Source organism: Mauremys reevesii, linkage group 21 (genome assembly GCF_016161935.1).
Source record: "Mauremys reevesii isolate NIE-2019 linkage group 21, ASM1616193v1, whole genome shotgun sequence".
NCBI classification, from domain to species: domain Eukaryota; kingdom Metazoa; phylum Chordata; order Testudines; family Geoemydidae; genus Mauremys; species Mauremys reevesii.
This window is the reverse complement of record NC_052643.1, coordinates 18,387,213-18,669,500: the sequence shown is the minus strand read 5'-3', so window position 1 is coordinate 18,669,500 and position 282,288 is coordinate 18,387,213. Positions and strand designations below refer to the sequence as shown.

General features: G+C 48.9%; 7 protein-coding genes and 1 long non-coding RNA gene across 38 annotated transcripts in view; 6 read left to right on the top strand and 2 right to left on the bottom strand.

The window, feature by feature from the left end:
* The window catches only part of ACOT7 (acyl-CoA thioesterase 7), a 90,323-nt gene extending 47,883 nt beyond the window's left edge, over window positions 1–42,440 (top strand). For 4 of the 7 annotated variants that reach the window (XM_039509001.1, XM_039509000.1, XM_039509002.1 and 1 more), the window contains 3 exons: window positions 13,035–13,151; window positions 26,248–26,432; window positions 41,479–42,440. In XM_039509001.1, the coding sequence (XP_039364935.1) occupies window positions 13,035–13,151; window positions 26,248–26,432; window positions 41,479–41,583 (407 nt within the window). In that variant the 3' untranslated portion in view covers window positions 41,584–42,440. Of the gene's footprint in view, window positions 1–13,034; window positions 13,152–13,226; window positions 13,403–26,247; window positions 26,433–41,478 lie in introns of those variants that run through there. The other 3 variants (XM_039509004.1, XM_039509006.1, XM_039509005.1) reach the window with 3 other exon arrangements.
* Window positions 42,441–56,225: 13,785 nt separating this feature from the next.
* Window positions 56,226–106,320, top strand: GPR153 (G protein-coupled receptor 153). 7 transcript variants are annotated; one of them, XM_039509498.1, is made up of 9 exons: window positions 56,226–56,280; window positions 75,264–75,782; window positions 78,753–79,182; window positions 94,946–95,135; window positions 95,788–95,972; window positions 98,281–98,950; window positions 99,490–99,568; window positions 100,788–101,231; window positions 104,305–106,320. In XM_039509498.1, the coding sequence occupies exons 2-7, from the start codon at window positions 75,427–75,429 to the stop codon at window positions 99,537–99,539; spliced, it is 1,881 nt and encodes a 626-aa protein (XP_039365432.1). In that variant the 5' UTR covers window positions 56,226–56,280; window positions 75,264–75,426; the 3' UTR covers window positions 99,540–99,568; window positions 100,788–101,231; window positions 104,305–106,320. The 7 variants fall into 7 exon arrangements, with proteins under 7 accessions (XP_039365432.1, XP_039365431.1, XP_039365427.1 ...); XM_039509497.1 differs by lacking the exons at window positions 100,788–101,231; window positions 104,305–106,320 and having other exon boundaries at window positions 98,281–99,054; window positions 99,490–99,550; XM_039509493.1 differs by lacking the exons at window positions 99,490–99,568; window positions 100,788–101,231; window positions 104,305–106,320 and having other exon boundaries at window positions 98,281–99,471.
* Window positions 106,321–118,418: 12,098 nt separating this feature from the next.
* HES3 (hes family bHLH transcription factor 3) lies at window positions 118,419–119,946 on the bottom strand. The gene is made up of 3 exons (XM_039509572.1): window positions 119,866–119,946; window positions 119,641–119,722; window positions 118,419–118,801 (listed from the first exon to the last, which is right to left on the bottom strand). Exons 1-3 carry the CDS (start codon window positions 119,944–119,946, stop codon window positions 118,419–118,421), a joined length of 546 nt encoding a protein of 181 aa, XP_039365506.1.
* A 9,696-nt stretch (window positions 119,947–129,642) lies between these two features.
* On the top strand, window positions 129,643–134,533 carry ICMT (isoprenylcysteine carboxyl methyltransferase). The gene is made up of 5 exons (XM_039508758.1): window positions 129,643–129,948; window positions 130,125–130,218; window positions 130,969–131,138; window positions 132,387–132,604; window positions 133,592–134,533. The coding sequence occupies exons 1-5, from the start codon at window positions 129,741–129,743 to the stop codon at window positions 133,772–133,774; spliced, it is 873 nt and encodes a 290-aa protein (XP_039364692.1). The 5' UTR covers window positions 129,643–129,740; the 3' UTR covers window positions 133,775–134,533.
* A 4,662-nt stretch (window positions 134,534–139,195) lies between these two features.
* Window positions 139,196–172,537, bottom strand: RNF207 (ring finger protein 207). Of its 5 annotated transcripts, none has more exons than XM_039508753.1 (18): window positions 172,435–172,537; window positions 169,909–170,099; window positions 161,779–161,911; window positions 157,454–157,598; window positions 156,578–156,659; window positions 155,565–155,640; window positions 155,188–155,313; window positions 154,681–154,727; window positions 152,934–153,006; window positions 151,961–152,029; window positions 151,504–151,572; window positions 150,848–150,969; window positions 145,145–145,337; window positions 143,602–143,787; window positions 142,437–142,488; window positions 141,347–141,464; window positions 140,946–141,038; window positions 139,223–140,292 (listed from the first exon to the last, which is right to left on the bottom strand). In XM_039508753.1, the coding sequence occupies exons 2-18, from the start codon at window positions 170,097–170,099 to the stop codon at window positions 140,136–140,138; spliced, it is 1,932 nt and encodes a 643-aa protein (XP_039364687.1). In that variant the 5' UTR covers window positions 172,435–172,537; the 3' UTR covers window positions 139,223–140,135. The 5 variants fall into 5 exon arrangements, with proteins under 5 accessions (XP_039364689.1, XP_039364691.1, XP_039364687.1 ...); XM_039508756.1 differs by having other exon boundaries at window positions 139,225–140,292; window positions 170,031–170,099; window positions 172,435–172,536; XM_039508754.1 differs by having other exon boundaries at window positions 140,201–140,315; window positions 172,435–172,536.
* On the top strand, window positions 139,713–175,385 carry LOC120387723. 2 transcript variants are annotated; one of them, XR_005590312.1, is made up of 4 exons: window positions 139,713–139,779; window positions 173,648–173,769; window positions 174,408–174,472; window positions 175,169–175,385. It is a non-coding gene; the product is annotated as an uncharacterized LOC120387723 (long non-coding RNA). The 2 variants fall into 2 exon arrangements; XR_005590311.1 differs by lacking the exon at window positions 139,713–139,779 and having other exon boundaries at window positions 173,282–173,769.
* A 657-nt stretch (window positions 175,386–176,042) lies between these two features.
* On the top strand, window positions 176,043–188,202 carry RPL22 (ribosomal protein L22). The gene is made up of 4 exons (XM_039508920.1): window positions 176,043–176,199; window positions 176,942–177,046; window positions 181,967–182,091; window positions 187,990–188,202. Exons 1-4 carry the CDS (start codon window positions 176,140–176,142, stop codon window positions 188,132–188,134), a joined length of 435 nt encoding a protein of 144 aa, XP_039364854.1. The 5' UTR covers window positions 176,043–176,139; the 3' UTR covers window positions 188,135–188,202.
* A 6,678-nt stretch (window positions 188,203–194,880) lies between these two features.
* On the top strand, window positions 194,881–280,749 carry CHD5 (chromodomain helicase DNA binding protein 5). Of its 14 annotated transcripts, XR_005590333.1 has the most exons (44): window positions 195,424–195,588; window positions 206,705–206,835; window positions 227,630–227,809; window positions 229,109–229,227; window positions 230,067–230,305; window positions 232,039–232,163; window positions 235,020–235,143; window positions 237,077–237,243; window positions 237,817–238,035; window positions 239,911–240,117; window positions 240,265–240,476; window positions 243,471–243,602; window positions 244,223–244,331; window positions 244,911–245,102; window positions 245,197–245,397; window positions 246,433–246,570; window positions 247,829–247,950; window positions 248,413–248,586; window positions 249,598–249,739; window positions 250,240–250,371; window positions 251,252–251,369; window positions 252,614–252,738; window positions 253,573–253,804; window positions 253,937–254,062; window positions 254,382–254,554; window positions 255,833–256,007; window positions 256,867–256,959; window positions 258,693–258,781; window positions 258,975–259,108; window positions 259,877–260,021; window positions 261,478–261,637; window positions 262,539–262,618; window positions 264,149–264,281; window positions 265,217–265,306; window positions 266,337–266,474; window positions 268,207–268,315; window positions 268,669–268,801; window positions 269,684–269,879; window positions 272,516–272,679; window positions 273,115–273,229; window positions 273,353–273,403; window positions 274,687–275,223; window positions 275,766–275,911; window positions 277,098–277,193. XR_005590333.1 is itself a non-coding variant. In XM_039508908.1 (42 exons), the coding sequence occupies exons 2-42, from the start codon at window positions 195,522–195,524 to the stop codon at window positions 277,214–277,216; spliced, it is 5,979 nt and encodes a 1,992-aa protein (XP_039364842.1). In that variant the 5' UTR covers window positions 194,881–194,895; window positions 195,450–195,521; the 3' UTR covers window positions 277,217–278,914. The 14 variants fall into 14 exon arrangements, 11 of the variants coding, with proteins under 11 accessions (XP_039364842.1, XP_039364849.1, XP_039364848.1 ...); XR_005590332.1 differs by lacking the exon at window positions 274,687–275,223; XM_039508908.1 differs by lacking the exons at window positions 273,353–273,403; window positions 274,687–275,223; window positions 275,766–275,911 and adding an exon at window positions 194,881–194,895 and having other exon boundaries at window positions 195,450–195,588; window positions 277,098–278,914.
* The last annotated feature ends 1,539 nt before the right edge of the window (window positions 280,750–282,288 follow it).

Sequence of the window (282,288 nt, the reverse complement as noted above, 5' to 3'; positions counted from 1 at the left end):
ACGAAGGGAGACATCATGCAAATTTCCAGCCTTGTTCTACTCAGCCAACATAGATACTCATCTGCAGCAGGCCTTGCTATTCGGGTCCTGTACCCCTGCCCCCCCACGCTGCCGAAGCCTCAGTCCTCCCCTGCAGTTTCATTTGCTGATTGAAGTATGCAAACAAACATGAGGGAATGAGTGGTGACTGCCCGTATTCTTTTCTCCAGTGCTCCCATGACCAAATGGGAATGATGAAACTCTGTCAGCAAACTCAACAGGCACCTTCCCATTGATGCCTAGAATGTTCCCTGGGACTCAGGAGTTGATCACGTGCTGGATTCAGAATTGATCGCATTACAGATAGGCAGGCAGACAGCCAGACATGCCATTGAGTTTTGGATCTCACTTCACTTGGTCAACAAGAATTTGGGTCCCACGTAATATTAATAGGGTACTTCCATACAAGGTTGAATTTCTGCTCCTGTCTCTGCCTTGGTGAGCATGGAGGTTTTGAAATCAAGGGTTTGCTCTGCGCTGTCTGACCAGTCGTGGTGTCTTCGTCCATTTTCTGAAATACTGAGCTATGCTGCCCAGCTGCTGGTGGGCTTTGAGGGCTCAAAGGACTAAACTAAATTCAGAAGAAAGGGAGTAACGTAAAGCAGGCAGCGTTCTTTCCCGCCTCTCAGGCTGGCTTCAGTAGAAGGGTTCCTTCGTATGCCTGCTTCTGCAGGGAGGAGTGGGGGCCCTTTATTGCGCTGTTGGGCTGTGAACGCATATAAAGTGTTCAGTGAGCAGCTGGGAGCTTGTAACGGGACATTAACGTAATCACTCCTAAAGGAGTAACCCTTCGCTGCATGATTAGTTGTAGCTAGTGGAGAAATGAGCTGTTGCTCTGGAGCTGTGTGCAGGAACGCTGATTTTACTGGGTGCCTGACCTGGTGGTGCCAACTCTCTCAAGGTGTGTTTTTTTTCCTGAAGTCGAGAGAGAGCAATCAGAGAATGGAAGTGTTACAGGAGTAAATAACCATTCCATGCAGAACGATGTTGCTGGTGGAGCTCAGCTTTCCTTTTCAAATGTCCATTTCTAGCACTCATGGTTATAGAAAGAAGCTTCAAAATGTGATCTGAGTGACGCTGAAAGGTGTAAAAAAGAATGCAAATGAAAACTTAAAATTTACTTTGAAATTCTTTTTAAGCTACTATCGATTTGGGGGAGCCTGTGTCATGAGTTCTTTGAAATCTTGGGGATGGCAATATTGCTGGACTGTGGATGACAGAGTTAGTTAGCCACTGTAAGGTCTGCAGTTGGTCAAGTTCATGCTGTGTTACTCACAGTGGCTAATGCCTGTAATTATGGGGCTCTCATGGAGTCACTAACATCAAACCGTGATTTCTTCAGCGCAACTGCAGTCGTGTATGTAAACGTTGAAACAGAGCAGTGATAGTGATTCCATTATTGAGAGATTTCCTTAATCAAAAAGGAAGAAATATTGTATCTTCCAGCAGGTGAGTTGGTATCATTTGTGGTGATAATCAAATGAGTGATTACTATAGTAACTCGTCATTGCCAAGCATTCCTCTGCCACCGGGGATTGTGTAATTAAAACAGCCTGGGGAACACGAGCACTTCCTATAAAGTGAATATGCTGGTGTTTAAGGGAAGGCAGGTCAAGGTCCCCCTTTAAAAGCCCCGTTTATCATGTGGCTCCTTGCTTCAGGATCCAGCCTAGCTTGGCAACATCCTCCCTCTGTCCACCCGCCAAAACATTCTATGCCCACTATCTCAGCTCTGGTTGGAGGAATGGTTTGGGGATAGTCTCATGGTTGTGCAGCACAGGGTCTCCAGTTCTTCTTCAGCCAGTGGTGACTGAGAACTCAGTGCCAGCAGCTTGTGCTGTACGGAGGTTGGAAGAGAAGAATGCATACTGGTTAAGTGACCCTACCTCCCTGGCAGACATGCTGCGCACAGTGGAATGGCTTCATCCACAGGGCGCTTCCTGCACGCTGAGCCCTTTGAGGGTGCGGAGGAAGTGGGGAAAGCAAAGGGGATGCTCCCAGAGGGACAACTTTTTATCACATTACTTCTAATAGGGTAGGCATAGCTCGAAGGCTGCCAGGCTTCTTTGAATTGATAGTCCTGCACCGTGGCTTTGCTGTCGAGTTAAACTAGGGCAGAGTTAGTCTAGTTGCTTTTGGTATTTGTCTCCCAGACTTATTACACATGTTGATTTCCCGTTCAGGCCTCACATGATCCGTTGCCTATGGATAACTTTAATATTAATGGGTTGGGTGTATCCAGCAAGGGGGAAAGGGAGCCCTGTAAAGATCCAAACTTAGGGTCTAATTCTGCCGTCCTTCTAGTGAATAATACTCGGCTGTGCATTTCCCACGTGCCTAGAGTGGGGTTATTCATGGAGGGTGGGGCCAAATCAGTCCTGCAGACTGGTAGCCCCGAGGAACATTCCAATCAGTAACATTGATGGCAAATTGCACCTTGCTTTGCAAATGCTTTCTCAGCAAACAAGGCTTCTAGCCTGCTGCTCAGGCAGTCCGGATCGCTTGGAAGTCTAGTGGAAGGTTTACATCGTTACCAGGAATCAGGGCCACTTTGCCTTTTTAGCTGCTTTGCTGGTCTAACTAGAGCCAACCCGCTGTAGGAAATCGCTTTCCTTCTGCCAAAGGGGAGGCCTTGCAGACAGACTAGTTGGGTTAAGACTCTCATTGCTAGTCCCTTGGACTGTGAGAGAAGAGGCGGATTCCTGCCTGTTAATGGTGTTTGGCGCCTGCTCACGAGGAGAAACTGTTGCATAAAGCCCATCTGGCTCCCTTCAGACGACACGACTCCTTTGTACGCCACCGGCACCTGGAAGAAGCTGGCTGTGAATTCAGAGTGCGAAGGAAATTCCATGTTATCTAGGAAGCGGCTGAGACTCTGGCCAGACCACAGCAGAGTCCACTTTCTGTTAGAAATCAAAGGGAGGAAAGGCTGGCTCCAGCAGGTGAAGCTTCCTTACCAGTGTCATCAGCCTGCTTTCTTTTGGCGATCAGGGAAAGAGCAAGGCCTGTCGGGTACGACAAAGCGGGGTCTGCTGACCCTTTCCTTGTTACTCAGTGTGATGGGTGCTGTGCACTACACAGAGGAAGACAGTCAACGTAGACATCTGTGGAATAAGGGTCAAGACTTATAACACTGAAGAGGCTGGACAGTAAGGGTTGGGTGTCAGTGACTTCCCATGAAGTGTGTAAATGCTTTAAGTCACAACGCTTGGCTCTGGAACAGAGCTCTGGAGCACATGTGTCTGTGCCCTGCAAGTGCAGTGTCTCCGTTTTACCCAGAGCTGCTTGCACACAGGCACTGGCTGAGATTTCTGTGTGTAGCTGGTTCCTAGTAAGTAGCTGTTGTGATTTGAACAAGGGACTTGATGGGCCCTTTGGGGGTGTGATTAATTGGCTTTAGCTGAAGAGTAATGGGATGCTGCATTTCAAGCCCTCTTCTAAATCAGGGTTAATGTGATTTCATTTGTCTCTGACAGACTAGCAATAATAGCGAACATAGAAAAGCAGAGAGACATGCACATATGTCTCTTTCAGAGCTAGTCTGTACTAAACTGTTATCTCCCTCTCCAGAGCAATCCTTGTGCTGTGGAAATGAACCCTGTTCTGGCTGATCAAGGAGATTAGCTAGATGAGAACCAGAATGTGGAATGGGGGATCTGCTTCTCCCACAACTAGGGCATGTGCGTTGTTGCTGCTATCGGTAACTGTACACATAACACTGGTGTTTCTGTGGGAGAGAACTTAAATCACTTGGCATGAGAAGTGGAGCAAATTCATAACTGGAACTCCAGTATACAGGATGGGATGCAAGCAAACAGCTGTAGCGCTAAGCCATACATCATTATGACACCTCTCTTCATCCTTGCAAGCTACACTGGGAGAGCCTGAATATAAAAGCCACCTCTGGTGACAGTTGTTGGTGGCTTTTGTTGCACATGGACACCTGTCCAGCGCAATAGACAGACAGCCATTACATTCTTGCCATGGGCCACTGGTGTGGTGGCAGTGAATCTCAGCCATACGGCCAATTGCTTATTTCAACCATATTTCCTTAATAGTCCTCTTCAGTGGCTGCATATGCTGAGTTTGGCATTTCTGTCTCATCTGGTGCAGGAGACTCGTCTTGAATAGTGTGGTCAGTTCTTGAGACACAATATCCTCTGTTTAACCAACTAACACTTCATGCATATATATGGTCTCTCAGCCACCTGTTTCCCCGGAAGCTGTATAAGTACTTGTTGGGCTTTGACTCCTTGTTAGCCATTTTAACTAAACTCAGGTAGTGAAAGTCTTTGCAGCTTGAATGAGGCCTTAGTGTCCCTGGCTTGATATTTAATTCCAGAGGTGCTGAGTTCTAGTGGGTATTCTAGATGAGTGGGAAGCACTCCTGAAGACAAGACTTCCGTATCTCCTGGAAGTAAAAACTACATAATTGTTTTTCTATTCTCCCCAACAGAAAGCTTTCTTGCCCAAAGCTTTGTCAGCACTTGGCAGCTCTTTGGTTCCTAAATCAATATATGTTTTACTCCTGATTATTTTGGGTTTAAGGAAAGTTCAGCACAGTTCCCCCTCCCCTTTTATAGAGAAGTGCAGCGAGGCTCCTATTGAAACAAATATGTTGCAATATTTCCCACTAGATGCAAGCAATGAGAATATGCTAAAAAAGACTTCTTGTGAATTAGATATAAACAATTAAAATATCTATATATAAAAATAGATAATTACATTTTATAAACTTTTAGCCCCACTTCAGAGGGGCTTATTTAAATTGCCCATTAAAAACCTAGAAGGCACTTTGGGTGCCTTATATTAATCTGAAATCATTTTGGTGCATGTAGTGTTGGAATCAGGGGCAGGTATTCTGGTTTTTAGTGTGCTGTTCCCTACTCTGTGGCCTGATCCAAACCCCTTTGACGTGAACAGGAGTGTTCCTCTTGACTTCAGTGGGCTTTGGATCAGGCTATTACGTTAAAAAACTAAACCCTTGGAATAAAATAAATGAAATACTCTCCTCTACCCAGTCCTACTCTTCAGTTTTATAACACTTACTGTTAGTTCTCTCTCTCCTTGAAACCTACCCCTGGCATAATGCCTCCAAATCATTCCCATCTGGCATTTGTTTTGGCAAGTGCTGGGCTGAAACTCCTCCCTCCTCCTCCTCACTAAGCTCTGTTCACTGTTACCTCATTCCCCCCCACTCCATTTGTCTGTGGTGTCTTCCTCTCCGACACCAAGACTGTAAGCTGTCTGTATGGCACCTGGCAGTGTGGAATGTAGGGCCAGGACTGGAATTACCAGGCACTGCTGTAACACAAATAATAGTGTCACGCTTCCCAATTCATCCATTACCCAATTTTGGATTGGTAAAAGGGGACGATTTTCTTTGCTGTGTTGTCAAATTAAGGTTAGGCATTCTTCATGAATTCAATCCAGTAGCTCCTGTTTGAAGAAAAACATGACCTAGTCATACATCAGATGCCTTTTGAAAAGTTTTTTTTTTAAGGATCTATTTTTAACAATGTTTTCAAAGATAGTCAACATGCTGTCAAAATTTAAGATCCACAGACAGTTAAATGTTGCATTCAAAAATATCTGCAGTACCAGATGTTTGGATTCACGTTTAGGCCAAGTACGGCTGCTTTTTTTAATGCGGGAAAGAAAAAAGTGACACATTTGAGAAATGTAAATTCTACAATTGTTATCTTTTAAATTGCAAATCTCAGATTATAAATACGGAACATGAAATTACTGTAATTTGCTGTAATTCCCCTGGTTGGCAGCATCCATTGTCTGAGCAATAAGAAAACGGCAAGGATTTACAGTCTGAACCTGGAAAGAGGTGTGTACAGAAAGGGAAAGTAGATAAGAGAGTTCCCAAATACAATGTAAAAAGGTCATATCAATACTGACTGCAGTGGACAAAAGCGTAGGTAACATCCAGCCTACACCCCTCAACCTACCGTTACTCTGGCACTGATAGAGGGTGCAGCAAAAGCCAAAGATCCAGAATGAAGATGTGACAAATAGTGCAGGATTGTTTATTTTATAAGAATAAATATTTTCTTTAAGTCTTGGTTACTTGATATGGCATTTTCTGCTCTAACTAGGTTTGACAGTTGTAATGAGAGCAGCGGCCTGGAGAATGTACTTGAATTTGGATGTAGAAGGAGAGCTCCCCCACTTTGGGTGAATTCAGAGAACTTTGAGATGCAAGTAGTTTAGTACCTTTTTGGATTTTGCTTGTATAAAAGGGGGTGGGGGGCAGAATATAATGTTGGGTTTCTGGTTCCATAATCCAAAGTGCAGAGAGATTTTGAGGCAGAAGAATATTGGCCTTGGGACGAAATCTTTGATCTATGAGCAGTCCCAGGATAATGTGTGGAATTCATGTGCGGCTCTGTTTAGCCGTACACGTCCCCTTCCATCCTTCAGAATCCCAAAGCATTCTACAAATGTGCGTAACAAAATAGGAAACCGATGAAAACATCTACAGCTATATGCACACATACAGTTCACGTAGCAGTGTGTGCAGTAAATTCTGTGCTTCTCTCAGAATCTTGGTCTAATGCTTAATCAGAGATACTGAGGGTTAAAGCCGTGCACAGGTTCTCCTATGAATTTCTCATTGACTAGAACAGGAAGGGCATGAATACTTCTGCTCCCCCCTTTGTCAAAGGTCTCCACAATGCTGTCAGGAACATGGATTAATATTGTTTGTTCTGAGAAGCACAGATGCTGGAACTAGGGTGCTGGGGGAGCTGCTGCATCCCTTGGCTTGAAGTGGTTTCTGTTATATACAGGATTTACTGGTTCAATGGCTTTCAGCCCCCCCAGTCTACAAATTGTTCCAGCGGCCCTGCTGAGAAGCTTGCAGAGACTGAGGTGGGAAAATAAAGGTGTTAAACCTCCATGTTACTCCCTGATCTGTCCATAGTTGGTTGAAAAACTATTGTTTGAAGGAAAATGCAATTTTATTACTTTATAGCTCACATCCTGTTCTTTGAAGCAGCAAAGGAGCTGGAAAGCATGTCACCATTTTCACATGCTTGCACTGCTCTGCTATTTTTAGTAACAGCCTGTCAGTGGAATCTTAGTGTGCTCTGCTTTGGGCCAAGCAGGGCTAAATCCCAGTGGCATAAAATGATATCTTTAATAAACTGTACTTGGCAGACTTTCCTTGTGTTAGTGAATCTTTAGGCTATTTATAACATCGTACATACAGTAGGATATGATAAATGCTGCCGGTATAAAACCGGTTGCTGAGTTCCCTTCACCAGACATCCAGACAGCTATGTAGAATGAATGGTCTGATGTCAATATTTAGCACTAGCTTCTCAAAAGAAGGGGAACATGCTTTAAATGCCTTCATCTGTGGCAAGTGGGTTGTAGGAAATGTCGTAACTGCTGCATTGTTAGTACCATTAGGGTGGCAACAGCTTTTCCATTAGCAGGTTTCTACTTTAGAAGGGACTGGTACCACTGCCTATCAACGTTGCCTGACACCTTCCGTTAGAAGACCCTGTTTTCAGGTGGTTGTAACAGCTGAAATTTGGCATGCCCTGTGTGTGCCCCCGGCTGAATGTCCCCCCGTGAGTTGGGAGAGAACTGGGACTGGCTGGGCAAAGAGACTGAGGCAAGGAGCCAGGGATGTGGTTAGCAGATACTGAGTGAATGAGGAGCCTGGGAGGAAGTGTTAGATTAGAGGGGAGGGGAAAAGAGACAGATTGGACCAGGAGCTGGCAGTGGAGGACTCGGACGGAGCTGGCAAGGGGAATGGGACTGGCGCAAGGAGCTGGGGGTGGGGAAAAGGTGCAGAAGGGATCAAGCTTGGCAGGAAAGGGCAGAAGTCTGTGTCCTAGAGCACATTCCCCACTAGAGCCTGGCATGGAACCCAAAATTCCTGAGTGTCTCATCTCCCAGTAGTGCTGGTACACAAAGAGGGCGACAGCCTACTACTGCTATCAGTTACTCAGTTCAGGTAGCAGAGGTCTGTGCAGTGGATCTAAAGGTTCCAACCCTGCTGATGAACCATCTGGGTGTCAGCATAGGTGCCAACTCTGGGTGCTCTGGGGCTCAAACACCCATGGAAAAAAAAATAGTGGGCACCCAGGAGTCAGAGCTTGAGTGTGGAATGTGGGAGTTCTGTGCTGCTAACAACTTCTGCCTTGGGGCAGGGACTTTGTTTATAAACAGAGGCAGGGTGATTAAGATAACAAAGGGATTATTAAATTAAGGATTGTTAGATGATCCTGAAAGCGTTCCCAGGCACTCCAGTTAATTAGTAATAAATGGTCCATTTTCAGAATGGAGAGAAGTAAATAGTGGTGTCCCCTGAGGCGGTTGTACTGGTTTTGGACCAGTGCAGTTCAACATATTAATAAATGATCTGCAAAAGGAGTAAACAGTGAGGTGGCAAAGTTTGCAGATGATACAAAATTGCTTACAATAGTCCAAAACAGATGGCAAAGAATTACAAAGGGGTCTCACAAAACTGGGTGACTTGGCAACAAAATGGCAGATGAAATTCAGTATTAAATGCAAAGTGATGCATATGGCAAAATGTGATCCCAACTATATACACAAAATGATGGTGCCTAAATTAGCTGTTACCCATCACGAAAGAGATCCCGGAGTAATTTGCAGTACTTTGGAAGCATTCTGTTTCCGGAATACTGCAAATTTATAAGAATCCTTCTCCCTCTGCTTGTATCATCCTGGACTCATTCTCCAGCTTCAGAAGACTTAAAAATTATCTCCAGTTATCAGTGGGGCAGATGCAACTGAATAATGTAGCTGTCCTTCACGTGCATCAAAACAATACCAGGGAAATAAGATTGCTGACAGTTTCATCCAGAAAGCTACAGTGAGGCATAATGTCTTTAAACGGAGATGTTAGTGAGGACAGCTTTTAGGTGATTGCAATGATTTTAATGTACTGTAATTCAGGAGAATGTAGTTCATAACAATTGAATCATTATTAAAATAAAGATGCCAATGATAAACATATATTCAATAACTAGAATATGAAAGTATATAAATATGCTGAAAATAGCTTCCCCCCCAAAGCTGGCAGAGAGCTCCACCCCAACCCCCACCTCTTCAAAAGCACCCACTGGCAAAAACAAAAGTCAGTGCCTATGAAGGAATTTGTTTTTTCAGTTTGCTTTTTTTAAAATCCTAAATCAGATGCAAAAACTGTTAAAATAACAGTATTAAGCTTGCACAATCAAGCCTGTGCAACCTCAATTTAGTGCCCTTGTGCATATTCATTATGTTACTCCTAAATTACGTTGTCACATATTATTTCCACAGGCCCCTGCCTCACTAAGTGCACAGGGTGGATGGTGCTTACTCAGTGAGCAACTATTTAGTATCTTGTTTTATCCTCATGATTCCGTGTGTGCACCTTATTTATTGCATAATATTCAAGCCCTGCTCTGAAGTCAGAATTATCAGTTTCATCAAGGGTTTTGGTATGGCACTCAGCGCTATAGTGTCTGAGTTCCTGGCAAACACTTACTTTCATAACCACCATGAGGTGAGGGGGTGGGATTAGCCTCATGTGACAGATGGGGAATTGAGGCTCAGGGGAATGAAGTTAGAAGAGAGACCGGGGGGGACCTGAGCGTGGTGCCCCAGAACTTGGTTCTGTAACTCCTTCAATGTGCAGGAGTCTCAGTCACCAGTGGCAACCCTCTTTTAGTGGAAACGCTGTTAGGCCTATCCTGGGCGCGATGTGTCTGAAAAGCTTTCTAGTGGAAGGGATGTACTGGAATTAAACGAGCAGGAATGGAATTTTGGTAGAAACCCATTGGGAACAATTTATTTTAAGCACCAGCATCTAGAAAGACTGTAAGTGGTTGCAGAGCAAAAAGCGTCTGCAGGAAGGAAGAAATGTCCTGGAGCTGAGCACTGGGGTTGGGGGTGGGGTGATGCCTGAAAAGCTACAGTTAATTTTACTTTATTTCCCTCCTTGTTAGTATACGCTGAACAGCACAAAATGGAGGAGTTCAGCTGAATTCCATATAAGGTTAGGGGAATTTGCACTTCAGACAGTTGTGCATTGCGAGCTGTTGTTCTGTTCTATCATCACAAACCGTTCAGTTGTAATATAGCAAGCTTTTCCAGTCAGGAGATCTCTGTAGGTGTTTCTACAGGGCCTAGCACAATGGGATCAGGGGTCCCACTGTAATACAAATAATTCCTTCTCCTCTGTCCCCAGAGTCAGAGGATACAAGTGTGTCAGTGTCCAAAGCAGAGCGCAGCTGCTGTACGTCACCATGTAATTGGGTGGCAAAAGGGTCACCCCCGTAAGCTTCCAGTTCTTTTGTAGTTTTATCCCCAAATGAGCATGCAGCGCCGTGCTGGTTCTCGCAAAATACCTTCAACAAAGATCCTCCGTGATTACTAGTCCATCTTTGTCTGTCATTTGCTTTACATGGTTATTCTGCCTGCAGCGACTTGAAGGTTCAGCTTGGATTACCTGAAAAAATTTCTCTGCCTGTTCTTTATAGTACTGTACAACTGGGTCATGAATCTGTCATCTGATTGTGTGAAAACACGAAGGAAAAAGCATAAATTACCCAACTTGCAGATAAACAGCAGGTTGATAGTTTCATTTTTCGCATCCACTGGGTATAGTGGGAATAAGAGCTTTTGAGGTGAAGTGCAGGTTACCTTTGATTGAAGACTGTGCTAAATACATTTCAGGGCGCTTTGCCTCAGTGCTTCTTTTAACAAAACCGCTATAGTAGCTTTAGCAATTGATGGGTATGAAACCTGCAATTTACGATTTAAAGACGATATGTCCTTGTAGCATATTCCAGCACAGACCATTTGCTTCTGAATATCCTTGGTGTGTGCATACATATGAGCAGTGCTTAGAGAAGCTGAGGGGGTGGTGTGCCTTGATCACCACAGAATGGAGCCATTCAGGTCACATTTGATACAAGTTGAATTAATAACATAAACTGTAATCCATTAGCAAGGTGAGGTCTCCTTTGCATCTCTGTTCTTTTCAATCACATACTGTGTTGCTGTGATAAGCCTTGTTGTCAGGCCAAAAGGCTACATAATAAGGTGCCTGTAATGGCTAAACACTGAGCAGACAAGCAAACGATCAGGGGTTCCTTCACTTGTGTGTCGCTAGTGTAATGAACAATCCTTCAGCCCATGAGAGGCAGTAGAGAATGTGTTCTTTACATGGTATTAGATTTCTCATAGCTGGGGAGCAGTATACAACGATGCCGCGTGAGACCTTAAAGCTTGAACTGCTTAGTAATGCAGACCAAGCCTTAGGGTATGTCCAGACTACCCGCCAGTAGCGATCGATCTATTGGGGATCCCCGAACACGCTGCCGTCGACTCCAGAACTCCACCAGGGTGAGTGGCGGAAGCGGAGTTGATGGGGGAGCTGCGGCCATCGATCCCGTGCCGTGAGGACGGGAGGTAAGTCAGTCTAAGTTACGTCGACTTCAGCTATGCTATTCCCGTAGCTGAAGTTGCGTATCTTACACTGACTCTCTCTCTCTCTCACTCTCACTCACTCACACACTCTTAGACTTCATTACAGAGTTAGGTCGACATAAGGCAACCTAATTATGTCAGTGTCCACACTGCAGCCTTGCTCCCTCCGATGTAAGTGCCCTACTACACCGACATACTAACTCCACCTCCATGAGAGGCGTAGGGTTTATGTCGATGTAGTAGGGCAATGCAGTGTCCAGGTAGACACTGCGGGATACTTACCTTGACCGTTGGCTGTCATTCTTAGCTGTGAAATTGACAAGAAAGCCTGGGGGAGCAGGGGCTCCAGCGAGAGCCAGTCTCCCTCAGGCTCTTCCCTCCTAGCTGGGCTGCCTTCCAGGGACCTAGTTCCCCCTCTCAGCCGGGCTCCCAGCTCCCCGTTCCCTTCTGGGAACCCGGCTGCACCAAGGCTCCTGGCCGAGAGCCCAGGGGCTGTCGTTCCTCTCCCCCCCCACTCCCCCGCCCCCAGGTTCCTAGCTCCTTGCCGGGAGCACTGCAGCCGCCAGGATTCTCAGCTCCATGGCGGGGGCAGGGAGCCCGGGCAACAGCCTGGCAGGAAGCCAGGAGCCTCAGGGCAGCCCCCACGTCAATGGAAGTGCACCACCGACACCAGGGCAGTGTGGACATGAACCACGCAGTCATTACTGTGGTGGCTGTAAGTCGACCTAACATAGGTCGACTTAAATTTTTAGTGCAGACGTGCCCTGCATGCAGAGTCTAACCAGCTATGGAATGCCCTTGCTGACCTGCTCCACAAACTCATTACCTTCCTTCCATTTGAATCCCTCTTGGACAGTCATGCCTTGTGGGATGCCTGCAATAAAGGGGTCAGTGATTCAGTTTATAGATGTTTATTATAATGTACCTGTGCCTTCAGGCTGGTTGGCTGTGGGGAGTATGTCTGTTATCCTGATTCCTTGTCAATCCATCCTTTCTCGGGTTTGTCAACCATACACATTGCATCGTGGCTACACTTAAATTGTAAGTGCCTGTGGGCAGGGGCCATGCCGGTCGGTTACTGCTGTGAAGTGTCTAGTTGGTACAGTCGTCTCTTCATAAACTACGCAGAAATGCTCGTGGGTATATTCCCAAAGCCAAATGTATGTTGGTCTCTTTGGAGGACACACTGTAAAAGTTCAGTTAGTGAAATTTCTGTTGCTCACATCTTCCTCATTTCAAACCAGACCAAACCCTGGTCAGCTGTTTCCAGCATCTCAATGGAGAGAGCCGTTTGCTGCCCTTCGTGTTCCCGGAGAGACTCCCTCTACTCGAATAGGTTTAGCTTCCTGCAGAATGGGGGTCGAGTGAATGCCCGTTCGGCGGGCAGGAAACATGGCAGTAGCCAATTCTTCATTTACAGTTTGTCCTCTTTGAAGTGTATCTTGCTGTTGTTTTTCAGAAGAACCTTCAGTCTAGGGAAGTCACCCTGTATTCAGTTTGCTCGCTAATCTGTAATTTTCCCCTTGCAGGTGTTACTATGAAGTTAATGGACGAGGTAGCTGGAATTGTAGCTGCTCGCCATTGTAAGACCAACATTGTCACAGCTTCTGTGGATGCCATTAACTTCCATGAGAAGATCAAAAAAGGTAAAGGAGAACCCTAAGCGTAAGGAGATAAGCCACTTATTAGATGATTCTGACTTTATTGGTGTTTCATTGAAGCCCCGTCATGAGACCCGTGTCTGGTCGCTGGGGAGCCAGTGAAGGGGAAGCCCAGTCTGTGGCCAGAGAAACGAAACGGAGACAGACCGACCGGGGTGGAGAAATCAGCCTGGTGCTGAGCCCTAGCTGCTAGACGTCCCAGTGGATTTGATTTGGTAAAGCTGAGCCAAAATCTTCATCTTGAAATATTATTCCACTCCAATGGCTTCCAAGGCCATATTAGGTAATATACGCATGCATGCATAGGGATGGTCTTCCTGTCACAAGGAGTGGTAAAGGTCATTTAGACTACTTGTTGTCAGATAAAAGCAGTTCATAGACATGCTTTCAGGCAGACAATATATGTTTTATCTCCTTGAGAAAAGAGAACTTCATTAACCATCATTACCAAATTAGCTCGCATCTCTTGTTCCTGTGGAAACCCAATCTCCCAACCACCTCAGAATACTCCTGAGAGCGAGTTCCGGTACTAGGGATATGGATGCTGGAGGCAGAGCTCTGGGGGCGTGCTGTTTAGGCAGCCCTCGCACCTTTGGGCACTTGTTTACATACGTATTTATGAAGTTGTTTCCATCTTGCTGTGTGCAGAGTCATGCTTTTGTAGCATTTTGTGCTCTGAGGTGAAAGTATACCCCAGAAAAAGACTAAATGGGCCAGTTTCCCTCTCATTTCCATTCATGCAACCCAATCCGCTTGAACGGAGCAGCACACTCGGGTATAGAAGCAAGCAGAATGTCTGAGGCTGGTTGTGAGCACTGAGCTTGGTATTGGCTCCCTAGATGACTTAACATTTAGTTCATACAGTTCAGTTCCCATATTGCACACAGCAGGTACTCACTGCCAGTGCTAAATTAAAGGAAACGAAAGCCTGACATTGTGCAGCTTTGTTACAAATTACCTAAATAAATTACACTGCTAAATGCACCATGAAGTACGTATTCAGTCAGGATCAGTGAAATTCTGTGTCTGCCTAACACTCACCTTTGCTGTCTAAAATTGACAACCTTGGATATTATAAATTGCTGCACAGGCTGTCAAGGCCTCAGTGTGACCAGCCCCTCCCCTCTCCCCAGCTGCAGACTTCATTGTTTGGAATAGCAGAGATTTTGAGTTGTCACTTTAGGACACACATTTTTACCAAAATTTGATTTGCTGACATAAAACTGTTTAAGCTCACCGACTGTCTAGCATGAAAAAATTAAAACCTGGTGTGGTGGTGAAGGCAGTAGGTGAAATTCTGCCTTCTGTTACGTTGTAAATAAGTGTAGGGGCTAGCAGGTTACAGATTGTTGTAATATGCAATAAATCCAGTGTCTTTTTATTAAGATTTTTAGTGTCTAGCAAAGTTATGAGTTTAAGCTTCCCAAGCTTATTGTTAGCTCATTTGTAAAAGTAGTTGGCCTGTGGTGGTGTTGGTCTGTAAGTGAAATGGAATCCCAAAGTTGGAGAGATCCAGTTTCTTTACCATATGTACAAGTATTGGTCATGAGTCCTTCATGTCTCTCTCTGAGCTGGTAGAGACAAGGTGTGGGAGGTATATCTTTTACTGGACCAACTCCTGTTGGTGAGAGGGACAAGCTTTCGAGCCACACAGAGCTCTTCTTCAGGTCTGAGCTTGTAGGGCATGTCAGAAAATTGCATAACCTCTGAAATACCAGCTTCTCAAATTCCAGCTCAGAGGGGCATGATTAATGTCAGCATTAATCTATAATTATGCAGTTCCCTCAGTGAGCAGAGAAACTGCACATTCCCAAACAAGTAATGAAATCAAAATCTTTTTTCTAATAGCCTTGATTTTTACAACCATTTTAGAAAGTATAGAGTGCAGATGGTAAATGTAATCTGATTGTTCTTGTTGGAAAATATTCCATCCATTGCAAATTTTATCCAGCTGCTCAGGAGAGACTGGATGTTTCTAGGGTTCTAGCCAAAATGAGTTTAAAATATCCTGCAATAAAAACAATGCAGATAAACCCAATGTTGTGTTTTAAAAATGAGTGGAAAGGAACATGCAATAGACAGTAAACTCCTGTCATTAGAGTATGATTTGGCTAGTTACATCTCAGGGAAAGTTTGCAGATGCCTTCAGACTGAACTTACACAGTGCAACATGCTGGGGTTTTGAGAGGAAATCTTTATGAATACAAACTTCAATAGAGTAAGGAACTTTCTCCAGCAATGAATTTAAAAATCAGGATTGTAATAGGATTATTCCTCCAACAGGACCTGCTTTGGACACAGACTCTTTTCAGTGCAGAAAAGTAATTTTGGAGACAGAAACTCAAGCAAATCTTAGTTTTAAAAACTAATAAAATTAAAGTCCTAATTACCACTGGTAGAGTCTAAATTATGAAGTCCTTACTCATTTCTGAAATCAAAACTCCATCACCTGAGTAAAGACTTGGGGATTTGGGCTAACGAATGAGCGTGTCCATCAGAGTCTGCCCAGAGTTTGTTATGCGACCCTAATTTAGATAGGGCCTTTCTGGTCACAAAGAAAATGCTGTTACCAATGAGTGGCTCACCTACAAGTTCTCCCCTACCAAATGGAGAATCAGCTTGCTTGGAATAAAGCTGTTTTATAGAACCTGTTCTATAGTGTCTCTGTGGACGAAAGCAGTAATTCAAATGGAAAGGTGAGGTTGCTGTCACAAGCCAGTGCAACATCTTCCATCAGTCTTCATTGCAGACGACGTGAGGGAGAGTCACACACCTGAGCAATTTTTTAGATGACAAATCTGAGCAACCGTCCCAAATTGAAGTGTCAGTAGAGGAAGTTTTGGGGGAAAATGATAAATTAAGCAGTAATAAGTGACCAGGACAAGATGATATTCACCCAAGAGTTCTGAAGACTCTCTGCTGGGGGTCTTGTTGATTGCAGAGAAGTGTTTTTTCTGTTTTGTTTTGTTTTTTGTTGTTTTTTCTTTTCACAAATGACCAAAAAAATGAAGGGACCTGGCCTAGCTTTTAGTCCATTTGGCAAAGGTCATAATACAAAGTAGTTTGTGGTCTTGGTTTTCTCCTCTGAGCTATTACTGTGCCTAAGTGGCTGCAGGAAGCCAGCTCCCTTGAATGTGTTGGAATGAGATCATCTGACCGTTGAGGTTAGTGCTTAGATTGCATGGGCCACTTCAGTGTGGGGAATTAATGTGACCCAGTATCCTCTTGAAGTACATCAGATCAGTGCAGCAACAGCATCCTACAGTGCTGTCATAGTAAATATACCAAATATCAGCTTATGACATGGACTGTGCTGGTCTACAGAGAAATAGCAGTAACTGCAGCCTGTTATGCTCTTGCCAGATGTGCATGGATCCCAACTGGTATTTATAATGTGTGCAGCTATAGGCTCTGCAGCCTCTCCATACCTGGGATCTAAGTATGCCGTGTGCCAGTTTCTGACTGCTAATTCTGAGAGTGTACTTCTAAGTGTTCATTTAATGGTGCTAAACAAACTTTGTTCATAGCCCAGTTAGTCTACTAGCTCTGTGTATGTTAATTCTGTACATCATGATCAGTTATGGCTTATATAAAAATAAATATTAACTTTAACTTTACTGAAAATGAACAAAACTTTTTTTAACCCCTAATGCTCCATAGAACTTTTGTACAAAGTGCTGTCTTAAAAGTTCTGCTATTAAATTACTCAGCTTTCATATGAGGAGAGATGAAAAAGACTGGGACTGTTCAGTTTAGAAAAGAGATTATACAGGGGGATATAGTGGAGGTCTATAAAGCCATGACTGGTGTGGAGAAAGCTGATAGGGAACTGTTATTTATCCCTTCACATAACACAAGAACCAGGGGTCATCCGGTGAAATTAATAGGCAGCAGATTTAAAACGGACATAAGGAAGTATTTCACATAATGCACAGTCAACATGTGGAACTTGTTGCTAGTGAACATTGTGAAGGCCAAAAATGTATGTGGGTTCAAAAAAGAATTAAATAAGTTCCTGGAGGATAGGTCCATCAAAGGCTATAGGCCAAGATGGTCAGGGATGCAGCCCTATGCTCTGGGTGTCCCTAAACCTCTGACTGCCGGAAGCTGGGACTGAACGATGGGATGGATCACTCGATAATTGCCCTCTGAAGCATCTGGCACCATCCACTGTCGGGAGACAGGATACTGAGCTAGATGGACCATTGGGCTAACCGAGGATGGCCCTTTTTATGTTCTTACGTTAATGTACACTTCTACATCTGAATGGAAGTAGCCGAATATTCTGCCTCTCTCCCCAAAATGTGGGCAAATTAACCTTTTTAGGTTGGTGCATTGTGATTTGTTGGTGCCAACTGAACATGCAGTTTCTTGGATTTTAGTAAATTGATGTGTCAAATCAGAATGGAAATGAGGACTTCTACTGTAGCTTCCTTCATTGAGTGATGTCCTTAAATAACACAGTTGCCAACTGGCTGTCTTTCCCCCTCCCTAACTCAGGGGTTTCATATGGAGGGCAAGACCCATCCAGTCAGCAGCACCCTCAGGATTCTAATGAAAATGAGAAGAAGCTCTTATTTAACCTTCCACAAAACCCAGGCCTAAGCTTACAGGACTGAGAGGGCTTCTGTTTAAGTTGAGGGGAGTTTTGCTTCCAGAGTTAGGCCAAGTGCTTGTGGACACACTCTTACGATTAAAGAAAAATGCCCCTTTTTAGAAAATGTTACCTTTAATCTCAACCCCATCTTGGGCATTTCCTTTGTTTTACCTACTACTGTATCGTGGCTCTTTCAGAGATCACTTTTACTCCACACTCTGTTTTTATAATGTGTTTCCTTAAGGGAAATGCATGAAGCTACAAACCGTAAACTTGGTCTACAAATCACTTGCTCTGCTTCTGGCTTCAGTTGGTTTAAAATCTGAAATGTAAAGAAAAACACTTCCTTTCCCTAAGGTGCTGAAATTGCATAGGAATGTTTAAAAAATCAAAGGTTAAATTTCATTAAATAGCTTTTAAGCCATTTACAGGAGAAAATGTGGGTCAGATCTCCTCATCCCTGAGTGGAGAGAAGCTGTCTCCCGAAACCCAGGCTGTTCCAGCTCAATTAACAGTTTGGACGTAGTGGAAAATTTCTGTAAATTCAGATGGAAAGAGTGCCCGCATGAACACAGAATGGTCTTGTTTCCTTTGTTCTGTTTTGTAGCCAACTCCTGGGACAGAATTCCTTGAAGCATATCTAGTCTAAATAGTGAGCTGTTAGAGGTCTGTAATGTACAACATCAGGCCAGGGTCAGGGCAAGGGGACATCCCCATCTGGTTAGAGAGACCTTCAGAACTATAGCAATTGCCTTCTCTTCATGTTGCTGCCCAGTGCTTAAAATGGAGAACATCAGTGGCCGTGCAATGGCGCCAGGTCAATAAAAGCAGTTGGCTGAATTCAAACCTGCTGTAGGAGGCACTGCAGTACCATTCATGTTAATAGATTTGCTCCCACTTACACCGGGATTGAATTTGTCTTAGTATATCTTTGTTGGGCACTGTGGAAGTCTCCAAGAGCTACAGAGAACCTGGAAAACCTGTCTTCTGACCTTCTGTATCATAGACGTGATGTTGGTATTTAGGGAAACAGTCTAGAGGATTTGATAGGAACAGTACATCTCTTGAAACCCTGGTTTCATATGGTATGGCAGGTAGTGGCAGTGGCCTGAACTGCTTCTTTATAGTTTCTCCATGCCTGGAAGTTGGGTCACTTCTCTGAGATGAGGACTTTGCCACCACAGTCCAGCTCTTTCTGACGTACAGTCTGGATTTCTGCAATATGCTGTACGTGGGGCTACCTGTCAGGACCACTTTGCGAACTTTGGCTACTACAGAACATATCCACTTGCTCGCTCAGTGCTGAGCTGTATGGAACACTTCATGTAGACAGCGCTGGCTTCCAGGAAATGAGTCTGACATTTAACTTTTTTTCATGAAACTAACATGGCATGTGCCTGTCCCTGTACTGATTGCTCTGTTGGAATGATCCATCCCTTTCCCTTACCTTCTGTCTGAGTTTTGGTTTTTGAGATAAGCTCTTTGGAGAGCTGTCTCTCTCCTCTCTCTAAGCAGCACCTATCGAGTGTGGGCACTACTGTAATAACAGTAATTAATCACTCACAGCGTTGACTTTGGTCTATAAAGCATACAGGGTTTGGGCTCTGTTGTTGAAGAGCTCAGCTTTCTCTTTGTGCTGTTCTGACTAGAGGCTCATGGCATTCTCATTGGAAGGACCCTGACTGTTGTTCCCTGTTGGTCGGAGAGGGCTTGGCCTTGACCTGCAGGTCATGATGTGTGGCCCATCTCTTTATCCAGACTTTGCCTGTGCAGGAGTGGCTGGTGAGAGGAGCCAGGGTTGAGTTTTTGACATTGGGAGTTTGTTGATCTAACACTCAAGGGAAGAGTCTTGACACCCCTAACTGCAGGCAGTTGTGGGCTCCTTAGCTCCAAGAGGTCATCTCTGTCACTGCACCATGCAATGTCTAAGTACCAGGTTCCATCTACTAGCAAATTATGGCAGCTCGGAGCACAGAGTTTGTGGAACTGAAGCAGCTAAAATCTATGGCTAGAATGTGCACCCAGTCCCCTGGCTCCCAGGGTGTGACAAGTATAACCACCTATGCTTACTAACTCTAAGGTTAGGGCTGGATAATAGGTCATAGCTCAGTTCTCTGTTGGGTCTACTGGAGCTATGCTGATTGATGCCAGCTGAGTTTTTGACCCTATGTGAAAATCTCTTAGAGATTCCTCTAACATGTCTGATCCTCTGATTGGGTGGACTGAGTGAACCCAACCCAGTTTTGAAATAAATGTGCCCAATCAGTGCAGTGTTTTTGGGGGTGCAGTAGGAGACACAAGGCAGCAACAACTATTGACATTTCAGAAGCACATTGGATCAGATTTAAATGATTTCCCCATGCTGACAGTGAGCATCCTTCCCTTCAAGAAACCTGTGCCTTGTCTAGTCTGTATCATGTGTGCCAGCAAGTATCTGTTTCAGTCCAGGAGCAAGAGAGGTTTGCAGTGAGAACGTTACAAGAGATTCCAGCTATTGTCATATATAACAGGGACAGCCCCAAAGGAAATCACACCTCTTTCTGCAAATTATTTACCTACTATTGTTACACTTAACAGCTAGGATTCCTATAGATGGGATTAAAGAAAAAAAAATTCTCTTCAGTTTACTCTGCATTTGGCAGCACTTTGAGGAGCCAGTTTCACTGTCTCCCCTGGGTAGCTGGTCAGTAGTTTCCCTTTACCTGTATGAGTCTCATCGTCCATCAATAGAGGAGAGAGAAACATCTCTTAAAAACTAGGAAATCTATTGTAAAAGCACAGGCTAGGCAGGCGGATTCAGGTTGGTGAGGTACCAGAAACTGCTTAGTATTGGGGGTAGCTGGGTTTGTCTGTATCCACAAAAACAGCAAGGAGTCCGGTGGCACCTTAAAAACTAACAGATTTATTTGGGCATAAATTTTCGTGGGTAAAAAGCTCACTTCTTCAGATGCATGGAGTGAAAGTGCTTGTAACTTATTTAAATATAAATCCTACATTTCACACTGATGCTCCTTCAACCTGGCTGCAGGTGACAAATGCCAAGAGCCACTGGAGTTTGCTCTGGAGACTTGAGGAAGGAAGTCGTGAAGTGCTGGCTGATATTGTGAGCCTGGGCTTGATTTTTAACTGTAAATAAACTATTTTAATATTTTAGTCTTGTATTGTCCGGCGGAGCATTCCCCTTCTGTTACCCATAGCCACCTCCAATGGTGTGCTCCCTCTCCTGTCCTCCATAGCAGACCCCACTTTTCCAGATACCTGGATTCGTGCAGGATCCAGGCAGTTCTGGCTGGGCCTTATCTGGAATGCCCATTAGTCTGGGCGCTCAGGGAGAGACAGCTTTATTTATTATCTTATATTCTTCACAAGTTGAAAAGCTTTGGTCAAACGGCTCGCACATCTGAGTCACTCACTCATGCAATATTTAGGGCAGCCTGGCACAGGCAGGGGATTTGCTGAAGGAGGAGCAAAGTGTGAAGAGTAATAAAAAATAATGAAATAAATAAAATGAAGACAGAGAAGCTTTCCAGTAAGAGCAATAAAATCCCAGATTATTAACATCACAGAGGAGTCTTAAAAAATCCTGTTCAGAAGGGGTCTCTACCTCCTACAGTGCCTGCTTTGATTCTTCCCTGTTTTTTTCCTTAGTAGGCCCATTTGCAGGAGCATATGATTTTTCAGTGCTTTGAGAGGTTCAGCTCCTGCTTATTCCCCACCTGAGGTCACAGTCCTGTGTTTGACTTGTCAGCTGTGAAAATGATTCCAGTGTCACAAATGGAGAATGTTGGCTAACGGTTCACAACGGAGCATTTGGGAGAGGCTGGGTTCCCAAGAAGGCTTGTCTGCATTCGGTGGGACTGTGAATTATCCATTGTTTGGACTCCTTGTTCCAGTGTCAGTAGTAATGCTGCTTGCAGTGCTGCAAAGGAATCCTAAAGCAGTGAAAAAACCAGATGGGTGGGAAGGTTAAAGCAGGACACACAGGTTAGATTTAGCTGGAGAACCAAAAATGAAGGGTTTGTTTGCACAGCTACCTTTTGGAGACTGTCTTGTGGAGAGACCTTAGAACTGGATACTACTGAGCCTAGAGTCCTGGTGGCTATTGGTGTGTAAAGAGATCGAATTCCAGCAAACCAAAAGGGGGAGAGATGCTGCCGGGTTCATACTCTCCATTCTTCACCTCTTTATCCAACTGTCTGTCTGTCTAGGATGGAGCTTGCATTGCTTAGTTGATTAACGGTGCTGCTGTTCTGTATGTGTGAGCATGAGAGAGACTGTCTTCCTGAGTGAGAGTAAGGAAAAAGAGATGGCTAGTTTCTGCCCCTTCTTCCTGAGACCTGTTTGTGCTAGAATGACACTTAACCGGCGGGGATTCACTAGAGGTGACAGCTTTCACAGCTGAGTTTAAAATTACATTAACATCGAGAGGCAGCTCTGCCACTGACAGAGTTTACACTGTAATGATTTTTCAAGTAATGACTACATTGACAAGCTTCACATGAGACCAACTTGGGTCCAGTTCTTTCAGTGCAAGATTCAACATGTTTTTCCACTGTAGTCTGCTTTTAATTAGGACTTCATTGAAAATTATGAAGTTTTTTCATTTGAAGTATAAAAGATCCCCTCATGCACATAATATGCATGTTGCACAAAGATTGACTGTACCAGCTAGAGAGACAAGCTACACTCTTTTCTTTGCACTTATACCTGGTGATATGCCATCAATATTTTTCCAATTGTCATTTGGAAGAGAAGCAGCCTTCACAGTTTCAGCTGCTGCTCCTTTTCCAGGTGTGACTTGGTGCAGCTGCTACTGCTGACAGCATAATTCTGTTCCATTTGGGGTCTATAGCCACCTCATCAATGAGCCTCCAGGAGCTCATCAAGCAACATGATTGCCTCTGTTACGGGGGGTTTGCTTTCTCTTACAATTCTCCCCCTGGGGAAGCTATGTGTGGTGGAGTGTTTTGTACTGGTAGGGCTCTGACCTGGTAAATACGTCGTGCACATGCTGAAGGACAGTTGAAGAAGTGTGCCTTGCACTTGGAGTGGAAGATGGTGAGGTCTGTGATATGTTTCCTTCAGGAAGTAAGGACTTAATTCCATGGCTTTGTAGGTTTCCTTTGTTCAAATCCGAAGTGAGATCATATTCATTCTTGAATGCCTTTGAAATAGTTTACTATCTTTTATAGTAACTATTTTGGAGGAGTTCCAGATTTCCATCAAAATAACATACTTATGGTGCTTTATTGTGTAGTCTGGTGAGTGGTTTCAAGGTGTTAACATGCATGATCTCCTACAACTATTTGCAGTCTTGGTTAAGGAATACAGGCAGTCTTGAAATGTTTGGCAGTTGATTATTTGTATTAAATGTTGATGTTAATCCAGCAGCTCCAGACACATGTAACTTTACCATATCCCTTATTCACAGAGAAAAATCTTTCCTATAGGCCCAAGGTCATTTAAGCAGCAAATATTACAAGAAATCTACTCATGGGATTGTATCTCCCCATGAAGGTTTGGTTAGCCGTCGTCAGGACTTGTTTGGTGTCAAACATTTTGGTGTGATTGGCCCTTTGAAAAAGCAAAGTCGTCCCCCCCCCCCCCATATCTGTGATTTGTCTGTTGGGGGATTTCTGTAACATCCTACCAAGAATGCAGTGAGTATACATCCCTAAATGAGACCATTGTTAGTGACATGTATTGAAAGCGAAATATCCTTTCGGCATGTCAGTGTGTATGATTCTTCATGCTGGTGGTGAATTAACTCAGTGACAGCAGTGGAGAGTTCACCGTTCTAGGCTCAATAAGCACTTCATGGACACCTAAATGAGTCGGCAATCCCCAAAGCACCTTAGCAGGGTAGAAATGAGGTGGCAATTTGTGCCTCCCCTTTCATGGCACAACGCACAGGGAACGGGCCATACGTGCCCAAAACATTGTCCCTGTTCCCTGGTGTTACTGTGGTGCTGTAAGCTCTGCAGGGCGGTTCCATTGGGCTTTATACCTGGCAATCGTTTGATTTAGGCAAGATGACGTCTCTCCCTTTAGGTAAGGGGCACGTGGCTGAAGACTGTGGGGTCCATCCTTGTGGTGTTTCCCCTTTCTGATTAGGTTTACCCTGAAGGCACTCTGTCCTTCTCCAAACCTCAGAACCCAAGGAAGAGGGAGCAGTGCAAAGTACCATAGTGCCGCCATTCTTTCCCCATGGGATGTGTCAGAGTTGTCTTGATCCCCCATGTGAAGCACAACGCATGTTCAGTTTGGACTTTGGCTTCCTCTGAGGCATCAGCTACTGGCTGTGGCCGGTGGTGGGATCCTGGATATTATGGACCATGGCCTGCTCTAATATGGCAGGTCCTACCTTCATTTGGTCTCAAGATGTGCACAGAAATGTTCTAGTAACAGAATGTAATGGAGTCCAGGAAAACAAAGAAGCTAAGACAGGAGCCCCATAGTCCAGAAAGAGATTCTAATACAACTGACCTGCAGTATGTTTATCATGCAGCCAAATTAGCACCGAGAGCTATTTCAGTTGTATTACTGCAGTCTGGTATGTATTAGGCTGCTCTGGAACAGTTCTGAGAAAATGTGATTATCTCCATTGTGGAGTTTGACCGTATTTGCTTTCCATTATAAGTGAAATATATTAGAATCCATTTCTACTTATAAAGTAGGTTTCAAATGATAGATAATGGCAAAGATTAGCATGGGGAGCCTGCTGTTTTTTCTTTTAAATATCAAAACTCATTAGGTGAATTTATCTGTAGATGATTTTCTACACATCTCCTATCTTAACTATTTGTCTCCTAAATTCCTAGTCATGCTCCGCATTGGTTCTTCTACTTAAGGTGGGTGCAGAGAAGGTATTTTTGTACTGAAATAGAAGTGGAATCACACTTCACATTTTTAATAATTCAACTTTTTTTTTTTGAAGTGCATTTGCATTTGGCCAAGCCAACACGAATGAGTAGTAGGCTCAGTGGGAGACTGAACAGAGGGACTCACTGCAGCACTCCATGTTCAGATTCTGTGGTGAACTGGAACTTTTCCGAAAGACCCGTCAGTTGCGACCCTTGAGTACTGACTCGTGTTAGTAGATCTATCTCTTGAGTCTGCCACAGACTCTGCCTGTTCCGTTTTGCTCTACATTAAAGTGTATCTTCAGGAACTTCCCTAATGTGGGAAGTGTGTTCTGAACAGAACACTTTCTTGGGGCGATGGGGTAGAAGGACTTTAGGCCTCTCCATGGGGCTGTGCCCCCGAAAGCTGCCATATTGTGCATGCTCATTGCTTGAGAAAGTCAGTCATGGCCTAAAGTGTGTAGGGGAGTCCATCCATAGTCCTGGTATACAAACCCTGTAGCTCCTCTTTGAGCGCTGTATTCAGCGCAGTGTGGGTGGTCTAATGGATTGAGCTCAGGACTGGGAACCAGGAACACCTGAGTTCTAGGCCTGAACTCTGGGGAGCTGGACTTCACCTCGTGTCTCTGTGCCTAGCGTTAATAGTTACATTTCAGGTCAGCACGTTAGGAGCAGATTTAAACAAATGTCATTATGTAGCTAATGTTTGTTCTGCTCTGGTGTCCGTGTGGGGACACCTCCAGCCATACTCCATACCTCCTGTGCCGTGATCCAGTCTGATCTCACAGGCTTCGTGGGGTCTGTTCCGAGCAGTGCGCTGCCTGGCTGGGTGCTCCAGGAAGGTGTGTTGGGGATTCGGTTGGTGCTACTCTTCCCCCAAGCCGTCGCCCCAGCATGGTGATGGGAAGCAATGCTGTATTACAGAGAAGATACAAAACCAAGTCCTGATCCCTTGTGGTCCTTTGTGGCTCTTATGGCACTTCTAGTAAGAATAGTGGAGTTGCCCTGATATGACCAAATTCCAAATATCTTGCTTCCCTAAATCCCCCCTGAGCTTCCCATTGTAAATTGTATTCCTCATTTCCTGTCCTAAACTGGTATTGCGTTGCTCTTGTGTGAGCAGCAGCCATGTTCTGCCTGAGAGATGGATGCATTTCAGTGGTGGGAGAAATCTCCATCTCTTAGCTCACATGGGTGCTCGGTGTGCAGTGAGAGCCTGTTGTGAAAGGTGTTTGTACTGCTGACTCCTTATAAAGGATATGGTACTCTAGATTGACTGGCATTTGTTTGCAGGCATTCCAGATAGAGACTGGGTTTGCCTGGCTAGATGAGCATCAGTTACTCCTCTCAGCTGGCTAGTGCCGTCATGGAGTGTGGAAATTCCCACAACGAGAGAGAGGGAAACAAAAATAACATCCACGGTTGGAAAGAAACGTTCCAAGACTTGTCATTCCTTTTTTGTTAGGTAACAAAAAATCAATCTAGCCTTTCAGTTGTGCCTAACCCAGCCTGTTAGCCCATTTAGCAGTGTAGTGCTTTAACAGTCTCAGTAATGGATGGCTATTGTTTCCTGCTGCCACTGTAGGAGCCACTGATTAACCAAGCCATCTGTGTTTTGCAGGTTGTGTCATTACTATTTCTGGACGCATGACCTTCACGAGCAATAAATCCATGGAGATCGAGGTCTTTGTTGATGCTGATCCTTTTGTTGATGAGCCTAAAGAAAGATATCGAGCTGTCAGTGCATTCTTTACCTATGTATCCCTGAGCAAGGAGGGGAAGCCCGTACCTGTTCCACAGCTGGTGGTAAGAATTCCTCATTTAAAAGCTCAACCTTTGTGCTGTGTAATGTGAAGCTCTGGGTTGTGGAGCAGCACAGGAATAATTACTCATTGTAAGGTCTCGCTCCCTTCAACAGAATGAACTACCAAGTGCTTTCTGGTCACCCCCATTGCCCTGAAAAGGGTGATTTGGGCTCTTCCTGTGCTGAAGCTAGAATCCCTGGAATGAGCCAATTTTCAAGGGAGTCATGGTGCTAGAGAGGATGGGGCCTGCCTGGCCATTAGGCTTCATGTTGCCTGTCTATTTCTTGTTCTTAGCTATTCTGGTCAGACTTGTAATTGTGCTGGACTGAGCAGGTCTGGTCAAAAGCCCACAGGCCCTTTCTGGCATCTCGTCTTAAGCCTGTAATTTTACCGCAGAATAACACAGGAGATCAGCGATAGAATCTGACCACATTTGGAGCCATTTACTCAGCTTTGGCTGACTGGCCTGCGTAGCCGCAGTGATTGCTAGGAAACCAAGGAGCACACTAGAAAAATGTCCCAGCAGGCTGTCTCACTATCACAGTTTGGATGCCTGGGGAGGCAAAAGGCAACTGTCCGGCCTTGAGACCTATGCCAAGAGGAGCCACGCCAAGGTTGTGCAGTTCTCCAACGCTGAGTCTGCAGTGTGTTTTGATCCACCTTTAAGGGGATCTCTCACTCACAACCAACTCGAGGTAGTCACCCACTCCCACCCCGCACAGATGGGCAGCTTCTGGAGCCCCCAGGCAGCAAGGTAAGAAAGGGGCTATTCGCAGACTCCTCTCCCAACACCAGGGGTGGGCAAACTACAGCCCGCTGGTCTCATCCAGCCCATCAGACATTTTAATCCTGCCCTCGAGCTCCCACTGGTGAGCGGGCTCTGGGGCTTGCCCCACTCCATGCATGCTGTGGCTCCGCAGGGCTCACAGTAGCAGCGGCACATCCTTCTCCGGCTCCTATGCGTAGGGGCAGCCAGGGGGCTCCACATGCTGCCGCTGCCCCACGCACCGCCCCTGCAGCTTCCATTGGCCAGGAACCGCAGCCAATGGGAGCTGCAGGGGTGGGCACCCGCCAACGGGGCAGCACACAGCTGCCTGGCTGTGCCTCGGCATAGGAGCCAGAGGGGAAACATGCTGCTGCTTCCAGGAGCTGCTTGAGGTAAGCGCCACCCGGAGCCTGCACCCCATACCTCCTCCTGCACTCCGAAACCCTCGGTCCCAGCTTGGAGCACCCTCCTGCACCCCCGAGTCCACACCCCCAGCCAGAGCCCTCGCCCCTTCCCACACCCCAACCCCAATTCCGGGAGCATTCATGGCCTGCCATACAATTTCCAGACCCAGATGTGGCCCGAGGGCCAAACAGTTTGCCCACCCCAGTCCTACGCCCTAAATGTTACCACTGCCTTAGGTATGCGAATGCGAGTTACTTGCTGGCATGTGAACTTGCCGAACTCTGGCTGCTGTCGTCTGCTCGCTGTCCCGTGTTGCATTTCTGCCCTGCTGTGACAGTTTCATTTAGCCTGGATCACTGTCCACGTCTGTCCGATCTGTTAATGCAGTTACACCATTGTATTCTACTGTTATTTAAAACAGCCATAGCTACCCAGGCAGAGAGTGCTGCCCTTACAGGGCAAGTGAGCAATTGTCCGCAGTGCTCTGGGTGATTCAGCTGGTGCGGAGAGGGAGTGAGCCAGTAGCGTCACTGCTGCTTTTCTTTGGGGAGCAGTAACTGAGTGAGTTCAGGACATCACTGGCCATATCACTTCCACATGTTGCACTTCTTGTCCTGCATTCTTCCATTCCCACGTTCTCTCCTGGTTGTCACTGACTGCTTTATAAATACTAGAGTGGGCAAATCCCCCCTCGGAGTCATGGGACAGCAAAGGCAGTTTGGGGAAACCTCACCTGTACCTTAATTCCTGCATCTGTGCTCCTGCATCTCATTGATAGATACCAGATCATCTCTGGTACAAACACACAGGTACAATGATGATATGGCTCCTAACCCTAATTCTGGGGAGCGAGGCCAAAAATACCTTTGCAACATGTTTGATTTTTCCTGTTGTGATCTGGATGACTCCAGAGGTGCGAGAGCCGATGGCTGCCGCAGCACAAAGGGATTTAAAGTGTCTATAGCTGTTCCTTTCACTTGAAATGCTGTGGGGAGGTTTGTCTTTAGTAAACACTTAACTAATACAAAGCCTTTAAACAGCACTACCATACATGTCTCTTCTAAAAACAAATGTTCGGCTCGTTGCTTCAAGGTTACAAGCTTCTCTTTTCTTGTTCATTAAATACCAAATATCTTAGACTTCAGCTTTCTATGTGCCGTCTTTAGGGTTTTGTTGTCCAACAAGACCTCTTTCCTTCAATTATTCAGCAGAAAAATATAAGCATAAATAAGAGTTTCCTAAGCAAGCATCTGTCTTGCCAACCTTCAAAATTAATAGATTTAAATATACATTTGTTTCACATTTTGCGAATCTGAATTCGGCTTCATTCACTTTCTTTCCTTGTTCATTGTAAAAACTTATGTAGGGATTTGAATGTCTGAATGAAGCGAGGAATCTGTCCCCCTGGAACCTCCTGAGCTGTAGCTCATCCATGTCTGTATGTTGATGCTGATGCACCCCCTTCCCCTATTCGCTACTGTCAATTCTGCTTCAGCCTTCCTGTCTATTTTTAGCTCTCCTGATCCACGGTTCTTTGCTGACACATAATGCAGCACTGCTGACTTGGAGTTATTTCTTGATTTAATATTTTATTCCGTGTAGATCTCCTCCTGTACTCCAGCATTTTGTTGGCTAATTATAACTTAGCTGGCAGAGTAGTGTTTATATATTTTACACACCTGTATTGCCTGTTGTGCACATTAAAAATGTATACTGCTTGGAAGAAGCTTTACTTCCTGATAGCTACTGCTCTCTAATGCTTTCTTTGAGTGGAAGCTGTATATTGGCAGGTATGAGGGTCTCTGTTTTTCACTGTTATCACATACATTTGTAAGGGGCCCTGTATGGTATTTCTGGGCTGGTTTCTGTAGGGTCCGTATAGTCTTTGTTTATCTGAAAGACAAAAAAACGGAAGCAGTGAAACGCATGTCTCACCTGGTAACATACTATACAGCAGCTTGTAGCAGGGGACCTACTGTGGGGTGGTTGGACATTGAATGAAACTCGCCTGGTGTCCTGGGACACACAACATCACTTTCACCTTGCCTGGATTCATTCAGAGCCAGCCTCGCTCATTGAGGTTCGGGCCTCGGGCAGGCACCACAAAACGAGCCATGTGCAGAGTCTGCATTTGCTGAAAAGGACCCGGCGCACTGGCTGTCAGCCGCAGCTGGGTTTGTGACACTGCACCCCATAATACGCAATACGCTGCCAGATCTGGCCTCCTGCGCGTTCCCTGCCATGAGGGTTCTGTCAGACCGCATGGAGCTGGTTTTGGCACCGCAACCCCTAGTCCCAATCCAGGGGGGATTTTGGAGGTGGGGGTGTGTGACTGGAGTATGCTGTAATCTTGGGCTGGTTTCGATCAGCCCTGCTCCCGCTGGAACTGGGTACAGCAAGGAATCTTGTAGGAGTTGGGCCCAGGTTTACTAGAACCAGTATGAATCATATAGTGCTTGTATACTTTTGGACAGAGTGTCTGGTGCCTGCAGGGATTTCAGTTCCCACAAGGTGTGTCTCTGTAGTGCGTCAGTTACCTCACTGCATGTACTTACCGATAAACTTTATTGGGCTTGAAGGGAAAGCCTCCAGCAGCAAATGAAAGGAGGTTCCCAAGTGAGGACGTGCTGTAGTTCTGCACTAGCAATCCTCGGAGGTCAGCGGAGCTCTCAGCATCTCATCCATCCTAATTTCTTGCAGGTGTCAGAATATCATGATGGAAATATAAATGCTGTAATAAACGTTTGAAAAGCTGCAGGCTAGTGATGGCAAATGAACTTTATTATAAAATTAAGTGAAATGATCTGAGGGGCTGATCATATCTTACCCTTAAATCTAGAGCGAATCTCTTTTTTCTAAATGGAATTTCACCAGCATGTGATCGGCCAGGCATTTCCTTGTCTGTGCCTTGCAGAGCGCCCTCTAGGGGAAAAAGAACAGGAGTACTTGTGGCACCTTAAAGACTAACAAATTTATTTTAGCACGAGCGTTCGTGAGCTACAGCTCTCTTCGGATGCATAGAATGGAAAGACAGAGTCACTGCTATTACAGGGGAGCCACCTGTGCCAATTCCTGGGTGCTATGGCTTTTCTAAAGTCAGAGCTAGAAAGTCTGAACAACAAAAGCTAATAGACACGCTCCCTTTCTGCACAAAAAGAGCACGGAGCTCAGTGGCACCTTAACGACTAAGAGATTTATTTGGGCATAAGCTTTCGTGGGTAAAAAAGTCACTTCTTCAGTTGCATCTGAAGAAGTGAGGGTTTTTTACCCACGAAAGCTTATGCCCAAATAAATCTTAGCCTTTAAGGTGCCACTGGGCTCCGTGTTCTTTTTGTGGATACAGACTAACACGGCTACCCCCCGATACTTGACTCCATTTCTGTGGGGCATGAAGTGTTTGTAGTCTGGCCAGCTGTACAGCGTTCAGTTCAGTGATCCTCTCCATCAGAAAGAAAAGGCAATTCGTGAAGAATTTATTTCCCAGTCCCTAAACCTAGAGGCTTTATATAATTCCAGACACTCACATTCAAGTATCTGGTAGCGAGACATCCTGCAGTCATGCATTTGCCTCTTGAAGATGCAATACTGCAGATTTAACTTGCCCAGGTTTAGAGAGGGTAGAGGACTGTATGGCTTAAAGAATGAACTGTAAGATTTTCAGCACTGACTGCAGTGGTGTTACACTGGTGAAAAGTAATGTATGAGAGGGGAGAATTGGGTAAATTTTATCTTAACGGGCTGCAAAAATCCTATCTGGTTTGCTTGCAGAGAGTTGCGCTCATGCTTTTGCTTCAGACCTTTGCATTATTCTGGTTACCGTCTTTAGCTGAAATTAAACTCCATGAGATCTTCTTCAAATTGCTGAATAATTGAAGGAATGCAAATGTTACTAGAATGAAATGTGCTACTTTTTGTGAACTTGTTCCTTTGAATATTAGAGGAACTTAGTAGAATTTTGACATCACAAAGCTCATGATTTGCTCTGTGCTACCTTGAGCATTATCCTAATGCCTGGATCAACACCCACAGAAAATGATTCCCATGCTGTTTTTGATGTTGTCTAACTGATCTCCTACTTCAAGTTCTTTTTGCATATTTAATACTTTTAAAAGAAGTGCTGTTTTACAAAATGTGTGAACTTCCTGGTCCTGTTGAGATCTTATTTTCCATCTCTAACCTCAGATTTAACTACTCTTAATGGCCAATTAATTAGATTTCAGAGTTCTGATAGTCTGCCCTTCCCCCACCCAGCAGGAAAAGCATAGCTGGCTGTCGTGGTAGATATTGGGGGAGACAGCACCGTACTCATCCTGCCTGCCTGAGCTCTGGATTGCAGAATGTTGAGTAGACAGGGGCATGTGAAGCAGGATCACCCCTCAAAACCATCAACTTGTACAGATAGTCGTTACCTCTTTACATAGCAAAGCCTTTAATGCGCAATCATATGCAATGGTGACCTTCATCTATATTGAATTGTCAGCCACAATGGGTCTCCTAAAATTATGCTGATTAGCAGTTGCACAAAGGTGGCGTTCCTGCTGGACATGAAAGGATGCGGTTCTGTGAGGTACTGTATCGGCCAGTTCTTTCTAGGCAGAACTGAGAGGGGGTTTCTCCAATTGAGATGTAAAAATAAAAGATTTCTGTCACTGTGCTTGTATATTAAAATCCTGTTCAGGGGCTGTGTGAAACTGTCCAAATCCAGCATTACGGTGAGCTGTAAGCGGCTTGATTAGAACATGCCCATAGTGGTGTACGTCAGGAGTGAAGTATCAGAGGGGTAACCGTGTTAGTCTGGATCTGTAAAAAGCGACAGAGTCCTGTGGCACCTTACAGACTAACAGACGTTCTGGAGCATGAGCTTTCGTGGGTGAATACCCACTTCGTCAGACGCATGTCAGGAGTGAGTAACTCCAGTGAAGTCAGGGAGTTGCCCCAAGATGAGAGGAGAATCCGGGAATGATCTCATGGTGCCCTGTGATACAGACGCACACCAGAGCTGAGTGAAAGGGGGTTTCTGCCCTGAGCTGGAGTTTTGGCTGCTTGTTCTTCCAGGCAGCTAGTACCTTTGTAGAATCATTGGCTGTAGCCCTTTTCTGCCAATGACGTGAACAGACGTTGTTCACAACACATCAAGAATGTGACTTGTGTAGGAATTGCATCCATATAAAATCCACCAACTAGGGCGCATAAAGCTTCTGTTAGATTGTCGAGGCACAGCCAGCTCTAAAGAGCCTGTCCTGTTACGTTGTAAAGGGATCATTTCAAGTTGTTTGTGTTTTCACGTGTCCATCACCGTGGTGTCGGATGTGGCTGTCCTTCTCACACAGACATTTTCAGTGTTTTCCCACAGGGAAAATACTTTTATACCAACTGGGGAGATTTTAGACACCAACTATCTTCATTTGGATGAATTTGTCTGTCAAGTTAGTTTCTTTGCATCCTGTTCACCTGTGCCATGATACAGCAGAGGGCTTCCCTCAAACTGCTGAAACAGGCTTTTTAAAATGTAGCTGATTTAGGAACATTGAGCTTTCTAAAAGAGCATTTTAGGAAATATATCCTCCTCCCTTCCCCATTGCGCTCCCCCCAGTCATCTCAGGTGTATAGCAAACGGTCATTATCAAGCTGATAGTTGGCATTTATATAGCACTTTACAACCATTATCTGATTTGATCAGAAGACCAACACTGTGCAGCCGGTCTGTATTACTAGCCCCACTCCCTGGATGGCAGAGTGCCTCAGTGTCTGTCACAGAGAGCCAGGATTAGAACTTTGGGGATCCCTGACTCCCCATCCTGGCACAGACCCCTAAGCAGACATTCCCTATCCTTGGTGAGGAGCTGGAATTACCCCCTCTGCAGAGGGCCTGCACATGACCCATGCTCTCCTTAAACCCTGTTTCAAGGGCTCATGTGGGATTTAAGCGATGCTTTGGGGGGGGAGTGGGGGGAGGGTTCACTCTGTGCCCATATTTGGTCTCTTTCTACCCATGGAAAGAAATATGAACCACACAGACTCAAGACTAACCACCTGGGATTGTTTGGGTTGTTCAATGTGCAGCATATCCCTCCTCCAAATCCCAAGAGGAGATGTTTAGCTGGACTGTGCTTAGCCACTGGGATTGTTGATAGCAGGACCACCTTGGAGCAAAAAGACCTTTTAAGGAAACATGCAAAGCATGTTACTTGAAAAATAAGTCTTCTGGAGAAGATTTACGCTCTTCCTGCAGGCTCTTTGGGTGTGATTAAGAGCAGTGAGTGCTGTAAATGAGCATTGCATAGAACTACCAGCATATTCATCCAGCAGTAGCAGAGCTCAGAGCAGGGCTCATTTAGCAAAACCCCGGAAGAGGAGCAGAAGGTCTGTTGGGTTTTAATGTTCAGATTAGGAGCCTGTTTTGTGAAATATAAATAGCAACTTCATTATTGTGGGAGTTTATATTTCAGCCGCGTATTCTCTCCATTGGCTGCTCACATGGGTCTGCTTTTCTTAAAAAGAGTTGCTGAGAAGGCATGAGATTAGTTACCACTCATAGGAGCATCTTTATTTTAAGAATTGGGTTGATGGTGAGATCAACCTCTTTCTCTGCTTTGGAAGTCCCCAATACGAACAATTTAATTCAGCCTTTAGAAAGTGATGGGAATGGGATGGGGATGATGCACACTGGGATATTTGTGCAGTAATGTCGTTAGCAGTGAGTTCCAGCATCTTCCATGAGATGTTGCCTCATTAGGCGGTGAGCCATGTTAGCTGGTGCAAAGCCATGTCAATTCTGGTGCCTTAACAGGCAGCGATGTGACATCTACTGTCCAGTGCTGCTCTGCTGTACCTCAGAGGTGCATGAGTGGGCATTTTACCGCATGCTAAACAAAAGCTTTTGGGCAGTTTCTGCCCAGAGTTTTTCACATAGATCCTGGCTGGGAACGGTGGCTTCCACCAGCTAATCATCACTAACATGCTTATGTCCCCCGAACACTAATATCACGATGCATCTCACATGCCTCGTGATAATACATATTTGCAGCCATAGGGCTAAATTCTGCCCTGCCTCTTGCCTGGCATAGCGGGTTTGCACAGGGTGCAAGTCATTGCAGAGCTCGGCCAGTACCTCGCGTGCCCTGCTCAATTAAATATCTAAAATAATCTGGACACAAGTTTTAATTGCACTCATTATCATCCAGAAACGCCTTATGTTTCCCATTATAAACTCAAATGAGGTTTCTCTGCATGACTTCACTAATTAAAGAGGTCTGTAACTGTCAGGCTTACAGGAAATTGTTCTGCCCACCCCTGGAAGCCCAGACAGCCATTAATTCTAAAACAGACAGGCTATTGACTCTAATTGTGATCTTCATTACTGATTTCATATGCCAAGTGATCAGAGTGTGTTCTCAGATCGCGCGCAGGAAAGGCAACTGCCAAAGCGCTTTGTTTGCGAGTTTCCTATTGGAAAATGAGAACAATATTTTCCACTGTAGATTAGTCCTACACCCACACGCAGTGGGACCAGGCTGGACACCATCCGGGAGATGAGAATTCTGGACCAAACTTAGCTGCTTACACTAAGCAGGCTGCCTTCCAGCCTGGGGCAGAGCTGGGAGCATTTAACGGTGCATTCAAGGGACCTTTGTAGGAGGCAGCACCAACCAACGCTAGAACCTCCAGCCCTGCTTGTCTGGAAGTCTGGGCTGGCAGCGTAGTTAAGTGGCTAGGTCAGGGTCCAGGCCTGGAGCCTGGTTCTGATCCCATTCCTGGCACTAGGTCCTGTGACTGGGGGCAGTTCTGGGCAGCTCTGTTCTTTACCCATCCCTCACTTTGACAAACTGGAAATTAGAGACAGATTTTTAAGTGAGGGTAAATCCGCCATTGGAACAGATGTAATTACCTAGGGAGGTAGTAAATTCAGCCATCTGGAGTCTAAGTCAAGATGGTCTGCTCTTTAAAGGATGCTGTGACTTGTCCATCAATAGTTGGGCTTGATACAGCAATCACTGGGTGAAACTCTGGCCTGTGTTATGCAGGAGGTCAGACTAGCTTGTCGTAATGGTCCCTTCTGGCCTTAAAGTCTGTGAAATTGTAGATTTCCATGTATTGCTTTGAGATCCACCTCGCTCCCATCCTTTTCCCTGGTATATTTCCTGGTAGCCAGCTCAGATGGTCTGTGATGAAGAGCCCTGGGGATGAGCTGTGCTCTCTGCGGCATGGGACGGTTAGCCAGACACACTCAGACTTGTCCAGAGACTCCTTCGCTTGCTTTCTCTGCAGCTGTACTTGGCATTCTACAAATGCATGTCTCTTCTAAAAAGAAAGTGTTTTATAGAGAGGAGGGGAGTGGCCTCCCGGAGCCAGCTGGAGCGTGGGTGGCTGCGAGGTGGCACTTCATCTCCCATTATTTTGTCAGTGCAGCAAGAGAAAAGCAGCAAAGTGGTGGCTTCTGAGTGTCACTTGAATAACGTAAAATATCCCCAGGTGCTAATAGGATGTAGTCCGTGCTGCAGGCCAGATTCTGGCCCCCATCTCGCTGGAGGGCAACAAGGTGAAACATGCGGCTCTGGCCAGGGCAGGGCCGCTGTTTTTCCTCTATTGGGTCCAAGGTAACGAATCGGCCTGCTGCCTTTGAAGACCTTGGTCTAGCCTGCACTAGGAATTTTCAGGCCCTTAGCTCCCACTGGATATAGCTGTAGGCCAAGCTACCACCACGTCAGGCCTTTTCCTCCTCAAGTTGGAGGAGTGTGGACTCAGCCTCACTCTGGCTGCGTGTCCTTCTGCCCCCCTCAATACCACTGGGGCATCAGGGACACTCTAGCCAGAGCACGTTACTAATTGAGAGCCAGCCCAGACTTGGCTTTCCATGATGCCTGTCGAGGTGCGTACGCCAGCTCTGGAACAGCAGCCTGCTGGAGTGCAGATGCTTCAGAAGTGCTGCGGAAACTCCTGTCACGGGAGGATGCTGAATCCGGAGGGGAGCCAGGTTTTTTGGCTCCCCGGTAATGAGCATCTGCTCTGGAAAGGAATGTTCTCACTTACTTTGTAATTGCTTGTATAAAACAGCTGGCTTTTACATCCGTATTATTCTGTCCAGTGGAAAGAGACCTCAAAAACCTTGTGTACTGCAGAGAATGTGATCCATCTAGTGCTGGAGTGGACAGGGCTGACTCTGTGGCATAGTGGTAGCATGGCATGTTACCGGGCAAGGGAATCAGAGTTTCACTCCAGGTCAGATGTTTGCTGCTAGCCAGCAGTCAGTGTAGGAAGCATGTCTCTTGCTCTGTGGAAATCCTCCTATCCTTGCCCTGAAGTGCTTACAGTTTAACTAGAGCTACTGGCAACCTAAGGCCAGAATTTCCATTTTAGCTGATGAGGTGATTCTGGTGCTTGCACCAAATCTCCACTGAGTCTCTCTTAAAACCTCTACAGTTCACCTTAGATCTGATATGGGACTTGCCCTGCTATGCAAGATGAAACGTGACCAAAGAGAGAGAAACAAAACGGTGGTTGGAGTTGGTGTTAACTTTTGAATGAAATGAGACACAAAGTTAGCACCTCCAGGTGTTCCATCAAGCATGATTTAGTTTCCATACTAGGTCATTAGAGGCTGTGTGGGCAGATGATACAGCAGTAAAATATGTGGGTGAAGATACTTTTAACAGCAAAAGAATGACACGTCCCCTTGTGCTGTAGCAGATAGCAGTGTTCTGAGTCACTCTAGGGTCATTGGTTGGGGACTCTGACATTCCACATTGATCGCAGCCCCATATGTTTCAGCTGCAGAGTAGCCATGTCAGATGCAGCTCCTGGACCTAACTGGCAGATACACAGATGTATCTCTTCCGGGCAGTAATTTAATAATTAATCTGTATTGTTCCCATGTAGTTCAGGATTATACATTTTTAATTGATTCTCCCAGGCAATTGCACCATGTGCTGCATTGCCTTTAATTTTTGCCATGTGCTAGTTGAGGGAATTTGGGGGTTGGCAACAGATGCCCACCATTGCTATTACTAGTTAGAACTTTAATTTGTAAGCCTTCAAGGTCCTGTGATTCTCAATCGCCTATGAGAACTAACAGTGTCTTTGATGTTAAAATCCCAGTGTCACACAGGTACATCAGTTGCTAGATGGATGAGGTTGGTGGCAAAGGACTGAAATCAGGACTTAATTTGGATCCCACTGGGGGAGAGGTGGAGCTGCTGTGTAATGAGCTAAAAAATACTGTTTCTTGACCTGTTCAATGGGATATTTACCGTATGATTGTCCTGGACTAAACCCCTGGGGGGTTGGGAACCAAACAGGAAGGAAAGACAATGACTCGAGATAAGACCTCTCTCTCAGGAGATACTAGGGGGTAGTTTGAGTCAAGGCAGGAGCCTTCTGCTTTGACTCTGCCCCTTGTGAGCAAAAGGTCCCACCCTGGGAAACTAAGGGCTAGTCTGCACTAGAAGTGCCTGTCGTGCGGAGAACAGAATGATGCTGTCAGCAGCATAACAAAACCACCTCCCCAAGCGAGGCGTATTCACACCCCAAGCGACGTAAGTTAGACTGACATAACTGTTGTGTAGACACGCCCTGAGACAGAGGAGAGCCAAGGTGAACCCAGATTGCAGAGTTTGGGGTGTCTGGAAAGTTAGACCTGCCTAGAGTTTCCACTAAGGAATGGCAAGGCCCTGCACTTCCTGCTGGTCACAAGCTCCAGGCGGGAAGAACTGCAGGTACGGAGTCCGGTTGGATCTGATGGATATCCATGGTGTACCCCAGGCGCGTGCAGCCTGCGGCCTGGTCTGAAAGTGGGAGAATCACGTCATTCCACCCCAGGAGAGGTGAAGGCACAAGGCCGGAGCTCTGAGTGGACAGAGCTCCAGCTAGCCCTGTAATGGCGACCCCCATGTTTGGCTGCCCTGCAGCCTTTCCCACACTGCCAGCCCGAGTGCTCAGGGATCAGGGATGTATCCGGTTTCCTTCTCTGAATAGACGTGGGTGACTCTAATTGTTCTCAAGCCGCTGTAGGAGTGGTTCTCGCTGCAAGTGCAGCAGTGTTCACTTCCCAGAGCACTTCAGCCAAATTAGTCATGTTTGTTTACTTGTTTGTCATTTACAGCCAGGAAAGCCAATAATGGAGAGCAGAGCCCATGCAGAAAATAAGCTTCTCTCTCCTCTTTCCCAGGGCCGCTGTCCTGTCAATTCGTGCGCTGTTACTACCTGGATGGTTAGGAAAAGCTTCCCATTGTTTACAATGAATGTAGGCTAATGATTCAGCAAGGCGCATCCTCGAAAGCAACAGTCCATCCACGCTGCTGCTCTTGTGGCTGAAAAACGGGGCCAAGATGATGCATAATAAATATGTGATCCATGAGCATCCCCTTTCATGGTTGCAATAAGCCATGAAGGGTTGGCCTGCATGTCTCTGGCACTGACAAATTTTTCAGCCATGGCGCACTTGGCATGTGAGATTTCTCTCTGCACTTGGTGGTTGGATAAGCTTGGCGTGGAGTACGTTGCTTGGGAAAGCCGGGTGAGACTCCGGGCTGAGATTTCGCTGGTTGCTGGGCGACACCCGCACTGCACACTTTTTTGACGGCATGGAGAGTGTGTACTGGGAAGCCCCGAGCCCCGGGTTAAGTAGCCGTGTAGACGGTGAGGCACAACTTAGGCAAGTAGAGTACAGACACACCGGAAGGGTTTGTTCCTACGTGGTTCCCCAGTTGCCCAAGCCGTGCATCCCATCCACATGGCTGTTTTCACCTGGGTAGTGTCCTGCTGTCTCCCCGCTGCTGCAGCCTTTGTCCTCCCCAGGAAAAGCACATGGCATCGGGAACTGCCCTGGCAGGGGGGGGAAGACTCCCACAGTGGGGAAAGGCTCAGCCTTCCCCCTGCCAGAGCCTTTCCCTGACACGTGTAGCTACCCCGCTGAAAGCGGCGTGCGGTGCAGATGTAGCCTTGAGGTGAAGCTTATGAGTTTACCCAAGTGACAAGGAATTGCAGAGACACAGTCTAGACCAGCCTTCGGCTGAAAACTTAAGCCAAAGGTTTTAGGAGGTTTTACTTAGCTTACAGGTGACCTGCTTCTGCCCTGTTCTCAACTCCCATTTACTGGGCCAGGCCAGACATAGCAGCCTGAAGAAAATGCCCATCCCATAGACAACACTGAAGTGGGGGGAATCTTAATAAAGTGACTTGGAAAAACCAACTCCAGATGTGTGGTTCTAGCATGCGTTTCCAAAGAGAACTCACCCCAATGTCTGAAATGCACCGGAGCTGCTGTTACACTGGCAGGCTTGGACAGCTTGGGGGGTGTGTAGAGAACAGTTTGAGAGGTCTATGGAAGGAAGGGTTCGCTATAACCGTACATTCAAAAGCTGTCTAGTCATTTTTACCAATAGCTTCTTACTCTGAAACATCTGGGAGTAAAGACTCCCTGCTCTGATTTGGTCTCCTAGGTCCTGCAGGATATTTTCACTATACACAAACCTGTGTGTTTGGGCTCCAAGAGGTTTGACTTGTTTCTGGTAGAGCCAATAGCAGAAACATCAATGTGTTGGACCTCGCCGTTAGGCCCTAAAGGACTTGATGGAGCCTGAGGTGGATGCTCTGGGGAGGCATTATGGGTTGATGATGCTCCTAAGTTACACATGTGCATAAGAGTTTGCAGGCTTGAGTCCTTGGACTGCAAGTTCCTAAAGTCTGGGGTTGTGCCTGGCTCTGTCTGGAAAGTGCAACATTCACCCTGGTGCTATATAAATGAGAGAGAATATGATATTAATAGTCTCTTGCTGCCAGCCTCTGATTGTAACCCAAAATCATTTAGAACTTTGCTGATGCATTTCTTCATTAGGAAATGAATTTGTTCATCCAAATCATATTAGCAGGGTTACCTACAGCCAAGCGTTCTGCAGAGTGGTTATAAAACCATGTAAAATTGTACCTAAAGTGTAACACATTCAGTAATTTATAAAATGAATGGCCATGAAGATGTTATCCCATCAGGGACTTGGCAGTATGTGCTTGGCTAAGAAATTAAAAGCTGCCATACGTGTCTGAGAAATTGATTTACCTTCCTGGCTAACCCACTTAACAAACACTTCTGTACATAAATAAGTGAATTTCTTGTAACATTTGACAAACCTGCACTCTCGCTGCCTTTTAACTTAAGGAATCACAGGCTGCTGGCCTCCTCACAGCTGCAGGGCTTTTATTTGGTGATCTACTTTTAAAAAACAATGAAGGAGCACAGATCTTAGTTCAAAACAGAACATTCCCCTCCTACGAAAGTGTCTTTGCTGCCTGCATGGGAGGCTGAGGGCTGTACTTAATGAAACTCTGGCACCTTCCATTGCTCCTGCGGCTTTTGTGCGATTCAGTTGGAAGCGTCTCTTTAAGAAAGCGCTCTCCTTTTAGCACTTGTTGGCTGTGGATCAGTTTGCTGAATAGCCTCTACCTCTGAACTGTAGAGAAATAAGCATGTCTGCCAGGCAGAGACTGTCTGTTGCTAGCTGTGGCTTGCAGTGCACTCATTTCTCACCCCCAAGGTTCATGGAAGAGCTTTTTTGTATTGAATTCCTGCATAAATTCTCCAAGCCATTTCCTGTGCTTGTTCTACCTGGGGTGGATGATCGGATTCCTGTTTTTACTCAGTTATGCTGGAGTAAATGGGAGTAACTCCATTTGATTTCAGTGGAGTTACCCTAGATTTGCCCTGGTGCTGCTGAGATCAGAATCTGTCCCATAGTTTGCAAAGTCCTTGGGATCTTCCAGGCTGGAAGGGGGACTAGAATGTTGATTGAATTGTTATGAAGTTAGCTAAGAGCTCACTGTCAGACTAGCCAGCATCCAAAATAGAACAGAAATAATACTCAAGTCTCTGATTTTCTATCAACAGGTAGAAACTGAAGATGAGAAGAGGCGTTTTGAAGACGGAAAAGGGAGATATCTTCAAACGAAAGCCAAAAGGCAGGTGCAGATGCAACCGCTGACTCAACAATGACCCTTCATCTTGGACCTAAATATTTACGGCAGAGCCGCCTAGAAATAAACATATCCACTTTAGAAATATTTCCTTGGGCAAATAAAACAAACCTGTCACTAGTGTTGTGTGAAGTGTTCCCAGAGCCCTGTGTATTCATTGATCCTGTAGCTGTGCAAATGGATGCAGAATTCACTCTGTGCTGCAGAATTGTACTCCAGAAGATGAGCTTTCTTTTTTTTAAGGAAGTGAGCCTTTCAGCTGTGACTTGTGTTGAGATAGAGTGTTTGTCTTTTTGCGTTCACACGTAAACTGAAACAATCATTCTGAAGTCTGAGCTGTGCCACCATTTGTCACAATTGAATGTTAAATCTGAACTGTAATGATGCCAATTTAAATCAGTTTTTGAATTGTTACACTATTGATCAGTTTAGCAGAAACATCCAGTCTAATATGTTTGTTCCATAATTTCAGGCAAACTGCTGTGCCTTTCTGGATGCCAAAGGCCCATGCTAGCTTCCCAAAGGCCAATTTCTGCAGTACAGCTGTTATCAGTTTTTAAAAGGCACATTGAATATGTAGGAGCAGCATAAAATTGGATTTAATGTCCAAGTAAATACTACCAGGTTACTGTACACAGTGTATTATTCATTCTGACACAATTCAGTAAGTAACTCCAGTCTGCCGTAGGGAGAGTGGCACAGAAAGCAACGGACATGGCAAAGAATACACAGGGCTTTGACTCTTTGTAATGCAGTGTTGATCTACAGTATGTCCTAAAATATGTACACCAAAGCTTATTTATAATCCTCAGTATCAATGCTACTCAGTATTGTATGGGACTCTCGAGTCATTCCATTCAAATCTATGTAATATTTATGTGCACACCTAAGTTATTTAAGGTGCACTGGGACATCAATAAAGTTGGTCAGTCTTCAGCTGAAGAAAAGAATAGGGTGTTATTTTTCTTTTCAGAAATTGTGTGTGGTCTAAATAACCATTCCAAGAAGGTTTCCCAGGAGTTTCGTTGGGTTAATGTGTCCATTGGATTGAATGGGACATGCCCCTTGAATAGAAGCTACTGGACTAAAATGTGCAGTGCTCTTCATGCTGAGTGTCTTGGGATAATCCCCATGGAATTCATTAGCGTCATTACATGTTGTGGTCACTCACCCCCAAGGGTTAAGAAGCTCCCATTAGAAGCTGCATCGAAATTACAACTCTAATCTCCTCAATAAACCAGGTAAAAGAAGCAAAAACATACAGTCTTGGCAGGTGTGTGTGCCAGTCAGAGTGTCCTGGAGATGCACGGCTGGAAGGGCCCTTGAGAGCTCATCTAGTCCTGCCCCTGCGCTGAGGCAGGACCCTGTTCCAGAGCTGAAGGGCGGCCAGCACATTCCTCGGCCCAAGCCACTTCCCACGGCCCCCATTGGCCTGGAGCGGCGAACTGCGGCCAGTGGGAGCCGTGATCGGCCGAACCTGTGGACGCGGCAGGTAAACAAACCGGCCAGGGGCTTTCCCTGCGCAAGCGCGGCCCGCCTTTGAGAAGCACTGCACTAGGCCAGTAAGCCTGTCAAAGAAGGAAATTAGGTTGGTTTGGCATTTGTTCTTGACAAAAATCCATGTTGGCAATTACTTATAATCCTGTTATCCACTAGGTGCATCCAAAATGATTGTTCAGTAATTTGTCGCAGTATCTTTCCAGGTATTGAAGTTAGGCTGGCTGGCCTATCATTTCCTGGGTCCTCTTTGTTCCCCTTTTTAAAGATAGGTGCTATGTTTGCTCTTCTCCAGTCCTCTGAGACCTCAGCTGTCCCCCAGGAGTGCTCAAAGACGATCACTAGCGGTTCCAAGATTGCTTGAGCCAGTTCCTTAAGTACCCTAGGATGAATTTCATCAGGGCCTGCTGACTTGAACACAGCTCACTTATCAACATGCCCTTTAACCTCCTCTTTCCCTAGTTTGGCTGTGCCCCTTCTTCCTTGTTTATATTTATTTTGTTAAGTACCTGGTCACAATTTATCTTTTTAGTGAAGACTGAAGCAAAATACACATTAAACACCTCAGCCTTCTTGATGTTGTCCATTATCAGCTCTCCTTCCCCAAGAAGTAGAGAACCTACACTTCCCTTTCTTTCTCTTGTGCCTAATGTATTTATAGAACCTCTTCTTATTGCCTTTTATGTCCCTTGCTAGGTGTTCTGCTTTTCGTGCCTTAGCCTTTCCGATTTTGTCCCTACATGCTGCTGCTCTTCTTCTGTACTTCTCAGCAATTTGTCCATGTTTCCACTTTTTATAGGATTCCTGTTTGATTTTCAGGTTATTAAAGAGCTCCTGGTGAAGCTATAGTGGCCTATTACTACTCTTTCTATCTGTCCTTCATATTGGGGTAGTTTGCTGTTGCACCTTTAATATTGTCTCTTTGAGAAACTGCCACCTCTTCTGAACTCCTTTCTCCCTTTGATTTTCTTCCCCTGGGACCTGACCTACCAGTTCTGAGTCTGTCTGCTTTTTTATTAAGTGGTGGTGTGGCCATGTTAGTCCTAGGATATGAGAGACACAAGGCAGGTGAGGTGATGTCTTTTACTGGACCCACTTTAGAAGTTGGAGTAATAAAAGATATTACCTCACTGACCTGGTGGCGTTTCTTGGGTTTTTTTTTAAATCCTTATGCTACTCACTCCTTCCTTTCCTTGAAATCCTCATCTTGTGATCACTTTCGCCCAAATTGTCTTCCAACTTCAGAGTCTCAAGCAGTTTCTCCCTGATAGTCAGAATTGCGTCTAAAATGACTGTCCCCCTCATTACTTCCTCCACCTTCTGAAACCAAAAGTTGTCTGCAATACATTCCTAGAAATTACTGGATATTTTGTCCTGTTGCTCAAGGATATGAACCATCCTCATGTTAATATAGAGAGGTAATAACAGAATTATGAACAGAGGTAATGACTAGTACATCAATTGCATAGGGAGTCACAGGTCAGAGCAAATTTTTATGGCCCATATAAATACTTAGTAGGGGTTACACAGGAAAGCCTGGCGCATCCTTAAAGTCTATAGCACACTAAATCTCACTGCTCTATGGAAGTCCCGAGGTACTGCTATACAGAAGTTATATTCCAATTAAAGTGAATGTCAGAAGTTAAATTATGACCTAAGCCAATTGAAAAACAGGAGCATTACTTTGTGTTGTATTGAGCATGTACCAATATCACTTTGGTATTTTCATGTTGCCGTACATGCATCTCAAATGGACCAGCTCTCATGTTGCATAGACTCTTCCATCAAACTTTTTGGCTTCCTGGGCAATGAATGTTACCCTAGATTTTCTGTTGTCCTAGACTAATGCATTTTTCCTTAGCAATGTGAGATGGGCACTCCAGCGCTCTTGTTAAAAGTGGGTTTATCAATTCTATAGCCATTAGAATGCCATTCAAATTCAACGTGAGCAAAGAGTCAACGTCATGAGAGATCTTCAGACCTGTTGGAACGGGGGCTGTTTATGCCCGTTGGCGTTCAGCCAGAGCCGGGGAGTGAAGAGAACCAGGTAAATTACGAACGAGGGTCCGGGGATGAAGAGAAATTTCACTTGATTTTTCTTTAACATCAAAAATAGTTTAGCTGAGGCAGGTGGGTTTCAGGTCTGTTTAATGTTTCACTCAATACGTTTGGCCCTTATCTATATCTCTGGCTGGAGAAGAGGGTTTTCTCATTCTCTGGTGATCACTGAACAGTTTACCAAAATCTTTACTAGCTGTCCCAGATGCACCTGTTAGCTTTCTACAAGGTGACTGGGATCATGTGTTTTCCTCAGAATGAATTGTCGGTATAAAAACTGGGTAGGTTCCACATTGATCGCTTTGCCATTAGGGACAATCATTCCACATTGCACAAAGCATGACCCGGAGTGGAGAGCAGGGACCTAAGGGGGTTGGCCAAATAAAGGAGTGGATGCTTTAACTCAGTTGGGGTAAGGTACAGAGATCCTTCCAGATAAATACAGCAGTGTCTCTTTGTTGAGCCAGGATTTATTCAGAAGCATCATACGAAACAAATCTAGACAACATGCTGAGCTACTGTGTAAACAGTGATTGTCCCCTTTATCCGAGGATTAGTAAAATCAACGCCCAAATAGCAAGGCTTGGCGAGCCCTCCAGGATGTTAACACATTACAGGTTAAGCAATGGGATCGACTCCGCTAACTGAACTAGTTTGAGTGCTGTGAATGGCGCATATTTACATGGTGTTCTGTTGAATGACAGCCAATATCTGGTGCATTAGTAGCTACTGCAAGCAAGTGAGGAAGTATTTAGTTACCTTACTGTAATTTCAGTATTAATGCTGTTTTCTGGGCCTGGATGGCACTCTTGTAATGCAATAGCACCTGGTGGTTGTTTGCAGATGGAGCTGCTACCATGCATGTTTTCAATGCCCAGTTAACTCTGCAGTTAAAACACACCTGTCTTGTTTGAATTGTATTTGTTCCTATGGTTTCCTTTTTCTTAAAACCCCAGGAATGTCCCAGGGACGGCCACGGCCACCCTGGACAGGCCAAGCAGGACCTGACAGGTTCATTTGGGCTCATTTAATCGCTTGGCTGTAGAGTCCTATACCTGGGCGGGAGCTCTGTGGTCCTGGGCTTGGAAAAGCCTTTGAATGAGTCCAGCTCCATGAGATTTGGGACAAACAACCGAGGGGAGTAGACTGAAGGATGCAGACATGAAGAAGCTCCATAAATGCAGTGGAATAGGGCTGTCTTGAGGCACTGGAATAAGGCCGTGAGGTTTTAACTGGGGTGAATCCCCCGGATAGATAAGGATTTGTTGAGGCCAGTGCGGTACCTGGCCTGGGAGTGCAAGAGGATATGGAGAGGTTGGCGCGGATGCCTTTGATGCAGGAAGGAGCAGAACAGAGAACTTGGCTACGCTCACCGCTGCTCTCACCACCTTCATTTAGGATCAGCCAGAGTGGCAGACCTGAAATGTTGGGTTCCCCTTGTGCTCGTGTGTATCGACTGGGAAGTGGCTCAGGTCTAGTGCACACTAACTAGGCTGGGGCAAGTTGAGCCTTTGGAGGAAGGACCCCATTGAATAGCTATAGTAGGTTCTGGAAAACATTAGGTCTAAAAGGCGGCATCTCGGTGCTGGTTACTAAACAAACTAGAAGCCAGGGCATTTCCTGAACTAAGGCAGGGAGCTGCACAAGCCTCAGAGAGAGTGCTGGGGAAAGCAGCACCGGGCTCTGCGGAACTGAATAGAACAGAACGAGCAGTCTAAGAATAGGTCAGTATTTTCCTGCAGATGCATCAGGATAAAATTGCCAGTTGATACATGTCAGGAGCCTACACAGCCCTCTCCAGAGGGCGTGGCAATATTAAATTAAAGGTGGTTCTCTCAAGGGCGGATTACCAGTCAATGCAGGACTTGCGCAATTCAGCACGTCTCGCTGTTGCAGAGAAGGGTGATTGTGTAGTAGACACTGTAAATATCTGTGTCTGTGCTGCAGAACAGGTGTTAATCACTATACGTATTGAGCGGGTTTATTGACACGTAACAGTTCTTGCATTTGGGAAAAGTGTCATCCAAATAGATTTGTTAATTTTCTAGGCAGGCTGCAAAGCTCACCTTTTCTTTCTGGGATTTGGGGAGTGGGCCGTCCGGAGAGCTTGGTTTCGTGTGGGGATTCCTGGGATGGGCTGCATGGTATGGACAATTCAAGATGCTGTAGATTTAATAAAGCCTAATTCTGGGATAGACCCTGAAAAAAATCTAAATCAGCAAATAATGGTGACAATGCAAAAGCAGGAAAGCACTTTGCAGAAGCCAATCCATTGCCAGTACACAATATACACAAAGCTTTGTGCTGCAAAATACGTTCCTGAGGATAAAGAAGAGCCAGCCTGTTGGTAACAATAAATCTAAACCTGGAGACAAAATCATCTCTGGCCTGTATCTCCAGTGAATGAATGAAATTACACCAAGGATAAATTTGGCTCATTGCACATATTACATAGCCTGGTTCCTTTGCTTTAAACTACAAAAGTAAGTGGCAGGCCCTGGAAAAATACAGGCTGCAGCCTTCAAACTAAAAATCAAAAGGACAAGAAGTCCAAGTGCTGGCATTTTATAAATCCAGTGCAGTGCCAGGTGCTGGAGCAGCACAGAGCAAGCTGAAACGGAAATCCAATGGCCCGGCAGGGAGCACGTCTCTCTTCTATTTGCGTTTAACCTGCTCCCATAAATGCAGACTGAGGAAAGAGTAACCTGAGAACAGCAGTGATGGCACTGCCAGAGGCAAACCGCACCCAGCCTGGGACAGCTAGCGTGAGTCAAGGGGAACGAAATCCACTCATCTTCTGAAAGCTTCCGCGCATGAGGCGGCTGGGCTGACACAAGACACCCTCAAAGCAGACTGCATTCCCAAAGGTTGGACCCATCTGCTTTAAAAATGCTGCCAGCTTCATGGCGACACAGGATTTCACTCAAGGGATTTTCTATGGGTCTGGAAGAGCTGATGTACCCAATGCCCGACAGGATTCAGGAGGATGCGAGTGGATTTTTTTGCAGGGGGAGGCTGGTTAGAGGCAGAGCTCTGGGGCATGCGGCACAGAACCCCTCGTAATTCCATGCAGAATCACAGAGAGCGGGATTTGCTTCTAATAGCAGCTGCTGCTCTAGCATCACCTAATGCGACGTGTCCCCAAATCGGACCAGATCTCCTGTGACTCACCAGGGGGGAGAGCTGTGTGACTGGTAAATGTCAGTCTGTTACGTGAATAACGCTCCGTGGCTGCCCACTGCTAGTTATGCTATTTATACCAAGCCCAACTTAAAGGTCTCCAATAAAATTAAGGTCCCTGTGCTAGGGGTGTATGGGTGACCTGAGCTGCTAAGCGAAGTCTCCTTTTTAGGTAGGGTTTAACCCTCTCTGAAATCAGTAACCCCCTTTATCTCAGCAGGTACTGCAAGCTAGTAGGGCTGCTTACTCGGGGCCACCAGCAGTATCTTCTTCGGCTTGTGCTGAAGCACAAACTAAGCACCAAATACATGTTCTGTCTCATATCAAACCTCTAAAAGGTCAGCTCTGCCTTCAAGTGCATCACAAAAATAAAGGACAGAAAAAGGGGACACTGGATCAGACCAATGGTCCATCTAGCCCAGTATCCTGTCTTCCAACCTAGCTGGTGCCAGGTGCTTCAGAGGGAATGAACAACAGGGCAATTATCAGGTGATCCAGCCCCTGTTGTCCAGTCCCAGCTCCTGGCTGTTGGAGGTTTAGGGACACCCAGAGCATGGGGCTCCATCCCTGACCATCTTGCCTAATAGCCATTAATGGACCTGTCCTCCATGAACTTATCTCATTCTTTTTTGAATCCAGTTATACTTTTGGCCTTCACAGCATCCCCTGGCAATGCGTTCCATGGGTTGACTGTGCGCTGTGGGAAGAAATACTTCTTTACATTTGTTTGAAATCTGCTGCCTGTTCATTTCATCAGGTAACCTCTGATTTTGTTACTTGAAGGGGTAAATAACACTTTCTCCACACCAGTCATGATTTTATAGACCTTGATCATATCTGCCCTTATTTGTCCCAAGCCTCCTCTACTGACACCTCAGTCTTCTGCAATTCCTCAATTTGTCCCCTAAGAAGAATGCTCAGTTGTGGGAATCTCCTTTCCATCCCCTGCTGCGAAGACTGATGCAAAGAATTCATTTAGCATCTCTGCAATGGCCTTGTCTTCCTTGAGTGCTCCTCTAGCACCTCTGCTGTCCAGTGGCCCCACTGATTGGTTGGCAGCTTCCTGCTTCTGATGCACTTACCAAAATTTGTTTGCTTTCAGTTATTGTCTTTTGCTATTTGTTCTGCAAATTCTTTTTTGGCCTCCCTAATTAAACGTTTACATTTGACTTGCTACCATTTCTGCTCCTTTCTATTTTCCTCACTAGGATTTGACTCCCAGTTTTTCAAAGGATGTATTTTTGCCTCTGATCACCTCTTTCACTCTGTTGGTTAGGCATGGGGGCATTTTTTTTGGTCCTCTTACTGTTTTTTTTATTCCAAGTTGGCGGTGGAGCCTCTATTATGGTGTGCTAGTAAATAATTTCCATCCACCGTGCAGACTTGTGATTGTTTTTAACTAGCTTCCTCATTGTTGTGTGGTTCTCCTTTTTGACGTTAAATGTTACTGTGGGGGGTTTCTTTGGTATTTCCCCCCTACAAGGATGTTAAAGTACATTATTTTATGGGTGCTATTACCGAGGGGGTAAGCTGTAGTCACTCTTGGACCACACTCTGTGCTTCACTTAAGACTAAATCATTACTTGTCTCTCCCCTTCTTAGTTCCAGGACTAACTGCTCCAAATAGGGTGACCAGATCGTAAAAGTAAAATATCGGGACACGGACTGGGGGGGGCGGGGCAGGCTCAGGTGACATAATAATGTGGCGTAGCCTCCCTCTAACACAGACGGGGAGGAACCCCTCCAAGCTACTACACGGAGTTACATGTTCAATTCTGGGTCTGGGTCCTGACTGCACAGTAATTTGTCTGATTACAATAGGGTTTGTCAGTATATGGTGTCTGTGAGTCACTTCCAGTTCCATCCTGCACCCATTGCGCTGCTCCAGCTGCCTTTAACAGTTAGCCCCAAATCACTGCTGCACCGTTCTCACTGGAACCAAGTCTGTAAATATTGCTAGTAACCTGCAACTTCACTTTGTCTCTGGTCAGCAAGACGTCCCTCTACCCACTGCACATTTGGCTGCTGTAGGCATTCAGCTGCCCGGGAAGGAGGGGCTTAGTTTTCACAAACTGAAGTATTCTAGGTTTCCACAAAGTCCAGCAGGGACTGGCTCCGTCTCCAGCAGGGTAACTGCTCTACCTTGTTCAATAAAATGACAGAATTAGGGCCTGCCTGCTCCAGCCGTGGCGCAGAGGGTTGAGCCGATGCACACAGACTGCTGTCAGCTTTTCAGTTTGGATTAAATGTTTAGCAGTATTTGGATTATTGTTCACTTGGAATCCCTCACCGCAGACTGACACAGCTTCTGGAGCCCAAAGTGCATTGATTGCCACGCGACGATACCTTGACAACCAGATAAAGGAAAGGTCACAGCATTATTAAAGGATGAGAGTCGCAATGTGAGGGTGCACGAGGAAGGAGCCAGGGAGGAGAGCAATAGTCCTGCTCAGCAGGCAGAAGCTGTGCACAGAATCAGAGCAGTCCTGGCCCCGTCAGCTAGCAATAATGCCACCTGCTTGCAATAGAAATTCAGAGTGCAGAGACCAAGCTGTGTCCGACCCACCCACCGTCTGCCTGAGGCAGCAGGGGTCTGAGCACGTTGTGACGGGTTTGACCTTGATTGGGTGGGTGGCAGCAATCCAGCTTGCTCTAAAAGCTACCTCCTCTGAGCAGAGGCCTCCTGCAGCCAAGTTCAGCAGGAATGTCATTGCAGGGTGGGGCTTTTGAAGAAGGAAAGTAAAAAATAGAAATAAACCAGGGAGGGATCTTGGTGGATGTGGAGAGAAAACCATCACCAGCCATGTGCCTTCTACCAAAATGTGTCTGTGCTCAGTAGACCAGCATCACTCACTCCTGCGCCGGCACTAGTGTCTACCAGCTCCCTGCAACTGCACCTTCTGCAAGGGTGCCGCGATGACAGCAGCCGAAGAAAAGTAAAGAGCATTTATTCCGTGACAAAGTGGCTCTCTACCTTCTGACCTATACTTGTGCAAAAAGTTTTCACCACTGGCAACACCAGTGCAAAACAGCAAACAAGAGTGAAAGCTGCACAAGTGTAGGTTTGCACCAGTTTAGGATAAAGTGATCACATTGCGGACTTCTACTAGTGCCCAAGGTCTTTTTCACGGGCAGAATAAAATAACATAACTACACATTGGCAAAGTAAAAGTGCTGCAGCCTGGAGAGGCTTAGCAGGGGGTCTGTCACAGGGCTGGTTGGGCACAACGTAAAAAGGCAGAACCATGTGTTCTGTGCCTGGCTGAAGCAAGGAGAGTCTTGAGGGATTGTTGCTCTATTTCTCGGTTGGTTTGCTTTGTTTAGGGATAGTTGTGTGGACAGTAAAACAAGCCCAACAGAAAGAGCCTTAAAAGGCCTGAGGGCTGGAGCCTGCTCTCCCTTCCCCCGCTGGTGCCCCTGCCCCCAGCTCACAGGAGCAATGCCCTGATCCTGAGCAGCAAAGCAGTGAAGCCTTTTACCAGTGCAAGCTGCACCGAGTGGCGCACACATCGTGGGACATCGATATACCAAGTCTCCTGTGTCTCAGCAGGGAGAGGTAACTCCTGCTCCTCAGCAACTCACCCAGAAATAGAAATCAATGTCAGTGTTACAATGGGCACATTTCCTGAAGCCAGGGAGCTTCCTCTCTCCCCAGCCCCCATCGTCAGCGCAAAGCCCAGACCAGTCAGTGAGCTCACCTGTGCCAAGAGGAATACAAATACTTGGGTCCATATTCTTCTCTTCTGACCAGTTCCAGAAATAGACTCTTCCAGCCACCTGCGTGGTATTGTGAGCTAATAATTGACTAGTCCTTCCAGGATCTAAACCAGAGGTGGGCAAACTACGGCCCGCGGGCCCCTCCGGCCCCTCCCCCGCAGCCTCAACTCGCTGTGCTGCTGGCGCAATGCTCTGGACGGTGGGGCTCTTGCAGAGCCTGGCCTGACCTGGTCTCTGTGCTGCGCGGTGGCGAGGGCGTGTCTGGCTCCAGCTGGGCAGCGCGGCTGCCTGTCCTGGTGCTCTGGGCGGTGTGGCTGTAGCACCACCAGCCACTGGGGTAAGGGGAAAGCGGGGGTTTGGATAGAGGGCAGGGGAGTTTGGGGTGGTGGTCAGGGGTGGGGGTGTGGATAGGGGTCAGAGCAGTCAGAGGGCAGGGAATAGGGGGGTTGAATGGGGGCAGGGGTCCCTGGGAGTCAGTCAGGAAGGACAGGGGGCGGTGAGGGAGAAGGGGTGGTTGGATGGGGCAGTCAGGATGGAGAGGAGGGGTTGGATGGGATGGCGGGGGGCAGTCACGATGGAGAGGAGGGGTTGGATGGGATGGCAGGGGGCAGTCAGGGGCGGGAGGTCTGGGGGCGGTCAGGGAACAGGGAGGGGTGGATGAGGCAGGAGTCCTGGGGGGGCATCAGGGGGTGAGAAGCAGGGGGGGGTCAGATGGGGGCAGGGGCTAGGCTACACCAGGCTGTTTGGGGAGGCACAGCCCTCCCTAACCAGCTCTCCATACAATTTCGGAAACCTGATGTGGCCCTCAGGCCAAAAAGTTTGCCCACCCATGATCTAAACAGGCAGGTACTAAACTCACCCTCTAAGTTTCTCTCTGTTCATCTCAATACATTTTGCTACTGCCTTAGCTGGAGCAGGTATGAGCTGAAATAACAATCCACACTGCTTTTCCCTGTTCACAGAACACACACTCCTGCTATACGCGTGTGTCAGAAAGTTACCTTGAACAAAGGCTCCCAACTTCCCTCCAGTCCATTATAAACAGCCTTTAATAGCAAACCCGCTGTAAGCGCAATGTCTTTGCTCCTTTTCTCTATTTAAATGACATATTGCTTCATTAAATCACCAACCAGCAGCCAGTTTAAGCTTCTGAGCATCCAGGTAATCAGGCTCCGTGATGCTGCTCCAGAGCAGGCAGGAAGTGAAGTGAATTAGTTATGCTGTGGGCAGGAAAAGGAGAAACACCCTAGGGGCACTAGCTGTCTGTGAGAGAGAAACAAAATAAATTAAAGCCTGGTCCTGCCTGGGCTCGGTGTGAGGGTTTCTGTCCAGGCCAGATGAAGAGTCCTGACCAGCTCAGCTAGGGATCACCATCCTCTTCTCTCGACTCACTCCCCTTTGTGATGAGCTCCAGGGGGCTGCCCTGGTCACCCCTAGGGGCTCTCTCATTGGAGCTTTAGCCAAGCTCTCGCTTTCCAGTCTTAGCTGGCGCTGGCCTTTTGAATTGCAACAGGAAAACAGCAGAGGCGAGGAGGTGAAATCGGGTCCAAACACCCTTGCCCCCTAAGCAGTTCTGCCTAGAGGGGTGGACTAGGGCTGATCACAGTGACAGATACAATAGAAACCCCAGCGTTGATAGGCTGGAAGCATCTGGCCTCCAATGCAGAACTCTCTCTCTTGTGAAGCCCCTGCCCTCCCCAGCATCTAAAGCAGCAGGGCTGCAGCACACAATGCAGGTTTTCAGGGTGCTCTCAGCTGAGTGGAGAAATGTGGCAGGCTGGGCTTGGCAGGTAGGCGATGGGGGAATGAGATTCAAATCGGCTTGTGATGTATAATCCACACACTGACTCATGATTCAGCACCTCACACCACCATCCTCCTCCGAGCTGGTTCCCCTCCATGCTTCCGTCCTGGCATTAAAAGTAGTCAAATCCTGCTCACCTGACCCACTCAACTAGTCCCCCTGATTCCTGGCCAGACTCCAACCCCTTGACTCTGGCTGGGGCTCAAATCACAGTTCCAGCAGCTCCTGCATGGAGCCCTCCAGCCTCTACAGAACTGGAGACACAAGCTGCTGGAGTGTGGTCAGTCTGCCTGGGGGTTTAGACAAGATGGCCAGAGACGGATGGCTAGCACCTTTTGTGTCTGGCTGAAGGGTCAGAGCCAGGCACGTGTGGTTTACAAAGCTGCGTACTGTGTGCAGGTTTATCCAGCTTCCTGTCACCTTGCCTTGCACTTGCCAGTTTTACCTGCCTTTCCCTGTCCTCACGAGTCGCTGTGGGAGAGCCACCCAGCTGGAAAAACTCGGTCAGCTCATCCAGTCTGTCCCCCCATGCGGGGACAGTGCAGAATGGCTCCCTGCAGGACACTGCCTCTGTTGGCTGTCCCAGGCTCCCTGGTTGATTTTTCTGCTCCAGAGAGGCTGATGGCCCAGGCTTAGTTCCATTGTCTTGGCACCTGGGCGACCCCTGTTCAAGTCCCTGCACTACTGACTTCCTGTGTGCCCTTAGGCAAGTCATTTAATCTCCCTGTGCCTCCCTCCCCCTGGATAACAAGGCCAAGGGCCTGGCCACCCCTGGATGCTCTGAGGACACAGTGAAGTCGGAGAGGCTCTGCTGTGATTTACATTTGACACCTCAGGAAATCTGATCATTTGAGCCAGCACGGTCAGTTGTGGTTGGATGTATCCCGGGAGGTGCCATCACCGGACACAATCTTTAATTCCTAGAGACTCCAGGGCACCCTCCACTGCCACATGCAGCTGGGCCCTACCACCAGCCAAGTCAGGTCACTGCCGGCCGCCCCTGGCCACCCCCTGCCAGACACCCACAGGGGATGGGATGGGGGGGGTGGGAACTAGGGGGCACTGCCCCTCCGGCCATCGCCCGCTGGAGACACACAGGGGCTGGGACTGGGGGCGTGCCCCCCTGGCCACCCCCCAGCGGCCACCCACAGAGGCTGGGATGGAGCACTGCCCCCCCCCCCAGCTACCTCCCGCTGGACATACAGGGGCTGGAACGAGGGGGGCTTGGACTAGAGGCGCTGCCCCCCACCCCTGCCACGGACATACAGGGGTTGGGGGTGCTGCCCCCTCCTGCCGCACACCCACAGGGGCTGGGATGGGGGCGCTGGGGGGCTGCCCCCCCGGCGGACACACACGGGCTGGGATGGGAGTGCTGGGGTGCTGCCCCCCCGCTGGACATACAGGGGTTGGGGGTGCTGCCCCCCCGCCGCACACCCACAGGGGCTGGGATGGGGGCGCTGGGGTGCTCCCCCACGGCGGACACACACAGGGGCTGAAACTGGGGGCGCTGCCCCCCCCGCTGGACACAGAGGGGCTGGAACTGGGGGCGCTGCCCCCCCCGGAGGACACACAGAGGGGCTGGGATGGGGTGCTGGGACACACACAGGGGCTGGAACTGGGACAGGAGCTGGGATGGGACACAGGGGCTGGGATGGGGGGGCTGGGGGGCTGCCCCCCCCGGCAGACACACACAGGGGCTGGAACTGGGGGCGCTGCCCCCCCCGGCGGACACACACAGGGGCTGGAACTGGGGGCGCTGCCCCCCCCGGCGGACACACACAGGGGCTGGGATGGGGGCGCTGGGGGGCTGCCCCCCCTGCTGGACACAGAGGGGCTGGATGGGGGGGCGCTGCCCCCCCGGCGGACACACACAGGAGCTGGGATGGGGGTGCTGGGGGGCTGCCCCCCCGCTGGACACACACAGGGGCTGGGATGGGACACACAGGGGCTGGGATGGGGGGCTGCCCCCCCGCTGGACACACACAGGGGCTGGGATGGGGGTGCTGCCCCCCCCGGCGGACACACACAGGGGCTGGGATGGGGGCTGGGGCACACAGGGGCTGGGATGGGGGTGCTGGGGGCGCTGCCCCCCCGGCGGACACACACAGGGGTTGGGGTGGGGGCGCTGGGGGGCTGCGCACCCCCTGGCTGTGTGGGGGGGTCCCTCACCCCGGGGTCACAGCCTGGCGCCTCCGGCAGCTCCGGGGTCCCCTGGCCGCGCTCCCCGGGCCGGGCCGGGTCGTGTCGCGGCGCGTGGGCAGCAGCCCGCGGGGGACACGCTCCGCCCGCGGGCCCCAGCCAGGCGGGGGCGGCCGGGGAATCCCGCCCCGCCCCGGCGCGGGAGGGGGCGCGGAGCCGGGGAGCGCGGCTAGGCATGCGCTGCCCTGCCCGCCCCGCCCCGCCCCGAGCCGGGAGCCCGGCCGCCGGGACAGCGGGCTGCGGCTGCTCCAGCCCCGCCAGGTAAGAGCCGGCGCGGTGGGGAGCCCGCGGGGCGCGGGCGCGGGGGGCCGCCCCTGGCGCTGGGCTGGGGGTGTGCGCCGAGCCCTGCCCCCCCTCCCCCGGGCTGCACGTGCACCTGGATACCTGCCCGGGGCTCCGCCTGCACCTGGGCACCCCGGGGACTTCGCCTCGCCCGGACCCTCGGCCCTGGGGCTGGCCGCCTGGGAACCCCCCCAGCCTGGGAACCGAGCCCGCCCCCGGCCGGCCTGCCTGCCTCCCTCGTCCAGAGCCCCGGAGGTTTGTCTGGGCTTTGCCCGATTGTTTCCCTTCCCTTCCCGCTGGCCTCCCAGCTGTAGCTGCAGTGATGTAAATCAGGGGCTGTCAGGGCTCGCTGGATTCATGCTTGCAGGTACTCAGCCACCGGGCTGTAGGAAATCCCTCTGGTCAGTAGCTGCTGGAGTTCGCTTCCTAGACTGGGTTTTAGCCACTTTTGAGAGAGAGTTTTTTTTTTAAATGTTTAGAAATGGTTTGTACTTCTCTGTCCCTGCTGCGGATGGGCAGGTGAGGGGCCCTGGCTTTCTCCCCTGCGGCAGGGACCATGTCTGCCTCAGAGAGGAGATTAGGATTCTTGTGTGTTCCCATCCTTTGTTTGCTGGCAGGAGCAAAGTGACCAAGTGGGAGGAGGTTCTGCATGCACAGGCAGGGCACATCGCACGCACCTGTCAACGAGAACTGGCAGGTCCGTCTCATCCATGACGCTGTCAGTGGTGTACAGCTTTTGATGAGAGATCCTGTTCTGCAATTGCAGGCAGCTGGAGTGGATGCTCTGATAGGTCTTTTCCATCTCTACCCTCTATGATCCTATAGTCCCATTACCAAAAAATTGACTCATTTTCAGCTAAGGCTGCAAAATAGACTAATACTCCAGATGTGTATGTGACAACAGCGTGTGTTAGAAATACCAACAGCCATCAAATGGAAAAAGGACACTTCCCATCCAGCTCCGTCTCACCGTGTTCAAACTAAACTAGCTGGTCTGAAATGTCTCGCATGAAGTCCTTTGTATTCACAAGCAAACAGCATGGTGTTTGGCAAGGTTAGTAAGCTTTCTTATACAGAACAAGCAGAGGCTCTAATTTCTGCAGGTCCCTGTAGCACATCAACCAGCACTTGATTTTCACTCCCAAATTATTGCATCTTGAACCCCTGGGAAGGCAGAGTTGAATTATTCATAACCACAGAGACATGGTTCGGAATTGGAGAAGTTAGATGCTAAAAAGGCCTTTTTAGACTGTCCTCCTCCCGTTGCACTGTACTGCCCTCTTTTACACTGTCTAGCTATTGCCTGATCTAGCATTAAAGGATTCAGGCAATGTGGTTTCTGTCATTTCCATGAGTGATTCTTCTACAGCCTCATTCTTGCCTTAAAACTTCCCTTTCCTAATTTCCTCTCATTACTCCTCCCTCAAGGACTTAACACATTGGAGCCAAATAACAGCAACTCAGATTTCCCTTAATAACTGTAAAATGTAAAGGTTTATTATTTGGGAAGCAGGGTGGGAGGTAAACAAATTAGGCATTTAAGTGTGGTTCTGTTTGTTTTATAATCCAGATATTGCTCTGTTCATCACAGAACACACTCCAGTGGATTGAAAACGGACTAAAAGGCCAAGAGCAATGCTAATTGGCGATGTATTGAATTGGGGGGAGCCATCTAGTGCTATAGAAATCAGTGCTAGGTGTGGTCTTGTTTAACATTTTCATGAATGATCTAGAAGAGGGTGAACGGCATCTTAATGAAATGTACCAATGATATTAATTGGGAGCATTTGAGAATATCCTTGAGGACAGAGAAATAAAAAATGGGGCATGGGAAGATTAAAAACATATCCAAAGAAGTGAGCTAAACATGGGGAGGAGAGAGGAGTGCAGTGGGGAGTGATTTGAACATTTGTGCTGGGAAGCAGAGACGCTGAGCGCACCCTTGGGGTGATGGTGGGCAGGCAGTGAGACAGGAGTTTGTGCTGTCGGGTGGCTGCCGAGCAGGCCAGGTTACTTTGGGGCTGCGTGTGAAGAGACCAGCATGGCATTGGGGACGGAGCCAATGGTTGCTCTGTGCTGCTCTGGTGCAATCACATCTAGCCCTGAGGTCAGTTCTGGACATCGCGTTGCTGGGAAATATTGGCAAACCGGTGGGAGTTCAGAGATACTCGGGCCAGGGGCTTGGCTTATAGCTAAGAATGTACAGCTTGGATAAATCCAAGTGAGGTGTGATAGTCCGCCGAGAAGGTAGAGGAATTATTGGTGTGAGGAAGGAGGGTGTTTACGAATATTAATAGCAGTGAGCTCTCTGGGTCTGCGGAACAACATATGAATAATGCTTGGATCACATGTTCAGTTATTGGTAACTGGGTGAAATCGCTGCCTGTGTTCTGCAGGAGATCAGACTGGATGATTCTAGTAGTCCCTTCCGGCCTTGATTAGACTATGAATCTGTTTCCCCTGTAGATCTCAAAGCACTGTGCAAAGGGGGCCCAACGTTACTGATGCCCATATCTTCGCAGTGGAAGGGGTAAAAGTACTGCCACTCGGTGAACTTAAAACTAGAGGAAACACTAGAAGAAGTACAATAGGGAAGAGTCCTGTATTTCCAGAGATGGACTAGAATATCTAATAGGTCATTTCCATCTGTAACTCCTGTGATTCTAGGAACTGTCCCGCTAGAATCACAAAAACTTCCATGATGCTTGTCTGGTGTTGGCCTTGCCCAGAGGCATTGTCCAGGCTCCAGCAAGGATTCCAGGGTAGAAACAAGGACTCAGAGGTGTGTGGTAGCCTTTGCTCTGACCCCAGAGATGCAGAGTCTGCCACAAGTAAACATAGCCCATGAGGCAGGTGGTACAGATTACAAGAATACATGCCACCGATAACCTTAGTGCTATGTGTGCACAAATGGAACATCCTGCCATAAACTCCTGTGTGTATCTCCATCGTCAAATGCTCCGGTAACCAGATACAAGCCTGCAGCTATTCTTGCTTTAGTCAGCATATTCATAGCACCTCTGCAGTGTAGACTGCAGTTTAGACCACCCGACTTGAAAAATAAATGTCAGCCTAAGCTTTGTTTCTGACCAGCTTTTCCTACAGCCAGAGAGCTCCTCAGCCAGCAAAGACTCTCCACTTACCTAGTGTGCAAATTGAATTCCTCTTGCAGCGTAGGTGACATCTCACACACGTGGACAGGTGAGGATGAGATGAGGCTCCCTGCATGTGCTGGTTACAATGGTGTTGTTGAGAATGGGGTTTCTCTCCCCTGCCTGGAGCTGAAAATAGGGACCCTTCTGAAGCATGCAGTAATCTGTTGCAAGTGAAAATGGGCTTTGGTAAAAGCTCTTAATGGTTTATACTCTAAAATCACCTTTGTGTTGGCTTAGTCAGTCTGTTAATTACATTTCAGAGCAGGCATATGGGTGAAAACCTTCAGATCCTTTTCCCCGCAGTGGGAGCATGAACACTGCAGAGATGCAGGATTTGGCTCTGTAGAGGCGTGAACTGGTTGCCTCTGGTTGAGAGGCTTTGATGTCTCCGAATTGTTCCAGTGCCCTGATGTTGCTGCAATGGGCACTGCATTAAAACACATCAGAGCTTTGGCAGTTTTGGTTAGCAGCCACATGCAGGAAAGAAGGCCTCCTCTCTGCCTCTATGTTTGAAATAAGTAACGTTTGTTTCTTAAAAGCCTGTCATTTTAAAATATTTCTTTCTACTCTTTTTCTGGGCCTTCCCCTCCAAAACCAAACTAACAAACAAAAGGCAAGCTTGTATTCTTGGCAGCTTCCACGCACTGTGTCTCTTTGTTCATACCCATGTGAACCACAGAAAGAAGAGGTTGCACCTAGTGAATTTAGTTAGATCTAACTTAATATCTGCCTACCCCAGCACTATTTAGCTGCTATTTTGTCTGGACTGGAAGTAATTTAAAGTAAATGACTGTGAGGAATCTGTTGCAGCCTTAGGGTTATTCTCTATTCTCTAGGCACACATGAAACACGTTTGTGTGTAGATGGCAGTTTGCAGCATGCATCAAGATGGGAATAAGCTGCTTTATTATAACAATAATACCCAGCTCTTACAGAGAGCCTTTCATCAGTACATCTCAAAGTGCTTTGCAGAGGAGAGTAGACTCATTCAGCTGTTTGATTACTCCCGGCTGCAGAATCAAACTGTCCTAAGGGGCTACCGGAGAAATGCCCAAGTCACGAGAAGGTATTTCTTGACAGTCTCTTTCAGACCGGCTGCAGAGAGAGGAAGACACCACCAGCCCAGGACGCTGGATAGTAATTTTGATGAACTGCAATAGTGCATTTTCCTACTATGCAGTGACACCCTGGAGGATCCTGCCCCATTTCCTCACCTCACTAAAGGCCCCTCATTGCAAGGGCCCTTGCTGAGGAGATCTGAAGATGATTTCCATGAGTACTGCATGAATGTCAGCCAGAGCTCATCCTAAAATGATCGGGACCTCTCCCTTCCTCAGGGCTTGGCAGCTGCCCCTGCTAGCCCACAGGTCAAGGGGCCTGAACTCGGGTCATCCCGACGACATTGCATTGTTGCAAAGGACATTCCGTTCGTTCGGAGGAAGAGCTTTTGTGCCTGTCGTTTCTCTTCATCGCTTCTTGAGTTAAAGCGCCGGAGCAGTTATGGCACTGCCTAAATAATTAAAATGGTCGCTGTGTTTCGTTAGCCTCTTCAGGGTGTGTTTTCAGAGCGGATAATATTGGCATCATTTAAGTTTAATATTTAATGAGATCTGCAGAAACAGCCGCTGTAGCTGATCAATACTAATATAGCCCAGGTAATGCAATGGCCATACAGTACAGAATAACTACAGCTCTGTCACATGTCCATAACTATAGCAGCCAGAGAGCAAAAGCATTTTATTTTTTTTAAATGGGGCATGCCGGTGGTGGTGGCTTTCTGACTTCAGGATATTAGAAATGGAGGCAGCATTTACGAGAAGATCTGCTTGTTCTTGTCTGTTCTCACCTCCGTTGGTCCAGATGGATGGCTTTGTCTTGTTGCCCTAGTAAAATAATTGCCAGACCCCTGCTCTGGGATTTCTCCTGCTGCCCTCTCAAGAGTTCCCTGCTGGCCAGGCAGCTGCTGGCCGTGCAGTCGGGGGAAGTGATGTTCAGCGGGGGATTCTGGATCTCTGGCTCGAAGCAGCTGAAGATGGCAAACTTGACAGAGCTAATGCACGCAGGCTTCCTTTGGCCGGCAGTGACTGCTGTGCTTTGAGTGCTTCCTAGCACCTGATCGGTGCAGCAGCTCGCCCGCCCGGCCAGGCTTGGGGGGAGTGGCTGCCCTCAGATCCAATGAGGAGAGAGGATGAGTGATGGAGACGCTGCTCCATACGCCGAGCGGCACCTGGCCCGGCTGTCAGATTTGGCAACAAAATGCTTTTAAGATTATTGTCAGTGTCTTGGGCCAAATTCTGCTGTTACTCCATTGGTGTAAAGCTGGAGTGGCTCCCTTGAAGCTGCCCCTTCCGTGTTTGTCTGTCTGACCACCTGTGGTGTCTTGCTGTAATCCTGGCCTTTGAGCTCTCCAGGCAGTGCCCGGTTTTGCTTTACTGGTTTGCTCGTTTGGGGCCTGTGGGTGCCACAGAAATATAAAGAAATGCTCCTAACAAAGACATGGCTCCCGAGAGTGGAGAGCAGGAGTAAGCACCTCCCCTCCTTCCCCCTGCTCTGCCGCCGTTCAAGTTACTAAGTCCTATCCAGCTTCCAGAGCGGGCTGGTGGGTGTTGGCGTCTATTCCCGAGCTAGGAGGATACAGCAAGTTCTTGCGTCGCTTCTCGCGTAGCTGCTGCAGAAGGCGGAAAAGCCACTGTTGATTTTCCTCTATTTTTCTTTCTGAAAAATGATTCCCAGTGTTGTGATTTTTCACAGAGCCAAACGTCTTACAGTTCGCATGCGTCCTGCTGGCAGCGTGAGAGGAGCCGCCGTCCTACATCAGCTGAGGACAGCACTGAAGAGCCCCGTCACCACTAGCTTCCAAACATCTGCGGTTTGAAAGGGTTTGTCAGTGCTGCGCCCAGGGAGTTACAAGCACTTCGCTCTGCTAAGAGGTTCAGAACCTCCTATCAACCTTCTGGGGACTGACTAGGAGACTCCCTTTTTAATAGAATGTGCATAGTCCAGCTGGCACCTTGGCAAGGTGAAGTTATGAAGGCGTGATAAGTGGAGTTTCCTGGCAGAGAGCATGGAGACTAAAAAATGTGTGTTTCTCTGGTATGCATGAAACTGGCCCTTTCTGCGAGCCTGCAGTCAGTGGAGCCATAGTGTTAATTTAGCACCAAAGGGACATTAGGAACAAAATCGGCATCTTTCACCTGGGCTGCCATGGGTTGCGTTCTCCTGCCACCCTCCCAAATCCTAACAAGGAACAGCCCTGCCCCCACTCTGCCTTCCCTGAACGACTTGTCCCATCTTTAACTCAGTCCAAGGAAGGCCCTTTCTGGTGTGCGCGTCTGTGTGTGTGTGTGTGTGTGTGTGTGCACACGTGTGCAGAGAGAATATAACTCCCAAAGTTCTGGCCGTCTGTTGAAGCCGTTCTTGGTTTCACTTCCAACCTTCTGAAATCATGGGGAAATCTTGCCTGGCAGACCCCAGATTAGTTGTCTGATAACAGCTTTTGAACCAACCTACTGCATTGGAGCCAGGAACTTAGATGTGCCAGGCTGGACTGTATCCCATTCTGTGGCCAGTCAGCTGCTGGCCAAGGATGGTGGAGAATTCCAAGGTATAGCAGGACTCGCTCTGCAGAGCATCAGATTTCCCTGGAAACGCCACGGAGAATCCTGTGCCACTCCTACAGATCCCACAGTCAGCCCTGTGTGACTCCACCCTCTTTGACCACTAGGGTCTGTGCTTTTGATTGTCGTCTACATTCATGGTTTGGATATGCAGATAGGAAATGAATAACTTTCTCCTTTGTGGGTTTTTTTCCAGTGAGTTATTTTCTTAAATCCCTATTTATTTTAACTTTTCTTTCTCATTATCTGCTTGGTTTCCCACTCATTTAGTGCTTGCAGGAAGCAGAGATGATGTTGGGAGATGTTGCTAAGAGGAGTCATTGGTTGGAGACTTGTTTCCTTGTGCAACGGGGCGTTGGCCAGTGGTGCGAGTAGCCCTTAGTAAGAGCGTACAAGAGGGGCGATGCCTGGGTTTGGGGTGCAGCCTGTGTCAGTAATGCACGGACCAGTAAGTAGGGTGCTTGTATGTGTAGAATGCTGAGCTTGATTGACAGGTGGAAAACTGAGATTGCACGAAAGAATGAAGTGCAAACCCAGCTGGAGGGTTATACAATGGGGCCCTTTGCTTGCTCATGTCTGAAATGTGTTTGCAGACGTGAGCTGATGGAAATTACACCCCAGCCTGTCCTTCCACTGTGTACGTGGGTGAGCCATTCTGGAACCCAAACAGCGCTTGTGCGTGGTTAAATACGTGTCATTCAGCTAATGTCGAGGGGATTATTACAGATCTTTAGTGACTAATGAATCTTTCATACACTCAAGTCTCACTCATTCTCAGGACTGCACTGTGTGGCACCGCTGCCTTTTCTTACAGCTAAATGGCAATTACAAAACAGAGACGTCCTAGCTGTGCATTTACCCTGCGCTCTTGTTACTGGTGGCAGGAGGCAAGAGGGGGAAGAATGAGTCTTCAGCCATGTGTAGGGATTAGCTATGGGATTCCCATGAATGTTAATGGGACTCACATGGATACGTCTCTGTCCACAGAGGGGACATACCCCCAGCTGCCAGTGACGTTGCTCCATCACAGCTCCCTCGTGGGGCTCAGAGTTTGGAAGGTGTTTTATCATTGCCATTGTGATGGTGACACCTGAACTCTGTGAAGACCAAGGATCTGGCCAATCTGCTTGGGAACCCGTATTTGTATGGTCTGTAATTGGTCTGGAAGATCCACTCTTGGTGGACACTTAATTCTGTTTTTGTCTTCTGTCTTTGTCCCCTTCTACCCTTCTCAAGTGTCAAAACACCCCAAAGGAAAATTAAACTGCCAAAAGCTGCACAAAGTACCAGTGCCGCCGAAAGGGGGAACTTCTGCATTGTGGCTGAAACTCTATCTTCTGTCTGTCTGAGTGCACTAGACATTGCAGGAGCTCTCTCCACAGCACGTGGTTATGGCGTACTGCCTGCCTAAGTGAACTCTGAATTTCCTGATTCTGCGCCTCTGGCTTAGCCCCTCCACTCACTTTTGTGGTGTTTAATGCAAGGTGTAATTTACACTGTCCAGAGGGAGGGGACTGGTGGTGTACGGCAAACAGCACAGCAGTCTGTACAGTTTGTTTATTTTTCCATAGTTAACTTTTAAGAAAGAAAAAATACAGCTTTTTTCAGATGGAAAACCAAGAATAGCTCCCTGCAGCTTGGCTGAGATTCTGCCTCTCAGTTTCATTCATCCTGTGGCAATCGAAAGGAATCCCGTTGGCTTTCACCCTATGGATTAGTACCACAGGAGTTGTCACAGAGCCGTTGGGCCTGACCTAATGTCCAGATTGCCCCTGGCCTGCCACTCCTTGGTGCTCCAAAGGAGACTGCAAACAAATGGTTGCACGTGGGCAATTGGGAGCAGTTCATTTCGGAGGTGGGGAACCCCTCCCTGGTGGCCAGGCATTGCCTGGGAGCAGGAGTGAGTGGTCAGCCTGTCACCATTTAGACCAGCTTAGACAGATAGTTTGGTGTGTGTCCGCCCAGACCCTCTTTTAGGGCCTGACTGCACTGAGCTTCTCTGCTCCTTGTGGCTCCTGGAGATGAATCTGTACCAAGATGTGAGGTGTCTGGGGAGCATTGTGAGACAGGCAGGGGTTCTCTTTGATGGAAAATAGGTTACAGCATGTGCAGCATTAGGACTGGCCTGCTGAGCGCAGCAGCTACAACCCTTGCATCTTCAAGAATGGCTTCAAGGAGAAGCCAGGAAATGACTCCTCTGGCACAAGGCTGCTGCGCTGTGACTCCCAGCTCTGCCGGAATCACAGAAATGCAGGGCTGGAAGGGCCCTCGAGAGGTCATCAAATCCAATCTCTGCCCTGAGGCAGGACCAGGTAACCCTGGACATCCCTGACAGGTTTTTGTCCAACCTGTTCTTAAAAACCTCCAGTGACGGGGATTCCGCAACCTCCCTTGGAAGCCTGTTCCAGAGCTTAACTTCCCTAATATCTAACCTCAATCTCCCTTGCTGCAGATTAAGCCCATTGCTTCTGTGGACATGGAGAGCAATTGATCACCGTCCTCCTTATAACCGTCCATGACATGTTTGAGGACTGTATCAGATTCCTCCTCGCTCTCTTTTCTCAGCACTAAACATGCCCAGTTGTTTTAACCTTTCCTCACAGGTCAGGTTTTCTAAACCTTTTATCCTTTTTGTTGCTCTCCTCTGGTCTCTGTCCAATTTGTCTACAGCCTTTCTAAAGTACACAGCTGGGGCCTCACCAGTGCTGCGCACAGCGAGACCACCACCTCCCATGTCTTACACACACCATTCCTGTTAACACACCCCGGAATGATACCAGCCTTTGTTGCAGATGCATCACATTGTTGACTCATTCAGTGTGTGATCCAGTATAACCCCCAGATGTTTTCCAGCTGTGCTGTACTATCACCTCACCAGTTACTCCCCATTTTGTAGTAGTGCATATGATTTTTCCTTGTCTTTATTGAATTTCATCTTGCTGAATTCAGACCAATTCTCCAATTTGTCAAGGTTGTTTAGAATTCTAATCCTGCTCTCCAAAGTGCTTGCAACCCCTCCAAGCGTGGTGTCATCTGCAGATTTTATAAGCTTACTTTTCACCCACTATCCAAGTCATTAATGGAAATGTTGACTAGTACTGGACCCATGACTGACCCCTGAAGCTCATTACGACATGTCCTCTGTGAGAAGCCCTGCTTCAGGGAAAGATGTGTGTGTGGGGTTCGGAGGACAACACTTGGATGTGGGGGGGGGGGGGATTGAGTGTGTTTGAACAGAAGGCTGGGAGATCAAAGTACAGAACTGAGTGCACCACTCATCTCTGCTCAGGAGGGTGATGCATGACTACATTAAAGTGAAGAGGGGTTGAGTTACGACCAGCTCTGTCCCCTAAACTCCCCCGGTCAGTTCTTATCTGACCAAACCCCCAGCCTTGCTGGCTGCTCCATGCCCTAAATTGGGAAAATCCCATCTTGTCCAGTGGGATGTGAGTGTGTGGCGAAGCCATCCCCATCACGGTGCATTCCTGCGCTGCTTTCGTATAGAAAGGCACTTGCCAGCGTGCAGTCTCAGGGGTTACTTTTAGCCATCACTGTGTTCTAAATAAAACCTGATAGCAATGAAAGCAAACTGGAAAAGACAAACCCAGGAAGAACGCTGCTCACTCCCAGCATCTGAGTTTCTGGGCTGTGAAGCTGCACATGATTAGTTGTCATGATAAATGGCCCAGGTCCAAGCTCTCTGCTTTCGAAGGCTGTGTAATGCTGCCGCACTGTTTGGATGGCCTGCAATGTTTTGCCACCGCCGCATGGTAATGTCCCATTCCTCTCTGTGGTGCTGTACGCACACGTGGCGAGGATGCGCCTCTCTGGAGTGTCAGCATCATGTCCCTGCTTCCTTAGACAGAGCGTCTCCACTGCCTCTAGCTGGTGTCACTCCGGATGCAGCCCTCGTGGGGAACAATCAAGCGGGAAGGGTGGCCCTGTGGCTCTTGTGCGTCGCATGGGACCGGAGTGCAGGTCGCTGGCCAGCGGCTGACCTGGTTTAGACCGGCACTCGGTTAGAGTGAGAGGGCCTTGCCTTGTTGCCGCAGTACTGCAGCCACTGCCTCAGTTTCCCTCACCAGTCTCTCAAAGCTAAAGCAAAACTCCATCTCTTCTGGGATAATGAGTCCACTCAGAAGGCCCAAACCGAGCCCACGGCTTCTCTGGGCCTAGCCTCTGTCACAGGCTTGTCCCGGAGCATCATGGGGGGACTGACCGGGGCCTCTGCCCTTCCTTGCTCAGAAGCTCCAGCTTTGGGCCTCTAAATAACAGGCAGATGCCTCAGGCACAGGTGCTGCTGGTGCCCAAGCTCGTTTCCTGCCCCTGCCCCGAGTGCTGACGCTGAAGGAGTCACGGAGGGAAATCGTATCCTTACACGTCACAGTCGAGTCTCCCGGGGCTGTAATGCTTTGGCCCCATTTCCGTGTTGGGCTTAGTGTGCAGGTGCAGGGTGGCGCTGGTGTCCTGGGATACATGGGAGGTCAGACTACGTGATCTAGATGGTGCCTTCTGGCCTCAAACTCTCTCGCCCTAGAAAGCAAAACCAGCAGGAGTTTTCCTGTTTAGGGGTCAGGCAATGAACTTTTGAAACTGCAGCTGGGGTGCAGATGATCCTAGCGATTCCTTCAGTCTGTGAGGACGAGCTGCCAGGGCAATCGATCTTCTGAGACGCAATCTCAGCCAAACTGGTTGGAACCGCTGAGGACAGAACTTGGGATCGGCTGTCTTGTAGGACATAGAGCAGTGGTTTTCAACCTTCTTCGTTTGCATAGGGTGACCTTATTTCCCTATGCTGAAAACTGGTAAAATTACTCGTATTCAAGTGAGTTCACTGGCAATCAATCAGCACCGTGCAGTACAAACGTTCAAATTAACATCAAGATGATGGAGCCCCTGTTAAAAAGAAATACTGCGTAGTTGGATTCTTTTTATTTACCGTCTTATCTTTAAGGCTTTAGAGCTCACACAGGGAGGGGTGACAGCCCCCCATCCTCCCCCCCCCACACACACGGGAAGAGGTGACACACACACCCCTATCCCCCCAACACGGGGAAAAGTGACACACACACACACGCGTACACCTCTCTCACACAAGGGGTGATTGACTGACCTGGACTGCATGATCCACTGACTGTCTTCCATTTCTAGCTTTTGTGATCATCCTGGCAGTCAGAGACCAGCAGGAAGGGGAGAGGGATGCACCATAAACATCTATATTAGCTGTAGAACTTCCTTATGAAGGGCCCGGGGCTCTGATACTAGGATTCCTGGATGACTTAGTCTGTCCTGCCAGAAAAGCAAGCCGTGGAAATGGAGTTAAATACCTTTGGATTTTGATTGATATTTTTTTCTTTTCTTTTCTGAAATCCAGTGTTTGCAGAAAATAAACTTTGAGTTCCCTACAAGCTGTATTTCAATTCAGTTTGGAGGGGGAGAAGCACTGAAGGTATCTTAGTCTAGATTTCACTCCCCGTCAGGGCTTTGGAGCGGAGCCTGGAGCTGGAGCATGGAGCAGCTCCGGAGCACTGGAGCTGCAGATTTTTGCCTGGAGCTGGGGTGGAGCCGGAGCACAGCTCCGAAGCCCTGCTCCCCATTACAATTTTCAGCTCAGAAAAGACTCCCTTGCTTAACCTACAGAAAGCAAAAAGTTGCAAATTTCATCTTCCTGCTTTCTCTGTCGCTGAATATATTTAACCTTTCAACAGCACACTTGGGGACATAATCCAATGGGAAAGCTGAAAAACAAAAATATCATGTTAAATAGCTAAAATTGGTTATTCTCCGAGCTCATTTAAACACAAACTGGGAAATGATTTATAGCAGTGTTCCAGGAGTGCTCGGAGGCCCAGTAATATCAAGGCTTAGTACTTTACCAACTGTGCATAGCAGGACAGCTCCTGCCCCAAAGTTACAGTTTAAATACGCAAGACACTAAAGGGGTAGGTGGCAGAGAGCATCGCAGTCCCTGTTCTTCAGATCTGAGACACAGGGAGCCTGTGACTTGCCCAAAGTCACTTGGAGTCTGTGGCAGCGGCAGGAGTTGAACATAGATCTCCTGGGCCCCACCCAGCATCTTAATCACAATCCTCCTTCCTCTCCTGGCGTAGTCTTTGACGTCGTCTTACCAGCTTTTATTGGTAAAATCCACAAACACGAGTACCCTGTATTCTGGGTATAAGTACAGAATTGTTAATAGTATTTCTAGGTGAAGGGGAGTGGTGATGAAATTGTGGTGCACAAATAAAAGTTCCTCACTTTCCACTTGTCTAATAACCCCAAGCTAGAGGTGGGAAAGATGTCTAGGGTCCTTTCTAGTTCCTCCTTCTGCACAGGTTGAATCTTTCCCTTCAGTGCGTTCTTCAGTGCTCTGCCCAGCCCAGGTTTAAATCATGCAAGTGGTGAGGTTTCTGTGCTTTGGTGAAGCCAGAACACCTAACGCTTCACCACTTCCTTGTATAGATTTGCAACAGTGCAAGGGAATCCATCTGCTTGCACCGTTGTGTGCTGCCGAAATGGGTGCTAGGCTGCCAAAGAAGTCCAGGAGGCCTGAAATCAAGGGACGTGAACGTGAAATGCGGAGGGGGTTAGTGTTCTGGATGAGATTCAGATTCCTGACTTGGGTTTAGTCACAAGGAGTCTAATTATAGCACCTTGCCTTGCATCCTTTTAAAGGGCAATGATTTCCCCTCTCTGTAAGGGGTCAAAATTAATGTTTGTCTTGTGCAAAAGAATGTGTCCCAGTTGGGTTTGTCTGATATGATACATATTTGAGGGTTCAGACTTGTGCTGGTTGCACCTGAACTGCTGGAAGAGGCATTTGGTTGAATATACCCTTGATGATAGTTGGGTTGCCATGGCAGTCAAAAAAGAGAGGGAGATAGTGTATCCTCTGCAGAAATAGGCACGTATTTTCAATATTCTAAGTGTATTTTTAACAAATGTGGCTGGATTTCACCAGGCATCTGTAAAATAATTCCTGTGTTACCCCTGACTTCCCGTCTCAGGCTAAGGATGAGCCGCAGAGCCCCCAAGCAGCTCTGACTTGGTTTTCTATTTTTAGTGTGTGTTTATATATTTAGATTTCCCAGGGTACCCGTCAAACACTCTGCACGTTACAGCCATTGAAAATAGGAACTACAAATGAGACCCACACCTCCTGGAAAGGCAAAATCTCCCCAACCCCAGAAGACCCCATTAAAACACTCTCCCAGCCTCAGCCCCAATCGGTCCCAGCCCACATGGAAGCCTATAAAAACAGGTGAGTCTCATCCTGAAGGGGGCTGGCAACCCCGGGAGAGAAGCAAGTCCCTGAGTCCAGGCCTCCTGTACCACAACACCCTCCTCGTTCACACCAGGGGACTGTCAGCTCAGCAGCACCTGATGCAGGCCAGGCCAGATTAAGACAGGTGCACTGTAGATCTCTGTGCCAAAGGCCCCAGCTCCTGGAGTCTTGTGATAAGTTCAGACTACCCGCTTGCCTTTTCTTTTTAAATGAAAGTTTTAGCGTTTGTGGCTGTGAAGGGAAGCCTGGCAATAGAAACCCAGGGTAACTGGTGTGGTGGTGCCCTCCTGAATCTGTGGGCAGCCTGAAACAACAGCTCTGGGAGCTGCACCATGCATTTCAGTGGGATGTTATTGCCAAGACTCCATGCTCCGGGGGTTCCTGTGCTGCTGCCCCGGGACTCCTGTGGGAGGGTTCCTTCTCATGGGGTGCTGCTTAGTCCTGCTTTGGGTGCACAAGGAAGGGTGAGAATGAAGGCTGGGAGTTCCTGGGCCAGGAGCGTGGGCGCTGGCCTGTGTCAGGCGAGCAGGCGACTCGGTCATGTTCATCCCCATGCACCATCCTGCTGCCCCTGAGCTGGGACGTGTGTCATCCCGGGCTCCAGCTGCCATCGCCGGGCTTCTGAGCACCTGCAAAGACTGTGATAAGGAGATGCTTACAGAGGGTCTCCGGGGGTGGACGCACCTCCTGGGAGGTGATGGGGGGAGCTGAGAGGACAGACCCCTAGGCGGGGCGTTATTGGTCATACAGACTCTTTTGAGCTGTGATTTCAGTTCAAACGGCAGGAGTGGGGAACAGTGGTGTTACATAAGAACGGCTGTACTGGGTCAGACCAAAGGTCCATCTAGCCCAGTATCCTGTCTACTGACAGGCCAATGCCAGGTGCTTCAGAGGGAATGAACCTAACAGGTTATGATCAAGTGATCTCTCTGCTGCCATCCACCTCCACCCTCTGATAAACAGAGTCTAGGGACACCATTCCTTACCCAGCCTGGCTAATAGCCATTAATGGACTCAACCTCCATGAATTTATCTAGTTCTCTTTTAAACCCTGTTATAGTCCTGGCCTTCACAACCTCCTCAGGCAAGGAGTTCCACAAGTTGACTGTGCACTGTGTGAAGAAGAACTTCCTTTTATTTGTTTTAAACCTGCTGCCCATTAATTTCATTTGGTGGCCTCTAGTTCTTGTATTATGGAAACAAGTAAATCACTTTTCCTTATTCACTTTCTCCACACCACTCATGATTGTATAGACCTCTGTCATATCCCCCCTTAGTCTCCTCTTTTCCAAGCTGAAAAGTCCTAGTCTCTTTAATCTCTCCTCATATGGGACCCGTTCCCCTATTCATTTTAGTTGCCCTTTTCTGAACCTTTTCTAATGCCAGTATATCTTTTATGAGACGAGAAGACCACATCTGTACACGGTATTCAAGATGTGGACGTACCATGGATTTATATAAGGGCAATAAGATATTCTCTATCTTATTCTCTATCCCTTTTTTAATGATTCCTAACATCCTGTTTGCTTTTTTGACTGCTGCTGCACACTGTGTGGACGTCTTCAGAGAACTATCCACGATGACTCCAAGATCTCTTTCCTGATTAGTTGTAGCTAAATTAGCCCCCATCATATTGTATGTATAGTTGGGGTTATTTTTTCCAATGTGCATTACTTTACATTTATCCACATTACATTTCATTTGCCATTTTGTTGCCCAATCACTTAGTTTTGTGATATCTTTTTGAAGTTCTTCACAGTCTGCTTTGGTCTTAACTATCTTGAGCAGTTTAGTATCATCTGCAAACTTTGCCACCTCACTGTTTACCCCTTTCTCCGGATCATTTATGAATAAGTTGAATAGGATTGGTCCTCGGACTGACCCTTGGGGAACACCACTAGTTACCCCTCTCCATTCTGAAAATTTACCATTTATTCCTACCCTTTGTTCCCTGTGTTTTAACCAGTTCTCAATCCATGAAAGGATCTTCCCTTTTATCCCATGACAGCTTAATTTACGTAAGAGCCTTTGGTGAGGGACCTTGTCAAAGGCTTTCTGGAAATCTAAGTACACTGTGTCCACTGGATTCCCCCTTGTCCACATGTTTGTTGACCCCTTCAAAGAACTCTAATCGATTAGTAAGACACGATTTCCCTTTACAGAAACCATGTTGACATTTGCCCAACAGCTTATGTTCTTCTACATGTCTAACAATTTTATTCTTTACTATTGTTTCAACTAATTTGCCCAGTACTGACGTTAGATTTACAGGTCTGTAATTGCCAGGATCACCTCTAGAGCCCTTTTTAAATATTGGTATTACATTAGCTAACTTCCAGTCATTGGGTACAGAAGCTGATTTAAAGGACAGGTTACAAACCATAGTTAGTAGTTCCACAATTTCACATTTGAGTTCTTTCAGAACTCTTGGGTGAATGCCATCTGGTCCCGGTGACTTGTTACTGTTAAGTTTATCAATTAATTCCAAAACCTCCTCTAGTGACACTTCAATCTGTGACAGTTCCTCAGATTTGTCACCTACAAAAGCCAGCTCAGGTTTGGGAATCTCCCCAACATCCTCAGCCATGAGGACTGAAGCAAAGAATCCATTTAGTTTCTCCGCAATGACTTTATCGTCTTTAAGCGCTCCTTTTGTATCTTGATCGTCCAGGGGCCCCACTGGTTGTTTAGCAGCTTCCTGCTTCTGATGTACTTAAAAAACATTTTGTTATTACCTTTGGAGTTTTTGGCTAGCCGTTCTTCAAACTCCTCTTTGGCTTTTCTTATTACATTTTTACACTTAGTTTGGCAGTGTTTATGTTCCTTTCTATTTACCTCACTAGGATTTGACTTCCACTTTTTAAAAGATGCCTTTTTATCTCTCACTTCTTCTTTTACATGGTTGTTAAGCCAGGGTGGCTCTTTTTTAGTTCTTTTACTGTGTTTTTTAATTTGGGGTATATATTGAAGTTGGGCCTCTATTATGGTGTCTTTGAAAAGCATCCATGCAGCTTGCAGGGATTTCACTCTAGTCACTGTACCTTTTACTTTCTCTTTAACTAAGAAATTTAATGTTTAGAAATGTTTGTGAGGCTAAGCAAGCTGGAGCACCCAGGCTACTGGAGTGTAGCAGGGCCACTGCTCCGAGGGAGCGATTACCTTCCTGGCCTGGCAAATGCTGGGGTGTGGGCCTGTGCCTCACTGAGGAAGCAGCACGTGGTGGTGCTGATGATCTTGGTTTCCAGGCACTGGAGTCTCGGGGGTTGCGAGTATTTTAATGAAAAACGTATCATATTTTTAAGTCTCTCTGTAACTGCAGCAAAATGCTTCTCAGATTAAACAGTGAATCACATTGTGACAGCTAATGTCAAATACTTACCATCAAGTACGATTCAGAAGAGAATACAATACAAAATTAACTTCAAGTGCATGATAGAGAGAGGGTTTTTTTAATTAACCAAATATCAAGTTGCTGCTTTTGGAGGGACATCTGTAGAAATTGTACATTTTCCTGATTTTCCCCAAACTTTCCTGATTTTCCCCAAACTAGCCTTGATAAGGAAACATTAAGAAAGAAAACAAATCTCAACTTGTGACAGAATATGTAGCAATTTTCTTCTGCCACTGGTATCGCTGTGGCTACTACAACCCAGAGAGCGATGCACACAAACACTCTCTTCCCCCTTCGATAAAATTCCCTTCTTTCCTATGGGTGCAGACACTGAACCACAAGTAAAGCTCCTTGTAGCTAAGCTGGTGTTGTCTCTGTCTGAGTCTCGGCTCGCAAGCCCCTGACAGTGATGCGCTGATATACGTTGGGCTATCAGGATTCCAGCATCTGCTGAAAGTCAGCTGACCTCCAGAGCCAGAGTTCCTAGGCCCATCACTTCATTCTCTGTTAAGTGCAGTGATTTTACAGGCCTTCCCAGACCCTGCCCTGCTGCAGGCAGCTGCACAGCAGGAACCTGGCCCAGGATAGTCTCAGACTCTCAGGTTCTGGCTCATAATTGGTGGAAGAATAAGAACTCCAGCGTTTCTGCCATGCACGCATCTTGGGTGGCCCATGGGCAGAGCTGCTGTGCTGTGCCACGCGTCTCGGGGATGCAGGGTGTTCTGCCATGGGGCACTGTGCATGTGACGCTCCCAATGGCGAGGCAAGAGCGTGAGTACCAACCTCAGGGCAGACTGTGAGAAACTGGGGCACAAACCCCGGAGTGGCTTTGAGTTCTAAACTTAGATTTCACCATCCAGCTGCACCAAGTGTGAGCTCCTCAGGCACTGAACGTGGAGTCGCAGTCCCCTGGCACAGGCACCGACTTTCAAAAGTGCCGGGGGGGGGGAGGGGAGGGGCTTGACCCCCCAGCTCTGCCCCAGGCCCCTCCCCCACTCCACCCCTTCCCCCAAGCGTTTGCGTTCACACCTATTTAAACATGGGGTAGCAAGCCCAATGCTGCCAGACCCTGCCAGTCACACACCTCCGGGGGTCAGTCTGGGTCTGGGGGGCAGGGTGGGGAGGGGGCTGTGCAAACGAAGCCGACTGTGCGGAGCGGCACCCCCCCCATGTGCTGGTTAGACCTGCTGTGGAGCCGGTGGCCTTCCATGGTAGCCTGCAGTCTAATATTTATTCCTGGGTTTTACCCAAGCTCCCAGCATCTTGTGACTGGCCATGAAAGGGTGTTGGGTTGGGTGATGTTAGTACTGGGGGAGGGTGCTGGATTGACAGCCCTGACACCCTCGGCGTTAGCCACATGGGGAGCCGCAGTGCCCCTCCCCATTGTCTTGGAGGGACCCGCACTGGTGACGGCAGCGTTCAGCTGCATGTCCATTGCGCACGCAGCAGTAGGAACAACGGGCAAAATGTATGAGAGAGGCTTTTAACCTGCCAGACCCTCTGTATTCCTGCAGGTTCCGGAGTCGTTTGGTGTTGGGTCCTCCCCTGCAACGAGCGATCCCTCCCTAAGGTGCCCTGGATGGATTGCACTCTGCTGTAGGATGTATTTACTTCCCTCCTTCTTCCTTGTACGTCATCCACAACTTGCCTCATCTGAAGGTGCCTCCACCCTCCATCATGAATGATGATCAGAGACTACACAACAATGCGGTAGCTTGGCTGATCTGCTCGGGGGTCTCCGTTCTAGCCAACACCTGGGGGATTCTGAGTGTAAGTGCCAAGCAGAAGAAATGGAAGCCCCTGGAGTTCCTTATCTGCACACTGGCTGGGACTCACATCCTTAACATAGCCATCCCCATTACAATGTACTCTGTGATCGAGCTCCGGCGGCAGCGCTCAGACTACGAATGGAGCGAAGGCCTCTGCAAGGTCTTTGTCTCCACCTTCTATACCTTAACCTTGGTCACCTGCTTCTCAGTCACCTCCCTGTCCTACCATCGGATGTGGATGGTCCGCTGGCCAGTCAATTACAGGTAAATTTCTCTCTCCCTGCAAAACAATGGGTTTCCTTTTCTACCTCAATCAAATGTTTATTTTTAAAACATGATAAAAATCCATCCAGTGCAATGACATGCATTCCAAGCTGGCATGGAGTAAATCTAGAGATGGGGAACCTCTCGTATATAGAAACGGACTGAACCTGGCGACCAGCTCTGAGCAGCACCAACAGCCTGGTTCCAGTTAAAATCTCGGCTTTTAGAATGAGCTAATCCATTGCCATGTTCTGGGAGCATGGTGGATTGGAAAGCTGGTTTCTTCTGCACTTCCCTGCCGAGGTGAGAGTCCAGAGTTCTGTGTTTCCCTCTCTACGGAACCGGAACTAGGATGATAAAAAAAGCTTTTTAGCTCCCCCTTCAAACAGCAAATGTCCCATCTGAATTCTGCATACGGAGGCAGAGCAGTGTTAGGCCTGATATTTTGGAGAAAGAATATTAAGGCAGTTGATCAAAGAATTATCCTTAGGAGTTTATTCTTTCAGCTTCTGAAATGCAGCAAAATCATAAACACTCAATACAAGTTCCTGTGGTCGCTGATATTTTGGGGTCTAATCCTCTTTTATCACTTCCTCTGCAATTTTAATACATTTCCTCTAATATCTCTCCATACTGTAGAATTTTTTCCTGCTAGGGTGGATTCCAGCCACCTCACTGGGAAGCTGGTGGCACTGTGTGCGCTCCCTGGGGCTTTTGGGGAATTGTGAAAACTGCCCGGGCAAGAGGAGCTGTGCGACGCCCAGCGTGTGAAAACTGCGGCAGCAATTCTCCAGAATCCTTTTCTTCTAACCGCTGGCTCTCTCTCCCTGCCCCTGCGCTGTCATCCTCGGAGGAGCGCCCGCGGAACCGGGGGCCCGCCAAGGGTGGGGGGGGGCCCCGCGTTCGCGGGGGCCGGGGCTTGCCCCTCTTGCCCCCCCCTCTGGGCGGCCCTGCTAACCGGAGAGACGTTTACATAAAAACAACTTAGTGTCTGTCTCATTCTCGTTTCTTGTACATGCCCCTGGAACTGTTCTCTGAATATTTCCTTTTATCTCCCTTTAACCAACTGCTTTCCATTAGCTCTCTCTCCGTTGCCTTTTTTTTTATTCAGATGCTGCAGGAGTAGTTACTTATAAATAGACAACAAAATATCTGATAGGCGCCTTCAAAAGAGCATAAAGCAAAATGAAAATGACTCTTATCTTGGGGTTTATAAGCAGAGCTTCAGTCTTGGAGAATCTCTATAGAAATGTTTCTCAATTTGGAGCCCTGTCAGTCATGCCAGCCTGAGCCTGAAACTGCCACACTTCCCAGCAGCACTCAGCCAGGTGAGACACTGACTGGATTTTACCCCATCGTCCCAAATTGAATACGTCTGTCAAGATCAGCAGCCTCTATTGTCTGTTGGTGTTTGGCAGCCTGTATGAAATCAGTCTGTGGCTCTAGTTAGACCCGCTGCTGGGACTAATGTATTTTCCACGTCATTTGAAGTTCTAAGCAACGATCAAAGAGCTGATCCCATAAGAGTATTTCTCTGGTTAAAGAAGGAAAAACGCTGCATTGGGTGTTCTTACGATTGAACAGAATCGCTACAGTATGAAATGATGAAATATGAATAATGCTGCTCTCCTGGGCTATGTCTACACAGCAGCTGGGAGGCCTCGTTCCCCGCTTGGCTGGACGGACGTACACCAGTTTGACTCAAGCTAGTGCCTAAAAATAGGAGTGTGGCCTCACGGCTGGGGCTGGCTGGCTGAGTACGTACCCAGGGCCAGGCGGAATCCTACCCGGGCAGCTCACCTGTGCCACTGCCCAGACCACCGCAGCCACATGCTGTTTTTAATGCGCTGGTTCAAGCAGAGCTAATGTGTCTGCCTGAGCTCGGCCTCACACCTGCCAGTGCTGTGTAGACAGACCCTCTTCTGTTCAGCAGCCTGGGGTAGCCAGGCATAGCACCCTGCCCTGTCAGCTCCTCCACTTCCCGAAGGATGCAGTTCTCTGCCTCTGTGAACTGCTTTACCAAAAGCAGAAGGCTGGACACGGTGCAGGAGTCGGGCTGGGCGGTGACACCGTCCCTGGAGCAATGGTATTTTTTCCAGTGACCAGAAAGAATCTTGAATAGCATCGAGGAGCTGAACTAGGCTGCCAGAAATCATCCCCTTGCCGTGGCACTCGGGGTGGCAGGACAGGGTAAGGATCCAGCCGCACACAGAGAAACCCCAGTGCGGCTAACCTCCGAACCACCCCGGCGCGCTCAGGCTGGGTGGGCACGAGGCAGGTCCCACTGCTGCAAATGCAGCCTCCCCATCCTGAGCTTGATGCTGTGGGTCAGGGCAGCAGTGTCTCAGGCTCTTGCAGGCTTGTGTGTCGGTGAATCCAGGCCTGGCCCTGTGAGGTGTGCGGAGTTGGTGGGCGTTGAAGTCACTCAGCACCTTGCAGGACCCGGCCCTGCGTTTGTAGCCAGCTGCCGCATTCTGCAGGAGCTGAAAGCAGGAGCGTTGCTCGGCTGGCGGCTGGAGAGGGGCAGCTGCAACAGGCCCTGCTTGGCAGTGCCGAGGAGGAGGTGAATTCCGCATGGGCAGGTTAGGTACCAGTTAGAAACCTGACAAGCGCTTGTGACGCAAGGTTGGCGATGGATTGGGAAGGACCCCGAGCTTTGAACAGCTGGCCAGTGTATCTGCTTGTGTGCCCAGCTCAATTCCTCCTCGAGCTCAAAAAGTTCACACCCTCTTCCTCCCCCGTCACCTCATCCTCCTCAGCGGGGGGTCAGGCTCAGCCTCCCACCTGGTCTCGGCTCTGCTGCCGGCTGGGCCAAGTGCCATTGTGGCTCGTGAGGCTGTTTTCCTTTTTATCTTTGTATTGCAAGCGCCTTTGCCCTGGTAGTGACATGGGATTTGGGGGCAGTCGGTACCAGCCGGCACTGCCCTGAGGGTCTCGTCCGTACCTAAGGAATGCTCTTTCTCTCCGCAGGTTGAGCAATACCAAGAAACAAGCTGTTCACACTGTGATGGGCATTTGGATGGTGTCCTTCATCCTCTCCACCTTGCCAGCGGTTGGATGGCATGACACCACCGAGCGCTTCTACGCCAGGGACTGCCGCTTCATCGTCACTGAGATCGGCCTGGGCTTCGGCGTCTGCTTCCTGCTCCTCATCAGCGGCAGCGTGGCGATGGGCGTCGTCTGCACCAGCATCGCCCTCTTCCAGACCTTCTCCGTCCAAATGGGGCACAGCGTCGACAGGAACAAGTTCAACGTGCCTGCCATCGTGGTGGAGGACGCGCAGGGCAAACGGCGCTCGTCCATCGACGGCTCCGAGCCCATCAAGACCTCTCTGCAAATCACCTACCTGGTCACCGGGATCGTGTTCATTTATGATTTCCTGATGGGCTTTCCCATCCTGGTGAGTGATTGCTGGGGGGCAGGAGGGGTTGGATTAGTGACTAGTGCACAAAGAGGGAAAGCTGCCCAGGCTGATGCAACCCCGGAGCGGAGGTTTCTGGCGTCCAGACAGGGGTGGCTCTAGACATTTTGCTGCCCCAAGCCCGGAGGGTCTGCTGGTCCCACGGCTTCAGCGGACCTCCCACAGGTGTGCCTGCGGGAGGTCCGCCGAAGCCGCGGGACCAGCAGACCCTCCACAGGCAAGCTGCCGAAGACACCCTGCCTGCCGCCCTCGCGGCGACCAGCAGAGCACCCCCCGCGGCTTGCCACCCCAGGCTTGCGCTTGGAGTGCTGGTGCCTGGAGCCGCCCCTGCGTCCAGAGGGGGCATTTCAGGCAATGTTCCCCCAGGGTAAATGCAGCAGCACATGCTGGTTCCTGGGGCACTTGCTGCTGGTCTGTGGAATGTTGCCCTTCCAATCCCACAGGGGACGGGGGTGGTTTGGGTGCTGGCTGCAGGTTTGGTCATGCCCTGGAAATCATGACTTGGCGTTTGTGCTCCCCCGGCTTGGGGCTGGGACAGTGCCGCTGTTGGGGATCGGTACCAGGGGCTGAAGGATGTTTCGCTAACCAATAATCAGGTGGCCTGGGGTTTTCTGAATTGGCTGGATACTCCCCTGCCACCCCCTCCTCGGCGTCCTGCAGCCGTTCCCAGAAACGCCGGGGCCAGAGCGCAAGGCCATGCTGTGAGGACAAGCGTAGGAGGGGTTCTCTCCCTGCCTGTGTGGAAGGGGAGGTCTGTTGCCTCTCAGGGATTGTACCCCTCATCCCCTAGCCTAGAGCTGTAATCGCTCCTGGTCAGAGCCCCTCTGTGCTGTGGAAACCACTCCCCCACCTGCAGGTCTACACGGCCTTGGCCCTGGCCTCTAGCAGATCACCTGAGAGCTGTGGGTTCTGGGGCAATGGGGCAAACCCCACACCCTCAAGAGAGGGGTCTGGGGAAGCTGCTTGAGAGGAACCTCACTGAATGTCCTGCCTCCCAGGCAGGTTTCTCTGTGTGGGGAATTCCATGATAGGGTCCCACGTATTCTACCGGCGGCCTGAGGGGGGGAAGCCCTGGGTCCCTGCTCAGTGCCAGCTCCTGGGAACCGGGATTGCTTGGGAACCGGGATCCTGCAGCTCTTTCCTGAGCACGGGTTTCACTCCTGCTCTGTGTGAACACACATTGCTACCACAGCTCTCGGCCTGCTAGGACCCAGACCTGCGAAATTGGCCTCTGAAATGCATGTGTGAGAGCAGCAAGGAAACAGCCTCACGCAGCAGTGGAGGGAGAGGGGGAGGCTGTGGGATTCGTGCCTTGAACTTTGGCACTTTTCTGGAGTTCTGTGATTCAGAGTTTCCACTGCTAATAAATCACAGGGAGTCTCTGCAGGGCTGTGTGGGACGGAGGGAGCGCTGGGCCTGGAGCGAGTGAGGTCCTGCGTTGTCGGGGCGGTCGAGCGGGGTTGGTGCAGAGACGGCAGGACCGACGTGCATGCCTGGAACCAAGTGGGCTGGGTGCGCTGTGGGGAGGAATGTAGCCAGAGCATGGAATGAACTGAAAGGCTAATACATGGCAAAGATGGTTTAATACTGAGGAAATGCAGAATAACGATGTCTTTGAAGTGCCGTTCTCATACAAGCCTGCGTGCGCCACAGGAGCGCAGGGACAGAGGGAAGGCAGTGCGTGTCGGGAGCTGAGGATGAAAATCAGCCTTAGTGAAGAGAGGAGCTGGGACGCTGGCAAGCCTGACCCCCCGGCCTGAGCATTGTCAGATCCGCTCAGCACAGAGTGTTACTGAGGCAGCAGCCAAGTGCATGTGCAGCCGCCCCCCCTGCCTGTGCGGAGGCTGGGGGAGCCTTGTGGTGGGGCAGCTGGGACGGGCTTGTGGTTAAGACACTGGACTGGACCCCTGGGGAATGTGATTCGTTCCCAACTCTGCCACTGCCTCCCTGTCTCTCTGTGCCTGCATTCCCACGGGCAGCAGGGGGCAGGAGCACTGCCCAGCTGTGTGGGGGAGGGGGAGGGATGCCAGTGAGGCACCCAGATACCACGGTGGGGGGGGAGGGAGGATGCAGATGAATTCCAGCAACTTTAGGGCAAGGAAAGCGAGGCCCCAGAGGGGAGCAGAATCATAGAATATCAGGGTTGGAAGGGACCTCAGGAGTATCTAGTCCAACCCCCTGCTCAAAGCAGGACCAACCCCAACTAAATCATCCCAGCCATGTGACACCTCCGATTGGTCCTGCCCCAGCACTTCCCATGTTTGGCTTGTGATGGAGAATGGGGACGAGTGGCCATGGGGCTTGCCGGCCCCTCCCCTCCATCACGAGAGGGGGCTGCGAGCCCGGGACCGGGGGCGGGGAGACTGACCCTATAAAATTGGGACACCCTAGCTGGGGGGTGGTAAGTGCCTGTTTTTACTGCATGGGAAGTAGCTTATGAAATGCCCAGCAGAGGCGAGTGATGCAGATTTCCCTGCTTCGGTTGTAACATTTATGCACTTGGTTCTTTTGGTAGCTGGTGCAGCTCCTCTAAGCAGGACTCTGTGTGTATCTTTGGCTTCTCTGGGGAGAGACGGGAGAAGCGCTGGCAGGACCCTCGTAAGGCGAGACTACGTGTACGCGCATTGCAAAGGATGGAGAGCTGGTGCAGGCGGGAAGCTGGTCTCTGGCCTGCACAAAGAGAAAGGCCTGTTGCTAAAGCCGTTCAAAAAGGCCTGGCGTTGTGTAGGCAAAACATGACAGAGACATGTCACCGGCTGAGATTTCGTTCCCGGAGCTGCCAGCTCATCCACACCTTGCCAGCAAATAATATCCACTCTCGGAAGCCATGAGTCAGTAAGCGATAGCCCCAGTGGAGAGTGTGATTGCATTCCACCCCGGAGACCTGGCCCCAGATGGGCGCTGGGGCACGGTTCACCCTGGTGGGGCAGCGCTTTGCAGCCTGCTAATAACCCGCCGATGCTCCTGAGAATTCTGGCTTGGAGAGTTATTAATAAATGACTAGCTAAATCTCTGGAGGGTGATTTGCCTTTTCAGGCCCATAGCGCCCCCCCGCCCCCCGTGTTTGTGCCTTTGAGAAAGCAGCCAGATGGTAGTGGGCTAAGAGAGGCCTAGGAGTCAGAAACAGCCAAGCTCCATCTCTTCCAACTTCCACGACCCCTACCACCATAGTACCTCAATCCCTTATCCCGACTCTGCCACTGACTGAATCTGTGTCCTTAGGCAAGTCCTTTAATCTGGCCGAGGCTGGCTGTGGAGTACGTTGGCAGTGCAGCGCCCCCTCGGGGCTGGGGCACTTGCGGAGGACAAGCCTGCTGGCCAACGGGGATTCCTCATTTGCAGACATTCTTCTCGCCTGGCTCAGTGGGCGGGGGACGGGGGCAATGCCAGCCCTTCTGAGTGCCCTGGGAACATCCTGCCTGTTTCTCTGGCACTCACCTTCCCTGCCTGTCCCCACACTCCCGCTCCCACTGCTCCTCTTGCTGGGGAGACAAGGGGCCACACTGGCTCTCAGTGGCACTGGTGGGACTCTGGAGCTGCGCTGCTGATGTCGCTGTGAGCTATGTACAGTAACGCACAGTGGGGGGAGGCAGTCGGAGGTGGGGTGGGAGGTTGGTAGGCCAGGGTAGGTGCCGTTGGTAGGCTGTGTTTACAGACAGCCAGGCCTATCCAGTGCTTTTCTGCACCGCCGGACACTAATTCAGCAGCCTGAAATTATATTTCATGCTTCATTAGATGCCTAATTTGAATGCAGCAAGTTTGTTTCCGCTTTAAATCTGACCTGATTCCACTGGGGCTTGGCACCTTTTTATGTTTGGTTTTTCTCTGTTTTTCCACCTGTCACCAGCAGGATCATCCCCCTTTGCTCCCCCGTTCATCCTCCCGCTGCTGCTTCTGCCCCTTCAGATGCATCCGCAGCTTGTACCTCAGGAACTGGCTGGGCACCGTCCACCCCGTGTGGCTAATGTGGGGACAGCTCTGTAGCCAGGACTGCTGTTAGGGCACAGCAGGCTCCTTTTGTGCCTGATGGTCCAGGGCGGCCCCCGCCCCCCGGTCTCCGAGGCCCTCTGCACCTTGGAGAGAGCGAGATGTGTGCCCCAGACAGTCGGTCCTCTCGCTAAGCCACCCACCCCTCAGCAGTGCAACGTCCTCTCGAAGCGGCGCGCAGTTTGCCGAGCCGAGAGCCCGGAACATTTCCCAGGACCCCCCTGCGCCAGCTCCTCCTAAATATAGCCTCTTGTGGCTGAGGGGAGCTGGCCTCTGGCCTCCAAAGGCAGTGACTCATTCCTGGGTAGCTGCTGCTTCTCTTTGGACTGACCATCCCACAGCCTGTCCCTGGCCATTGGTGGATCAGTCCAAGTGACAAGGCCAGCTTGTCTCGCTGAGGGGGAGGAGAGGGGCGGGGAGGCTGCTCCCTGGAGAGGCAGGGAACATGGGAAGGGGGACAGAAACCGGGATTTAACCGGAGCCCGTGAGAGAGGGGCGGGGGGAGAGTGTGAGCGAGTGCCGGATGAGTGGATTTTATTTGGAAGGTGCTAAAGATGACCCCGGGCTCTGAGAGCATGTGACTGTTGGAGCTGATGGCTGGGATTTTTAAATAGCTCAGTGCTGACAGGATTCTTACTTAAAATTCTGCCCTTGGAAAAAGCCTCAGCAGAGCAGAATTTATCTTGGGCTGAAAATCCCCGGAGGTGCAGGAGGTGAAGCATGTGGAACAAGAGCCCTGGCCTCTGCTGGAGCGGCTGGGCCAGGCGTGGCCCCAGGTGCGCTGGGGAGCATGGCGTGGAGGAGACGTGCCAATGAGACGAGCAGATAAAAAGGACTCCTTGTTCTTTTGAAGTGTTCGCTGTCGAAATGTGTCAGACCCTAAGAGGGGAACGTTCTCTGCTGGAATTTACATCATAAACACTGAGGAAAGGAGGAAAGGGATGCACGTTTCCTCTCCCACGTTCCACTGCTCCTGGTGCTTGCAGCGGCATGTTCTGGTCTCCTGTGCCGGAGGCCCGGGGCCAGATGCCAACACTGCTGTGGCTGGCTGTGGGGCAGCATCCAGAGGCTTTCCCCAGAGTCCTGGCCAGCCCTGCGAGCTAGTGCAGACTCCTGAGGAGGTGGCTGTAGCATCTGGTAAGCGGGGGCCCCACATGGATGCTGGAGAGCGCCTGGTGCAGTGCACTCTTCAGGAGCCCTGGCACTAGTGTCTAGGCACGAGTTCTAATTCAAGGACAGCACCATGGAGCCTCCGTAGTGCAGACGCAGAGTCCGTTCTCCCGTTGGAGGAATGCCACTTCCCCGAACAAGGTTTGCTTCTGTCAACATAGCAACCATTACGCTGGTTGTTGTCAGCATAGCTCCATCGGTCGGGTGTGGTTTTTCACACCCTGACCAGCATGGCCCTGCTGACGTAACTGCTAAGTGCAGCCCAAGCCTTCGGGGCTTGTCTGCACTGGGAAATGGCCTCAAGAGAGAATCCGTGGTAATGCACACGCTGTTAGCCCCGAGCTCCGTGTCGACACAACTGGTGTGTTTAACACAGTGTCCGCTGGCTGTGCTAACCCTAGCTAACAGGATGCCACACTGACACCCTGAGACCAGCGTATCTCTGGGCCTGCCTGGGTGCAGTGCGGGCACACGCCCTTGGGCGGTGCCTTGTCTCTGACGGGGGCGTTGCACTAGTGGAAGGTGATGCACTGACACCTCTGGAAGTGGATGAGCTCGGGCCAAGCTGGGTGTGAGGCTGGGCAGTGCGAGCTCCCCCCGTGTGCTTCAGCCCAGCACTAGAGGTGCCACGTGGGCGATGGAGGAAAGGGAACAGTATTGGGCCTTTCCGCTGAGCCTGCCAGCCAGGGAGCCAGCTGTGCTCTCCCAGGCTTCCAACGAGCTGGGGGTGAACGGCGCTGTCTGGCCCCAGTGCCCTGAGCGCTCTGTCAGCCAGCATGGCTGAGGGCCACGGAGCAGGGAGGGCTGTTTTCCTGCTGCAATAGTCCCTTGCTCTCATTAGCTTTTCCTTCACACGCACTCTGCTCGGTCCCCTTGTCTCCTCCAGCGCCCTTCTTATAACGCAGGTTTTCTGCAGCAAGGTGAACTGTTAACTGCAGTGACCACGCTCTGAAATGCTTCCAGCTGCTCTGTCCTTACACACTGTGACATCAAAATGCTTCTAAAACTGCTCCAGGCACGCGGGTGACGCTGGAGCGAGCGAGCGCACGGCTCTGTCTCTGCTGCCCCAGTAGCCCCGCTCCAGTGGGGCGATTTGGGCAGGTTTCTGTTTGCACATTCAAGGGAAGCTGCTCACTGGGCTTCGTCCTGTTGGACTCGGCTGGGTTGTTGTGCCCAGAATGTCTGCGGGGTTTGATTCCACAGGCTTGTGATTACAAACTCCAGACGTTCCCGTGCCAAGCAGTGCAGAGCACGTCTCGCGTCTCCCTGGCTGCGCCTGAATGTTCCCTTGCCCTTGGTTTGGAAAGTGAGGTGAGTGACTGAAACGCTCCTTGCAAGGTTCCGTTCTGCTTGTTGTTTCAGATACGAATGGGGAGACTTTGCCAGGCACCAGGAGACAGCCCATGTCCAGAGCGTCAGTGGGCGCCGGCCTCTGTTGTGCCTCCCCCGCAAAGAATCCTACTTTGGAAAATCTTTGCAGCCCGAAGTCTCGGCTCTTGTCTCCACTGCCTCGTTTCCACATGCATCACTGTCAGCAGCTCTGATTCCAGGCTGGGGCTGTGTCATTGATTGTTTCCTCTGGACTGGTTGTGCTGAGCCCCTGGCCTGGGGTCTCGGAAACCCATTCGGTGTGAATCCTGTTCTGAAACTTCATGTGTCAGGCCTGAGTTACAGCATAAAAGGTGGCAGGCAGCAGCACGGGAGGTCAGGAGAACCCAGGATACAGAAGGACACGGGAAAGGGAAAGTGTTTGCATAATGCTCCTCTCTGAGTCGTGGTGGGTTTGTTCTGGCAAGTTAACTCAACCGTACCAGCCAGCCAGAGTGACGGGAAGACAATGCGGAATTCAGCAGCTGAGCATGGAGCAGTTCTTATGGCTCTTCATCCTTGGGCTGTTTTGGGGTTTTGTTTTAAGTTTTCATTTCAGCAGTTATGTGCCAAAGGCAGGTCTCTGAATTCTTCCTATTACGGAACTTGTATTAAATATTGAGAGCAAAAAATGTAAGATCGGGAGGTCGGTGTCATCAGCTTTAAAAATTAAAATCTTACACAGTCACACAGTGAAATCTGGCGGTAATTCACCCGATGGATCAGACGTTTATACTGCAGCTGACCCGTTATAAACAGCATGGAAGAGTTAGGTTGCTGAAATAATCGGATCAAGGAGAAACACCCCAATATTTCAACCTCCTAGAATGACGCTCCCTGTTTATCAGGGAATGTTGAGTCAGTCGGCATTCAGTGGGCATGCTCATTAATTAGCATATCTACTCAAGCATATGATTTAACTGCCCTAATTCTTGCAGTTCAACTTCACTTTGTTAAGCATAGTAGTGTCTGCACTCATTAACTGAAGGGCAGATAAATGCGTCTTACATTTAATATGTAGATGCCTGACTTGGAGCTATTGCTTTGTTTAGTTCTGTTGATGTGCCCAGTTAAATAAAGACCAGAATGCCTTGAGGTGGGGACTGGATGGCGTAGGGCAATAGTGCCAATCCCAAGTGCTCAAAAAGCACGAGTCAGGCCCCCCAAAATCCTGAGGGTGGCTTAAAGATCGTGAGACTTTGAAAAAATAACTTTGTGGTTTGGCACCTTTGGGGTTCATGTTTTCAAGCTTTTCTCTGCAACCAGGAGAGCTAGAGACTCCCTTTTTAACAACCTGAGCAAAGATCCTCTTGTAATCACAGGAGTCCCGGAGCTGCAGCTTTCAGAAAAACACGCAGGCTCGTGGGACTCAAGATAAAATCCTGAGCAGGCCATGCTGCTTCGGGCAATGCTGCTGAATGTGGTCTGTAACTCACAGAATTTCCAAGCAATTCTCCAGCAGCTCACCAGAGCCTCGCACGGGACTGTGGGACTTGGCTCGTGGGATGAGTTTCTGGCCATTTTGTGGTGGGGGTTGGTGAGGATGAAGCAGGTGCTGCTAATACAGAGGTTTCCCCCTTCCCCAGCCCCTTGAGGCATTGCTCCCCCTACCCCAGAGCGGCATGGATGGGGAGGAGCTGACCTTGGCTAGAGCAGGGGGAGGGGGAAGGAGTGAGCCTTTTGCCCTCAGGCCAGTGGCTCAGATTTGGCTGGGGCTGAAAGTTGTTACCTTGTGGTCAGTGGCTGGAGGGGGACCAGCTGGTGGCGTCTTTCTTGCCTAGTGCACAGGTGCCACATCACCCTCCTAACTGGACCCCCTCATCATCAGCCTCTTCAGAGAGGCCAAGGACTGACTGAGCTGCGGGCAGCAAATACCCTCGCGCATATATTGTTTATGAACGTTTATATTGTGGTAGTACCTAGAGTGGGTGAGCCCCATTTGCTATGCAGAGGGCACAGTGCTGGCGGCTGCTTCAAAAGAAGGTCGGATGAAGTTAGTGGAGGTTATACGTGAATGTGGTGAAGAATCGGGTCTAGAGTTGAATACGAACAAGACAAAAGCTATCATGGTGCACCAAGAACCTGGGGAAACGTGCAAGGTTCCAGTGAATGAAGCAGTCAGACAGCAAGTGAGAAATTATTGCTGTTCAGGAAGCATCATTACAGAAGATGGACAGTCAGATACTGAAGTCAGCACCAGAACAGTAAAACCAGAAGAGATTCTGGAAGAATAACTGTCTGATGAGACGGGATATCCATCTGAAAACGCAGTCTCTTAAAACGTACGGTTGGTCTACGTTAAACTATGGCTGTGAAACTTGGACATTCAAATAATCAATAATTTAAAAAACCCCAATCCTTTGAATTATGGTGGTATAGAATAGTTCTGAAGCTTCCCTGGCTAGATTGTAACCAATGAAGTAGTATTAGAGATGGTGGGTGTCACCATTCAGGGCAACTGGATTGTCCCTTAGCAATCCGATATGGGCACCCGCCCTCAGGCTTCTGCCTCCCCAGCAGTTGCCCTTCTGGGCAGAGACCTAAAGCCCCTCTCCTGAGTGGGGTGTTTCCATGATGCGCCTTTCCCTGCCTACTCTGCGTAGTTCTCAGCACAGACAAGGTAGCCCAAGGACGCCTGCTCACCGTTAACAGGTGTAGCTGCGATAGTGTTATGGCAGCACACGGCGTTCCCCATGCAGGCCTGCTTTATTCTTAGGTAAAAAGCATTACAGAGAAAGCCTATGAAAGGCAATAAAAGAACCTGCATGCATGCAGATAATCTTACCAGGGTTCATGCCAGCCCTAACCTGGATACTGGCAGGAGCTGTCTGTCAGCACCCCGGTTCCCGCCTCTGGGTTTCCTTGTGGCCACAAGGTCAACGCAGCCTCAGCTCAGAACTAGCTCCCAGTCCTTCCACCCCTACCCTAAGGATTGGGGTCTTGTCCATTGGCTGGATCAGGGAGAAGGTTCTGAGCCAGTTTTAAACCAGACTATTTATCCAAGAACCCTTTCGTCCCTGGAGAATACAGTTTGAACTAGTCCATACATCTCTCTGGGAGGGGAGCTTCCAGGGGTTGATAATGGAGGAAATAAATTAGCATTTTCCTCCCTGCTAGAGAAGGTACATTCAATGCCACAATAACACATACGCAACTGCATTTTAAATACAATATACCCAAAGATATTAACCCTGGTTCAATAAGATTTAACTTAATTCAATAAAGTTTATCTTAATTCCATAAGATTCATCCAGGATACTGCAGGGTATTGTCAGCCCCACTGGAACTCAGCAAACGCTAGTAAGCGATCTTATGAAAACAAAGATTTGATTTGCAGGGCGCATTGCAAGAGGTTCGGTGGACGCCGCACATTCATGGGCACTGAAAAGGAAAGCTAACAGCAGAAGAACAAGAGGCAGAAAAGAAGATCTTGGATGGATGATGTGGTATCCTGGGTGGACCAAACAGACTATTCATCCGCAGATATTAGCAGAGGATTTGGGCTGCAGTGGTTGCAAACCTCCAGGAATGGAAATGCCACCTAGGAAGACGCAATAGCTAGAGGTCATGGTCGGGGCCCCTAGTGCTGGGACAGACCCTACCCCAGATCACTCCTGGTCTGCAGGGCATGTTCCTCCATATCCCCGCTGAGGCATGTTGTGGGGTGAGTGTGGAATTTGCACAGCTGTGGCCTGTGCTGTTTCTGCCCTGGGGATAGATACACCTGGCTCAAATAGGCGGCAGTGTCCAAAACTGCCGATCGGGCGCCTCTGAGAAGCACTAAACTGATTTTTATGTTAGCGAAGTTAGAAATGCAAATGCTGCCCTGGCGAGCGAGCCAGCCTCCCCTCCTCCAGCAGGAATTTATTCCTGGCCTTGCAGCCCATTCATGCTGTTACTTGAAGCAGGATTTAACAAACAGCGATGGTGCTGATACTCCATGCCAGGTGATGTTAAGCAGTCAGTTTATAAAGATCAGATTAAGTTCATTTGAATTTGACTTACACCATTATGTTAATGAACCATTAATTAACAGGGGGAAGCACTATAGTTGGTCTTGATTAATATGGATCAGTTTGCATATTCTGGCTGTATTTTTCTTTTCCAGATTCTGAAACATTAATAACTGGGTGGTTTGTGCTACAGGGCTGGCCGCCCGTGATTGTGTGCAGCTCATTGGCTCTGGAACTGGCAGTAGATGCGCCAGCCCACTGGGAAAATGGCCTCTATGGGACCACCCTGCCGAGGGGTTGTTTTAATTTAATAGACCAGGCCTTTTCCTTTTGTTTCAACAGCAACATGTTAACTCCTAACCCCAGCAGTCCAGACTTGCTGTCTGCCGTCTGGAACCCAGCGTGGCGAAAGCTCAGAGACGTGGACGGGAGGCAGGCGACACTTTTGACATGCAAAAAGTCATTCCGGCCTTGCAGGGCGGGTGTAGATGAGTGGCTCTTTCATGCCCTGATTCAGGAAAGCGCTTAAGCGCGTGCTTCACTTCACCATGCACGTAGGGTTTTTTCTGGATAGACAAGTGAGGGGTTCAGTGAGGTTGTGGGATTCAGACCAAATCGCTGTGTATCCAGCCTAGCAATGGTGCCATGCACATCTCCTCTCCCCATAGACAGGAGGCTCTAAGTTCACGTAGAGAGGAGACAGCCGAACGCTTGCATTCACTTGCAGCCTGGTGCTAGCTGCCATCTTCAAGATGCTACAAAGTGCTCTGGAGCAGCTAATGAGCGGGAGGGGGCAGTCCCCCAAAGAGAGACCTTGGCGGAATAATCATGATTTCCTGTGTAAGATTTTGGACCATTGATGAGAATGACACGGGCTGGGGCGCTGTCGGCACCAATGTGCCAGTGACCCACAGGACCCATGTCCTTTCCAGCAGATGTGCGGAGAGCATGGCGCCATTTGCCAGAGTAGGAAACCTAGAGAAGATTTCACTTTGCATTGCTTGTATGGACTTGGAGATGTGGGAATTGGCACTGTTATCAGGCAATCAGCACCTCTGACCCTCCTCAGCTCGCGGAATGCCCCTGCCCCCAGCCTTGAGCCATCACCTGGCTTGGGTGGAATCACGTGCTTTTCCCATTCGCAGACTGGGCCCTGCCTGGCATTCCCCTGGTACTAACCAGGCTTGCCTCAGCAGATCTGACTTGGGTCGCACCCTGCAGTCTGTTCCCTCCAGGGCGATGACAGTGGTAATTAGTGAACCGACCCCCTCCTTAAAGCAAAGTAAAAATGACTAGAACAAAAGCATGTCAGAGAAAACAGGTCTTAAAAGCAATCAGCCAACCTCTACGGATACCTGCCTGTCCCTGAGGCTTACCCATCCCTGGGCCTGGAAAGGCCAATCTCCCAGCGGGGGCTGGCAGCTTGTCTTCCTGTTGGAACTCACTGACCCATCTTCTCCAGGGAAGTGCTTTTTAACTCTTTACTGTCCTTTGCTCTCTAGTTCCCAGCCTGGCAAGCCAGCTGTGCCCTTCGGCCTGGAAGTAGGCCATTGCCTTGTAACTGCCACCCATGGTGTTTGGTGGGAGGTTGCTTATCCGGGGAGAATATGTGCCTGCATTTCTGTTTGCTCTTCTTATTAAGCTAGAGCAGCACATTCAGACGGAAAGTCTTATAATCCAGTACAGAAGAACGTCCCCTGGCTGACTTGGTCACACAGACTGTCCCTAAAACATCCGACGAAGTGGGGATTCACCCACGAAAGCTCATGCTCCAATATGTCTGTTAGTCTATAAGGTGCCACAGGACTCTGCTGCTGTTCCTAAAACTGTTACATCTCAGGGTCCTCATTGTTACCTAGCAGCTCCTTCAGCATTCATAATTTGATTGCATCTTTGCTCCACTTGCATCACTGGGGCGAAGTCTCATGAGACCTGCAAGAAGTGCACTTAGCAGAGTCCGTGTATTTAACCCCTAGCATGTGCTTCCTCTGAACATAAAGCTTGTATTCCGCTTCTAAAAGCGACTGAAATGCCCTGCCCTTGGGAGTGAGGGGGAAAGACGGAATAATTGCTACGTTTGGGCATTAAATCAGGAACAATACTCCCTGCGGGAGGGTGTTTGCTGTGCCGGGCTTGGGTCGCAGGCTGAGAAACCAGCACGTGCATCTTTTAGGATCGCCAGGGCCCTGACAACATGCCCTCTTTTAATCTAATTTTTACCGCCCCAAGAAGCCGACAGAATGTTTGAAGTTCTATCCAGAGTCCGCAGTCTCCTCTCCAAATTCTGCAGGAGCAGGGAGCTGCCTAATAGCCAGCATGTGTGTCAAGCTGGATTAGTGGTGCTTGGCTGAAACTGGGCAAGAGTTGTCAGTTCTGCTCGTGCTCTGCTGGAGGCAGACGGGTGTCCCATGGGACAGGAGAGGAGGGTGTCGTCCGCAGCCCCGCTGTCAGGACAGGTGATCCGACTGGAGCTGGCACGTGTCATTTTCTTGTCAAAATTGTGTCCGAGAAAGCGCAGCCAAGTGCTTTATATTTTGTAGACTGAGCTCCCATACACTGAGAAAAACGGCTGCACCTGAGCCTGCAACCTGCGTGTTGTTTGAGTCCGTCCTTGCAGCTCTGGGTCCGAATGATGGTCTCGACTTTGTCTGCAAATCGCTGAAGGAGGGTCCCTGCCCTGTCGCCCGCAGAGTGGCTGCGTGGGCCGCCTGCTTTCCAGCGTGTGGTGCAGTCGTAAAGGTCGCGGTGGCTGCTGTTAGTTCTGGCTGGAGGAGGCAGGTGTGTTAAGAGGGGACGAGGGTTTGCGGCCAGCCTCCCTATGGCAGGGTGAGTGGTTGGGGCACTGTGCCTGCGAAAGGCTGTTTTCACTTGTGTGACTTTTGTGTAATCATTGTTTGATAACAGGAGCCCCAGATTGACCAGCATGGCACTTCATCTGATCAGCAGCCGTTTGATTGGCTGATAAATGTGGGAGCTAAGTGTGGGGGTGGGGGGTTGCTACTAGCAGACGGATGCTGCAAAGCCTGTACAGGAGTTCCTCTGTGTAAAGACAGACCCACCCCAGTGAGTATCACGGAGCTTGGTACAATGCAAAGCCACCTCGGTCTCGCCTGTCGGCCTTTTGTCCGGAATCTAGGGCCCGATCCTCCGCGACGCTGCGTGCTCTCAGCTCCATTGCCTTCAGCTGGAGTTAGGGGGCTCTCGGAGGAGAACGCTGCCTTTCTCCGCACTCTCTCCACTCAAGGGGGGGTTGGCAGGGGCTTTGCACCTGGACCCACACACTGCTTCCTTCTGACCAGGCAGGGATGGTGAATCCCACGTTGAAGGGATGGAGCCATGGCTAATGCCAGTGAATCTGTGTGTGGGGAGCCTGAGAATGCTAGCGGGAGCCCTGGTGCATGGGGAGCAGGGGAGAGGGAAACTCAAACAGAACTGAACTTTACAGACCCTGGAGCCGACTGCAGGAGAAAGCGCAGATGCTTGTTTGCCTGCGTTGCGGCTGATGGCAGCAGGATCGCCGCCCTCTAACCCCTGCCAGCTGCAGCCCTGGGCAGCGCTTCTCCCGGTGAGATTGTATTGCGGGAGGTAACTGGGCTGAGGTGCGCCACTGTCCTGCATGAATTACACTGAGGACTCTGAGCTACGAGTGCAAGGGGTGAAAGACTCTCCTGCTCCGTTTGCAGGCAAGCCGCTCTCGGTACCTGCTGCGCTGGCGGGGGACTGGGAATCTCTCCTTGGGCACATCTGCTACTGCCCCTGTTCTTCTTGTTTCTCGTCCCTTCTGGGGTCTCTGGACCCTGCTGCTTGTTCCCGTCATCCTCTTGACCTCATAAGCCTCACCCTGAGACTAGCTATGATGTCACAAGTGCTGCTGCGTCAAGCAACGTGTGTGCCAAGCGGCTCTGGAAACCGGGCCCAAGCGGAGGCAGCTGCAGAGGGCGGCTTTGTTCTCTGCGGGGCGCCGCAGGCTTGGAACCGAGGGTGCCTCACTTGGTGAGGCTGCTCTGGGCTTTTGGCTCGTATGGATTTGAGAGGAGCAGGTTGCCGGGTGCCTGGAGGCTTTCACAGGTTGCTGAGCAAAGCTGAGGCAGCCGGTTAGCAGGGCCCCCCTTCCAGACTCGCTCTGCCCCTAGCAGTTGTTACCCAGCTGGTTCAGGTGCATGAAGGCCTGTTCCGGTGTTACCAGAGATGCTGAGCGCTCAGGAGTGACCCAGCACCAGACAGTGGCTGATGCAGAGAGTGGCGGAGGATGCCTGCTGGACCATGACGCTTCTGTTGCCTTGGACTTGTGTTCGTTATGCTTGGCTGGTTGGCCACGGCTGTGACGCTCCCAGGAGCTCCATGCAGCGCTTTGGAGAACAGGGCTTAGTACGTCTCTGAGCCTGCTCTCTCCTGGGGAGGGAGGGCCCGTGCCAAGAATACCGGCAGCGTAGCAGTGACTGTATCCCTTCCTGCGCGGGGGGGGAGGCCACGGCGTAGAGGGTGTGGAAGGCCGTGATGCCAGTTCTGCCTGTCAGCCGGGCTGGGCCCCTTTGCGCTGGGTGCTGTACACACGCAGCGTGTGGGTGTCGGTGATTGCTGCCTCCTCCCGATGCTCCAGCACTGACACACAGCGCGTGAGGCCAGCAAGGTACCCGGCCCCTCCCCCCCCGAAGTATGGAGCGAGCATGTGGCGCCGGCACCACCCTAGGGGTATGATCTGACACCTGGGTCATCTTCCCCCCCCAGACACAGACTGTGGCTCTCACTACCTGAGCAAGGCCCTGACGTGGCAGCTGTAAGTGTCCCCCTCCAAATGCAACACCCAGCAGTGCAGGCAGGGCCTTCAGAGAAGCTGTGTGCTGGGTACCAGCGCCTCCTGGGCATCCCTGCCCTCCGCTCCCTGGAGGAGGGACGACAGGGTTGGGATGCTCGGCTTGAAAGCTGAGGACTAACCCACCCCATGGAGGCTTCTGGGTTGCGGGGCTGGGTAGGGCTCCATTCGGAGCCTGCTCAGAGCAGTCACTCTGCCAGCCCAGGGACCAGGAGCTGGGCCTGCTGAAAAGCAGTGCACGTGGCTAGCCCCGGGACAGGTCTCCACAGCATTCTGCCAGCCAGCCGGCCTGGGGATCCGGCCTGGGCCTCCGTTTGTGCAGGGCGCAGCACTAACCTCTGGGGCGCCAGGCTGGACACACAGGCCCTGAGTCGATGGGCCTTGCTCCCAGCCTCTGAGCACCAGTGCTTCCGTTCTGAGTAACTAACGCGTTGGGGTTTTGATGTCCCAGGTGGTGAGCTTTGCCAGCCTGAAGTCTGACATGTCCTACAGCTGGATGGTGTTGTGTGTTCTCTGGTGCTCGGTCATCCAGTCCCTGCTCCTCCCGCTCTTCCTCTGGGCCTGCGATCGCTACCGAGCAGACATAAGGTCCATCTGGGAGAAGTGCGTGGCCATCATGTCCAACGACGACGCAGACGAAGGTGAGAGCGAGTGACTCCCTGTGCTGACACCTGAGCCAGCCAGCGCCCGCCATGGCAGTACCCCTCCCCGGGTGCTTGTCCTGTCTGGAGTTACCAGGCACCCACATGCCATTAACTGTCACTGCGCCACGTTCTTCCACCCTCCCGCGGGTGGGGTTGGAGCACCAGTGTGGGTGCAGCCTGGGTGGGCATGGCAGCCCTCCATGATGCCAGTGGTGGCTCGAGCGGGGCACTGTACCCATCCCTGAACGGGTGCACATTCTGAAACCACCCCATCCTTCGCCACTCTGCAGTCATGAGTGTCTCCATGCAGTCCTGCTGCCCCTAAAGCCCCCCCATCTGCAGCCCTGGAAAGTGAATCCCTTCCCCCGGCCTCGTCTCTGAGGAGGTGGAATCGCTGTGTTCTCATCTGCCCCTCCAGGAGCGGCGTGTGGAAACTGGGCTGGAGATTCATTTTAATTTTGCCTTGAGTGACCCTGGCTCCTCAGGCTAAGAATAGTCGATGACGTAGTGCTCTTGGTACCGCTGGAGAATCTCCTGCCTAGACTCCGCTAGCAGAGCTCTGCCCACCAGAGCACCACGTCTCCCTCCTGGCTCTAAATTGCACGTGCTTATTTCTGTTCCAAACTAATTGTGACCCAACCCCTTGCAGAGACCAGCCTGGATGGTGCAATTCACACCGACCTGATGTATGAGAGGCCTTACGACTATAACTACGGAGGGGACATCTTAGCGCTGGAGCACATTGCTAAGTACGACTTCTCGGCACTGGAGAGAGGAATCCCTCAGGTGTATCCTGTACGATCGGTGCAGGAGAACAAAATGCAGTATCTGCAGGTAATGGGCTCCGGGATGGGCAATGGCTGAACAGCGGCCTTCCCCTCTGAGCAGTCTTGGAAAGGGAAAGTGCCTACAAAGTATAAAAAAAAGTGTGAATCACTTGGTTGTGGCTCAGCATTCCAGGTGCAATGGGAGCCTGGAGTGCTGCCAGGCGTGTCCCCGTGCAACGCCCCCGCGGAGCCAGCAGGCGTGTCCCCGTGCAACGCCCCCGCGGAGGCGGCAGGCGTGTCCCCGTGCAACGCCCCCGCGGAGCCGGCAGGCGTGTCCCCGTGCAACGCCCCGCGGAGCCGGCAGGCGTGTCCGGGCACATTCAGCTCACTCCTGTTGGACAGTCTGTGTCTGTCCGGTTCGGGAATGTACCTTGCCTGCTATTGAGTGTCCACGCAGCGAGCACTGGCTTGCCTGCCCTGCGTCCCAGGCACCGCCCGGAAGAGCCTGGCTGGCGCTGTGTCGATGAGCATGTCTTACCATTCCATGGATTTCAGTGGACAGTTAGTGGGTGACGGCAGCGCAGCAGAGGGTGAGCAGGAGACGGGTGAATGGGAGCACAGTAACTTTATAAAAGATGGACTGGCCATTACTGGAGCCGTTTAAAGTCCCTGAGTAAAGTAACTGTCCCTTGGCTCGCTGACCCCTAGGTGAGACCTTGCGTGACCTTTGCTTATTCTGCTTTGCTGTTGTATGCTCTCGCATTGATCAGTGACCTTGTAAGATGCACACCTCCCCTCCCCCACTTTATTCTGTTTGTATTTTTTTGTAGTATACTTGATTATAGTGCTGACCACACCGAAGGAGGGCAGCCCTGAGGAATTAAACAATTAACAAGTAATAATTCATTTATTGGAAGTTTTTATAAACATTAATTATAAACCTACCAGAATGTGTCACATTCTGATTGGTGGAAAATCAGTCAGGATTTGCTAGGGCAGGTCCGATTTTCACAGCTGTCCCATTGCACTCCGGCTGCTCCACACAATCGCTTGTAAGAAAAGGTTTAATATTGGCCGGGAGTTCAGCCTGGAGGACGTCAACTCACTCTGCTCGTCCAGTTTTGAGGGATCTGTGGAGTGAGTCTCCTTTTAAATGTCAAATTAACTTTTGGCAGTTGCTTGCACCCATCAGGCTGCGCACACTTTGGGGTCTCGGCCCAAGAACAGCTGGCTGGAGCTCCCCTCGTGGCGGGCTCCTGACTCTTCCAAAATGGAGCTCACACCACCAGGGTACAGCACACTCTGACTTTGTCCACAGCAGGTTTGTTGTGATTCCAGACTCGGCCTTTAAAACAGCAAAGTACATTGTGCAAGATGAGGCCTTGTCCAAATGACACACCTCTGGACTGTCTCTTATTGCATGCGAAACACCTTGAGAGATGGTCCTATGTGTGTAATCGACATGCTTTGTATTTTACTGCCTGCTTCTGAGACCCAGTGGAACCGACAGATGTCAGCGTTATTGCCTCAGAATCGCTTTGCGGTAGCACTGACACCCCAAACCCATGTTGTGTCCTAAAACATTACAGGCTTACTTAAAATTGGAGCAGCTGCGAGTACAAGAAGTTGGGCAGCCAGGTTCATTGCTCTTGTGTGCGCCTGTTCCATTTCCATTTTCTCTGTTCCCCAGCAATCAGTTGTTAATGTGCACTGTGGTAGTGCCACTGAGACCAGTACCCATTGTGCCAGGCACTGTACAACCACACTCCCAAAGAATGTGTCATCCCAACAGACCTAGGGCGGGAGGGGAACACGGACCTAGAGAGGAGAAGCCATTTGCCCAAGGTCACACAGAGAGTTAGCGTTGGAGCCAGGAACAGAACCCAGGTTTCTTTGAGTCCCTGTCCAGTGACCTGTCCGTCACACCATCCAGCCTCTGCACAGTGTGGGAGATTGTTCCATAGCACAGTGACTCAGCAGGAGTCAGCTGAGAACACGTGGCTTTCGAAAGGGATGTTCTTCTCGGCCTTAGCTCCAGTCATGGTGCCACCAGCACAACACTGGCAGCAGCTCTGGGGACCCTGTGGAACCTCTCCCCGGGGGTTAGACCCTCCCTGTCCCACCCACATGGAAAATTCCTGAGGAAGCACCATAAATGCCCAATGTGTCTCTGCACTGAGCTGCATCCAGCTTGCCCTGGCCTCCGGCAGGAGCACCAGGCAGTCAGGACTTTCTCTGATCTGTTTGTATCCAGCACCAAGTCTTTGACATGCCATAAATGTTTTGTTTGACATGACTCCATAGCTCTGACGACGAAGCTCCCAGACCAGGCGGGGAAGGCTGATCTGTGTTGTATTTGCTCCCCTGTTCTCTAGGTCCCGCCTCTGAGGCGTTATTCTCACGATGAAACGGACATTTGGACTACGGGCCAGATTTCAGCCTACCTCCAGCGCTGGGGAGTGGGTGAGGATGCGGCCGGGCTGGCCCACCTCCTCATCCCGCGGCATGCACAGAGGAGGAGCAGCCTGACCTCCTACCACGAGGAGCGGCTTCCCTACCGCAAGCGCCGGAAGTCTGCGGAGAGCGTCATCTCGCTCCAGCCGCTCTCCCGTGAGGACCTGTACAGGTGCTTCAGCAAGGAGGAAGTGGTGAACTTCATTGACGAGAGCCCCCTGCCCAGCCCCAGGAAAAGCCCCATGCACTCGTCTTCCGTCTCCCTCCTCCCGGAGGCTTTTCTGCCCCAGGCCAGCGTGCGCTCCAACTTCCCTCTGACCGACTTTGAGCGGGAGCCTCAGGTGCTGCGCAGGTTCTCGGCGCAGGGGAAGGGCTGCACCCTCACTGTGCCCAGGCCTCTACGCGCCCAGGAGCACCCCAGATGCCTCTTTCCCGAGGGAAACAGAAACCCCTGCAGGGGACAAATTCCCTTCGAACTCGGGGAGGCCCAGGCACTAGACAGCCGCCCAGCAAGCAGCAGCTGCTCCGAGTCAGGGGGATTTCGGACGAGTTTGAGCATCTCTTGGGGGGAGCAGGAAAACCTACAGAAAGGTGGGAGCAAAGGAAGCAGCACTAGCTTTTTAAGCTCCCCTTCTGCTTCATCTGGGTATATAACATTTCATTCCGACTCCATCGGCTCGGCCTCCTAGGAGCAGGTGTGCTGGACCCCAACGCCACCTCTGCCGTGTGTGTTGGTTTTCTATGGCTTTCCTTACGTCCTTCAAAGAGGTGGTCTTGGTTTAGTAACGGGAGCTGGGCAAAGCACCAAAGAAATCCGACGTTTTCTCATGCATAAGAAAGGGGAGGCAGAGAGACTTGCTAGAGGAATGTCTGATCTGAGGACGGTGTAAAAATGTTTGAAATTCCTACTCAGGTGGACAAAACCACAGCACGGTCCTTCCAAACCTTTTCTGTGTGCGGATGGCAGGGAGGGATCGGAGCAGGTGCTGCAGCACAGAGCGAATACTCTGCTTTATTCCGGGCAGCAGGATTGCGCCATCTGTAAAAGGCTGGTAGGGGTTTAGCTGAACCCCATGTTCTCTCCTGGTATTTATTAGTAGCTGTAACACGTGCATCATTTATCTCTCTAGTGATCGCTAACACGCTGCATCCTCCTGTTCAGGCCGGGGTTGAAAGTTGAGCTCGCGTTTCCTTTAGAGAAGAATAAAGGTATTTCTCATTTCAGTCAGAGCGGTTGGCTCACCAAGGGAAGCAGCCTTATCTCCAAGGTGCGGTAGCCTGACGCTACAGTGCCTAATAGTGCGGGGCTGGTGTCTGTATGTGTGTGTGTGTGTCTGTGTGTGTGACTGACTTATCCAAGACCTGGCTTCCTCTCTGTCTGGGGAAAGGGGGATTGAACAGTACGAACTGGCCCGTGTTCGTGCTCTGGGAACAGACTGAGTGCTGTTACGGAGTTGGGTTAGTCACGTGTGTGGTGAATAACAGTCAGATGGAAACATGGGGCTCAGCATATGGCAGGTGAGAAAACATTGTGGCAACACTCGGCTGATGTTGTTGCTAGAGCGTGCTGTGCGTCTGGGCCATCGCAATGCATCCAGGCTGCTCCAGACAGAAACAGCTGCCGCCTGAGCAGAGCAAACAGACTTAGTTTTGACATTTAGAAAAAATTAGAGTGTTTTCTTCTTCCTCTATTGATATGATTAAAAACAAGACCAGCCAGAGATTGCTCTGGGATGACAAACTCATCTCCCCCCCCCCACACACACACACACACTTGAGGGCAAGGCCTTTCTGAGGGCAGAAGAATGGGGTGTGTTGTTCAGGGAACATTGATACACTGGGCAGAATTCAGGCGCTGAAAAGCTTTTGTCGCCAGCGAAAGGCTGAGTTAATCGCCGACAAAACCAGTGTGTCTCTTCTGTCCTTTCTTGACACTGTCTGTGAGCCACAAAGAGAGGTGGGTCAGGAGGGAAGAGGAGGCGACATTTCCATTTCAATGGCAGTGTCCCAGCCTCTCGGTTAACCTGCTGTTCTGCTACAATGCAGCTAACTCGGAGGAGTCGGGATCACTGTGTTCTGCCTGGAGAAATATTAGAGAGAGAATGTGGGAGGGAGGGGACACCAGGGGGGGGTGATGGAGACTTTCTGTGAGCTCCTTTGTTTTACTAGGACTCTCGCCCGTGGGGAGAAGTTACATTCCACTAGTGACCCTGACGACTTTCTAAGTGCTACTTTGGGAGTATGTGGAGGGTGCGTGTGCGGACAGTGTCTTGCATAATGGAAGGGAACTAGCAGCATCGAGCTAAGCTAAGAAGCGTATAGAGCCCAGGGCCAGGCAAGGGGAAGGGGGCTCAGGATTTTGTAATACTTGAACCCTCCTTATTTTTTTTAATTACTGTGAATTAAATTTTATACCTGATTTCTCTAGGGGGAAAAAAAGAAGAAGAAGATTGGTACCTGATAAGCCAGTGACACTGGCTCCAGTGGACCAAGAACAGAGGCCAGCTTTAAGACAGGCTAAGACAGGTCCATTTTTCTGGATTCTGTAATGGCCAGTTACCATAGACAGATCTGTGATTCGCTTAGTGCGTGTTCATAACTCACTGCCGAGGCTGAGAGTCGTAGTCAGGCTGCTCGTGGGGTTCTGCCACAGCCCGAGGAGCCGTTTCTTGTACAGGCTCGCACGAGGCGCCGTTGTACAGGCTCGCACGAGGCTCTGTTGCTCTTGTGCATTCGTGCAGATCTCAGTCTTGTTGCTCTGGACCTGCATGAGACTGGAGAATTGGTGCCTCCTGCTCCTTTGGGTTTATGTTGTGGAATCCAGCTAATTTGTGTCCTGTGGTTTCACCGCTGATACAGACACAAGCTAAAGGTAAAGTGGCAGGTTCACTCTGTGGAGCTAATTTCTGTGTCCTTAAAACTATAACAAGCAATGTTTGAAGTGCAAAACATCCAACCTCCTTCCCCCCTTCCCCCAACGGCTTTTCGTCCCCACCTGCGGCAATCAGAAGCATGGGTCTGGCATAGCCATTTCTGTTTCCTTCCCAGCCACAGTCTGAACGCTGCTAACTGAAGCCTCAACAATGGATCTCTGCTTAGACTTTTCCACTTGAACACTGGCACCCAGTGGCAGGCCACTCTGCACTGATTGTGTATCCAGCACTAACAATGCATATGTCCCGGCCCTGCCATGCTTGCTGTTAGCTCCTTGAACCAGTTCAGAGCTGTGGAAGGTTTCAGTGTCCTGCCCTGCAGTTCATAACTGGAATACAATTTAGGCTAATAGGAAAACCCCCTGATTGCAGGCAGAGAGCAAACGGAAATATTCACTGATTATTTCCCAAGCCCCGCCAATGTACCCTGGAAAATACTGAGAGCTGCCAAGTCAAACAGTCTAGTCTGCTCCTCCCGTCAGAGCCAAAATGCACCTGCTACAGTAGCACCCTTCCCTGTTCCGTGCATCAGCTGATGGATGCTGGTGCTGTGGAAGAGTAGCGGGGAGAGGCTGGCTTTCTGCTGGGTTCTCATCTTGTTTCCTGTTCCAGTTGGCTTGCACCTCTGTGACACACCGGGGAGCGGGGCGGGTTTGACCTGGGAATGTTGCAGGGGAGTTACAATGGGAATGGGGGACTTCCCTTGAAGGAAGATACCTGTGCGGTAACCTGAGCCAGGAGGGGGGTTGGGAGAAGTGACACCTTCTGGCCGGGAGACTGGACAAAGGAGAGGGGGAGGGGGAGAGATGCTGGAGGAGTTTTAGTTTCAGTTTAGTGCTGGGTGGTGGAACGCAGGGAGCCCCAACGCTCGGGTCTAAGCTCCCTGCCCCTCCCTGCCCCCTAGAAGGACTTGACTGAGGGGTCCTGGTTGTACCTACAGGCTCTGTTGTAGCCTGCGTTCCTACTGTCCAATAAGCCTTCCGTGTTACTGGCTGGCTGAGAGTCCCCGTGAATCCCAGGAAGAAGGGTCCAGGGCCCTGACTCCCCCCACTCCGTGACAACCTCTAATGCAGATATTTCTGCCCATCAGTTAATCCGCCCACAGAACTGACTTTCACCTACCAGGCTGTGACTCCTGTTTCTCTAGCTGTAGCTCCCTCTCTTCTTCAACTCCTGGGTGTAGGCTGGGGCTTGAGGGTTACAGGATCTGGCTTGCAAAGAGTTTCAATCTTTTCTGTTGCTTCCCTCAGCCTGGGCTTCTTAAAATCTATGTTTGAGCTACACACACTCCCTGACAGTGCTTAGCACATCGCTAGCTCCAAAGGAGCCAGACTGCTTTGCAAACATAGGTGAACTGGGCCATTGTACTGATGGGGAGGTAGAGTCCTTGCCTGTGTCCAGACTGCTTATGGTGCAGCATGACTTCCCCTGGTGTTGGGTGAACTCTGATGCAAGGACTGGGCCCCTGCCCTGCACCTGCCTGTGTGGACTCTTGTGTTTCAGTTCAGTAGTGGCTTATTCCAGTTTAGTTTAACCCTCTTCCTAGTCAATTTCAGCTAAACTGAGAGAAGCCTGGCTTAGACCGAAATACACCTACACGCAGCCTTTTGCAGTTTAACTACATCACTTTGGCTAACCTGGTGCTGCTCTGCAGCCCTGAGGCACAGAGACGGGAAGGGTCTTGCCCCCAAAATCGCTCAGGGAGGAGGGCCAGGAGGGCAGCCCCACAGTCTTGACTCCCAATCCCCTCTGACTTGCTACCTGGAAGTAGGAAACCTGGAGCATGGCGAGTTCTGTGAACAAGTAACGTCTTGTCTCGGCTTGCAGTGTATTTTAAACGCCTTTAGGAATCAGTTCCCCAAAGGCTGCTTTAGAGGGCTGGGGAAGGTAAGAGCCATCGGGATTTCCCTGCCATTTTTTACCTTCTATTTTTACCTTCCCTTCTATTACCTCAAAGGTCTGCGTCAGCCTAATCCACCCTGCTGTGCAAAGCGGCTTGGATGTGGAGCTGCCTGGAGTGGGTCACTCTGCCCCATTCCCAGCCATTGCAGGTAGCGGGGAGCAGAAGTGGCAAGTTGTGCATTGAGTTGCTAAGAGGAGACGTGGCCTTTCTGCTCGGCAGCCAGGGTGTTCATAGTGCTCTACTGTCCTACAGGGGTTATCAGGAAATGGGCGTATGGGTTTACCCCCAGGTCTGCATTTGCGGAGCAGAAGCCATGTGGCTGGTCGTCATATCTGATAGCGAGCCCAAGTATAGCCCTTTCCAGACGGCTTGGAAGGGATGAATATTGTGGTTTTTTAATAGCAGCCTATAGCAAAAGTTCCCATTGGACTATAGAACCTGCTGTTTGCAGTGTTGTGTAGCTGTGTTGGTCCCCAGATCTCAGAGAGACAGGGCGGGGGAGGTAATATCTTTTATTAGACCCACTTCTGTTGGTGAGAGAGACACTTTCAAGCCACTCAGCGCTGTTCTGCAGGTCTGGGGGAAGGTATTCCCAGTGTCCCAGGTTAATACAAAGTGGAACAGATTGTTTAGCATTAATACCCATTTCAAGGGACCATTCCCGGTGAAGTGCTAACCCTCTTTCCCTGGGGAGACTCTTCCAGAGTCCTGTCAACATCGTTAGGACAGTTGTCCTGACTTCCACCCTAAACTTTCCCTTTGATAAACTCACTGCTCTCTGTCAAGTACTTACACTGTGGCTGTTCCCTGCCGTCTCTGCTGAGTTATTCATACTTAGCTCCAGTATTTGGTTAGGTCTGCAGCCCCCTGAACCTAACATGCTCTGGGCCCCTCTATCTTGATCCCCTCTGATTTGTTTTAGCCACCTGGAACGGAGTGCCCCAAGCTGCATGCCGTATTCACGGGAAGTCCCCACGTGCTGCATAAAGAGGGACATTCTCTCCCTGGTCTGTGATGTTATGCTTGTGTGAATGCAACCCGATATATACTGTAAAATATGGTAACATGCATGTATTGGTTTCATGTACTCTTGCATTTCTTTGAGTTAGACCAGCTACACTCTCAGATGAGATTCCCCGATGCTAGCAGGAGCTGTCTGAGAACAGAAAATATACATATGCCATAGAAAATTTACCAGTAGCGCTTTTGACGGGACTCTGTGCCCCAGCTGCTTATTTTCTAGTAAGTGAGATTTTGCTGGCTCACAAGCGAGCACCGAAGAGTGTCAGCAGCATGCTCAGGAGAGCTGACAAAACCGTGACCAGGGTCTCTGCCTTGCCCTGTAGTTCTCTGCCATTTCCTTTCCCATCAGCACCGACTGCCCTGGGGTGCGGGTAAATAGAAAGCATCTCTCCTGTTCTGCACAGGTCTAGAGGGGCTGCGAGGCAGGAGTCCTGGATCGTGTTCAGAGCTCTGCCGCTCATTGGGCAAGTGACTTGTCCAAGCTCACACCACTTCTGTGTGCCTCAGTTTCCTCAGATGTGGTGGCAGTTTAGTAACATTTGCTTTTCTCACGGGGCTGTGATCCCTCAATGAAAAGTGCTTTTGAGTGCAAAGTACCATTGTTACTAGTTCCTTAAAGAATGCTGTTAGCTGCCCCAATTCCCTGCCAGTGAGAGTACTGAATGGCACCTGTGTAGCCCCTGGTACCTTGTTAATCAGCACTGTTGGGGAAAGGAATTCCAGGGAAAGCATGTGGCTAAACTATCTGCTTTGCCTGAATGTGAAGAAGGGGTGGGAGAATCCTCCTCCGCTGCAAGAAATAGTCTATAACAGATGCCAGAAAACTCTGCCACCTTTTTCAGTGAAAGAGTCAACAGACAGAGCAGCAGTTGTGTGGTGTCACTGATGGTCTGAAGCATACAAATGCAGACTGAATTCAAAGAACCAGTACATTTTACTGAAATAGACTGATTTAAATTATACGCATAAAGTTATGCCAACTGCACTAGACTGAAAATAAAATGCATTTGGAACCAAAATTCAACTCATCTGAAATTGGAGCCACCCGTTGAATTCTGTTGGCTTTGAGGTGTGTTTTTTTTTTTTTTTTTGGACAGATCTAGCCCTGACTGTAAAAGAACAATCCAGACCCTGCCATTAATTCACTTAAACTTCAAAGCCATGAATGAAACATTAAAGAAACACAGTCGGTTTCAGCACTACGTTTGAATCCTTAGTTGTTTGTCATAAGCAAAAAATACTCAATCTTGACCTTTTATCAGCGGGGTCCCAGAGAACGAGATTTCTCCTGTTAAGTGAGTGAAGAGAGTCTCTGTGTCTAGGGGACAGGTGTGAGGCATGCTTATAATTTGGAATGCATAATGTTTAAATGAACCATTCTAACTAATTCATTTTTCAATTGCAATAAAAAAAATAAACCACAAACTTAGAAACAAGAGGTTAAACAGAGCGTCTGGGTGGATGTTTTATTCCTATTGATAAAATTCCACCACCAGAAAGTGATGTTGTGCCTTTAAGGATTAAAAATATTGATGCTGGTCATTTATTAATAATTTTGTTGGTGACCTCTTTGTGTTTCACCTCTAACCAGGGGAGAACAAGGCTTTAAGCAGTTGTTAACAATTTGTAGTACTGTATCTTTTTAACTATTTTTAGTGTCAAAAGGCAATATTCTGAAAAGAATGTGTTTTGTGCCACTGTATTGCAGAGAGCCAATCCTGATTTTTACTGAATTTTGGAGAAAACAAAAGAATACAAAGGCTGCTCCGTTCTTTGGGATAACTAGACAATGTCTTTTTATTGCACAATAATGATTGATGTTTTGTAAATTCCAATGTATTCCAATAAGGTACTTTTGTTGGAACTCAAACTACTTCTTTAAACGGTTCTGTGTGTACTACGCATTTGTAAGATCTCCATTCTGTCAGTGATGTTGATGCTTTGCAACAATTCTTTCTATTGGTCTAAGTGGATTTGTCTTAAGTATAAAGTTTAAAGCATTTTATTCACAGTATTTCTGATTCGTTTGTAGTTTGCTCTTTTTTGACAACTTGAGGGTTTCTCTTTGTAAAGGACTGAATAAAAATCCCTTCCGTATTGTTTACACTCCATTCACCTTGCTACTTGGTATGTACATTGTCCTGTTGCTTCACTTCTATTTCTTCAGGTGCAGGCCACAGCTTTCCTGCATTCTCCTAACCCTGGCCCAGTGCAACCGTGGGAAGCAATTCCTGCACTCAAGGTACTCTGGAAACCCCCCACTTGGAAAGGAATAGCAGGAACCCCACTCACATTCCCTGGGACTGGTGCTCCCAAATGATTTCGCACTTTCGGAAACTCCCACCCTAAATCATCAGAACTCTGTCCTGGGCCCATTTCTGCTGTCATTTGCTCGTCCCAAAACAGAACTCAGTGATGTCAAAACCCACAGAACCAGCTCCTTTTCGTTTGCATCAGGAAGAATTTCTGGGCAGTCGGGTGCAATGTCCCCCCTTGAAATGTCACTGTAGTGCTTGGGGGTGGGGAATGGCTCCTTGTATTGCTAAGGTCTGAATGGACCAACATCAGCGTGTTTGACTCCCCTCAGGCGGGCTTTGTGCTTGGGAAAGGCACCAGAACCTGAAGTCCCCAGAACAGAATCCAAGCAAGTAGGATCCACCTGCCCCAGAGCTGGAGCTTATCTCAACCCTCTCTAGCTGTTGATTGCTCTGCAGGAATTGCCAGCAAGTACGATCCCTAGCACCAGTAATGTCTGAGGTTAGTATGAAGGACACACCGGCTCACTAAAAACTGCACTGGTGAGCCGAACTGCGTTCACACAACTCACTGAACAGCCAGCTGATGGTGGTGACTTCCCTCATCCCGGACCATGGGAGTCAGTGCCCTGAGGAGAACATATGTCCTGCCCCCCTCCCTGCCCTCCTCCACAGACTACAGCTGAGTTTGGAGTAACACCTGAACACTTATGGTTTTTAAGTTTTTAGGCCCCAATTATGTCTACGTAGAGAGCAGACTAGCAAGTCTGATCTTGCAGAGATTTCCCCATTTGTTCTGATTTTTCAAGGCTGGGTTCTCTGTCAACACAGCCTCACGATGGTAGGAGCTTCCCGGAGCAAGCTGAAAAGCGATGTCAGATGAGTGCCTAGACTGCATGACAGACTCACCAGCTTCTGGTCAGATGATCTCACCTATGTTTTATGGCAGCCTTGTGCAAGATGGGTTAGGAATCCTCCACCAGGAGGAGAATCACCTGCTGCCCTTAGTTATGAAACCAGCCGGGTGAAACTGGGGAAACAGTCACTGCGGTGACTGGAATTACAGGCAAATGCTCAGAAACTCCACATTGTGCTTGCAGTGCATGAAGGAATGAGCCTGTCCACTTGGACCCACGTGTGCCGTCTCTCTGGGTTCTTATATCACGCCCATCACCTTGGTATCCGAGGCACAGTGAAGAGAAAAGAGGGGCTGACTGCCTCCCTGTGCAAAATGGAACTGAACTCCAGCTGAGCTTCGGGCAGAGTGTCGCTGAAGTTTCACTGGTGGCTGGAATGACATTGGACAACAGAGCTTAATATCTTTATTTCTGACAAGCTGCCCAGGGGGACACAGGGCTCCCCTGGAGCCTCGCTCAGCAGCATTGTCCTGGCTGTGGTATTTGCTCCCCTGCACAGGCCCTGGGTTTGCAAAGAAACCCAGATCCTCCATTGGCTGCAGTGAGATTCTGGTAAGGCCACAGTCATCCTTCTAGCACCCTTGCTTCTCTTCTGGGGACAACTGGCTCTTCAGCACCTCTGCACAGCCTTGCAAGGCAGTGGCTCTTTCATGCATGTGCTGGTGCTGCCATCTAGAGGGGCAGAGGTTGCAGAACAGTCCCATCATTGTTTGCTGTGACACACTGACCCCAACAAGGGGGCGGCTTCAAAGAGTAAAAGGGCTTTTGTCTCTCTCCGAGAGGCTACTTGGACACGAGGCAGGAGGCTTCTTTTGGAGCTGGAAGGAAGGCGTGGTGGTGAAGTGAGGCACATCGCTTTCCCAGCCCATGAACATAAGCCAGTCCCATTCACTGTCACACGTACTTAGTGTGGGCATAAGGGTACATCAGCGGAAACTGGAAGAGCTCCATAAAGCATCTACCAAAGAAGGATCTGGCACTCTGTGTCTTTCCTCTCTCTCCCGTAGGAACGTGAGTTCACAGGAAAAGGCAGGAGCAGTGAAAGAACTGCGAAGAAAGCCAAGCCATTCCAAGCAACAGTGAGTGGGTCCCAGGAGACCTGGCCTATCTGGCATCGTTAACGGTACAGGCGCTCTGCTGTGCATCTCACCTAGGAGAGCTTTCACCAGCTGTGATTCTCGCAGCCACACTAGGATGAGTTAAAAACAAAACTGTATCAAATTATGGCCATTGGAAAGATGCTTATAGTTGTCATTCACTGAGCAACATTGTGGATGAGGCAGTGTCCCTCTCCCGTCGCTGGGAAAGCATGTCTGTCTTTCTAAAATCCTCTGCTTCTTGGAGCCAGCCTATTGTAAGGGGTCTCCTGGCTTCCTTGTTTTGATCTTCTATGGCTTTGCCAATAAGATAGAAGAATGATCAAGGCTTATGCTTTCGGGAAGATTCTCCACCATGTCCATCTTTGCTACACTATTGCTGTGACAATCCCCCAGGCAATAAAACCCTCGTCCTCCCCCATGTCTAAGGATGAAAGGGGGAACACAGACAATAGGGTGGGATATTGTCTTTCTAGGGTTTGCATGTCTCTCTCGTTTATGGGTCTGCTTAATTGCCTTCCTCTCTTTGTGAAAGGCACTTAGTGGTTCAGTTGCAGACTGGATGGGTAAAACATTTTATAACCCGGAAGGTTAATCATTAACCCTTTCTAAATGCCCCTGAATAAACTTCTTCTCATGCTGAGATCTTAGCAGTGATCAGGCTTTAAAATGGCTCTTCTGCCCCTGCAACTCACAGGACAACTGCCCGTCTCCACTCACTGCTGGTGACTGGGATGAAGTCTCTTGATCTGACAGCTGGCCCAGGAAGCAATGTGACCTTTTGTGACCAGTTGTTCAACCACAAGCTACTACAGGCTCTACCCTAATTCCTCCTCATGGGGAAAAACGTGAAATGGAAGAGACAGAAATCGCTTCCCTCTCTCTGGGGCTCAGCGATGGCCTAGCGTGCAGCTCACCAGACCTGCAATACAGTGACTTTGGCTGCAGAGGAGTAAAACTTCTGGTGCAGCTGCTTCTGCCCTGAAGGAGACAGAAATTGAATCTGTAAACTAGTCCTGACCTAGCCCAAGACAGGAGTTGGCCTAAAAAATTAACTTCCCAGGCAGAAAAATTCACACCCTGACCTGCAACTGACACTCAGGCAAAATGAGCACTGAGAGCATCAGTGTTTGGGATGTATCCACCAAAAGCACTGGGAAAAGCCTTTCAGGTAACCCCTGAAGAGAATGGGCTCCCCTAATGAGCAGGCCCAGCCGTCAGTTTGCAATCACAATGAACTCCTCAGCAAGACTTGCTGTCACCACCACGTTCAGCAGACCGAAGCATGGCTGCAAATCACTGCACTGAGCTCAAACTGGGAAACCCTTTAAAGTCCAGGTGCCTTTCCAGTACTAGAGATACCCAGGAACCACCTGCCGCAGGCTCCCTGCTCCGCAATGCCTGAACAGGACCGCGTGATCCCGACGAGAGCGTGTTTGGGTTTGTGTGCTAGTTACTAGCGAAATACAATTGGGCTGCTGGTAAGATGGATACTAATGCTCAGAGATCCCAGGTGAAGGTGGTCTGCAATGCCAAGGGCTTTAGAAACATTAACGAATTCTATCTATACTTCCGCAGGGTGGAGATTCTAGCCTCACAAACCATTGAGGATCCATGCCAAGAGATGGAGAACTCCTAGGCTGGGATGAATAACAGCATCCATGGTAAGTCAAATCTTCATAAGCCAAACGGCTTTGTTTTGCACACTTCCCCAAAAAGGCCACCCATCATGGTTATATTGGTTATGCACTTGCTTATCGATTACTAACTAATATATGATGTATATGTGTATATATATGATTGATTAAATACACTTAGCCCTTTACAATTTTACGTGAGATAAGTTCACCTAATTACTCTCTCACCTCCTTATATAAGGATCCAAAATCTCCACTCAGAGGCTCTGGAAGTGGATCTCTGGGTGTACTGTTGTGTGTTATGATGTGTAACCAGCATTCAACCTCCTTCTAGGGTATTCGCGCACTCTACAAGGTCACAGTCAACATCTAGGGCAGAGGTAAGCACCGATTTTCAGGGGCACTCACACTGCCCAGGTCCTGGCCACCGGTCTGGGGGCTCTGCATTTTAATTTAATTTTAAATGAAGCTTCTTAAACATTTTAAAAACCTTATTTACTTTACATACAACAATAGTTTAGTTATAGATTATAGACTTATAGAAAGAGACCTCCTGAAAACGTTAACATGTATGACTGGCACGCGAAACCTTAAATCAGAGTGAATAAATGAAGACTCGGCACAGCACTTCTGAAAGGCTGCCGACCCCTGATCTAGGGCATTACTTAGATGTTCCAGTATCTGAGATCTGCAGAGCAGCTATATGGTCTTCAGTCCATACCTATGCCATGGTCCGTGCCTCTATGGAGAGTTGGCCATGCGGTTCTGGCGTCAGTTCCTGATTCTGAAGCTCCCGTCTCCCCATAGGGATACTGCTGGGGAGTCACTTGAAGTGGAGCACCCATAGGGACACTTCTTGGAGAAAAAGAAGAAGAAAAGGTTACTCACGCTGTGCAGTAACGATGGTACTTCGAGACGTGTGTCCCTGGAGGTGCTCTACTACCCACCCTCCTTCCCCTCTGCTTCAGAGGTTCCTTTGTGGGACTTATCTGTAGCGAAGTAACTGAGGGGGGTTTGTCTGCGCAGCATTTTATAACCTTGGTGAGGGGCACGAGGACTTGTGGTGCACATGCATGAGCCAAATGGACACTGCGAGCGAAAATCTCTGCTGAAGGGAGAACCCAGCGGGAACAGCTCAGATAACCACGGGGACTGCACAGGTGAGTAACCTTTTCTTCCATTTCCATTCCGATCATACCAGCGGAATGTCTCTATTGAAGGACGCAGCAGATGTGCTCTGCACACCAGAAAAGGTGTCTTGCTTTACATTAAGTGCTTGATTATATCCTTAGCTGGTCCAAGGGACCCATGGGCCCTGAACTCTGATTATGGAACGAATTTGCACTAGAACAGGTGGCACTTTGCAGTGAATTGGGATGTTAATACTTTGGTCAGCAAGGTGTTCCCCTGCCTCTTTGGTGAAGTTTTCCCCACCCCACGCACTCCCCTGGAAGTCAGTGGGTTGGCACAGCTGTAACTGGTCCATAATAACAGGCAATGCGGTATAATTCCAGCTCTAAACCAATCTCCTTACTCGGCTGGCCCGAGGGGAGAGCTAGTGGCAGGTGAGGAGTGGTGTCTTGCTGATTGCCACTTTTGCTTGCAGATGTTTCTTGGAGGAGAGCAAGGCAGGGTAGGGGAAATCTGTGGGCTGCTTCTTTCTGGTACTGGTAGGAAGGGCACTCCTTCCTACCAGTACCGAGGAAGAGCACTCACCTGCTGCAATCTCATCTGGTGTGTGTCGGAGCAGTGGGTAGCCGCCGGGCACTCTCCTTTATGCAGAACTGTGAAACAGCTTTGGGCTGAGAGGGGAGCTGAATGGGTGCCACCCAGCCAGGCTGGGGAGCACCTTGTCTAGCCACACTGAAGAGATCACAGACTAGTTTTACAGCTATTGCTTAGCGAAGGACTGGCAGGATGCTGAATTCCTACCCCTGCTCTCCCACAGCTGCTTTTATCAGCCATCATCTGGCAGAGCAGGTCTCTGGGAATATCCCTCATCCCAGCCTTTCTGGGGCAGTGGGGGCACAGCCATCCATGTGTAGCTCCAGTCAGGCTCTACCATAGCTAGCAATGAAAAGGAAACTCCTGTAAACAAACCTGATATTTACAGGGCTTGAAGCCAAGTGTGCTTCAAACTTTGGGCAGCTGGCAGGGGCAGCGCATGCTTCTGGAGGGAGCAGCAGGTGTCTTGGGGGGAGGGGCAGCAGAGAGCTTGGGGTCAGATTTGCACAGGTGGTGTTTGAATCTGGCTGGATTTTTATACATCTAGAATGTATAGAAGATGGCCCAGGTCTGAGAGCTCTCATGACAAACGGCTGCTGGATCATTGAGAGTAGTAAGATAATGTGCAGCTGGTGTGACCGGTGAGTTAGCAGTCTCCAGGCCTGGTGCTGCAGAATAAGCTAGTTCCTACCAGCCAGAATCCTCCGGCCCTGTGAACATTCAGGTACCAATAACCATGGAGGTGCCCCAGTAGGGAGACAGGCAGCAGTCTGGGCCACTCTGTACCCCCATGGCCATGGATGTGCTGCCCAACTGCTGCCCACAGCAACCTCTGAGAGACACCAGCCGTTAGTGCGGAGAGCTCCTGGCTGGGCACTGCTGCCGCTCACAGTGTGAGGGGAGGCCTATGCCGTCAGCTCTTCCTGCAGTGGGGGATGTGGCAGTGTGGCCCCAGTGCCCCTTTTCTTCTGCCATCAGCTCTCTTCTACCCCTGGACTGGTCCCAGTGTCATGTTAATAGTGGAGCCTTTTCTTCTCCTGGCTGCTCACTCTGCAGGCTCCAAGCCAAAGTGAAAATCCCAGGAGACAGTGCAGGGAGTTGCTAGAAATTCCTGCCCTCCCTTCCCTCTGCGAGCTCCTTATGGCTTGTCCACAGCACCTGGAGGTGCCGGAGGACCCGGCTCTCTTGTAATGTAGGGGTGCGGTTATTGAAGGGTGGGGGCTGGGTGCCAGGGGCCTGGCCTGGGGCTGGTTGAGTAGCTGGAGGGAGTAGCTGCGTTTTCTTCTCACTGCGAGGTGCCCTGCTGCTGACTCCCAGCCCCCGCCAAAGCACTTACCTTCTCACAGACACAGGCTGGCAGTTACTCGCAGCTCAGGGAGTTTATCACCAGCCCTGCACAAAGGGGGGGATGATGGGAGGCCTCCCTTAGTGGGGCATGTTAAACCTCAGGACCTACATGCTGGGCCCAGGGCGGGTCCTCAGAAAAAGCATGTTAGTGTTGCTCCCTCCTGCCCCCGTTTTTTACAACACTCACTTTTTGCATCTTGTCTTTAGTGCGTGTGCCTGCTCTGCCCAGAGAGAAAGGCCTGCTGCTCTGGGCTTTATGCAGCACAGGTAACACGGTGATGGGCACTGGGATAAATCTGACACAGAGCCAGAGAAAGCACTCCAGTCCCACGCTCCGCGACTGGCAGGGAAGCAAGCCAGCAGGTGCGCCGTGCAGAGAGGGGGAGCGGTGACCATGGGCCAGCGGAAGCTCCTAGCATTAACTTTCACTGCTCGGCATGTGGAAAGCAAACAACAAAGGGTTGTGACATGCTGGAGAAACACGTCAATTACCGTGTAACTCAACATGACTGGCTACTTAGTGCATAATTAGTGCCACTTAACGTGTGTGTGAAGGGAAAGGAGCCCTGGAGGTGCCTGGAGCACACCCTGCCTGAGGAGGGGGTGGGGAGGGCACAAAGGCAGGCTGGGAGGTGGGAGGCTGCAATTGCTTACGGCTCGTCCTACATCACAGGCCTCAGTAAATGCCAAGAGAGCAGGTAAAATGATCTTTTGGGGACTGGCAGGTTTTCCTAGCCAGCTGCTAATGAACAGGCAGGTCCATGTTTCTGCCAAGGAATATCCAGATCCTGGTGTAAAGGTCATAGCCTGAAGCCAATGCAGCTGTGCAGGTTTGCACCACCTGAGGATCTGGCTCCCTGGGAGTCCATTCAAAACTTTGAAGATAATGTTGGTGAAAGCTCTGAGCTGGGCGAGCCTCTTGGGGGCGAAGTGGCTTATGCATGCAGTGTGCGCATGGGCGGGAGAAATCACAACAGCGAAGGTAACCGTTTGAATCTCAATGCAACCCACTAAAAGCAGCTCCCTCTCCCACTCGAGCAGAGTGTTACTGCTCATGCAGGGTCAGGGCATCTGCTCCAGAGAGGCAGAATGATAAATGACACTTTACTCTAAGTCTGTGCCTTGTTTGCCTCCTGCCCCTGCAAAGCATGCTCCCTGCAGTCCTTAACAAAAGATTTCCACCAGATGAGGTCACTGAGCAAAAGAAAGTACAGTTTGCAGTCTGTGTTCTCGCAAACTCTCCATTCAAAGGCAAAGGGTGCATCCCTACCCCGCCTGGTGCTGCCTGCCCCAGAGATTCATGGATTCACAGGATTGAGACAGAGCTAGGAACTTCCCTACAGGAAGCCTGATGGGACACCATCAACCATGGTCAGGGCCGGCTCCAGACACCAGTGCAGCAAGCAGGTGCTTGGGCCGGCCAAGGGGAAGGGGCGGCACGTCCGGCTCTTCGGTGGCAATTCAGCGGCGGGTCCCTCAGTCCCTCTCAGAGGGAAGGACCTGCTGCCAAAGTGCCACCAAGGAAGAAAGCGGGAAGCGGCGTGGTGGAGCTGCCGCCGAAGTGCCACCGATCACGATCACGGCTTTTTTTTCTTCTCTGCCGCTTGGGTGGCAAAAACCCTGGAGCTGGAGCTGGCCCTGACCATGGTCATGCTAGCTGGTGCAATGGTCTTAGCAGACTACGCCTGGTTGATGATGATGTTTTTCTCCTACTGAACCAGGGTGTTTTCCTACGGGTATGTTGATGGTCTGCAGATATACTCATTGGCATCTGCGGATGTGGGTATAAAGTGGATATCCGTGGATTTGCAGGGCTCTAGTAATCATCAAGTAACCCATCCCCTGTTCTCCAGTCCCAACTTCTGGCAGTCAGAGGTTTAGGGACACCCAGAGCATGGGGTTGCATTCCTGGCCATGTTGGCTAATAGCCATGGACTGGTCCTCTATGAATGTATCCAATTCTTTTTTAAATCCAGTTATTCTTCTGTCCTTCAGAACATCCCCTGACAATGAATTCCACAGGTTGACTGTGCATTGTGTGAACAAGTACTTCCTTATGTTTGGTTTAAAACTGCTGCCTATTTTTTCTGGTTCTTGTGTTATGTGAAGGGGTAATAAACTTTCTTATTCACTTTCTCCACACCAGGCATGATTTTTATAAACCTCTATTGTAAACCTTCCCCCCACCCCCCGTCATCTCTTTTCTAAGATGAACAGTTCAGTCTTTTTAATCTCTCCTCAGGTGGAAGCTGTTCCATACCCCTAAGCATTTTTGTTGCCATTCTCTGTACTTTTTCCAATTCTAATACACATTTTTGAGATGGGGCAATCAGAACTGCATGTAGTATTCAAGATGTGGGTGTATCCTAGATTTATCTAGTGGCATTATGATATTTTCTGGCTTATTATCGATCCCTTTCCTAATGGTTACTTACATTGTTAGCTTTTTTTGACTGCCACTGCACATTGAGCAGATGTTTTCAGAAAACTATTCACAATGATTCCAATATCACTTCTTTAGTGGTAACAGCTAATTGAGACCCCATCATTTTGTAAGTATCATTGGAATTATGTTTTCCAATGTGAAGTACTTTTCATTTATCAACAACAAATTTCATCTGACATTTTCTTGTCCAGTCACCCAGTTTTGTGAGATCCCTTTGTAATTTTTTTTGCAGCAGCTTTGAACTTAACTATCTTGAGTAATTTTGTATCATCTACAAACTTTGCCATCTCACTGTTTACCCCCTTTTCCAGATGATTTATGAATACATTGAACAGCACTGGTCCCTGTACAGATCCTGGAGGGAGCCCACTATTTACCCCTCTCCAGTCTGAAAACTGCTCGTTTATTCCTACCCTTTGTTTCCTATCCTTTAACCAGTTACTGATCCATGAGAGGACCCTCCCTCTTAGCCCACAGCTGCTTATTTTGCTTAAGAGCCTTGGGTGAGGGACCTTGTCAAAGACTTTCTAAAAGTCCAAATACACTATATCCACTGGATTACCCTTGTCCACATGTTTGTTTACACCCTCTAAGAATTCTAATAGATTGGTGAGGCATGATTTCCCTGTACACATGCTATGTTGATGCTTCCCCAACATATGTTCACCTATGTGTCTGATGATTCTTTTTTTTTTTTTTTTACTATAGTTTCAACCAAATTCCCTGGTACTGAAGTTTGACTTACTGGCCTGTCGTTGCCAGGATCATCTCTGGAGTCTTTTTTAAATATAGGTGTTACCTTATCTGCAGTCATCTGTTACAGAGGCTGATTTAAATGACAGATTACATACCACAGTAAGTAGTTCTGCAATTTCGCATTTGAGTTCCTTCAGAACCCTTGGGTAAATACCATCTGGTCTTTGTGACTTATTACAGTTTAATTTCTCAATTTGTTCCAAAACCTCCTCTAATGACACCTCAATCTGGGACAGTTTCTCAGATTTGTCTCCTAAAACAAATGGCTCAGATGCGGGAATCTCCCTCACATCCTCTTCAGTGAAGACCAAGGCAAAGAATTCATTTAGTTTCCCTGCAATGGCCTTGTAAATTTCTGCTAAATGTACAACCTTATCAGCTCACTGGCTATGCAGCCCAGTACCTCTGGCTTGGAAGCAACATCGCAGAATTGTAAGTGCTCTTTATATATATTTTTCACAGTGATACTTCGCAGTGCTCACCAGGGTGAAAGTCACAGATCTCTCCTAAATAAACCTCACACACACACGTGGGGGTGTTTAAACGTTGCCTGTTAGTCTTTGGCACATAAAAGCTGCTAAATTTGGGGCTTGGAACCAAGGGCCTGAGGCTGCTTTTCCGAAACAAACAAGCAAGTGCTGAAATGTAGCGGGGAGTTAGCTGAACCCCACCCGCTCCCACACTCCCTCCTTCCCCAAGGGGTCAATGAGACTATCTGGAACTGTGCTAAATAGCTGTGCTGAGAAAAGGTGCTTGGAGAGTCCTAGGGCACCCAAAGGTGGAGCTTCTGCGGGGTGGGGCAGGGCCTGCGGTGCCTTTCAATCCCCCTTGGGTGCCTGGCACAGGGCAGGGCCCTTTGGGGTGCGGGGGGGGTATTCACTTTTGATTATAAGCACCTGCCTGTTTTGGCATGGGGGGGGAGTATTCCTGCTTCGGGCCCCCTCTGGGCTGGCACTGGAAGGCGAATAGTCCCAGTTACTGAGAGTGCTGGGGCCAGGCTCGCTGTGGGTTGGCTACAGGTCGCTTTTGCTGGGTGGTTTGGGAGCGAAAGGTCTCCGGAATTAGGAGCTGAGGCTGGGCCCTTCACACGCACTGGTTAATCCCCACCTGCCTGGTTCAGGCTCAGGGCGAGGCCCAAACCTTCTTTTCCATGGAAGCCTCCTGTCCCCACAAGGTCCTAGGGGGTGAGAACCGGCGGCGGGGTCGCCCCACAGCCTGGGCTGACTGCAAACAGGGGGACGCGCACTTGCTCTGGGGTGGAAAGCAGCAGGGACTGGCAGGCCTGGGAGGGGAGAAGTCTGACCGAGGCGAAGGGGCCTGGGTGCGTCCCGCACCGCGGCGCAGTGCGGGCAGGCGGAAGGCGGCTCCGGCGGTGTCTAGTGTGGACGGGCCTAAGGAGTGTCCGGCTCTTCGGTCGTTTGTGCAGGCGGCAGGAGAGGCTCTGCCCCCTGCGGCCTCCCCAGGATCGTCTCCCCTGGGCAGGGCCTTGCCTGGAGCCACTGGGCCAGTGTGCACCGGTCCCTGCCCTGCAAAGGCGCGGCCGCTGCTCCGCCTTTCAGCGCTCGCCCGCTGCCTGGGGAGTTTTGTTCGAAGCCTGCCCCCGCCCTGCGGCTCCGGGAGCGAGCTGGCGCCGTCGGTTCTTCCGGAGCTTTGCTGGATTTCTGTCACCCCGGCCCCCGCCGGCTCCCTCGCTGGGCCGTGCAGGGAAAGAAACCGAGACCGAGGGGGGGGTGGAGCCGGTTTATTGAAACCCGGGAGCCGGGTACAAACACGCGGCCCCCTCGGAACGGAGGAGACAGTGAAATGCCCCCCTCCCACCCCGGGTCCTGCACCTCCCCGGCTGCGGAAAGCAGCCGCGCTCGGGGCGCCCGGGGCCCGGGCTAGCGAAGGAGCCGAGCCCAGCGGGGATGAGGCCTCACCCCGGGCACGTCCCCCCTGCGCTCTAGCGCCCGCGGGCGGGGAAACGCCCCCGCCCGCCCACGTTCTCCTGACCCAGCCGCGCGTGGGGGAGGCGCCCGCGCTACCAGGGCCGCCACAGCGCCTGGCTCCGGCTGGGCACGGAGGGTCTGTGCTCCACGGGGCCGCGCCGCGGGGCAGCAGCGCCCGGCTCAGTCTGGGGCTGGGAGCTGGGGGCCCGGGGGCGCTGGGTGGAGCCGCCGGCTTTCTGCAAAGGGCCCCTCTGCTCCGCCGCGCGGCCGCCGGGCCGGGAGCCCCGGGGCTCCGGGCGCGGCGCGATGGGGCTGCTGTCCGTGGTCCTGCAGCCGGAGCCGCTCACCCGCGGGGAGGCCCGGGCGAGCTCCTGCAGCAGGTGGAAGGAGGAAGCTTCGCTGGCCCCCTCGGAGCGCAGCAGGAACTGGTTCACCCCGTGCAGGCAGCTCCGGAAGCCGGCCTGGTAGTCAGCCCCTGGAGAGCGGAGAGCGGATCAGCAGCCTTGCAGCAGCGGGCTCCCCCCTACCCCCGGCCCACCCCATCAGTGCCAGCCCGGAGCCTCCAGGCCCAAGGCCCCCACCCCCATCGCATCTGTGCTGCGCCTGCCCGCCCCACCCTGCAGCTCCGCACGCTGGGAACCCGCTGGGGTGCGGGGTCTCTGACAGCCAGGGGGGGCTGGGGCGAGCACCCCAGGGCGCCAGGCCGCCCGGCCCCCTGGCAGGGAGGGCCCCGCTTCGCCACACTGGGGCGCGGGCGTGCCCCGCGGCTCATTCCTGCGCGCGCAGCCCGTCCTGCCTGAGTGCAGCCTGCTCTTGGGATGCAGGGGACGGTGCCAATCCGTGCGGCACGCGCCCCTGCCCTAATCCGGCCTGCAGACAAGCCAGGAAAACACCCGCGGGCGCTCCGGCAAGGCCGGCACTGCGCCCCCCAGCCTGCGAGCCACGGCGGCTCCAAGGGATTCATAGAAACTGCAACTGAGAGAGCAAAGGGACCGGGCAGAATCGTGTCCACACGGGGCTCGGTGCCATCGATATAACAGGGCGCGGGCTCTACATCCAGAGTACATTTCAAATCCGTGTCCTGAGGCGCTCAGGCAGCCCGGGCTCGGCCAAAGGCAGCCCGGTAACCAGACACTGCTGCCGCCCAGGGGCCCCAGCTGAAATTCTCTCTCCTTGCACCACAGCTCGTGGGTTCGCATGTAAACGGCGGGACCCGGTAACTTCGAGCTTCGATCCAGATTTACACAAGACCCTTCTACCCAGCAACAAACCCGTGACTCCCGCGAGGAAACGGGAGGGCAACGGAGCTTTTACCTTGCACCGAATTCTGGAGGCTTTTCATGTACTTGACGCTCAGCTCCAGGATATCTGCCTTCTCCAGCTTGCGCTTTCGGATCTGGAGAGAGAGAGGGGGAGACCCACCGCGATCAGTAACGTGCTGAACGGGCCATAGAGGAGTGATTCGGCTCCACGTGCCCGCTGGTCAGACACTGTGCGGACCTGGGGGCGCGGGTGGAGGGTACCGGCGGGGTGACTCACGTGGTGAGAATAGTGCTTTTCTAGCAGAGCCTTCAGTTGCTCCAGAGACACGTTAATCCTGGCTCGTCTCTTCTTCTCCATCAAGGGCTTTGAGATCTGCGGGGCGGAAGGGAAACGTTACAGGGGTTTGGCTTTCACTCCTCCCCGGCCGCTTCTCCCCTCCTGCCTAGTGCTGCTAGCAAACCTTGCGGAAGCTGCAAGCCCGCGGTTTCTCCTGCCCTCCGGGCTGGGTGACCATGTTCCCCCTCTCCGGGAATGAGCGGCCCTGGGAGTTCGCAGCCGGGGGAGGGAGGCAGGATTTATACGGGCCGGGGGACTCGCTTTACATGTCAATACCGGCATTCAGGCGCTGAGCACCTCCCCGAGGGGGGCAAGGGCCGGGGGCGGGCAGTTGGGGAAGGGGGGATCCTGTGGCCGAGGAGCTGTGTGACTGGCGAGGCGAGGGGGGCTGAGAAGGGTTACAATGACTCTTACCAAGACGTTCAAGCTCCGTTTGTGTATTTCACTGGATGTAAAGAACAGGAGCCACCGCCAGCCCAGCCCGCCACACCTCAGGGGCGGGGGCTCCGCGTTGGGAAGCAAATGGCATCACTAGAGTTATCTCGCCCTCCCCCACGGATAGGGGTCACCAGGCTCTTGCCGTGCGGCTCTGAACTCTCATAGGGATGGATCCCCCTGGGTGCCGGAGAACACGCGGCTCTCGCTGCACGGGCTTGTCTGGGCCGTGACTGGCTGTACAGCGCCGCGCACGCCCCAGCGCTCGCAGATACCAGCCGGCTTACGGCGCTGCAGTCTGTGCGCCCCGGGGATCCCTAGCGCGCTAGCGCCCGGGGCCCAGCGGGCTGCTGGGGCAGGTCGAGTCCCCCCGCAGGGCACCGCTAATTAGCGAAGGGTTTGTTCCCTGGAAGAGCCGCGTGCCAGGCGGGCCGCCGCCAGATGAAGACATGTCACCGAGGCCCAGCAATTCCTCCTTTCTGGCCGCGTTTCACGCTTGCCGCGGGGAGGCCAGGCTAGATTAGCGGCCCTAACGCCCGGACAATGCAGCAATTTTCTGCTTCCAGCCCTTCAAAGAGCGCGGAGGCGCGATTTCTCCGCTCTAAGCGGAGACATGAGCGAACATATGTTTCATTAAAGCATGGCAGGGCCAGGCCAGCCCCGCGCGCTCACAGGTGCACGTGGGATTCCCGAGCAGCAGGAGTCCCAGCCCCGCCGGGGAGGGGAGAGGTCCAGCCAGGGATCTCCCCTCCAGCTCCCCGTGCCCAGGCGGGGTCCAGCCCCTTGGCCCGCGCCCTGCAAGCCAGGGAGTCTCCCTCTCGCGCGCTGCCTCAGCTCCTGCCCCGTGCACTCGCGGTGCCGCGGGGGGGCGCGTTCTGGCTTTTGCTGGCTTTTGTCCTTAGAGCCATAACTATTCCGGGAGCCCCTTCCCCGCCTGCACGTGGGAACGCAGCAAAGAGCGGCCGCGGGGGGGATGGAGGCGTTCCCGGATTCGCCTCGCTTCAAAATTGCCTTCCAAAGTCGAAATTCCTCCGGCTCACTCATTTCAAAGGTTTGTATAATAGACAATTAGGTCTGGTCCCAGATACAAAACCCCAGATGTTTGGAAAGCACAAACCGTGTGTGTGAGCCGGGCCGCGGCGCTTTTACCAGCACAGGCAGAATGGAAGTGAAGGCTGCAGCCAGCCAGCGCCTCTGCTCCAGCACCAGGGCGCCAGCAAACCCGCGGCGCCTGGGGGGGGGGGTCCTTAAACGTGGGTTCTCCCGCTCGCTGGGGAGGGGACCCCCCCAACCTCCCCGCTCCTCGCACGCGCTCACCGGAGTTCTGGCCACGCTGCTAAAAGCCAAACCTCCAGGGTGCCCTGCTGAGTGCCTCCCGGCCGCCCTGGGGTGCTGAAATGGACGGGGGGGGGGCGTGCCCTTGACTTCAAGGGGAGAGGTGCAGGATCGGGCCCATGGCCGAGGGGCCGGGCCCATGGCCGAGGGGCCAAGCCCAGGTTCACCCCACAGTGTGTAGGGAAGGGGGCCAAGCCGGCGGGGGGACCGAGCCCGCAGAGCGCAGGGCAGGGGGAAAGGGCCAGTATCCAGCAGCGTGAATAGCTCGTGCGGGGCGGGACAGTCGGTGCCAGGCGCCCCGGCCCCAGGGACCCTGCAGGAAAAGCGTCGGCACGCGTGGGTCCCCGGGGGCGCCGTGAGCACAGGCCCCTGGGCAGGCAGCTGCCGGGCCCGCCACGCGGGGCCCCCTCCCCCGACGGGCCGCCTGCCCCCAGCCGGGCCCGGGCACAGCGAGCAGCCTGCAGCCCCGCTCCGGCGTTTGTCCTTTAATGACGCCTTTATAGTGCCCACGGGCTGCGCTGAATCCCGCCTTTCGCCGCTGTCCCTGCCGCCCTGCGCCGCTGGCCGGGCGGGGACAATAGATCAAAGGGCTGCCGGGCTCAGCGAAGGGGACCGGGTTGTTATTCTCCTGGTCACAGCCGGCTCCGCAGCGCCCCTGAGCCCTCGGGGCTCCTCCCAGAACAGCCCCCGCCGACTCCGCTGCGAGGGGCCTTCCTGGGCCGGGCCCACCAGGGATGGAGGGGTTGGGGGGACCAGCTCTGCCCAGCGCGGAGGCAGGGCGCTGTGCGGCCGGAAGGCTGGTCTCTACCCGTCCAGGATACGCCCACCCCCTTAGCCCCAGTCCCTCTCGTCGGGACCCGCCTGCAGTTCAGCGCAGAGGCACCTGTGCTCGCGGCCCGAGACTACAACCCGGAGGCCCGATGGGGCCATAGGGCTGGAACTCGGGGTTCGGGGGGGGCTGTGCCCCCCTGGCTTGGAGTGGTTCCATCACGCACAGGGGTTGCAGTTCGGCTCAGTGGCTCTCAGCACCCCACCCCCACCCCCACCTTGTTCCAGCCCCCTGGATTAGGCCTGAGGAGCTTGTCCCAGAACAAGGTGGGGGAGATGCCAGGCAGCTGGATTTCCTCCTGTGACCCCCAAGTAGGGGCGCTGGAACGATGTGGGGGGCTGAGAGCCCCTGAACCCACCTGTAACCCCCGCACGTGATGGAACCACCCCCGGCGGCCCTAGCCCCCGCCCCCGTGCCCATGACTCAGGCGGTGCGGCCCGCAGACCAGCTCACCAGCCGGATCCCCGGCCCGCGGGCACCCGCTGCATCCCTGCGGGGAGACCTCGCCAGTGGCGTGTCAGCTTCGCGGCTGCCTGGTGTGTCACGACACCCGGTCCGGCTCCGGCCTCAGCCCGGATCCCAGCCGCGCCAGGGACCCAGGAGCTCGGGCAGCCCTCGGCCCTCGCGCAGTGGCAGGGGGGCGGCTGTTGTCAGGAGCCCCACGGGCGGGGGCGGGGGCTGGGCTGGCTTGTGCCAGGGAGTCACTGGGCACTGGTGCTGGCCCAGCCCAAGCAGCCGCTGCAGACTCGCCCCCCCCGGGTACCAGCCCGAGCCCCCAGCATCCCGAGGGGGGGTTACACCGCCTCTCCTGGGCGCCCCCTCGCTCCGAGCCCGGACGGGGAGCGGGCGAGCCCAGCGCGCCGGACCCGCGGGCACGGGGAGTCTGGAGCCGCGCGTCCTGAGCGCCTGGCCCGAGCGGCGATGCCCAGGGAGCCGGAGCACTCCAGCCCCACCTGCCCCCGGGGACCGGCCCCTGCCCTGTTTGCGGGCCCCTGGGCTCCCCCCGCCCGCGCCCGGTCTCCACGGCCGGCTGCAGCCCCCCGCCGCCGGGCAGGCCCCTTCTCCCCTCGGGGGGCCGCTTGCTGGAGCTTGTCTGGCCCGGGCCGCTCGGGCGGCGTTTCCCAGGCAGGACTGCAGCTCGCAGCGTGGAGAATCGCGGGCCCGCCCCCGGCCTTTCAATCCCCTGCCAGCTCGGGGGCCGCGCTGGGGACAGGCTGGGAGCGCAGGGGAGCCAGACCCGCCTGCCCCGCACCGGCTCCGCCGCGCCCTGCGGGCAGGGGCCCTGGGGGGCTCGCCCCAGCCGGGCCCCCGGGAGCGCTGTCCGGCTGGGTGGGGCTGAGCCCAGCGCTCCCCCGGCCCGGGAGTCCGGGGCAGTGCGCAGAGGGGCCGCTCAGCAGGCTGCGGACGGGGATGGGGACCTGCAAAGCCCCCTCCAGTGCCGGGGCTCTGACCTTCGAAGGAGGCGGCCCAGCGCACGGGCTGGAGCGGGGGAAGCCCCTGGGTTTGCCCTTCAGAGCCACGGCAGCCCTGGGCTGGGAGGGCAGGTGGGGATCCTTCCCCCTGCAAACCCTGGTCCTTCTGGAGCCTCCACCTCCCACCCCCAGCATCTGTCCCGGTCTGAGGGCAGGCTCTCTGGGGCAGGGGCTGCCACCTTTGTACAGCGCCAAGCACAATGGGGCCTGGCTCGGTGATGGGGGCCCTAGGCGCTGCTGCAATATGAACAGTACATCACAGGCACGAGTCCTGGCCCGTCTTGGCACAGCCCCCCCAAAGCACAGGAGGGGCTCGTTAGCTCAGCAGTGCTAGCAAAGGGGACAGCCAGTGCCACCAGAGCCTCGCAGGTAGGTTCCCAGCCTGCCCAGTACAGGCACCTGGGCATGCCACAGCACTGGGTAGTGGCATCCCCTTTACTGAACACACACTTAGGGGCTGGGACCAGGCCCCCATTCATCTGCACATCAATCAATCTGGTCCTTCAATTGGGCTTAAACTGCAGCAAGGGAGGTTTAGGTTGGACATTAGGAAAAAGTTCCTAACTGTCAGGGTGGTTAAACACTGGAATAAACTGCCTAGGGAGGCTGTGGAATCTCCATCGCTGGAGATATTTAAGAGTAGGTTAGATAAATGTCTATCAGTATTTGGTCCTGCCATGAGGGCAGGGGACTGGACACAATGACCTCTCGAGGTCCCTTCCAGTCCTAGAGTCTATGAATCTAAGCAGTTCTGTTAAGGGCTATTAATATTGTAAATACAATGTTAGGGCCACAGCTTGCCATAGCCCTAAAGATTCAAATATCACGCCTGGAAGAACTGAGGACTCTTTCAAACCACAATGTGATTTAAAATTACTAGAAAGGGAATTGTTGCTGGTTGCTGCTCAAAGAGAAAGTGCAGTGAGAATTAGGCACTGGTCTGTATTGTTAGGGGAAACTCCAGTTCTTGTTTAGGGTAATTTGTCACCTAATGATATGCTTCCTTGTCATAAACCCCTGATGGCTTCTGTAAGGCTTTCAAAGGAGGCTCTTTTAGCAACCAAATGATCCTTGTTATGCTGATCTCACTAGAACAAAGGAAGCCAAGGAAGCAAAGGGCACTTGGTGAAGTGCAGAGCGTAATTAAACAAGACACTGCAAAGCTGATTGGCTTTCAAACCAGCTGATCATTGCTTCTGACTCTCAAAGAGCCATTGGATGCCCCTTGACTCATGGCCTCAGAGAGGAGACAGTTCTCTGTAAACAATTAAGCATAAACAATGGCCTCATCCTGCAGTCGCTACCCAGGCGATAGGCCAGGATTGTAAGTGCACGAGGAAAGCAACACTGGACCGTAACTACTCAAACATTAAGGAGTGAAATCCTGCTCCCTTGGAAGTCAATGGGAGCTTTGCCATCAATGCATTTGGAGACAGGATCTACTCAGCGATTGCCTCCGACTCCAGACGGTGTGGGTGTTACTGAGGGAGACCTGAGCCCATGAAGGCAACATGTGAACTAAGGATACTATGGGAACCTCACCATTTGTCTCCCATCCTTCTGAGAACTGAACATTGTAACCCTTAATGTGGTAGGAAATCGTTTGCATTCATATTCCGTTGTATTAGGTGAGACGCTGCATGTGATCATGGATTGTAACTGTAAGCCCTATTGCAATGCACAGGCCCAAAGGGCAAAGTCTAGGTGGAGACTGTTCCACTAGAACTCAGCACTTCCAGACTTTTTGGTGTTTAATTTCTCAATCTCGGTGCTTCATGACTGTAGCTATTATTTTGCATGAAACATGACTGGGGCAGAGTCCAGCGTTAGGGGCACCATGGAGCAGATCTCTGGGAGTCTGGGGTAGAAATCTGACCCTGAGAGCTTCCCAGCATGCAGAGTGTGTGCATCTGCTGCTCCCTCTGTTCAGGGGGCCCAGCATACTCCTCCTCTCATGGGCACAGGTCCCAGCAGGGCCAGGCCTCATTCTTCTCCTCCCCCACCCCTTCAAGAGGGGAGGAGAAGGGGAGAGTAAGAGCAGCAATCCCAGTGCCTGGCCCTTTGCTTGGCCACACAAAGAAGGGGACAGAGAAAGGCTCCTTGTGCATGGGGGCCAGCCACAATTTGTAACGATTACTCACTGACATACATGAGGAAATCTCCAGCAAACGGTCTGGAAATCAGATTTCCCTGGCTTTCCAAAGACCCAGATGGTTCTGTTCTGAGCTTTGCTCCTTTCTGCAAACTCTTTAGGGTGTGAGCGAGCACATTGCAAAACTGATTTAAAGAGTAAAGAGAAAATATCCTCATATTTTGAGGATGCGTTGGCCAAGTGATAAAAAGGGGGAAAGAATCTGATCCAGATTCAGCTTAGCTCAGGAAGAAAAGGGCTTGCAAACCTTTCTTCTGCTCTAATGGTTACTTACCAATCTTCATTTCTCTCCAAGGCCCAACCTTTAATCGTGTGCCGGTTTTTCCCACCTATTATTTTAATTACATGGCTATTTCTTGCACAGCAGGCTGTGTTTAATGAATGACTACTACATGAAAAGGCTCCTGACGGTTCAACATATCCCCACACTGCTCTCTGGATTTGCCTATTCTATATGCTACATCTGGCTGGTTTTGAACAACTTGTGTGGTGAGTAGTATTAAACAGTGGAAAATTGACCGAAAAATGTTGCTAATGTGCAATGTTCTGCTCTGGCTGTGAGAAGATGATCCCCAGAGCTGGGCTGAGAGCTGCTATTCACTGCTGGTCACGGTCCAGATTTGGAGGCAGCACCGTATTAATGGGCTCACCCTCTCCTCCCCCCAAAATGTTACCCCACACAGAGCTGAAGAATACACGAAATCCCATAGTCTCCCAAGCTGTTGTGGGATCTGTATAGGGAAGTTACCCATCAATTTGGTTCTCAGCAAGCAGAAAATGCATATATAAATAGCACTCTGGACTTCAACAATCTGTTGCATATAAAGGATGCTTGGAAATGTTGGGTCTGACTTTCTTCTCACTTACACCAGTATAAATCAGGAGTAACTCTGAAGACAGTGGCATGATATTCATGTGTAACTGCTGTGAAATTGGGATCAGGCCTGGCCTCTAGACTCCTACATGGACATTTGTTTTTGCTCGTCTCAATTTTTGCCAATGAGCTCCTAATTTTAGATTACTTTATATGCGCTGCACATTTATCTGCTGCAAACTATTTTCTTTCTTTTAATTAATGTTATATCCTGATTCACACTTTGATTAAAGCCTTAGGTCTGCCAGGGAATTTTTAAATGTGGAAGTGCACTTTGATCTTTAACAATAATATTAATGTTTCTGAGAACAATTATGTCCTTGGAAATTGCAATGCCCTGGTATGTAAGAGCACTATGTTGAGTGACCACATTTACTTTTGCTTGAGTCATTTTCTGTTTTAGCTGGGGATTCAAAACCACCAGCTACTGATAGTTATTTTTATTCTGAAGCAAAGAAAGAAAGAATAAAAGTGGCCCCTTCCCCCCATGATAGTGTTGCTACTCCTGGGAACAGTCTTGGGTTATAAGATTCCCAACTTCAGTAGACTTTGATTTCATAGTTGGGGTGGGGGGTGGAGAAGAGGGAGGAGATGAGAGATCTCTGTGGGCTCCTTCGTTGCTAAACTCATGACACATTTTTGGAGACAGATATGAATGCCCTAATTTTTCCTGCATTGGAGAAAGCCCAAGTACAGCAAATCTGGGAATGATGGTCTCTCCAGTGGCTTGGCCACTCATTACAATTAAAGCTGTGGGAGTTTGGAAAGGCAAGGACCTGACAGGAGGCCAAAGCCAGCAGTCTTTTTTATTTTATTACATGATCCTTTAATTCAGTCCTTGCTCAAGTTATATTTCAATCAGTTAGCTAGTGATTATCAATCACAACTGACTTAAGCAAACTCAAACACGCTGAAATAAGTTAGCCCACTCCTGAGAAGTCTGCTGTGGCTGAAGTTTTAACATCTGTTTAGTTAGGTTTCAGCTACAAGCAGCCTGATGTCACATAACGAGTCAAGGGAGTGACTCAAGGAAGTGAATCAACACTGAACTGGGTTTTGCAAGCGTTGAGGAGAGTGAATTCAGAAAGACCCCCATTGTCTGAGCCTTTTGTGCGCAGCTCCAGCTGGCTCTAATCTTTAAATATTTACCCTGCTCTATTGTTCAGATATAATTTACACACTTTAGACTAATTCACTGATAGAATGTGCAGCCTTTACAGAGGTTTTAGAGAGTTTAAACTGAAATGCACCCAAAAGAGTATGGGTCTGGGTTATCATGTTCATTAAAAGCCATCAGCCATCTACAACTAGCTTCACTGAACTCTAAGGAGTTCAGTTACAAATAAGAATTGCTGGTTTCAAATGGCAGATTACTATTATTTTATATACAGCACCACAAATATTCATGACTTTATAAGACGATAAGAGCCTTGCCTTGAATAGTTTACAGTTTAAATGAGAAATCACAGTTCACTGGTTAATGATCACACAGGAGAGTGGAGGTTGGTACCGTTGGCATAGGACAGAAGACCGACATTTTCAAGTGTCCACTGCTTTGGAGCACCTCAATTTTTGGGAACCCAGCTGGAGACCTTGAGCCTGATTTTCAGAGGTGCTGAGCATGAGCAGGACCCATTCACTAAAATTAGAGTAGTTGTTCCGAGAAGAGATTTGATGTAGGAGAAGATCGCTTAGTGTATCAGGAAAGGTTTATAAATGGAATGGTTGATATTATGTAAAAGTGATCAGAAAAACTTTCAGCAAAAAAGAAACTAGGCTCTCAAATCGCTAACGATGTAGAGGCAGATACTGAAATCAATGCTCTCTGCAAGAGTTCCACAGCACACACTGTAAACGTACATTCTCTAACTTGCTTTGCAGTCATGGGCTTCTTTTGACTAGTGCACATGCCCCCTCTAGTGTCCACGACACAACGTGGTTACAAAAACATGAATCAAGTTACAAGCCATTCGGGCAATCACAATGCAATGACACAACCCCAGTCAACACACAGGGCTTTTATTTATTGCTGTCTGGGCCCACAGGCTCTGCTGCTGCAGCATTTACAGCTCCACAGACCTCCCCTCTTGCAGCAGGAATTTCGAGTAAGACCAGTGTGGTATTCCAGCTTCTTCTGCTTGGCAGTCTAACCCACCGCTTCTGCAGCAGAAGAGCACTTCTGTGTCACAGACATTTTAGAAAAACAATGGCCCGAATGCTAATTTCACCTGTAAATCTCAAGTAACTTCTTGGTGTAAATCCACAGTGACCCCACTGAAGTTCTGTACAGAATGAGTAGAAATGAGATGCTCATTCAGGATCCTATTCATAAGGGCAGAGCTTCTAATGAAAAAAGAGCAGGAGCACTTGTGGCACCTTAGAGACTAGCACAGTTATTAATGAGCAATTAGTGAAGAGTCTTTGTATAAAAACTAGTCTCACTCTGGTGACCTGCAGCTAAATTCCTCCCTGCGTCTTCCACGCCACAGGGGGCGCTGCTCTGCCGCTCCCGGACCCTTCTGCACTGTTATGACCAACCCATTCGGAGTCCCGCCCCCTACAGCCGCGAGCTTGCTGGGGGAATCTCGCGAGATTTGAGTTCTTCCCAGGCGCAGCCTCGCGAGATTGGGCCCGTCAAGGCTCTTCTCGCGAGACTTGCGCCGGAAGGCGGGCCTCCGGGGGGACACTCTCGCGGTGCTTGGCGGCCCAGCCGCCGTCATGGCCGCCGCGGAGGGGAGCTTGGTGCCGGAGGGCCGGGCCAGCCTGGCCGCCTTCCTGCTCGGGGCGTCGGTGGCGGCGCTGCCGCTGCTGCTGCCGGCGCCCGCCGCGCTGCTGGCCGGGCCCGGGCTCCAGGGCCGCGCGGCGCTGGCGCTGCACGTGGCGGGGAGCACCGCGCTGCTGCGGCGGCTCTACCGGCCGCCGCTCTCCCCGGGGCGGGGCGGGGGCGGGGCCGGGGGCGGGGTCTCGCTGTGGGCGCGCGGGGGCCGGCGCGGGTCCCGCTGCTCCCGGCCAGGGAGGCCGGCGGGGGGCGGGTCCCCCCGGCCCGGGGGCCCCGCGGAGCCGGAGCGGGGCAGCTCCAGCTGTTTGTGTTTCGTGTTCCGCTCCAGATCGCGGTCCGGGCCTGCCTCCTGGGCTTCGCCTGCGGGTGCGGCTTGCTGCTGAGTTTCGGGCGCTCCTCCTGGGAGCACTTCGGCTGGTAAGAGAACGCGGCGCGCAGGGTGGCGAGCGGGAGCCCCGTGGGCGGCTGAGCTCAGGGGGGTCCGAACACGGTTGCTGTATGGAGACCTGTGCGGAGCCGCGGGGCCGGCCTCAGGCCTGTCCCTGCCTCAGGAAACCTGCACAATTGCCACTGATCTTTGGTCTGAGAAGACCCCCAGAGATTGGATGGGTCACGCACCTCGAATTCCCCTCCTGGCCTTTGCAGCCATGTTCCTCCCCGTGAAGGGTGAGGGGCGCTACAAGTGAAATATGTGCAGTCAAACCAATGCCCACGAGGTGAGAGGTTTGGTATCCTGTTGCTAGTAATTAAAGATGGGAAAAATAATATTTGGTTATCTAGTTGATACCCCTGGCATTGCAGGATTGGTTGGCATTGTAGAATTATTCCAGTCTCTACCTGCTGCTCTGGTCTGCTTGACTTGCTATTGGATATAATTGTATTACCAATCCCTTGAAGCATCCAGCCCCTCTTAAATGAAAGTCTTAAGTTTTGTTTTTAATATATATGTCTACATAACCTTATACAAATGACATGTTTGTTCTTAACATACTTGAATAAATAGTGGAGAATAAGAGTTGCAGAATTCTAGTTATGCTGCTGTGAACAGTCAACAGAGTACCATGGATTTCAAAACATAGGATTCCAGAAATAAACACAGCAAAACATAACTGGACTTTTAAAATACATTAAGTTCAGCTTAAATTCGGGGGGTTTCTTCTTTTCTAGGTATATGTGTTCCTTGTCACTGTTCCATTATTCTGAGTATTTGGTGACAGCGATCAATAATCCCAGAAGTTTGTCCTTGGACTCTTTCCTCCTAAACCACAGTTTTGAGTATACTCTAGCTGCTCTCTCTTCTTGGATAGAATTCACAGTTGAAAAAATCATTTATCCAGGTCAGTAGCTTTATTTGAGGTTTCTGAGTAAGTTTTTAAAGAGAATAGCAATTGCCCGTGGGTAAAAATATAGGCTGTATTTCACATGAGAGGACTTCATAGGCAGCACATTTTAAGCAATTCATAAAGGGAGAGAAATTCCTAGGATTAAATTATTCTCATGCATATGTCAGGTGAAGTCCTGACCCTGCTGAAGTCAATGGGTTTTCTGCCACTGACTGCCACTGACTTAAACAGCACCAGCATTTTCATGCCTTGTGTATAGGTATTTAAATACCAGTGTGTTGGTATTTAAATACATTTTATGAGGGATTCTAATAAAGCATGGTAAAGGATGAAACCTGGCACTTACACTGTTAGGCTTGATTAGTCACATCTAGTTATTCTGTGTCAGGATGTCTAAAGGAGAGGAGATTTGATGAGCGTGTACTGACAGTTATCTTATTCCCAAACACTTTGCATGCTGTGTTGACTCTTGAAATTGAGGATAGTTTTTAGGCAATCTGGAATACCAGTGAATGTTTGGCATTCTGCTAAAAAGAGTTCGAAGAGATCTCTTGCTGACTGGATTTTGTTAGTGCTCAAGCAAGATTCATGTTACCAACAATATCAATTATTTTGGGATTCTTTGTCTTTTTAGACAAACTTTTTAAAACCAGTTTTCTGGAATGGGAGAAGTATTTATGGCTCCCCGCTGCCAGTATCCTATGTCAGACCAGAGAGTGTTGGATATTGGTGGGGAAAGTCTGGTAGAGTGCATTTGCTTTTCTCTAAAGACTGAGCACATCAACTTAACCCCATCCAACTTGTGAAACAAGAAGAGACAGTGGTCAGTTCCAGGGTTAGATTCTCTTTGTAGCTGTGTGTTCTGACCACTCTACCTTTGCATTTAGATCCACCAGGAAGAGTTAAGACACACTGCTGCCTTGTCAGTATAGCTGGTGAAGAGTAAATAGTGTATCAGACTTCTGTTCAAATGTTTTGTTTAATTTTAATAGACTAAAATTGTACAACACACACTGCATTTGTTATATACTGTCTTAAAACAAAAAGACCATGCACACCAATCTCTCAGGGATAGTATATAACAACTTCAGGGCTTTGAACTGGATGCATCGGGTTAGGTTAATTAATTTTGAAGATGCTCTCTCCCTACCCTAGACCTCTAACCCTAAATTTCCTTTTTTTACCTGCAATAAAATAGTGAACTTTTAAAACATGTTGTGACCAGTACTTATTCACTTGCAGAAATGAAGCAAATCACCTGGCTCAGTACAGTAGGGTTATTGATGGTGATCTTTGGGGATTGTCTGAGGAAAGCTGCCATGCTCACAGCTGGCTCCAACTTCAACCATATTGTTCAGAATGAGAAATCGGATACTCATACTTTGGTGACAAGTGGGGTGTATGGGTGGTTCCGGCACCCGTCTTACGTGGGATGGTTTTACTGGAGTATTGGAACACAGGTATTGTATAAAATACACTTAGCTATCTTGATCTTCTTCTAGGTTTTCTTAATGCTGCCCAGAGCCTGTACCTAATTTATTTAGCAAATGATCAACTGTAGGAGTCCCTGGTATGGATTTTGACACGTTCTGTCTTCCACCAGCACACTTTTAGCTGAGTCATGAAACTGCTGTCCTCTGAACTCTCCTTCATGTGTGATGTCTGGGAAGACAATATCTCCTTAATTTTCTATATGAAATAAGCAGAGGCAGTGGAGCATGGGTTTGAGCTGGAACACTTTCAGAGGTTCAAGGTGTGATCTGCTGCTAGCCATTGGACCTTAAAGCTTCCAGGGTGTGTCCAGACCTCCTTTTCATCTTTACTTCCAAAGTGTCTTCCAGTAAGCCATCAGACTTGCCTTATTCTTATTGAATATTAGTATTGTACAGGACTGACAAGTAAAATTAACCTGTTTAGTGTACCTAAAACCCAGGTCAAATACTTGAAACCAACTACAGTACTCTTGTAACTTAAAATGTCAGTATATTAGATATTGTAATTAGTTTATAACAAACCTAGAGTATCAGATATATAAATCTTGTAGTTGTATGAGCGGTGATGGTGTTTGTTGTTATCTTTTAAAGAAAAATTGTAAATATGCAAAGCCACATATGCGTAAGCCTTACAAGCCTGAATTCTCTTAGCAGCAGCACACTCTTTGGGTCTGCTATTACAATAGAAAGAAATGTCGGTGCTCTTTCTTCATCATAACTATTTTGTCATACTTGGTCTAGAATGCAGAGATATGATTCTTATCAAGAACAAAATTCTAAAAAAAATTGTTTTTGGAGAATGGGGACCTTTTTAAGCCTTACTGCAGATATACACTTTGTGGACAACTAATGAAACTTCATTTGTTTTTCAAACAACCAACCAAAAATCTTTCCTGGGGTGAACAGAGTTTTGCAAGGCTGAATTGGACTGTAACCACTTGTGTCCTCTTACAGGTCTTACTCTGTAATCCCGTCTGTGTTGTTGGCTACACTTTAGCATCCTGGAGATTCTTCAGAGAGCGAATAGAAGAGGAGGAGTTTACGTTAATTCACTTCTTTGGAGCGGAGTACCTGGAGTATAAAAAGAAAGTGCCATCAGGTCTGCCTTTTATCAAGGGAGTTAAAGTGGAACTGTAACACGTGAAAAATCAGACTCCCTGAGCGAACATCCAGCTCCAGGCATCATATGGAAAGGAACTATGCATAGCACTATATCGTGACACGTTTAGGAGTAGCCAGTCTTTGTTTACTGATCATCCATTGGAAACTCATTAAAGGCTAGGCAGCTGGAACACCTTGCACATAAACTAGAAGCTCAGTCAAGATAGGAGTCCTTCCTAGATGCATAGAGGGATCTTCTGGATTATTTAATCTATAGTGATCCTAAAATGAAGCATAATGCTTGTGAAAAGATGGCTCACTCTACCTACAACAGCTGAGTTGTACTGAAACATGTTAACAGATTCTGTTGAAGAACGAGCTATGCACTTCCTAGTAACAACCATTGCACTAGAAGGGTGCTGGTTGGAAGATCATATTTCTATGGTGAAACTTTAAAATTAAAGCTTTTTGCCCTTAAAAAAGCTAAACAGCACAGCTTTAACCTCTCTGGACCTGACTCCACAGGTCTGCAGTGTGTGGAACTCCCACTGAAGTCAGTGTGGTAATATCCTGTTTGGAGGGCTTTCAGAACCCCGCCCCTTTATTTCTGTCTTTTTTTAAATGCATGAATTTACATACCGTTTTGGGGATATGCTTACCTGAAAGACTGGCAGTGCGGCACAAAGCACTGTCTCCTAATATAATGTTAATAGGGGGCTCTTTCAATATTCAAACTTTCTTAAATCACAAATAATCTTTCATTAAACACCATGAAAGCTCAGATTGAAAACTTAACTCAGTTGTTGTGTCCATCAGTTACCTAGTGCCATGAATTTAAGTTTCATCATTTTGTCATTTTTCCATAGTCCTCATGGCAAGAGTCTGTCCTGTCAAATGGTAAACTTGCTTCTGTAAAACACAGTCTTCAAAATCATGCTGCATTGTATCCCATTTAAATAACTTTAGTTGATAGCTCTTTCTCTACTCCTAGTTCACTCATGAAAATAAGTTTAATTCAGAGAAATTACAGGTTTGTTCCTGTTTTTGTGGAATGCAGAGAAAACAATAGCAGGCAGACTTGCAGTAGGCCTTAGGTAGTAAGATCCTTGCCTGGTTCTAGAATGTGTCTTGGATGTTTCATCTGTACGAGAAACACTTCCAGAAAATATGCTAATGCAGGGAAATATTTTTCTGATTAACTGATATTCTAAATATTCCCCATTCTGGAAATTATTTGTATTCAGTTTTTGTGGTATAATTTATTTCTGTTACTATATACCAAAGAAGTTCACTATTTCCTTGATTCTAGATAGACTTTCTTGCTGGAATGAGAATTGTATGCTGGCAAGTAATGGCTTGGCTTGAAGTATTCCTTTCATTAAGGTGCTGTAACATAGTTCAGGAAATAGAGCACTGGAAGAAGCTGCTTTTGTAAAGATGTTGCCAACTTCTGTTGGGTTGTATTTTAGTAAAGTTCTTTTGTGGTGCTGATGACTATATCAGTAATTTGGAATGCTTAAGTTTACAATTGAAATACTACTGGGAACACACTTTGATATTAAAATGAGGCATGTACCAAGCAAGTTGGAAGTCAAATTCCTGTAGACCTGCATAGGAAGGGATGTAAGGACAAATTGTTAATCTCTTCTCTCTTCCATCATGTAAAAGCCTTTTCCTACCCAAGTTATGCCTTCAAATTCCAGGGCACCTGCTGCATTGAATTCCAGTTAAAATACCCACTGTTACATTAAATCTCCTACTGAATGTATTTGTTGCTTGAAGAAAAGGATATGAAACTTCAGCAGGGCTGTATTTGGTTAATGTTGTCTTTCCTCTGCATAATTATTTGTAAGGACTTGATTCCTGTTTAGATTGCTTTTCCTTTGCAATAGAAGTGCCTCCAATGTACTTCTGAAAGAGAGTTATAAATTTTGCTATCTGTCTGTAGCCAACATACCTCAGAAGAAATCTCAAACCAGTTAAAATCTTAATACAAACAACGATTCTTAACTGCACTTATTTTATTAAGATGTTTCTCGTATGAATTTTTCCATTGTATAAATGTTTCATAACTAAACCTACTATTGATAATGATACTGACCTTCTTTGTAAAGCACTTTGACACTGAACGTTGAAAAGCATCGCACTCTAGCTGGTGGTGTAATTTCCCCTGCTGGTGTACACATACTAGCGGTTGCTCTACGAGAGCTAGTGCAGGTATAAATAGCTGTGGAGCTGCAGTAGCATGAGTAGCAGCAATGGAGGCATGGCTGAGCCATGCCGAGTACAAACCTGCCTGGAACTGGTCAGCATGTACTCTGTGTTGCTCGTGGCTACACGGCTATTTGTCCTTGCAGTAGCACTCATCAAGCTACCATTCATATGTGTATGTGAGCAGGGGAATCATACCGCTAGCTTGTAGTATAGACATGGCAATAGTACCTAGCATGTATGGGCTAATTAGAATTCACCTGAATCAAGAGCAGAGAAATTACACGCTGATCACAAATGACCCAGCAGAGTAAACTTAAAAAGTGCTCTGGAGTATGGGGTTTGTTTTGCCAGGTAGTGGGGGAAAAAATATACTAGGGACTTAGTTTATTACATGAATAAATCTTTTATTAGGTCAAACTGTTAGAGCAATACAGTGAGAAACTACTTGTTTAATTGTTTGCTGTGTGAGACAATATGTGGGTCAAATCTCTCTAACCCTAAACATTTTATGCTGCGTTACTACTCTAGTCTTATTGTCAGAGGCTTGAGCTCACATTATCTTTCTCACACTGCTGTTTGAGGGCCCTAGTTAGGAAAAAATCCTCTGTTCACCACAGAAGTCTGTATGTGTCTACAACTGCTGGACAACTTTATCAGCAGGAAAGCTGGCTAGATTTCATGGGTCTTGTGTGAACAGTCATTGTTCACAGTGAGACTTTCATTCTCTTGTCAATTTTTGTGCCAGAAAGCAAAGGATCTAGTAATTGCTTCAGTGTAAAACTGAGACAGTGGGCTCTGAACTTGTGGATTGCATATTGGCTCCTAGCTGCTAAAATTTACCACTTTAAACTATTTAGATAACTTACTGTGATGGAGGGGTATCAATTAAATAAGTCTTATTCTTTTATTGGCACTTGTTTGGAAGGGTTATTGTGGTTTTTTTGTTTTTCTCTCCATAAATGGTATGCTTTACATCATTTCACTTGCCTGGGATAACAGGTTGCTCATGTGAATATGCAAAGTATCATGAGTATTTCTAATACCCCTGTCATTGATGATATCAGTTCTGGTGCCTAGATACTACAGTTACCCTTTGGGTTTGGGATATATCTACATGTTCTGAGTCAACACCCAAATGTAACATCTGTAGCTATGTTGGAAGAAGACCTTTTTCATCTGTGTAGCTGGAGGTTCTGACTAGCACCCACCAAGCCTCAGGTTCTGTTGAATAAGCCCTTTGTAGGATGCATGTTGTCACAGTGAGAATGCATTTTCTTTAGATTATGTCTGTCAGCAAGAATATGAATGGGCACAGCAAATGATTTACTTGGTTGATGCAGTGGTCAGTGAAAGCACTTTCTTCTCCAATGGCCTTGCTGAAATTTATTTTAATATAGTGGCAATGCCCCAAAGTTATTGTTAATTGTAAATTTCACCCAGACAAGAACTTGCACAAAAATCAGATTTGTGCAGGGCATGTAGGTTCATCCCAAGGTGTGCTGAGTCAGAAGAATAATCTTCACACTTCTTGACCTATGGCAAAACTTTCAAACACCTAAATCACTTTTGAAAATGAGGTGTGGGTGTTTTTGAAAAGTTTGCCCCAAGTCAATTTACATAGCGCTAATGTTCCACTTCTGGAGGTGTGGGATCTTAGTACTTTATCCTGTGGTGTAAATATCTGGAATGATTGCTGCAGCCCTCATTCCCACAGGAAAGGTGAGTCGGAATTCACAAAGAAATGAAGATCACCCTTTAGTTCAAATTGGGTTTTCCATTTATTTATTAATCAAAATGGACCCTTTGGCACATGCTGCAGCACAGAGTCTTTTAAAAAAATCAAAGACGTTGTCAATGAACAACTTCTAGTTCTGTACCAGGTGAATAAGAACTTCATTCTGGCCCTTGATAGATTCGCACAGTCTCATGTTAGCAATTAACTTATGAAGTCCTGTGTGAAAGGACTTCAACTCATTACTAAAAACAGTATTTATGCAGCTTGGGAAAACATCTTAACCACTAATAAGAGATACAGCCTACATAAAATTCTATGTACCGGTATTTTAAAGCAGTCTACCAAATTAAACTTGTCAACCAATCGGATTGCTGGCTCACTGACCCTTATTTACTAACAAGGGTAAAAGGCACTATCACGTTGTTCAGGCCAAAAATTTAGGACTTGTATGTGTTCAATAGGTCGCAGAAGTGTTCCAAGTCACCTGCTTAGCTTCTATTTAAACTATCTCCTGCAGTGTTTGCAGTTTAAAATTTGCAATTTTAAGCTAGTGCAGGAGAACCAGAAAGTGAAACTGACCTCCATTTTTATTGTGCAAAGGTTTTTGAAGGACAGAGTGATTAGCATAAACTGTAAAAAGGAAACTTGATTATTAATAATGTTTGTTGGAGGTGAGGGCTTAGTAAGGACACATAGTATTTATTCTAATGTCCGACAAAAAATAACGTAGTCACTCTGTAAACAACTAATTCCTAAAACTTGTTTTTTGTAAACATGTTATAACTTTAGGAATTTACTTTGTCCTGGTTCCTTGACTTTCATATTCTGCTTGTAGCACTGAGTAAGTGTTCTTTGACGGTCAGGATACAACTTTCAAATAATGGCACAGAGTAACTGTCCATCTATTGCACTTTTTTACTGCCTGGAGTAGCTTCTGACCTCACTGTCTTTATTTTATTTGGTAATTTGTCATTGGATTGGAATATGAGGAGGAAGTCGTCTCCTGCCTTGAAAACACCTCAACATTCCTGTTGCAATAGGAGATTGTTACCTTGTTATATCACAAGATGTTTGAAGTCTGTTTGTGCTGAAAAAAACTGTTTACTAGAATCACTCCACAATCTATTTGGGCCTGCTGAGACCAACTGTGTATTAAATGAATGGAGTAGTTCTACCCTTTTTCTTACATGAAGAAATGTTCATTACAGATATTTAAAGGTTCTTTTCTTTTGCGGATGTTGAGAATTCTTTCCATTTATTAAATAAAACTATAATTGGTTAAAATAATCTGAAAAAGTGTGGTGATTGTAAGGGAAACATACTCTCTTTGAAACTTATCAGAAGGACATTTATCTCCTGAGAAGTCTGCTGGTGAGAGGGTTGTTGTCCCATGCAGTCTGGCCCTCCCAGAATTCCCTGGTGGGTGTAGTCATGCTAGATTAACAACTTGCATGAAGTATCAAGAACTGATATTTTATTTTTTCAGATTTTTAATATACAAAGCTGTGTACATCTCATATGGAAAACAAGACTTCTGAACAATCTACAGCATAAAAACCTCAAGAAAACGTTGTCCTACTGATCTCATTACACTAAAGTGCAGAAGTGTTTAAAAACAATTCCTCCCCAAAATAACTGCCCTAAAACCATAATCCGCCCCAAAACCCAGCTTCAAGGCTATGCAAGGTGACTTTCTTTTTGAGGAAATAGCTACATTCCACTTTTAATAAAGAATACATTGTTTACTTAGCTAGGCTTTTAAATAAGTTGTCGGGGCAGGGAGTAGGGGTAGTGCGAATAAAACGTACATAGAGCTAGCTGTTCTCATGCATTTAAAATACATTGTGCTATCAATGTCAAAATTAGGCTTGTAATCCTCCATGTTTCTAGGTACACCACCAAGAGCTTACAGTTCGCTTTGAGCAGCTGAGGTGTAAGGGATTTCAGGTGTGAAATAGTATCAATATTTGTTTTTTCAAAGTTTCCACATGAAGGAGAAAGGAGACCAATTCCAATAACAAGTTACTGACCTGATGGGGGCCCACCGAAGAGTTCTGACTCGGGAGATACTGGACTTCTCTGCTGAATAGAGGTTTGAATTTATTGATACAGAAAAATACAATATAACCCTGTTGAAAATACAAACAGCCAAAGAAATTGGCCTGGGAAATCAGACCATAACTGATTAAAAACCATCTGATAATGTAATGAGAACAGTATTTAGATTCACTGAATTGGTGACGCCTTAGTCTGCATTTCAAGACTCAATTTCATCAAACTAAATTTGGAAATGCTGGTCCTTCCCATCTGGTCATGTCTATTTCAATGGATAGATCCTCTGTAATACCAGCCTGACTCAACCATAAATGTACTCGAGAAACTTCTATTTAAGTCTTGTTTGTATATATGAAATGCAAAGCAGTGCAGCTTCTTGGCACTCTGCCTTGCCTAAACTGCAAAATCTTTCTGGCTGGGACTCTCTGTCCCACCTTTTTGTTTGGTTTTGTAAGTGTCTTTCAGTAGGGGATCCTCAGTGACAATGTTCAGCATTCGGTTGTCCACTTTGGGCTCCCTGTTGTCTTCCATGCTTCTTGTCAAGTCGTTCCTAGAGCAGAAAAGGCACCTTGGCTAAATCACAAAAAGATCTAATTGTCAGCTGGCCTGAATATTTTATTAGCAAACTCTTATTTAGAAGAGAGATTCTGTAACTCAGGATTCTCTTTAGCACCCGTTTCTTCAGCTGCAGTGTCTAAGACCTTAGAGACGGTCTTTAGAAACAAACACTTGGTTTAAAGATTACTGTGGATGTGTTTTTCTTCCCCTTTCTCTTGTAATTGGATACTGAGTTCTGTTTTTCTGTAACTTTGAAACTTAGTAGAGAAACAAATTTAGGGAAGATGATGAACTGTGGGGGTGGGATCAGCAAGTAAACTGCTTGAGCTGGAATTTAGCCAGGATACAGTCTGGCTAAATCCCCCTCCTCTCCCTTCCCCATGAACCCTGCCTTTGCTGCAAAGTGCATGGCAATTGTTAATGGCCACATTGTTCAGTGTGTGCCCCCGGCAGTGCCTAACCCTACCTGCAGCACCTAAGGTTTTATGGAAGTCTTCCAGTTGTATTTCCTAACTTCAGTATTTTAGCTGACAGTTTTACATGGAAAATGAAATGACTTGCTAATTTGTCAGTGGTTTGACTTATTCTGGTATCAAGTATTCAGATGAGCCATCAGCATTCTAACCATTCCACCCCATCCTCTACCTGTGTGTTGTGTCGCTGGTCACTGTGCTGTCATCGTAAATTTTGAGCAGATTCTCTGTCTGGTCATCCTTCAGTTCCCTGGGTTCTTGTAGTCTAAAGTGAGATGAAAAGCAGAGTGAGCTGCAGCGGTTTTGATGGTACGCTGTATTTGTAACAGGACATGAGCAGCACTAGAACTGCAAGTTTTCTGTCCACAGAACAGATACAGTATCAACATGGCACTGAAGAAATGAGCTCACTTGTCTGACAGCTAGGTCTCCATGGTGTCCCTGCTGAGTGCCAGCAAGAGCACTGGTTGTGTTTTTGAAATGTGGCTAAGTCTACTGGAGACTGGACTGAGAGGCATGAATCCACCTCAAAGACCCCCAAAGCCTCTCGAGGAAATGGCTCTGCTGTCTTACCTGGGCTCCAGCCGTTCCTTCACCTTCGCTATGGAGCGGACATAGGGGGCAATCTGTTTGGTGATGGTTGTCAGGTAGCTGTTTTCTTGTTTCAGCTGCAACAGGTCATGTAACTGTGCTGCATGGAAAGGGAACACAGTGTAACAGGACCCAGCAATTCACTGTCTTTCAGAAATTGGGGCTTTTCTCCTGACTCTTAGCTTTCAGAGGGTGTTCTTTCACGGATGTCCTAGGAGTTTTTATGAAGTCATCCAGCATGTCCTCTGACCAATTAAGTCTCTGAGGGGCCTTGTTACATGCTTATAACTTTCTGCTAAGCCCAGGACAGGTGCTGTAAACCACAACCAACTGAAGCACCAGAGGCTGCCATCTCTTCATGCTGCAGTTAACCAGCCATCTATGGGAGAGATTTGCAAAGCTGCTATGCTTGTTAGATACTTTAATCTCTGAATATCCAGACTTCCCTCCAGACTCTGCTTTTCAGGTTTTCTCTAGGCTGACATTTTAATTTTTTGAATTCTGTGGGTTTTTCTAGTTTTTGTTTCCTGTTCTCTTGCTGCTTCCTGGGCTCTGTCCACAGTGGTGTTTGAAACTCTGTTAGCGCCTCTCTGCGCTACTGGGTGGGGATTTGCTTGACAGTTACCCAGCCTGATTTACGTTCTCTAACAGAATCTGCTCGGGATGGGTAGAGGAGGGGGTTTTGCTGAGCTGGACCATTCTCGCCTCGCCCATCAGCATGGAATGGGAGGTGTAGTAGATGGAAGACAGCAGGGCTGGGGAGGAGAGGTAGAGGGATCTGCATGTGTGGGAAGCGAGGCAGAGTCCTCTGAGTGGAGCATGGCCTTGGTGTGGCATTCCAATGCTGGAAGCCCTTGGAGCGGAGAGCAGCAGAGGAGCAATTTAGCAGCTCTTTCTCACGTTTGAAACTTCCCCTTTAAACTAGAATGTGTCGTGACCACACACAGACTAAGTTAGCACTGTGACTGCTGTCACCACTTAGCAAGTGCACATTAAACAGAGATCGTGAGTTGGGGAAGAACATCTCACCACATGGAATCAGTGGGTTAGTGGACAGAACTGTCACAAATACCTTCATAAATTTCCTGCTCATTTGCCACCCTCTGATATGTTTCCTCCCAAATCTGAAACAAAAATAGTGAGCTGGACAGCATGTTGCAATAAAGGACTGAAGTATCCTTTCCAAGGGACGTCTGCTGAGCCTGTTTCTCTCCCATCATTCCAGGCTGGCAGAGCAATCCACTCCGCAGCTAACAACTTGCAAATACCGCAGCAGCAGCCCCTTTAGTACTGACCAAGACTCTGGCCCTTTTAATTATTCTAGTGACTCAGGCTATTGTAGCGATAGCTGCACCTCTGTAAGCTCCCTAGTGTAGCCGCTCTAAGCTGATGGGAGAGAGCTGTCCCACTGGCTTAATTACTCCAGCCCCTGCGAGCGGCGGGAGAAGCTTTCCAGCAACAGAGCACTGTCTACACCAGCGCTTAATTCGGCAAAAATTGTCACGCGGGGGAGGCTAATTTACACCCCTGAACGACATAACTTATGTCGACTTAAGCTGTAGTGTAGCCATAGCCTGAGTGGAGCCTTTGCAAAACAAGAAAAAGGCTGGTGACTTTCCAGGGCAAGTCTCCTGGGGAAGCCCCTGCATCCAGTACTCATGAGTGCTATTTCCTACTGACCACACCCTTACTCAGGATCCAAACCTACCTGCTAGCTGGGTACACAGGGATCAGGCTATGCCTCAATGTAACCAGCCTCACTTGCCTCAGAACACACTACTGCTCTCAGCACATCATATAGCCTCAGGTCCAGACCGCAAAGCAGATGTCTGTCTGGCAGAACTAGAAAAATCTTGGCTAACGAAGATCTCTAGCAGTGGACTGAGCCTACGGATTCCAGTATCATCTCATTTCACCCCACCTTGTCTATCCTCTCCCTTCTACCTTCCATCGAGGGGACAAAGCCAGCTGTGCCCAACTGTCCATCGTCATTTTCTGTTCATTTAAAGGAACAGGGTAGAAATGTGCAAATGTTCTGCAAGGAGCCAGCTCTGCTAGAACAACCTCTGATGCCTCCCTTTATGCGTCTGTCCGTCCTACTCCGAGATGCTCCAGGTTCTCTCCCTGGGCTTGGCATTGGCATGACTCATCACTAGTGCTGTGCACTGCCATTTAGGGGAAGCCGCTCTTTAGAGAGGGTGGCACAGGCGCTAGAACGTCAACTGCAGGAAACGTACCTCTTCAAACATGCTTCGCATCATTTCCACAGAGGAATACTCCGAGGCAATCTGCACATCCATCTGGAGGGATTTCTGTAGGATCTCACTCATGATCTCTGTCTTGATGAGGGAGTGATGCTTTGTGAGGTCACGATGCAGCTCCTGTACCTGATCCTTCAGGTTCTGAATCTCTGTTTGCAGGGTCTGCATTAGAAATATGAAAGGGGGTGAGTTGCTGTGGAGTTTTCCTTTCACCCTGAGGAGACAGATGGCAGCAGGTTTGGTTAAAGAAGAGGAAGGTACCTGTAAAATCCAGTGTCTATTTTGATTTCCTTGCTACTGCCATTTCCTCCTGTGGAAGCACTATTTTACCATAGGCATATGAGTCTTTGTGACTAGGTCACTGCTGAAGGGACAGAAGGCCTGGCAGTTATATATGGTACAGAGAAACTCTTCTCAGCCAATGGACTTCAGAGATTCCAAGGCCAGAAGCGAGCACTGTAATACTCCTGTCTGACCTCCTGTATAACATGCCTCCTAGAACTTCCCCAACCTAATTCTTAGCGCAAAGCTTTCAGTAAAACATCCAGCCTTCATTTAGAAACGATCAGTGATGGAGAATCCGCCACAACCCTTGGCCAATTGTTTCAATGGCTAATTAGTCTGTTAAAAAATTATGCCTTATTTCCTGTCTGAATTTGTCCAGCTTCAAGTTCCAGTCATTAGACCATTATCCTTTCTCTGCTAGATTGAAGAACCTATTAAATATTTGTTCCTCCTGTAGGTACTTACACACTGTAATCAAATCACCCCTTAACTGTCTCTCTGTTAAGCTAAACAGATTTAGCCCCGTAAGTCTTCTAGGAAGACAACTAGACCCAACTCCCCTGACTTTCCCTTGTAAGTTCCCATGGCTGGCATGGATGTCCTTGGTTCTTCTCTGACAAAGAAGCAACAAAATCTGTGGCACCTTATTAGACTGATTCTGCAGCAGCAGCATGAGAATACCGTGGTGAATACCACTTCTTTCTAATGTCTTGCATTTCACCAGTGGTTCCACCACAGCATGCTTTCTGATGTCTATTAATCTATAATTACAGGGCTCTTTTGTTTTATGGATTGTCTTATCCATCACCATTCCACTGGCACTTGCAAATGACCATTTGAACCCTAAACACAGTGACAATGACACACCCAAACATGTCTTGGTAGGATTGTGCAGGTAAGTGCGGCTTCTCAGCAGGGCTGGGTTTGGCCCAAAGTTTCTAACTTTTTTCCACATGATGAAGAAAGCGACATGAATGAACTATAGGAGTGAAGGAAGAGAACAGTTAACTGGAGAACCAGTTCAGCACTCTGTCCACCTTCACCATCTCTCTTGGCCTCCACTCCCTGGTTCAGGCCTGCCCTGCATCATTACAGGAGTTACCCCACATTTTTCTTCCATCTCTGGGCACTGATCCTGTCAGGTAAGGAAAACCCCCTCAACCAGGGACAGCAGTCCCATGGTCAGTGGTGAAATCAGGCTGTGTACTATATCTGCCCTCTTCCACGTACTTACCCGATACATGTTCTCATAGTTGCGACAGTGCTCAGTGAAGGGCGTCTCCCCTCCTTCGGCCAGCAGGACCTTGGTGCTGATGTAACGATGCATGGTTGGCTTTCGAACTATGGAGCCTGTGATGGACATCTTATCGCAGGAAGGGGAACAGCCAGGCACTATCAGCGTCTTGGAGCACTGACCACCCGAGAGCCTTAAGCAGAGAGCATGAGTTTTTAAAACGTAGATAAGCAGTGCCATCAAATCAGCCGCTGTCTCTGAAATTGCCATTTAGCAGAAGCAAACTAGAAAGTGCCTCCATCTGGCTCATAGTGTGAAATAAGCATCCTCTGACCTGTCTGACTTTTGTGTCCAGTCTGTAGTGCAAGCCAGGCAATAGCTTCTTTGGCACACTAACTAAAATATGTCCAAAGAGAAACCAGCTCCTCCTCCTTGAGAGAGCTTGCTTTAGTGCAGGACAAGGCTAGCATGTCATCGTTCTATAAGACAGTGTCACTCCTTCCTTCCACCAGGCAAGGAAAAGATTCTAAGATCACAGCTGTCCTTTGCCGAGAAAGACACAGCAGTCGTTAGAGAAGAGGCCAAAGGTGGAAGAATTCCTGCCCTATCAGCTCTATTTTACTCTCGCATTAACTGTATTTATAAAGGCAGATCGTGTGGGCTAGAAAATCAGATTTCAAGTTTCATTTCTGACAATCTCTCCGGGGAAACTCATTGCCCATGGCTACCGCCTCTGTCTGTGGGGGACAGGTCACATTCTGAGTCAGGAGTTATGACAGGAAAGCAGCAAAATCACCACCACTAAGGAGGTAACCTCACCAGTGTCAATCCTGGTACAATGTGTTTTATTTAAAAAGACCCAGGCCTGGATCCTGTCACTATCATGCAGTTACAGCACTAGGCAGAGTGGGCACTCCACCCGGCTAACGCTTCATCTAATACCTTCTTGTTCTAGTCCCTGTTCATCTGATGGAGATTTACAATCACGGAAACTGCCTGGAGAGTCTATACCAGGTAATGACGGTCCCTGCAAAGAAACCCCAGTACAGTAGCATGAACATGATCCCGTAGTATCCAGAGTTCCTGTTCCAATGCTTTAGTTAAGTTCTATCTGATTTCTTCTGAATCCATCTGTAACTTTTAAATAAAAGGTGTGGTCGTCATAAAGCCAGTAACTGAAGAATGGTTCTAGACCCCGGAGGTGTCTGAGGCTGTGCAAAGCTTGAATACAAAGTGGCAGAAACACCCAATGAGAACCAATCTCAACCCAGAATGACAATCAGAAACACCTCCTTAGGTATGGATTCTCTTGTGTTGTATCAAGTGTCTGTCTCATCCGACCTATTGACAAAAATGTCAGTCACAAAACCCTGTTTCTTGACCCCCTAGAAGTGTCTTGGTACAGAATCCCTGTATTAATTACACTGAAAACATCTTGCTGCATGCACAGACTGCATTTATTGGCCTCTTTTGATGGCCAAGAGAAACAGCTCTTCGAGGGAGCTGCAACTAGGCTCCGACAGCCAGATATCCTTGGGAGTAGGTGAATTCACCGAACTGTAAAGTAATTTGAAGCTGAAAATTGCCAACCATTGTAATAAAGAAGCAATATTTGGACAAGCAAACAGAAAATATACTCACAGCATGATTTAGCATTTCATCTGTTGTCTAATGATAATCAAACTCTTCAATGGGAAGCGCTTCCTATAAAGCAAGGTATTGCTACTCTTTGCATTCAGACCCTTCCTACACAGTGCTACACCCAGCAGCTGCTGCCACAGTTCCATGCATTATGTAATGAATCAATGCTCACTGATCAGAGGAGGCAGCCGGACACTCACTGTGCAGCTCCTACTGGATTCCTATCGTCCAGCTCCCCGCTTCCCCTTAGAAGCCAAGTCTTGTGAAAGGCAGCTCATTATATGCAGCTGAAATGTACCTTTGACAAGGAAAGGGTGCTCTGAAGTCGCCAGTGCAATGATTAGTTTCCCTGAACTGTAAAATCCACTTGGAAACAAGCAGTGATCCCCATTTCACAATAAGAAACTGTCCTGTTTGCAGGGCGAGCAGCTGGAGCAGAGTGGAGCGGCCTAGGCTGCCTGTGACATCATTTGGCCTAAATATATCCAGTGCAAAGGAACTGTGCCCTGGAGAGTTCTTTGAAATTCTGATAAAAATAGTGGCAGACCAACAGGCTGCTCTGGGGGGCCGCAGCTGAAAGCAGTCACTCAGGTGAGCCAGGCCGAAAGGCAGGCGGCTTGTTTGGAGTGTGACATGGGCTGGGGCTGGCAGTGGGCAGAGATGGGACCTGAAAGCTTGCTCCCAGGACAGCCCCAGAGCAGCTAATCAACCAGGTGAGTGAGCGAGTTACTATCGAGCACAGAGACCAGCCTGGGTCTCTCCATCGTCACCGTGCTGTGCAAGCCCCCCCTCCCACAGCCCTGGGAGGTGGGATCACCTGCATTTCACAGGTGGACAAGGTGCAGCACAAGCAGGCTGGAGGAAGTTGGTGGCCATAGTAGCAACCTTTTTGCATCGCAGCCTGATGCCCCTGTTAACCAGAGGGCATGCAGTGACTTGGTGCAAAGGGAGGGGTTTTTTCTGTGCTCAAGCTAACTCTAGGCCGAGAGAGTAAAGTCCTCCAGAGACTTGCCCAGAGGTGGATGCTATGAGAAGTGACTCCCTGTGAGACATTAAGGGCACCTTGTCAGTAACTGCAGGGGCATCTGCAGTCCCTGAGCTGCCAAGAACCAAACAAGTATTGTTGTTGCTAGTTTCTCAAGGCATGGCCCTTGTGGTGTGTGTGTTAGTGGCAATGGCAGCACTTCACGAGTGCTGTACGGGGTCTCCCAAATGAATATCTGTACGGTGATGTGATCGCCAGGTAGGCAGGATACTTCTTTAGCTGGGAGGCAGAGTGCTCTTGCAGTTGGAGCACAGCAGAGCCAGGAGGCCTGGCCTCTAAAGCTGGCTTGGCAATGTACTCTGGGTGACCTTTGGGTCACTTCCCCTCTCTGTGCCTCAGTTCTGTAGCTGTGAAATGGGGACAGCGGGGTTCCGAGAAGTGATTAAGGAACAGTGAAAGCTTTGGATAAGAGGGGATTGATGTTTTCATGCAGGATAGCTATACACATCAGCCGCTGTTACCTCGTCCTCCACTAGTTACAATGAAAGTCCTTTCAGTTGTTCCAAATGATTTGTTGCACCCCACGACTGGCACCTGTTACGGTCTGAAATCAATAGTGCTGGGCTCACGGTTTGTATGGATTAGAACAGGGAAGGCTCCTACTCTGTCGGTGATTATTATAATGGAGGAAATTCTTGGGAACACATTGCGTTCCTCCCAGACTTTGGCAATTTTAACATAGTGGGATTTACCCATATGCTAGGGACGGCATTGGTCGTGAATGGATAAATGCTGTCTGAGTTGTTATATTGAATCTATTTCCTCATGTTAAGTATCCTCACACCTCTTGTTAACTGTCTGAAATGGGCCATCTTGATTATCACTACAAAAGGTTTTTTCTCCTGCTGATAATAGCTCATCTTAATTAATTAGTCTCTTAGAGTTGGTATGGCTAAGTCCAACTTTTCATGTTCTGTATGTATCTATATCTCCTCAATATATGTTCCATTCTATGCATCCGATGAAGTGGGCTGTAGCCCACGAAAGCTTATGCTCAAATAAATTTGTTAGTCTCTAAGGTGCCACAAGTCCTCCTGTCTTATGTCACTCGCCAGTGCTTGCAAGGAAAAGGTGGTGTGTATGTGGAGGAATTTCTGGCAGTTTTTCATGAAAGCTGCTGTTAAACTAATCACTTTTCTGTTGACCTGCTTCAGCCCACACCCCTTGCTTAGCAATAAGGATGAACCCAGCTTCTGAGTCCATCGTATCTGGCCAGACTATATCTCCTGCAAAACACAGACATGCAGTTCCCCTTGTGCTCCAAACTCTGGTTTCCAGGAATTGCCAGTTCAAGCCACTGTGCCTATTCCTGACATTAATCAGCACAGCTGTTCTGTATTGTCCCTAGGACACCTCTCATCATGACAAAGTCAAGGGCAGCTCACTGGAAAGGTGGAGCTACGAGACCAATCCACTGGGCTGGGTTTTAAATTCAAATAAACAGCCGCCTGTGGGCCAGGGGTACTGCAGGTCGGGAGTCAGGTACTCTGGCAGAGCCAGGCATGGGGAAATTTGCACAATGAAGCAGGTGTGTTGTGAGCAAGCAAACTCTTGCTGGTAGGCTGTTCCTTTCAGGAGCACGAACCTCGAAGATGTGCTGGTCCCTTAATGCCAGTGTAGGAATAAAACTGGTGGGTTTGAATGGTAATTCAGCAGTCACAACAGTCTGAAATTTGCTTGGCATGCTGCCCCTCTCTCGGCTTTCTATTTGATGTACTGTGATGGCTTTCTACTCTGTAGGCTGTTTGGCTCTTCCAGGGTCATGTATTGATTATCCAGTCGTTCTGTGCATGGGTGATCTTCGTGGGGGGGGGAGAGGGTGATTTTTCAAAATTTAACAAACCAAATATTCCAAACCCATGAAGGCACCGTGGAAGGAGGCTGCTCCCTGTGAGTCTTATCAGTCACTTCTCCCTGAATGTGGAAGGACTGGTGACTTAGTGAGAGAGAGATTTACCCCATGTACAAATACATCCCATACCAACCTCTTCAAAAGACAACTACTACAAGGCACCTTTAGCTCCCATCCCAGAACGTCTGGGAGATTTTGGAAGAACTGCACCAGCTGGCACCACTAGCCTTACTGTCTGCTGGAGCTGGCCAGCGAAGGTGCACTTACTCCTGGAGAGCACCTGACTGCTACACAGCAGTGTCTGTATTTCTGACCAGACTCCTGTCATCCTGAAATCAAGAAGGCAGCTGGAAGAATGATACAGGACGTCTGAGTGTTTAAAATCTATCCCAAATAGCCCAACAAACTATGACTCCAATACCCGGCATTCCAGTTTCTTCCACCGTTTAATCTAGAGTATGTTGATGACAGATTCTACCTCTAAGTATATGTTCAGATGTGTACAGGACTGCTCAGTCCTTTGAAAATACAACTTTACATTGTTGTTTCTCTGGTAAATTGCATTGTGTGAGTCCTGGGTGAAGGTGGATCTCCTTTAGTGTGTAGGGATAACTTTAAATTAGGTTTAATTGAAAGAAAACTCCCTGAAATGTTTAGACAACTCATTTCCTGCCTCCATCCCTGCTCTGACATGCTCCTGTGAGATTTCCAGCCCCAAAGTACCAGTGCTTAGTGATGCTTCTCCAGACCTCCGTGCTTTGCCCATCATGGAGAAAGTGGTGCTGGATTCCACTGGCTCTGTTTTAGTAAGGTGCTCAGATGCCATGGTGATGGGCATAGGTGAAATCAGATATGACACAAACGGCCAGGATTCACTCCTGAGAGATAGCAGAGCAGAAGCTCAACTGTAGCATCCCAGGGACATTGACCACTCTCTTCTGGCCAGGATTCACCACCAGTGCTGAGCTAAACAGCCACCTAGGCACCTTCTGGCTTATCTGCATTTTGTGTGAGCCACAGGTTAGAATTGCTGCTACTTTTTCCAGCGTATAAATCCTAAATTAGTATTTACCCTCCAAATCTTATTCTAAATCTCAGAGGCTCATGGAGACTGTCATTTTCCTCTCCCTCCCTGAGGATGTAGCTGAGAAACTGAGCATCTTACATGTTTCCATTGCTGATCCCTGGTCCAATGCTGCCTCCGCTCACCACCACAGACCGGCGTGGATTCAGCAGCAACAGTGGCTCCAAGCAATGGGCAAACTCAGCCCTGTACTCGGTGTTTATCTGCAGGGGGCCAAAAGGAGACAGATTAGAACATCTGGTAGGCAGGCGTACCCAGCTGGATTCTGTTCCTTCAGTGCTCAGATACCATAAAATGCAGTGGGCTTCAAGACAGAGACAGCCCCTGAACTAGTCAGTATAGGACACTGTGTTCTGTCTGAAAACCAGCCCATTCCATCCTTTGCTTGCTGGGGGAGGAGTTTTCAACATACAAGGAAGAATGAAAGATGCTTTGGGAACAGGAAATAACCATCCAGTCGAACGTGTGCTGTCTGATGTCTTGGCTTACCCCTTGGGCAGCGATTCTGCTGCCAAGCTGTTTGTGTAAGATGACGGGCATGCTGAACGCGCTGTGGACTTCAGGCAGCATGGAGCTGGGGAAGTAACAGCAGCAGTAACTCTGGTATCTTAGACGTTCGGAGGTGAACTGGAGGCAGGTTCAGGACAGGGCCCCAAAACCGACATGAGGGGGTTGTATTAAATTTCCGAATGTGGGACTCGAGAGAACAGAGCCTGTGAGTTGAGGAAAGGGTTTACCTTGCTCGTCTGCGTAGGTCTCAAGCGATGTGGAAGTTTGACTATTTTCTGGAGCCGCTCCATCAGTTGCTGAAATTAAGCAGAATATTTTGTTACAGCTTTCAGCTATGCTCAGCTCCACGCCTTTTTGCCATAGTCCTGGACGTGCTTCCCAATACTGGCCGAGCTTTCAGACGTGCCAGGAGCCCACATCTTCCTGTGGGCACCCAAGAGCACTTGTGAAGCTACAAGGTGGATGATGAAGGGCATTTTGTGAAGCTCCACAAAAGGTCTTTGGGGGGGTAACCAAGAGTTTTCCCACCTCAAGTAGGTCAGTGAATTTGGGGCAAAAGGCTGGGTACTTTCTGTACTCAGCTCACCCATCCCTTGCTTCCTGGTGAGACGCGTGGCTCTGGACCTCCCTGGTGTTTGTGGAAGCCAGCTGCTAGTGTGCGTTCCGGTCTCGGAATGTACTTACGTATCCCAAATCCAGGAATTCGGCTTTGTTCGCAGAGCTCAAAAAAGCAGAACAGGTGACCAGATGGACCTAGACATAATGACAAGCAGCAGTGCTGTTAATCGCATCTACTGCAGCAACCCCCAAGCCTGGAGGGCCTGAGCACCTAGAGATGGGCTGTTCTCACTCCTGGGGGAGTTCCCATTTCAGGTATAAGCAGTAAGTGCTAACCCAGCAGAGACAGTGAGGCGCCTGGAGGAGCCAGATGGAAAATCTGCACTGCCTGAGGACACAAAACAAGAGCCCTATGGGCAACAGAGCCACCCTTCCTGTGGGAATGACGCTGCACAGAATCCGCCCCTCAGAGGGACAGATCTCAGGACATACTGAACACCTGCCACTCACTGACGTGAATGGGTTGGATCCTGCTCCTCTGAACTCACAGGAACGTAACTAGGCCCAATGGGAACTACAGCTGCTCAGCACCGCTCAGGTTTTGGCTTCGTTTCCCTGCTCCAGTGTCACTGCTTGTTTTCTGGGAAAACTGTTCCCAGGAGCGACGTGGGCTGTGCCAACAGACTGGCAAACACCCACCCTCTTTGCCAACCTCCCAGCATGGAGCTACATGGAGGTTTCTAACAATTCTGCTCTAGCCCTGCTTGAGACCTACTGCAGAACAGCGGCAAACACGACTGCAATTCCAAGGCCGCGTAACGAGCTGTTCCAGGAGCTGGCAGGTTTCTTTTCCTGGCGAATATCGTGGAGTTTCTAGGTAACTGCATTGCTGCACTATTTCAAAGAGCCAAAGAATCCGATGTATTGCCCTAACTCGTCTATAATTCCTGAGTAAACAAGTAATCGGCCATGAGCATAGCAGGGGGAGAGAGGACAGGATAACTGAGTCTTGAAAGTAACTGAACGGGCTGCCTGAGGTGGTGCCTACATTGCAGGAGTAGCATAGCCTGGCATGAGCTGGGACTGTGCATGTGCTTACCTGCAGGGTGGGCAGCAGGGATGCCAGGTGGGAGAGTTGCTCCTTAAATGCCTTTTCCTTCTCTTCATACTGACTGGAAGTTACAGGGGGAAAAAAACATTTCACTTCAGCTTAGAGACCAGACTGACCTGGACTCCAGACCAGAGTTTAACTGGTAGGACTGGAGTAATTTATACATTTATTACTGCAAAAAAAAAACCAAAAAACAAAAAATCTGGTACAGCTCACCAGGGAACCTAATAGTATTTTACTGGGAAATACCCTTGACCTCTCTGGGGCTCTTGCAGGTCACTAGGTAATATAAACCTCTACCCTGATAGAATACGAATTCGGATATAACGCAGTAAAGCAGTGCTCTGGGGGGCGGGGCAGGGCTGTGCACTCTGGTGGATCAAAGCAAGTTCGATATAACGTGGTAAGATTTTTTGGCTCCCGAGGGCAGCGTTCTATCGAGGTAGAGGTGTACTTAGCCACGCTCGGGGTCATTCTAATATAACTTGGGCTGTGGACTAGAAGACTGGAAAGCCCCGGTAGTAAGATGGTGCTGGCTAGTACACTGCACTTGCCATGTTTAATGGTCTGGACGCTGGCTAAGAGACGAGTACCCTGAAACTTAGTGTTATTCATTTGTATTAATATTAAAATGTTGCACAGTGATAAGGACATTCGTGTTCCAGGCAAATATTTTTTCAAGTTCAAACTGGGATCCAAGTTACTGCAGCTGGAGGTAAGAGCTCCGTCCAAATCAACTAATCCGCACCTGCCTCTGTGGGGCTAGCGTGTCACTGTCCCCTCTGCTGGGGCAGCTGCCTTTGCTGAGGCTCGGCACGCAAAATGGAGCTGCTGAAATCTTTGTAAAAATATTTACCAAAAAGAAGGGGGGGAAGAAGAGTAAAACCTGTAATTGTCCCCTGCCGAACTATAAACCAGGTGCAGGAGTCAGCATGTCACTGTCCCGTGGAGCTGCCACCCTGCTCGCAGGGCAGCTGACATCCACACTGCATTCAGGACAGCCGGCCTAGATGAAGGGGCAGGACTGTGCAGGTGCAAAGAGAGGTGCTCGCTAATATTAGCTGCAGCAACTTTTATGCTCCTAGTCTGTAATAAAAATGTTGACACCAGAGGGCGCCTTGCTCTGTCAGCTATAGGTAAGACCTGCCATTTAGAGCTACCAGTAAAATGGGAGTGGGGAGGTGAGAGAGAGAGATCAGTAATGCAGCCGCCAACGCTGACAGCAGACTCTGTCTGGGAGGAGAACAAAAACACTCCCAACAATAACTTAGTGAAGATTATCACAGTGGCCTTGAGCCTGCCCCCATTCAGCGCAATAGAAGTTCTTGCCACCGAACGGAAAGGGGCAGAGTGGGGTGTGGACTTTTGCAAACGTGTCTGCTCTTCTTCCCAACACACGGGCCAGTCAGGTTCCAGCCTTTTCCTGAAAGCAGAGCAGTAATCCAGAGGATCCTCCACTCTAGTCCAGCTGATCGGAATCCTGGGGACAGGCTCAAACGCTAATCTTGGCAGGTGTGTGAAGGAGGAGTTGACTCTTTTTCCGTTAAATGCAGATGTATCTGTTGCTCTTCCCTCTGCGTGTGGATTCTGTTACTGGGTTGGGATATTGGGAGGTTTTGCAGAAGCCTTTTATAGCTCCCCTTTAAAACATGGCCGTCTCTAGTCCGTTACATATCCCATCCCCATAGTAATAAATTATGAATGTGTTAAGCCACTGAGTCTGGGTGAGCCTTACCTTTGAACAGCTTTCAGAAGCATCTTTTTTCTTTCTGCTAGTTTCTCCTGCAAAAGGTAGAAATGATCAAACATTCCCATAGCTAGAGGCTGCAGTTTACAACTCCCCATGCTGAGAGCAAAGAGCCTCCCTGCTCTTGATTCCAAAGGCTTTGCTGAGCTTTCCCCCATGTCCACTCAGCAGTGAAATAACGTAGATCAAAATACTCTTCTGCGTGGGAAAATATTCAGAGGAGAATCACCTTCTACCAGACTTTATCCCATTGTCAATTGGGGTAACTCCACTGATGTCAATAGCTACACCAGTGTGAGCGAGAGGAGAATCCGGGCAGTTAGATCATTCCTTTGCTCTGATTTGGTGAAGATCTGAGGCCCTTGATTTCCCCTTATGTGGGTGCACTGTTAGTGCAGTAACACCCCGAAGCGGTGTGCTGTAATTAACCCCATTGCTCTCTGGGCAGCCCAACAGAGAAGGTCCAGTCGGTGGCTGTGCGAAGCCACTCCGTACCTGCATGCTACTGAAGAGTGAGTTGATGGATGTCTTTTCCTCATCTGCACTGTTGCGCACCTCCTCAATCATGGCTTTGAGGAGGACAATGGCCTCTCGCGTGGATGTCTGGAGCTCTTTCACAGCCTAGGAGGAAAGACAGCAGGAGAGTCAGTTGCAAGCAAGATGGGGAAAGCAGACAGACTGATCCAGGACGTGTGTCATGAGCCTGGGCACTGTCCACTCCCCAGAGCAATGACATTTTATTGAAGCACGATTTACTCCAATACTGAGGACAGCGGGAGCAGCTGTCCCAGTGCCGTTCCCTTGCCACAGTAATTTTGATGATAAACATCAACAGACTAAAACTCAGAATGCATCTCTCAAATGCTACCCACCATCACAGCCTGGTCGAGCTTCTCGCAGCCTTGCATGTACGCAGTCTCGATGTCAATGCAGTGGGCTCGGCTTTCTCTGAAAGAGGCAGAGGCCTGGGAATTAGGATCAGCCAGAATCCCGCATAACCTGCAAACCATCTTCCTCATCTCCTTTCGTCTGAGCAGCCAGGGCTATTGATGTACGCAGCTAACAATGACCCTCTGCTCCCCTGAGGACTGGGGCAGCAGGATACTTGAACTGGGGTCTCTTGCAGCAGCATGGGAACAATGAATGTGTCCTGCTCCCGCCCATCTATCAGCTGTCACAGTCCAGGGCTCACAGATCATACGCTGATTACTGACTGACCCCAAAGTAGAATGTCTCTGTCTCCCTGCTGGGCACTCTTGTTACTCTGAATGCTGCTCTAGGCCTCCCCTTCCCATCACTTTCTTAGACCGGTTGATGATGTTGGTTTCAGCCTGCTTATGTAATGCTGCTGCTGCTGCTTCCTGGACACTGCTCCTGCCCCTCCCTCCCGCTTTCCTCCTTTCAACAAGCTCCCCCTAGGTCCAGCAACCGCTATTGTTTTAGAATAGCTCCAACTCCAAACAATGGGGCTCACTGCTCAAGTTGGGAAGTTCTGTTGGTCTCTCTCAGGCCACTCCTATTAACTGCTGCTGCTTTCTGTGTCTGTGACACTTTCCATTCATGTTCTCCCTTTGCTGGGCATCCCAAGCTCCAGCTCCTTACGGCCCCGGCCCTGGCCCTGGCCCAGCAGCAGCCATGCCTGATAGTCACATCTGCAAAGAAGATACTGTGTCCGTTCTCTCTCAGGCTTAGCAATAGGGTCCTCGCTGCAGCACCTAAATGCTGCCGTAGCGGATCTCCTCTCTCAGGCGGTTTTTCTGCAGCCTCCATGGAACATAATGTCCAAGGCTTAGGGAGGAGTTTGAAAAGGGTGAGTGCAGGCTAAGGCTGCCCCATCTGCAAAGGGCTGGGTGAGGGGCAGGGAGACCACACCTCTGCTACTTACACCTGCATGTCCCGGAAACAGTTAATGCAGAGCATGGATTTTTTCTCTGTTGAAAACATGATGTAAGGTTCCTCGTGAAGAGCTGGGAACAAACAAACATTCATCCCAGAGTTAAACAAGCTCCCTCGAGAGAGCGCAGCTCAGACTCTAGGGGCAGCTCCATCCTTAGGGGAGAGGATATGCAATAGGTGAGCTGGGTCCACCCCTCTGAGCCTGGAGATGTCTCTTCCTACCAGGTTTCTGAGGAGCTCTTACTTGTGACAGCTCGGCCACCTGACCATAAGTGATGTATCCCAGCTCCAGCCTTGCTGCCTGCTCTGTTCAGACACCACCACTTTGACTTGCAGGCTCTCCGGCTGAGCAGCCCGTGTCTCTGGCTGGTGGGGCCTACTGGAGAAGGCTACATGCAGGTTACTGCTCAAGGGTGTAGCCCTTTTAATAAACACTTTCCTTATATGCGCACCTTGCAGGTAGCTGTTCCTGGGAACCCTGGCCACCACCTGTGTTTACACCTGAATCCTTTGTACAGAAGGTGCAATCTGCACAGGATGTGCTATTCGTTAGCCTGGCACAGTGCTGCTTCACATAGAAGCTGGTGAGTAACTGTCTTCATGTGCTAACTGCACCTTCACCATGCAAACTGATGGGGAAAGTAACGAGCAGATCCGGACTGCACACCGTTGCTGGGGGGAGAGCCAGTTACTGGGCTTGGCACCCGGCACGGGGAAGTAACGGAATACACAGCTTCTGGTCTGTGGTTGCAGCTCAGAGAGGAGAGACCCTGGATTCAGTTGGGAAGGTGACACTGATAGGCCAGTGTTAATCCTCCTGCGCTCCCTGTGTGTAATTGCCCAGGTGGAGCAGGGAGGTACTCACAGCATTTCTTGTGGATGTCTTTAGTGCGCTTAGTCAAGGAGACAATCTCGTGGCGAGAGAACATCTTGGCTTTGTGGGTCTCTTCGCGACACTTGCTGCAGAGGGGCTGGTTACAGGTGTTGCAGAAATACATGGTGTCCATTTCCTGATGGGCAAACGCAGAACAAACCCCAAAGAGGGCTGAACACCTGAGCTCTCATCAGTGCAATTAGAAATGGCTTTTCTCAGCTGAGGGGGCATCTGTCTGTCTCTGAGCCAGAAACTACCATGGCCAAGTCCCGGGTCCAGGACAAACAGGGCAGGTGTCAGCTTTGTGCTTAGCACTGCCCTGGTCAGGCTTCCCCTGCTGGACCCTCCCCAGGGTCCTACCATGCTGGACTCATGTGCTAAGCCTCAGTTGGTCTGGGTAGGGTCCAGCACTGTCTGGCTTTGGCCTCTCCGGCCCATTTCCTGGGCAGAGGCCCTGTCTGTGACCCCTTTACAGAAGTGGGACTTCCGGGGTCAGCTGCCCATGGCCGCTCGGACCAGTGCTGATTCCCCGTTCCCCCCTGGCGTAAGCACACCCCTTCTCAGAGCTCCACCTTGTGGGCACTGTGGCTGGCTGACTGTTTACCTCTCCAGGGACACGTGACAGAGAAGGCTTTGCAAAGGTTTAACACACAGGCTTTGCAAAGGTTTCTAACACTTCACTTTAGACAGAACACGAGAGATACAGAATCCAGGTAAAACCCATAAAACAGCTACATGCCCTTCTCGGCCTCAGCTTCCTCCCAACTCATGACCATTCTTTGGGGTTTGGTCGAAGTCCTGTAGGGTGTCCAGGAACCCCCTCCTGCACATGGCTTCTCTGAACTGAGTCTCTCTCCCTCTCCTGCAGCCAGCTTTGTTCTGCTGTCTTCCCCTGCCCCCGCCTATGGCTTGTGAGACCCTGCTTTTTATAACTTCCACTCCTCTTTGTCAGGTGACTCCCCCTAATCAGCCTTGTCAAGGGATCAAAGTTCCCCACCCAGTGATCAGTTGGCTTAGTTACCTGATCAGCTGGACAGACTGGCTCTTCTGAGGGGTAGCCAACGTTTTGTCCTACGATGCTTCCATTTGACTAGAGGATCATCAAGGTTTGATGACCCTCCATGATTAGCCCTGTATCACTGCCTTGGAATTTCAGTCTAAGATGGAGGTAAAAGGACAGCAGAGAGAGCCCAGGCCAGCCTTGCAATGACAATGGAGCGAGTAGTTTGAAAGAGAGACACACAGTCGTACATGGACAGATTCCTCAGACTGTCACATCAAGATATTTGCATCTCTCACAGCAGTGCAGCAAGAGAGGCAGCATCAAGGGTGGGACGAACAAAACCAATTTAAAGAAAAGGTAAAATCTGAGTGTCTGCGACCCGCGCTCTGAAATCCAACAGCTGCTAACCCTTTCAGTTAGCACAGGGACAGCAGGTAAGTGAGCTCTGCCACTCCTGAGGCCAGCTGAGATAAACTAGCCCAGGCCTCAGTCTGGCCATCTGGAGTCCAGAAACGGGAGGTGGGAGTAAACTGGAGGGAATGGTTCAGCAAAGCGCCTACCTCCTCACCTGGTGGGTTCCTTTCCAACTGTCCCAGGTCCCTGTTCTGGGGGAAAAGTGTAACCTTCCCCAGGCAGCACCGTGGGTCTGACACTGCAGCGCATGCTCAGGGAAATAAACCAGACGCCCAAATCCAGCCTTGAGACCTCAATGCAGCAGCAAGAGGGCAGCAGCGAGCAAGTAGGGAGGGACGCACCCACAGGGCTGCAGAGAAGCTGGGAAAGAGACAGGCCATAGGGCTGCCCTGGCATCCCTGGTGGGATAGCTTATGTCCTTGGAGTAACCTTTGGAACCAGGAATCTCCTTGAAGCTCTTTGCTATATCAGCCACACATTCCGTTATCTGACTTTCACTTGCCTCGCTCTCTAGGGGAGCGCTGAGATGACAAAGCTGCCACGGGCAGGGAAATTTACTTCCATTCATTCCAGAATAACGAAGTACCTGCCACTTGAGAGTTCTGGTGCCATTTATCCCTTGTTATTAAGTGTGTTTCTGAGATGCCCATTGCTGCAGTATCTACGTGCACTTTATGTGGCTTAAGTTACAAGCAGAAACGTCTCAAGTATAGGGAGCAAATACTCCGACACGCTGTCTGCAGCCCAACTTTAAGGGCCCACAACACAGGAAACCTCACCAGATGGCTAGGGGCTCCACAGCTGGGAGCGAGGCAAAAACCTGGCCCAAAAGGTGGTGAGTGTTTGCCACGTTTCTCTGACCTGGCAAAACACGTCCACCCGTTCTCCCTGGACTTGTGCTTTTTGGTTCTGTGCAGACAAAGTAACACAGGACGAATGGAGGGAACGGAACAGAACCTCTCTGCTGCTTTAGTCCTTTAGCTTAACTGAGCACGTGCTTAGTTGACCCTAAGTGTAGCGCTGTCTTACGAGACATTGCAGGACGGCGTGTGTGTTTTCTCTCTCTGCCTAATCCTTGGCAGCTCCTTTTGGACGTATTTTTGTCTGGCTAGTGCAGGGGACTGGGAAAAGAAAAGGCCTTTCCTTTCCAGCTCCCTGCTGTGCTCTGGTCCAGACCAGGAATGCCAGCGGCTGGGTCTGAAAGCAGGAGCTGGTCTCTGTACAGTTCTGAGCAGACAGGTGTCCATGTCACACACAACCCCACGGCCATGATTGGCACTAATTGGCCCCCTTGGTGGCAGTCTCAGCAGAGGCTAAGGACTGAATGGTTGATTTTGGAACTGACCAGTCCTCTCATCCACACCACAGCTAAGGAGATTGGCAGGATAGTACAGACCCCTTAACATAAGAACGGCCATACTGGGTCAGACCAATGGTCCATCTAGCCCAGTGTCCGGTCTTCTGACAGTGGCCAATGCCAGGTGCCCCCGAGGAAATGAACAGAACGGAGCAATTATCATATGATGTTATGAAATGTCCTGTAGTCTGGTCCTTGCTTCTGGCAGCTAAAGGCTCAGGACACCCAGAGCATTCCTGACCATCTTGGTTAATAGCCATTGATGGATCTATCCTCCATGAACTGATCTAGTTCTTTTTTGGACCCAGCTGTAGTTCTGGCTTTCACAACATCCCCAGCAACAAGTTCCACAGGCTGACTGGGCATTGTGTGGAGAAATACTTCCTTGTGTTTGTTTTAATTCTGTCACCTATTAATTTAATCGGGTGACCACTGGTTCTTGTGTTTATGTGAAAGGGTAACTAACACTTGTTCACTTTCTCCACACCATTCATAATTTTATAGTCCTCTATCATATCTTCCCTTAGTCATTTTACTTCCAAGCTGAGAAGTCCCAGTCTCTTTGTAATCTCTCCTCATATGGAAGCTGTTCCATACCCCTAATCATTTTTGTTGCCCTTTTCGGTAACTTTTCCAATTCTAATATATCACTTTTTGTGATGGGACAACCAGCACTGCATGTAGTATTCAAGGTGTGGGCATACCATGATTTATATAGTTGCATTATGCTATTTTCTGTCTTATCTATCCCTTCCCTAATGGTTCTTAACACTGTTAGCTTTTTTGACTGCCGCTGCACATTGAGCAAATGTTTTCAGAGAACTATGCACACTGACTCCCAGATCTCTTCCTTGAGTGGTAACAGCTAATTTAGACACCATCATTTTGCATATAGAGTTGGGATTATGTTTTCCACTGGGCATTACTTTGCATTTATCAACATTGAATTACATCTGCCATTTTGTTGCCCAGTCACCAAGTTTTGTTAGATCCCTTTGCAACTTTTCAGAGTTAGCTTTGGACTTAACTATCTTGAGTAATTTTGTATTGTCTGTAAATGTTGCCATGTCACTGTTTACCCTTTTTCCAGATCATTTATGAATATGTCAAACAGCACTGGACCCCGTACAGACCCCTGGGGTACACCACTATTTACCTCTCTCCAGTCTGACAACTGACCATTTATTCCTACCTTTTGTTTCCCATCTTTTAACCAGTTACAGCTCCATATGCCATGCTGTACTTACTCCTAGGCTGTCTGTGGCTTGGCTCTAGAATCTGCTGCTGATACTGTTCAAGACCCAGGCACAGTCTATTTGGGGAGATCATAAAAGGACCCTCCAAGCAACAAGGATGTGGCTGGAAAAACTCTGCTGTTCTGGAAATCAGCCCACTCACATAGGTACCTAAATATGTATGTGGGGCCCAAAGGTGGAAGTATTGGCCGCAGCTTGGAAGCACTTTGGGCAGGGGCTGTGTACGCCTTTGCCTTCTGCAACATGAGGCATGGCTCTGGAGCTGGAGACATAACCAGCCACTTACCTGTTTCTTGCACTCCTGATCGCAGTTTGCACACTGAACTTCCTCCTCGCAGTCGGCAGAGCTGTCCACCAGGAACTTCAGGAGCCGGTCTACAGGTGGGAGCCCGTTGTTTCCTTTCACTATGGACTGATGACTGTGGAGGACAAAACAGGGTAGGCCCATGAGCCCTGGCAATGGCAAGCAAATATTTCTCTTCATTCAAACAACCGAATGTTAAAGGAAAACAACTCTCCGGGGACTGCAGTGAAAAGATATTAAGGTATTGCATGGTGACCCCAGATATAAGGCAAACTGCAATGCAGTCACACAGGATCAGACTTTTTTTTTCCTTCGTGCACCTGAAATTTCTGGACATGAATTGTACTATTTTCCAGAACACAGTTCAGATCTTGGTGTTTTCATCAGAGCTGAATTCTGTCTTGTCACATACTCCAAGAGCATTTCCTCTGTGCTGCAAATGTTTTCATTAAGCTACAGCATTTAACAATCTGAATTCTATGCCATGTTTCCTGCCCTGGCTCTTCCCAGAGAGAGCATGGTGAACTCTCTTAAGGTTTGTCAAAATCTCCACACGCTATGTTAGCAGTATCCCACACGTTTCTGCTTGGCTCCTAGGAGTGTACAGGGTGGGACATGCTGAGAATGGCCATTTAATGTTAGCATTTGCTGAGCTCCAGTGACTTTCTAATCAAAACTTTTGTGTGATTCATTCCACAGGCTGCTGCAAGGGTCATTTCAGTCTTGGAATAGCCATGCTTGATGAATTCCAGGATGTGAAATCCTAGTATGTTGCCCCTTCGGTGCTTTCTTGTTTACACTCAATCTTTAAATTCAGTTTGCCTACATGTGGCTCTATCCACTGGCTGTGTCCAGAATATTGACTTGCGGCAAGGCACTGCTCCTGCCTGAAATGGTTCTTTCATTTTCACAAGTCTTGTAGCATTTGTTTAGCACTGGACATTACTGCCCAGATTCCCTTAGCTACTGCTAGCGTCTAATTGCGAGAGAAGTGAGCAGACTAACACAGTGCTACATCTGAATAATCTCACGGAGCAATAATAATCCAGAATGGGAATATTAACATCAAAATAAGCCATGTGGTGACTTCCTCAGAGAGGAGCTTTAACCAATGGGAAGCAGGTGACCATGGAAGCCCCTCCCCTAACAACCCTCCAAACAGCTTTCCCAAAATAACAGTAAACAGAATTCCGAGAGGACAGAAATTGTCCAAAGCCAAAATCCCTGCATGAAATCCTTCTCGGACAACGCCTGAGTCCCCCTACATATATATATACACACACAGGCTTTGTTGAAACCCTTAAAACCAAGAGTGCCACATTAAAAGTAATCAAATAATGTTAGTGAAATACTTCCAATTTGGGTGAACGCATGATTAGTCTGAGTGAAAAGTCAGAATTCAAGCACCTGCAAGGACCAGGGCTAAGCTCCCCTGGCACTGACCACACTGGCTTGCTTTAGCAAAATAGTTAAAAAGGAAAAAATGAAGGCTCATCAATGAAGATATAGCAGTGCTGATCCTGAGAAATGTCACTCACAGTTAAGCTCAGACTGTACCCAATTCCTGGCAAACTGCAGCTCCCCATGAATGCTAGAGAAAGGAATCACCCTTACATATATTCATCCATTTCCTTTAAAAGCATCGTGGAAATCTTTACTGTAGCCACTTTGACACTTCCAGTAAAACCCAGGACCAAAACAGTATGACGACAGCGCAACCAGACACCAAGCCACGGCCACTCCAGCCCCTTCTTGAGAGTGTCTCTCGAAACGCAGGTTCGCAGAGATGACAGGAACTTTGAAGTCTCATTCCCCTGGACAATGAGCGCATTGAGTCGGATTGAAATGATGATTCACCCACCAGTCACCTGTGAGGGATTGGGTTTCATCGCTCCAGGCTGCATCTCCCAGCAAACTAATCATGGAACTAAAGGGCTCTCTGCAGCTGGCAGTGCTTCATCATTGCCCAGCTTCATCAAACATGGCCACGTTCGGGGGCACCAAGTTACCGATAGAAAAGACTTCTTAGCCCAGAGATATCTTGCAGGGGGCTTGTCTGTTGTCTTTGTCTATTAATAGTCTGGCACGGCATGGAGAGAGAGACGTATTGTACTAATACCAGCCAGATAACTTACCTCCCAGGCACTTGGTTTGGTTCTCCTGCTGCAGGGCTGGGCTGGGCTGGATACAGCAGCATCTCGCATTGCCCGCCCTGCTCTGCAGCCCTCCGGGTACTGGGCATAAAGCACTCTGATTTAAACAAAATGGAGAATCCTATGAAAACTGCAGCAGAAATGTGCATGTGTATTATGTTACAAAGAGCAAGAGGGAGAGGTAGCGATCTAGCGAACCAGATGCCCTTGGACTCTGTGTTTGAGTGAGGAGGGATGGGCCGAGGACAGGGCTGAGAACACTAGGTGGGGAGAATTTAGAAAGGGTTTGTGTGTATGCTGTGGCATTTTAATGACCATCTGAACTGATTCTCAGCCCCAGTAACTTCTTGTTACAACAGATCAGGAGTGAATTTGGAGAGTAGTAAAGCAGAGTTAAACACTGCATCACTCAGCCCCTTGCTCTGTCAAACCCCTAGCGACAGGCAAGCTGTGTGAAGCTGAAAAGGGTTCTGGCCATGACTCCGGTGAGTTGAATTGGGGCAGCTCAGCCCCCAAGCCGGGGCTCCTGCTGTGGTAATGCAGGTAAAGTTCTTGTTGCCAGGGCTCAGCTACTGTGCTGCTTGACAGAGGTAGTTAATAAAACCTGCCTGTTGGGCTGTGGAGCACAGGGGAGTCACTCCTCCGGTCCTGCTGTCTGGAGAGCCCCAGTGTTCTCTCCAGAGGCCTGTGTGCTGCAGCCTGCTGGGAGATGGAGAGCTGGTTGGCTGAGAGCACCTGGCTAGGACGTAGTATGTGGCAGGTGGGGCATGGGTTAACGGGAGTTTTATAGGCTGACCCTATCTAGCAATTGCATCCATAAGCAGAGAGTTTGGGTCTGTGTTGGAGTTTGAGGAAAAGGCAGGCAGCTGATGCACTTAAAAACAGTCAAACAAGACTCAGACTGTGCCTGAGTGAAGGGGACGCTCTGCATGGCAGCTTCATTGCATCTACAATTCTTCTTTCTTTTCATTTTCATTGGGCAACTTCTGTATAAAGACAAGACCTCCGCATTTCACCCCTGCTGCTCCACCACTTTACCTTCAGGCTAAAGCACGGAGTCCCTACTAAGCAGACTCATGCCAGTGCTGGTCTGATTAAGCAGTTGTCATTGCTGTTCACTGCCATTAGGCAGAACTGGCTTCCTGGGAGACATCTTTAATAAGAGAGCGTCCCAATTAAGGTGTTCACTGCTGCCTCTGCAAAAGCTGCTAAAAGCCTCCGTCCCCAATGAGACAATAGCTTATGGGTGCATATACCTACTGTTCATGAGGGGTAGGGAGAAGGGCTATTTAAAAATAACCCAGGGCACAACACACACAAGACTTTCTAGTGAGAGTAATGTTATAAACCAGAAAACAAGTAAGAGTGTGATCTGGTGCCAAATAGCTGCTCTGCTCAGAGTCAGTGTCTGTTTGCTTTGCTGAAATATTAGCTTGAACGTGATCAGGGAGGAAGTGATAGCTCATTGGGGCTCCATTCATGCTGCCAATAGAGTGAAAAATTGCCCTGTGCGCCTCTGTATTGCCTTGCCAGTGACTGTTACTGAGCCTGGCTGCAGAGCTGGGCACAAGCACCAGTCAGACATGCAGAATACAGGTGAATCCAGCCATGTGTGTATCACAAACATGAAATAATCCTCCCAGAAATGCAGCTGCTGGATACCTGGGCAGCTGATTGTGGGTATGGAGCCTGGAGTCCCTGAGTTAAAGGCTGTTGCATGCATGACTTCTGGATAACTTACCTGGGAGAGGTGTCGTGGTTGGAAAACCTGCCCTTCTCCCTCTGGAAGCAAAGGCAGCAGCCCAGGCTCCTAGCCTATTCCCTCCTCTTCCACCAGTCAGTGGCAATGCTGCTGCTCTGCAGCTGGAACAGCTGTGCCTTAGTGAACCCCACCAGGTGTTTGCCTGCAGCTTCAGGCACCTCAGTACTTTGGGAAATCTAGCCCAAGCTGTCTAATGATGGGGGAGTCCCTGGTGAGCTCAGGCACCTGGTGCACAGGCATTCTGAAGGGGGCTAATATAAGCAACCCACAAACACTGCCATGGACACCTTAAAAAATGCCCATCCTGCTGATGCAAGGTTCCAGACGGGCAGCCCCGCTGCCTAAAGGCCTCTCTGTATCCCCAGCACAACATGGGTAGTGGGGCAGTTCTGGCTTCCCCGCCAGAGTGCCTCACCCCTAGCATGCTGGTGCTACGTACATAGTTGTGGGTAATGCCTGTGGTCTCTTTGCATTGGCACATTTGCTCGCAAGACTAGAACTGACTTGCCCTAATCTAACAGTGTTCGTATTTAGCCAATATGAGTGGGGAGTTTGCATGACACACTGACTGGAGAGTGCTGTTTTTCTGCAGAAAAGAATGAATGTTTACTCCAGCTGATCTGTTTTAATTAAAACAGGAGTACTTGTGGCACCTTAAAGACTAACAAATCTTGTTAGTCTTTAAGGTGCCACAAGTACTCCTGTGTTTTTTTTGCGGATACAGACTAACACGGCTGCTACTCTGAAACCTGTTTTAATTAAGTAATTTTAAAATATGTAATTCTTTGCTTCTGTTATATAACCTCTGACTTCATGCTAATGATATCTGAACAGCCCCTTCAAAGTGCCTGAGATGCACCCAGCAAACAAAAGCCAGAAGTGAACACCTAAAAATAACATTTGTTTGGTCTCACTTGGCTCTGAGCAACAGTTCCCTTGAACTGCTTTAAGTAGCAACATCTACCAGTCTATGACTTTTAGTCCAGAAATCTATCCATCCAGGGGCGGGTACGTCAATATTTTCCTTTGCTGTTTATGCTTTTGTTGGTTTTTGGGGGGTGAGTTTTGGAGAGTTTAGGTTTTGATGTTAAATCTTGGATTATTTGCCAATTTTAATACCAAAACCAGTTCCAAGCTAAACAGTTATCTGAAGCAACTTCTGCACAATACTGTGCCATCTCAAACATAGCATGAACAGCTTTTAGCAGCTGAAACTGGAAGAGATGGAGTCTCTCTCTGCATGTAGTTGTCTTTAGTAGAGTGGGGAGGAAGAGAGCAAACGTCTAGGTCATGGAGACAGAATAGTCCCTAACCAGAACTGTTTCCAAAGATTTCCAGGAAGGGCCAGCACCTCTTTAAGCTACACAATTTTGTTAACAGTTAAAAAATCCCAACACAGTTTATGTGGTATTTTCTATTTTTAAATTTAAAAATAAACCCCCTAAGAGTGAAACAAACCTATCTGGTTTCACCCAGCCCCTTCCCGCAGAGCTCAGACTGTAAGTGCCAGGAGTCATTTTTTGGCTAGGGAAATCCACCTGCCTAGCAGCTCAGTCCTGCTAGGTGCTGAGCATTGACTCCAGTGGGGCTCTTCAGAAACCTACAGTTACTCACATGCTTAAGTGCTTTGCTGGATAGGGGCCAGAAAGCTCAGCCCCTGCCAGATCAGGCCGTAGGGCTGCAGTGATTCTGCTTCTCAGGGTGATCACTTGTCCAGTGTAGAGTGGGACACACTCACTGCGCTTCTCCCATTGCTGGCCTGCCCTGGCAGGGGAGTGAGCTCTCCTGAATTCTTGTGGAGCTATAAGTAGAACTTGTGTGTTCTGCAGCTGTTCACATCTGAAACCATTGTGATTAGAACCTCGTATTTCATAGGCACAAAGGCAGCTTGACAACGAAGCACTCAGATGCTGTGGTGACAGGCCATGTATAAGAGCAGAGCTAGACACAGCTTCTCCAGCTTTTCTGGGGCTTTACCACCAGGCATCCTGACCCCCTCTGGGCACGTGTATTTTACATCATCAAGTCTGAGATCCAGGGAAAAAAATTCAAAAGTGCCTAAGTGACTTGAAGCCTAAATCTCAGTGCAAGTCAATGGGGCTCAGGTTCCTAAGTAACTAAGGTGCTTTTGAAAATGTTACCCTCACCAGTGAGAGGAAGGCTGGCTCAGTATTTGGAACTCAGGAGACCTGGGATCAATTCCCGGCTCTGCCACAGACTCACTGTGACCCTGGACAAGTCACTTAGACTCTCTGTGCCTCCGTTCGCATCTGTACAATGGAGGTAAAAGCCCTGCCCTGCCTCCCAGGGCTGCTGTTAGGATAATAACATTAGAGACTGCAAGTTGTCCAGATACGATGGTGATGCGGCCTGCTTGGTACCTAGAGCTTTATTTTAATTAATTTCACAGAAATGTGATGGTTTGTAACTGCTTATAATTAAAAACAAGAGCTGTGAATAGAGAACATTATTTTTCAGGCTGTGGACTAGCCACACAATTTGTAGGCAGACAGGTATTGCTTGAAGTCTTTCCCATGCTGATTGTAACCAAAAACAAAAAAAAACTCATGGGATTTATTTTAATCTTTGTAATTTGTATTCATCTAAAAAGAACAGGCATAAATGAGCAGTTCACTGGATTCTCATCAAATCTCCATTTCCCCTAAGGGCAAACTCTACAGATCTCTGTATACATTAAAGGTGAAATCTAATAAGGTACAACATTAACCTCCTCCAGTGCTTTGTGGATAGTTCTAACTACACATTCCAGAACACAGCTCGGATTCAGTTCTGCCTCTACCAGCCCTCCATTAAGACTCAAATGTCTTTGGCAACTACAGTGAGCCTGATACACATCATCCTATTTACTAGAATAAATGACAATCATCTGCCCTGCTATTCTCATTCCTTTTTTGGAATTCAAAGTCCTGCACAGTGTTGTCAATTCATGCCTGTGAAGTGAAAGCAAACTCCCTAATCCTTAGAGTGTACTACCGAAAAGCAGAGGTGTATTGTAGCATTCCAAGTCCAATGGTAAATTTTCCACCATGTCTGCTATCATCAGTAATGTGTTCTTGAGAATTTGAGGCACTCAAGTTTCATGTAGATGAACTTGGTTTGGTTAGAATGTAATGCACCCCAAATTATTGTTACTAATACAGTGATAGAAATTACCTTCAAACAGGACTGTCCACATCAGAGCAGAAACCACTAACACTCCCCATTTTTACAGTATTGTTTAATAACAAGGAGAGCACTGCATGATTCACAGATAAGAGTCGATAAAAGTATCTGTATGTACAGTGATAGGAACCTATAGAAGAAGCCAGAGAGACAGTACTTAAATAATTCCTGTCTTCACTTACACTAATATCAGATTATTGAAAGGAATAAAAATGAAAACAAATACAGTGCAACTGAAGATGTACAATATGCTCCAGAAAAACCCAAGACTTATTCTGTAGCATATCATATATATCCATACAACCACAGTTCTCAGAAACACACAGTCCAGCATGTTGATATTGTATTAAATTGTTAAATGCAATTTCTTTTTGTTCCAACTACAAAAGCCATTTTGGTTCAGGGCAGGATTTGGCCTGAAATGTTTTGTAATTGGAGGGGGGAGAAAAGGCTATTTCAGTGCTGGTTCATGTGTAGCCCAGCCCCCATCCTTACCCAAGCTACCACAAAAGCCATTATTAGCTTGAGGTCTGGCCCAACTCTCAGGAGTGGAGTTAATGGAACAGCTCCCATTCACCCTTCCACACTGCAACAAATTCAAATATAGCTAACTTAGACCCATCTTCATTTCAGATGTGTTCCTTGCTCCCAGGTCAGGTTTTGAGCACAATACCAATGTACATAAACCAACTGAGCACTGAGCAGGCCGTCAGCCCAGAGAGTGTAAGAGAAGAAATGCCACTGTTTCTCTTTGGGCCTAACTTTCAGACTTAGGTGCCTAATGCTGCACTTGGCTAGCTGCATTGGGTATTTGTTGATGGGCAGAGCTGGACCCTCTAACTCAGACTCCCATGTGTGAAATGCGTGCTTGGTATTTTTGTCAGCATGCTCTGCACCTGTGTTTCTGTGGTGCTCTACTGCAGAGCATGGGCACCTAGCCAGGCCTGGGATAGGTTTCACCGGTAAGTCACCATCTTTCTGTGTTATGGGTGGGCACTACTTAGGAGCTCTTACCCACAGAGAGGGCAGGTGAGGCGGCTGTCTATCGCCCGGCCTCGCAGGCAGCTGGCACAGAAGTTGTGGTAACAGTCCAGGAGGCAGGGATGCTCATACTGCTCATGGCACAGGAAACATACCAGAGGGTGGCAGTTGGCATTATCCAGGTCGCAGAGGTTTTCCAAAGGAGAGAAAATCCCACCGGACATCTGGAGGAAGATGACACAGAAAGGCTGATATTACAGGTATGCAAAGGGATTCAACATCTAATTCAGGAGATAGTGCATGTGGCACAGTTAAAAAGAAGCTATTCTGGTGAGTCACAACAGAGGAGCCTCACCTTGGAGGGTGCCACATGCTTGACAGATCAAAAGTCTGCTGGCCATTGACAGCATATGAGGGACAGGGCGGCTGCATGATCTGATGGCCACCGATTGCATGCAAGGGGTAGGACAGCTGCAGGCAGTGCCGCCGAGAGCGGGTTTGGGCCCCGGTGAAAAAAATTTTTCAGGCCCCCCAGCAAGGGCGGACCAGCTAAACAGGGCCGACGAAGCCGGGCCCCCTTCCGGACCGCCGGGCCCCAGTAATTTGTACCGGTTTCCCCTCCTCTCGTCAGCCCTGGCTGCAGGAAGAAGTGTCAGGGACGGCATGGCGGTCACGGATGTAATTTGGCCACAGCTCTGTTTTTGCTGGTGTAAAGGACAGTTCTGGTCACTTGACCCAATTTGCTCCTCTCTCACTGGGCCTAGGACCACGTGCATTTGGGCAGGGTCGTGCCTCCTGACTGCAAGCAACTGATTAATTTGCCATGAAGTTGGAACTGGCAAGGCTGCTGGATAGCGCCCCCTGCTGCCCCCAAGATCTCTCAAATGCACCCTGCTGGCTGGTGCAGGAGTTCCCGGGGGAGCTATGTCCAGCCTTCCGCAGGGGAAAGGATGTGCTGGCCCCGCTTAGGGCCTCTGAGAAAGGAGAAAAGAGGGGGAGACTGGCTCCTCCCAGGAAACAATACAGTCTGAGTAAAATCTCTAATCTTCCCTACCTTCAGCTCCAAGGTATCTTCCCTCTGCTTCTCAGACCCCTTCCCCGCCCATCTCCCTACCTCTCCTCCCAGATGTAGCTCTGCATTTTCTTTCACCCTGCTTTTGGGCCTGAAACAGCCTTCTACTTTCCATGCACCAAGTCCTCTCCTTCTCTGTCCCCAGATCTCTCCTCCCAATCCTCACTTCCCCAAACCGCCCTTCAATCTCCTTCTGCCTTCTCACGCTCTAGCTGTTGTCCTATGAATCACTTCTCTCTGAGAGCCCACTGTGAGCTCTCGGGGGCAGAGACCCGGTCTGTCTGTTGTGTATATTTGTAAAGTCTGGTGCTCTCTCTTTTTATTGTTTAAAGAGTCCTGCACTATTATTGCAGGGCACGGTTGCAATAGCAGTGAGCTGTTGCTGAATGCCACCACTTCCTTGAGCATTTAAGAGTTAAACTACATCGTGACCAGAAATAGCGCACAAAGTCAAAGAATAGGTGGCACATTTGACTCACAGGACTGACTTCATGCCAGGCTGTCTGCAGCCCAATGAGCACACACCATGCTTTGTAAGAACAAATGGAAATTATGAACATTGTGTCTCAATAATAATACTAAAGTTCAGACTCAGAAACCACAGAGAGTTTGAAAATCATTTCTGAATTGTCCCCATTTCAGGGGGTTCCAGAATGTGCAGGGGGGAACTTATAGATTTTTTTTTTTAATATAAAAGTTGTGTTGGAAGAGAAACCTGCACATTTACACAATCTAGTATAGAGCAGTAACAAGTAAACTAATATTGTCTGGGCTTTTCATATTACACAACGAACAGAGAGTAAAAATGACACAGCCTATGATGTTTGGTGCTGACAAAACAAACTGTATATAAAGTGCCTGTTTTCTTATACCATTCTAATCTGAGTGATATTTTATTAAAAACCACTGTACTGTCTATAGCAGAGCAAGGTGGTTCGGGTATAAGAGGAAAAATGCAACTTTTCAAACAGATCAGATGTGGTTTAAATGCTTTACTCCTTACAGTGTGTGAGCACATTTAAGAAGAGGACTGTTTGCGGTTAATTCATTTTGCTATTATGCTATGCCAGTGAAAACACTCCAGTAAAAATATGAGAAACAAGAAGGGATTTTCTTTAACCTGTTGATCAAATCCAGCTATTTTCAGTTTGTCAATTTAATGGTGATGCCATTCAAGTAAATTCTTTTGAAATAGACCAGCAATTACCTATTAAGTCCTTATACTAGCAAGCCACAGAGAGCAAAGCTACAGGTTCTGAAAGTTATTACAGAGCTCAGAATTCAAAACAGTGTTTCAGATGCAGATACGTGTGTTAACAAGGTGGGCTGTGTCTCTTTGGGGTCTGCTAGTACCTCTAGTTTTAATAAGTGAAATTACTTTGTAAGCAAATGCTACCTGTGCATTTTAAGGAAATGCTAACAGTATATCTTTTTGTTATAGTCACTTTATTGTAGTTAGACACAGCAGTAGTATCAAAGTTTCTTACCTTTTCTTCCGAAGTTACCAGCGTTGTATCCACGTTGTCCTTTTAGTAGATAAAATTTCACTCCTCTTGCTCTGCCTGTCTCCTGCTTTTCATGTGTTTGAAGCTGGAATGACAGAAATGCTGAGGCTTTCAGCACAGCCAGAATATTATGAGTGACGTGAATGCAGTAGCCAGGGCAACATTGCCAATAACGAAGAGCTGCTGGGTTCAGAATAAGTTGTTTCTGCAGACATAACAGAGAGCACAATGAAATGTTTTTTTTAAAAAACCCAAGTCTGTCATTTGCTGACAGCCTACACAGCCTGGTGTGAAAGGGACTCTCTCATATGCTCATGTTCTCCCTCAGGGGATAAGATGCATAACAGAGGGGTTAGGATTTGCTAAGCCTAAGTAAAAGGGGAAAAATTCAATGCATTTAATTCACTCTTCCTTCTCCCAGAGGGAAAAGGAGGAATCTCCTACCTGTGGTAGGCAGTTTTCTCCAGACTGAGTTATCTCTATGTTGTGTGCAATTCCCAGGGAAAGGCACCTCTAAAAGTTGCCTAGGGTGTAAATTTAAACCCAGTACAACAAACAGCCATGTGATTGCATGATTAATGTTTCCTTTATATCCCTGTCCTGTCCATCTTGCTGCTTCCATCTCATCAACAAGCTTCAAGGTTCACCCAAGGTCAGATCTAGTGGACAATCCATGTGATGGAAAAAGATCAGCTTCTCCTTGTAAGGGATCAGCCCTCCCCATTTTTCTCAGTCGTTTGGGATTATGAAGCCCAGTGGCATATTGAAAGTGACAGAGCAGCATAACTCAGCAGGTCACTTTATAGTCACACACAGGAACACACTCCATGCTTGAGGGTTTTGTACAGATACTGTCCCTGCAATAAGTGAGGCGAGGTCAGGGTCACGTTCACATATTATCACTTTGCAGACGATCCCATTGCTCAATAGTCTGTCAGTCTGAGCTTCCTGAAGGCCCCCTAAGCTATGTATGCTCAAATGTTTTCAGAGACAGTGTAAACCTCAGGGCCCTAACGCCTTCAGTGCTGCAGTGAATTACAGCAGAATTCCTTGGAAGCAACTATGTTTCCATCCAAAAGATATAGCTAAAACACAGGGTAGCCTCTCTTACGCGTATTCCCCACGTTTACTCAGCTGATCTCAAATTCCTCCAAATATTCAACTGAATCAGTATTTCTTCACTTTCTCTCATGAGATCTGTCCAGTTACTGGTGCACAATGGCTATGAGGATTCAACCCCAGACGTAGCTGCATCCCAGCGGTGAGGGAAACTATCCTTATTCATATACGACGTCAGCAGAGTGCTGACGGATGTTGGTGAGCTCTGGTGCTATGGAGATGTAAGGAGTCATTGCCACCATTAATGAGAATAGTAACAAATATGTGATACTCATGTGGAAGCCAAGAGGAGTCTTCAAATTAAAAACTCTTCTGTCACAATTAGCAAGTGGAGAATGGCTGGTTCAAGTAATTAGGAATGGAAGCTAGACCAATGGTGACGAATTCCTATCCAGTCCAAGCTGATATTGACCAAATAGCTGATAGTCAGTTGGTAGCTGGTGAGTTTCAGCCAACTTCCTGGGGGAAAATTGTCCACCTCATGTACTGCACTGTAATTGCCTCTTGTCAACAGTCTCTGATCAGAGGCCCAACTGATCAGAGTGCCTCTCCAAGTAAGGGTTGGGCAGTAAGATGCACTGGCAAGAAGCAGCTTGCATTGCTGCTGTCTGTGCTCTGTAGCTAGCTTGGCAACTTCAGTCTTCCGAGCTGTCAGGCTGGTGCTTTATGTGGGTTTAAAATAGGGCAAGTGTGAGAATTTAACCAGCCCCACATCCCCACCTTGAAGCATGTGTGCCAAGGGGTAACTCTTCCCGTCTGCTCACTAGTGCCTCCAATTGTGGAAGACTGGTTGCTGGCAATGCCACCTTTCATAACAGCTTTCTCTCCTTCTGCAGCTTACTGTTGGAGCAGCACCACCTCGTGGCTTTTGTGAAATGGTGCACGGGATCTGGATGCTACGGTGTGTTTATTTACAACCATGCTTTTGTGATGTTTGCCTTTCTAATTCCATGTTGTTTATTACCTCAGAGATCACTCTATGCCCCCACTCTTTTAAAGACCACATCTTTAGAGTAGGGATTTTCTCATGGCAGAATCAGGGCAGTGGAGTTCCTGTGTTTTGAAGAGGTAAAACTCAGGTCAGATCCTGATCAATCCAGAGCTTTTCTTCAGAGCGTTGTTATACATTTTATAGCGTGGTAGTGCTGAGAGTCCCAAGTGAAAGATCCATAAGAACATAACAGCCAGACTGGGTCAGACCCAAGGTCCATCTAGCCCAGTGTCCTGTCTTCCGATAATGGCCAATGCCAGGTGCTTCAGAGGGAATGAACAGAACAGGGAATCATCAAGTGATCCATCCCATCGCCCATTCCCAGACTCTGGCAAACAGAGGCTAGGGACACCATCACTCCCCATGCTGGCTAATAGCCATTGATGGACCTAGCCTTCATGAACTTAATTTAGTTCTTTTTTGAGCCCTGTTATAGTCTTGGCCTTCACAACATCCTCTGGCAAGGAGTTCCACAGGTTGACTGTGTGTTGTATGGAAAAATACTTCCTTTTGTTTTAAACCTGCTGCCTATTAATTTCATTTGGTGACCCCAGTTCTTGTGTTATGAGAAGCAGTAAATAACACTTCCTTATTTACTTTCTCCAGGATCAGGGCCTTGTTGAGCTATGCATTCCATACACAGATGAATTGCGGGTAGAGGTTTTGGCTCCAGTGCCCAGGCTCAATTCCTGTCCTAGACCACTGTGCAGTGTCACTCTGAGCTGTTAAACTGTTGCCACGTTCCATCCCAGAGCAGGCTGCATTTCAGCACAGGAAGAAGTGATTTGTATGTGTATGCTAGGATGAGATCTGAACTCACTGGTAAGAAAGGTGGCTTTTATTTATTATTATTAACAACAAAAGTTGCTGTGAAGTGAGTCCTACATGAGGGTCTCCCTTGGGGCTATGGTGCTGAGGGGACAGAAGCACTGCTGCTTCTCTGGTTTGATTCCCCTCTCTGCTGCCTGGGAATGGTGCCAGCACCTGCTCCCCACCAAGGGAAAGCTCAGCAGTGACACAGATCTCAGTGCTCCCAGGGTCAAAGCCTCCCCTCTCCCTCGCTCCTGCTCCTTCCCCATGGCATAGACCTCCCCCACCAGCCAGGCCCCTGCCCAGGACCACCCCCAGCCAGGCCCCTGCTCCCTGCCCAGACCCCCTGCCAACCAGGCCCCTGCCCAGACCCCTCCCCTGCCCTCCCCCAGCCAGGCCCCTACTCCCTGCCCAGACCCCTCCCCCAGCCAGGCCCCTGCTCCCTGGCCAGGACCCCCCCCCAACAACCAGGCCCCTGCCCAGGACCTCCGCCCCCCCAGCCAGGCCCCTGCTCCCTGCCCACACCCGCCCCCTGAGAGGCAGGGGACGGATCCGGGTCCCTGCACAGGTAGCGCTAATCGATCCCAGAGATGCGGATGGCTCAGGGGTGTATTATGGGGGAAATCTATTCGCTCAGTACTTGGCTAGCGTGACCTGCGCTCTGCGTGCTTCTGGAGGGGTGGGTGGTTGGCACATGCGCGTTTGCGCGAGAGGCACGCAGGGGTATCGTCGGCACATGCGCGAGAGGCACACGGGTGATTTGGCGCATGCGCGTCGCGCCGCCCTCCCTTTCTGCTTCTCTCGTTGCAGCCGCCATGGCGCCTGTGGTGAGTGTCCAACCACGCCGGGCCCGGCCCGGCCTCCCCGCGGCCCCCAAGCCCCGGCCCGACCCCCTCGGGCTCCGGCCCCTGGCCGCTCTGCTCGCCTGGCTCGGGGGCGGCCGGGGAGCCGGCCGGGCGCGCGCTGCGGGGCGGGTGCCGGGGGAGGCCGCAAACCCGGCTCCCTGCCTCCTTCCTGAGGGCGCGGGCGCGGGGCCTTCACCCGCCGCGCCGGGGGCCTGTTTCCTGCTGCGGCCTGGCCGGCCTTGGAGCCCCCGCGTTTCCTGGAGCCGCCTATGGCGCCAGCCCCGCCCCTAGCCCCTGGGGTCTGGTCCCTGCGGCCCCCGCCCCACGCCTCGGTTCTTCTGGGACTTTTCCTCGCCCCCCGATCCACGGCCTCGTGGGGACGCCGGTCTGGCTCCCGAGGCTGGGGTGGGTTGAGTGCGGTAATAGGAGCCTATATAAGAGAGACCCAAAAATCAGGACTGTCCCTATAAAATCGGGACATCTGGTCACCCTAGCCAGGTGCTGCGTGGTCCAGTCATAACCTGGCTCAGTGGCCCTGAGACCTTTGATCAGGGACACAGTGCAGTCCTGTCTAGGGGTCTCATCCGTGTTGTAGCTAGGGCTTGGCACTGTTGTGAACGAGCTCTGCTCTTTTTTTTTTCTTACTGATATTAAGACATACACTTAAACCTAATGCCAAAGCTTAAGGTTAAGTTTAGAATATGTAACCTGTGTAATTTTGCAGAAGAAGCCTGCAACGAAAGGTGGCAAAAAAAAGAAGCAGGTCCTAAAGTTTACTTTGGACTGCACCCATCCTGTCGAAGATGGAATCATGGATGCAGCCAACTTCGTAAGTTTTAAATGCTCTAGACCATCAGTGTTTCTTTAACTATAATGGAGTGTGCCACTAGGAGGTCCAGCAAATGAATCATTTGGCAGGTATACGAAATGATTATGAAAATATATTTACTATAGCAAAAATCCACTGACTTGTTCTCTCCCATGCATCACTCTCTAGGATACTCTCATGTCCCCAAAGGTGTATATTAGTGTTGCTGGCCTGCTTGGTCTTAGCCACTGCTAACTGTGAACTTCTATTTCCCAAGCCTGTTTCCCATCCTGTTGGGAACTTTCCTTTTCTGTTTCAAGTTGTCTCCTCCCCATTAAGCTGCAGTTAGTGGCAACGGTGTCACCACTTTTAAAGCCTTACTTATGCTAGATTTGGCAAAAAGTTTCTTGCAATGCAGTGGTGGGAAACCTTTGTGTGGCGAAGGCTCTTAGTATAGCAGCTAGTGATTTTGTCATTATGTTCTACAGATCTGCCTTGAGCAGGGTTGCATTGTATGGTGTTCAAAGGCAGCTGGCTACAGAAGCTTATCTACAGCAGGGTTCCTACTGTGTCTGTTACCAGTAGAGAAGCAATGTTGGGGTTTATCTAAAAATCTTACTGTAGATGAGATGTTAATAGAAGGGTGGCCACTGGTTAGCGCTTGTCATTGAGAATTGGTAAATTTGAATTCACTCACCTTGGGCTGGCAGCTAAGTGGAACTTTGCCAAGTTAATGCACGGTTCTTATGAAAGGAAGGATATTTGCTTCTGGCGCCTTTCAGATCCTGGCTGCTCCTCTGGGATAGTGAGGTGAACCCTTTCAATGCTGGATCTAAATCACACTAACTGTGTGTTTCCTGGGTAGCATAGTCCAAGCCTCATTGTATGACAGAACCTTTTGTTAGACTAGTATTTTATGGCAAAACTTTCAGAAGTTCCATAGGCACTTAGATTCCCATATTTCATTGACTTGCAGTGGTGTTTAGGCTCCCAAGCATGTAAGTCATTTAAATGCTTCTGAAAATTTTAGATAGTCTCTTATGCTTTGTCTTTACTGAAAAATTGTCACGTTTTTGCCTAGGGTAGAACAGGGCTAGCTAAATCAAGCTACAAGGTGTTGCCCTACATGTACACTAGGGCGAAAAGGTTGAGCTTCATTTATGACTTAAATTGACCTACATTTGACCATTTTATCTAGTCAAGATGTAGTCTAATAGTGTCTATATTAGCAGTCCTGTCACATTTGACATTGGAAGCCATATACACACATTCCCTTCAACTTGACTGAAGGGAAACTATTAGTATTTTGCTGATATGGTCATGGCCAAACAATAACTGATGCGTGAAGTGTGATACTCCAGTTAAATATGGCAGGATTTCTTGTGATTCTACATGCAGTGTCCATATTTGTTCCAGTTTGCACCCGCTGTAATAACTTAAGTCAGTGACGATAGATGAGGACATGAATGATGTGAAGTTTGACTGGAAGTGAGAGGACCATTGTGGAGACATAGAGTCCAGCCCCCTGCCTTCACTAGCAGGTCCAAGTACTGATTTTTGCCCCAGATCCCTAAGTGGCCCCCTCAAGGATTGAACTCACAACCCTGGGTTTAGCAGGGAGGGAGGGATAGCTCAGTGGTTTGAGCATTGGTCTGCTAAACCCAATCCTGAGGGTGCCATTTAGGGAACTGGGGTAAAAAAAAAAACAAAAAAAACCTGGGGATTGGTCCTCCTTTGAGCATGGGGTTGGACTAGATGACCTTGTGAGGTCCCTTCCAACCCTGATATTCTAAGACTCTATGACATTAATTGCATAAATTGTCTGATTCTTTTGAAGTGGTTTACTGTGTCCACACAACAGGCAAAGTACCAGTGTTTTCTGGGGCATGTGACTCACTTATCCCATAATGCTGGGAACAAGGGCTTTAGGCTTACTTCCAGATGTGAGGCAAATATTGTGTAATGAAATTAGGACAACTGAATCTTTGTGCAGTTGGGAGGACAGTGCTTTGGAGGCTTCACCTGGTCAGGACTAAAGACTTTCTCCCAGATACTACAACCAACCATTGCAACCTTCTGTAAAAAGCATAGACTCTATGCAGAAGTTGCAAGTTTGGGCTGTTCGTTGCAATGGTTTTGCCTGCTGTAAATTTGTAGAATAGTTTTAGCACCGTTGAGTTGCTATACTTAGCCAGGGAAAGCATGTTCAAACAGTGCTAGCATCCTTCTGAGATTAAAAAAACCCCAAGTTTTAAAGTAGATTTATTTAACATAAATTCTTTGTAGTGTTTATCGGGATATCTCTTGGATAGATGTTCTGCACTGCAAATTTAAGTCAACGTAAGACTGTGTCTAAATTAAAGCTTATGTTGGCAGAACTTGTACTGCTCGGGGGTGTAAATCCCCCTCTCCCCCGTGACATAAATTACACTGACATAGCACTGTCCACACTGCACTTACGTCGTTGGGAGAGCTCCTCCCATTGACATAGCTTCTGCCACATGTTGAGGTGGTTTTATTATGCCAACAGGAGAGCTTTTCCTGTCAGCATAGTGTCTTCACCAGGGGTGCTGTATGTGTAGACATACCCTATGTTATGCTGATGTACAGCCACTGCAATAATTGAATTGGTTTTACACGTTCACACTATGCTCCTTTTGTCGGCGGTGCACATCCTCACTAGGAGCACTTGTACCAATTTAACTGCCAGCCTGGGGCATTGTGGGACAATTTCTGAAAGGCAGCAACAGTTGATGTATGCAGCGCAGCGTCTACACCAGTGGTTCTCAACCTGCGGCCCAGCCAGCACACAGTTGCGGCCCATGTGACATCCTCAGGGCTATACAGGTAGTATTGGATGCGGCCCACAATGGTAAATAGGTTGAGAACCGATATGTGTTGACCTAACTACATCAGACCCTCGCTAGAATGCGGGATTTGGGATCCATGCGCGGTACTGCGTTAATGTGGGGACTGCGTTAAAATGAATTGCAATTAAAGTAATTAAATTTGGGATCCATGTACGCAACCGCATTATATGCGAATTCGTGCTATATAGACGCACATTCTAGTGAGGGTCCGGTGTACATTGACTTAAGTGCTATACTTCTTGCGGAAGTGGAGTTATTAAGTTGGTGTTGTGGGCAAGTTACTTTTCTGGGAGCTACATTTTAATGTATGTGCTTATAGCAGGGGTTCTCACACAGGGGGTCGGGACTCCTCAGTGGGTCACGAGGTTATTACATGGGGGGGTCAAGAGCTGTCAACCTCCACCCCAAACCCCGCTTAGCCTCCAGCAGTTATAATGGTGTTAAATACACAAAGTGTTTTTAATTTATAAGGGTGTGGGGGGTGTTGCACTCAGAGGGTTGCTATGTGAAATAGGTCACCAGTACAAAAGTTGAGAATCACTGGCTTACAGAGTTAGGTCGATGTAAACTGCATTGTGTCGACCTAACTCTGTATTGTAGACCAGGCCCAAATCTTTACAGTAGAAGTTTCTGGCTACTGAATTACATTGTGACTTTTCAGTTGTGTGGAGGGCAGTTTGTAGTGTTGTGCTGGAATATTCTTGAACTGAATGGTCTGCTTCCTTTGAATTACCTTCATATAAATAATTGTGAAATGTCCTGTATTCTGTGGGCTTGCTGCAAATGCAGTCATTAATCCTAAACCAACAAGTGGCTTTAGAAATTAGGCCATATAGTTCTGACTTTGATGAACTATATTTTCTGTTGGTTTGCTAAATTAATGCCTGCTGATCGGGATCATTGTGAAAAAATACTAGAATTGTTTGTAACCCTGAAATTTCTTGAAAATACCGGGGACTTTTTCAATGGCCCTGCATTTTTTTTTAAATGTAGTTCTTAATGTGTAGGTACTTATTCATGGCATATCTTCCAATGATTTCTCTGGAACTTTATTTAAGACTTCAAATTTAAATACTTTTTTATACTATACCCATTTCATAGATCAAAAATAAAATGATATGAGGTGGTGGAGGTGATTGGATGGAACAATGCATTTTGATTGCAACACAGTGCCTATTTAATTTAAGTTCTTGTCAGAAATGTAGGTGACTGTTGATTCACATTAGGATTATAATTGAATACTGAAGGTAATCAGACTTCAGATTTTTTTATAACTTTGACATTCTGGTAAAATACTAGAGTTTCAAATTTATAACGTAGACACCTTCTATTTTTTTCCTGATCACTATTTTGCTATTGGTTGTGGAGCCTCCAACTGGACACCCTTTGCATAGAAGATGGCCACTGCTGTATTTTCTTTGATGCCTGCATAGTGGCATATGGGATTTCAAAGGCAAAAGGAAATGGGCTAGCTGAAATGTGTATGGGACACTTCAGTAGGATTCTTATATAATTACAATCTCTTAAAAGCCTTTTTGTACGCTCTTTATCACTAAATGTGAGATGTGAAGTTAGGAAAGTAAGTTTTATAAAGATGGTCATTCTCCTCTTTATTGTGGTTTAAACCTTTGTAGGAACTTGAATCCTTATAACCTTATTTTTGTCAGATATCCAGAAAGATGAATGCCTAAGACTGGTGAAATACATCCAGGCATCAAAGGCCTGTTGGATGTTGCTCACTATAACTGTGATTCTGCAATGATTTGTGCATGTGCTTAATTTTAGGTGCCCGAGTAGTCCCATTTAAGCCAGTAGGACTAATAGTATTAATCTTTGTAGGATCAGGGCCTAAGTCTTTGGGAGGAATATAGTAATCATTTCCTTTCAATGTTTGATGTGTGAGGAAGACACTTTAAAACTTGTCTGGCTTTTGGGTAAAGTAAATTGGGGGAAAATGCTCTTCAATCTTATGTTTTGGATGCTAGGAAGTTAGTGGAGACATTTTGCCCTTCAAGGCAGAGAGACTTTATCGCTATAACTCTGACTAACAAATCTTACCCTTATTTTGTAGGAGCAGTTCTTGCAGGAACGAATCAAAGTGAATGGAAAAGCCGGTAATCTGGGTGGAGGTGTGGTGACCATTGAGAGAAGCAAGAGCAAAATCACCGTAACTTCAGAGGTGCCATTTTCCAAGAGGTAAGGGAGAGGAGCCATTGTACGTTTATTGGAATAACGTAAAGGTAATGTCTAGCTAAAGGGGTTAAGGAGTGGGATACAAAGGCTTTTCTCTCTGGAAGTCTATTCCAATCAATCTCAGGTTGGTAATGACAACAGCCATCAGATGGTAAATTTCAGTGGTGTTTATGTCGTCACGGTCCAGATTCTAATGTACTGATATTGATACAACAAACATCAATCACCATTGATGCTGTTTGGCCCCCTTTTGGCAGTCTCAGCTAAGGGTCTGTGGAGTTTGAACTTCCTGCCCTCTAGGTCAGCCTGGAGTTGTGTTAGCAAAGAGGATAGTGAGAAGGTATTTGTGGCTACTGTCTAAGCTGTACCTATTCTGTGCATAAGTGAATATGCTTCAGTAGAGTAGAGGATCTACTACAAGCAGCAAATATCTCCAGTGACTGGATGGAGAGGGCTCCAGCAAATATCTCCAATGGACACTAGATGGAGAAGGCTCTGAGTTACTACAGAGAATTCTTTCCCAGGTGTCTGACTGCTGGGTCTTGCCCATATGCTCAGGGTCTAACTACCATATTTGGGGTCGGGAAGGAATTTTCCCTCAGGTCAGATTGGCAGAGACCCTGGTGGTTTTTTGCCTTTCTCTGCAGCATGGGGCACAGGTCACTTGCAGGTTTAAACTTGCAGTGTAATTGGTGGATTCTCTGTAACTTGAAATCTTTAAATTATGATTTGAGGACTTCAGTAACTCAGCCAGAGGTTAGGGGTCTATTACAGGAGTGGGTGGGTGATGTTCTGTGGCCTGCAGTGTGGAGGAGGTCAGATGAGAGATGATCATGATTGTCCCTTCTGACCCCTCTGAGGACTTCACAGTTCACGATTGTCATTCTGTATCTTTTGCTAAATTTACTGTAGGAAGACCATGGTTTGGTCTTTTAGAGTGACAATTTAAAAGACACAGATGATGACAATTTGAACAGTTATACCATTAGGAGAGTTCTCTCTCACTTAGTTTAGAACTCTTGAGTGTGCCACCAAGAGGCAGGTCACTTTCCTAATTGACAAGCATCACATTCATAACAGTTTTCTTCTCTACTAATGCTTTCCTTTTTATGCCTACCTCCGACCCTCTGGGTCCTCAGAATCTCTGCCATTAAATACTAATGCATTAGAAGATCTTACATCTCATTACTACAAGATGGAAACAAATCAAGACAGGTCTGTCTTGGAGAGGATTTGAGAAATGGCTTTCAGCTCTACTGGTGAACTGCACATGTGGTTAGGCATAGTGACTGTATTTCTGTTCCTAAACAAAAAGCTTCATTAGAATTTTAGGGTGGAAGATGTTTCAGTGGAGTCCAGCCAATGCCTAATAATTTTTTAAAAATGTTTATACAACAGTTCTACAGCTTCCTAAAATATCTCAAAATAAGGCTAGAAATGAAAACAATCCAGATGATTCCCACTACTATATAATCTTCCATTTCCTGGTCATCCTACCGGACTTTAGCCTCCCACCCCACCTTTATGCTATCCCCTAAAATTGTTTTTAAATAAAAGCAGGTAAAGGTCAACTAATTACTGGGAGACATACATTTTAATTGTTCAGTGGAACGATTTCTTTTTTATTTAGGAAGTTTTAACAGGTTTACAAATCTTTGCCATGTAATATCAGAGACAAAACAATAATTATATTATGCAGCAATGCAATCATCAGTTCTCTCTATTTAACATGATGTTACCATTTTATAAGGTGAGCATTGTTACGCTACCCACAGCGTGGTTTTGGTAATTTTATTAAATTGATTGAAATCTCTGATTGCATATATAACAAACCAGGCATGTCTGAAAATACTCTCACTGGAACCATTTCTAATAATCTAATATGCTCCTCTTCTGTCTCCTCAAATCCTGCATCAGTTATTATCCTTCTAGAATGTAACAGCAGCATTCCTGGAAGCAAGGGACTAACGTCAGGACCCAGCTGAACTTGGTTCCATTTAGCTGCTTGGTTGTACAATCTTATTTTGACTTATAAATTGTATACAATAAGATTAAAAGTAGGACATACCTTTCAAATGACTTGTTTGGCCATAACCAGGTTTGAAAAGGATACACTAGAAATTCACAAATAGTGTGAATCACTAAACAGCTTTAATTGTCAGATCTAGATTAAGCATGTGAGTATTTTGACAGTGTTACATTTCTGATGGATTATGCAGAAACAGACATGGTAGCTTTCAGAAATGCTAGTAACCAGTATATCGGAGCAGTAGTATTTACATTTCTACAGGGCCTTTCAACCCAGTGGAGCAGAAAGTGCTTAATTGTCCATACAGACGAACTGAAATACAGCCACATTTGGAGTGGGATGTGGTAACTAGGTGGAGCACAGCACACTGCATGCCAGAGCAGCAGGCACTTAAATACAATGAGTATGTTCTATTGAAGTCAATAGGAATTTTACCATTATCATTAGCAGAGCTAAGATTTCAATTAATATAAACTCCTTAAGTGCCAGTAGGTAGAAATATGTATAAGTTACTGCTTTCCTGTTTAGAGTATTTAGTTCACTCTGTCCCTGTGAATTCTCTTGATTAGGTGGCCCATTGCCATGTCAAGGCTAGTCGTTTACCTCTTCTTCATTTTGATAAGTAAACTATTTTTAAAAGAGGTTGTTAATGGCCAATTTAAGTTCTTGACATTTAAAACAATTTGCAAGTGTTTGAAGTAAAATCCTTTGGTACATGGTAACTGCCAGGACATAAGTGTTATAAGAAATATTTGGTAGGTACATTTCTTTTGGTAAACATGCTATAATTTAATTGCTGGGTAATGCCTGTTACTGACATAATAGACTAGCTTTGGAAATCTCAGCACTCCTCCATTTAACATAAAATACAAATACTTTGCCCAGTTGACAGCCATTTCACACCATAAGAGTGACCTGTAAAAAATGGGGAAAGGAGTTTGTGCCCTTTCTGCTTCTCAGTGATACCTTGAGAGGGTCTGAAAGGTTTTTTTCTCTGCTTTCCTTTTACAATAGAGGTTCAAGTCTTGTCTGCCTCAGAAGCCTTTCTGAAAACTGGAGAACTAGTGAAGTGTTGATATCACAAGTCCAGACAGTGAAAGTTGAACAATTGAAGGGAACTGATTTTTAGTTACTATTTTAAGTCTCTCTTTAATGCCTGGTTAACATGAGTGAATAACATTTTGGTGAAAGGAAGCATTTGTTCCAGGTTCACCTTGCTCACTCTTTCAGTTAGTTGAGTAGATGCACATTATGTACATACTGAGTTACCTGATAGGCCCTCCAGAATGAACCGGCAAGGCTAGAATTCAGATAATTGATATTTCTATGGCTAAAATAAAAGCAGAAGAAAAAACAAGCAAAAAGGGTGCATAGGTCCAATTTAATAAAATTCCATGCAAAAGTGACCTTTAAATGCACTTTGATCACTTATTGTGTATTAATAGTATCTGTCTTTCTGTTACCAGCTGTTGAAAATTTTGATTTAGTAGATTTTATGCTGCATTTATTTAAGTTATTATATACCTTCTGTAGTGGATGGTTTGTGTATTAACCTTTTTTAATCCTACTGATGCTTTGGTCCTTGATTTTCTCTAGTTGACATACTAGTCCAGGGGTAGGCAACCTGTGGCATGTGTGCCGAAGGTGGCACAGGAGCTGATTTTCAGTGGCACTCACACTGCCTGGGTCCTGGCCACTATAGCACTTAAGGGGCATTTTAATTTAATTTTAAATCTTAAAACCTTACTTTCTTTACATACAGTAGTTTAGTTATATATTATAGACTTGACCTTCTAAAACGTTAAAATTTATTATTGGCACGCAAAACCTTAAATTAGAGTGAATAAATGAAGACTCAGCACACCACTTCTGAAAGGTTGCTGACCCCTGCACTAGTGAATTTTTAAATGAATTTTATTATTTTTTTAAAAAAAGCCTGATTAACAGTGACCAATTTACATTTATCATGATTAAATTTAGTATTTGGTACTAATATTTAAATGAAGACATATGCACATTCTGAAATAGAAACTGACACCTAATTTGTTTGGGGCTAATTTTCTAAATAGCTGATTAGGCTGCTGAGATAATTTTTTTGAATATTGAAGTGGAAAATAAATTAAATTAATTCCTTCCTTTTAGAGGATGGTCTAGTAATGACACAATTCATCATTCAAAGACATCTAAATTATGAAATAAAACATCTTTGGGGAAAAATGTATAAACTACCAGTAAATCAGAAATACATTTACATGTCTTATCTGTCTGTCAGCAACGTACTTCAAATCATGGACTTTTAGCAGTTAAACATCATCCAATGTATTTTTCATACAATAGTTGTCTCTTTGAGGCCTTACACTGAGCAGTCCCTGCCTACACCATTGACCTCATCTACTTTCTTGTTCCTTTTGTCCCCATCTGCCAACAAAGCTAGCCTTGATACCCTCCTGTTGTCTTTTGTCATCTTTATGCCTTCTTCCATGCTGTCCCCTTATGCCTGGAACCCCTTTCATCCTATTTGCCCAACCTCCACCCTTGTCTCAATCAGATCCTAAAGACTCATTTCTCTAGACCCACTTACAAGATATAAATGTTTTTACTCTTCCAAAATTAGCAAGGACTAGGCTGAGGGGAAGCTTGAGACTTAGTTCCGTGTTTTTATATATAAAATGTGTGTACACACATCACCTGATTACTTTGCATGTATGTTGCCTACCCTTTTGTGCTGTCCTTTTACAACTGTAAGGTCTTCGAGGCAGGGAGAGTCTCCTGCATGTCAGCACAGCACCTAGCATATTCTGAGCACTACTGCAATAATGACTTAGTAAAGAATTGAAAAATATCAGTTGATCCATTTCCCTCAGAGGTTTTACACCTTCTCTTGTTAAACTTTATTTGATACCATAGAAATTAAACGTAGTCCTTTTTCCCCTTGTTGTTTCTTGTCAGTGTGAACCACTTTGGCTTTGCGAGAAGAAGAGAACTGCTAGCCTTTCTGCATTGTGTGGCATACCTCTGTTACACAAGATTTATTCTGTCATTCATAGTGTCTCATTCCCAGAATCCTCTGGTTTTAATGTATGTTATTCTGCTGTCTTTACTTCAGTGATTCCAATGGGAGTTTTGCTTAAGTAAGGCCTATAGAAGTTGGCTCTTGGTATCTAAGCTTGGCTGGAATGGATGGTTAAATGTGCTTTCTTTTTGTATTCAGAGAGCATTCTTTGTCTTGTGGGTGCCCTCTTCCAAAAGATGTTTTATATTTGGGGCTGTGACATGGCGTAACTTGGGCATCCTCTCATAGTGAATTGCTTTATTTTCTCAGGCACTGTTGTGAGTAATACAAGCTGTAGTCACTTCTGCAGTTATATCATGCTTTTGGCTTGCCTTGCAGGAATGTAATTTCTCACAAAGGTGACAATTCTTTTAAGAAAAAATGTTTTTAAAACTGCTTGTCAAAACATTAATGGAAGAGACAATTTGTCTTTTAAGGTGAGTAAGTGGTAGGGTCCCACAGGGGAGTGTCTTCAGAAAAGACCATATTAAATGTGCTATTAGGCAAATGTTGCAGACTTGAAAATGCAAAAACACTTTCAACCTACACATTTTCTTTGTTTCTGAAAAAGTAAAATGGCACGTTACAGTCTACATCATTACAACCAATCTTCTTATAATTTTCTTATAAAGTGTGAGAGCAAAATGTTAAGACAAACTCCTGTTTTTTGTTATCAGAGGTGAAAATGAAAGACACTATTAAATAATGCAAGGTAGGGAAATTCAATTAAATAGCATACAAAATTTCAAGAGCATGTAATGTAGAATGAATAATCTTTATACAGTCTTCAGTTCAATTATTGGCTGCCTTCTTTCCACAGGTATCTGAAGTACCTTACTAAGAAATATCTGAAGAAAAACAACTTGCGTGACTGGCTGCGTGTAGTTGCCAATAGCAAGGAAAGTTACGAATTGCGATACTTCCAGATTAACCAGGATGAAGAAGAGGAGGAAGAAGAGGATTAAATGCATGTGGATCTGGAAATATTTTGTACATTAAATTTCCTTCAATAAACGTGGGGAAAAAATGTTAACTTTTCTGTGTTTTCCAAACTCGAGACATCGGGAGCTCTTCCAGTTCAGATTACATAATGCTCACTCTAAAGCCTACTTCTTCATATCTATCTACTTCATAGATAAGGTTTACAGTTTGCATTATAAGGATAATGTTCAGCTCCCACTATCCCAACTTTCAGAAATTTCTCATTACTCTTAATTCAGAGAATTTGTTCAGAAAATCTGAGGTTCCTCATAAAGGGGATATTAAGTTTTCTCCTTTAATTGGAGAATAGAGATTTCCTCTTCATTATAGTAACGCTCCAAGTACAGCAATACTTAATGGTCTCTTTTCAGAGGCTTTATAGCTTGATTAAAATATTCTACGCTGAAATTTGGTAAGCGGCCTGGAAAAGATCATCACTGGGATTAGGATTTATCCTGGGATCTGATACTTTTAAGGTAAGTAAACGCTAGGCCTAATAATCTCTGGTGTTCATCTAACTCACTGGCCTTGCTTTGTTTTAATAAAGTCCTTAGCTATGGCATAATTTTTTTAGTTATAGGGGTTGAGATTTTCAAAACTGACGAGATTTTGCCACAGCTCTTCATCTGAGTGGAGTTGTGTGGCTAAATACCCTACGTGGCTTTGAAAATTTTAGCCAGTAACTGCCCTTTTATGTTGTCAGACTTAAAAACAAATTAAATATTGAAATACATGACTTTAAAATTCATTAAATATCTATTGACAAAGGAGCTGTAAAGTCCTTTTCCCCCCTTCCTGGGTTATAGTAGCAAAAGAGTGGTGGTGGAATCATTGTGGGTGATAGAGAAGGTAAATCTCACCCTACTTTGAGTAGTGTCCTTAATGCAGCCTCCTGAGAATATTTTACAACAATACATTAAATACCTATTGCAACCTAAGTCTTAACTGCTCACAGTATTCTGCCCTCAGCTGGAATGGGGAGTTTCTCAGGCTGAGAGCACAGAGGGTGAAGGATTGACAGTATGAATGCATGGAGGTTCTTAAACATCTGTCGGAAGTGGGTTTTTGAGCCAGTTTTGGCTCTGCTAGAATATTTCAGAGAATCTGTTGCCTGTACAGTTCCCTCACTTCAAATAGAGACTTGACTCTTGTGGTGTGGCATGGCTCATCTTCCTTTTTTTTTTTTCTATTGCTGTAATTTACATGAAAACTGTTACCTTGGAGTGATATTGAGAGTTAGTCACTAAAGCTTTGTGAAGCTGAAGCATTAAACCATACAAAATGTTTTTCTTGTTTTTTCTCTTCCCTGCCCTTCCTTCCATCTGAGTTGCCATTCTTATGGTGGTACTGGGCTGGCCATGTGTTCCTTTGGAGATGGACAGTGTTGGTGCTCAATTGGTGGAAGTGCTGATGAGCGACACGAGCTCTCCTGGCCTAGGCCTGGAACTTGACTCTACTGCATAGCAGCATGCTTTCTAAGCAGCTGTGACTTAACAAATGCTTAGGGTCAAAGCCTGAGGGGAGTCTTGTATTAGGTGTCTTGGTGCTTTATTTCTAGTGCAATGACTTCAAGTCTGGGCTCTGTCCATATGACAACTTTGAAAAATTAAGTAGACTTGTGGCAGGACTTGTTAAGCTTTTCAGTATGGTTCCTGCAGGTGTGGGTTTCCCAATCCATTGTAGAAAATGCTGCAACCTGGAATCTTCACATACACTCCTTGACAGGTAATGGACCTAAACAGAGAACCATTAAAGTCTGTAGAATATTGGCATGGTACAATATAGATATTGCTGCACTCAGTGAGACAAGACTAGCTGGTGAGTCGCAGCTAGAAGAAGCGAGTGTTGTTTATATCTTTTATTGAACTGGCAAGTCTGAGGATGAACATTGTGGGGTTTGCCATCTGCTTTATGACTGCGCATAAATTTGAGTCATTGCTGAACGGTGTTAATGGCAAACTTATGCTCTTCTGTGTCAGCCTTACTAAAGGTCGTTACGCTTCTGTCATTAGCGCATATGCACTGAGAATTATCTATGCAGATGAAGATGAGGACTATCAAACCCTTGATAATATCATTAGGTCAGTTCCATGTAATGATAGATTGATCATCCTGGGTGATTACAATACTAGAGTTGGTCGGAACTGTGTATTATGGAGCAATGTGATAGGTCATCACAGAGTTGCTGATGCGAGCAGCAACAGCTTGCTGCTACTTTACAAATGCACTGAGCACAACCTAGTCATCACCAGTAAGTTTTCAGCAGGCCAATAAGTAAAAGACCCCTTTTCAGAACACTGGACATGATTACATTCCATGGTGAAGAAATCTCCATGATGTTAAGCTCATTTGCCAACTCTTGGTCAGATCGTAGGCTTGCGAGAAGTCAAAAATATCTTCACGTTGCTGTCAAGCAACATAGACAGTGACTCAAGCCAGTGAAGAAAATAAATATTTCAGGCTTGGAAAACGTGACTCTGAATTCCAGCAGAAGCACTTCCCTTAGCTACAGAAGAAGACTCAGTGGCTGTTGAGACAGCCTGGAAACATTTTTGGGATACGACACATAGCTGCTGAAGTTTTCACCTTCATTAAAGAGGAATCATCAGAATTGTTTTGATGAGAATGACCCTGAATATGTCAGCTCTTGAACTCATGCCATGCTATCCATTGAGCCTACATAGCAGATAAAGATGTGGCAGTTGAAGGCTGCATATCATTTTGCAAAACAGACCAAACTTTAGCAAATAAAAAACCCGTGGTGGGAAAAGGTAGCAGAGTTACAACTGTCAGCAGACCGAAAAGGCCCCCAAATCTCTTTTTGCTGGTCTCTGTGCTATGTATGGCCCCTCTGTGCACACTGAATGGCAATTGGCTCTTAACAGACAAAAAAGAAATACTTGCTCAATGAACAGAATGTTTGTTTGCTTCTTAACTGCCCTTCCAACATCTCTAAGGAAGCAATTAATGCTCTTCTACAATACCCATTAAAAGAAGAGTGCACTAGCTCCTACCTTATATGAGCCCATAACAGCAGTCAAGTAGATGTCACAAGGGAAAGCACCTGGATCAGATGCCATTCCAAGCAGTGATCTTGTAAGCAGGTTGGCTACTCTATTGCAAGGCATTTTTCAGGGCTTTTCTGTATTATCTGGGAACAATAGTCAGTGTCACAGGATTACAAGGATGCCACTGTTAGTCGCTTTTATAAACCTAAGATTGATAGGAAAAACTGATAATCGTGCATTTCCCTACTTTCTGTTGCCGGAAAAATCCTTGCCTGGGTCATATTGAAAAGATTTAACACTTGTTTTGTGGAAACCATCTTTCCTGGCTTTCAGTTTGGATAGGGGCACTGTAGATATGATCTTTGCAGCTCATCAGCCCCAGGAAAAATGTCTGGAGCAAAACTGCCGCAGTCCTTCATATGGTGGTTGTTGGCTTACCCAAGGCTTTTGATTATGTAAATTGCAAGGGACTTGGGGAAAGTTTTTCATCTTTGGATGCCCTGCATAGCTTGTGTCATATGATCCTTCTTCCAGGATGGGATGATGGCAAGAGTGGTGGAGAATGGCGAGATATCAAACCATTTTCTGGTCACTAATGGCAGCAAACAGAGCTTCCATGCTCTTTTCCATTCTTTTTTCAGTTATGTTCATGTTCATAACACTGACAGTATTTATTTAGTTCCCTACCAATGGGAAGTTGCAGATTAAACAATGTTTCTGTGCTTGCACAGAAGTAGCAGATGTACTTATTTAAGGAGCTTTTATTTGCTGATGACTATGCACTGGTTGCTCACTCTATTTGAGGACATTCCGTTTATAACTGATCACTTTGCTCGTGCAGTTAATTGCTTTGGTTTCACAACTAGCCTGAAGAAAATTGAAGTACCAACCTGTGCCAGGGGATGAGCACATCCATCCAGTTATTCAAATCAGCAATGCTTCTCTCAGGTACATGGAGAAGTTGTTACCTAGAGTGTGCTGTCACAGAAGATATTACCCATTGCATAGCCAAGATTAGTTCTGCATTTGGAATGTTGTCACTGCCAGTGGAATGATAGGGAGAGGCATCAAAACAAGCGCTAAGCTCAATGTCTGTTGGTCAGTTGTGCTAACAACTCTTCTATATGGTTGTGAGATATGGACAACATATTGCCGCCATATCAGGAGACTTGTCAGTTCCATATGTGCTGTTTTCAATCTGTTTGCAAGGGCAAATGGCAGGACAAAATGCCTAATACTGAAATCCTTAATCATTGTCAGATGTCCAGGTTCAAAGCATGCTCATAATAGCTCAGCTGTGTTGGTCTGGCCACCTTCTTATGGTAGACTTGAGAATTCCAAAGGCCATGTTTTATTGTCAGTGAAAACAAGGCACCTGCTCTCATGGTGGTCAGTACAAATGGTATGAAGATACAGTGACATCAAACTTGAAAGCCTGTCAAGTAAATTTCAGGAATTCGGAAGCAACAGCTCACAACAGGGTGGCAGCAGATTTGTCATGTTGCTATTAACCTCTTTGAAGCAAGATGCATCAACACCTGATGTGAAAAACGTGAACAGCACAAAGCAAGGATCAACAGCTTGCAGTGGTCATGGACAATTTTGTCTGTCCCACATGCAATCATGTTTGCAGTTTTTCCATCAGTGTGATTTCCCTGCCACATCCGTGTTCATTTACAGTGTTTGCTGACTCCTCATACGTTGACACCGACATGACTCCATCCCGTAAATTTTTAACTTAGTCTACAGCATGAGTACAAAACAGCTTGTAACAGTGGTGAGGGTGCAAACAGTGTTAAAATGGAGGCTATAACCAGACAAGCACTTGGTTGTGCCATGCCATCTGTCCTGGCTTTTACTTAAGGCCTGACTGCTAAACTTGCAGTCAGATCAAGGGACCTGGTAACACTTTGTTATGGTAACCATCTATCATCTAGGACCATGTTATAGCGAGGTCTGGATTGTAATAGCAACATAAATAGTAGCAAAATGATTGAGACAGCAGAATTGTGGAACTAGTGTTTTCAGGTTTACTAGTCTCGATGTATAGAAAATAGGTAGAACTTGAGTTTCATTCCCAGCAAGTATGACAGCAGAAGAGTTACATTTTTGCCAGCAAGCAGTGAAGCATCTCCCTGAATAAGGCAACTTGGTGTGATCTTGTACTTGGAGTCTCAGAATGTTTAACTGCTGAGCTCATATGTATTTGTTTTTCCGGTCTTTAGTTCTTTAAATATATTTGTTCCAAATGACAAATAATGCTGATGCATTGAGAGAACCTTACCCTGTATTTAAACTTTCCCCTCTTTCTAACCCTGAACTTGCATTAGTGTAACTAAAACTGGTAAATTACTAAGTTTACCTAAATTGATATAAACCAGTTGTGAACCCATTTTCTCTTAAAAGGTTTTCACTGGTTTAACTAAATTGATTTTTAAAATACTTATTAGTTAAACTGGTGCAAGTTGCATGTAGACACATTTCCCCACCAATAAAAAAGTTACTTTCCTTGCAGGTGTGTTGTGAAGTTTAATGAACATTTTGTAAAGCACTTTGAGATCCTTAGAGGAAGTGTACTTCTGTAGCACATTATCCTGTCACCTTCAAACTCAGTGGGGGAGATGTGACTCAATCAATGCTCAGTGTTCTTGCAGACACATTGAATTCCAGTGAGACCTGTTGGAGTTGTTATGCAGAAACAAATCTGCTTTGTAATGGACCCTGAAACTTGCAAAAACTGGGCTTTGTTGAGATGCCAGAGAAGAGTTTCACAGGTGAGGATGCTGAACTGTGATTGTCCTGCTTCTAGTCTAGGAAAATGAAGTTCAGGAACTATCAGCATAGCAACCAGCAGTCCTAACAGTCTTGAGAATTAGGGCTTGTCTATAAAGTGGCATGAGCCTAACTAAATTGATTTTAAATGTATCTAGTTAAACTGAATATTTCTGATGTAGACAAGCCTTTAAATCTTGTGATAACACCTTCACTTGCAGACCTGAACTGACTAGAAATGGAGGGTGTGCCATGAAGCGTAGGTGCAATGCTTGACCATGTCCTTAGGAGCAGAGTTACTGAACTCTGCACCAGCTGAAGCTTGTGAGCCTCCTCACTGTAGGCACATTGCAGCACCGATCCTGGAGGTGATGCAGGTGACTCACTAATTTCAGTCTGTGTTTTTAGCACTGACCCAGGACAAAACAGCAAGTAATCTTCATGCCCTGAATGTATGGGGTTTGAATAGATCTAAATAATGCTTTCTCCCCATTTTATTTAACCAGAACAATTCCCAGACTGTTAACCCGAATTGCTGTTTTTGCATGAAGCTTGAACTCAGCCTAAATAAATAAATAAATAAAAAATCAAAGACTCATAAGAAATGAGTGAATGTGGCAAAGTCAGAGGCTGGGCTCTCCTGCTAGGCTTTTCCTGGCTATCCCCTTTTGTTTTCAGTGAGGGTGTGGATTGAACACCCCCACAGCTTCCCAGGATCATGGCTTGAGGGCACTGAGCGGCGCTATTTAAGGTCATTAGCCTGCCTCTTTGTCTCCTTTGGGCCAGGTTGGCACTAATGGGGCTCTGGCCAGGAGGAATCCATCAGTGGGCACTTCACTTCCAGGCTGCCTTGCCTGTCATCTTGTTCATTAAAGAAACGGAGCACCTGGCTGCGTGGGCAATGTGCTGCCTCGGGGGCTGGGGGGGGGGACGGGACAAGAAGAGCTCAAGGCCTGGTGCTGCAGGTAACCATGTCCCTGACCTTTCTCTGCATCCTCCCCGGGCTGCTCCCAAAGGGCTGCGGAGCCTGTGGTCTCGCTGGGACGCAGCAGCGTGGCCTGGCCCTGAGCCCGAGGAGACCTGCCGGCCGGGCAGTGCCCAGGCCGGGCAGGGTGTGGCGGCAGCACAGGGTGAAGCGTGGGGGGTGTCAGACAAAGCCCTGCGAAGCCGGGACAGCCCTGGGTGGGGGCGCCTGCAAAGCCCGCTGGTTCTGCTGCTTTCCCTCCGCCCCCTGCCCCTTCTCCGCAGGGAGCGCCCGGCCTGGCCCCCCCGGGCACCCCCGCGAAGGCCTGGTGCCAAAAACGATGGGATGCGGTTGCCAGGGTAACCAGACTGGACGTCACAATCTGGGCATGTGTAATTCCAGTTGTGTGTGCGCGCGTGTGTCTCCCTCCTGCGCTGGCTGCGGGCTGGAGGGGCTGGGGCGGGGGAGGGAGGGAGGAGAGAGCGGCCGGAGGAGGGGAGGAGGAGGGGAGGGGAGGAGGAGATTGCTTCTTAACAAAAAAAAAAACCCACCCAGGGCCGCCGCAGCCATCTTCGCGCGGAGCCGCCTCAGCCTGCGCCGCGCAGCCTGCGCCCGGCAGGTGGGAGCATGCGGGGCCCGGCGGGGGCCGAGGGGGAGCCGCGGGACGAGATGGAGAACGAGGAGGAGCTGTCAGGTAGGGGGGAGCGGGGGCTCCTCCGGCGCGGGCAGACGCAGGGCTGGCCGCCGCCGCCTGGGGAGATGCGGCGGTGATGGGCACCGGAGGCGGAGGGTGGCTGCTGCCCATTCAGCTGCTGCGGGGAGGGGAGGGGGCTGGGTCCTCTCCGGGCCAGGGGTGGCAGATCCTGGGGACCGTATCCCGGGGAGGTTGGGATGAGGTGCTGGGCCCTGCGGAGAAGGGGGCTGCCGGGACCTCAGGGCTGGGGGGGGGCAGAGGGGTCCTTGTTAGCCTGTGGTTCTGCCAGGCCAGCTCCCGTGTGTGGTCTGCGTAGCCCTGGGAAGGAGGGAGCCAGGCAGGAGACGAGGCTCCATGGGCAGGTACTTTCTGAGCCTCACCTGTAGCCCCGGCGCTGGGCAAGTGCCCAAATCATGGGACTAAGCGAGCGTGCAGTGGTGTGGGGATTAACGCCCCTGCGCCCCAGAGTCCTGCCAGGAAAGGGGGGTCCCCCTTCCCCGCTAGTTCTTTTTGCACCCCTGCCCAAGAGGCCCACCGCTGGCAGGGGGAAATAACGTCATTGATGAAATAAGGGTGAAAAGCTCTAGAGGTGGATTTTCAGAGGTGCTGAGCCACAGGTCTATTCACAATCAGCAGCCCCTTTGAAGATCTGGCCCTTAGTTCCTTTCCGTAACTTTGACATCTCTTCCCTAAATGCCTAACATCCCTGCCTGGTGTGAGTAGCTGAAGGCCTAAATAACTAGCTGAAACCTCAGGCAAAAGAGAAAATTGGAGTGGTTTTTAATTTTCCCTTACTTACTGTACTGGTTCTTTTTGTGCTGGAGAGGAACTGACACCACTTGTTAGAGCTAAGCAGTGATGGCTGGAGCAACATATGCTTTTCCAGAATGTATGTGGCTTTGTACCCTGGGCAAAGAGCCATTTGTAGAATCCTGGTGGGGTGTGACAAGGATTTGTCTGGCCTGATTCCCGTTTTATGCAGGATTCCATCTCCACATCTTCCATACTAAAGACTTTTTGGCCCCATTCTTTGACATCTGTGGTGACTGTGCCTAGAGACCTTTTTCCTTGGACGTTTCCTTTCTCTGCCTAGTTGCTCTGAATATTTGCCTGGTGCCGAGTCTAAACTTTTCCCTCTTAAGTGTCAGGCACCGCTCCTTGACCTACCACCTTCAGAGGGTGTGAAAAATCTTTTCCTTACATTTGCAGTGTTACCTGGAAGGGATTTACAGATGGATCATGTGCCTCCCTTGGTCTTCTCTTTCCCAGCCTTTGTAGGTTTACCTCCCTCATTCTCTCCACTGATGTTTTACCTATGATTCTTGTATCACTTTTACTTCCCTTTGCTTTTCTTGAGGTTTGTCTATATCTTGGGGACTATCCTGGGGCATTATTAAGGCGAACAGACTCATTTCAGTGACGCCTAAACCAGATTGCAGATTTCCTGATTGCTTTACCTGGCTGTACCTGGCACATTTGAAACCTACCTGCTGAGCTGACAGAAGTGCTGAGTATGTTCCAGATAGAAAGCAGCTGCTGTGCTAGCAGACATTTCAGGTGCATCCTGGTAGAAAGTATTTATTGGGCTGTACCAGCTATGTCCAAGGTAGAATTTGTCAGTAACATGTCAGTGCTCTCAATGGAACAGAGATCACACAGCATTTGTCATGAGGGGAGAGCAGGGAAATAATTAGATAAAGGCTTAACTTATACAGAGAGGCTTATTAATGGTAAGACTGATAGCTGAGCACTGAGAGATGGTTTTCCTTAGTTGTCCTGCTATTGGCTAGAGACTGTACTTGGCGTCAGGGGTGTGCTCGGGGGAGGGGGGGGAGGGTCAAGCAGAGGCCCAGGTCCCGCCATGTCAGGGGCACAGAACTCCTCTGGGCCTGGAGCTGGGAGAGAAAGCTCCTGTGGACCCGGACTGGGACAGGAGACGAAAGCTCCTCCAGGGCCGCAGAGGGAGAACCAGCTCCACCATTGGGGCTGCAGTGGGGAGAGGCAGCTCCTCTGGCTATGGGGGGGCGGGTGCAGCAGCTCCACTGGCCATGGAGGGGGGAGGGAGGAAGGCAGCTCCTCTGGCCACAGGGGGCACAGAAAGTGCCCATCGCCCAAAGTAGCCAAATATTTATTCCTGGGAATTCCTAATATGTGACATCCTCCTGCAGAACTGCACGTAATTACCTTGCTAACTCTGTGTGAGGGTCTCCAGCAGCAAATCCTGTTTGTGTAGTTCTTTGTTTTCAGTTTTTGGGTCTTTTAAAGAAAAAAGTTGCTGCTTGTACATAGAGGCTGATATTTTGCAAACCAAAACTATATCCACAAATTAAAAAACGCCTATAGCAGCTGTTAAAGCAGCCACTTTGGCCCAGTTGGTGCTAGCACAAGTGGCTAAAAATCCATACGAGCCAATGGAGTTGTACCTGCTTATGCCAACGGGGCCAAATGTACCATTCTGCAGGGAATCAGCACCAGGGCTATGTGGCACTTAAATCTCACTCTGCTGGCTGTTGCACAAGGGTGAATTCTACCCATAGTTAATTTGGTCCAAACAGCGCCTCTCATTTTCTTACATTGCTAAAATAAATTTTCTCCTGAGCTGAAAGCCGGAATACAACCCATTTAGTGGAGAGCAATGGTACAGGAGTGAGTCAGAGTTCCTGAAAAACAGGGGCTGATAATGCTACTTCTGACAAGCCCAAAAATCCAGTAACCCTTGTGGTGAGGCAGTAATAAGGGTACCTGGTGCCAATATAATGTGGACTGTCATCCATAAGGATTGAGATTCCAAAAGCCCATCAAACATATTTCATTTAAAACATGAGGGAAGGAGTGAAACACCCGTCTTTACAAGCTGCACAGCTATTCATCTCCATCCTGTCCTTAATTTTCCAAAGCATGAAAAATTCTTCATGTCTGCAGATGGATGCCTCCCCATCAGTGTCAAGAATGGTTCTATTCTTCTTTCTTCCCAGAAACGACTCTGGAGGAGATTATTAAGATCCCTCTGGTTTTTACTCTTAATGCACCTGACTGAAGTGCAATCAGAGAGATAATCAGGGCCCACAATAGAGCCATGGAAATAAATGACTGTGAGTTTGCATGTGCTGGAGAGAGATGGGAGTGTGGTAGATTAACATGAACTCAATAAAATAACTTGTGTCCAGCTGTTTCCTGTTAAGGATACTAGTGCATCTCAAATTCACCTGCAAAATCTATCACCATTGCATCCTCTCTCTTCCTAATTTTTCATTTCAGTTACCAATAATCTCCATATGCAGAATTACATTTACTAATTGTTCTTTGTTTGGAGGTGTTTAAAATTTGCAAATTAGCATGTTTTCCATACTCTGATTACAAAACATGCGCTTTTGGTGGAGATAACTCTGCTTTGAAGTTATGGAAAACATGAAGAAAGAACAAATATAAAGTTTCCAGCAGAGAAAATGTTAAGTTGTTTCTCACGCTGTAAGATTCTCCATCTTGAAAAGCAGTTGGTATCACATCTGAGTTAGTGCTGTTTGAATTAGTATTGACTTGGTGCCAGCACTTGCATCTCCCTCAGACCAGGGTGTTTTGTGCAGGCCGGGGTACCTGGGTTATAACAGCCTGTTTCCTGCGAGGGTGTTTTGGTGAGGAGAGCAGGAAGAGGAGTACCACGTCCTGGAGTTTCTGTTCACTTTGAGACGTGGGCTCAGAGGTCAGCGACAGGTCAGGGGTGATGGACAGGCTGGCTTAGAGGTCAGTGATAAATACTCTCCATTCCCATCATCTTTTCTCCAGTGGCTTTTAGTGTCAGTTTGTTCAGTTTAATCACAATGCTCAGGACGTTGTTTAGGTCTCAGTGAGATGTGTACCAAGAATTAGAAAGCATGAGGATATTTTTTTATTAGGGTCGCAAGGGGGATCCAAATGAGCCGCCTTATAGGACTGTAGCTGTCACCTCTCCATAACACATCACACATCTGCAGAGCTGGGACTGGCCCCTTGGTCCTTCAGTTAACACAGGTCTTCACAAGGATTGCCCTTGTGTTCTTTCTACGTGACAGCTGGTGGTTAGAGTTCAGCAGTCTCTCTCTGGCCTGTTTCTCAGCCATGCTGAATTGCTCAGTTGGACGTGTGGCTCTTGTCCCGTCTGCACAGGAGTTGGCGAGTCTCTGTCCGGTTCCTAGAAGATGGCATGCTGACCAGGTTGTAGCTGTCAAAGGATAAGCAAAGAACTTCAGTGTCCAGGGCTGCTAATGCAGCAACTTTCACGAGCATGAATTTCACTGAAAACCATTGCTAACCTTTGAAGAGTTTTATTTCCCCCTGCAAAGAAAGTTTAATTCAATTTTCTCAATCAGTCGCTGGCGAGATAATTGTTCCCTTTCTCTAATAAAATTGGAACCCATTAATGCAGACGCTGTAGGGTTGTTGGATTTAAAATCCAGCCCTGAGGGACTGGCTTTCAGCTCCTCAGTGTGTCTGGGAGCTGGGAAAAGAATGAGGATTGTCACTTCTTCTGAAAGCCTTGAAAGGGAGAATAACTCAAAAGGCATGTTTGGACCTGGAGTCACACTGCACCCCTGGCCCCCATGAAACATCTGAACAGTTTAGCATCTCTAGCCATTCAGCTAAAACAGCCGCGTTTCTAACTTGTGGGAATTCCTGGCTTCCCTTTCATAAATTTCATAGCCCCATAGATTCCAAGGCCAGAAAGGACCATCGTGATCATCTAGTCTGACTTCCTGGATAGCACCAGCCAGAGAACTTCCCCACAATAATCCCTAGAGCAGAGCTTTCAGAAGAACATCCCATCTTGATTTAAAAACGGTCAGTGATGGAGAATCTACCATGACCTTTGGTCAATTGTTCCAATGGTTAATTGCCCTCACTGTTAAAAATGTACAGCTTATTTCCAGTCTGAATGTGCCTCGCTTCAACTTCTAGCCACTGGATCGTGTTATAATTTTCCCTGCTTGTCTGAAGAGCCATTATCAAAGATTTGTTCCCCATGTAGGCGCCGTCCCTTGTCTTCATCTGCAGCTGCCTGGCTTATGCTCTGCCCAGACCTTTGACTGGAGCTGTCATTTTCTGAGAGAAGCTGAGCTGGTCCAGTTCGGCCTCCAACGCTGCAGCTTCCAGCAAGTGACTGTGATTGTAGCAGATGCCTCTGCTTCTTTTGGACTAATGAGAGTGACCTGGTCAGTGTTTTATCTTTCCATTCCGTTCAATTTAAAATATCCCAGCAAAATCAGGGCCAAGCATTCTCGCACAAGCCGTGCAGGAGGAAGAGCTCACAGAAACAAGGAGGCTTCTTCTCTACTATGGAGATGGTCTGTCAGCAAGGGAGTGGATGGTCTTTCCCTAGAAACAAAACAAACGCATGTAAACCAGAAGGATTGTCGGGGGTGAAGTCTCTGCAGGGTGCTTGTATCGCAGCACCAGATGTTTGCTTAGCTTGAACATTTTTTTTTTTTGGGTGGGGGGTAGATTGTGTGTGTGAGAGAGAAACTTGAATGCTGAAATACATGAATTCTGGACTTATTAATGCTGGAGAGAGTTTAAATCCACTGAAAAGCAGGTAGGCAGGGCATGCAAGGTATTTGTCCTCTGACCTACCACAGTTGCTCTCAGCTTCTTTACACGGGTTCAAGGTTGACAGGCCGTTGTTCACAATCTTGCGTTTAAGCTTAAGAATCAAACTCTCTCCATCACATGCAGCGGAATCTGCCTTGTGATTTCTCCGTGTGCTCAGCAGAGTCGCTGGATGGCCATGGGGATTCTGTTATCTGTGAGAGTCGTGTGAGTGAGCTGCTGTGCTTGGGAACAGGAGTGTGGAGTGAAAGGGTTGACTTTAAACATAAACTTGGTGCACATTGGTCTCAGTTACTGAGCAAAACAAGATTCTGCCCAAATGCCTCAGTCTCCTGGTTGGTTTTAATGAAAGTGACCACACTTAGAGCTACCAATGAGAAGCACAGTAACAGTGCTAACATCTCTCCAAAGCATTGTTATCCTCATTTTGTAGTTGGGAAGTTACCACCAACGTCTTCAAAAGTGTCCAGTGGCTTCAGTTTCCATTTCCCTGGAGTGGAATGGGCGTCCCACAGAAGAGCTAGGAAAAGTTCAATTAATACAACTCTTGCAGATGAGGGGTTGCTCACCTTCTGGCTTCACAGGTAGCTTTTGGTTCCTTCCAACTGTCTGTCCAGGTTGTTCATATGTGGCACAAGATATCTCTGTCTTCCAAAGCCATCAACCCTGGCTGCATTTGCTCAGTCTCTGCGCACCTGTGCAAGGTCTCCAGAAGCTCACGAGTAGTTAGGCTACCTCAGGCTTTGAGTGTTTCTCTTGTAAGCTGAGCGTGGTTGGGTTTGGTCAGTACTTGGACGACAGATGTAAAACCAGGGGAAAACACCAAATGTTGCAGGAAATGGTGCTGGTGTTTAAGTAGGTAGCTTAGCTTCCTGCTACGTCTGTATTGAACCAGTGCCCCAGTACAGAGCTAGGGACCACACCGCTGCTAAAGGCTGAGATGAGATGGGAAACCAACAGTCTTGACTGCTTGTGCTCATCTAAGATCCCATCATGTTTTGTGTCAGCATAAGGGTGTTAAATGCAGTGTCCTGGCCAAACGTCAGTTTGGGAAGATTGCCTTCCGTCTCCCTGAGGCAGCGTTCCAGCTGGAGAAGTTATCCCCCTGAACAGCAGAATGGCTATTCCAGATGTGGGGGAAGTGGTCCTTGTAGGCACAGTCTGCAAAGCATTTGGGGATCTTTTGGGATAACTCTGCATTCAGCAGAAGCAGAAGGGGTGGGGAGGCAGCTATATGCCTAGCTTGCTGTGTGTATAACAGGTACGTGCACTGAAGAGCAAGGGTATCTTTGCCTGGACTCGTTCCCCACCCTTTGACATCTTGATCACTAGGAACCAACACTCAATATTAAACCGCATCTTGCAGTGACTGACTCAGAGCACAGACTGCTGTGGGAAAAGCACAAAATAGGCCAGGATGTTTCTCGTTGCAGATGGAGTCCTGGGCTCCAGCTCCATTATGAAAATTCTTAAGTCTTTAAAACTTCTTTTCAAAGCAAAGGGCTCTGTTCTCCCATTGTGAGACTCGGGTCTGTGGGGCTGAATCCCATCACTACTACATCTGTACTGGGATACAAAGCCCCCTTTCCTGCCCCAAAAGATTGTTTTTTCTCTGGAGTGTTGTGAATAAAATCAAACAATGCTGAATGGCTTTTATATAGAGCCTCATGCACCTGATAGAGAGGCCAAGAACTCTGATCTGGTGCTTTTTAGTGGAGATTATTCTGGTCCTGTCAGAGGTGAGGGAAGTGTGTTGCTTGCAGTGCATGGTTCTGTCACTTGTCTAATAAATTTCACTGAGATGGAGCTAAGCTGCTTGTTTTGGCAAAGTCTAAACTGCTGTGTTTTGAAGTTGAACACAAAATCTGTCCAGTCTAATGAGATTGGAGTATTATTACTGTATAAGTTTAGAAATTCAAAAAGAAAACAGAAGAGTACAACACAGAACTGGATCTTAAGGAAATGCAACAATTTGACAAAATGCCAAGGCTCATTAGTAAGAATGTCAAGTTTTGGAAGATAATGATGACAGGAAAATAAAAGGGTACATTGCAATTAGTGCCGAGCTTCTTTGCCTTGGTGGGGATGCAGCAGATGGATGAAAGCAGTAGAGCCAGCATGCTTTGAGCTGACTCTTCACTTTGCTTCGGTGCAGGCAGCTCTGTGTCTGTCCAGGAGTCAGCGGGGCCATCCGGAGGGTGTGCAGGGTCATTGCAGCACCCAGCAGCTCCACAGCCTCTCCCAAGACATAGCATCACTACTGCCTTCAGTGCTGGGAAGGAGCTGGAATATGCAGCCAGAGGCAGATGGGGAGGGAGGCGCTCAGAAGAGAGACTTGTTTTCTCTCTTTTCTTTGATTTAATTGAATCCATTTTAACAGGATCTATTTCAAAAGGTCTTAAAGGGTAAACAATAAAAAGCCTAATGCTTCCTCATTACCTAGAAGCCCACATCAGCAATGGCAGGCAGCATATTAGGGGTGTCCAGACGCCTCTCTTTGCTTCTGAGCAGGCCAGTGGTGGGGGCTTCATGGGCCTGGGCATCTGCAGAGAGGAAGAGATGATCCTTCTGCTTTGGTGCTGCATGCTGTGGAGCTCCGTGCAGTAACAGTAATACTCTGCCCCCAGCCTCTTCCAAGCCCTTTCCAAACGCCAGCCCTCACGAGCTCCCTTGGGAGGGAGAGAGCAAGTGTCCTTAGCTTCATTTTGCAGATGGGAAAGCTGAGGCAGTGAAGTCAGTGACCTGCCCCAAGGCCGTGTAGGGAGTCTGGATGAGAACCCACGAGTTCCTTGCTCCCAACCCCTTGTTCTGTCCGCCAGACAATACATTTATTATTGAAAGCCGCAAATGATTCTATGCCCCCTTTAATCTCCCTGCAATCTCCCTCCCTGTGTTTTCTCTGTCTTGCCAGTAACCCCTCAGATCATTGAGACAGAGAGGGCCCTTTGAAAACCGAATCCTGTTTGTTCAGTAGCTAGACTCTCACCCAGTTTGGACTGTGGAGCAAGCCTGGCCAGTGGCATGTCACGTGTAGTCCATGTCACTTTCCGGACCCCTGCAGTAAATCCCATAAGGACTTCTCTCGGAGTGGATGTTTCTAGCCAGAGCTGGAGTCTGCACTTTGTGCTACACTGAAACTCACCTACCCTGCTGTAAAAGGTGCGTCACTGTGCTCCAGTTCTCTGGGAGCTGGTTTCTAGTGGCACTGCTGTAAGAGCAAACAGAAACTGCCCCCTCCCACTGCATTGTGTTGAATGCTGGAGCAATGCTTGACTGCTTGCTGGGGGCTGCCACCCTGCTGGAAAACTGGCCTCATATATGTCCCTGGTGATGCAGAGGGAGATTAGTGTCAGAGACTAGAGACCTCTTTGCATGATCTGCCTCTGATGCTGCGCCACCATCCAAACAGCTTTCCTGTTGAATACCCCACCAGGGTTGCTAAATAATAGCAGTGCACTTTTTTGAACACCAGAGCTGTTCTTCTGATGGCCAAACCAGTTGTACGGCAGGCTGGAGACGAGGTCCCAGGCTCTGTGCGTGGGCTCATCCCACTGGCAGTGTCCACAGTGATGCATCCAAGAGAGAGCTCTTTGCACTGACACCTAGATGAAACAATGAAGATATTGCTGTTAATTCTATGCTTTGTGGGGATGACCCCAACCCTGATCAATTTACCAAACCCAGATTTTGAGCCTAAGCAGCCCGACATTGTCCTCCACTGAAGAGCTGTGTGCGTGGTGTGTGCTTGACTAGAACAAATCTTTTAAAGTTTCAAAGTGCTGTAGCCATAAACCTGGGACTCAAGTCCTGCAAACACTTCCTATCAGCTTAGCACTGAATGCCATTCCAGCACCCACTGGCCTGCTCCTGGTGGAAGCATTATGCCTTGTAGTAAGTTTTTGCAAGATTGGGCCCCCTTTTATGACCTAGCATCCATCAGAACCTGCACTGTGACAAAATTTAAGATATCAGTTACTGCCAAATACTATTGCCAAATACCTGTGACCTAAGACTTGTCCATGGCTGAGCAATGCTAATTCTCTGTGAAATGAACGAGAGCAGAGTACCTGCCTCGCTGTTGTGTCGCCTCTAGTACAGCACAACAGAAGCAGAGCAGCTTCCTACGAATCACTTACGCTGCAGCAGACTGGCTGGTGAGAGAGACAGAGCTGGCCATGGTACATGATATGCTGGTCCTGGGCTAATATGTGGCAATCTGCCATAGCAAATTGATTCAGATCAGAACATATAACTGCACCAAAAATTAGTTCTCTGTTTTGTGTTTACTCTTAACTTGGCCCACTCAAAAATCCCTCCGTCCCTGATTTCCAGCTACCACACTGCGCTGCTAGGCAAAAAACCCATTTGCTTCCCCTAAAGTACGAACATTTATCTCTGGCTGCAAACTGGCTTTCCAGATCCCATTATTTAATCCAAATTTAAATATCAGTACCTAGTGCCACTGTTCGTTCTGCCTGTCTTCTACCTGCAGAGATACTGTGCTGTTATCTATTTCCCAAACAACCAATTGGGAGCTGACCGGCCATTTGGCAGCTTTGCATCTCCAGCATTTAAAGACACCAGCACTTTGCAGATTCCGTAGGGCAGCTTTTTGCCTCCGCTCTGTGGCATCACAGTCATCCCTAAAGTGTCACAAACTGATTTGTGGTGGGAGGAGTGTGCAGCAGGGGCAGGGGGTGTCCGTGGAAACAAAGTGACTGTTTTCATACAAATACGAATACAAAGTGACTGTTTTCATAAGGTGATAGGAAGGATAATTGTGATAATTACTAACAACTGGGAAGAGAAACACAGGGGTAACAGTTTGGGGACTAGTTTTTAACCCCATCCTCCGATTTGGTGTCCGCAGTGCGTTCCACTTGAGTTTGCACACCAGTTACATGAGCACAGACAGCTGTTTGCACAAGTGGATCGGGCAGCAGCATGTACACAGCTGGGTCTGTGAAGCTGGAAATGGGGCTGACGTTTCGATTGCTTGAGACACTCACGGGTCTCCATGAGGCATTAGCAGCTAGTTCAGTGCTGGCCTGAGAGGCAAGTGACGCTAGCATAAGGCTATGTCTACAGTACGCCGTGTAGCCGCTATTTGCGGCTCTCCTGCGAGAAAACCTTCCACCCCCAGCGAGTGGGGTTCGCGAGCGCTCCCGCCGACACAGCGCTCTTCACACTGGCTCTTGTTGTCTGCAAAACGTTTGTCTTTCGGGGGGTTGTGTGTGTGTGTGTGTGTGTGTGTGTGTGTGTGTGTGTTTTTAGCACCTCTGAAAGACAAAAGTTTTGTTGTTCAGTTGCCAGCGCAGACAAAGCGTAAGGTGGGGCAGCTCGGTTAACAGCTGGACCTGAGTCAGACAATAAACAGAAACTTGAGCGAGACCACATGTCCTTGTATCCCATGGGCTGATGGAGCTCCTTGGCCAATGCTCTCCCACGGGATCAAACACAATTCCTGTACTTCGTGTGTGTCTGTGAACCTGGCTGTGTAACTTCTCCCTTTCCTCCCCCTTTGTGTCGTCTCCAGAAGAAGAGGATGGAGTGCTGGAAGGGCTGGAGGAATTTTATCCAGAGGAGCAGGTAACTGCGCAGAAGAAAAAGAAATCCAAAAAGCTGAAAGAAAACAAGACTTCCAAAGTCAAGAGAAGGAAGAAAGAGGTAACATCTCCCACTGTTGAATGAGGCTGGCAGGCAGCTGTTGGCCTCTGTGTACGAGTTGTGTGCTTGGGATAATGCTGCTGGTCTCCCTTGTGGAGTAGTCAGAGGTCTAGAGATGGAAAAGGGCTAGATAAGAGTTAGGTATTTTACTAAGGGGAACTAGTTTAATGTGTGACGGGGGGCCCATTTCTCAGACTTGGGTGATGCCACAGCTGAGCCTGCAGATTGGTGGTCACTCCCCTGAGTGCCTGGAGAGGCTGAGCAATATAGTGAACTGGCACGCAGGGCGGGGAGCAAGGTCCTGTGTAATTCATATGCTGGCTCTGACAGCGACTCACTATGGCCTTGGGTGAATCACTTAACTTCTCTACCTCAATGGCCCCACTGGTGAAATGAGAATGGTACTTACCTACTTCCGAGAGTCTGTGACAGTTAATTAGCCAGTGTTTGGAGCGGGCTTTGGAATGTGAAGGTTTGAGTATTATTATTTATTGAGGGTTCATTGGTGGGTGATGCTCTCTGGCCTGTGTTAGGCAGGAGGTCTGACTCAGTGATTATAAGGATCCCTGGAATGTCTGACGCTTAGCGCTGGAGTCTCAGGTGTGGATTTAAACACTCTAACTTACATGCCCAAGCTTGAAAACTGAGATTACAAATGTTGCCTCTTCCTTCACCTGGTCTCCACTAGTTGTGCATGTGTCTGAATGCGGGGGGTGGTCCTTTGCGTATAATTACCCAGAATGCTCCTTGCTAGCTGCTGTAGGGGTTGAGCTCTGGAGATGCACAGAGGTGGGTTGGTGGCTGCTGGAACCCCTCCTTTGCTTAAATAACTTCCACAACATGAAGATGCTAGGTTCAGATTTGTGGGTTTTGGTTCCGAGACATGGATGGGCTTCGTCTGTCTAAATGGCTGGGACGATTCATCTGACCAAAGGGAGAAACAAACACAATATGGGTGTCCAGGGAGTAAAGAGTGAAACTGGGGAAATCCAGAGATTGAGTTCTGACAATATCCATAAGAAGAGTTAAATCGACTCCGGCTAGTTTGGAGGGACCCTTCTTCACGCGTTCAGTCACTGGGGAAGAGGTTGGCTTTGGAATGGGACCAGCCCAGCGTGTTCTCCCTGGAGTGATTTCTGGGGAGACAGCTGGGTGTTGGGCGCTGCAGCAGTAATGGAGTCACCGCTCTCTCTGGAATAGTTTAGCAGCAGGGGCGAAGGTGTGAGTCGGTGGTTTTCCAAGGCCATGTTTGCATGCTCCTCATGTGGCCGCTTAGTCTGGGCACTGTCCTAAATGAGGCCCGTGGCAGAGCATGGAGCATGTTGGATGGAGGAAGCTGTATGGCTCAGAGAGAGTTGTGCTAAGGGCTTCTCATGCAGAGAACTGTGGAGGTGGGCGAGGGGAGGAGCCAAGGTTGTAACCTCATGTTTTTTCAAAGAAAATAATGTAAAATGGAATCATTTTATAAACTCTTTCTTGGCTGCTCTTTGTGCTCATGCCACTGGGAGGGCAAGAGTCACCAGTGCATGCTGGCTACTTCCCCTGCTCCGGCGATGCAAAGTCGCTTGTCAACCTGGATTGAGTAGCCACTTAAGCTGGGGTTCTGGCTGCCTGGCATTGCTGGAGCAGTGCCAAGCATCCAGAGTGTACTGGCCCTGGCCCTATGAATGGATCTGGGGAGACTCTGGCCAGAGCCGTGTAGAGCAGGAAGCTGCCTTCTGGCCTCCCTTCCTCCTTCCAAAACTCAGCGCTCTCTGCTCGCCGCTCGCCGCTCGCCCCTCCAGATGCTTTGTTGTAAGGACCGTGGAGAGGGCTCTCTACCCTGCCGGGTCCCAGGGACCACAGTTTGTACTTTAGGGTTCTAAATCCCAAACCCTGCACTTTGAATTCAAGGGGCAGCAGATTAGTCTGCGTTTAATTAGCTCTGCCTGGTGTGGTTAGTTAATTTCTCATTTGGAAGCTAAATCTTTCTACAGAAGTAGGCACAGCTGGAGACGGGTACTAATTTGGGCAAACACTGATCTATCTAGTTCTGCCAGTAGTTTAGTTTTTCTTGAGTCTTAAAGGTTTTCACTTTGAGGGTGGATTGCAAAGAGAGAGAACAGCCCAAACAACTGCTAATTAGTGAGAAGACACACAGGATGGAAGGGGTGAGACTTTCCTTCCTAGCTGACCATTTGCAAGGATGATTACATTTTAAAGCTTGCCTACTACATTCGTACCCCTGGGTGTTATGCCGTCATTGCAGATCCTGTCACCAAATATGATGTTTTGTTATGTGACTATGATATAATGAAAGACAAGGGCATTAATCACTGTTCTAAAACTTTCCTATTTCTATTCCCCAGTGTTTTGAAAATCTGTTTATTCTAATATGTTCTTTTTAATGCTGGAAATATGTCTGATAAATATTATTGCCAGTCCTTAATCTTGTGAGTTGTGTGTGACAGGCAGTGAATAATCTCATGCTTCACATTCTGAATCCTATACCCCACACTTTACATATCAGATATTGAGCTGGCAATTAGGCCTTTTAAATGGAGTGAGTTGTAAGCGTGAGGAGCGTGTCTCCTGGCATCTCACATACAGAGGCGTTAAAAGAAGGCAGAACCAATAGGAAATGGAGGTTTTGTCAAACAGGCTTTTTCATTCATGAGTTTGGGATTTATAGTATCCCAGTTAAAGACACATTAGATAATTATTACAAACGATGATTATCAGACACCCCACCAGACCACATGCAGCAGTACAGTGCATTGATATATATAATAATATATGTATTATGATAATCTCCTTATCTGGTTATTAAACCCCTCCTGCCAGGGACACACACACTGCAATGCAGCACCTCATTTACAGTTTGTCCCTGGTGGCAGACAGTAAATCTTTGTGGCACATACTGTACCAATAACATTATCTAGGGACTGTGTCTCTTAGGGATGAAATGCAAAGCGACATGTTGGGAATGTAACCAATGTGATGCTGTTTGGAGAAAACAGCATGGTTTTGAGGTTTCTGTGGAGACAGGATATCGAATGACAGACTGCCCATTTCTGGGTGTCTCGCAGGCAAGAAGTGGGGCCAGGCAGGATGTGCTGGCTTCTCAGGATTTGACATTTGGAAGGATTTGGGGAGTTTTTTAAAGAAACCAAATTCTCAGTGAATTATTGTCCCAGTGAATCCCCCTCATGCTGCTCCCAGAGGATCCACTCTATTCCCAGTTCCCCTATGCTCCCCGGGCTGTGTGTGCTGCCTCTCAGGCCATGGCTACACTACAAACTTGTCGACTTCATGTAAGTCGGCATCAAACCTCCGATTTAAGCAAGTTGATGTTGCGTGTCCACACTAAGCTCATTGTGTTGGCAGAGTGCATCCTGACTAGCAGGGCTTGCACTGATGCACAGAGCACTGCATTGTGGGTAGCTATCCCACAGCGCATGTAGCCGAGTGGAATTTTGGGTTGGGCTTGCAAGGCCTTATGAGACCAAAACATTGGCGTGGGTGATTATGGGAACATGGCGTTTACAGCCTCCCATGATGCACTTACCTCCCTCCATGAAATCAACAGCAAACAAACCAAGCCTTTTTCTCACCTTTTTTCATAAGCATGGGTTACCCATGTGGATGCCGTTGCATGATAAGCATGGACTCTGCTCAGCTGTACACAGTTGTTGCGAGCATTACAAACACCTCGTGCCTTATCCTGCAGTATTCACACAGCCGATACAGGAGCCGCCAAGGTCTGCAAGCAACCCGGCTGGAAGACATACAGCAGAGCAATTTGCAGTTGCTAGCGACAGTCATGCATCACCTTGACACAGTGCAGTACCGTTTCTGGGCCTGGGAAACAAGCACTGACTGGTGGGACCGCATCATTATGCACCTATGGGATGACGAGCAGTGGCTGCAGAACTTTCAAATGCATAAGGCCACTTTCCAGGAACTGTGTGAAGAGCTTTCCCCAGTCCTGAAGCACAGCCATATTAAAATGAGAGCTTCTCTGACAGTGGAGAAGTGATTGGCAATAGCTCTGTGGAAGCTTGTAACGCCAGACTGCTACCAGTTAGTGGGGCATCAATTTGGAGTGGGTAAATCTACCGTGGGATCTGTTGTGATCCAAGTTTGTAGGGCCATTAACAGACTTCTACTAAGAAGGATAGTGACTTAGGACAATGTACAGGACATAGTGGACGGTTTTGCCGTGATGGGGTTCCCTAGCTGCGGTGGGGCAATATCAACGTGGGATGGTCGGGAAAGGTGCATGATGCACGCATCTTTAGGAACACAGGTCGGTTCAGAAACCTGCAAGCAGGGACTTTCTTTCCAGATGGCAAAATAACCATTGGTGATGTTGAAAGGCCAATCGTGATCCTGCGGGACCCAGCCTACCCCTTGCTCTCATGGCTCATGAATCCATACACTGGGAGCCTGGACAACAGTAAGGACCAGTTCAACCATAGGCTGAGCAAGTGCAGAATGGTGGTGAAATGAGCCTTTAGACGTTTAAAAGGCTGCTGGCGTTGTTTGCTTACTAAGACCTCCGTGAAAGCAATATCTCCATTGTCATTGCTGCCTGCTGTGTGCTCCATAATATCTGTGAAACAAAGGGAGAAGAGTTTCTGCCGGGGTGGGGGAGTTGAGGCAGATTGCCTGGCAGCCAATATTGAGCAGTCAGATACCAGGGCAATAAGAAGAGCAAGCACATTGAGGGGCTCTGCGTCTCCGGGAGGCTTTGAAAACCAGTTTCATCAATGAGCCAGAGTAATGTGACACTTATCTGTGTTGTTTCTTACTAAACTGTCCCCTCCATTGCATTTTCTCCCCTGTAAACTCCACCCCCACCAACCACCGTGTGTTGAATGAATAAAGAGCCTTTTCTCCTCAATCTGTTAAGTTTTGTTATGCACACACATACACAGAGACAGCAAAGAAAAGTAAGATAACCTGGGGCAAAAGGGCTGATAACGCCGTGTGGGGGAAAACAAGGAAAGCTTGCTTACAGATCTGCAGTAGCAATCAAACGTGTGAGAATGGGCGTCTTCTTGTCCTTGTGTCCTCCCCTGGTGTTGGGTGTACGGGATATTGAACCCACCCACCTCAAAGTCATTTCGGGGAGGAGGATATAGAACTGGGTGATGATGGCAGCAGGTTCAGCATAGGCTGTAATCATAATCCACAGCATCTCTTCCTGCGTGTCATGCTCCTGTTCCCTGCATGCTCTCCTGTCCTCCCTGTCCACATCCAGGTTCTCAGACAGTGTAATCCTCCATGCGCTGAGCTCCGTCTTGTCACTCTCGGAGGCACACATTAATTCATTGAACATGTCCTTCCGAGTCTCCTTTTTCTGCCTTCTAATCTGGGAAAGTCTCTGGCCTGGCGTGGAGGATGGGCCAATGCACAAGGTTTCAGCTGCAAGGAATGCAAAGCACAAGGGTAGCTTTAACTGTGCATACATTGTTTCTGGTGCAAGGTTAATTTTTTTAATAAAAAAACCAAGCCTCACTACACCTCACTGCAAGCCACAACGTAATCACAACCGCTGGCTATTGCAAGAGTCGGTTTGCTGCTCCAGCCATGGTGACTGAGGCCACGAGGCATGGGTAAAAAGTCTTTTGCTGCTGCTTTTGTGAAGACATCCTTGGGATCCCAGATTGAAACTTGAGAAAAGCCCCCTGTCCCCCGGCAACCTGGATGGTGCTTGAGGACAAGCACCAGTGTAAAGCCCCACAAATAGTTTGTTTTTTACAAAAGTGGCACCGGGTTGGGGGGAAGGAAGATTAACAGGAAGGCCCCCTGCTTTTTTTTCAGTGCTGGTTGCAATACCCGGTGAGCCCTTCCAACCACAACCATGGCATGTTTGGGAAAGCGTGGTTGTGTGACCTCGATTTCACCAAACAGGGGGTGGATTATTCATTGTATTGTTTGCGGTTTAAGGGCTAGCATTGAAAACTTCCCGCATTTCACCTAGGTGACCCTATGCCCTATCACTCTCCCGAGGGTAACAGAGATGGCCAGGGAGCAGATGCTGCAAGCGCCTGGGTACAGACCTGGTCTTTATGCTGCAATGCTGTGTGCTGCAATGATGCCAGCAGGGTTAATACTGGAGTGGCATGGGAAAGTGTCCTACCATGTCAAATAATTGTGGAGGCTCCAGAATGGGATTGGGAGCACAGGCCACTGGCTGGGCAGAGGTGGGAGATCACTGTGCAGATCCCCTCCCCCCGGAACACGGACTCAGTGGTGAGGCTGCACCCAACCCTGACACAGCGCAAGGACCGGGCCTGCCCCAGAAACACCTCAGGGCTCTGCCCTTCCATGCCAGGTGCACCAGGTGTGGGCAGGCAGGCTCAGCAAGGCAGGATCCAAGTGTGGAGGGGTTCTGTGTGGGGCAATCTGGGTGCGGGGGGCTCAGTGGGAGATCTGGGTGCAGGGGGGATCGGGATGCACAGGGGCTTCTTGGGGGGTTCTGGGTGCAGTGATAATGGGACTATGTAGGGGGGTTCGGGGAAGGTGGTTGGGGTTCAGCAGGGGGGTCTGGTGTGGGTGGCTCGGGGGTGTGTGTGGAAAGAGAGTTTGCAGAGCTTCCTACAGCCGAGGGAGAAATCTGGGGGTGGGTCTGACCTGGCCCTGGATGCCATGCAGGGGAAGAGGCAGTCCCATCCTCCACAGCCCAGCCAGGACGAGCAGCTGAGCCCGGTGCAGGGTAGGAGCCACCAGTCAGGTCTTTTCCAGTCCTGCCCCCTGTCCCACAGTGATTTACCTCTCTGCCAGCTGCCTTGGGCATCCAAAACATACTACTGGGGAGGGTCGTATGACCGCTCTTGTGGCTTCTCTGTCAAAGTCATTTTTCTGCAGGGAAGCAAAGAAATCTGCTGGGGACATAAATTCTGTGCGTGCGCAGTGGTGCAGAATTCCCCCAGGAGTAATAAAAGTAGCATGTCTGTGGGGCAGAACCAGAACGACTGTTCGCCTCCCTTGTTTTCTGGTACACTTGCTGAAGCTCCTTTATTTTCATGAGGCACTGTTGCATGTGCCTGGTGTAGCCCTTCGCCCCCCACGCCCCGTGTGATTTTGGCATAGATGTCAGCATATCTTCTGCAGGATTGGAGCTGTGCCTGCATAGACGCTTCTCCCCACACCGCAATAAGATCCAGCACCTCCTGTGCACTCCAGGCTGGAGCGCGTTTGCAGCCTTGAGTCTCCATGATCAGCTGTGCTGGCAAGCTCTCCACACTGATCAAACAGGAAATGAAAATTCAAAAATTCCCAGGGCTTTAACAAGGGCGTGGCTGTTTCCTGGGTACCTGGCTGATGTGCAGTGGAGTTGAAAGCGCTCTCCAGAGTGGTCACAGTGGAGCACTGTGGGACACCTCCTGGAGGCCAATTTGTTCAAATTACACAGCACAGTGTCTCCACTATCCCCATGTCGACCCGTGGATGTCAAATCAAGTGCTATGCCTCTCGCGGAGGTGGAGTACAGAAGTCAACTTTACAGGCCACTTAGGTTGGCAGAAGAGACTTGGTATTGTAGACGCATACATTATTAGATCGGCTTATGTTGCCCTAAGTTTGTAGTGTAGACCAGACTCAGACGCCGCAGATGAAAGACCAGGCCCTGGATGGGAGCTGTGCTCTTGTCATGCCAGAACGCATGGGGCAGAGGGCGCCTTCTGTGCGACTGAATGTTCAGGGGCCGCCGGGGTGGCGTGCCCCTGTACTTGCATGTGCCAGGTTTCTCTGAACATAATTACCAGGCTGTCAGATACCCCAGCTGCCTTTTAACCTTCTGTGGGTATCTGTGGATGCTGGCAGCACATGGGTGCAGTGGCAGGCCAGCGAGGAAAGAGTTAAGTATCTCTGAGTAACTTTCCTTTTGGAATGTTGCTGTGGTTGGTCCGAGCTGGATGGGAAGAAGGCCCCAGGCAGTCTGGGCTCACTAAGCCATGGTCAGGGTACGTCTAGTGTCCAGCGTGAGACATCGGCAGTGCTTAGGGAAAACAGGAAATGGGGGCTGGGGAGAGGTAGGGGACGTCAGACAATAAACCGGGCTGGCTGGTGCATGGTGCGGAGGGTGAAATGAGCTGTGCCTGCCTCAGTTTCCCCTTCAGTTTAAACTGAGCTGCTCACACCTTTGACCTAGCTGGGCTGGCGATCGGGAGCCCGGGGTGAGCACTGGACTTCCACACCGGCAGCCAGATTGTGGCAACTTCCCTCCTGGGGTAGGTGGGCTCCAGACGCCATCGCGCCCCAGCATCACCCAGCCTCAGAAGGGGATGAGCCTGGGATGGTCGTGGGGAGCTCTCGCGCAGCTGACATCTGGGCAGGGAAAAGATCACACGGGGGAAGTGGAGTGGTAAAGCTGCATGCCGAGGAACAGGCAGGCAGGGTCATGCGACGGAGGGCAGGGACACACACAGCTCTGAGGAGCACTCTCTGGTCCAGCCACTCAGTTGTTTACTATAAAAGCACCAGAATGGTTGTTCTCCTTACATCAGCGACTCAGGTAACCGCAGGTCCAGCTGTTGATATTTAAAGCGCCAGCTGTCAGTGTGCAGACAGTATGAGCCGTCCCTCTTGCATGTGAATGTCTCCATTTGCCTGCACCGATGGCTCAGCCGTTCCCCGTTTAGCGCTATCCTGTCTAGTGCACTGGGATTATTTTTCTTCACCTCAGACCCAGGCTGGCTGGCGACTTTCTCCTGATACACTTTGAAGATCAGATTCAAGATAACACTGCAAGGTCGATACGATGACCTGGAAAATCACTCACAAGCATCACACGGTTCTAGTTTCCTATTTTATTAATGAAAGTAAGGAATGCTGGAGCCCAGCGCTGTGCTGCCAAGACCCACTCGTGTCTGAGTGGAAATGGGTCCTATCTATTATGTAAGAGACAAGAGGCTCAGATGGAGCCATGACATCTCAAATGTGAGCAATGTGCCAGGGAGCTGTTGGAGTGAGGGATGTGTGAGCTGCTCTGCACACATGGCTTGGCACAGTGTCGTCATCCCCTTCTGCAGGTTGTTTGTTTTGTATTGAACATATTAATTAATATATTTGTTTCTACACCTGTTAGCATGTTCCCATTTGATAAATTATGCTGGAATTTGCAAACAACAAATTAGCAGCTATTGCATTAGTATGTTACAGCTGGTTGGAAGCAGGATCGCTAGTAAATTACAAAGCTGCCTCTTGGATTCTAACAGCGTTCTGATTTGGGGCACTGTCCTGCACTTGGAGTCATACAGGCAGAACCCCTGGCTCATACTGAACCCCACTGATTTTATTTGGACTCTGCATGCGTGTAAGTGTCTGTTTGTGCTGGTCTGACTGCAGGATTGGGCCCAAGTGAGCAAGCATTCCGGAATCTGATGTTTGCCCAGGAAAACACCTTCATTGTTCATCTTGAAACCACTGGTTTAATGATCGTGAAAGGTGCTGGACTGTGTCAGACTCAGAAACACTTGGCCCAGCAAGGAGAAGGCCTTTCTCCGCAGCAGGGTGTCTTAGCTCTGCCATGGAGTGACCACTTTCAGGGTATTTGTGGCTCAGTCTGATCTTGGCCTTTCTGCTAAGGTTGCCAGCAAGGGGCTAATTTGTGCTAATTGCGGTAGTATTTCTGTTGATGTGTTTCCTGACCAACTAGAGATTGGGTAGAATTCTGCAACTTGTTACCCATAGGCTATGTTTGTCACAGAAGTGACTTTGGACTGCTCCTGGCTTGAGCTGGATTTGAACCAGGATTTGGATATGAGGCAAAAAGCTCCATGTTGAGTTTATTTTACTCAAAATCGTGCTTTCTGAGTGCTCCGTTCCATAGCTGCAGGGTGACAAGGTATCTCAACCTCATTGGGTTTTCAGTGGAATGGTCTCTAGTCTGAGGACATTTTAATAACCCTATTAGAATACACGTTTGTCATGGGGACATGTTGCCTTTACATACAGGGTGCTCCTTGTTGTCAGATGTTTCACTGATCTGAAATGCAGATGAGTTCCAAGAAGCACATGAAGATTAAACTAGTGAACTGTGTGCAGAAGAATTTCAGTATCCTATTGTAAAGGGAGGTCGGCATGTATCAAATATGCAAGCGCAGTATAGCTGGTAATTTCCCTATCCCTTTCATTGCCAGACTTCGTGTAAATGATACTGTTCTCTTCCGGTCACCCACCCCACTCTCTAAGAGGAGATCGTCTAGACAAGGTAGCACATTAAAATGATTTTTGCAAGTGACTGGAGCCTAACAGTCTGTTTATTTAAAGAACATGGATTCAGACCTGCCTTTTATTGTCCAACAGACTTTGGGTAGAAGTCACAGTCCAGCAAATACATAATTTTGTGTGGTCATAGTAATGTTCTTTCTTTGCTTTTTATAGACACAACACAAAGCCCAGCTCAAGATATCAGCCTATCACATCTTTTTCCCCCTTAAGCAGAGCAAAGACCTTTGTAATGTAGTTTCTCTGCAGAAAATCATCTACAGCAGTTTCTCCTGGGCTGATTTTTTTTATTAAATAGTGCCCTGCCTAAGACTATTCAGAAGAGGCACCTGGAAATAACTGCAGAGTGTCGCACGCATGTTATCTGATTGACTACCTGGTGCAAAAAAGGAAGAGAAGAGAAAATTTGATAAATGTCTGTTGCATTCAATGTTTATTAACTCCTTGTGTGGACAACATTAGTCTGATTTGATTCTGGCTGCCATAAAGCTTGATTGAAAGCCCAGTAGAACCGATGGAAAGACTGCCCTTGACTTCATGTCATTGAGTCACATTCCTAATGGGCATCAGAAATGTATAGACAACAATGAATGATAAAGAAATCCAGAGTTGAGGCTGCTTCCCCTAAGCGCCTTTATTGATATCTGCTAGGGAAATGTACATTCTGCTGTAAATGAAGTAGGCAATCGGAATGAATTGTGAATGTGTGATCCTGAGTATATGAATGGAGTGCAGACTTCTGCACTTGGCTGGGCTTTTTAAAATATTTAATCTGTTAAAGCTTTTATTTAAAAAAAACAACTTTTTTTTACCCCAAAATTTTAAGAGGAGCGTTGCTAGATCTTAGTTTTGCATGCATTAATTTGTAGCACACCTTAATGTGTATCAGCTATGTTGCAACTCTTTAGAGTCTATTTGCCAGTAATACTCAGTCATGAGCCGATGGCAGAATTGATGCAGCAAGTGCTGAGAAGATCTATTTACATAAAATAACCAGCCTGCAGTTTGAACCTGAACATATGTAGATTACGGTCCTTGTCAGACAGAGAGGCAGAGAGAGAGAGAAGGGATTTCAACCTGTACTGCAGCAGTTACTATGGCAACCAATTATTCAGTGCTAAATTATAATTGTTTATAACACTGGTAAAGAGGAAGGCTCAATTTTGTTTTAAGAGATTGAAGGACCAAAAATCGGTAATGGCTGCTGGGCAAGGATGCTTCCCTAGTGTTAGAACATTTGATTTTGTGTATTACAATATGAAAATCCATCTGCTCACAATGCTAGACTGGCTGAGAATGCCCCAATATGGAGGAACAGAGACACACTTGAACTGGGGATGGTGAACAGTTCCAGCGGTCTGGCTGGCCTCATGTTCAGACATGCACGGATTTGTCCTTCAAACAACAATGCAGTTAGAAAATTAAAATGTGGCATAGGGCAAAATAACCCACAGCAAAAAGACGAGTGCAGAGGGGTGTGTGGGTTATTTTTATTTTTTAATTTTTTTGGATACATTAAAAAACAGTCATTGACTGTTCAGTAAGATTTAAATGTCTAATAGTGAATTGGTAGAAACAAGGTTAAATCAACTTTATTTGTAATCTAGTGCAATATCTCAGGCCAACAGGGAATTAATTTTAACCTCTGTCTATAGTACTTATCTGGCCATTGTTATTGTGAGCCATCCTTCCTCGTTTTCCTCCATTCATTTCTGGTCCCTAACTTTTCACTCACTGATTTATTTAAAAGCCCAGCTGTTTGCCACTGTTTAGGCTGAAACATCCTCAGACTGACTCTCCATGGTCGTGCCTCCGACATTGCTCTTGCAACTTCAGAGTCCGAACATTGACCTGTATGCTGTCTGTGATTGACTACCAAGGAATACCTGACCAAATAATTGTGAGCCATCCTCAGATTTTGTTATAAAGTATAAATGTCTGTTCTAAAGAGAAAAATAAGATGTCTTGTCTTGTACTATACCCCCCAAAATGTCAGAAAGGCCTTTCCTTTAATAGACATGCTGCTGAATTATGAGTCTCTCCTCTAATCGGTGAGTGGTATCAGGTGATCAGATTTCGGATAGAAGGAAATGTTTTATTGGTGACAGGATGGTTCATGGGCTCTGGAGCTTTCCACATTTAGGTGGCTGGTCTAAACCACCAGAGTGGGTCAGGAGTGAGCCAGAGCTTTTCCCACCTGCTGTTTATCTGGTGGTCTCAGACCAGTTCCTAGTAGGCTGATGCCAGCACTGCCCCCATCTCAGCTGAATAGCCAAGGATTGAATAGTTATGGAGGATGAAGCACAGGTTACCTTGGGGAATAGGCCAGGACAGGGTTGAGCAAGAGCAGGGCTAAACGCATGCTGGTGCTGCCTGGGTGTGGCTTGTTACCATCACACTGGACCTGGTTATGTAGGACACAGCCTAATGTTTTGTAGGAAGAATCTACATTGCTAAATACAATAACTGGCAACAGCTTCCCCCCCAGGAGAGGGGGCGTCCGTGGGAGCTTCATGACAGAACTCATGGTCCCTGGCTAACTGACCCCTGGCTGATTGGCTCCCTTTGCACTGTGTGTTTTGATCACAGCTCTGTGTGTCTGTTGCTTTTTCAAACAATCTTCCTGCCAGCAAACCTCAGTGGAAATATCAGTCCTGCGTGCAACTTCAGATCAATCAGTCCTTCTGATTGCTTGGCTCCCCTCCATTGATTATTGCCAATTAATGTGACTGCTCCCTATGGCAGACACAGAGCAAAATCAAAGTGTAAGTTCTGGGTAAGGCAGAAATATGCAACTGCACTGCTAGTGAGTGCAGAAGGTGACCTCTGGACCTCAAGGCCTTTGGCCAGCCAAGGGTCAGCCAGCAGCTGCTAGCTCTTCTGGCAAGAGCGCATCCTCCTGGCTGGGCTTGGAGTAGCGGTTTTCTTCCCATATGGCACCCCCTGCCAGTGCTCACTCAGTTGTGGTGGTGATGGTGGTGTCTTCCCGCAATTCACAGTACTCTCTGTTTGCGACTCCGCCTCCGGCTAGGTCATCATGTAGTCCCCTCAGTTCTGGAGTATCAAAGTCTCACCAGACCAGCTGTTCACGTGGCATCTCCAATATCCTGCACCACTTCCCAGTGGCTGGTAAGGGAACCCAGCCCCCCATCCCGCCCTACTGGATTCCAGCCCTGGGATCCGATAACCTGCAGCCAAGATCTGCCCAGTCGCACTCTTTGCTGCTGCTTCCCTGTGCTTCTTCCTACCCTGCCTTCTCAGACTTTCTCTCCCCCCACAGCTCCTCCGGGCTTGACCCATCTTCCAGGACTAGGATCCCAGGGCTTATTTTCACCCTGGGTTTCTTCCTTCCCAGCTCTCTTCTCTCATAGAGTGACTGCAGCCTCTGTCCCTGCAGCCTCTTTCTGCAGCAAACTTCCTGGCTTTCTACCTTACCCAGCATCTCCCCTAGTGGGGCTTCATCAGCAATTGGTCATTTATCAATCTGTGGGCCTCCCTTCAGGTGCAAGTGTGAAGGGTAATTGGCCTCTTTTGGGCTGGTGTTGGTGAACACCCTATCACATATCCTCCCCTTTTAGACTGCAGCCCTTGGGGGTACAGGTGCCTTACTGTCTTAAAAATAACAAACCTTTAAAAAAAGTTTGGGGCTCTTTTTATTTGACGTTTGGCTTTTGAGCCTTTAGACTGCACTCTGGTCACATTTTCAAGATTTTCTGTGCAAACATAAGAGCTAGAAACTTTATATATACAGTATATGTGAGAGCTGAGATTCTCATGTGGTCACCTGACTCCAGGAGCTGAGACTTTAAGGAGCACAGCAAATATTGTGAGACTCATGATAAAATTAGGAGTGTTGACAACACTGCTGCCTTAGCAAAGATTAGGGCCAAGATTTTTCAATATAATGTTGGGGGAGGGGTTCTCTTATCCTGCTGGTCACCATCAGATTGAAATTATTTGGGTGTTGCATTCTCTTTTTAACCTTCTCCTTTGCAAGGAAGGACTAATGTTGCACAAGGGATTTGGCCTTTGGCTACAGGCTGCCAGTGGGGCTGCTGCCCTCCCTGCCTTTCCTTTTCTCCATTTGGCTATTGCTGTTTTCTTTTCTAGCCTGTCTCTTTCACATGTCTGCTCTCTTTGGACTCCTCGTTACTTAACACACATGAAAGCAGAACAGTACCATTTGCACACCAACATGGTATTGGGTCCTGATGGCTGTACTCAGGCAGAGCTATCCTTGGGTTCAGGGGGACTGCAGGCGAGGCCCCATCGACTCCATGACAGAAACGGCAACAGCTCAAGATACTGATATGTTGGCAACTCAGGGCTGTAGGAAACCTTATTGCCCACAGTGATAATGGATAGAAGGAAATAATTTCTTCTTGCTCCCACACTGCAGAACTTGGGATCATGTACACCTGGGAAGGGGCCTGATGTGGTGTCAAGAGAAGAGTAAAATGCAAAGCGTGTGTCTGGACTGTGAAATGTGACTGATTTACAGCGAGAAGGCCTGGGGGGTGGGGGGAGTTGTGGTGCTGTCAGCGCAGCGAATAACAGAGCTGAAGAGAAACTGACAAAATCGGTGTTTGATAATCTAACCGATGTAACACAACTAAAGAAATCCTGTCTTCCTTAGCTCCCAGAGTTGCCATATGAGAGTGCCATTTTATTTATGCTAAGGCATAAACAAATACAAGGCAGAAATCCATAAATTACCTTGTTTGATGTCAATCAGAGATGTTGCAGAACTTGAAATTTTAGGATCTTTTAGAAAAGCAGTTAGCTGTCTCTGTCTATGACAGCATATGTCACTGGTTAGAGCTGTTGTTTTCTTTAACACATCATTCAGTTTTTTAATATAGAGATTAATTTAGCATCCGTTGCTCTCTATTTATTTGTCTGTTTTATACCGTCACCCATCAGAATAGTACCTGGGGGGTACCTTGCAGTAGCCCTAGGTGATTTTGTGAAAATACATATATACTCATCACAAAGGATAGACTGAATAAACATCCCCATGACATACACGGTGCAGCATTGACAGTGAGGTAACAGCATGATTTACAGATACCTCTCTCTCAGAATTGGAAAGGACCCCAAAAGGTCATTGAGTCCAGCCCCCTGCCTTCACTAGCAGGACCAAGTACTGATTTTGCCCCAGATCACTAAGTGGCCCCCTCAAGGATTGAACACATAACCCTGGGTATAGCAGGCCAATGCTCAAACCACTGAGCTATCCCTCCCCTTGCACAAGACAGCTGTTTCCAAAATGAATGTCATCTGTGTTGCATTGTTTTCCATTTAATTTATATGTAGGCTTTTCTATTACTCCTGGGGGAATTCTGCGCCACTGCACAATGCAGAATTTTGCAGAAATTAATGTAGTGTGTGCAGAATTTCCTTTCCCCCACAGAAATGGGCTGCAGTGGACACAGCAGAGCCCAGATCGCACATAGAAGACACTGCTGCGGGCAGGGAGAGGGAGCTAGCAGGTTCCTGGCAGCTGCAGTTCCCAGCATGCCCTGAGGGAAGGCGAGGGCGGCGCATGGGAAACTGTGTGCAAGCCCCGGACTGAGCATCAAGCTGCATCTCGGGGCTTGGGATGGGTGTTTGGGCAAGGGGGGCCCTCAGCTGGGTTCGGGAGGGGGGGTATCTGGGGCAGAGGGGGCCTCGCAATTGGGACACACCGTGTGTGTCATGGGGTTCGAGTGTATTGGCTGCGGGGGCCCTGCAGCTGGGCTCTAGGGGAGAGAGGTTGTTTGTGTCTGGCTCCCTGGCTAGGCTTGGGAGAGGGGGCAGAGAAACAGGAACTGGGTTGTCATAGGGGTTTCTTTAACTCTCTGCTCCTGGGGGGATTTGTGTGTGTGTCTGTATTGTTACAAACATACTTGCCAACAGGTATTTTGAAATAAATTACCAAAATAATTGAAACTGGTCTGATTATGTAGCGTTATTCTAACAAATCAAATTTGCGGAATTTTGCAGAATTTTAAATATCGTGTGCAGAATTTTTAAATTTTTGGCACAGAATGCCCCCAGGAGTATTCTATGGTGCTCACATTTGTAGTTTCTGAGCATTTAGCACATGTTGGTGCATTTGTACTCCCAGCATGTCTGTGATGTAGGTAAGTATTCTTGTCTCCATTTTACAGATGGGACACTGAGACACAAGGTCACCCAGGAAGTCTGTGGCAGAACTGGGATTGGATATCAGAACATAAGAATGGCCATGCTGGTTCAACCAGTGGTCTATCTAGCCCAGTATCCTGTCTTTCAACAGTGGCTGGTGCCAGATGCTTCAGAAGGAATGAACAGAACAGGGCAATTTATTGAGTGATCAATCTCCTGTTGTCCAGTCCCAGCTTCCAGCAGTCAGAGGTTTAGGGACCCCCAGAGCTTGAGGTTGCATCCCTGACCATCTTGGCTAATAGCCATTGATGGAGCTATCCTCCCTGAATTTATCTAATTCTTTTTTGAACCCAGTTATACTTTTGGCCTTCACAACATCCCCTGGCAATGAGTTCCACAGATTAACTAAAGTAGTACTTTTTACATTTGTTTTAAACCTACCTATTAATTTCATTGGATGACCCTGGTTATATGCGAAGGGGTAACTAGCACTTCCTTATTCACTTTCTACACACCAGCCATGATTTTATAGACCTCTATCATATCCCCCCTTAGTTGTCTCTTATCTAAGCTGTCATTTTAATCTCTCCTCATATGGAAGCTGTTCCATCCACCTAATCATTTTTGTTGCCCTTCTCTGTACTTTTTCCAATTCTAATGTATATTTTTGGAGATGGGGTGAACAGAATTGCATGCAGTATTCACGGTGTGGGCATATCATAGATTTATAGAATGGCATTATGATATTATCTGGCTTATCATCTATCCCTTTCCTAATGGGTCCTAGCATTCTGTTCGCTTTTTTGTCTGCCGTTGCATGTTGAACAGATGTTTTCGGAGACCTATCCATGACTCCAAGATCTCTTTCTTGAGATGTAACAGCTAATTTAGACCCCATTATTTTGGGATTACATTTTCCAATGTGCATTAGTTTCCATTTATCAGCACTGAATTTTGTCTGCCATTTTCTTGCCCAGTCACCCAGTTTTGTGAGATCCCTTTGTAACTCTTTGTGGTGCGCTTGGTCTTAAATATCTTGAGTAATTTTGTATCATCTGCAAATGTTGCCACTTCACTATTTACCCCTTTTTCCAGATCATTTATGAATGTGTTGAACCACACTTGTCCCAGTACAAGTTCCTTGTGGCACTCTGCTATTTACCTCTCGCCACTCGGAAAATTGACTCTTTATTCCTACCCTTTGTTTCCTGTCTTTTAACCAGTTACTGATTACCCAAGACAGCTTACTTTGCTTTAGAGCCTTTGGTGAGGGACATTGTCAGAGGCATTCTTAAAGTCCAAGAACATGATATCCACTGCATCACCCTTGTCCACATGCTTGTTGATGCCCTCAAAGAATTCAAATAGATTGGTAGGAATTCCCATTACAAAAGCAGTGTTGACTCTTCCCCAACAGATCATGTTCATTTATGTGTCTGATAATTCTGTTCTTTACTGTAGTTTCAACCAATTTCCCGGATACTGAAGTTAGGCTTACCACCCTGTAATTGTCAGGATCGCCTCTGGAGCCTTTAAAAACAATCATTAGCTATCTGCCGGTCGTCTGACATGGAGGCTGATTTAAGTGCTAAGTTACCTACCACAGTTAGTAATCTTGCAGTTTCATATTTGATTTGAACTAGTACTCTTGGGCAGGGGCGGCTCTAGCCATTTCGCCGCCCCAAGCACGGCGGCACGCTGCGGGGGGCGCTCTGCTGGTCGCCAGTCCCGCGGCTCCGGTGGACCTCCTGCAGACGTTCCTGCGGAGGGTCTGCTGGTCCCGCAGCTCCGGTGGACCTCCTGCAGACGTGCCTGTGGATGCTCCACCGAAGCCGTGGGACCAGCGGACCCTCCGCAGGCACGCCTGCGGGAGGTCCACCGAAGCCACCTGCCGCCCTCCTGGCAACCGGCAGAGCACCCCCCGCGGCATGCCGTCCCAAGCACGTGCGTGGCGTGCTGGGGCCTGGAGCTGCCCCTGCTCTTGGGTGACTTACATTTGGTCCTGATGACTTGTTACCTATGTAGTTTCTCAGTTTGTTCCACTCACCTCAGTGTGGGACAGATCCTCAGATTTGCCATCTAAAAAGAATGGCTTAGGTGTGGAAATCACCACACCTCACATCCTCTGCAGTGAAGACTGAGGCAAAGAATTCATTTAGCTTCTCTGCAATGGCCTTGTCTTTCTTGAGTGCTCCTTTAGTACCTCAATCATCCAGTGGCTCCCACTGATTTTTTGACTGTCTTCCTGCTTCTGATGCACTTTAATATTTTTTGCTGTTAGTTTTTGTGTCTTTTGTTAGTTGCTCTTCAAATTTGTTTTTGGCCTGCCTAATTATTCTTCTACACTTGACTTGCTAGAGTTTATGCTCCTTTCTATTTTCCTCAGTAGGATTTGACTTCCAGTTTTTAAAGGATGTCTGTTGTTTAGCCATGGTGGCATTTTTTGGCCCTCTTGCTGTTTTTTTGAATTTGGGATATACATTTAGTTTGAGCCTCTTTTATGGTGTTTTAAAACAGTTTTCATGCAGTTTGCAGGCATTTCACTCTCTGGACTATTCCTTTTAATTTCCATGTAACTAGCCTTCTCATTTTTGTGTAGTTTGCCTTTTTGAAGTTAAATGCTAGTGTGGTGGGTTTCTTAGGTAATTTCCTCCCTAGAAGGATGTTAAATTTAATGACATTATGGTCACTATTACTGAGCGGTTCAGTTATAACCACCTCTTGGACTAGATCCTATGCACCACTGAGACTAAATACAGAATTGCCTCTCCCCTTCTGGGGTCCAGGACTAACTGCTCCAAGAAGCAGTCATTAATAGTGTCTAGTCATGTTCTCTCTGGATTGCATAATGAGGTGACATGTTTCCAGTCAATATGGGGATAGTTGAAATCCCCCATTGTTATCGGGTTCTCTGTTTTTGTAGCCTCTCTAATCTCCCTGTGCATTTCACAACCACCATCCTGGACAGGTGGTCAGTAGTATATTTCTACTGCTCTACTCTTATTATTCAAGTATGGAATTTCTGTCCATAGAGATTCTGTGGTGCTGTTTGATTCATTTAAGATTTTTACTACATTTGACCCCATGCTTACTTGCACATGGAGTGCCACTCCCCGCACCAACATGACCTATTTCTTCATTCCCATATATCTTGTATCCTGGTATTACCTTGTCTCGCCTCTCCTCTTTAATAGGATATAGAGTATCCCCTTTAATAACTCCTTCTCTGTGGGATGTGTCTGTCTGACCTGTCGGCTTTCTCCCAACCCTTAGTTTAAAAACTCCTGTACAACCCTTTTAATTTGACATGTCAGCAGCCTGGTTTCATTTTGGTTTAGGTGGAGCCCATCCTTCCTGTATGGTCTCCTCCTTTTCCAAAAGGTTGCCTAGTTCCTAATAAACCTAACTCCCTCCTTTGAACACCATTGTCTCCTCCACACATTGAGACCCTGCAGTTCTGCCTATCTACTTGGATCCCTGTCTGGAACTAGAAGCATTTCCGAGAATGCTACCGTGGAGGTCCTGGACTTCAATCTCTTACCTAGCAGCCTAGATTTAGCCTCAAGGACCTCTCTGCTACCTTTCGTTGTGCCACTGGTTCCTACATGTACCATGACCACTGGCTCCTCCCCAGCCCTGCACGTAAGTCTGTTTAGATGTCTCGAGAGGTCTGCAGCTTTCACACCGAGCGGGCAATTCACCATGCAGCTCTCCCAGTCATCACAAACCCAACGATCTATATTTCTAATAACTGAATCCCCTATTACTATTACCTGTCTCTGGAGGGGTATCCTTGGTGTGAGAGGATCCCATGACATCATCTGGAAGGAGAGTCCCAACCATGGGATCGCTTCCCTCCACTCCAGGCTGATGTGCTCCTTCCCCAAGTCTTTCAGAGGCTGTCAGACTGGGGTGAGATCACTCAACTGTCCTGGAAAGTCTCTGTCTCCCTTAGCTCCTCCAGTTCAGCCACTCTGGTCTCAAGAGCCTGTACTCAGTTGGGGAGGGTCATAAACTGCTTTCACCAAATGCGCACATATGTCACCTGCCCACAAGGTGCATTCAGTACAATAAACTGTACAACCCGCACTCTGCTGCTGGGCTTCTGTCTGCATCATTATATAGCAGATCTGCTGAGTCCCAGTCCCGTGCCTTAACCAGAGGACTGTCCTTCCCCTGCAACAAAATTATGAATGGAAAACAATGTTCCTGCTTGCATCTCCTAGAGTCAGATCCTTCTTACAGCCCAGATTAGGCCAGGTGGGAGTGCCGTTTCCTTGGCTTCTGCTAGGGGGTTGCTATCCACATGTACTGTGGCTGGAGTGTTTTAAAATGTAAAAGTAACAAATGGGAATGGCTGAATCTGGCAAATGACCAGAGGGGTTTGTGCAGGGAAGCTGGGGAGGGGAGATCCTGGCCCTTCCTTCACTGTTCCTTCCTCTTTTAGGGGAGCAATGATGAAATATCTGAAAATGAAGAGGAACTGGAGGAGAAATCTGAGAGCGAAGGAAGTGACTATTCGCCCAACAAAAAGAAGAAGAAGAAGCTCAAAGAAAAGAAAGAGAAAAAAGCCAAGCGGAAGAAGAAAGATGAAGAGGAGGAGGATAATGAGGAAGGAGGTTTAAAGGTACCTACAATTAGACTGTCCAGACCTAGCACTCCATTAGTCGGGTTGTTTCTGAGAATGGGAACCTTAGGGCACCTCCCCATTACTCTCTCTGAATGCGAGGATGGGCGGTGGCAGCACAGCTTGTGGGAAAAGGCCAAGGGGCCTGGTTTTACCAGGCACTCTATCCTGCACTTCCTCAGGAGGAGTTTCATTTCAGTCTCTGCTCATATCCCTAACTGGGGGTCTGATCCTGCAGGGAATGGAGTGCTCCCACTCCCACACGCTCCCAGAGGAACCGAGGGCACTCGGCACCTGGCAGGATTGGTGCTTGGGAGAGCTGTGTGGAGGAGGAAATTCTGTTTCATGAAGGATTTGGAAATTTGGCTTTGTTCCAAACTGGAGCAAAAACTAAAATTTTGAAATTCTCCAAAGAAAAATGCTGATTTTTTTGTTTGTTTTGGGTTGATTGAAACGTTTCATTTCAGTTTTGACTTACTTTTAAAAATGCTGTATTGTATTACAAAATAAAAAAAATTCACAGTGGAAAGCCTGAAGGGTTTTGTTGTGACAGTGTTGAAATGGGACATTTCGATATTGTCATAACTTTCCCCATTTTTTCCCAAACAGAATTCCAGCGAAATGGATCTGATTTCGGGAAGTGTGTCAGTGTTGATGGCACTGTATATTCTGGTGGGAAATGATTCCCTCCAAGTTACTTCAACCAGCTCCAGCCCCTTGTCCCTCTGTTATTTTGGCTCCTAGCTGCTCTTCGGAGATCTTTGTTGCACAGTTACCAGTAGTGCCATTGAGAGTTGGGTTTCATTTATGTATCTGGTTCTGTGGAAAAGCAGATGAGAGACGACTCTCTGGCTCCTCGGATGTTAAAAGAGCCTTTGCTTTTCAAAAAATCCACCAACACCAGGGTCATCCCTCCCCAAGGTGCGGAAAAGCAGCAGCACCCAGTGAGTCACTGGAGTGGACTGGGGCCTTGGGCTGTCACAGCTACTAGCAAATGGATTTTGCCACAGTTCCCATTGACATTACATTTTGTGGTGACACTAAAGCTGTGGAGACGTCACCCTGTGGTGGGGTTAGGGCAGCATTTGGAAGGCCCCGGATTGTTTTCAAGCTAGGTAGTGTGTTCGTTTACTAAGCACCTGTGCACACTCCGTCTTTCAGCCTACAGAAACAAATCCCCATGCTGTGGCTGTCTAGGAGTAGCAGGTGGCGTGCAGTATAGAAGAGGCGTGGCTGCGCACCGCTCGTTCGTAGCACCTCGGTTACTTCCATTAAATGTATCCCTTTGTAAATCCATAGGAGCCCAAGAGCTCAGCGCAGCTAATGGAGGAATGGGGCCTGGATGATGTGGATTATATTTTCTCAGAAGAAGATTACCATACTCTGACTAATTACAAGGCTTTCAGTCAGTTTCTCAGGTAAGAGGCTGAATGGTGGAGCATTGTGCCTATGGATGGGGATCTGTTTTGTACTTGGTTACTCCCAATCGAGTTGATAAAGCCAGGACATTAGAATCCTAACTCCTCACCAACAGAAAACCAATCCCATGCAGTTTACTGACATTCTGCCAGACTGCACCATCAGCTCCTCATCACGTGCAGGGTCTGGGCTACAATCTCTGCAGAGACTCCGGATGTATCCCAAGGGGGGTTCTGCTCTCGCCCACAGCCAGTTGGACTCTAGGTGGTCACCATTTGCTTTGAGGGTGAGGTTAGATGCAGCAGGGAACAGTTGCAATGTCATATCATGGTGCTGTACAAGTAGTAATGAATTAGCCCTGACTCCAAAGCATTCTTTTTGTCTGTATATGTTTGCTGCCCTGGTGCATCATCTATACCTTGGTGCTTTACCACGTGTCCGAGAGTTGTTCTTCAGGACAGTTTTCCAAGGGGTTTCATTGCAGGACAGGTTGGAAAAGGCAGAAACATTTTCACAAAAAAATAAATTTGCCCAGTTTTTTGTTGTTGAAAATTGTGAATAACCCTCTCCCACCCAGCTGCTCTTTAAACTGGTTGAAAACAATCAAAGATTTTTTGGGGGGGAAAAAATCATTGAATGTTTGAACATTTCCCCTCTCTTTCCTTGCTAGGGCAGTTTTGGTTTCTCCCATTTTCAGTGCATCTGTGACTCTTCACAATCGGTGTCAGGCATTGGCCACTAATTCATGTGACGCTTTTCCCCAGCGTGTGATGAGTTAAAACAATCAGACCGCAGAGGAGCCCTGTTGACTGATGGTTTTTCCTGCCCCACCCTGCAGGCCTCTCATTGCCAAGAAGAATCCCAAAATCCCCATGTCCAAGATGATGACGGTGCTTGGTGCCAAATGGCGAGAATTCAGCGCCAACAACCCGTTCAAAGGCAGCTCGGCTGCAGCAGCGGCGGCTGCAGTGGCTGCAGCCGTGGAAACAGTCACCATTGCACCCCAGCTTTCTGTCAGCCCTCAGCAGTCTGCTCTGCCCATGGCCATCAGGAAAGCGAAAACCAAGGAGGGCAAAGGTAATGGGCCAGGCAGGAATGAATGGCTAACCAGACAGCTTGGGTAGAGCTTGCAATGATAAATGATACATTTACTTGCAATATATTATTTAGCCACTAGATGGGTCTGCGTGCTACCTAGCTAGTTCCAGACAGGGTGTGAAGCCTGGTAAGCAAGGGAAACAAAGCTGGAAATTGAGCTCTGGGGAAACTTGTGTGTCTCTAGTTTGTATTTGTTTTCTACAATAAATGCCACAGATGAACTGTGATTCCTTATATCATGACCGATCATGTTAGCAGGACCATGGAAGATTGTATAATATATTTGTATCCTATTTTAAATAAAGCAATAATCATAATATTTCTTAATGTGATACCTGTGTTGCAAAGGATCTCGAAGAGCTTTATACATATTCACTAGTGAAATCTCACAACCGCCTGGAAAGTGCACTTTTCAAGCTGGTGTGAATTTGCAGGCCAGTAAGATCAGGACTGAGGGGCATTGGAAAATCTGTTGGGAGAAACTCAAATGGAATAGTAGGGGTGGTAGGATGCAGGGCAGGACATTGTCTGTATGCCTCTGTAATATTCAGCAGTCTGGACTGACCTAGGATGTTCAAGAACAGTCAAGAGACCACAATAGAAAAGATTACCAAAATAACATATAAGGTATTTGGTTTCCTAGAAGGCAGGTGGAAGGACACTGCCTTCAAACCCCATTTGCAAGCACAGGGCTGACCAGGTTAATCTACAGCGGCTCCTATGGAATTGATCTCATTTTTCTTGAAATGAGTCTGTTACTATTAACATTTTCCTGCTCCTGACGGCGGAGACGGGAGGCTTCCCTCAGCATTCAGAAAGGCCTTCATGAGTCATTGGAAGAAAAAATGGGGAAAGGGAGGAGGGAGAGGAATCTCCCTTTGTTCCTACAGTGTTTTTCTTCACGAAGTTTCTGTTCCAGTTATGCAGCAATCAATCCCCGATGCCTCGAGAGCTTTGAGAGGAGCAGCCCGAGAGGCTTGGTTCAGTTTGCAACAGTTTTCCTTTCCCATAGTTTTAGTGCAGCATCTCTCAGTCCACTTGGTTGATCTTGTGGGAGGAAGCTGTCATCTGTCCCCCTGGCCACACCCACAGAGGTTAGTTATTTGCACTCATCTCTGCAGTATCTGAGCTGCAGTCCCTTTCCTGGCCCCTGGGGGGCAGGCTGCACTCTTCCCCCAAATGCAAAGCGGTTAAATATGAACCCTGGTTTATAAGTGAAGCAGTTGGCCATCCCTCAGTATTTGTTTAGGGTTCCCACTGCGGAGCCACAGAGAGCCAGGAATACAGGGGAAAGAAGCACCTTCGGGGAAGGAGACATGCTGCTTTCATTGCTCTGCTCTTGCATTTATAAAAGTTGAGTGAGGAATGTATGTGGAACATCATTTTCAAACAGGAAGGAAACTGTAAAAATGTAGAGCCTTGGTTCTTTCCCAGCATTGAACATGGGACCTTCAGCACCAAAGCACAGGCCTTTGCCTCTTTAACAAAAGGAGTCACTCTGTTAACGGGTAGCAGTAGTAGGCACTTATCCTCTGTGTGGATTCAGTGTGCGTGGGGGAACATGATGTGATAAGCTAGACTGTTACGCAGGCAATGTAAACACTCAGAAGATACTTGAACGAAGGTAAATTATGAGTGATGGGATTTGGGGAGAATGTAGAAATCAAGGCGTCCATCATTAGAACGTCAAGAAAATCTTTTTGTTCATTTAGGTCCAGGAGTGCGGAAGAAAATCAAGGGCCCCAAAGATGGGAAGAAAAAGGGGAAGGGGAAAAAGATGGCGAGCCTGAAATTCCGCTTTGGAGGAATCGCCAACAAAAGGAAAAAAGGCTCCTCAGTAAGTGCTCTCTGTCTCTAAACGGTGAATGTTGGTGCTGGTGGAAGGTGCTGGGCGGGCAGCCCTGGAGATTGGAGTCCTGTTTTCCCCCATTTTGGGTAGTGGCCGGGCAGGCTTCCTTCCCCAGTGTTCCTTATCCTGCCTGAAGCCACGTTCGCGGATAGGAGAAGGGTGTTCAGTTCTGCAGCTCATTCAGTTTTGGTCTCTTGCTGCCAAGAAGGGAGACAATTAGTGCCAGTTGCACTGACGGGTATTGGATGTGGATACTTGTCCCACAGAGCTGGGCTGTGACCATCAACCCATTTTGCACAGGGGGAAATTCACTCCTGTGCAGAGAGGGGCCAGCACAGTCTGTGCAGCACCAAGGGCTCAAGTGGAATTTAGATGGGGCATTGGCCCTCTGCACTGGCATGCATTTCACCCACTGGCAGCGCCACGCTTCCTTCAGCTGGGGAAATGCTGGCAGGCCCTCTGCACTGGCATGCATTTCACCCACTGGGAGCGCCACGCTTCCTTCAGCTGGGGAAATGCTGGCAGGCCCTCTGCACTGGCATGCATTTCACCCACTGGCAGCGCCACGCTTCCTTCAGCTGGGGAAATGCTGGCAGGCCCTCTGCACTGGCATGCATTTCACCCACTGGCAGCGCCACGCTTCCTTCAGCTGGGGAAATGCTGGCAGGCCCTCTGCACTTGGCCCTGGGAAAGGAAATCTTAAAATCTCATTTGCGTTTCTTTGTTAGAAACCAATCTTTGCTCAGTGGGTATTCTACCCTTTGGAAGAGAACTGCATCCAGGCTCACGTTCCTAGAGATGGCATGTTTGGGAATTTCTTCCACTAAAATCATAGAATCAGTTTTAATACTTTGCTGTGGTGAGTTCAGTGATAACATCATTTCAGATTTCATTTGCAAATAAACTCTTTAGGGCCTGCCCTTGTGCTGAATGCATGTCAGAGAGAATTTTCAAATGCTTTAATTATATTACCATATCTAGCCTGTGATTTTCCAGCACAGCTCTTGGAGTAGACAACCATAGGAATAAATGCAGGAACAAACAAATCTGTAATACAGTTTGCATGCTGTGCACTTGGAGGTATATGTATATCAAATGTATGCAGAGTATTTTAAAGAATAAATCTTTTAAATAAGTGTTGAATATGGACAGAACTCCTGTAGGTTTTGATAATATTGATCAGAATCCCATTAATTCAGCCTTATTGGAGTTCACTAACCCTCTGGATCCATTGCACGTAATATAACCAGTTTGTAAATTACTTTTGTGCAACAGAGATTCAAGTGAAAGAAGCGTTTTTGAACCAGTCCCCTGTAGTAGTTTTCAATCATAAGTATTGAATATGTGGCAGATTTTCAAAAGTGGGCCCTAGATTTGTGCATTCACATTTTCAAGTGATGCTAAAATCTCAGAGTTGCTCCCACAGTTAGTTAGAGGACTAAGTACGGGGGAGGGGGGGGTGAATCAAAGCTTTGGGGAGATGGGTTCAGGGTCCAGAATGAGAATTTAGACATGTTAATTTTAGGTGTGATGTCACAGTGTAAGTTTTAGCTCATTTAACTATTTGCCAAAAAAAAATCAGCTAAGTAGTGAGTGTGTGAATTTTTGTGTGCGCGTGCCGGGGTTACAGCAGACTGAAGCAACGGAGGTATGTGTGCCCTCACTGCATCGGTCCTGGAGAGGCGGTGCAGCCACCCAAGCGAGGGAGAGGAGGAGAGCTCCCCACTTTTGACAGAGGATGTGGTAGCTTTGTTTCCCCCAGCCCTGCTCCCCCTCACTTTAACAGACACACATGCTTGTTTAGTGCTTTTCCTGGGAGGGGCTATTCTGGGTGAGGCCTGGAATTCTGAGCCCTCACTGTGTCGGGTAGGCAAAGCTCCTGTTGGCTGGATCAGTCCCGTTTTGTGATCCAGGCAAAATCTGAACTGTGCTCAAATACAGTATCTCGTGGAGCTACTTTTAAAGGGCACGAGCCAACAGCTCTTTACCTGCCAGGCCCTGGGTGAGGATGCTGCATTTCTCCTGCAAGACTAAACCTGTCTGGTTGCCTGTGCTGTAACCCCGACTCACCCAAGCCGTGCCATTGACTCCACTGAGGCTGTTGGCATCAGTAAGGGGTGCAGGGAGTGGCCCTAGTGGCTTAGGTGTTAGATCAGACCATTGGGCCTTCTGGTCCAGTGTCCTGCCTCTGGCCAATCCCTGGTGTTCAGGGGACACTGAGCCGTCCCAGAATGACCCCTGGCTGGTTGTGCAGTGCAGACTGCATTTGTGAAGGTGTTGTCAGAGACAGCCAGGGGAGCCCAGCCTCCGCTCTTCTCAGGTAAGTGGAGAAGGAATTGGACTGTCGCCTGATTTAAATGGCTTGATTTGCACCCTTTAAATCTGCACTCAGAGTCTTTCAGTGATTTGGGATCTTAACCTGTCTGCTCCCTTCAGCGGCTGCTGCAGGTGCCAGTGAACAGGCTTGGCAGTCTCTCTGCAGAGCTGAAGGGAGAGAGCATTGTCCCGCAGACACCAGATACAATCCAGCCCTATTGGGCTCGACACTGAGTCCGAGAGACTGGTGTAATACATATGATTGACTTTGTGACACACTCTCATAACCTCTGCACAGTGGCACCAGGAGCCGTATAAGCCTGCATGTGCTACTCAATGAGCCTGCAAGCTTTACCGCTTGCTCTCCATGGGCTCAGCCCCGAGGAGCTCACTCAGTGGCCTGTGTTCTCCCTCTGCATTCGCCCAGCTCCTCGGTGCTGTGCTCCTCCTGCCACGAGGACTGGCCCTCTGGCAGCGGGGGACGAGAAGCCAACGCTTTGCCTCTGTGTGGTTTGATTTCCCTTGCAGAGTGAAGAGGAGGAGCGGGAGGAGTCGGACTTTGACAGCGCCAGCATCAACAGCTCTTCGGTGCGCTCTGAATGCTCGGCGGGCTTGGGGAAGAGAGGGAAGAGGAGGAGAAAGAAAAAGAGGAGTAGGCCATTTCTTTGTACTCCGCTCCTGTTCTGTTTGGATTTCCCGCTTTGATGTGTGCTTCTCTGGCCCCTGGAGCCCTGTGTGGGAGCTTTCACTGCAGCATCTGACCCTGGCTGTGCGTGGGGGCGAGGGGCGCCTTCATTCACACTCAGCGCGAAATGCCTCTGCTGGCTTGTCTCTCGCCGGGGCTGTGAGCAGCTCCCGTTCTTTCAGCACTGCCCCGCAGCCCCAGCACTGCCTGCTTTGGAGGGAGAGCCCTGGCTGCTGGCCTGGCATTGTTCCCCTTCCATGGAAACGGTATTTCTGGGAACACGCCACCCGTAAATCTAGCCTGATAGTGTGGCCAGCCACGTAGGCCAAGGTGTCTAGCTGACATTTGGGCCATAGGGGAGCGTGAAGATGTGAACGAGATTAGGGTTTTTTTGCCTATGTTAAACGCCAGAGTAATTTGCAGGGCACGTGCTTCATTCAGCCTCACGGCCATGCCCTGGGATAAGAAATGCATGCAAGCAGCAGGACAAGGCACGCTGCGGGGTATTGGATCAGACGTATAGATCATTTCTGGATACCATTGATTTTTTTAGCGACACTTTCTCTGCTTCATTGCTACTGAAAAAATCCATAAAGGTCCCTTTGGACTGAACTGCCCGGAAGTGTTCCACGGGCACCGGCTCGGCAGCTTCTCTCTCCGCCCCCGAAGGACTCCAGGAGCGAAGTGTACGACTGGTTTCCCTCCACCCTCCCGGTCTTCCATTAACTGCAGCAGCTTGGCTCCTCCTCAGCTGTTGCTGGCTCAGCACAGCCATCTGCTCGATGGCAGCACTGGCCCCGCTGTGTTCTCAGCTTGGGCAGTCATTCACTCTTGTAGTGCGACAGAAAAGAGCCTTTTCCTTTTATCTTCTGTCCGTGCTCTGCACAAGATACTTCAGATCCAGAAATTCCAAATATCCTGTAGCTTCTTATCTTCACCCTCAGGTTATACCTCCAGCCAGTCAAAGGGAAGCTTCTGGATGTGGGGCTGGAAGCTTCTGCTGGGATAGGAAATGAGACTGTCTCACCTCAGCCATTCATAGGCCTGATTCTCTTACATCGGTGAGAGCTGAGCTCCCGAAGACTGGGACTGGCTGCGAATCAGTCCCCTCCACGAAGACGGAATCTGTTTAGTCTTTTTGTTTGTTGTTCACGTTGCAGCAGTGCATGGAGACCCCATTGTGCGAGGTGCTGTACAAATACCTAGTGAGAGGCAGACTCTGCCCCAAGGAGCTTATAGTCTTAGTAGATCAGACTGACAAAGGGAGGCTCGTTATCTTCCCTAGTTTCCAGATGAGCAGCTGCGCACAGAGCGTTTCAGTGACTTGTTCAAGGTCGCTCAGGGAGGCTGTGGCAGAACTGGGACTTGAAGCCAGGTCTACTGAGTCCTAGTCCAGTGCCTTAACCATAGAGCCATCCTGCCCTGCCTTGTCCCCTGCTGTACCAGGCTGGAGGAGCTCCTGCCTCTGAGTCTAGCCCGCACACAGGGAGACCAGAGTAGTCCAAAGAGGAAGAGTCCTTCTCGGCTGTGTTATTGTTGCATGGTACGTTTGCAGTTGATGGTGATGGTATCTGCGGAGGTTTCTCTGACTGGCCTCCCTTGCAACCTCTCCAGGTTCTGGCATTCTCCATTGAGAGCCTGAAGGAACCAAAGGATGATACAGTGTGGAGAGAGAAAGAGAGACAGAGGTGAGAGGATGCTGTGTGCAAAGACCCAGATAAACTGATGCTGAGGGACAGAGAGGTAGGGGAATGTAATAGATGGGGACTAAGGTGGAATGTTCTCTTTGTTTCCTTAAATATAATTAATCCTTTTACAAGAGAAATTGTCTCGTTTCCTCCTGGGAAAGCATGTGATGGCTGCTGCTTCTCTGACTGTCCTGTGTGTCCCTTGTTCTTAGTTGAAGAAGGGGATGGATATGAGACCGACCACCAAGATTACTGCGAAGTCTGCCAGCAGGGAGGAGAGATTATCCTGTGCGACACTTGTCCTCGCGCCTATCACCTCGTCTGCCTGGATCCCGAGCTGGAGAAAGCACCCGAGGGCAAGTGGAGCTGCCCTCACTGTGTGAGTAACTGTGGGGTTGGTTTGAAACTAGGTAACGTTGCTGCTGAAAATCAGCTTAGAACATAGTTGGGAGCACTAATGAAATGAGGGTTGCTCTTCTGCAGAGAGTAGCGCTCAGAGATTTATATGTCCCACCCCTCGCGGCACATGGAATTATCTAAATCACAGCGGCACCCTGCCCAAAAGGAGCCTTTGTTTTTTAGTTGGTGCCGTGTGATCATTGGCACTGAAACCATGTCCGGGGCCAGAGCGGGAGGACTTGTGTAGCCAAACTTAGTTGCAGTATTCCCCGGAGGGGTGGCTTAGTGGGGCTAAGATTCCGGTTGGAAATGGCCTTGGCTCCCTGGATTCATGGATCCAAATCCCTGCCAGGCTGACTTAGCTTCTCAGCCTCCTCAGGCAGTTCCTACCCCAACAGGAGCTCTTGCAGCTGAGTGTTCGGGTGCTGAGGGTTGAGAACTCAGCCCACAGGGGAAAGCGCCCATGTGTGTTTAGACACATATCAGATACCCCGGGGCACTGGATGGGCCACCTAAGTGAATGCTCAGCACTGTGCCGACACCTCTTCCCTAGGAGAAGGAAGGGATCCAGTGGGAGCCGAAGGAAGAGGAGGAGGAGGAGGAGGAAGGAGGCGAAGAGGAGGAGGATGATCACATGGAGTTTTGCCGTGTGTGTAAGGATGGCGGGGAGCTGCTGTGCTGTGACACCTGCCCATCTTCCTACCACCTGCATTGTCTGAACCCGCCTCTGCCGGAAATACCAAACGGTGAATGGCTCTGCCCTCGCTGTACAGTGAGTGTTACTAGCATTTGTCCTGCTGCCCCCACTCTCACTTCCTCCTGGGCAAGGAGTGGGGCTTAGCTTGACCTGAAGGCTTCAAAACTAGAAGCTAGAGTCAGGGCAGTGAGGTGCCCCTCTCTGATGGGCTCTGATCCCACCCCCCTTTGATGTGCCCACCATCCCATGCCCTCTTCCCCGATGGGCCTGCCGTCCTGCCCCTCACTTCCTGCTCTGCGGAGTCTGTCATCCCCCTCCCTGGCTGCCTCTAGGGCAGTGGCTCTCAAACTTTTGTACTGGTGACCCCTTTCACTTAGCAAGCCTCTGAGTGTGACACTCCCCTCTTATAAATTAAAAACACTTCTTTATATATTTAACACCATTATAAATGCTGGAAGCAAAGCGGGGTTTGGGGTGGAGACTGACAGCTCACGACACCCCCATGTAATAACCTGGCGACCTCCTGAGGGGTCCCGACCCCCAGTTTGAGAACCCCTGCTCTAGGGCCTGCTGGGTCTCTGTAAGGCTCCGTTTCCTGCACAGACTCACTGCCCTATGCAGATGACCGGTTATTTCCCTGCAGCTTTTTAGATTAAGTGTCAGATTCCATTTGATGCATCTCCTGCGTGAAGGAATCTCCCCACCAGAGGCAGCCGAGCTGCAGTGGCAGGTGGGCATGATTTGTGGAGCCCGCGGCAGCACTGAGAATTAAATATGGGAATAGTGAAACAGTTATTACTTCCCAGCCCGTTCTGTTCCCAGCTGGGACATGTGTAGCATAATGGCCGCTCAGACAGAGCCATCCTTCTCCAGCATGCGTGCATCCAGGGGATGGATCTGCCATCATTCAAGGTGCCTTGAGGGGGGGACTCTCACACCCACCCCAGCCCATGTGTTTCACCCCTCTCACTCAGGCTTACTTGTTACTGTCTGACCAGTAAAGAAGGGCACTGATTAAGAAACAAGGCCTAGGGTTGACATAGCAGTTTGCACCGACCTCAGAGCACAGCAATTCCTTTCAGGACTGTCCAGGCTGAGTCAGAGGTGGCAGGCCTGGCTCTGGGGTTGTTAAAAACTGCCCAGTTTGTTGCATGACCTTGGGTTCCCTTGAGTCTGGGCCTAATTTACTGCCAGTTGCTGCTGCCTGTCCTCCCTGGGGATTTCCCACCATGGAAGCAGTTTCCAGTTATGGCCCAGACTCCAGCAGAGACTGCTCAGGGGGGCTCTGGATTAGTGCTCCTCCCTCTCTGCCCAGGCAATGCCCTCCTTCCCTGGACAGCTTACTCCTAGGGGGATTCTGCATCACTGCACAATGCAGAATTTGTGCAGAATTCATGTTCCCCGCAGAATTCTGTTTTCTCCAGCAGAACTTGTGATTTCCACCGAAATGCTTCACAAATTTCAGACCCTGCCCCGTGACAGTTCCTGAATCCTTTTTTGTTGTCTGTATTGTGACTGACATACTTGCTGACAGGTATTTTGTAATAAGTTACCAAAATAGTTGAAACTGGCCTGATTATATGGTGTTGTTTCGACAAATAAAATATAGAGAGTTTTGCAGAATTTTAGAATATTGTGTGTAGAATTGTTAATTTTTTGGTGCAGAATTCCCTCAGAGTAACAGCTCCCCTCACGGCTCTGTGCTACGTTCCCCCACTGCAGACCTCTTTGCCCTCCAGCAGACTCTTCTGCCAGTGCAGGCCCCGTGCTCAATCCAGGCCAGGTCTGGTGTTCAGCCATTGAGAAGCCAGGGGATTGGTAGTGATGGGTTGGGCTTTCCCTAGTGTTTAAGGGCTGTGCTGCCAGGGGAGAGGAAGTGGGAAGTGCTGTGTGGGGCCCATTTTAAACCATGAGTGTGTGTGTGTTATTTTTACCACCTTTTATTCTCAGTGCCCTCCCTTAAAAGGCAAAGTCCAACGCATCCTGCACTGGGTCTGGAGAGAGCCCCCTGCCCCCTTCCTGTCTGGGCTCCGTCCGCCTGACCTGGAGCTGTCTGTCCCTCCGCCAAAGCCCCTGGAGGGGATCCCGGAGCGGGAGTTCTTTGTGAAATGGGCAGGACTCTCCTACTGGCACTGCTCCTGGGTCAAGGAGCTGCAGGTAAGAAGCAGCATGGCTGGTGAGAGGGGGACTGCGTGTGGTGCTGCCCATGGCTGGGCCTGGCACACCTGTGGCCCTTTTCGACAGGTGTGGGGGCGGTGCTGAAACATAACCAGCTCCCCGCTTTGTTGCTGTCTCCGGGCGCAGCTGGAGCTCTACCACACCGTGATGTACCGCAACTACCAAAGAAAGAACGACATGGACGAGCCCCCAGCCTTCGACTACGGCTCTGGGGACGAGGACAGCAAAAGCGAGAAGCGGAAGAACAAAGACCCGCAGTACGTCAAGATGGAGGAGAAGTACTATCGCTACGGCATCAAACCCGAGTGGATGATGATTCACCGAATCCTGAATCACAGGTGGGGAGTTGTGTGGGAGAGAGGGGTTGGGCGTACAGACTCCTACAACTCCTATAACATCAGGGGGCAAATATTGCCCATAGGGCCTCGTGAAGATCTGTAAAGAAGGAATTCCGAGTGAAAACTGATGCATTCACCTTGCCTCCCTTTGCAAATGAAGGTGTAGGGAGCTGTTCCTCCCCATGTCATTAGTATGGACTGTGTGATATTCCCAGTCCTGCAGAGGTTTTTGGGGTGGTGATTTATGGTGATTAGCTAGTTTTTTTGGGTTTTTTTGGGGGGGAACTAGCATTTCTGTAGCAAACAGTATTTCTCTGTCAAGTCTAGTTTGTGGGCAATATTCATTAAGCAACGGTTAGATCTGCTTGTGCTAGGAACATAACGTCCCGCAGGGAGATCAGGGAGATGTTGGCGACGTTACACACACAAAGCATTTCTAGTTTGGATTCTGCCCACTCACGTGATTGAATCTGGCCTTGAATGTAGACAGCCCAGAGTGTAGGGATCACGCAGTCAAGTGCCACGTGGCCATTCGCGACACAGCACTGCGGTATTAGAACATAGACAGCCTGGTGTCGTGATAGGATGGGTGCTGCTCAGGTGTGTCATCAGCGTTAACCCAGAACAATTCCACCAAGTCTAATGGAATTAATCTGAATTTCCAGACTGTGTGAGAGCAGAATTGGTCCTGCGATGTCTCTCCAAGGCCAAACTTTCTCCTGGCCAGGGAATGGGGATTTACCTACTGCTTTGCTTCTGTGACGCTTATTTGCTCCTCCTAAAGAGAGTAAAGCTGTAAACTTATTCCAAGGCTATCATCACCTTGGAAGCTCGTTACAGAGCCAAAAGTGAGGCCAAAAATGAATTGTTGCATTATTTCCATTTCTATTAAATTACACATTAAAATATAGATAGTAAATTCTTCCAAAAGGTGGATCTTGGTGTTATTAAGCTTTCCCCCAAATACATTATTTGGATCCCTGATGCCAACTAATATTTTACTGAAAAATTCATAAATTTCTTCTGCGACTGGGTGATCAGTCTTTCTCCTATTGATTGCACCGAGCAGCTGCTATTACTCACCCAGACTACTCTCAAATGCCAGTCCATTTCTGTGTACGCTGTTCATTTCTTTGGGAATCATGCATTCCACCCTCACTCAAATCACATCGAAGACATTAGCAGGAATTTGAGAATCACATCTATACTGAGAGGTAGCTAATGCGCACATAACTCCCTCACAGGCTAATGGGACTGTGCATGCAGAGAAGAATTTAAATGAATTGCATATGTGAGTCCTTTCAGTTATTTAGCCATGATATCTGCATTTATTTGTGCTGAAGACATTTCCTATGTATTAGATAATCTTCTGAGCTGATATCTTTTTAAAAAAATAAAAGTCAAAAGGCAAGGATCGCTTCGTAGAACTTCTAAATTAGGAATCACACACTTCTCTTCAAAGCTGTTTGACGGGGACTGAGTAAAGTTGTGTGGCTAAAACCTGTGCCAGAGTTACATTCTGTGTAAAGAAGGCAGGACTTGCCTTTTATCAATAACTGGATTCTGAAAGGTTTTTATTAGTTTTTCAGTGTAACTGGAATGAGAAATGTATAAGGAGACATGAAAAGCTTTTCAAAATAATGAATGGACTAGAGAAGGTCTACTGGGAACTTTTGTTCACCATGTCCCATAATACAAGAACCAGGGGACATTCAATAAACTTTTAAAACTAGTAACTTTTCACATAATACAAAATTAGCCGGTGGCGCTCACTGCAACAAGATACCATTGAGGCCAAGAGCATAGCAGGATTTGGAAGAGGAATTTGTATAAATGTGAGAATATCCAGAACAACAGTAAGAAAAAAATTAACAGACCCCAAGAATTTTGGAAGGGATATAAACTTCCATTCTTCAGGGATATAAACTTCCATTCTTCCATTCTTTCCTAACACCCATAAGCCAACTTCTAACTAATGGGTGTTAGGAAAGGACTTTCCCTGGGGACAGATTATTCTATAAGTGCCTGCACCTTTCTTTGAAACCTCCGGCAGTGTTGGAGATAGGATACTGGATGAGTGCCTACGTTCCTGGGCATAGGCTGAGGCCCTGCCCTGCTCCTTCTGACTTTCATTCTTCTAAGTTTAAAACCATTTAACTAATTCTCTTGCTCTTTCACTAACAGCCCTATGTTAACTGATCTCTGAGCAGCCATGGACACATACCGCATGCTGTGCACATACTCTGACTCTACAGCCTTCAGCACTGTGCTGTTATATAAATTATTGTCCCCAACACTAAATTACAGGCAGCGCAGACACAGTGAAATCGTGTGGCTTTTAGCTTCTGTGATTGATTAAACATACACAGCAGATTAATGGACCATTCCACCTGAAACTATTGATTCCTTCTTGGTGTTATTTTAGCTCTGCATGGACCTCATAATCTGAAGGCACAAACAGAGGATGGAGTATTCGGTTTCTTGAAAACAGGGTCATAGTAAGCTGCTTGCTTAGGATTGAAACTTGGCTAAACAAGTCTTGGTGCTCGCCCCGGGAATGTTCCTGAATCCATCGCCTTTGGAAGGGCAGCCCCCCCATTGCTGTATATTTATATCTGGACATTTGGTTGTTTTGTGCATGTTTTTGTGCACGTGTATGAGAGATTTATCACACAAGCAGCCCATCTCTGGCATTCTTTCCTCCACTGGCTCCGTGTGAATCTCCTGGGTGCTAGCTGACAGGAGACCCGAGCATGTTCTGTTTCATGTTCTGTTGGGTGCAGGGTTCTCTGTTTCAAGGGACTTTAATTAAACTCTGCTGAGACTTCCAGGCTCCGAAGGCTTGAGGGTTTGTGTTTGAGAGAGAGGAAGCTGTCTCATCAGGGAGATGTTTCCATTGCGAATACACGGCAGTACAAGGGAAACACCAATTCCGGTGATGTTTGTTACATTATGTCATTTCAGTGACGTGATTTTATATATTATGCATTCTAGCTTTGATAAAAAGGGAGATGTCCATTACCTGATCAAGTGGAAAGATTTACCCTACGACCAGTGCACCTGGGAGATTGATGACATAGACATCCCCTACTATGAAAACCTGAAACAGATGTACTGGAATCACAGGTATGAGCCAGGGAGGCAGTGCAGTCTGTAGTCTGCGCAGGCACTATAGAGACATGCAGATCTACAGCATCTAAAGTGACTGGCGATTTTTGGTGCCTCATATTTTGAGTGAAGAACTGGAACCACCTTAAAGGAGATGGATTTTCATCATGTGGGTGATCTGCACTTTCTGAAAATCAGGCCCTTTTAAGGTGTCTCAAGTTGGGCACCCAAAATCTCTAGTTCACGTATCTATTTACTGCCTATCTATAGTATCTTGAGCATCCACCTGTCTGTGTGCTGTAGCCATTCATTTTTAGCAGTAGTATTAATTTGATTTATTGCATTTCCAAGACAATCCATTGTGCTGGGCTCTGTCTAGTTTTTAGGGAAAAATATTGGAGTGTTTTTATTTTGAGTAAATTATTACATTTATTTTGGGTGACATTGCCTGGCTTGTTATAACCTACATCCTTAACAATTCAGCTGGGGCTGGGGCAGAGAAGTTTCGGTGGGGAAAGAATGAATGGAGATTGGCTGGGAATTCTAAGCTCGTGTGTGGAGGCCATGAGGGGAATATCCTTCCGCCTATCCAGCTCCCCTTTTCTTATCCATGCCCTCTGTTTAATGGTCTCTTCCAGGGAGCTGATGTTGGGGGATGATATCCAACCGCCAAAGAGGCTGAACAAGAAAGGGAGAAAACTGAAGGAAGAAAAACTAGAAAAACCTCCAGAAACTCCTATTGTTGATGTAAGTGGGGTGTGAAGGCAGCAGCGCAGGAGCATGGGACTCAGCTGAGACTCTCACTGGCTCCCCATTCTTACATGCTCCTAAGAAACGCTGTAGTTTGTTTCAGTATTTCTTTGTGTTAAAGCCCAAACCTTGTCCAGTCCTGGGTCTCACTGGTAACTTTCCAGGGGGGCTAACGCTACATCTCATTTACATCAAAGGGAACCATTTTCAGCTGCCCTCAATCGTACGGTGGAGGAGCGGCCCATAGAAACATGCAATGCAGCACCTTCATCTGAATGGCCACGCCCCACAGGTTTTCTCTGTTCGTTCCTTAAGCAGAATTATCAAGAGGAAAGGGATTTTCTCAGGTGTTGGACACAGAATGGAACACTGCACGATGGAACCTGTGGTCTCTGCAGGCTGCAGCTCTGTACGGAGGAGGACTGCATTTTGGAACTGTATGAACTGCATTTAAATCTTGATGTGGGCCTGTCTGAGTTAAAGCCTTGACCAGGAACCTAGTGGGCTAGAGAGAGAAGGAAGGTGAGGGGATGAACAGGCTCTGCAGACTTTGCATTCTGCCTCTTTCCCTTGCAGCCTACAGTTAAATTTGACAAGCAGCCATGGTATATTGATGCAACAGGAGGCACCTTACATCCTTACCAGCTGGAGGGACTGAACTGGCTGAGGTTTTCCTGGGCCCAGGGAACCGATACGATCCTTGCTGATGAGATGGGGCTTGGGAAGACGGTGCAGACCATCGTGTTCCTGTACTCCCTATACAAAGAGGTATTTGGCACCCGCGGAGACAATCCTTACTTCCTTGGCGTCTTGTGGGAGCCTGGGTGCAGCATACTCACCTGGAATTTGTCTTTCTGAACAGGGCCACTCGAAAGGGCCATATCTGGTTAGTGCCCCTCTCTCCACTATTATCAACTGGGAGCGAGAATTTGAGATGTGGGCACCTGACTTCTATGTGGTGACCTACACGGGGGATAAGGAAAGCCGGGCTGTGATCCGAGAAAATGAGTTCTCCTTTGAAGACAATGCCATCCGGAGCGGGAAGAAGGTTTTCCGAATGAAAGTAAGTCCTGGCTAGCTCCACCCCGACCCTGCCTGAGGCAAAGCAAATTTTACTATTGGCAAGGGAGAGGGTGAAAGATGCTAGGAAAGATTAACTGTCTTACTCATTGGGTATGTAGAGAAATTCTCCTCTGTAAGCCTGCTAACAAATGGCAAAAGAAACTCTCTGTTAATGAGCCTCTCCAGGCATCTGTCTCTCTCTTTGGGGCTGTCTTGGGAATTGCAAACCGAGAGCATATTTACTCTGACTTCTCTGACTCCTCGTGCTCATCTGGGCTCCCATTATCTCAGCTCTCATTCTGTCTAATGGCTTTGAGACAGGTTCTTTGTCCCCTGGGATATGTGTTCCACCCACATACATTACCACTGCAGCAGGGTATTTGCTGTCCTGGGACTCTGGTGAATTGTATTCTTTGTGCCAGGATGCAGGCTCCTTCCCCATATGATTTTCTCAGTTTAGCACTCTCTGTAAGATAAAGAACTGTAGTTTCTGTTTCATATGGACTGGCCTGTGAATCAGAACATCAGAGAGCAGGATTCCAGCATGGAGGGGAGGGAGAGAGGTAGGGATGGGAAATTTTTGCACTCATTTGTGCTAGTTTAAATTCAGAGTAACTCTCCTGAAGCCAATGGATTTACTTGGGATTTACACCAGTGCAAATGAGAGCACAGTCTTGACCCACAGAGGGTGAGATTCCTAAGAAGCTGAATCAACTGTTCTCCAAAGAGAAAAGCTGACACTGTTCATAAATGCAGCAGATTTATGATGGGCTTTACAGATTTCTGCAGGACCCTTTTCTGTTTGGTTTATATAGCTCCCTAATTCATTTTAATGCTCAGATGGATATAGATTTTCTGCTGGCTTGATTCATTCCTAGACTGGGCTTGCTGGCATTTTGCAGTGCGGTTGAAACAAGTCCACATTTTTCTTCACGTGTTGGGATGTGTGTAGTATACAGAAGCACCGAGGGCCAGTGGCAACCATGTCCCCTTGGTCTCTTTAATCTGTGATGTTCTCTCTCTTTATTTCATCTAGAAAGAAGCCCAGATTAAATTCCACGTCCTGCTCACATCCTATGAGCTGATCACTATTGATCAGGCTGTTTTAGGCTCTATAGAGTGGGCGTGTCTGGTGGTGGATGAAGCTCACAGGCTGAAGAACAACCAATCCAAAGTAGGTACCTTTCATGGCAGCTGGGAAGAATGTTACTTGGATGTGTATTTACTGTTCCAGGCACTGCCCCAGCGAGGCTACACTCCTCTTTGATCCCCTCTCTGGGTCCAGAACAGATTTGCTCAGGTTGCAGCACATCAAAAGATAATTTCCCGCCCCTCCCCCAAACTCTACTTGGGGTTTGAATCTCATCTGGATTATTCCTGCCTCTGGCATCATCGCTGCCATTACAGGTCCTGTCACTGGAGCACAGCTGGCAGCTTGGTGAGGCAGGAGGTGGTCCAGACACGCTCAAGTCAGCAGATGTGACTGGCATGTTTGGGGCATGGCTGGAGTCCAGGGGAGCCTTTGGGCTGTCTCTGATGGGAGCTGGGGGAAGAGAGAGGAGGAGGACGGGGCCTTTGCCTGCCTGGGATGTCCCAGGGTGGGAGCAGGGGAGTCTGTTTGGTGACAGTCACAGATTCCAAATGGAGGTAAAAACACAGAAAAGAGGCAAGGTGGATTTCTTCAACAAAGGAAAAAGAAACCTGGCGGTTGGCATTCAGACTCCACAGGGCGCTACATGGCTTCACTTTGATGTGAGCGAAACTGAAGAGATTAGAAATAATAATAATAAAAGATTGTCGAGTCCAGCAGCAGCAATATGTTGCCGGTGTCGGGGAGGGAGCTGACCCTGCAGGATTCACTCCCCTCCATGGCCCACAATGGGCTGGCTTGCCTGCCTGGTTGAGAAGCCTTGAGGTGACAGCCCCCGCCCCCCACGCCACAGAGCTGGTCAGCACTGCTGCCAGGCCAGCCTGAAGGGCTCATCTGAGAGAAAAGGAAAGACGCCCCTTCTCCTTCCCCTTGGGCTAAATGAGATGCATCCTCAGGGCTCCCAAGCTTTCCCGGCTTGGAAATGGAAAGACTGAGGGAAATTGAGAGACTTCTTCCAGTCACAAGAAGCCCAGGGCAGATTCAGTTTCAAATCACGTGAGATTTACTCAAGTCACGCTGGCAGGATGATCGTTTCAGCAGGGCAGCCAGCGCCACCTTGGTTAGAGGAACTCCTCCAGGTCTCCCTAGGGAGAGAAAGGATTCCCTGAGCTAGTCTGAACGACGGGGTCTGGTGGCTGGGATGGCTAAGAGGAGGGAGTGGAGGCTACTACATGCATCTGCTGCACTTCAGATTAGCAGACCCAAGAGTTCTAAAATGACCAAGCAGGTCCCCCCGCCCCCCAACTGAACTGCTCCCACCTGACTCGGCTTCTTGTCCAAGTTCTTTAGGGTATTAAATAGCTACAAGATTGACTACAAGCTGCTGCTGACTGGAACGCCGCTCCAGAACAACTTAGAGGAGCTCTTTCACCTGCTCAATTTCCTGACCCCGGAGAGGTTTAAGTAAGTTGCACTATTTCCCTTCGCTGGCTGGGTGAGTGTCACAGAGAGGCAGGCAGACAGACCGACGGATAGATGGCAGAAGGAAACAGTCGCAGCACTGTGCTAGAATAAATAAATATTCATGTTATATACATTACATGTATATAGTTCTGGGATACTCCCATCTGGGCTTATTGCCTTCCCCAGCAGACACTGGACTTGTGCGTAAAAGATTCTTAGTTCCATCCTCTTCCTCCCAAGAAGGAGGCGTTGGTGGCGTTGGAACTTGGCTAACGTCTAATGTCGGAACAGTAGCAGTAAATCTGCTCTACGTGGCATGTACCATTCCTCTGTATAACTGGAACTACATTCCATTGTATTCTGTAGAGCTCTCTTCATTTAAATCCTGAGGATATGAATTGCTTGGACTATGAGTCCCCCATGACCTGCTATGTGCTACCTCATTATGGGTTATTTTTACAGCAACCTGGAAGGATTCCTGGAAGAGTTTGCTGACATCTCCAAGGAGGACCAGATAAAAAAACTCCATGATCTGTTGGGCCCCCATATGCTCCGGCGATTGAAGGCAGACGTGTTCAAGAACATGCCTGCAAAAACGGAGCTGATTGTGAGAGTGGAGCTCAGCCAGATGCAGAAGTAAGTGCTAGTAACTAAATCACAGAGGGTTATGGATGATTCTTCTGGAAGCACAAGGGCACAATGCCATTGGTTCCTTTCGTGCTGTCTCATTGGTGCTTGGTGCAGTGAGACCGCAGCCTATGCGGAAGGCATTGAAATGGATTGTTAGGGGAGAGGCCACACACCACAATCTGCACTGAAGCATTCAGCCTTGGTAAGAGTTAGCGGCCCTGGTTCCTTCGGAGAGGTCACACTGTCATGGCAGCTGGGTGGGACAAGTTCCTCTGACAGAGGATTTGGTAAATGGAAGCCTGGCTCCTTGCCCTGTGCAGCGCCTGGCACATGGCAAAAATGATGGATCTGAAAAATCGTTAAAATTCTCGTAGCCATTGGAAGCCTGAGAGCTGGAGCTGTGTGGAGTATGCTGAATGGTACAGCTCTCTCTCGCCAGAATGCACCTGGTGTTCTCCTGAATAGTCAGACTTCCCCAAGGTAAAATCCGCTTACTCTACTGCTGAATGCGTTAAGCCCTGGGGGCCAGATTCTGCTTTCAGTTACACCAGTGTAAATGTGGAGTCACTCCTCTGAGTCCAGTGGTAGTGCTCTGGGTCAAGGCTAGAGCAGCTGGGCTGAAGGCTGGTCTTGCATGCCTGGGTACAATCCATCTGTTTTTTGCTGACGGTCCCAGCTTTCCACTGACATTCAGGAGAAGCAGCAGGGAAAGGTTAATTTATCTTCCAGGAAATACCCACTCTGGGGCACAAGTTCTTTTCTCAGAGCAACAGGAATATTTCTTAACACTTCACCCACCCACCTCGTCCGGGAACTCTCACCGGGACTGAGTTATCCAAGAGAGCAGCGGAGTAACTTGACTGACCAGGACCTGCAGAATCACATTTTTTAAGTGTCCGGGCCAGTTCTTTTCCTGGTGTAACTCCATTGAAGTCAATGGGATGAATTTGATCCCTTCATTCCTCTTAGGCCAATCCCATGTTGGTGGTAATGCCTTTCCCATCACTGTTAATGCAGGAAGTATTACAAGTTCATCTTGACGAGGAATTTTGAAGCCCTGAATTCCAAAGGTGGTGGGAACCAGGTGTCGCTGCTCAATATCATGATGGATTTGAAGAAGTGCTGTAATCACCCGTACCTCTTTCCTGTGGCTGCTGTGGTAAGTCATCTCACTTCAGAAGCTCCAGATCTATAATGTATGTGTGCATTGACGAGGGCCAATGTTTCTGCTCCTTTTCTTTTCAATACACATGCTCAAGCCATCCTCCAGGTTGTTACATCAAAATCATCTTAAAGGCAGGCATTTTTTTCTGGCCTGAACAATCTGAGGTGGGCATCTCCTCTCTGAAACCCAGTGAATTTCTCATTAATCTTTCTCCAGCATGGCTTGCGGACTTCAGTGTTTGGACGGCTTTATGTTTAATGTTACAAAACCACCACAGACATCCAGCAGGCAGAGCAAGTGGGTAGCCAACAGGCTCTGTCTCTGACCTCATCTCCCAACTGACCATTTATAATAATCGTCTAGGGGCTGAATCCTGCTCCCGCTGAAGTTGGTGGCAATCCTCCGTTGACTTCAGTGTGGGCAGGCTGTGCCCCTAGAATGGCAAAAGTAAAGACTCCCTCCACCAACCAAGGATCCACTTACGCTGTTCTCAGGAGGCTCCGGTTTTGCCAAATGGATCCTATGATGGGAATTCTTTGGTTAAATCTTCTGGGAAACTGATGCTACTGCAAAAGATGCTGAAGAAGCTGCGAGATGGGGGACACAGGGTCCTGATCTTCTCCCAGGTGAGTGAAGAGAATTTCTTTCCTCTCGCCTTCAAGACTCAAAGCCCAAAGCTCTGGGAATTCTGAGGGAAGGAGTCTCCTCCAATTGGCTATTTTATTTAATAAGTGACAGGCGAATGTTTTAGCCTCACTTCGCTGCGGTGTCATTTTGATCACAAACTCTGTTAATTGTGCCGAAGGTAAAGGACCAGAATGTTTTTTCTACATCTGTTTCTGTACTAGGGGATTTTTATTAGATACAGATTGAGATGAATGAGAGAAATGGTGACAGTGTATCTACGGGTTGGTGCAGCAGATTTTGGGAGTAAAGATATGTGGGTTGTATTCCCAGCTCTGCCAATGACTTGGCCTATGGCCTTTGGCAAGTCATTTAATCTTTCTTAACATAATTTTACCCATGTGTAAAACAGAGATAATAATACTAATTCATGTGCCTGGGGATTTTTGAGGCTTTTAATTTGCAAGTGCTTGCAAAGCACACTAAGAACTCATATAAAAGGTGCCCTATAATGGCAATTAATATCACAATAGCTTATTTATAATGTTACTGCTGTTTCTATTCAGTCAAACGCTGGGGCTATGATTTGGAATTGGAGGTGGCGCCTTTGGAATTATGCTCTTAGGCCCAGATCAGCCCTCTGGGTAATGCAAACAGCGTCTCAGGCTTCCAAACACGTTACGCACGACAGGGTGTGCAAATGGCACCCGCATGCCTGCTCCTTTCGGCAGCTCAGTTTCCGGGGTGAGATGTCATTTCCCACTGGCCAAACCCACTTTTTGTTTTCAAGGAAAATCTCCCCCCAAGTGTTGCGTTTGTGTGCCCCCTAGTCCCGCACTCCAGGGCAGTGCGCTGCGTCTTATGGTGGGATTCTCTCTCTAGATGACGAAAATGCTGGATTTGCTGGAGGATTTCCTGGAGTACGAGGGTTACAAGTACGAGCGGATAGATGGAGGGATCACGGGAGGCCTGCGCCAGGAAGCCATCGACAGGTTTAATGGTGTGCATTATTATTATTATTTGTAAAGAATACAAAAAATCCGAGCTTTCCTTTCCATGCATGGTGCAGGCAGCAATCTAGGACGCCGGTTTAATGACTTGGAGGGTAACGGTTCTGAGGGTGAGCCACAGGAGTTTTGTTCTGTATCAGGCAGGTGACTAACACAGTGCTAAGTCTGTGTGTGTAGCTGCACCTGCTGCACTAGTGCTGGGACCAGTGTATAACGTGGTGTCTGATTGGCTGAGTATTGGCCAGCTGGTGAATATGGGTGGCCGTGCACAGCATGTTGATAGCTACTTCCCTGCACATGTGCAAGCTGCACTTTCCCGAAACTAGTGTTTCAATGTGCTCCCCTTAAGGAGCCTGGTCTCCCAAGTGTGCTAGCACCTGAAATAGGCACTGCACGCAACACGAAGAATCTGAATAATCCAGAACATGAATCCACTTACTTGTTTCCACAACTCCTGACACTAAGTGCTGAACTCACCGAAGTGAGCACCGCTGGGCCCGATGCAGCTAGAGGTGTCTGAGAGCAAAGTGGTTTTCAGTCTGTCAGTAGTTACTAAGGCTACGTCCACACTATGAGTGTGATTCCCAGCTCGCATGCACAGACTTGTGCTAACTCTCGTGGAGCTAGTCAGATAGCTGAAAACTTGACAGATGTTCTGGGCCAGGCTTTCCAAAAGGCAACAGGTGAGCCAGCCAAAACGCCTGTGTGCAATCGCATGGATTTACACCATGCAGCCGAGCTGAGAATCTGGCTATCTGTGCCCACCAGACCCTGCCTTTGCTCATGAAGCAGGTAACTGCACGCCCCAGAGGGCGCACACGTGCTATGCCGGAGTGGGTTTTGCAGACATGCCTGTCATGCTCACATTTGCAAGTCCAGCACTGTGCAGCATAATGAGGGATCTTTGTAACATGTTGACTTAGACGCTTTTAATCATGTTGCAGGGTGTTAGCGACAGGTGCTGCCTAGTCTGAAGGACTCGTATGTCTCAGTGAATTGCCAAGCTTCCCCTGAGAGCCGGCGTTTTATTTTTTCCCAATAACAGATTTCTAGTGACTGACACACTTGTTAATCCACCCCTTCCTGTCTAAGCATCAAGTTTGCTTTTGGTGGGTTTGTTTAGACAGAATGCTCCCTGTGTTTTATCACCTAAACACAATGTCCCGCATTTCCAGCTAAACCAACGCCCCTTTCAGTCTCACCTTTCGCCACCTTGTGGGTTTGTCTTCCTCAGCTCCTGGTGCTCAGCAGTTCTGTTTTCTTCTCTCTACTCGAGCTGGGGGTCTGGGCATAAACCTTGCAACGGCCGACACCGTCATTATTTATGATTCTGATTGGAATCCCCACAATGACATCCAGGTGTGTTGCGCTTTCTTTTCCTTATGCTATAGTAAGTACGTTCCAGCTGCATCCTCCCATTTGCATTTCCTGTATGCTTGCTGGCACGCAGTGTATATTTAAATAGTGTTTTCCTCTAAAGAGCTGCTGATGCTTCTTGGAAAATTTAGGAAGGGGTGACTCCATTTCAAAGCCCTTCTGCTTTCTGTGGCTTCTGGTATTGCTTTGGCCTCTTTCTTTTCTATGGCAGATGTTTTTCGTGAGAAGAGGGTCTTTGTTCCATAGGATTCTCACTGCATCGTGCTGCTTATTCCTCATCCCATTTGGGATGCTGCTGCTGTTGTTTTCACATCAGCCACTTGTGAACTCCCTAGCTGACCATTCCCAGCTGGGGTGGGCAGTAAGCATCTGGAGTAGGTGAGACTCCTAAGACACAAAGCAAATGCCCTAGTAACCATGGAAAAGTGAAGGGGAAACGTGGTGTAGATCCCATTTCCAGGTAAATGGTGCTAATGAACTATTGCCCTTCAGTTACACACAAGCTTTTCAACCCCTGCAGTGAGATTTGCTCCCCTGTTAGGAGAGGGGGATGGAGGATAAATGCAGAACGTGTTTGCAGCTAGCAGGTTCTCGGTTTAACACCGCTCCCAACTCAGCCTGTAACGCCCGTAAGTATTGGAAACACTGACTGTCTAGATTGCCACTGTCAGGATGAGAATGGGGGGTTCCTGTCCCCAGGCTGGCCCTGTGCGTGACTTGCTGGTGACATGGAGGGAGGGGCCCAGTTGGTTGTCGAGACCAAGGATTGGTCAGCCGAGGCTTGTCAGTAACTCCCCAGGGCGCTGTTCCCCACAGGCGTTCAGCAGAGCTCACCGCATCGGACAGAACAAGAAGGTGATGATCTACCGCTTTGTGACGAGAGCCTCCGTGGAGGAGCGCATCACCCAAGTGGCCAAGAGGAAGATGATGCTGACCCACTTGGTCGTCCGTCCAGGGCTGGGCTCCAAGTCGGGCTCCATGACTAAGCAAGAGCTGGACGACATTCTGAAGTTTGGGACCGAGGAGCTCTTCAAAGACGATGTGGAAGGTGAGACGGGGAGGGAAAATGTCCTGAATGAGAAGCCCAAGAGAACGTACAAGGTCTTTTTACGCTTCACCAGCCTGTATTGTCTTGCCACTTCCCAGCCCACCCACATGCCCACTGCCCTTTCTGTTTCAGGCATGATGTCGCAGGGCCAGCGGATCACCATGCCTGACCCTATGACCCCCTTTCCCGAAGCGCCGTCATCCAAAGGGGGCGCCGTCACTCCAAGCATGAAAAAGAAACATGGCAGCACCCCGCCAGGTACGTAAAGCGCTAGAGAACTGCTGCCCCCCAATGGCATTGACTGCTGGGATTAGGCAGAGCGCAGTGGCGGGGGAGGGCGTGGAGGACACGAAAGGGATCAGCAAGTTTGCAGCCAGAAGATCCTTGACTTAGGCTTTTGCGGCTTGTTTGCAAGTTTACGTGCCACTTGCTCGCCTGTTCCTCCGCCTCTGTGCAATTCCTTGGTGCTTTGTGCCCCTCCCGATGCATCTGGCTCTGGGGAGGGGAACGTCGGGGGAGCGCTCTGTCCCCAGCTCTGGGGAGGGTGCTCTCATGCCTCCCTGGTTGTGCCATTCAGGGGACAATAAGGACGTGGAGGACAGCAGTGTGATCCACTACGACGACGCTGCCATCTCGAAGCTTCTGGATCGGAACCAGGACGCTACTGATGATACGGAGCTGCAGAACATGAACGAGTATCTCAGCTCCTTTAAAGTGGCCCAGTATGTTGTGCGAGAAGAGGACGGTGTGGTAATGTGACTAGTATCATGTCTTGCATTTAATCGTTTTGGGTACTTTCCCGTTTGCGTTTCCTCCTCCTCTTTTCTTTTGTGTTTGGCAAATAATTCTGCAGAAGCCGGGAATCCCCCCCCGCCCCTGTGTGCGTGATAGAGTTTATTGAGTTCAGCGGACAGAGCTGCCCGAAAGCCCCAGCATGCAGTCGGCAGGTGCTCTGCGACGCTGGGACCCACAGGCTTGGGCCTGGCATGGCTGCTGCCTGCCACGTTCTGGGGCTGGAGGAGGAGGCTGCACGTGGCCCTCCTATTCTACCAGTGAAATCTCAGCTTCTGAGACCAGCCCTCAGACAGAGCTGAGCCTTCTGCTGGGTGTGGAGACAGCCCCAGCCAGGTGAATTCACCTGTCCTGGCCTTACAGCTGCCTCTGGACAGCCCGACTCCAGCGCACCCACAGAGGGCGGTTCAGTTCTGTGCTCTGTCCCAGACTCCCCGTGTGACCCTCAACAAGTGTCTCAGTGCCCCTCTGCAGCGTGGGGAGCAGCCCTGCCCTGCCTCCCAGGGGTGCTGTGAGGAGACTCTGAGGCACATGGTGAGAGGGGCCAGATAAACCCCTGACCGACGGTGTCTGAGTGGGGTGTCCTGCCCCCATTGCCCACCTCTCCTGGCGTGACCCCCGTGCTTCGAGGGGATGACCTGCCCCCAAGGCAGCAGTCACATTTATTTTGATCTACAGAGGGGTGTGTCTGCCCAGCAGACCAAACCCCTGGGAGTCTGGGACCAAGCACGCTGCTTCTCACGTATCATCCCACGACCGCTTACTCCCCTGGCAGCCGCTGGACTTGCTCTTCTTCATCTCTCTCAAGCCCACCCTGGGTGCTTATTTCTGGAAGCCCCAGCAGATTTCCCCCTGGACATTGGCGGGGATACACAGCCATGATTGTAGGGGGTGTTTTGGGGGTACGAATGGCTGGCAGGAAGCAGTGCCCCAGGCCGACACCCAGCTGTGCTCTGGCACCAAGGTTGCCATTGCTGGGTAGGAGAAATGGCAGGAGCCGAAGCAGGACAGTTTATTGAACGTAACGTTTGCACCTGGGTAATAAGGGCCAGAGGCAGAGTCTCCTGCCTGCAGGGCTGGCAGCGCTTGAAGCCCCGGCATCCCCGGCCCGTGTGCTCTCAGCCCTCCTCTCTTTGAAGTGCCTTTCAGGAACGGGGCGGGGGCTGTTCGGGGCAGGGCTAGCATGGAGCTGAGGCCGCCTACGCTCATCACCCTCTCACTCTCCTTTGCTTTCAGGAGGAGGTTGAGCGAGAGATCATCAAACAGGAGGAGAACGTGGACCCCGACTACTGGGAGAAGCTGCTCAGGCACCATTATGAGCAGCAGCAGGAAGATCTGGCCAGGAACCTTGGCAAAGGGAAGAGGATCCGCAAACAGGTCAATTACAATGATGCCTCGCAAGAGGACCAAGGTACGGCTTCTGCCCTCAGATCCGCATGGGGCCGCTGGAAAGGGGGTTGGGCTGTTGGGTTTTGACTGAGAAAAAGGAGCATGACCAGGCTTTCAGTTGCACTTGGTGTTTGAGGGGCGACAGTCGCTCTGCCACTGGCTGAGCTGTTCTGCCGTGTTACCATCTCCCCCTCCCTCCCACACTAGTATGGGACACATATTATATGCAGAGCACATGGATAAGCAATGTGTTGCAATCAGAGTTTAGAGATTCTGGGCAGGCTCTCAAAGCTGGGAGGTTCTCAGAGACCAGGTTATGGCTCATTGAGCCCCAAGTTGTCCTGGTCTTGACACAAATCAGAGCAGCCAAGGGGTTGTTTAGGTCTTGGGAGGACGTGACATCAGCTAGGGTCTAGTTCTCGTCCTGTAGCGCTGGACTCTTTGGAGTCATGGTCCTGCCGTGCTCTGTCTTGACAGCAGGTGGACTCAGTCTGGTGGCTAGGATGCCATGCATTGGTCTCAGTGATGCTAGCTGGCTATGCTCCTCAAGGGACCCCATCCATCAGCTGTGAATTGGCAGAGCAGAGCTGTATTCCAGCTGGTCCCCACCACCCTTCTGTGTTGGGATGGGGGGGCAGAGACAGGGGGAAATGCCCCCCCTCACTGGGGGCTTCTCACACTGGCAGGAGTGGCCAGACTTCTGCCCCTCTCCGCCGCTTAGGTGGGAAAGGCCTTGGCAAGTAGAAGGACCAGGTCCATCCAAGCATCTCTAGGGAAAGCTCGTCCCTGTGTTGAGTCCCAGATCTCTCTCCTGAGGGCATGTGGAGAGGTTGGCTGGCACAAGACCGCTCCTTTGACCTCTGTCTCCCTGTGCTCTGCAGAGTGGCAGGACGAGCTCTCCGATAACCAGTCCGAATACTCCATCGGCTCCGAGGATGAAGATGAAGACTTTGAAGAAAGACCCGAAGGTCAGAGTGAGTTATGGCATTTATTACTCTTCAAATTCCTCCCTCCCGACAGCGCCAGGGATTTGCCTACCTCCCTGAGTTGCCCTCACCAGCGCCAGGTCCTTCGAGAATGACAGACAGGCAAACTGGATACAAACATATTGGCTGGAGGAGACTGGCTGGCGGGTGGCGGATTTGGGATGTGGGGCACCCCTGCTAGCCCCTCGCTCCTCTTCTGGCCCCGGTCAGGAGTGGCTGCACGCTGGCTCCATTTGCGGGCTTTGGGGTCTTTCTGAAATGCCTGGAACATCCCAGCCTGGTTCTTCGTAGAGAAGCTCTGTGTCAAAAGAGCCCCTGGCACCAATTGTTGTGCTTGCTGGTGGTCTCAGAGGAGCAGCTGTGGACTGAATGGGCCATGGATGCTGAACGTCCCTGGGACGAGATGGGGCCTGGAGGCAGAGCAGCCTGGAGAGGCTTGTAGGAGTCTGTCCTCTGTGAGGGTCTTCTCCACTTTGCCTTTACCACCCTGCTTCCCCCAAAGGCTTCAGGATGCTGCCTCCTTTGGGAGAGAATCTCTTCCTGGAGCTGATCAGTGCTGCTCCAGGCGTTGGCTCACTCCAGAGTGATACACGGTGCTTCCTTCCCCGCTCCTCAGCAGCCCAATGTGCCAGTGCTCGAGCTCTGCTCCCCGCATGGCAGCGTGTTGCTGTGACCCGAGCCCAGGCTCAGCTGTTTAATAGCACGAGCGGTAATGGGTCGCTCAGGTGGGTCTGGTTTGGCGTTGCCGTTGCCAGGAGGCCTCCCTTTGTGCCTAGCTCTTTCCCTTACACTTTGATGTCACAGCCTCTCGGGTCCCAGACACAGTTATGGTCTAGTCCGTGCGCTGTGGTGAGAGGCTCTTAGGAGATGTGGTCCGGCCCTGGGCCGTCTTGACAGCAGCTGGAACGGGTGTGCTGGGTAGGACGTTGCCTGTCCGTCGCTGACCACGTCAAGAGCGTTCCCTTTGCTGCATTGCTGTGTGACATTAGCCAGTGGGAGACGGGTCACCATCAGCATCGGACCTGCGCACGAGCACCTGTTCTACAGAAGCATCCTGCATCTCTGTGGGCGTTCCCCACTGAGCCTGTTATGTACAGCCTGCACATCCTCCTAAGCCACAGGCTGAATTCAGCGGGTCCGTGCAGTGCATGGGGGGAGATGTATCAGGTGTGGCCACAAGAGGTCCCCAGGAAAACAGCAGCTTAGACCCATAAAGCTAGTTGCCATTGTGTTCAAGCACGCTGGCCTTTTCAGCAGGAATGAATGCAGGATGGTTTCTCCGGCACTGCAGTGTGATGCACAGAGAACTGGACCCTGATGCACACAATGGCTTGTCCAGAACTCAGGGCCCAGCAGTGATGTTCCTGCTCCGGCCAGGGTGTGCACAGAGTTTGCTTCTGTCTTATTTGCAGAGAGGATTCTGGGACGCCGCTGTGAGCCACTTTAAGGTACCAGACTTCTCACTACAGCCTTATCCTGGCCACAGCTCATGTGCCGCATCCCTGCTGATGTTACTGGGACCTGCACATGGGTCACGAGCAGCATCTGTCCCAGCCTGTAGTGACTGGCGTGTATGCTGAGGGGAACCTACAGTAATATCCACATCAGAGCAGTGCAGGGACTGGTTCTGCTGTGCCTGCAGACCCGTCCCAGGGCTGGCACTCCGGGTTTTCTCCATCAGCAAATGTGGCTCCTTTACAGAGTATGTCAATTGCCTCTAGGTGGCAGGAGACAGTCACGGAGGCAACTGAAGAGCGACCGAGACAAGCCGCTGCCCCCTCTGCTGGCGAGAGTTGGGGGGAACATTGAGGTAAGCCACAGTGTGACTGCCATGGGGGTAGAGCCAGAGCCAGCCTTACCCCGGGGGGGCGCTTGGCCTGATTCATATTTGTATCATCAATTCTGTTCAGACTAGCTCTGGCTCAACCCTGCTGCGGTGTACGTGACGCTCAGAGATGCCCCGTGCTCTTGCAGGGTTATGCTAATGGCCGTGCTCTCTGCAGGTGCTCGGATTCAATGCCCGGCAGCGCAAAGCCTTCCTGAACGCTATCATGCGGTGGGGCATGCCGCCCCAGGACGCGTTCAACTCTCACTGGCTGGTCCGAGACCTTCGCGGGAAAAGCGAGAAGGAGTTTAGGTAAAGGCTCCCTGGAGGGACACAGCCAGCTCCTGGCTCTGGGCTCCGGTTGGCTGCTTTCTGCCATTTTTTCACTGGACTCTCTCGAGCGTGCAGTACAAGCAAGCACTCGAGAGACTCTCAGCTGCACTGGGAGGCGTTTGCATTGCCCAGCGTGTGGAGCCCGGCAAGTGCTCTGGATATACCAGGCCACAGCTCCTGTAACCGGGCCCAGCTCCATTCACTTCAGTGGAGTTTCGCCCAGAGTCGGTCTCTCCTCAGGCCGCCCCCTTGGTGCGAGGGAGAGGCAGAAGGGCTCACGCAGGACATGGCACAGTCAGTTAAAAGCAGCTGTCGGCTCTGTAGAAATGACGAACAAGGCTTCCCAGTCAGAGCTCTGCCCCAAAGAGCCGCGAAGCCCCCAGCATGGTCACTGCCCAGGCTCTGCGTTGGTGGAGGGGACCCCGGGCTTGGACAGGCCATCAGCCCTTGCCTATCTTGACAGGTTTCCTAGGCAACTGCATCATTTAGGTTGTAAGCTCTTTAGGATGGACACTGCAGTGGAGACTCTATTGCTCCTGTGCTACAAATAAATAATTACACTTCACACCCGGAGAGACACTGACCCACAGTGTGAAAACTAAAGGAGAGAAAAACGAATGGCTCCCTATAAATACACACGGCTTCTCTCCCTCCCCTGAGGGAGGGAGCAAGAACTTCACGCACTCCGCAAGGGGAGGAGAGTCCAGGGCACCTCAGTCGGACTGAACTCTTCCTTTCATTTCCCAGGGCTTATGTCTCTTTGTTTATGAGACATTTATGTGAGCCTGGAGCCGATGGTGCTGAAACCTTTGCGGATGGCGTTCCCCGAGAAGGGCTGTCGCGCCAGCACGTGCTGACGAGGATAGGAGTTATGTCACTAGTAAGGAAGAAGGTGGGTGAGTAAAATTTGAACTGTGGCATTGCAGGTATGTTCTGGGCTCCTGTGAATGTCGCTGACCCTGCTGAACGGCTTCTTGCCAGTGATCCACTGAATATGCCTCTAAGAAGCAATGTAAAGACGTGCACTGGGGTCTATGAACACAAGTTGCTTCCTAAGCCCTATGCATCTTTGACCTCTGACCGCCTGGCCTGACCTCCTGTACATCACAGGCCAGAAAACATCCCCCACTGATTCCTGCATCCAGCCTAGCACCTGTGGTTGATCCGGAGCATATCCTTGAGCAAGACACCTGATCTTGATGTTAGGCCCTGATTCAGCTAGATTCTTAATCACCTGCCGAATTCTAAGCATGTGAGTGGTTCTGCTGAAGCCAATGGAATGACTCGTGTTTAAAATTAGACATGTGCTTAAGTATCTAGCTGAATTGGGTCTTCGGAGTTGCCAAGTGATGGGGAACTTTCCACATCCCATGGTTAAAAAACATTGGTTTGGATTTGGGTGAAGGTTCTGATTGTATCTGTACTAATTGCCACCAACCTTCAGATACCCTCTGGTGAGCAACCACAGTTCATTCTGAGACGAGATCACACTGGGAATGGAATTGGTGCTGACGTCAAACTGGGAAAGGGGAAAATGCCAAAACGAGAGACCTCCGTTTATGTGGTGTCTTTAGAGACACCTGCGCTCAACTGTCCAGGAAGGATGGGAAAATGCAGTGTAGGAGAAACCACCTAGAGCAATGTGAAGTGCCTGGGGCGTGTGGGAGAGAACTTGTGACATGAAAGGGGAAGAGAACAGCAAGGTCAGGTATGTCAGGGGAGAAAGTAAAGGTAAAGCAAGAAGCTTTCAAGTGGCAGCATGGACCATTCAGGAGCCAGGCCTGTAAATTAACTCTGATCAGTCTGTGTGTGTTCAGGCTTCTGGTGACACCTGTCTCACCCCAGGCATGCACGCGGACTATCGTTAGGCATTAGCATGATCACTCGTTTGTCCAGCCACTTCCGTGCTAGTAACTGGATACCGTCTCCTTCCAGACATGTCTCCTGCAGAGTAAATGCAGGGACAGCAGGTGAGAGGCAAAGTCTGTGGGAGCCTGGGGGACTTCTCAGCTCCTCTTCTGCACGTGAAGGGCCCCCTGTTAGCTCACCTGGTAGAGCTGCTGCCTCTCATTCCCGAGCCTGGAATGCAGCAAAATGCAGAATGTCCGTGCTGGTCCGGACACTGGGTAGGCAACTGTGCTGGCCAGTCAGATCTGCTCAAGTATCTGGCTGCTGGCTGGCAAATGCAACAAAGCCACTGTGAGCTTGTTCTCACCCGGACACTGATGGCCACACAGTCTGTGAGGTTATAAAATGCTGGGAACACGTCTCTGATTGGCAGCTCTGCTGTCTGACTGTATTTTACAAACTAACCGGGTGTGTTATTCATTCATGTATCTGTGCCTCAGGTTCAGGAGTTTGAACATGTCAATGGGAAGTACAGCACCCCGGATCTGATCCCAGAGGGGCCGGAGGGCAAGAAATCCAGCGAGGTTGTCTCTTCTGATCCAAACACTCCTGTCCCAGCCAGCCCAGCACATGTGCAGACTGGGCCAGCAGCACAGCCAGGTAAATGTGACAACAAAGCTGCTTTATGGAGAGCATAATCCTGGGGCCAGACACTGCGGAGACAGCAGGATGGGCCCAGGTTTCCAAAAGTGGTTGGAGTTGTTCAGATGTCCAGAAAGCAGGCTGCCACCCTCTGCAAACCAGGCCCTGCAGGGTGTTTGAAGTTGGGCACTCAAAATCACGAGTCGCTTTTGAGAATCTTGGCCACGGTGACTGAGATCACAGCATCTATCTGGCTTCTCTCTGATAACGCCCCACAACGGCTGTCTTCACTGCCAAGTGAACTCGAGTTCTCTACACACGAGTTATCTCCTCTTGAGTTAGGCTCTGGCCTCGTCTACACTAGGAACGTACATCGGCAGAGCTACGTCTCTCAGGGGGGTGAAAAACACTACTTAGCTATGCTGACCTAACCCCTAGTGCAGACAGTGCTAGATAAAGAGACGAATTCTTCCGCCAGCCTAGCTCCTGCCTCCTGGGGAGATGGATTACCTCCGCTGACGGGAGAAGCCCTCCCAGCGCTGTGGTGAGTGTCTACCCTGGAAAGCCAGGGCTCACAGGGCCATTTGGGATCCACTGGGACTTCTGCTGAGTTCTAACATAGTTACAAGCTGTTCTTTCCCTCTCAATAACAATGGTAAGTTAACAGTTAGATGCAGTTACTATGGAGCTTTTGAGAGGTTTGTGTCTATTTCGAAGTTAAGGATGAAATTGCCTAAAACCAGCAACACTTGACTTAAAAATAAGCTTCCCACTCATAATCCTTGGAATTGAGTTGAAAAGTTCAATAGAACTTTTCAGGGAGGCTCGACTCCCAAAGGGTTAATCGTACCCGATAGCACCAGGCTCATGGCCCAGCGGAGTGCAGTTCACCTGGTGTCCTTTGTTGTTGTTGTTTCAGACAAAACAGAAATACAGCTGGGGTTCCAAGAGGAAAAGGAACAAATGGAGCCAAAGCCCAAGAAGCCGGCTGAGAGCCAGGTAGGGGGAGTTCCTTTCACCCTGCTTTTCTTGGAGCTCACAACCCCCATTAGCAGCACACGCAGTGTCCCCAGGATACAGCAGAGCTGGGCTGAACCAGCAATTCTTTCTCTGCTTCCCTGGGCCCTGTGTCCCAACCGCTTCCTCTAACTTAAAAATACAACAAAGCCTTTCCCAGGGCTCCCCGCCCAGCCAGCCAAACCTGCTGTAGGTCAGACAGAGGCAGTTTACGAGAACCCTTCCCTAGCTGGCCCCAGGGACGAGGTTCTTGCTTCTGCCATCCTCCGAGCCTTTGTCCGTGCTCCCTCCCCCCAGGGGCAGTGTATTCTGCTGTCTCAGGAACCTTTGTGTGCTCCGGAGCGTGGGGCATGCTGCAGGCTTCTCCACCCTCTGGGCTCCTGCTGGTCACGCAGAAGGGTTTCTGTGGCCTTTCCTTCCTCGAGTGTCCTGAGTACTGATCTTACGGCCTGCAGAGTGACCAGTGCTTCATCTGCCCTGCCGCGCTGCCCGGAGTCTCTCAGCACCCCCTTTGTCTGCGCTGGTCTGCACAGTGATCCCCAGCCCCTGGTGCCCTGCAGCGCTGCTCAGATCCGCTGGCTCCTTGCCCTGAAGCTCCTGCTGAGCATTTCCCTGCAGCTCTCCCAGCATCCTGTGCAGCCCACCCCCACCATCCCATGACAAGGGTGCATGCTGGGTGCTGCCCTCCCCTTGGCTGAGTAAATAACGCAGTGAGCCCCCCTGTGTGAATGAACACAGCGCCCCCTGCCTGGCCCCAGCCTAACCCTCGCCTTGCGCCCCTACCGGAGTCCTGCCGGCCCCGCCCTTAACCCTGGCCTGGAACCTTTCCCAGTCCCAACTCTGACCCTAAACTGGGGAGAGCTACTGTAACCCCCACCTGCCGGCCCCAATCCTGATCCTGCCCTGGGAGCCCCGCTGGCCCTTAACCCCCATTTTGGGCCAGCAAGTGTAGCAACATCTGTAGCAGTCCATGGAAATGGCAGCTAATCTAATGGCTGAATTGTACGAATCTCACCACGGCACATCCTGATTTCCCCCCGTTTCCTCTCTTCAAGGGCATCGTTACAGCTTAATGGTACTGGACAAGTAGCTAATTATTTCCTAACCTATTTCCCTTTATGTACCTACAAACTGCACCCGGCGGGGACGTCTGTCTGCACAGCCTGGAGTTCTGAAAACCTGTGATGGGAATTGTACTGCTCAGCCCTTACGCTGCGCAGCACGTTCTGGTGACAGGTGCTTTGCAAAGGAAGGGTTACGCTCCTGCCTTCCCTCACGGATCATGTTTAAAGCACTAGTAACTGAGCCACACACCCCAGTACTCCGGAGAGGGAAACCGAGGCAGAGAGGTTCACTGATGTGGTGTCAGCTGTAAATCAGAGCCAAGGCAGGGCTGCTGGACCACATGTCTCTGACCGGTTATAGTCGGGGCTTTCTGGGCAGTTTTGCAGTAACATACCCTAAGCCCTTTGAGCTAAAGTGGCTAATGTGGTGTCCTCACTTGAAATCAAGGGTCCAGCAAGTGCAGAGAAAGCTGAGAATGAAGAAAACCAAGAGAGCTCCGGAAACGAGGAGAAACCGAGAGAAGAGAAACAAGAAGAGAGCGAAAAGGCTGAGCCTTCGCCTGAGCGGCTGCCGGTGAGAGGTGAGGCAGCCTGTGACTCTGGTGCACCCGCTGCATGCGGAGCTTGTTTGCCCAGCATCCACCAAGTCTGGGGCAGACCCAGCTGTCACAGCATCGCTGGAGAGACTGTTTCCTTCCTTGTTCAAGCCCCTGTGTGCATTAATGCGGTGCTCCCCCAAGTAGGATAATAGCCTTCTCCTGCTGCTAGCTTCATAGCTAGTCCTGTAGTTCAAGTTACTCTACCTCAGTGCCCGAAGGTGCAGGGTTCAGGTCCTCCCAGTGTTGCATGATGGGGTTGTTACAGTTGTACATAATGGAATTTGTTTGTACCTAGGAAAGCCCATAAAATACTGTATTAAAAGAATGTAAAGGTTGCAACGTCAATTACCTGCAAGTTAGGAAATGCCCGTGCAACCTTAATTGGCCCCCCTTGTGTGTATTACCATAGAGTCTGTAATTACAAGATCACATTCTATTTTTCCCCATAGTTTTTAAGGAACTTTTTTGTATGTAATGTAACTTGTAAAGCAGAGTGGCTAATCTCTCTGCGGGAGACATGCACCCCTCTTTCACAGGCCTATGCCCACTAAGTGGCACTTCAGTGAGGCTTAGGTCTTGTGCTGATCCCTCACCGAAGAGCGTGTATCCTCATGCTGCTGGGAGGGCTCTAGTGCTGGGCCTAACACTAGAATAAGCTCTCAATTTTATTAACATAATGTTTGCATCCGTTTACGATGCACATTGAGGTTTACTCATCATACCACAAAATGTTTCAATTTTGATGAAACTGCATTTTCTGACAGACAACTGTCCTGTTGGCCATGTGTCTACCAGCTGTAGTATGCAGGCAAACAAATACTTTGCAACTTTAAATAGGAAAGGCAAATCAATCCAGCGACACTGGTAGGCATTTCTGCCCGTTAATCGTCTTTCATTGTCCTATTTAATTCCTGCAGATGAGGCAATTCAGGAAAAAGAAAAGCCATTGGAAAAATCAGAATTAAATGCCTGCCAAGGTAAAGGGGAAGATAAAGAGTACAAGCCAGGTAAGATGCTCATGGTCTGAATTGCAACAGAGAACTGATAAAAACGAAGAGTAGAGCATTGTGTGTGTTCTGGAGCAGTGCGCATGCGTGTGAATGTGTGACGGGGCGTGTGCCATGTGTCTGTAGCATGTTTGGTCAGGGAAAGGGGAATATAAAAGCAGCTCCTGCGAGTTCATGTTTGTGTTGTGGTGGTGCCCACTGGCTGTGATCACTATGCACACACCTATAGCGATAAGCCAGATCCAGCCCTAAAGGGCTTAATTATGATGTTCAAGTGCATTTATGGACCATGTTTGCGGCTCCTACACCTCACCTTTGTGAGAAACGGCAGCGCACCCGGGAGCTGTGTATCCTGCCGTTTCATGCTGACTGTTCCTCTGTGGCTTGCATTCACAAGTGGACACGAAGGCCCAGCAGCATGCAAAGAGTCTGTGCGAGAGCCAGAATGGACCTCAGGAGGGACTTAGGGTCTTTCTACTCTGCAGTTAGACCCCCGCGGCTGGCCCGTGCCAGCTGACTCAGACTCCCTGGGCTCGGGTGCAGTCTGAGCTCTGGGACCCTCCCAACTTGCAGGGTCCTAGAACCTGGGCTCCAGCCCAAGCCCAAACGTCTACACTGCAATTAAATGTCCCCTTACCCCGCGTCAGCTGGCACGGGCCAGCCACGGAGTTTTAATCCAGCTGCAACCACTAGACCACACTTCCTAGCAGTTGTAGCAATGCCAGTGGCTCAGAATAGCTCTAGGGACAGGCAAGAGAACTGACTCTCCCCTTATTTCCTTTCTGAGGTGGGGGTGGAGCTCTATACCCGGAGCCGCCTCACCCCTTCCTATCTCCAATGGCTGGCGGGTGCTGCTTGTGCTTGATGGGAGGCCAGGAGGCAGGCTGGTGATATGCCCACATGGGGGTGTTTTGGAGAATGACTTTAGGAGGGAGCTGCTGTTCATGGGGCAATGATGTGAAATAAACAAGTCAGCTCAGCGTGGCAGGGTCAGTTGTGCTCGTCTGATGTTACTGTCTTTGATACGCAGAGGATACCAAGGTGGAAGAGAAGGAGCAGAGTGAGACTCAGCAAAATGGTGAAAAAGAGGAAGAGGAGGATGGGAAGAAGGAGGATAAAAATCTGAACTTTAGATTCATGTTCAACATTGCTGATGGGGGCTTTACAGGTAAGAGGGTTTGGGGCTGAGCCAGAGCATCCCAGTCACTTTGAAAGTCTTTGCATGCGAAAGCTGCACAGTCTTTGCACAGGTTCTCTGCATATTCCGTTAAAGAGGATTTGAGCCTCACAGTGCTTTAAAATAATGGAATTCCAGTCCCAGAACACAGTGCCAGATCCTCGCTCTGTGCTGGCAGTCACTGGCTGCTGGGAAAGCGCAGCTCAGGGAGCTGGCTTGAGTTTCTCCTGCGTTGGTCTGTGATGCTACAATAATCACCAGCCTTGTTTATCATGTGAGTGAGTCTCACCTCAGCATTTGCGGCACTGTGCACTCAGCTCAGATTTTATAAAGTACACCTGAGTGACTAATAAAACTCCACAGAATATCCAAACAGGAAGCACTACAAGAACCAAATCTGCTTTATTCCAGTTATGCTCGCTGTTAACTTTTTGTATTTCACTAGGCTTGGCCTGAGAAGCTAGACTGGTCAGGTTGATGTTCTCTTTATACTCCCTTTCATTTTCTGACCTTCGTTATATTGGGGTTGCAGATGCTGCAAAGGAATGTTAGAGACATTTTTTTCACTGAAAGCATTCGCTGGGTTAATTCAGGTCAGCATGTCCATTCAGATTCACATTTGCGACCCTCCTGGTTTTTAATACATGCACCCTACATTTTGAGCCGAAACAGTTTGACCTTTTCCATAGCTGCATACTTAAAACGCGCTCCAGTCCCGAGGAGTGATTGCATCACTGTTCAGCCCCAAGCATCACTGAGATTTCCTGTCAGTTCCTTTTTCTTGACAGGCCTCTCAGGCCTGCCCCAAGTGCAAGTTATGATGTCACAGTTGTCATAGCATCCACTGTAACCATAGTCTGTGCAGCCCATGGCACTGAAGGAATCATTAACATCAAACCTTAAGCCAGCGTGGAGTCCCCTGGGCTTCTAGGGGACACTGTGTGGGTCCCTTTCCAAAGTGGGCCCTCGACTAGAGACTTTCTTTGGTAATGAAGTCCACTCTCCGGGTTGAGAGAGAGCCTCCCTCTTCTTTCCATGGCCTGTTCCTAATGCTTAGAGATGGCACCATCAGCCATGTAATTAAATCTACTGCCCACCAGCTGCATGCCGGGGCTTAGAATGCTTGTAGGCATGCCTGAGTAACACAACTTTAGCTGTTGTCATCTAGCTCTAGTGTCATGAGTTTTCTGGGGGAGCGGTCTTTGCTCATTTAAAAGTATCTATAGCTGTCATTGCTAATGAGCTGGCAGCTTTCTATAGCCAGTGATTTGTCCTTCCTAAAGGGAGCAAAGCTGCTCAGAATAAGAAGGTAGAAGATGTGGTGTTTGTGAGACCTGTGATTTGGTTCTAAGGTGTCAGTTGACGATGCCATTAGCTGAAATGGGTCAAAGGCTACACCTAGTATATATGGAGATATACCTATCTCATAGAGCTGGAAGGGATCTTGAAAGGTTATTGAGTCCAGCCCCCTGCCTTCACCAGCAGGACCAAGTACTGATTTTGCCCCAGATGGCCCCCTCAAGGATTGAACTCACAACCCTTGGTTTAGCAGGCCAATGCTCAAACCACTGAGCTATCCCCTCCCCTTTTTTTTAAGGAATGGAAGGCTTGAGTCAAGTGGCTGCAGGCAGGAATACGTCTCTTGGCCAGTCCTGCCTTGCGTTCTAGCAGCACGTACGCTCTTGTGCTGCTGGCTGAAGGTGGCTCTGCTTTGCCTTCTCAGAGTTACACACGTTGTGGCAGAACGAGGAGAGAGCTGCCGTCTCCTCAGGCAAGATCTATGACATCTGGCACCGGAGACATGACTACTGGCTGCTGGCGGGAATTGTTACGTATCCTTGAACTTGTAGTGAGAGCCCTTGCCACTGTGGACAGGGAGGTGACCGGAGAGGCTGGGCCACCGTGGGGTGATGGGGAGGTGATCAGCATGAGCGAGATCTGAGGAGACTCCCCTCCTGAATGCTGGTCTTGACCCTGACACCGGCTCCGTCTCTGGCGGTGGGCAGGTTAACTGCCCTGAGTCGTTGGCACCTGGGGACGACAGTTGGAGTGCTGTGCCGGTTACTTAGTGTTGTGCTTTGAAGATGACGAGAGCTGGGTGTCACTAAGCAAACTCCCCAGGCTACCCAACGAGACTGCAGTTGGGGATCTGGTCTTTTCCCTTAACACCCCTCCCTGCACCCAGCCACGGCTATGCCCGCTGGCAGGACATCCAGAACGACCCACGCTACGTGATTCTGAATGAGCCGTTCAAGTCGGAGATACACAAGGGGAACTACCTCGAGATGAAGAACAAGTTCCTCGCCCGACGGTTCAAGGTGAGTCTGGAGGGAAGGTGCCCCCCACGTGAGGAGGCAAGTGGAGCTGTGCCCGAGGGTGGGGAGTGGGCTGCAGTCATGTCTGGCAGCCTGAAGACAGCCAGGGAGCGTGAAGAGAGCAAGGGCGTGAAGTGCCCAGCAGGGAGCCCGTGGCACCAGACAGATTCATAGGGAATGGGCTGCAGACAGCCCCTGACCCCACATGCTGCTTATCCTACATGGAGTGGCAATGAACCACTGCAATGAGACTGTTGCCTAGCAGCTTACGTAGGCCACGGGCCTCTTGTCAGGTATCAGGGGCCCGTGGAGTGGGTTCCCCTGGGCTTGTTTTGGGAGCTGAGCATCGTCCCCACTCACTCAGCTCTTACTAAGCTCAGCAAAAAGAACTGCTGTGGCTTTGCATGAACGTCCATGGGTATAAATCAACTGTCCTCTGATGCTCAGCGTCTAACAGGGCCGCCTGCCAGATCCCTGCTCTGTAGCCCAGGCGGGAGTGAGTTAAAGTTGTTGCCATCCACTTGCCACGGGCTGGCCTCTGCGCGGTGAGTCAAGGGGTCTCCACTTGATTCTTAGTGGCCAGGTGTCTATGCCACCAGTCAGAGCAGCTGGCACTAACCGCCCCCCCCGTCTGAGCCACAGCAACGTCTGAGGATTGGCTAAGCCCCCAGACTGACCCCTCAGCCTCCACTTTGGTGAGATGGAAAAGCCTAAGGGGAAGGGGAAAGCCTGCTCCCCCCTCAGTGGCTGCTGGTCCCTCCCCGTGTCAGACAGGGGGCAGTCAGAGGGCTGGAGCGCTGGCTGGAGTAAATCAGCATCGCCAGCACAGCACCCATTTATCCCCGCCAAGGATCTGGCCCTGACTCTTCTCTGGTTGTGTCTCAGTTGCTGGAGCAGGCCCTGGTGATAGAGGAGCAGCTGCGAAGGGCCGCGTACCTCAACATGAGCCAGGACCCGAGTCACCCGGCCATGGCACTGAACGCCCGTCTGGCTGAAGTGGAGTGCCTTGCCGAAAGCCACCAGCATCTCTCCAAAGAGTCCCTGGCTGGGAACAAGCCTGCCAATGCTGTCCTGCACAAAGGTTTGTCGCCGCTGCCTAGCCTGCGCCCTCCCTTGTCGCCTCACAAGCCGGGGCCAGCCGCACGGGCTCTCTGGGGCTGCGGCATTCCCAGCTGACTTGCAGGGGGAGTGGTCCCGGCCTGGGGCAGAGAGACAATAAATCCGACTGGGAGGAAGTGACTGGCTGGTGTTTCTGTCTCACAATGTTCCCCTGGCCTGGAGCTGGCCATGTCCCTCTGACCTTTGACCACAGGGACTGTAGCCATTTGTGAGGGCTTCCAGGGCAGGAGCAGAGGGGAAATGTCAGTGTGCGGTGGGTCGATTCTCATGGCTCCAAGGTTGCCAAGGGGAGATCGTCCTCCCAGGGCAGAAAAGACATGACATAGACCTGAAACGAGCCCTGCTTGTGATGCTCAGCAACACCCCCCTAACGAGGGGCTGCTCGCCAGGTGGTGGTGTCCGGGGAGCCCTGGTCGCGTATCCCCCTGGCAACCCCAGGGATTGCATGGCACCCCTGAGCCTAGGGAGATGGAGAATAGCAGAGGAGTGAGGCGTTCTCAGCCTGTGTCCATACAGAGGTGCCCTGGCACAGAGGCACCTCTCAGAAGATCACAGTGGCCGCACTGTGTGTGTGGTTGAGGTCACCATCCTGAACCTGAGTGTAGCTTTGCAGCCGTTCCTATTGGCAGGTAAAGAGGCGTTTACTCGCACGGCTTGTTAACCAGCCACAGGCAGCCCCCGCCTTGGGGCGGTAAGAGCAGCACCCGGTGCCCCGTTTGAATCTGGTGCATTGATTTGGAGCAGATCCTGCCTAGCACAGGGTGTTGTGAGGGTATTTTGATAGTTCCCCACCCAGCCAGCGTAACCAGGAACGTGCTTTTCACCCGCTCCCAAATGTGCATGCGCTCAGGAGATAAAATGCCATGCCTGGCTGGTCGGGACTGAAGCCCAGAGTTAACAGAGATGAACAGCCCCAGGCCTAGATGAGTCAGTCTGATGGAGGCTGAGTTTGGAACCAACCACCAGCAACCTGGATTGTTCCAAAAATCAGCAGCGGCTTGCAATCCGGGGGCTCTGGCAGCAGTGCCCATGGGGACACTTGCTTCTCTGGAGGTACATGGTTAAAGCAATGGCAAAAAACGCTGCAGGGCTTCCACACCCAAATCCTCCCTTCATTTTCCTGACGACCCGAGGACAGGATCTTACCTCCCCTGAACCATTACAGGATGGGGTTGAAGTGTTCAGGGATACTGGCCCAGGCAGTCCAGAAGTGACCGTAAAAGCAGGGGATGTTCCCTTCCTGCTCCAAACCACCCCCCAGGAACAGAACATGCGTCTTCTCCCCAAGTCTCGCTCTTCCTGCAGGGTCTCCCTGTCTCTGCCCTGTGTTCTCTCTGGCGGGAGGGTCTCACCCAGGACTCTGGTGGAGTTAACAAGGCATGTTTACCCAGCAGCTCTGAGCCAGGCATTAGCTCCTGCTAACAGGGTGGGTCAGTGTAAGAGTCTTTCATCCCTTGGCAGGGCCATGGATCCTGCCAGCCTGATGCAGGCAGCCCTGGGTGATAACAGCTCAGCAGCTCTACTGATTCATGAGCTGTCAATGCGGAAATAGTCACTTGCATAAACTGCAGCCAATTCTGCCATAGCTAGGCCCACTGGAGACTGGTGAGGAGTGTGCAGGGGCAAAGGACGGAGCAGGTGCTGCTCCCTGGTGCTACATAGGGGTGCCCAGCCAGAGACTGACACAGTCCATGCCAGAATTTGGTGTGCAAATGTGATGGAATGCGAGAGCAGAGAGGGCAGAATGTAGCTTGTTTGCCGGACACAACACAGCTGCTCCAGGGGGCTCTGAGCAGCAGTTAGCTGTCCAGCGCCCTTACTGTCATTGTCTTCAGATCCCAGCCAAGGGCCATTACCATAACATCCCATGGGAGCAAATCAACACTTCGATGGGGGACACGGATCTGAGCTGTGGATGGGAAAACACTGGAAAAGTTCTGCCATTTACAAGGACACAAGAAAAATACAAGTAGCCAAGTATGGGCAGAAAATGAACTAGGCTGGCAGCAGCTCCCAGATATGCAAGTACCTGTTTGCTGCCATATCTGGAGAGCCAGGCAGGAAGGCGGGTGGCTGATGAGAGAGCTGCTCTCCCTCGGGCTCAGAGGGGGCAGTTTGTGGAATTAGACGGGTACATGGTTTACAGAACTGCTGCTGCACATGGCTGCAGGCAGGTGCTGCTCTGGAGCAGTTAGAGAGGCCCACAGCTTGGGGGATTCTGACATTAGCTAGGATTGAGGGGGATGGTTCGGGGTGCAATTAGGAGGGCACAAAGTGTGTGGAAATCACTTCCTTTCAGCACAGCAGTGTGCGGCGAAGGAGGTGCAGGCATTTGGCATGTGTGGAGAACAACGCTGCCATACGCCCACTCAACTTCAAATCTGTGTCCCTCTCTGCAAACTGATCTCTAAACCCCACCAGCTTTCCCTGTACAGCTCCCGTGTCTCCTCTCCTCCAGGGTCCAGGACATGTCACCGTATTTTCACCCCCCACGTAACCTCACTGGAATCAGTTAGTCCCTTCTGCTCCCCTCAGGATCAGCGTGGGAGAGCAGATTTCTTAGCTACACCGGGTGTAATCGGTACATCTGTGTTGCAGTTCTGAACCAGCTCGAGGAGCTGCTGAGTGACATGAAGGCGGATGTGACCCGCTTGCCGTCCATGCTGTCCAGGATACCACCAGTCGCCGCTCGCCTGCAGATGTCTGAACGGAGCATACTGAGTCGTCTCACTAACCGAGGAGGGGACCCCACAGTCCAGCAGGTCAGAGAGAGCTGAAAATAAGCATGGGGGCCTGGGCAGCTTGGGCACTCTGGCTCATGCGAGCGCAGTTGTTCAGTCTGGTAACCTGCATGGAGAGTCTCTTGCAAAGCATCTCAGTATGGTGCAGTGTTAGGTCAACGTATCCATCCTCTGCCGATTAACTCCCTAACAGGCCCTTTCCATCTCTGACTTCCGTGTGCCGTGTCCTGTGCTCCTTATGTAGGCCAAACAGCTCCTCCTCTTCCCAGGTCTCCCACGGTCAGCTCGGTGGTGTCTGCGCAAAGCTCTCTTTGGAGACCCCGGAGCGTTTTGCCTGAGCAGAACTGAAGCAGTTAGGCTGGGACGTGTCCCGGTGACTCCAGGGCGCATCATGCAGGGAGAGCAGGCTGGTTATCTGGGGATCAGCATAGCTGTTATTTTCTCCTGTTTCTCCAGGGCTCCTTTGGGTCCTCCCAGCTCTACAACAACAACTTTGGGCCAAACTTCCGAGGTCCTGGACCAGGTGGGATTGTCAACTACAGTCAGATGCCGCTGGGACCTTACGTGACCGGTAGGTTGAGATTTCTCACAGCCTCTTTCTCTAACTGCAGAAATTAAAGTGGCAAATTTCAGTGGGCCACAAGCAAAGCCAAAGACCACTGGGCAAGCAAGATGTTTTCTCTCTTATCAATAGATATTTAGCCGTTTCCAAGATTTTCCTCTGCAGTTCTTATTCCCACCTGAGGTAAGGCCATGCTTATTACTATCTGCTAAACGTATCGTATTGTCCCGTCTCTCAGGCGCTGCCTAGTAACATGATTCACTCTGAGTGTCAGCAAATCACAAGGTGGAAGGAGTTGTTAAATCCAGAATGTTCAGGAGCGTCTAGTTCGTGTTGCCTCCTCGACACGGCCCCTAGTCACGCTGCTGCAGCAGCACGTACCAAGTGTTATATGGCCCTGTGGTAAAAGCACAGGGTTCACAAAGGCACATGTGCTGCTGGGCAAGTCACTCCTCCAGGCACAGTCAGCTGCGGGGGTGGTCCTCAGAGAGCAGCTGTAATTGGTGCAGTCGCTGAGGAGATGCTGGAGTGAAATGATGGGTCCACTCTTGGTTTCTGACCAGCCGTCCCACGTCCTTGCACCCACTAATGCCAGTGAGCAGTGGTGCCTGTGCGTTTAGTGAAGCTCTTTAGTCTGATGGCATCGGACAGGGGAGCAGCCTTTCCGTCAGCACCATTCACAAAGTAACAAAGCTCCTAGGGCACAGGCCTTATCGCTAGTGGCGCACACTACGATATATCTAGCTCCAGCTTTGTAAGGATAATGAATATCAAACTCCCCTGCAGGTCTAAGTCGGTATGGAGAGTGTTTGCAGAGCCTTGGGGCCAGGGCCAGCTCCAGGCACCAGCGCACCAAGCTGGTGCTTGGGTCGGCCCATGGAAGGGGGTGGCACATCTGGGTCTTCGGCAGCAATTTGGCGGCAGGTCTCCCAGTCCCTCGCGGAGGGAAGGACCGGCCACCGAATTGCCGCCGAAGAAGGAGAGCAGCCGCCAATCGTGGCTTTTTTTTCCCCCCTCTTCGCTGCTTGGGGCAGCAAAAAAGCTGGAGCCAGCCCTGCTTGGGGCTAGTGTGCCGGTCATTGGGGGGTTCATCTCAGACTCACCATTTTGGTTGCTTGTTGTTTTTTTGATAACATGTTTAGGGAAATGTCCTGTTCTTCTCGTAGGCGTAGTTATGCTCATGCTTGTGATGCTAGGTCATGGCTAGGCTAGCACTTAATGAATTCACTACACTGGGAATTGACATCTTTGGTTTCTGGAATCTCTGCATTTTGTTCTCTTTGAGGAAATGTCATGAGAACAGGGAAAACTATTCTATGCAAATCAAACCTCACATTCCCTTCTGCTTCTGAAGAAAGGAAGTTCCTAGACCGATGTGCCATGTTGCCTTGAGAACGTATTTATGTAGAAATATCATGTGTACTTTTGCATGGAACCTGTCTGGTGTCATCCCTTCCAAATTCCAGGTCAGGACTTTGGAAAGCCTGAAGAAGAGCCAGCTCCCAGAGAATCCATCCCAAGTTTTAATCTGAGTTCAGTCAGTGCTGAGCTGATGAGGTTGGCATTGCACAGATATTGGAGAAGCTCAACACCGTGATGTGAGCTCTCAGTGCAGAGGGCACGTCAGTGAGACATGCCGTACAGCCAGAGTCTTCTTTTTTCAGGACTCGGCATCCATTTGCATTTTCCTCCTTCTCCCTTGGTTTGTGTCTTGTCTGAGCTACTAATTAGTGCATTAACGAACACACCAGTCACAGCAACACAGGAGGCTCTGCCATCCATTTCTGCCTTGCAGTTTTACCGTGGTGGCATTGAACTCACCTTAGATCTCAACTGAAATGCAAAGGAGTCTTCAGCAAATAACCCAAGCTCTGGGAAAACACTCACTGCCCCAGAGGATTCAGCCTGTCGCTTGGTGCGGTCACGTCGGATGACAATAGGAATCGTCAGTCAGCGAGCAGTCTTTAGCCAGGATAATTCACCACTTTGCAAGGATCATTCGAGTACGTTTCCTCTCCTGTCCTCCTCCCTGCAGCGCTCTGTGTCACTGCGGGTGGGCTGGAAGCCAGGCAGCACTCCGAGGATATGGCTGGGAGCCTGACTCGTGCAAGTGCACATAAAACAGCGGTGTAGACGGTGCAGCTCAGGCTCACCACCTGAGTTCAGACCTAGCTGCTGCCCCAGCGGCAGTGTCCACACTGCTACTGTTAGTGCATTAGCCCAGGTGGCGCTAGGGTGAGTCTGTCTGCCCGGGCTGAGCGGCTCGCTTCTCACGGCCAGAGGTGCTGGGGGCTAGCCCGCTCTCAGAGCGCCGCTGGGTCTCACCTGTGAGGCCATTCTTCAGCGCCCTCTGAGGCGCTGCTTCAGAGACTGCCTGGGACAGCTTGGGATTATCCTATTGATTCCTGACCGTGAGCCCAATCCTGGTCCAAATCAGGAGTTAGCAGCGTGCGTCCCCTTTTCTCTGCACAAAGCTCCCATTCCACACACACCGGGACGAGCCTCACAGGTGGCTGAGGCCATTTTCAATGTCTTTGTCTTGCAGTTTCCTCCTAGACCCAGGAAATGAGCTCCTGTAAAGTAGCCAGTGGCAGGGCAGAGCTCCCTGGCCACGTGGCCAAGCCTGGCCAGGCATCGTAACTTTATATGAAAATAGAATGAAACCCAACACATGGTGTCTGGTTCCTGACGGTGAGACCCAGAACTTACCCATCAGCAATGCCCCCACTAGCCAAGGCCTGCCAGTGTCGCCTGGAGGCACTTTCCAGTTGATGAGCTCCACTCCCCCAGAAATGGTTCCCTACACTGCTATGTCATGTGAGAACTGCCTACGGAGAGCGTCTTCCTTTGCAATCCCCCCTTGCCATCCTGCCCATGGACACAGCACTGGGTGTTCTGCCCCCGCAAGTGGCTGGGTTTCAGTGGTGGGCGGCATGGCCCTCTGTGGTCAGTGTGTGAGACTCAGAATCATAGGACTGGAAGGGACCTCGAGAGGTTGTCTAGTCCAGTCCCCTGCACTCCAGGCAGGACTAAGTATTATCTAGACAATCGCTGACAGGTGTCTGGCTAACTGGCTCTTAAAAACCTCCCACAATCTCCCTAGGCAACTTATTCCAGTGCTTAACTTCCAGTTAGGAAGTTTTTCCTAATGTCCACCCTAAACTGCCCGTGCTGCAATTTAAGGCCACATGCAGGGAGCAAAGCTGCTCCAGGGTTGGAAAGGACTCTCCGGAACAGCTGCCACTTGTAGAAGGTGCTAAATCAGGCTATTTCTGAGAGCCGTTTGTTCTTCTCAGTTGTCCAGACGGAGTCCTGCCGATTGCCGTCCCCAGGGGCCATTCCCTCAGAGCCTTCACCATTGTGTTCCTTCCTGCGCACAGGCTCACCTTTCATCGAGCGCTACAGTTTGACTACTCAGCTCCTGCTTGAGACGGCTGAGAGTTCACCATGTGCCTCTCTCCTCTCGGCCCGGCCAGCTGCCCGCTCAGGGGCACTGACGACAGTTTTGACAAGCCAGCATGCTTCAAGCATTCCTAGCCGTGAGCTGGAGCGAGCAGTGGAGCTGTGTGCACTGGGCCATAAGCATCTTGTTGTGTAAATGTTGCATTTGCCTTGCTAGCGGGTGGTGCTTATATGTGAACTGAACACAGCCGTGTGTGCACGCGGGTGCTGGGCTAGGGGAATGAAGCTGGTGTGCTTGCTTCTAAGAACGTTTCCTTTAGGTTGGCCAGTGGCCCTGCCTTCTCTGCTCCTGGGGGTCAGTCACGCCCGCTTTGCCGGCACCTTGCACTGCGTTTCCGTGCACGTCCTAGCCAACACGCCAGGGAGGGGAATGGGAACCAGGTGGCCTGTAACGCATTCACTTTTGTTCTTGCAGCAACACCCAATGGGCCGCCCTCCAGCCACCCCGATAAAAAAGTAGCAGAGTCACTGAAAGATGGTGCAGCCTTGGAACGCAAGGGGAAGCTCGGTGACATCATCTGCATTGAAGACTAACTCAGCCCAGTGGGTGTTGGGGCCAGGGGCTGCCTTGCTCACATTTAAAGTGTTCTTCAAAACAAACCGCCACTCCCAGCCCATTTCAAGAACTTCTTAGAAGGGGATTTCATTTCCTTGTACATTTTTTGCACTTTCTTATTGAAGACTTGAAGAGTTTGTCTTGACAATGTTGGCTGAATTCTGAAGGGATTATCTAGTAACAGTATTTATGTCTCTGTTTTTATCGACATGTATCAGATTTAAAGGGAGACCGTATTGGAAGCTCTGTTTATAGTCCAGTTACCCTAAGGTAACAGTTAGGAGCCAGGCTTAATTCTTTTCTGTAGCCTCCTAGGTTCGTTCAATTTTTATGTCTGTTTTGTGTTTGAGCAAATGCATGCACACGTCAAGCCCTTCAGCCGCTGTTCTGCTGCCAAATGTCCCGTGTACGCGCAGGGAGAATGCGCCCGCTGTCCTGCCATCTCTCCGCAGGCATCAAGGGAGAACATACCCGCTGTGCTGCTGGATATGCCTGGTATGTCCTCCTAGTCCACTGATCTCGCCAGCAGGGAATGGGTTAAATGAGCGTGTGTTTCTCTTTCCTGACTGCTCACTGACTCGTGGCCTGTATCGAACACACCAGTTGCCTGGCCTGCGCTGACGCAGGGCAGTTTGCTGAGCTAATACACAGGTCTAGCTGGGCTAGCAGAGCGCGTTGGATTCAGGGGGCAAAGCCCTGGGTGCATTAGGATGGCGTGAGCTAGAGTGCGGGTGCTGTAGTTACCTCCATCGACACTCGTGGGCCAGACATGAAAACATGCCAGCAGAACAGCCTCCTGGGACCTTCCTGCGTGGCCCAGAGTGCGGCCCCCTGGCTTCCCAGGTAACATGCAGCGTGGGGAGCTGGCGCTTGTTGGTGTACACAGGAGTTTGTTTCCATGTGGGGTTGGGTGAGCAGGTCCCTGCCCTGCAGGCTGCCGGGGCGCCAGGTCACTGCATCTCTCCCAGTCAGGGGAGCGCTGAGTTGCTGACAGTGCCGTCTTTGCTGTTATGTGAGCTGAGGCCTAGGGTCTGCTGTAATCGTGTACTGAGCCACAGGGGTGGGGGCTTCCTTCTGACCGCGTGAGCGAATAAAAGGGCAGCCCGTCTGCCTTGCCTGCCCCCCGGCTAGCACCCAAGAGAAGCTTGTTAGATAGCAGCTTTGCTGTCATTGCCTCGTTTGGGAGCCGTTTTGCCCACTCTAATCTGCCTTTCACAGCACACGCCTGCGGTGACCAGCAGTGGTTTGTGTGATGAGAGCCACCCATCACCGAGGAGCCCCCTGCGTGCCGGGCAAGCACTGGTGTCTGGCCATGCACGAAGCAGTGCAGAGGTCTCAGGGATGGTTGTGGTGCTGCCACCCCACCACTGCCCCCATGCACAGGCTGTTAGCTCAAGGTTGTGTGTGGGGGGGAACTCCACACCCAGCCAGAGCCTCTTCCTCTCCGCACCTGCCATTGCCAGCACCTTCTTGGCACAGAGGCTGATTGCCAGGAGAGCAGCGAGGAGTGTCAGGGAAGTGCTCCTGGGTCAAACGCTGCACCTCGCCATCTTCCCCCCTTGAATTCCCACCTCACTGCGTATCCAGCTCTGCTCCTGCTGGAACCCGCTCTCTGGGCTTGGTGGGGCACTGGATTCTGGATGTTGAACTGGAGCAGAGAGAGGAAGCATTCCCCCAAGACAGCCCTACCCCAGCTTGGCTTGGTAAGCAGGGCTGGCTCCAGGCACCAGCTCAGCAAGCAGGTGCTTGGGGGCGGCCAAGGCGAAGGGGCGGCAAGTCCCTTGGTCCCTCTCGGAGGGAAGAACCTGCCACTGAATTGCCGCCGAAGAAGAAAGCAGCGCGGTGGAGCTGCCACCGATCGCAATCATGGCTTTTTTTTTTTTTTTTTCACCGCTTGGGGTGGCAAAAACCCTGGAGCCGTCCCTGTTGGTGAGCGATTGCTGGGACAGTGCAAGACATCTGGTCTCTGAGCTGACAATCTGGCACATCTGTCCATTGTCTCCTCTGGCCCCTTCGCCGCTGTCGAGAGCAGTGGCGTACATGATGCAGAAGGCTGTGGCTGGCTAGGTTTGTTACTAAGCCAGGGCTCCCTGCACTGTGCCAGCTTTCAGCCTCCTCTCTCTGGGCTAAAGGCACTGCAGTGGCGCTCTGCAGCACTGTAACAGGGGGGGGGGGGAGAGCCTGAGAACAGTAGGGCCAGGCTTAACTCTGCAGCAGTAGCGTTTCCCTGTCCTCTCCCTCCCCAGGGCAGGCTGGCTGCCCCAGCACAATCTGACCCATGTGACGCCTGTCAGGGCTCCCGGCACAGGCCTGTGAGGGGTACCAGTGTCCCCCACAGGGAAGGCTAATGCACCGTGCAGTCTGGAGGTGGGGACGCATGCACTGGTGGGTGAAATGCATTCTGGAATCGCGGGGCATTGCGCTCCTGAGACCCAGCCGCTGGAAGCAGACACTGAAGAGAGTTGCAAACATTAGCCTCGTCTCTGCAGGCAGGCCCCGGTCTAGTGCAGGGGCAGCCAATGCACTGTGACCTGCCAGCCACCTTATTTTGTGGCAAGATTTTTTAATGAGTGCAAAGGCTTCTAATGGAGAGGAAATTAGCAACTCTCATAGTTCATATCTCTGATGTTTACAGAGCTACCAGTGTGTTCTTCTGTCCAAAGTTTGTTTGTGGTGGTTCCCTCCTGAATAGCTAGAGTTCCTGTAGCAGTGTTTGGTTTGGTTTTGTTTGGGGTAAGATTACTTGGCACTAAGCTGTGTTTGAACCATTTCCATTCACCCCCCCCCCCCCCCCGACTGCCCATCACCTCCCCCCTCCTCAAGTCCAAATGAGATTAGAGTTTTAAAAGGCTCTCACTGCTGGTTATGCTAAACTAGCTAATAATCCCCCCCACCCCCCGGGAAGCTTTTTTTCTACTACCAAGTAGACTCCTCCCAGTAGCTATACCAGGGAAAGGTGCTGATGCCTGGACACTGGGGCCAGTATTAACTCCTCCCAACAACACTGTCTGCCACAGACATGATTAGGCAACAATTCTGAGCAAGTTGTGAAAGCTCCAGTGACATACAGACTAAGGCAGTGAAGATTTGGGGAAATAGATTAGGGAAAACCGGAAGCATTTAAAGCTACTTTGCCGTCATGATTCCTGGTTTGTTATTTTGTGATACGCAATGAACTGTGCTGACCTTTTGTAGGAGCGTTTCTGGCGGCTGTAGCCAACACAAATCACATTTACTTTGTACTCTGTGTGTATTTGTTTTTGTTTTCTGTGTTTTAAATAAATCCTTTAAAAAAAGGAGTCAACAAAAATGTTTCCCCATTATTTTTATTCTTACAGCCTCTGCAGCAGAATGGAAATGGGCAAGGAAGGGCTGTAGGCAGCTTGGGGGGGGGTCTTCAGCCCCCATGAGTCACTTGAAACCGCAGTAGGTTACCAAGCAGTGCCACGAACGCATATTCAGGTAGGTCTGACACACTAAGAGCAGGGCTGCTGACCACCGAAGGACACTGTTCCACCCACCCTTTCATCTCTGTCAGTACGGCAGGAGCAGTTTCTGCCTCCAGGAGCCAGCCAGCGTGCTCTGGGTGGGTCCATGCATGCACAGGCTCAGGCTTTCCCTCCCCTTTGTGAGAGCGTGAAAGGCTGAGAGTTGCTCAGCACACGGGTGGTTTCCGAAAAGCGCATTAGCAGAACTACAGGCACCCTGCGCTCAGCTCTGAGACCACTGACCACCTGGGTTGCAGGCTGAAGGAGCTGAATTATTGGCAGGGCCTGGAAAGCCGCTGGGCGCAGAGGGGCGTGCGAGCTGAGCTTGAGCAGGGCCTGAAACAGCTCTTTCTGCAGCCTGAGAGGGGTTATGGCTGCATTCCCTCCGGGGACATCACAGCTTGCTCGAAACATGCAGCCACAGGAACCACTAGGGGCGCTGGGATTGGAGAGCAGGAGAAGCCACACGCTTTGCCCCTGTAATGCCATGGCAGGGACCCAACAGGCATGGGGAGGCGCTGGTATGGGATGGTGCAGGATCCCCCCCGTGGGATTAATGCAGCCCAGGCTCCCCTACAGACATATTAGGCTGGTCTTTTATTTTGTCATTCCATAAATACAGTAGCTGAATATCAGTCGCAATCATCATTCAGCAGCACAATGCAGCCAGCTGGCTTTGCCTATCGTTTATGCAGTTAGAGCTAGCGTAATCACAGTCCTAGAGACATCTCTTTCTCTCTCTCGCTAAAAAGAAAGCGCTTTATTTACATACAAGGATTGACCATAAGACAGGACAATAACTGGCATTGGGTATTCACAGCTACTGGGTGCAGCGGAATTTTCTGGGGTAAATAGCAGGGCTCGCTGAATGGCGGCGAAAGCGCACGAGCACACGCAACAGCCAGAACTCCCCTGCTCACCCCCGGTACGCTCCTCGTACACAGGAACCAGAGAGAAGCCCCTGGCGGCTCAGACCAGCAAACCCCTCGACCCCCCAGCTCTGGGATGGGACACTCAAGGGCCACAGGAGCAGGCATTGGTGGCCAGGGGTTGGTCCCTCCCCCTTTCATTTGAACAGGTGCAGCACCACACAGGGCCCCCTAGGGAGGCTGGGGCTGCAGGTAACATTAGACGAGCCAGACAAAAACAGTCACTAACGTGCAAGTGCAGGCAAGGCTGAGTCAGCACTTTACACTCTCCCATCGCGGCGGGGAACTTTCTCTGGCCATTCCTCACGCGGGGGAAACCTGAACCCCAGCCTGCCACTGGGGAGCAAGCCCCACACCCTGTGCTTTTCTGGGGCATTTCTGTTTGGGTTAACACCACCACCACCACAGGCAATTACTCACTGACTAGCCTACGCCCCGCGCCAAGGGCAGCCGCTGCCCAAGCAGTGGGCCCTTTTGCAGGGCCCACAAGCCAGACGTTTATTCGCCTGCTCACACCAGCGGGCTCTCACATTCCATGTAAATACATATTTACACTGGGTTAGGAACAGGCACCCTACGCCCCAGGGAGCAGAAGGAGCGGGGGTGTGTGTGTGTGTGCAGGGTTGCAATCAT

Coding starts and splice junctions, on each gene's coding strand:
- GPR153 (XM_039509497.1), top strand. CDS start 75,427: ATGAATGATGATCAGAGACTACACAACAATGCGGTAGCTTGGCTGATC. Junction 79,183..94,945: donor TGATGGGCTTTCCCATCCTG/GTGAGTGATTGC, acceptor TTGATGTCCCAG/GTGGTGAGCTTTGCCAGCCT. Junction 95,136..95,787: donor CAACGACGACGCAGACGAAG/GTGAGAGCGAGT, acceptor AACCCCTTGCAG/AGACCAGCCTGGATGGTGCA.
- RPL22 (XM_039508920.1), top strand. CDS start 176,140: ATGCGCGTCGCGCCGCCCTCCCTTTCTGCTTCTCTCGTTGCAGCCGCC. Junction 177,047..181,966: donor TCATGGATGCAGCCAACTTC/GTAAGTTTTAAA, acceptor CTTATTTTGTAG/GAGCAGTTCTTGCAGGAACG. Junction 182,092..187,989: donor GAGGTGCCATTTTCCAAGAG/GTAAGGGAGAGG, acceptor TTCTTTCCACAG/GTATCTGAAGTACCTTACTA.
- ICMT (XM_039508758.1), top strand. CDS start 129,741: ATGGCCGCCGCGGAGGGGAGCTTGGTGCCGGAGGGCCGGGCCAGCCTG. Junction 130,219..130,968: donor TCCTGGGAGCACTTCGGCTG/GTAAGAGAACGC, acceptor CTTCTTTTCTAG/GTATATGTGTTCCTTGTCAC. Junction 131,139..132,386: donor TGAAAAAATCATTTATCCAG/GTCAGTAGCTTT, acceptor ATTCACTTGCAG/AAATGAAGCAAATCACCTGG.
- CHD5 (XM_039508908.1), top strand. CDS start 195,522: ATGCGGGGCCCGGCGGGGGCCGAGGGGGAGCCGCGGGACGAGATGGAG. Junction 240,477..243,470: donor CACCGAATCCTGAATCACAG/GTGGGGAGTTGT, acceptor TATGCATTCTAG/CTTTGATAAAAAGGGAGATG. Junction 247,951..248,412: donor CTGACCCCGGAGAGGTTTAA/GTAAGTTGCACT, acceptor TTATTTTTACAG/CAACCTGGAAGGATTCCTGG.
- HES3 (XM_039509572.1), bottom strand. CDS start 119,946: ATGGAGAAGAAGAGACGAGCCAGGATTAACGTGTCTCTGGAGCAACTG. Junction 119,723..119,865: donor AAAAGCACTATTCTCACCAC/GTGAGTCACCCC, acceptor CTCTCTCTCCAG/ATCCGAAAGCGCAAGCTGGA. Junction 118,802..119,640: donor CCTCCAGAATTCGGTGCAAG/GTAAAAGCTCCG, acceptor TCCGCTCTCCAG/GGGCTGACTACCAGGCCGGC.
- RNF207 (XM_039508753.1), bottom strand. CDS start 170,099: ATGTCCGGTGGGATTTTCTCTCCTTTGGAAAACCTCTGCGACCTGGAT. Junction 156,660..157,453: donor AGACATCCACAAGAAATGCT/GTGAGTACCTCC, acceptor GTTTGTTCCCAG/CTCTTCACGAGGAACCTTAC. Junction 150,970..151,503: donor GACCTACGCAGACGAGCAAG/GTAAACCCTTTC, acceptor GGCCCCCTGCAG/ATAAACACCGAGTACAGGGC.